We start from the raw sequence: 251,019 nt of genomic DNA on the forward strand, positions 1-251,019 counted from the left end.
GGCATTGTTGTCTTGGAAGATGTTTAGTAGGGCCAATTCTGGGGTGATGTCTATTACGTGCTTAGTTATTTTACATATTTCTTGTATGGCTGTTGTCCAGAATAATTGGATTCCTCAAGGGGAAGTCCTTGCAGAGCCCCACACCCCTCCTCCAATCATGGGGGCAGCAGCAGCAAGGCATTTTGCCTTGGGCACTGAAATGTCTTGGGCCACTGATGCCCTTCCAACCCAAGGCTGTCACATTGCTGACCCAGAAGTTTCCAGCACAAGAGCCTTGGTACAAGGAGAGGCTAACCTTGCTTTGGCTGAGTTTAAAAGAACCCTGTGACAGAAAAGGCACCTTTCAGGAAAGGCAGAACCGAGAAAGGACTGCTCAGTCTAAGGCTCACTGAAGCAACTTCAAAACTTTGTAAAATTACTGCTTTTCTGGTGCTTTGTGGGGTTTTTTAAAAAAATAAATATCGTGCTTGTATATATTGCTGTGCACCACCTCAATATTTTATGAGTTGGGAGTACATAAATATTTTTTAGAAATAAATCCTCTGCACAAGTACCGGCCTCACCCGGGATGAAGTTCAGCTCTTGCATCGTAACAGAGGCACCTAAAAGTCATCAGATTTGCAGATGACACCAAACTGGGAGGGGTAACTAATGCCACAGAAGGCAGAATCAGAATTCAAAATGATCATAACAGGTTGGAAAACTGGGCCCAAGCCAACAGAATGAATTTCATTAGAAGAAGAAGAGTTTGGATTTGATATCCCGCCTTTCACTCCCCTTCAGGAGTCTCAAAGCGGCTAACATTCTCCTTTCCCTTCCTCCCCCACAACAAACACTCTGTGAGGTGAGTGGGGCTGAGAGACTTCACAGAAGTGTGACTGGCCCAAGGTCACCCAGCAGATGCATGTGGAGGAGCGGAGACGCGAACCCGGTTCCCCAGATCACGAGACTACCGCTCTTAACCACTACACCACACTGGCTCTCAAATGTAAGCTTCTGCACTTAGGCAGGAAGAACCAGATGCACAAATATAAGATGGGGGACACCTGGCTTACTAGTAATACATGTGAAAAGGATCTAGGGGTCTTGGTGGACCACAAGCTTAACATTAGCAAAAAAAGCTACTGCTATTCTAGGCTGCCTCAACAGAAGTATAGTGAAGTAATAGTACTGCTCTATTCTGCCTTGGTCAGACCACAGCTGGAATCATGTATCCAGTTCTGAGCACCACAATTTAAGAAGGATGTTGACAAGCTGGAGAGTGTCTAGAGGAGGGCATCCAAGATGATCAGGGGTCTGGAAACCAAGCCTTACGAGGAGTGCTTGAAGGAGCTGGGTATGTTTATCCTGGAAAAGAGGAGATAGCCATCTTCAAATATCTCAAGGGCTGTCACATGGTAGATGGAGCAAGCTTGTTTTCTCCTGCTCCGGAGGGTAGGACTTGAACCAATGGCTTAAAATTACAATAAGGGAGTTTCTGGCTCAAAATCAGAAAGAACTTTCTGACAGTAAGAGCTGTTAGACGGTGGAATAGTCTCCCTTGGGAGGTGGTGGACTCTCCTTCCCTGGAGGTTTATAAGCAGAAGTTAGATGGCCATCTGTCATGGATGCTTAAGTTGGTTCGTTTTTGTCTCAGAAGCCAGAAGCTGGGCAATTACCAAAACTCCAGCCGTGCCCCTAGCAGACAAGAGGCAGGGTGCTGTTGCTTTAAGACCTCTTTCCGCATCTGTCCATCACTCTCCTGGCCAAAGCACTGTCCTCATTTCAAGCCCGGCTAGTGGTAGGCTGAGCCCCAGAGGTAGGAGGATGATGCCCAAATCTCCTAATGGAGCTTGACAGCAGTGGGATTAAAAGCACAAGCACGCTGCCCAGAAAGTAGTGAGTAAGATCTCATCACCCAGCAATCAGCCTCTTTCTTTAAAGAGCTGAACCATAAAATAAACCTCTTGCTTGAGATAGGCAGGGGATGGGGCAGCCAACAGAATGATTAAAGAGGACTTTGTGGGGGGATTGGAAAGGGAGTATGTTTCTCTGCTGAAAAGCGAAAGAGAGCGGAAGAACAAAAAGAAGAGGTGACTTCGCCCTTGCCAAAATGTATTAGTGGTCTCCTCCCCAAAGATGCACAGAAAGACACACCTGGCACAGGTAAGACTCAAATGAATTAGAGAGTAGAGACTCATCGCCCCATACGATTCAGTTTAAAATACAGTCATACCTCGGGATACAGACACTTCGGGTTGCACGATTTTGGGTTGCGCACAGCGCCGAACCCAGAAGTACCGGAACGGGTTACTTCTGGGTTTCGGCCTTTGCGCATGCACAGAAGCACTGAATCGCAACCCGCGCATGCACAGACGCGACGCTGCAGGTTGCGGACGCTGCGGGTTGCGAACGTGCTTCACGTTCGCAACCTGAGCGTCCACTGTAATGGGCTTGACACCGTAATGCAGAATGGAGCTGGAGGGGGAGTACTGGCAAATATTCAGGTGTTCCAACGCTCCAATTATGAAACGTGTATTTTGAAAGTAGAATGGGAGATATCAACAAGGCTCCAAACTCAAGGGCTGAGGCTCATTAGCATTTCTTGTTTTCACTCTGGCAGACATCAAAGGTCACAAACTACCAATGGTTAAATCCTAAATACCACTCCATGACTGCATGCAAATATTGTGAAACACTTACTTTAGTGGCACTGCATACACCCAGAACCAAATTTAAATCGGGTCACCAAGCTGATCTTTGGCCAAGGATCCCTGGCTTATTCACGTTGTATGTAAGGACATCACTGATCACTGCAGATGGTGAGATCACTGCAGATGGTGACAGCAGTCACGAAATTAAAAGACGCCTGCTCCTTGGGAGAAAGGCGATGGCAAACCTAGACAGCATCTTAAAAAGCAGAGACATCACCTTGCCAACAAAGGTCCGTATAGTTAAAGCCATGGTTTTCCCAGTAGTGATGTATGGAAGTGAGAGCTGGACCATAAAGAAGGCTGATCGCCGAAGAATTGATGCTTTTGAAGTATGGTGCTGGAGGAGACTCTTGAGAGTCCCATGGACTGCAAGAAGATCAAACCTCTCCATTCTTAAGGAAATCAGCCCTGAGTGGTCACTGGAAGGACAGATCGTGAAGCTGAGGCTCCAAGACTTTGGCCACCTCATGAGAAGAGAAGACTCCCTGGAAAAGACCCTGATGTTGGGAAAGATGGAGGGCACAAGGAGAAACGGGCAACAGAGGATGAGATGGTTGGACAGTGTTCTCAAAGCCACAAACATGAGTCTGACCAAACTGCAGGAGGCAGTGGAAGACAGGAGTGCCTGGCGTCCTCTTGTCCATGGGGTCACGAAGAGTTGGACACGACTAAACGGCTAAACAACAACAACAACAATGTAAGGACAATGAGACCTGGTTTGAATGAGATGGAGGAATGTGCAATGATGCAGAGGTAAAGTTCTTCTTGCTACTTCAGTGTAATTTTAAAAACTGAGCCTAGTTGGAAATGCTGTTGCAGAAAAGTGTGGCATGCTGACTCAGCCTTCCTTGAGAACATGGACATCAACTGCAAGGGGTAACCGCTCTAATTCAGAGGTGTGAACACTGGTGACTCCTGTATAAGTCTCCATGCATAAGTACTGCAATCTTTGGGACTAGTCTGGCAAAAAATATGGGATGCCAGGAACTAAGTAAGGTGAGTGCTGCTACTATCAGGGGACATCAGTGGGAGACACTTCTGGTGGTGGATGTTGGAGAAAGCATGGCCTCTGAGCATGATTATGAGGTCTCCATAGGAGAGCCCCCCTCCCCAGCGGCTGCTTCCCAAGGTAGTCTAGAAATGATGGTCCCCGCTAGTCTAGAAGAGCTCTACTAGTTTATACCCCTATGTAGCCCTAGACTCCTCCTGTAATGTAGATGCACCAGGAGGTTTTAACAGTGCATAGTACTGGTAGAATCTTCATTTCTCTGCTGCCCACCTCTAGCCTCCAGCACTTTAAGGTATTTGGGACACTCAATGCATTAGGGCAGATGCCTTGAGCATCCTAGATAAAAGCTGCTGGTGTTCATATCTTCCAGGAATTTGCCTCCGTCTTTTAAAAAATGAGTTAGAGGCCTGGCCATTGAAAGAGTCGCTCCCCTCTACATACTTGGCCTCCAAATGTCTTGGATGTCATCCCATGTCATCCCATGTCACGGATGGTTCCTATGAGCCATTACACAGTGGGCAGGCCAAAGTCAGTAGCACTGCAAGTGAAAGGACATTTTTTAAAGGTCACCCCAAAACCCTTTTTCTAAATACTTGCGCCATGTAACTAACTAGCATATTTGGTTCAGTGTAGCCTTCTGCCCCATTCTCACCCCCCCCCCACTCCCTGCCTCCTCCCACCACCACTCAACACCTGCTGGTCTATCACAGGTATAGGTCAGAAGTTAAATTTATTGCCCTGCTAAATAATAATAATAATAATAATAATAATAATAATAATAATTTTTTATTTATACCTCACCCTCCCCATTCAAGACCGGGCTCAGGGTGGCTAACACCAGATATAAAAACAATTGATTGACATACAACTTAAAAAACAAGATTAAAATACGACATTAAAGTGCAGCCTCCTTTCAGTAGAAACTCCAATCAAAAACTTTATTGGGGATGAAAACGTCAAGTCTTCACCAAGGCTAACTATCCAAACTGGTCCTACGTGGGCCAGAAAAAAACAAGGGAAGTCCCCAAATAGGACTTGGATCACAGAAGGACAAAGGGAAAAAAGAAAGAGGGGGAGGGGATCAAGTTGATTCCAAGCCAAAGGCCAGGCGGAACATCTCTGTCTTACAGGCCCTGCGGAAAGAAATCAGATCCTGCAGGGACCTGGTCTCATGAGGCAGAGCATTCTACCACGTCGGAGCCAGTGTGGAGAAGGCCCTGGCTCTGGTTGAGGCTAATCTGACTTCCTTAGGGCCCGGGACCTCTAGGTAAAGGTAAAGGTACCCCTGCCCATACGAGCTAGTCTTGACAGACTCTAGGGTTGTGCGCTCATCTCACTCTAGAGGCTGTCCGGAGACACTTCCGGGTCACGTGGCCAGCGTGACGAAGCTGCTCTGGCGAGCCAGCACCAGCGCAGCACACGGAAACGCCGTTTATCTTCCTGCTATAAAGCGGTCCCTATTTATCTACTTGCACTTAGGGGTGCTTTCGAACTGCTAGGTTGGCAGGAACTGGGACCGAACGACGGGAGCTCACCCGGCCGCGGGGATTCGAACCGCCGACCATGCGATCGGCAAGCCCTAGGCGCTGAGGTTTTACCCACAGCGCCACCCGCGTCCCTATTTTATTTTTTATTTACCTTTACCTAGAGGTCCCGGGCCCTACGGAAGTCAGATTAGCCTCAACCAGAGCTGGGACCTCTAGGGTGTTGTTATTTATGGACCTTAAGGTCCTCCCTGGGGCATATCGGGAGAGGCGGTCCCGTAGGTACGAGGGTCCTAGGCCGTGAAGGGCTTTAAAGGTCTTTAAAGATGTCTTTGCCTTCAGAAACAACATACAGGCTGTGCTCCAAAATGCACTTACTAAGTGACCAAGCGCCACTGAACAAACTGGGGCTACTTCTGAGTAAACATGCACAGCGGGGCATATCTCTATAAACATGCCTAGGGTTGTACAGGCAGAGGAGATACGTCCCCAGGTATAAACTGGATGTTAGAAACCTTCCTGGCGTTGAGAAGCTCAGAAACAGAAGTGTACTTGCGGTTCACTGCTTGGCACACGTAGCAGGGGTCTTCGGCCTCATCAAACTCGCATGCCCCCAATACAGTGGAACCTCTACTTACAACCATAATCTGTTCCAGAGGTCCGGTCATAACTAGAAACGTACATAAGTAGAAGTGCACTGTTCCATAGAAAGTACAGTGGTACCTCGGGTTACATACGCTTCAGGTTACAGACTCCGCTAACCCAGAAATAGTACCTCAGGTTAAGAACTTTGCTTCAGGATGAGAACAGAAATTGTGCAGCTGCGGCACAGCGGCAGAGGGAGGCCCCATTAGCTAAAGTGGTGCTTCAGGCTAAGAACAGTTTCAGGTTAAGAACCTCCAGAACGAATTAAGTCCTTAACCCGAGGTACCACTGTAATAGAAAAGTGAATTGAGCCATTCTAGACGATGAAAAACACCCCCTAAAACAGCAATTTAACACGGATTTTACTGTCTAACGAAACCACAGATCCATAAAATGAAGGCAATAATCGATGTACTGTACTAGAAAATAAATAAAACAGTATTGTAGATGGGAAAAAATAACATTTATTTATTTTCTTACATGCACTGAAGGTGGGTGGGCTTACCTGGCTACAAGCTGGGGGTGGGGCAAGGGTCAGTAAAGAGTTGGTTCACTTCGGCCAGGGTCACTTTTTTTTCTTGCCAGGCCAGGTTCTCCTCTGGACTTCCTCAGGTTAGTTCCTCAGTGGGGTTTGGGGCTGCAGTGCGCCCTGCTGTGCCTCTTGCAGGCGGCACCTCTTCCACAGCTTCAGGGGTGGGATGGGGGCCCTTTTCCTGGCGGCTGAGGTCCCAGCGCTGATCTGCAGTGTTATGTACTGAGTTGAATAGGATCCAAACTGCAGCAGTCTGATTGGTCCTAGAACAATAGGATTCAGAATGCAGCAGTCTGATTGGTCCTAGAACAATGCAGCAGTATGATTGGTTGGCAGGAACCACCCAATCATGCTCCAGATATAAGTGAATCCACAACCTGATTGGCTTACAGTAGAATTCCAGAATTAGCCAATCATGTGCAGCCCATTGTGTAAAGCAGATACTTTGGGGGACTTCCATTCATTCCTCCTCACCACTATGAGCTGAATAAAGAGCAAGAAATCACTTTGCGACTCTGAGTATATTTCACGCAGCCAACCAGGCAAGTTCCAGGCTGCTGGCAAGGCCTCCATTCATATCTAGAGGAAGGTTCATAAGTCGAAGCACCTACTGAAGGTTATAACTGGAATTGTATGTAAGTAGAGGTGTACATAGAAGGATGATCGCCGAAGAATTGCTGCTTTTGAATTATGGTGCTGGAGGAGACTCTTGAGAGTCCCATGGACTGCAAGAAGATCAAACCTATCCATTCTTAAGGAAATCAGCCCTGAGTGCTCACTGGAAGGACAGATCGTGAAGCTGAGGCTCCAAGACTTTTGCCATCTCATGAGAAGAGAAGACTCCCTGGAAAAGACCCTGATGTTGGGAAAGATGGAGGGCACAAGGAGAAGGGGACAATGGAGGATGAGATGGTTGGATAGTGTTCTCGATGCTACCAGCATGAGTTTGACCAAACTGCAGGAGGCAGTGGAAGACAGGAGTGCCTGGCGTGCTCTGGTTCATGGGGTCACGAAGAGTCGGACACGACTAAACGACTAAACAACAACAACAACAGAGGTGTACATAAGTCGAGGTCCCACTGTACGCCTGAAATAGAGGTGGAACTTAATTTGCTCTCACATGGGCAGAATCTGGCGCATGTGGGTGAGGGGATGGGAGAATTGTCTCAAGTACCACCGAAGTATTACCTGGGGCCCCTCAAGACATTCTTTTTATTGAGCACCCATGATGATTTCTGCTCATAATGCTGTTGGGACAGCCCGTTTCCAGTACTGTTGGTGTGTGCAAAGGTTTTGGAGCAGTCACACTGTTTCATTCTCAGTCAGTGCATATCCCGCAACTTCCTGCTGAAATCCCGTAACTTTGCATGCCGCTAATGTTCTGATTTATTTTTGTCCCACTTCTGTTGCACTATAACTCCTCCAGACAGCAATAATGTGGCAGCATTGGGGAAGCAGAATATACCCACAATAAAACACCAGTCCGGTGGGCAGGGCAGCTTAACCTATCGACCAGAAGATGTTGTTTGAGGAATAAGGAGTCATTCCAGATTACTTTTTTTATTTCATCCTCATTTGCCAAAGCCATTGATATCCCACTTTTCCATTGAATGCCGGGATATGTGTCCTTCCTGGTGGTCTTGGCTTTAATCTTTATAAAGGCAGGTTTTAAGGCTACATAAAAGCTCTCATTCAAGTGGCAAGGCAGGAAACCAAAAATAGTAGCTTTTCCTGAGGTGAGCAACTGAAGACGTCAAAAGGTATCTATTTATAATTCCATTCCATTTTTTACGTCACTTCCTATAAAACATCTCAGAGTGATTTAACGACAGCATTGGCAATTAAAGCAACTATGACAATCCCATACATAAAAACGATTTCAGGTCCGAATTACTTCAGGGATGGGGAACCTGTGGCCAGCCGGATCTTGTTGGACTCAAACTCCCATCATCCGCAGCCGCCATGGCCAAAGGTCAGGGATGATGGGAGTTGTAGTCCAATGTCTGGAATGCCGCAAGTTTTGCATCCATGGATTACACGAGGCAGCTGCCAGCAAACTGGGCCTTTTATTTTATTCTGTCTTAAAATCTGATATAGCAAAATGTACCTGACTAGCTCAAGACAAGAGCTTAGACCCTTAGAAACTAGGGACCCCAAACTGAATTGTTTGAATCAGGGGATCAGCCCCAGGGGACCCCCCACCACTACCACAATCTTCCCCACAAGTAAGGGGAGCCCAGACTTTCTACAGGAGCAAAAGGATGAGCTGAGTGGCCTCCAGCGCTCAGCACTCAGAATTTGGCAGCAACAGCAGCACTTTGTTAAAACTGGAATGAGCTGTCATTTCCCAGCCTCTTTCTGCCGGTGCCAAATGCTTTCTGACAGCCCATTTAAAACTCAAAGCACTTCCATTTACAATATCTGCAATATAACTGCTGACTGCAACAGCAGAGGAAGAAACGAGTTAGATGGTATGAAGGCCTCTATCCTTTCCCAAGGCACCTGGCACCAAAGATTCAGCCACTTCACTACATCCACTCACCCCCACCCCAATCTCTCAACGTGTCTGCTACCTTGCCAAGTCCTCATACAGTCTTCTCATGCTGTTGCCAGTACACCCACCTCCAGATAGCCAGGACCTTCCCCTTGCGCTGCCGTCCCAATTGCCATCTTTCTCCCTCCCTCAAGATGCTAAAGATGGCAAGAACAGAGACAGGCTTCTTTCTTCTTCTTCTTCTTCTTCTTCTTCTTCTTCTTCTTCTTCTTCTTCTTCTTCTTCTTCTTCTGCGATCACTCGTAGCCAAGTAAGGTTGTCTTCCATATACACGGTTTTAACAATGAGTCCGTAAGTGACTGTGGAGGCCAATTCTGGATCCACACGTCCTTCCACAGTGAGGACATAGGTTTCTGGGTGGAAGTTGATTACGGTGAGGGTTTGCCAAGCATGCCTTTCTCTTAGCATGTTTCTCCCTTTTGTTCTGAGTTTGAGCATCTTCAAAAGCCATGACACCTTTGGTAAAGGCTGTTCTCCAATTGGAGCACTCGCAGGCCAGGGTCTTTAAACCTCTTTTGTTGACCACCAGCATTACGCTTTCCATTTTTAAGTTTGGAATAGAGTAGTTGCTTTGGAAGACAACCATCAGGCATCCAAACAACATGACCAGTCCAACAAAGTAGATGTTGAAGAATCATCGTTTCAACACTGGTGATCTTTGCTTCTTCCAGTTGGAGAAGTTGGAGATGGCGTTTATAAATGATCCATGTTTCACAAGCATACAGTAAGTACAATAGGTTGGTAGTACAATAGCTTTGTAAACAAGCATTTTGGTTTCCCTGCGAATGTCGCGGTCCTCAAACACCCTGCACTTCAATCGGGAGAAAGCTGCACTCCCAGAGCTCAGGCAATGCTGGATTTCACCATCAGTGTCTGCCCTTGTGGAAAGAGAATTGCCCAGGTAGGAGAAGTGATCAACATTTTCCAGCCTTACACCATTGAGTTGGATTTGTGGCACTGCAGAAGCCCATTGAGCTGAAGTGGGCTTCAGCACACTGCTCTCCTTGTTAGGTGGTGGCTGCAGGTGGCCTTAACCCAGCTAGATGTATTGAAGCCTACTGACTTCCATGGACCCTAAAATGGAGCTGTTAGTTGACTGCACTCCAGAAGGATGTAAGGGGACTACCGTATTTTTCGCACTATAGGACGCACTTTTTCCCCTCCAAAAATGAAGGGGAAATGTGTGGGCGTCCTATGGGGCGAATGCAGGCTTTCGCAGAAGCCTGGAGAGCGAGAGGCGTTGGTGCGCACCGACACCTCTTGCTCTCCAGGCTCCAGGAAGCTATCTGCAAGCCTTGCGCACCTTCGGAGGACGCCCCGTGCTTCGTGCAGGTGTCGGCAAGCCTTGCGCACGGGGGGAAACTCCCCCCGGGTGCGCAAGGCTTGTGGGTGGCAGCCTGCAGCGCGGAGCACGGGGCGCCCTTCAGAGGACGCCCCGTGCTTCGCGCAGGTGTCGGCAAGCCTTGCGCACCGGGGGGAACTCCCCCCGGGTGCGCAAGGCTTGCGGGCGGCAGCCTGCAGCACGGAGCACGGGGCGCCCTCCGGAGGACTCCCTGTGCTTCGCGCAGGTGTCCGCAGCCTGCCGCCCGGCGCGTGGGGCACCCTGAAGCAGAGCGCCCCTCGCACCGGGGAGACATCGGCCAGCCCCACAAGCTTGGGGGACAGCGGGGAGGCGCAGCGCCGCCATCCACTGTTCCCCAACCTGGTTTTGGGGGGGAAATAAAGGAAAAAAAAATTTCCTTTATTTCCCCCCCAAAAAAGTAAGTGCGTCCTATGGGACGGAGCATCCTATGGAACGAAAAATACGGTAACTAGTGATGGACACAGCAATCCAAACTATGGACTACAAGACGCAGCCACTGGAGACCCACCAGCACAAAAATCGGATCACCTGAACTCTGTTCTGTGGCATCTCAGAAAGGCCACAGCAAACCTCGCAGCAGCCCAAAACACACACCCAGAGCAAGCCCAATGCCACCAGCCAACCAGAGCACATTCACCCAGCAGGGACCTCAGTCCCCCATGTAAAGTCAATCACCATCGCACACATGCAACTCCCATGCCCTAGGATGACATACAGAAATTGACATGGCCCCACCAGCACCCAAAGCACACAGCACTTGCCCCTGCCCAGTGGTGACAGGTGCCCAAGAAGATTGGTAAGGCAGAAAGACAGGGAGGTCAACAGGAGACGGAGCCAGGGCACAGGACAGCCAGAGCCAACTAATTCTAATTTTGTCCCTGTCTTCCTCCCTGTGGAATTCTACAAAGGGCAATACCAGGGCTGGGGAGAAAACTGACAGCCAGAGCCATCCACTGGATCTGGGTTTGATGGGCCATTGGCCTGATTCTGCAAGTCTCTTCTTGTTCATGGAGGCACAGGTCACCTCTGTGTCCAGGATCGCTGTCTACCAGCTCCATCTGGTATGCCGGCTGAGGCCCTACCTTCCTGGCCACTGTCTCGCCAGAGTGGTGCATGCTCTAGTTATCTCCCACTTGGACTACTGCAATGAGCTCTACGTGGGGCTACCTTTGAAGGTGACTCAGAAACTACAATTAATCCATAATACGAATGCTAAAGCTCGGAGCAGCCGCTGGGACCATATAACACCTGACCTAAAAGACCTACATTGGTTTCCAGTATGTTTCCAAACACAGTTCAAAGTGTTGGCGCTGACCTTTAAAGCCCTAAATGGCTTTGGCCTTGTATACCTGAAGGAGCATCTCCACCCCCATCATTCAGCCCAGACACCTAGGCTGGAGAGCCTTCTGGCTGTTTCCTCACTGCGAGAAGTGAAGTTACAGGGAACCAGGCAGAGGGCCTTCTCGGCTGTTGCACCTGCCTTGTGAAATGGCCTCCCAGCAGATGTCAAAGAGTTAAACAATTATATAATTTTTAATAGACATCTGAAGGGAGATTCAGGTAGGTAGCCATGTTGGTCTGACCTTAGAGAGTTTGTTCTTGGTATGAGCTTTCGTGTGCATGCACACTTCTTCAGATACTGAAGGCAGCTATGTTCTAGAAAGCTTTTAATACAGTCACACCTCGGGTTGAAGTGGCTTCGGGTCAAGCGTTTTCGGGTTGTATTCCACGGTGACCCGGAAGTAACGGAACACGTTACTTCCAGGTTTCGCCGCTCGCGCATGCGCTCAAAATGACGTCACGCACATGCGTGGAAGTGGCAAATTGCGACACGCACGCAGACGCGGGTTGCGTTCACTTCAGGATGCGAACGGGGCTCCAGAACGGATCCCGTTCACATCCAGAGGTATCACTGTATTTGATTATGAGGATTTGCTTTGTTTTATTTGTATTTTTGTTGGAAGTCACCCAGATTGGCTGCAGCAACCCAGCCAGATGGGCGGGGTATAAGAAATAGATTACTAGTAAAGGTAAAGGGACCCCTGACCATTAGGTCCAGTCGTGGCCGACTCTGGGGTTGCGGCGCTCATCTCGCTTTATTGGCCGAGGGAGCCGGCGTTTGTCCGCAGACAGCTTCCGGGTCATGTGGCCAGCATGACTAAGCCGCTTCTGGCGAACCAGAGCAGCGCACGGAAACGCCGTTTACCTTCCCGCTGGAGCGGTACCTATTTATCTACTTGCACTTTGACATGCTTTCGAACTGCTAGGTTGGCAGGAGCAGGGACCGAGCAACAGGAGCTCACCCCATCGCAGGGATTCGAACTGCCGACCTTCTGATCGGCAAGTCCTAGGCTCTGTGGTTTAACCCACAGCACCACCTGGGTCCCTAGATTACTATTAAGTCCTTATTAACTAGTCTTCCTGTCCCTTGCTGGGTATTTCACAAATCCCCATTGCCTCTTCTACTTGGACCACTGATTCCACCTGGGGTCTAGGGGTGCAGAGAGTCAGCTCAGTGGAGACAAGTCCACTGAGCTTCACTGCTGGCCTGAAAACACACCGTAGAAAACGCTCACCATGACTGGGTTGGACATGAATGTCTCTCTCTCTGTGTGAGGGGGGGGGGTTAAAAGTAAAGGGACCCCTGACCATTAGGTCCAGTTGTGGCCAACTCTGGGGTTGCGGCACTCATCTCGCTTTATTGGCCGAGGGAGCCGGCGTACAGCTTCCGGGTCACGTGGCCAGCATGACTAAGCCACTTCTGGCGAACCAGAGCAGCCAGCGCACGGAAACGCCGTTTACCTTCCCGCCGGAGTGGTACCTATTTATCTACTTGCACTTTGACGTGCTTTTGTGCTGCTAGGTTGGCAGGAGCAGGGACCGAGCAACGGGAGCTCACCCCGTCACGGGGATTCGAACCACCGACCTTCTGGTCGGCAAGCCCTAGGCCCTGTGGTTTAACCCACAGCGCCTCCTCTCTAGAAACTTGTCCACCAGTCTTCTCCCTCAGGGCATTCTGAGAAGTGTGAAAGGAACGCCAGACTTCCCTAGAAAAAGCAGCTTGAAAAACCACGGACGGAAGGAAGCAAAACTGGCTTCTCTAACTCCCTCAAAATCCTTTCCCCACACAAGTAGCTTCAGAGGAGGCCTGGGATGGGCTGTTCACTGCGCACCTCTGTTCTAAGGCTACATCAATATAAATGTAGTGAACTACGACCCCACACATCACTGGATTCCATTAGACGCTCCCCTGGAGAACACACCTCGCTAAGGGTTACCAGGCCCTGGCTTTCAGGAACAGCTGGAGTGAGAGGGAACACTCTATTGAAGTTCAATTTTTAATTCACTTTAAACATTTTTGTTTCCCCCCTGGGGAATGCCCATGCAATAATCCTCCTTGCTAAAATAGCACCTGTTACCAGCTACAGCACTAACTTGCTGCAAGTTTTGTCCACTCACAATGCACCACGGTGAGTTCTGAGCATCAGTGCTGGCATAGAAGACTATAACCCCAAATGGTCTTCCGTAGAAGAGATTCAGCGCCACTTCTGTTGGCCAAGGCCGAAGATGGAGGGCATTCCCACTCTCCTCTGTTTAGGGGTCCAAGTGGATTCAAAGCATACAGTGACTGAGGATGGCAAATTTCAGTTTAAGTTTCTCATTTGCCCAATCCTAAGTTTGGCTCTGCACATTTCCACATCAGTTTGCGATTAAAAAAAAAAGAAAAAGCACTTGTGAAAATTTACCAGCATTTTAGGGGGCCACTAGGGGGCGCATTGGAAGATGGCCGACAATACCATCTCTCCGACCCACACGGGGTAATTAAGAGGCTGTTATGGGAGTAGGCAGCCTCCCTTGTTGCCGCAAGGAAATGGGGAACACTGCCCTTGCCTGCTGTGCCCATAAATCACCCCCTTAATTCGAAAGAAGGGGGTGAGGGCACTAGACAGAATGCCCCCGTGTGGACCTCGGCTCTAGGCAGTGGAGGCATCAACAGCAGTGGCAGAGGCGGCAGTGGCAGCACATCAGACGGAAGAAGCATAGGCGGCAGCTCCTTGCAGTAGAGGCACAGGCGGCAGCGGCACAGGCGGTACAGGCATAGGCAGCAGAGGTCCAGGCGGCAGTGGCAGCAGTAGAGGCAGCAGCAAAACTGTTGCAGCGGGCACAGGCAGTAGAGGCACAAACGGTGGAGGCATCAGCGGTAGGGGTAGCGGCACAGGCATTAGAGGCATAGGCGGTTGAGGCATCAGCAGCTGTGGCAGCAGTATAGGCACAGGCAGTAGAGGCACAGGCAGTGGAGGCATCAGCGGCAGAGGCACAGGCTCAGGTGGTAGAGGCAGCGGCACAGGTGGTAGAGGCACAGGTTGCAGCGGTACAGGCACAAGTGGTAGAGGCACAGGCAGTGGAAGCACCAGAGGAAGGGGCAGCGGCAAAAGCGGTCGAGGTACAGGCGGTCGAGGCATCAGAAACTGTGGCAGCAGTATAGACACAGGAGGTAAAGGCATCAGCGTCAGCCGCAGCGGCATAAGCACAGGCGGAAGAGGCATAGGCACAGGCGTTAGAGGTACCAGCAACAGCGGCACTGGCGGCCTTTGCCTCTATGATCTGTGCCTCTACCGCCTCTGCCGCTGCCACTGGTGCCTCTATTGCCTGTGCCTTAGCCTATGCTGCTGCCGCTGGTGCCTCTTCCTCCTGTGCCTATGCCGCTGATGCCTCGATCGCCACTATCTCTACCGCCATTGCCGCTGCCCCTGCCTTTTGTGCCTCTGCCACTGCCATTTGTGCCTCCCCTGTGCCACATCCCCTGTGCCTCTACCACCTGTGCCTTTACCACCTGTGCCTCCTCCGCCTGAGCTGTTGCCACTGCTGCCTGTCCCTGTGCCGACTATGCCTCCGCCACTGCCGTTTGTATTTCCACCGCCTGTGCCTCTACCACCTGTGCCTCTACTGCCTATGCCGCTGGTGCCTCTTCCGCCTGTGCCTATGCCGCTGCCACAACTACACTCACAAATATGAAACAACTCCCACAAATCTCTCCAGCTTCTTGTTACAGCACAATGGGTTGTAGAACATGTTAGACCACTTAGGAACTAGAAAGGGCCTCTTTCTAGCGGGGGGGGGGGGGCTTCAGTTTGTCCTGCAGTACCAACAAATGCTGCCCTCTGGCCAGCTGCTCGCATGAAAAGGGAAATAGATTTTGTCAATCTCATGGAATAAAATCCAGTTGAATCTACTGGAACAAACTTCTAAACCACTTCCTTGCCCTGCTTTGCAACTTTCTTTGAGTGTTTGTACCTGCCTAGAATGTGTCCTTGAACTTCAGCAATGCTTCCTGATCGCCCGGATAGGGAAAGGTGCATGTGTGCTAACCTACTGTACAAAAGTAACATGTGTGCTCAGTTGGCAGAGCGTAAGACTCTTAATCTCAGGGCCAGGTTGGGCAAAATCTACCTGCACTGCAAGGGGCTGGAGTATATGACCATTGTAAAGGTAAAGGTAAAGGTACCCCTGCCCGTACGGGCCAGTCGTGTCTGACTCTAGGGTTGTGCGCTCATCTCACTCTAGAGGCCGGGAGCCAGCGCTGTCCGCAGACACTTCCGGGTCACGTGGCCAGTGTGACATCGCTGCTCTGGCGAGCCAGAGCCGCACACGGAAACACTGTTTACCTTCCCGCTAGTAAGCGGTCCCTATTTATCTACTTGCACCTGAAGGTGCTTTTGAACTGCTAGGTTGGCAGGCGCTGGGACCGAGCGACGGGAGTGCACCCCGCCGCGGGGATTCGAACCGCCGACCTTTCGATCGGCAAGTCCTAGGCCTGAGGCTTTAACCCACAGCGCCACCCATGTCCCACATACGACCATTGTAGTCCCTTCCAACTCTGCAATTCTATTATTCTAAGATCAGTTGCTCCAACCACTTTTGACCCTGTGCACCCCCCTCCAAAGGTCACCCAGAAGGGAAGATGACCCTGGAAAAGGTTCCCCACCTCTGCTCAAGAGTGTCAGGTCGGTGTCCGTAAGCCATACTACCCTGTGCACGTTTTAAAATGAGGATTAGCTGTATTCAGAGAAGTGTTGGCATCTACAACAGTTCCAAGGAGGTGGTAGGATGGATGCAGAGAAACCACCCATGCTTTTCTTGGAAGGATACTCTCTGCCGATTCTGAAAGCTTTAGGGGTTTCATTTGTGTTTTTAAAGAACTTGGCAGACTGCTCAACTTTAATTAAAGTCCATTCACCAAAGGCTACAGTGCATGTTATCTCAAATCCGTCAAAAAGCTGCTGATAACCTTTGGAGAGCGAGAGCTTGGCTAAAATGTGAAGCTGCCCTGTTTGAAATATAGGATGCAGCCATGCTAGGAAGGCAGATAGGCATTCTGGAAAGGAGTAATGTGAGCAAGTTGCGGATTGGTTGCAACAGCAGCAGGACAAGGGAGGCAACAATTAAACACACTACAGCACAAAGTGCAAGCAACACTTGTGGAATGAGTACAAAGACTGGCCTTCACCAACCTAAGTCTTCACTAGATAAGGTAAAGGTAAAGGGACCCCTGACCATTAGGTCCAGTCGTGACCGACTCTGGGGTTGCGGCGCTCATCTCGCTTTATTGGCCGAGGGAGCCAGCGTTTGTCCGCAGACAGCTTCTGGGTCATGTGACCAGCATGACTAAGCGGCTTCTGGCGAACCAGAGCAGCGCACAGAAACGCCGTTTACCTTCCCGCTGGAGCGGTACCTATTTATCTACTTGCACTTTGTGCTTTCGAAATGCTAGGTTGGCAGGAGCAGGGACCGAGCAACGGGAGCTCACCCCGTCGCAGGGATTCGAACTGCCGACCTTTTGATCGGCAAGTCCTAGGCTCTGTGGTTTAACCCACAGCGCCACGAACCCCACCCAGTGCTGACTGGGGCCAATGAGAACTCTAGTCCAAAATATCTGGAGGCCACCAGGTTGGCAACTTTTGTGCTAGGAGGCACTATAATATTTTAGCCCATGAGCAGAGAAGATAGGTTTGGATTATAGGCCAAACAGTGAGCCACCAATACGCAGCACCTTGTCTTTGGCAAAGACCAACACAGTAATTATAGAGAAGTCACTGGGATTTTCATCCATGGTGCTACAGCCCGACGTGGCAAGATGTATACCCCATCAAGCCCAGTGATAGCATCAGCCACACCCTTCCTTTTATTCTTCAGGTGGGTGCCCCTTTGTTGTTGTTTTTAGACCCCATTGTGTTAACATGTGCATATGTTCAGCCATCACTTCTTCTCTTTAAAGGGAAGTATTTGGGGTGGGGGACGAAGATCATGGCCACTGGTCCCATCACCTCCTGGCAAATAGAAGGGGAGGAAATGGAGGCAGTGAGAGATTTTACTTTCTTGGGCTCTGTGATCACTGCAGATGGTGACAGCAGCCACGAAATTAAGAGACGCCTGCTTCTTGGGAGGAAAGCAATGACAAACCTAGACAGCATTTTAAAAAGTAGAGACATCACCTTGCCAACAAAGTTCTGTGTAGTTAAAGCTATGGTTTTCCCTGTAGTGATGTATGGAAGTGAGAGCTGGACCATAAAGAAGGCTGATCGTCGAAGAATTGACGCTTTTGAATTATGGTGCTGGAGGAGACTCTTGAGAGTCCCATGGACTGCAAGAAGATCAAACGCATCCATTCTTAGGGAAATCAGCCCTTGTGCTCACTGGAAGGACAGATTGTGAAGCTGAGGCTCCAATACTTTGGCCACCTCATGAGAAGAGAAGAGTCACTGGAAAAGACCCTGATGTTGGGAAAGATGGAGGGCACAAGGAGAAGGGGACGACAGAGGACGAGATGGTTAGACAGTGTTCTCGAAGCTACAAACATGAATCTGACCAAACTGCGGGTGGCAGTGGAAGACAGGAGTGCCTGGCGTGCTCTGGTCCATGGGGTCACGAAGAGTCGGACACGACTGAACGACTAAACAACAACAACATTTTGGGAAATGATTGCAAAATCATCTTCTGAGGCCCTTCTTCATGTGTCTCCTCCTCGAGAGGTCCAGAGGGTTACAAAACGAGAACGGGCCTTCTCTGCAGTGGCTCCCCATCTGTGGAATGCTCTCCCCAGGGAAGTTTGCCTTTTAACCAGGTCTTTGGTTGATCTGACTTACACCCTATGCCCTTTTAACCGCCCTGAGACCTCTGGGTATAGGGCGGTATATAAATTCAATAATTAATAAATAAGATCACACATCCATCAACACTCTCTGAAGCTGCCTTTAGGTCCCCTCCCCTTTGAAAAACAAAACAAAATACAAGCTTCTCTCAACCCTAATGAGAAAAGAGTTTGTTTGTATTAAATGTTAGGACACCTCCCAACTGGGCCATCTTTTCACATTATCTTCTGAAGTGGCGGAGAGATAATATCCATGTATGAGCAAGTGTGGACTGCTATTGTACCTAAACCAAAAACCTGTATGCAACAGAGAGCGAGGGATGGAGTACGGATGCCTTCACACACACACACACACACACACACACACACACACACACACACTTGTTCATGAAGCTGTCATATGCATAGTGCAATAGCTATCAAAAATGTACACACCACGGCTTTACTGTGAAGTGAGTATGTATTAAATTTTCAATTCAGGTGGAAGCTGGTTTCAGGCAAAACACATTGAGTAGGGTATTTCTTAAGAAACTACAGAGTACATATGGATTATGGCTAAAAGCATGCGTAAACAGCTCCAAACACCAGCAGTGAAAGCACACTGGAGCCAGAGTAAACTGTAATGTGTGCACAACCTTAGAGACAGAAAGAAGAGACAGGGAAATGAAGAGGAAGGAAACGAGGGTTTAGGGCACTTAAGCCTACTACTTTATCACTAGCGCTGGAAAAACTGTCTTCCAACTGGCGTTTCCCCATGAAAAAACGGGTCTTCCAAGAAGTTGTTGCACTGTATTTACAAGGCACCTTTATAAGCTTCTAAGTAAGCTTGATTATCTCAGGTGGGATCTGCTTCTGAAGAGTTTTAGGACCGATAAAGACTGCTTTTACACATGTGCATGACTGGATGGCCACAACCCTATTACCTTCCTCTAGCAAATCCCTTCCTCTAGCAAATCCCTTCCTCTAGCAAATCAAGGCTGCACATTTTGCTACTGTCTTAACAACCAAGGGAGGTAGGCTAGGCTCAGAAAGCACAATGTACAAATAGTCTCCTACTCTGGTTCAAGGATGAGTGAGAGTTGGAATGTGGATCTTCTGGTCCAATCTTGACAAGTTGGTATAAGGCAGCTTCCTCCATTCCCAAGTCAAGCCACTGGTCCACCTAGCTCAGTACTGCCTACAGCAAGGGTGGGGAATGTGTGACCTCCAGATGTTGTCTGGCCAGGACTCCCATCATCCTTGATGACTGGTCATTGCTGGCTGGGAGTTGAAGCCCAGTAACATCTGGAGGGCCACAGACTCCCCATCTCTGGTCTACACTGATTTGCAGCATGTCTCCAGTTTCAGACAGGAGTCCTTCCCAGACCTACAACCACTCTTTTGTATTTTAAGCATACGGCCAATGGCTAAGCTATAGACCTTCCCTACATGGTCTGTTTCACACATCAGATACGTATGAGGCACCTCTAAGCACAGAGCAGATTGAACTTTATCCCATCTTAATTTAACGCAATGCCTCTCAGAGAAGTCAGGTCACACATTCAGCCGCTGGACATCAAGCTAATTGTGCATTATCCATCCATGTTTGATCAAGCCCTAACTTGCAGCCTCATATGATCTAAACTATGAAAGAATGAAACGGTTCTAAACACGATTTTCCTGATTTGCTTGTAATGTTAAGTCAACTGCTTTCTCCGTCTGAAAAATACCCAACCATTTGTTTCCCATCTTCCAGAACGGGACAACTTAAACCACAGGTGGAAACCACAAAACAGCACTGAACACCCTCCATGCAATCCTTAGAATCATAGAGTTGGATGAGACCACAAGGGCCATCGAGTCCAACCCCCTGCCAAGCAGGAAACACCATCAGAGCACTCCTGACATATGGTTGTCAAGCCTCTGCTTAAAGACCTCCAAAGAAGGAGACTCCACCACACTCCTTGGCAGCAAATTCCACTGTCAAATAGCTCTTACTGTCAGGAAGTTCTTCCTAATGTTTAGGTGGAATCTTCTTTCTTGTAGTTTGGATCCACTGCTCCGTGTCCGCTTCTCTGGAGCAGCAGAAAACAACCTTTCTCCCTCCTCTATGTGACATCCTTTTATATATTTGAACATGGCTATCATATCCCCCCTTAACCTCCTCTTCTCCAGGCTAAACATGCCCAGCTCCCTTAGCCGTTCCTCATAAGGCATTGTTTCCAGGCCTTTGACCATTTTGGTTGCCCTCCTCGGGACACGTTCCAGTTTGTCAGTGTCCTTCTTGAACTGTGGTGCCCTTACAGGTTTACCTCCTGGTCTTATTACTACTTGGAACATCAATATGCCAAAGTAAAGAATTGAGGTAGTTCTTCCCTGAATTAGATTTTTTAGGTTAAACATTTTAGCATATCCTTCAGAAATCTTAGGACAGCTGTATAAAGAGAGGATCATCACACCTGTGGCTGATAACCTGTACTTGAGTGCCATCTAGTTGCCAGAAGCTGGAGCACAGCATAGAAGTCCATGTTGTCCCATGTTCTGCCTCCAACTGTGGCCAGCATTTGGCAAGGTCATGGCAACAGCCCTATTTAAAGGCTCAGATTCCAAAATCTAAAAGGAACCTGTCAGCCAATTTATATATTACCTCTGTTGCATGGATCCACACCACAGCAGTAGCTATGTCTAAATCTAGTAATCATGTGTGATGGGTGCATCACGTGGGACATTACCATGGCAACGGGTGCTGACATGTTAACATGTATGTAATCCGCTTACCCAGTGCTATCTTTCTAGAAAAAAAGGTGCCGAAACTCCCCCTGATCGCCTCCCTTGTTTTATTCGAATGTCAGTGGTACCTACCTGAGAGGTGCCAGAACCCACCTGAGGTGCAGGTGAGTTCCAGCTGAAAAAAAGCCTTGAGCCTACCCCCATGGGATTCCAAGCTTCTATACGGAGGTAGAAACTGCCCCTACAAAGTTAATGTAATTTGGCTCCGAGTGAAAACGCAGGCCGAAGAATGGTTGTGGTAGTTGGGAGAGGGGCAGTGTCCACGGCCTGCCATGGACAAGATTAACAGGCAGCAAACTGACAATTTTTAAGGGTAATTTTATCACACTGAGGGAAACTTTTTGGCTTTTCCATCTCAGCTACCAGAATCCTCTTAGGTTCTCTCTCATCCTATCTGTATTCATCCAAATAGCTTAAATCTGAGTGTCATGCATGGGGTTATCCCACTGTTTACTTGTAGTATGCTTATGCACACAGACAAAGCACACAGTCATACATGCTCAAGATGCTCAGGTAGCTTATCTGACACAGGGAGAAAGAGGGTGAGCAGGTTTCAAATTTGCTCCAGAGGCCATGTAAGCTAAAGATGGTAAACACTGCCCCCAGGTGAAGGATGTTAGGAATTTTCCCTCTGCATTTGACTGGAAGCCGTAAACACTATGATCATGAGGCGCCCCACACCGCTCCCTTAAAACCCTAAAAATTGGAGGCTTAAGGAGTATCGTGGGGGTGGGGAAGTGGCTTCCTGTGAATGGAAACCAGTCCTCCCACTCCGCGAGCAAGGCATGCTCCTAAAGCACATCAACTGATGGGCAGTTGGGAGTGTGCCTTTCTCCAGCAAAGGAACAACCTGGAGCCCACTTTAAGCTCCCAATTCCTCCTTTAAAGTCCCACCCAACACCACCTGGCATTTATTTATTTGCTGGATTTATATCCCACCCTTCCTCCCAAAGGAGTCCAGAGCAGCAAACACATCCACAACATTTTTTTGTTTGTTTTTATTTTCCATAGGCCCCTAATCAATGGTATCAGGCTCATAACAAGGAACCTGGCCTGACACCTGGCGGGTAAAACTGTAACTTCTGACTGTGTCCTGGTTGCTGCTGGACTCTGCGCTTATGCAGCCCAACCTCGGTTGTCGAATGTAATTCGTTCTGGAAGCACATTCGACTTCCGAAATTTTCGACAACAGAGGTGCAGCTTCCAATTGGTTGCAAGGGCTTCCTGCACTCAAGCAGAAGCTGCGTCAGACATTCAGCTTCCAAAAAAAAAGTTCAAAAACTGGAGCACTTACTTCCGGGTTTTCGGCGTTTGGGAGCCGAAACGTTCCAAAACTGAGGTGTTTGGGAGCCAAGGTTTAACTGTACATCAAGTTATGAAAACAAACAAACAAATAGAATAGCTCCCTTCTTTAAATGCACTCAATACTTCAAAAATATATACAGAACTGTCTAGCTACAATAAAATATCCAGTTTAAAATAGTTTGGTGCAAACATGACAATAGGACAACTCACTGATTACTTTTGGAACAATTCTATTAAGAACAGGAGAATCAACAAAACTATACAAACAGGGGAAAAGTTAGCACTCATTGCCGCATTTAGTCCAAATTGAAATATAGGTAGAATTCCCATTGCCTTCAAGCCTTTTTTTCTTTACCAATGTGTACAAGAAAGCAACCAGCCACTGAAGTCTCAAACAGCCATCCAGCCACTCCTTGGGCTTTCCTCATATCGCCATCTTCTTAAGGTGAAAGGAGAAAAAGCCGCCAGATGTAGCTAAGCGTGCTGAGGCTCCAAGGGCTACACTAGGGCTGCAAGCGACGCAGGATGCCGGGGAACCCTGAAGTTTGGCAGTGAACACCAAGGCATTGTGGCCTGTGCCCGCTTGGTTAGGGCAGCTGCGAGCGGTATACAGGGTTATTACTTGGGTCCTGGAGGCGTCATCCACCTTCCTCTCTGAAGGAACATTTCCTGAACAGCAAAGAGAGAGAGAAAATGACCTTGGGCTATGTAGTTCACAGGATTCGGCTCTCTGATCTGGCAAATCAACAGGGAAATTCCACGAGCCAATTCACACTTGGGAGACATTTTGGCACCTGAGGCAAAGCACAAAATGGCACTCCCCACCCCCCACGAAAGAAAGGGTGAGTGAAGATCTACATCTGGAATAAACATCCGGATTGGGATCTGCGGATCTTATCACCTAAAGCGGTTGCCTTGCTTTGCCTCAGGCTGGCCCTGACTGAAGAAAAACTTTACTGGGGAATGAGCAATGTAGTCCCATTCCCCACTTTTTATTTCATTTGTTAGTCACCCTACACAAAAACATCTCAAAGTTACTTAACAGATAGAGAAAATAAAAACGGATAAAATCAACTTTAGGAACCAAATTAAAAACAATGTACAATACAAAATTCCTAAAATGCTCGCCCAATGAGAAGGGCAAATCCTACCCCACCCAACTAAAAGATGAGCAGCACAGTAGAGGCTAATTTAGCCACCAAATGCCTGAGTAAATCATAATGTCTTAGATGGGTACCTAAAAACTGATAGTGAGGATGCCAGGCAGGCACATTTTTATTGGAATACTGCGAAATCGAACCATGGGAAGCAGCTCCCATCTGGGTGCAGTAATGCACCAACTGCGCCTCGATATGAGCTGCAGGATCCTCCCACATTGTTTCAGTAGGATATGCTGTGCACAAGCAAGCATTCAAGGCACTTAGGCAGTAAGGTTTCCACACTTTTTTCTCTGCTGCAACTTTAATGATGAATGGGGTGTCCACTTCGCCGCTCAGACTCCAAGAGGGACTCTGCGCAGACATTCTTAGGACTTGCAGTTTAATGTCAATAGAGTAGTAAGGGTACGAATATAGCCAGATTATGCACTCAAACAGTTTTTGCTTTAAGCAGCCCACAAGTACCGTGTATGGCAGATGGTGATGGAAGTGGTTGGGAACCGTAGCCAGATAATTTGTTCAGATCCAAATCTAATTTGTTCTCCTCTGCTGATTGCTTGGAATGGACAATGGAGATGTAAAACTCTTGCAGCGTTTGGGACAAAGAATCAGATGTAGCTCCAAGAGTGTTTCTTGCCTGTAGTCAAATGGACAGGGAAGAAACCTGATTTAGGGCAAAAGTAAACCCATGTGACCCATGCCACTGTCACAGGCCACTGAAAAGAACTGAGAGTTTATTTTCCTTCATACACAAGCAGTACCTGCCACAAACACACCGCTATTTGGCAAACTCTGTAAAAAGCAGAGGACATGCAGTGAACACATGTACCCAGACACCAGGAAGGGCTAATCACCACAGGTCTCTATGTGTTCACACTGCGTTAACAAATGCACTTCCTTTTTATATTTTATGTGGGTTTTTACTGCTAATTCACTGGCATTTGTGGACGCAAGCTAGTCCTTTTCTCCTATTTATCATCTCAATCCATATTTCGGCTACAAAACAGGTTCCCATGACAGAGTTAAGAACAGAGACGCAAGGGGGGTGAATTTGTAGGGCATTACTGGCATCAAAAATGGAGACAGAACAGAGGCACTGCAACCATGGTTAACAGGATTCACTCAAACACAGCTGAAAGAATCCATGGCACTGGGAAAGTGGAACATTCAGGGACTCTTTCTTCCCCACTTTGTACAAAATATGCCAGCCTGCACACGGAAAAAAGTTATGGCGCAAACTTAAGCAAACCTGAATACCCACTTCCCATCTTGATGTTTAGCACAACTTCAATTTGTCCCTCCTTGCCAGAAGTAGTCTGGAGGTGATATTCCTCTTAGCAGCCAGATTGGCTTCTTCTCTATGTTAGAGAACTGGCCTTACTACCAGCTGAAAGGGGGGTGGCTCCTTGCCAGGGATGCAAGCTGTGCCCCCTTGCCAGAAAGTAGCCCGGGAGCAATGCTCCTCCTATGGTCATAAGATTACTTTCTTATTCACAGGAAAGTTGACCTCATTATCGTTCCTCAAAGAAGGATCGTTTCTGCCTGAAATGCTTGTGACTACTTGCTAGACACTAGTTCAGGAGCTATGCCCCTCTTTGCAGTCAGTTCCACTTTGCTTTTCCATGGGGGAAACAGCAGTAATGTGACAGAAGCTTGATATCAGGGCTAGATAAGTTGTCAGGTAAACAAATGCTGAATCAGGCTGCTAGCACAATAAAAAAAATGTTCAAAAGGGCTAGAAAATCCCAGCTACCTTGAAGCAGGCAAGATGGGACTGGGGGGAGCCTCCTCTCACAGAATGGGACCAAGCACAAAGCCATTTTCATAGCCTTGCCTTTCAAGCTAGTGGGAAAAGTAACCCACTCCTGGATAACCACCACCATTAAAGGAGTCAGACAAGAAGATGACGAAAATGCAAGAGCGACAAGGTTTACACAGCTAGCGTTCTGCGGCAATGAAATAGTTGTGCAGGCTCAAAAGCCATACCTCTGATCTTGGAAAGCCTCACCTAGAATGTTAGCAGAGGACTCACAGGTTCTTTTCTTGGAAGCAATGATGCTTTCAGAAGGGGTGGAGGAAACTGTATTCTGCTCTGGTCAGACCTCACCTGGAGTACTGTGTCCAGTTCTGGGCACCACAGTTCAAGAAGGACACTGACAAACTGGAACATGTCCAGAGGAGGGCAACCAAAATGGTCAAAGGCCTGGAAACGATGCCTTATGAGGAACGGCTAAGGGAGCTGGGCATGTTTAGCCTGGAGAAGAGGAGGTTAAGGGGTGATATGATAGCCATGTTCAAATATATAAAAGGATGTCATATAGAGGAGGGGGAAAGGTTGTTTTCTGCTGCTCCAGAGAAGCGGACACGGAGCAATGGATCCAAACTACAAGAAAGAAGATTCCACCTAAACATTAGGAAGAACTTCCTGTCAGTAAGAGCTGTTCGACAGTGGAATTTGCTGCCAAGGAGTGTGGTGGAGTCTCCTTCTTTGGAGGTCTTTAAGCAGAGGCTTGACAACCATATGTCAGGAGTGCTCTGATGGTGTTTCCTGCTTGGCAGGGGGTTGGACTCGATGGCCCTTGTGGTCTCTTCCAACTCTATGATTCTATGAAATGTTCATGCCAAGAAGCTGCGTGCTCTTGGAGGGGGTGGGGCAACATGCCAGTGGGGGGCAGGGCCAGAGGTGAAAGTGAACAAATGAAAATGTTGTATTTGTGCCGTGAGCTGGTTTCCACATGCACTCCTCTCTAGCCTCCATCCAGGGAAACAAGAGGAATGAGTTCAAGGACACATGCTAGTCAGGCAGTAACACTCAACATGCGAAGCAGTCAATGAAGGGTATAGCCTGGACAGAGTGAAAGATAAAACAGACTTGCAGGTCCCCATTAGACCTCTGGGTTCTCCACAACCACACTAAGATTCAACAAGTATGTAGGGTCTGACAATGTATCTTGGGTTATGCAACCATGCATGCCATCCCAATAATGGAATTCATCTGTGCTACTTTAAAGCTGGAAATCAAGTTTACAAGATAAGCCAACGGAAATGACTTTACCTCCATTCTTCCAGATGACTCCACCTTTCTGTTCAGGGGTTCCAGACTCAGACAGTTTGTTCTCTCAATGGGAATGGAAATATCCACATTCTGCCAAAAATGTGTTACACATTTGGTAAGTAAAAGGGCCCCCCAAAAGCGATGCTCATTGACAGTAAAAGCAAGAGGGATAATGTGAAGATAGTTCAGCAAACGTACTGGCAGAAAAAAGTGGTTAGGACAACTAAGATTAAGAAGAAAAGAACTTTCTCTGGTAAGTACAATGGGAGTGGCAAGGAAGGGCTTTTTCCTCCCTAAAACTGGCATCTAATAATAGCCATTCCATCAACCTACATTCCAGCAGGTCTTTGTAAACAGTCTAGGAATAGCTATTGTCTGAATTTTCTTTTTTCCCTCCTCCCCACCAAATCCATTCCGTTTTGTGTTGTGTCTTTTATATTATAAACGCAAGGGCAGGGCCACTTTGGAAGTCATTTAATCCGAAGGGAGATGGGTTACAACCCGCTAAATCTTGCCTGTCCAACAGTGTTGATCGTGGGCTGTCCCAGTCTCCCCCTAAAAAAAGCTCAACAACTCTGGTCAATCCAATGGGTAGATCACTGCCAGTTAATTTATAGTGGGAGTTGATCGCCGTCTCTTGGAAGCTGGACACCTCTGCTCTAAATAAATTACTAGCATGGTTTAGGTATTTCCTGCTCATCATCCCCACTCTGTGTACTCCTCTTTGTTTTCAACAGATCCTAGGGAGACAATGCCATGCCAGCTAATGCAATGAAGAACTGGAGAGGGAAAACAAACTTAACCCACTTAAGACAGAAATACTGGAATTTTTAAAAAGTATTTGCATTAAAATTTATCCATATAACCTAAATAACTTCATGAGAGAAATGCATAAAAAACTAAAGCAACCAAACCAAGGCTGACATGGGAAGTTACATTCACAAGAAATCGGAACTATTGTTGAAGGGTGGGGGGAGTTGGATCAGGAAGATACAGCCAGTCATGGATGGGACTGTAACCCCAACCCGTGTCAAGACATAGGTTTTGCAGCATTGGGATACGTTTTGATCCAGTGCTGATTTATTGAAGGTCAGATGACAGCAGGAAGTAGGAGTGCTTTTCACAAACTTTTCCTGCTGTGCCCTTTACTGGAGAAGCTTAACAGCACATGATTCAGAACAAGGAAAAATGGAAGTACTTTTTCACACACTGCATAGTTCAACTATGAAATTTTCAACTAAAAGATGTAATGACCACTGCTGAGTTGGATGGCTTTAAAGAGGGATTCAACACATTTATGGAATATCAACGGCTGTTAAGGATGAAGTTTGTGGCCCATCTCCAGTATCTGTGGCAGTATGCTACCATCTTCATATCCTGCTTATGGGCTGGACTAGACACACCTTTGCTGGGTATGCTGGACTAGATATGCCTTTTCAGCAGGGCTGCTTTCAACAAGAAACTAGACCTGGCCACATCCACGCTTTATAATCAGTTATCCACACTCTGATCTACTGGCTCTCAGCAACTCAATTTTAATGGAAATCTTCTAGAAGGCAGGGCCTTTTTAATGATGGTACCTGTTTTATGAAACATCCTCCCAAAGGTCTGCCAAGACCTGACCCTGTACACCTCCAAGTGAAAGCTTGACTCTTTTGGAAGGCATTTGCCTAAAGCTTAAATTACTTGCAATATACCGTATTTTTCGCTGTATAAGATGCACCAGACCACAAGACGCACCTAGTTTTTGGAGGAGGAAAACAAGAACAAAAATATTCTGAATCTGAGAAGCCAGAACAGCAAGAGGGATTGCTGCGCAGTGAAAGCAGCAATCAATCTTGCTGTTCTGGCTTCTGTGATAGCTGCGCAGCCTGCATTCGCCCCATAAGACGCACACACATTTCCCCTTACTTTTTAGGAGGGAAAAAGTGAGTCTTATAGAGCAAAAAATACGGTATCTGTTGTGTAGCCTTATGTTTGTTCCTGGGGTTTGATACTTTTGCTTTATTTGTATTTGATGCTTTATAGTTCTCAGTTTTTATGTCAGCCAATTTACGGTAAGTTTTTTCCTGAAGAAAGGATATAATTTTTTTAATAAATCTATTGTGCTGGAGAGCATTGCCTCTGGTCTCCAGACTTTGGGATAATAAAAGGGCTAGAAAGACATGGCTAAGGGATATGAAAAGGCTTTGCAACTTCAACAACCCATCTGACCATTTCCCTCCCATCAACACTGAACAATCACCACCTGTTGTGTCAATTCCTGGCTGTGCTGAGTCTCCTCCTTATACCCTTCATCACTCGAAGAATGGCGAGGAAACACGGCGTTGTCAGGGGACAAAGTATCACCATTTTTCTCTTCTTCATAATGCTTGGAAGGTGTCCAATTCTCATCCCAGATTTCGTCGCACATATATACTGGCTCGAGGAGTGGCATCTCAGGGTCTGCTGTACCCTAGAAAACAATTCAGGGCCAGGTTACAGTACCGTCAGCTTTTAAAAGGAAATTTTTTAATTCAACGTACTTTGTTTTAATCAATTCACTTGCTGATAAAACAAAACTGTCTGCTAGAAGGAAAAGAGAGAGGTAGCAGGGTGGCCAGCCAGTCCTTTTAAAGGTACCCACCCCCATCTTTTCACAAGAATCTCACCGGGCCACATGAGATGCTGTAGGACTCCCAAGAGGTACTCACCTCCTCAACGGAAATATTGGCCACCTCACTACCCCACAAAACAGCTGCCGGCATCAAGAGGCTTGTTTAACACCTTCACCACACACCTCTTTAGACTGCAGTGCAGTTTTAGTTACATGTTAGTGGGATTAGATTGTCCCAATTAAATCTTTGTTTAAACAAATAAACAAATGAAAGGTATTTGTTGAGGTCTCCAAACAAAACTAGTATGGTATCTAAGATCAAAGTGATTCCATTACCCACATTATGTTCTAATGGGTCTTGGAGAAACTCTCCCTGTTAACTTTACTCATATACTTATTTTAACTGCTTGGATATACTTCACTAGATGCAACATCAATGCTGATTTAAACAGAAAAACTCAAAAATCTCCACCTGGGAAAGCACTTCATTGTAGCAAGACCCTGAATCTGGTACTTCTGGAAGGTCACAAAGAGATTCCTGCTTAAGCAAGGGCGTTTCGGCTTTTGTCAAACCAGACTGCTGCTCCGGTCCGGGTTTCAGATACAATGTGGAAAAGAATGGCTCTCTGAAATTCTGTTAAAGGCAGGAGAATGAAGAATTTTACTTATTTAATAAATCTGTATACAGTTTAAAGAAAAACTCTTACCAAAGTAGTTTACATGTCATTTGCCAATGCAATGTTAAGATAATACGGAACCAAAAACTCATACGCAGTACAGTATTTCAAAGCATTACTAAAAGTCAAGAAGTTCAACACTACTACCAGCTCAATACTGAAACCTAGAACAAGCAAACCAGGGTTTACAGGTGCTTGCTTGCTCTCATTTTCTATCTTCTTACAACTTTGGCTGCTAGAATCAATGGTAACTGAGTCCTTGTTTTTTCTACGTAGCATGCCTCTCCCAACAATCGAGATCTACTGTGTATTTTCTCCCCCTGAAAAGCACTTCCTGAGAAACTGGTTATATTACAAAAATAAAAGTTTGTTGCAGATGGATTATGCATTATCTCATTGTGTTTCCTTTTGAAAAAAGATGTAGGCAGTCCTGGTATGTACCCACACTTGCCCAATAACTGTGTGGGTTATACCAAAATCACAATTGCCACTTCTTTATTTCTTTATCTGGGGCATGTGCAGGAAGGAAAAGGCATGGCTGGGTTCAAATGCCTATCAAGTAACCACACCTAACCTTGTGGATGGCAGGATCTAGAATCAATCTAAACTGAAAGCAGCATACTGAAGACACACACAAGCAATTTTGGGTCCAGAAGAACTTTCTCTGGTAAGTACAATGGGAGTGGCAAGGAAGGGCATTATCCTCCCTAAAACTGGCATCTAACAATAGCCAATCAACCTACATCAGTGACAGGACTGCATCAACTCACCTAAGGCCAGCAACTTTAAAATTCTTTCCATTCCAGCTAGTCTTTGTAAACAGTCTAGGAATAGCTGGTGTCTGAATTTTCTTTTTTCCCCTCCTCCCCACCAAATCCATTCCATTTTCTGTTGTGTCTTTTGTATTATAAACCCAACGGCAGGGCCACTTTGAAGGTCATTTAATCTGAAGGGAAAGGGCTTACAACTCTCTAAATTTTGCCTGTCCAACTGGGTTGATCGTGGGCTGTTCCAGCTCACGCGATGGGCCAGAAAAACCCCCTCAACAACTCTTGATCTCTGACCCTAAATCTTTTTATAATCTTTTTAATAAATAAATCTATTGTGCTGGAGAGCATTGCCTCTGGTCTCAGACTTTGGGATAATAAAAGGGCTAGAAAGACATGGCTAAGGGATATGAAAAGGCTTTGCAACTTCACCATCAACCCATCTGACCATTTCCCTCCCATCAACACTGAACAACCACCACCTGTTGTGTCAATTCCTGGTTGTGCTGAGTCTCATCCTTATACCCTTCATCACTCAAAGAATGGCGAAGAAACACAGCGTTGTCAGGGGACAAAGTATCACCATTTTTCTCTTCTTCATAATGCTTGGAAGGTGTCCAGTTCTCATCCCAGATTTCGTCGCACTTATACACTGGCTCGAGGAGTGGCATCTCAGGGTCTGCTGTACCCTATAAAACAATTTAGGGCCAAGTTACAGTACCGTCAACTTTTAAAAGGACTATTTTTAATTCAACGTACTTTGTTTTAAACAATTCACTTGCTGATAAAACAAAACTGTCTGCTAGAAGGAAAAGAGAGAGGCCAGCCAGTCCTTTTAAAGGTACCCACCCCCATCTTTTCACAAGAATCTCACCGGGCCACATGAGATGCTGTAGGACTCCCAAGAGGTACTCACCTCCTCAACGGCAATATTGGCCACCTCACTACCCCACAAAACAGCTGCCGGCTTCAAGAGGCTTGTTTAACACCTCCACCACACACCCCTTTAAACTGCAGTGCAGTTTAAGTTACATGTTAGTGGGATTAGATTGTCCCAATTAAAACTTTGTTTAAATAAATAAACAAATGAAAGGTATTTGTTGAAGTCTCCAAACGAAACTAGTATGGTATCCTAGATCAAAGTGATTCCATTACCCATATTATGTTCTAATGGGTCTTGGAGAAACTCTCCCTGTTAACTTTGCTCATGTACTTATTTTAACTGCTTGGATATACTTCACTTGATGCAACATCAATGCTTATTTAAACAGAAAAACTCAAAAATCTCCACCTGGGAAAGCACTTTATTGCAGCAAGACCCTGAATCTGGTACTTCTGGAAGGTCACAAAGAGATTCCTGCTTAAGCAAGGGCGTTTCTGCTTTTGTCAAACCAGACTGCTGCTCCGGTCCGGGTTTCAGATACAATGTGGAAAAGAATGGCTCTCTGAAATTCTGTTAAAGGCAGGAGAATGAAGAATTTTATTTATTTAATAAATTTGTATACAGTTTAAAGAAAAACTCTTACCAAAGTACAGTGGTGCCTCGCAAGACGAAAAGAATCCGTTCCGTGAGTCTCTTCGTCTAGCGGTTTTTTCGTCTTGCGAAGCAACCCCATTAGCAGATTAGCGCTATTAGCGGTTTAGCGGCTATTAAAGGTTTAAGGGATTAGCGGATTAGCTGCTAAAAGGCTATTAGCAGCTTAGTGCCTTAGAAAAAGGGGGTGGGGAGCGGAAAAAAAACCCCCAGGAATCGCAAGACATTTTCGTCTTGCGAAGCAAGCCCATAGAGATATTCGTCCTGCGAAGCACCTCCAAAACGGAAAACCCTTTCGTCTAGCGGGTTTTCCGTCTTGCGAGGCATTCGTCTTGCGGGGCACCACTGTAGTTTACAAGTCATTTGCCAATGCAATGTTAAGATAATATGAAACCAAAAATGCAGGAATAGGAGATGAATTTTTAAAATCATCAGAAGGGATTGATGGAAGTCATAGGCTAACTATAGCCACAAATGTATAAGATGGGGTGGGATGGTTGTTTTGTCTGGAAAGTATGTTAAAACCAATAAAAAAAATATTTTAAAAAGAAAAGAAGGAATAGTTCCAACCAAGGAGGACTGGTAGATAAAACTGATGGAATATGCAGAGACAGCCAAACTTACAGGAAGAAATCAGGAAGAGAAAAAAAACTAATAAAGATTGGGGTGCATTTATTGACTATTTAAAAAGTTATTGTAAACAGCTTAAAGCTTTAACAGGGTTAACTTAAAACAAACAGTAAAGAATATGTGAAGAAAGTTTACAGGAAACAAACAATTGAGGCATTTTGTGGATATGCAGAAATAAAGATAAACCGAAGGAACCATGAATGGGATTGGGGGAAAGTTGATTTGTTCTTATTTTGGGGTTTGTTGATTTTTATGCATTGTTGCAAAATGAAAAATGATAAATAAAATTCATTTTTTAAAAAGACCTGGAAATTAACTAAAAAGAACTAGGGTTTTTTTTAAAAAAAATGTAATAATGCAACTGAATTAAATATAATAATCATGTGGGCTTTTTCTGGGTCACTGATTTTTAACAAACTTATAATCATCAAACTATGTTTCCACATGCTTTCACATGGTGCTCTCTTAGAAAAAAAAAAGCATACCATGTCATTCTTTTTATCATGCTTCCACAGACTTAATATTTAGTGCGCATTCTTACAGATAAAAATATTTTTTGGATTGGTTTAGTTAGCACTAAGAACACTTGAGACATCCCCATCCCCCCTCAGTTTTCAATGGGTCATCACCACAAATCAGTTTAAGAACCTCATGCCCTTAAGAGATACTTATCCATTTTAACCTTCCCTTAGTGCCTCTGGCAAATATTTGCCCTCACCTTGGAAGGAAGGTTTTCTCTGCAGATGAATGCATGGCCCTTTAATCTCAGTGCATTGTGCAAGTAGACATCTTCGTCAGAGCTGGTGTCACAGAGGAAGAGGTAAAGGATTCCATCTATGTATTCATCCACAACTCCCACAAGCAGCTTCAGCTCACACAACCTTTGGAATTCATGTATGCCACTGGCAGTCCAATTGTCCTTGATAAAGAAAGGATAAGGTACAAAGTCAAGCAGAGTTGAAAAGCTACTGTATTTTTTGCTCTATAAGACTCACTTTTTCCCTCCTAAAAAGTAAGGGGAAATGTGTGTTCATCTTATGGAGCGAATGCAGGCTGCACAGCTATCCCAGAAGCCAGAACAACAAGAGGGATCGCTGCTTTCACTGCGCAGCGATCCCTCTTGCTGTTCTGGCTTCTGAGATTCAGAATATTTTTTTTCTTGTTTTCCTCCTCCAAAAACTAGGTGTCTTGTGGTCTGGTGGGTCTTATAGAGCGAAAAATACGGTAATTTCATTTGCTCTGCACATCAAATTCTATCTGATTAGTCTTAATACATTCCAGCTGCTTTTTGTGTTCTCCTTTTGCATCTCGTTTTTTTTTCTAAAATAGCACTTCAAATCTTATTTATCTTTACTTTCCAAAACACATTTTTCTTATTCACTTATTCTTTGAGCTATTCCACCTTCTGAACTTTAAAATTCTGATGTTATCATTGCTCTTAATCCTTCATGACTCTTCTTCCGCCCTAACATCTTGTGATATACAGATATAGCTGACAATTATACCCTTGGTTGCTCCTTTCACTCCAAATAATATGCAACAAGATAGTTCAGTTGATTAGAGCATGCTGATAATGCAAAGGTTGCAGGTTCGATTCCCATGTGGGAAAGCTGCATATTCCTGCATTGCAGGGGGTTGGAATAGATGATCCTCAGGGTCCCTTCCAACTCTATGATTCACTCATCCACTAGATGTAGGGCATGAAGAGAAGCAGTCTCATCAAATACAGTGGTGCCTCGCAAGACGAAATTAATTCGTTCTGCGAGTCTCTTCGTCTAGCGGTTTTTTCGTCTTGCGAAGCAACCCTATTAGCAGCTTAGCGGATTAGCGGCTATTAGCGGCTATTAAAGGCTTAAGGGATTAGCGGATTAGCTGCTAAAAGGCTATTAGCGGTTTAGCGGCTTAGAAAAAGGGGGTGGGGAGCGAAAAAAAACCTCAAGAATCGCAAGACATTTTCGTCTTGCGAAGCAAGCCCATAGGGAAATTCGTCCTGCAAAGCGCATCGAAAAACAGAAAACCCTTTCGTCTAGCGGGTTTTCCGTCTTGCGAGGCATTCGTCTTGCGGGGTACCACTGTACCTAACCGTTATGAGATTTCCTTCCTTAAGTATTTGCCAAAGCTTGAGCACTTTTGGGATGCAACATAAAAATGCTACAACATTGGTAAAAAATGTGCAGTAAACAAATGAGCACATACGTTAAATTTTAAAACAAGAACAGAAAACAAAAGCCAGTTTATTTTTAAGTTGTTCCCAAACATCTAGGGTAAGGTTAGTTGAAAAAATAATACATAGATACATACCTCTGTAGGTCTCACCCAAGCTAAGGAACAAGGGATTGCTTGAGCAGGAAGCTTTGCATAACAAGACCTGCAACAAGAACAAGGTAACTCACAGGGCCACTTTTGACTTGCTGCCCCAAGCCAAGTAGTCTTGCATCAAACTGGATAATGAACAAAGCGTTGACATTTGGCATTTCCCACAAAAGAAAGTAAGCAAGACAGAGTCCACACAAGGGTGGATTTGATTTAAATCACGATTTAAATCACTAGTCAGTAAGACTTGATTTAACTCACTTCCTTTACAGAAAGACTCATTCTTGCTGGTATCATCTTAATATTTACAACCAGAGGAAGGTTTCATTTTTTGTGTGATAAATTTTCAGAGTAGTTTTTACAGTTATATCAAAAATTACTGATTTGGTTATACTATTAGAAATACATAGATAATTATGAAATTATTGTGAGGGTTAATAAGTTAACTGTTTATATTTGGACAACTTTTCTGCTGTACTTTATTGTAAAGAGAAAAATAATCATTTCCTTAAAAACAATTTAAACACTTTATTTAACTAAAACAATAACATTATAGCATATGTTTGTAAACTGATGTGGTTAAACAATTTTAAAAAAACCTTAAAACTTAAAACAAATCCTTATTTCCTGATGAATAGCCTTTGGACTATACAGGGGTCAGCAAACTTTTTCAGCAGGGGGCTGGTCCACTGTCCCTCAGACCTTGTGGGGGGCCAGACTATATTTTGGAAGAAGAAAAAATGAACGAATTCCTATGCCCCACAAATAACCCAGAGATGCATTTTAAATAAATATATACTCATATATAAATAAATACTCATGTAAAAACACGCTGATTCCCAGAACGTCCGCGGGCTGGATTTAGAAGGCGACTGGGCCGGATCCAGCCCCCCGGGCCTTTGTTTGCCTACCCATGGACTATAATGTAACTTAAACAGAAAACTATCTTTAGAAATGTTTTTCCTCCAAAAGCATTTTATTTTTAAAAATCCAATTTAAATAAAAAACATCTGATTTAAATTTTAAAAATCTGATTTATTTATTTATTTAAATCATTCATTTTTATCCACACACGGCTTACCAAGACCACGGAGCGGAGGCTGAATCTGCTTTGCTCCTCCTTCATCCTTTTCACTCCCACACCACTCTGAGCTGCACCAAGGTTCAGCTAAGCATGTCCTCAGAACCGAGGCTTGTGATTAAGCTCTCTCCTCACTAACCGTGAGCTGTAGCAACAACCCAACGGCTGGAGAGGAGACCCAGTCAGAGAGCACGGCAGTTAAGAGTAGCGTGGTGACTAGAGCATTGTTCTAGTGACACAGTGTAGTACAACTTCTAAGTCTGCATGCCTACCTTTCTCTCGAAAAGGCTAGGAATTAAACAGGATGCGAAGGATGGTAAAAGCAGGAATGGTCCTTAGGAGGTAGGAGCAGCAAGGGCAACGGGGAAATGGTAGCCCAAATAAATCCTAGCCTTTCTTACTGCCTTAAATGATGTTTAGTGCTATGAAAATGCACTGGACAGAACAAGACTATTAAAGCCTATCCGTTTGATGGCTGAAAGTTAAAAAAGAAATGGATGGATTTTCATCCACCTATGCTAAATAGCAAGAGTCATTTTGCACTGTACTGTCTGTGTTCCCAAACGTTATTTTACTGCCTATGACAGAGGGCAAGTCAGTTTTGAAAGAACTTTGGATTTTAGGTACAAGATGTGGGAACTGATACGTAAGTGCTACCTTAGAAATCGGCCTTGGATGGTGTGGGTATGTGAGGTGGGGGCAGGCAGACAGGGAGACAGAGAAAGTGAAAAGAATGTTGAGTGAATGGACATGTGTGTGAGAGGAAGGAAGGGTGCGTGGGATTTGCGTATGAGAGCATAAGAGTCATCTCTGCTGAATGAGGTCAATGACCCATCTAATGAGAATCCTGTTCTTGCAGTGGCCACCTAGAAGATTTTGGGAAGTCTGCAAGCAGGACCCGAGTGCAGCAACTCGTATCCAGAAACAGACTGCCTCTGAAAGTGGAGGTAGAACATAATCTTATCCTCCATTAATTTTTCTGAGAGCAAGAGTAGAAAAGAAAGAGGTCTCACCATCCACCAGTTCTCAGCCGATAAGCATTCCCTGCCTGGCACACGATTTACTTACTTCAGAAACCTCAGCGAGGATTTCTGGGCAGTCCTCGTACTTCCAAAGTCCGGGTAAAACACTTCCACTTCCTGGTCATTGAGCACTCGATGAATGATAACTCTGTACCACCATTTGTCTTCCGAATTTTTTATACAACAAAGCTGACCAGGACTGATTGAGGCTTCGGGCATGATGTATCGGTCAGCTACATGTTTACTAGAATAGCATCGTCTGAAATACAGGATCCAAGTGGGTCACTAACAGTACAATCCTATGGCTAAGTAGCAGACATTTGAAGTCTTAAAAAAACTTTTGAGTCTCAGATATCCCTATACCATTATTAATCTGCATTGAGATCTGCAAGAGAAGTCATCCCTGTTGATGGGACAAGTACACCATGCAGTGACCACAGACAGGTTCTTATCTGTGGTGGCTACAGAACTCCTACAACTGGCATAGAAGCAGATCCAGGAGCAGATGACAGGGTGGGGACATTTGTGCTTTGCAGGGGTTGGACTAAATTATTATTATTTCTTATTTATACCCCGCCCATCTGGCTGGGTTTCCCCAGCCACTCTGGGCGGCTCCCAACCAAATGTTAAAAACACAATACAGCATGAAACATTAAAAACTTCCCTAAACAGGGCTGCCTTCAGCTGTCTTTTAAAAGTAAGATAGTTGCTTATTTCCTTGACATCTGATGGGAGGGTGTTCCACAGGGCAGGCGCCACTACCAAGAAGGCCCTTTGCCTGGTTCCCTGTAACTTCACTTCTTGCAATGAGGGAACCACCAGAAAGCCCTCGGCGTTGGACCTCAGTGTCCGGGCTGAATGATGGGGTTGGAGACGCTCCTTCAGGTATACAGGACCGAGGCCATTTAGGTCAGCACCTCCTCCTTCTTCCTCTACAATTTCATGATTCTATGATTCATCTGATGTTCAGTTGCTTGTGTCACTGTTGCACTCTGGCAGGTAGGTAAAGGGGCAAGGAGGCTGTAGTGAAAACACTAGTGTGTTTGCACTGCACTGACTTTGTCCCTCCTCTTCCCTGCCTGAGTGTGCAGAGCAATGAGGACAACTGGAGGACAGGTGAACACTGCTGACTCTCCCTATGATTACATAGACTGCTTGGGTGGCAGCTGAAAATGCACCTGTTCACCCAGGCTTTTGTAGGGGATTGACAAGATGGCGCCAACCCAAAGAGATATGGGAAGTTTCATTGGTTGGATGCATTAAACATCTGCTAAAACCCCATTTGTTCGTTCAGCCCTATTTTGATGTTTAGAAGGGTTTTCTGTTCGGTTGATTATCGTGCTGCTTCAATAAAATAAAATACGAGAACCATGCACACTGAAATGTATACATCAAAGAATACCCTTGCCAAGAAACAGGGTAAAGTTTTTGCACATGAGTTTCGACAGACCACAAGCACACCCAATACCAAACTGGGTTCTCTTTTCTTCCTGCAATCCTAGCTCATATACAACGAAAAGCCCAGACCAAAATGGGTAAGTTCCCCCTCACCTCATTTCCAACATCATGTTTTCTAACTTCACTGACGTTTCTGCACTGTAGAGTCGGATGTAGAATTGCGAAGGAGAGACAATGTATTCCACAAATAGTCCCACTAAAGCACTGGTGTCCAGCTGGGGAAGGCTGTAAAGGCTTCTGTCCTGGACGGCATCTGGCGGGATTTCATTTTCCATGATCTCTTGAATAATGTGAGTATCCTCCATACCCAGGTGCTGCAAAAATAAGTAAAAGAAAGTCATTGTGATCCAAGCAGTACAACAGATTCATCCGGGACACTCGAGATTTCCAGGGCTGGAAAATCCCAAGTACTTGACTACACGGGAATCCAAAACACTTTCCTAGTCTTCCAAGTCTCTACCCCAACAGCAATGAGTCTGGATGCTCTAATATGCAACAAAAAGTGCCACACAGACAGCCCTAACTCCATTACATCCCTTCCTGATTTTCCATACCCTCAGTGAATAATTCCTCTATGACATGGTTCTGCTGAAACATCAAAGCCTCTCTCGCTCACATTTTCCTCACTTACTTACGTGTTTATATACTTATATCCCATTTTCCCAGGCAAAAACACTGCAAAGCAGCTTGGAGTATCACCAAACTAATATAAACACAATGTAAATAAACATTCATAAAACAATTTTAAAATGCAAACCAGGCAGATTTTTGAAAAACAAACAAAGGTAGGAGAGGCAGAGGTAGGGGAAAATCCTAATTATGGGGGTGGGGCTACGGCTGAATACAGCCTGGAAATTTCTGTTACTGTACTTCAGAATTTGGTTGAGAGAAAGCTAACTGAGATTGTATGAAATCAGTGTATCACACCAATGCTTTGTCGTCTTCACTGGCTCCCAGACTATTCCCAGACCCAATTTAAGGTGCTGAACCTTTAAGGACCAGTTTGGACCAGGGTACCTGAACCACATGCCTACCAACCTAGATCTAGAGATCTTCTCAGAAGTCCTACTCCAAATGAGATGTGGCAGTTGGCTACATCTCAGTGGCAGTGCTCACTGTAGAATTATCTTCCCAAGGAACTTCACCTGAAACCTTACTGACAAAATGTGCATTCTTAAACTATATTATACTTTTGGTTTTTAATTTTAATTTTTTGTTCTTGTTGTGAGTTGCCTTGCGCACTTAAATTGCAGGTTGGCTTGTAAAACTCTGTTAGCAAGTAATAATTAAATAAACAAAGCTAATATATTAAACAATAAGGCACATTTTAATATCACTGGTTAAAGGAAAGCCTTAAATCTAATTTTGGTAACAAGTTAATAAATATTTGTTACAAAATCCTATTGAATGAGTTAAAAAAAAACTAAAATAAGGAAGCGGCTGGGATCTATAGAGATGGATAACCACACAAGGGGCTTGGGCTTCCCAAGCAGAATTTTGAAAAGTCTTTCATCTCATGTCACAGCAATCTGCTTTTCAAACTCTCCTTAGTTTCAGAGTTTGCCATGCAGCAGTGGAAGGGAGCAGGCTGCTCTTCAAGAAAATGAATCTATAGCCCCTAAATCTACTAAGTCAGAACTTGTACACTTCCTTATATCCTAGCTAACAAAATTTGAAAGAGTGAAATCAATGTAAAAATTGCTCTGACCGTCAAGACGGGAAAGTAAAAGCAGGTATTTACAGCCCTAGATGTAAAGGATAAAAATTAGTTGTGTTAGTGGCTATGGACATTATGTTTCTTAATATATGTTTATGTGTTATGTTCTGATCTGGATGAATTTTAAGGTTGGTATATCTCATCCATGTTTCTTGTGTGGGTGTACTAGAGTAAAGATATAAAGGGAGAGTCTTGCTGCGAGCTATAAGCCTGTAGGTGGTAGAAGAGGGTATTTTAATGGACATCTGGACTTGGGAGTAACTCAGCTAGTGACCTCCTGGAAAAAAACGCCTTGTAAGGAACCTTGGGGAGACCACAACTGATTTCAAAATAAAATATTTTAAAGCTTGTTAAAGTCTCAATGACACACTGGGCAATAGATACAGGACACAATATAGATTTTGAACTGTGGGAAAAACTTTGGAAAAGTGACTTGAAGTTTACAGCATGTTATTCTTTGAAGAAGAACAACCTGAAAATGATTCACAGATGGTATTTAACTCCAAGTAGGCTTGCAAACAGGTAGAAGACTGAATCAGATAAATGCTGGAAATGCAAAGAGGTGGAGGGAACCTTCTTTCATATGTGGTGGACTTGAAAAAGGGTAAAATAATACTGGGAAATGATCCATAATGAACTGAAAAACATGTTTAAAAGTACTTTCCCCCCAAAACCAGAATCCTTTCTGTTGGGGATAATTCAGACTGAAATTCCCAGGTGTCAAAAAAAGGTTATTTATGTATGCCACTGCTGTGGCCCATGTTTTGTTAGCCACAAAATGGAAAACGAGCGAGTTCCCAACTAAAGAAGAATGGGAACTTGACAGAATATGTACAACTTGCAGACTTAACATATAGAATAAGAGAAGAAGAAGAGCATACGTTTAAAGAAGATTGGAAAATGTTTACTGAATATATGGGAAATAATTGTGTACAGCTGAAAACGCTGGCAGCATCAAGATAAATTCAACAATGTAAATGTTGATGGATGCAATAATGGAATACTGAAAGGTATAGTTTTTGTAAAATATGCAGGGATTTATATGTAAAATGAACCAGGGAAAGGGAAGAAGTCACATCACTGATATCTTAAGGATGTAAAGTATGTTAAATTGTAAAACAGAAAAATTAATAAAAAATATATACAAAAACAACAACTGATTTCAAAATAAAATAAATACAATCCACTGTTAGTTGTCTCTTGATATCTATCTGACTGTTGTAAAACATGACGCTACTTTTTAACCATGATAGCACAGCAATGTCAGCCTACCGGTGTCGTCATCTTCGTTACTACACTAAGTTTCACATCTGGAGCCTTAGATTCCTCCAGAGGAAAATTCCAGCTGAGCAGCTCATGCACATCTGGCGTCTCTTCATGGGCTAAAGAGTCAGGCTGGGCAATCTTATCACTTGAATGCTCATCTGTAGGAACAACAGATACTTATGTTTAGAAGGCGAACACACAACCTTCATTTTTAAAAGTCTGAATTGGCAGTTTCCAAAGTCCAAGCCCAAAGGAAGAAGTTTGCATTCAAGAATCATACATCACAGAGGCAAGGCCAAACTACACGTGACGATAGTTATATGTTTTAAAGAAACATGCTTCATCTGCCATTTTCACACCTGGGAAAAACCAACCACAGTGTCCAGTTGGAATAGGCTCCCATTCTGAATCAGGGCAGAGTCCTGACCTGCTTTTCTGCTCAAAATTTCCCCTACTTGGCTGCTATCCCCCCCCCCCCCCAAAAGGTGTTGTTAAATTTGAAAATAAAAGTAGTCTATTAAGCATGCATGCTTCACACATCACAGAAAATTAGGAAGGACCTAAGACAGGCATAGACAAATTTGGCCCTCCAGATGTTTTGAGACCACCATCCCTGACCACTGGTCCTGTTAGCTAGGGATGATGGGAGTTGCAGTCCCAAAACATCTGGAGGGCCTAGTTTGTGTATGCCTGATCTAAGAAGAGGGAGGGAGGCATCTGAAGACCATCTCAGAAGAAGAGTTTGGATTTTATATCCCGCCTTTCACTCCCTTTAAGGAGTCTCAAAGCGGCTAACATTCTCCTTTCCCTTCCTCCCCCACAACAAACACTCTTTGGGGTGAGTGGGGCTGAGAGACTTCAAAGAAGTGTGACTGGCCCAAGGTCACCCAGCAGCTGCATGTGGAGGAGCGGGGAAGCGAACCCGGTTCACCAGATTACGAGACTACCGCTCTTAACCACTACACCACACTGGCTCAGAGCCTGTTCAGCTGGACATTCCCCTGACCTGTGAAAAGAGCCTTGATACAAACATAGGAAGCTGCCATAAACTGAGTCCATCTACTTGGTCCATCTTGCTCAGTACTGCAACTGACTGTGGTTCTCTAGGATTTTTTTTTTGGGGGGGGGGGGCTTTCCCAACCCTACCTGGAGATGCCAGAGACTGATCCTGGGACCTTCTGCTTGCAAGACAGATGCTGTACCACTAAGCTATAGCCCTTCTCTGCTTTGATAAATTTGATATGTTGATATTGTTTAGTGCAATTTGTAAAAATATAGCTTAATGTTTCTTGGGATCCACCTTGGAAGGATCTGTAAGCTGGAAAGTAAAACAAGGTGCAATCCGCCAGCCTTTCTGAGGGCTAAAATTACAAGCTGCAAGCATGGTTCACCTTTGTTTCACCCCTGCCAAATATTCTGGAGCAGATCATCCCACTTATAAGGACTATAATCCTGAGCACAGTCAGTCAAGGAGGACAAACGGCTGGTGGTTTAATTCCTTATTGACAAAAGCATGCACTTACATTACAGCAGCTCCTAGGGGGCACAGAATGCACACACAACACCACTTCTGGCCTCTACATAGCTGGCATCAACTTTTTCAGGCTTGTGCCCCAGTTGAACAACTGGCACATTAGTGGGACACACACACCCCAGCTTAAGCACCCTCATCAGACAAGAGTGCACACAAGCAACTGGCGACTTCCTGGTGAGACGATAGCCTGGGTAATGGGCCATTAAGGGAAGCAAAGGAAGGGGCTCTGTGCCATACAGCAAATGGGTGGAGGCCTCTTCCTCAACTTGTGGGTAGTTGGAAGGACAAAGGCAGAGTGGAGAGTGTTAAGTGATGTGAGATAGAAGCCAGAAGGTGAAAAGCAACAGGCTAGGAAGCCAGAGTCAGAGCGATGTTTGATTTCTGTTTGAATCTAAGGCTGCAGCTTTGGAAGAAGCAAAAGCTCATTGGGGTGTTAATGCTGTGAATCCTAGCATCCTAGACTCATTTTGTACATATGTGTAAATAAATCACATATTATAAAGACACCGCAATCTCCACGGTGCCTCATTCCAAGGAAACTGAACCTAGAACGCCTGGAATCTCACACTACAGTGGTACCTCGGGTTAAAACGCTTCAGGTTACAGACTCCGCTAACCCAGAAATAGTACCTCAGATTAAGAACTTTGCTTCAGGATGAGAACAGAAATTGCGCGGCAGCAGCAGGAGGCCCCATTAGCTAAAGTGGTACCTCAGGTTAAGAACAGTTTCAGGTTAAGAACAGACCTCCAGAATGAATTAAGTTCTTAACCTGTGGTACCACTGTACTTGGAAATTGGGACGGCATGTGATAATATATTGTGTGCCAAGGGGAAAACAATAGGAGCCTATCAACACACCTTTGGTATGAAATATAGTCTATTGCAACCCAAATGCAAACTTGCTTTATCAAATGGCATGGGTTAAGAAGTTTGTTTGTTTGTGCCCAATCCAACCTGCCACCTTGGAAGTATCAGCAAGTGCAGTGTTCCCCACTTACCATCTCTTAAGCGCCGTGACTCAATGTCAAAGATGCGCCAGTCTTGTTCCCCTTCTTTGCATTCAATATGGAGAACATCACTAAGGGCACCAACCAGTTCCATCAGGTTTAAGAAACCTAGTTTCTTTACTGCCAGTATTTCTTTAAAATGTCGCTAGATATAAAGAAAATCTGATTAATCAATGCAAAAAGGACGTCCTGCAATATTCTTCCTTTGGACTTGCAATAGCCATACTAACAGCAATAAAAAATAGGTACTTTTTGGAAGCTAAAATGCTCTCCAAAACATTTAGTTCAAGTGCTGGTCAAGAAGGAAATGGGCAGCGAGTGGGGTGGAGAAAAGGGAAAATATTGAATTTGAACTTTTCGTAGGAAATCTCTTTGAATCTAGTCCATAAAAACTGGAAAGTATCTCCATTTTCACCCAGAGAATATAACCCAGTAAAATTTCTTGTCTGTATTGTTCACTTTTTGTCTACGCTGAACAATATTTTAGCCTACTAAATTGAAATTCGAATCAGAGATTTTTGTTTATCTAAGCTAAAGAAAAGCAAGATTAGAAGAACTTCCCTCATCCCACCCCGAAAAGTAGAGTAAGATTACAGGGAGGCAACAATAAAACCAAACCAGGAGCAGGCAATGCTTTTTCTGCTGAGGGCCACATACCCTTAGAGGTAACCTGTTAAGGGCAGAACCATCACTCCCCCCCCATAGCTGTCAGCTAACAGATTTGAAAATAAGGGACCAGCAGCCTTGAAAATAAGGGATCAGGAGCCAAAATAAGGGATTTTCCAGGCACATGTATGTTCAACTTCTGAGCCCCTCCGAGCCAAAGGCAGAAAGCCCAGCCAGCAGCCAAACGAAGCCTCAAGTGGTGGTTCCCACAGCGCAGCAACCCGGCAAAGGGGATGCAGCAAGGGAAACCACCGTCACCTCTTCACTGGGAAGCGCTGAGCAAAGGCGAGTCCTCAGGCAACGTGGCCGATTTGATATCGTTCTTAGACTCCTTATTGGGTGAGCAATGCAGCCAAGAAAGACAGTTGGAGCCTCCCTCCTCCCTGGCTGGCAGGGAGGGAGGGAGAGGAGCTGCTTCCTTTGAAACCCGGGAAATTTAAGGGACATCATCAATAAGGGACAGCAGCGGGACACAGCGCTGGGACAAGGGACTTTCCCGCCAAATAAGGGACGGTTGACAGCTATGCCCCCCCCCCGCTTCCCTTCTTCCCACAACCCATTACCAAAAGACCAAAGGCTATATAATATTAAGTCAAGGGGTGTAGATTGTGCACTAATGTGCTGAACCATGGTTTAGAAGAGTGTGCATGAGCTGAAATGAGCCCAAGCAAACTGTGGTCTAGCACGCTGAGCTATTGGCTGTCTCTCTGATTCAGGCGCCAATATTTGTTTCAGTAGAAACATACACAGAAAAGGACAAAAGCAAAAGCCACTTCCGAAAGGAGGAAACATACCTCAAATTCACCAGGTAACTTAGAAACAAGCAATCCTTCGGGGTGCTGCGCTACAATCTAAATTACAAACAACATAAAGTCAACCATTAGTTGTCATGCAGTCTAAACAGCCGATAAGAATGTTGCGCATGAAACAAACATTTACAACAATATCCCCCAACTAGCCACTTGTTTTGCATCTAAGAAAACATTTGCGAGAAGACGCGATAGAAGAGGATTGGAGAAAGTTTAAGGACTATCTACAAAAACATTATAAGTTATTTGAATGTTGAGAATTTGCTAAGTTTTGAGAAAAATATGCCTCAATATTGAAATTTGGATATGACTGTGACCGGGTTATGATTGAGAAAAGTCTAAATTTTTAAAGTGAATAATTAGATGAAACTATAAGAACATATGAAACAAGGTAACAATTTGCTATTTAATTTTTATTGTAAAAAATACAGGGATGGAGGATATGGGGAAGTCCAGAGGATAATGAAAAAAGATCTGGAAAATGAAATTTTCTCTTATTTCTTTTCTGTTTTCTTTTCTTCTTTTTTATTGTAAAACAGTCTTTGTTGGATTATTGACGATGTATCTTGACTCCGGAAAACAAAGCAATAAAAAATATTTAAAAAAAAAAAAAAGAAAACATTTGCAAAATAAAAATATACAGGCACAAAAGTTTATTTTCTATACACAGCTACATGCAATACAATTTCCCATTTTTTTTCTTTAAAGCACCCAGGACTCAGCCAGACTGGTAAAAAAAAAAAGTAATTTATGTGTGTTGTATGTGTGATATAACATTGTGCCACCAGATGGCAATGCGGAGTCCCATTTTTCTCTACCTGTTTTCCGTTTAAATTCACAATGCTTTTAACGGAAACTCTTCTTTGATGTGTCTAGATCCAGCCCACGTTTTCTGGAATATAAGAGGTCAAGGAGAGGGGCACACAGGCTGGGTTTTAAGAGGATTAATTCAGACATTCTTCCTTAGTTTTCAATCCTGGTTTGCAAAGTAAGCACAAGCCAGTGTGCCAGCTCAGACAAATGGTCAAATCATCATATGCCTCACACCAGGAAAGAGGGTGAGCAGAATGGCAGGGAATGTTTGCCTAAGGCTCCGGAAAGGCTCCTTTGCATAGTTTTAATTCATGGCATGCCTTTAAAAAAAATAATCAACCTAAGTTCCTTAAATTATGAACACTCACAGTTCTTATTTTTTCCTTAAGTTCGGAGCTGATTGTCCCTCCAGGTCCTTTCTGGGAAAGTGCTAGCTGCATCTCCTTCTCTAGCTTTGAGAAACAGATTCCACAGATATGAAGAAAGTGAGAGGGAAAGCTAGTGCATACAAATTGGCATCCATTCATATAAATGTGGCATTTACATTGGAAACCTCACACTGAAAGTTTGGAACATCACACATCAATCACTTCAGATATATTAATGGTAGATAACATGTCAAGATTACATGATAGGATAGGTACAAATACAGTGGTGCCTCGCAAGACGAAAAGAATCCATTCCGCGAGTCTCTTCGTCTAGCAGTTTTTTTGTCTTGCCAAGCAACCCTATTAGTGGATTAGCGCTATTAGCGGTTTAGCGGCTATTAGCAGCTTAGTGCCTTAGAAAAAGGGGGTGGGGAGCGAAAAAAAATCGCAGGAACTCGCAAGACATTTTCGTCTTGCGAAGCAAGCCCATAGCAAATTCGTTTTGCGAAGCACCTCCAAAACGGAAAACCCTTTCGTCTAGCGGGTTTTCCGTCTTGCAAGGCATTCGTCTTGCGGGGCACCACTGTATTGTAAGTAAGTTCCATTTTTTAAAAGCAGCAGTCTTTACATTTCCCCGCCTTTGGTGCCCTCTTCTTCCTGCTCATTCTCACACAGCCTGACCTCCCACCTACATCTAAAATATACATAATATTGTATAATTATATAGCAGGAATGACATCATTGGACAAAATAGTTTCCAATACCCAAAAGTTAGAGGAACCTACTTTTAACAACAGCTTCTGTTTAGTGATAACCCTGTCCTCCTCTGCAGGAGCCAAAGAAAAAAAAAAAGATATGCGCCCAATTCAAGGTGCTCACATTAGTGTTTAAAGCCCTAACCAATTCAGTCCTGATACCTGAAAGACCACCTCCTTCCCTACAGAATCTCAGGTACCAGGATTGGCAGAGGGGTCACTCTTAGTTGCTCCATCGCCCTCAGAAGCGAGGGAGAAGGTGGTTCAGCAGAGGGCATTCTCCATGGCAGCCCAAGCTGTGAAATTTCCTCCCCACAGATCTAGCACCATCATTATACGGCTTCTAGGGAATGCTGAAGATGCACCTCTTTACCCTGAGCTTTCCAAAGCTGAGATGTATATTTTTAGGATCCACATTATTTCTGGGGTTTTAAGTTCTTTTTACCTGTTTGTAATGTTGTGTTGTAATGATGCAACCAGCCTTGGGAACTTAGGGTAAAGGGCAGGTAATAAGGTGCCCTCAACAACCAAACCACTGCATCTTGCCCAGTGTAAGTCTAGTCCATGCTGCTGCTGCTACTTTTTAAATTCACTGGACACAAGCTTACATTTTTAGTTGTACCGTGGTACCTCGGGTTACAGACGCTTCAGGTTACAGACTCCGCTAACCCAGAAATAGTACCTCGGGTTAAGAACTTTGCTTCAGGATGAGAATAGAAATTGTGCTCCGGTGGCGCAGCAGCAGCGGGAGGCCCCATTAGCTAAAGTGGTGCTTCAGGTTAAGAACAGTTTCAGGTTAAGAACGGACCTCCGGAACGAATTAAGTACTTAACCCAAGGTACTACTGTATAGGGTAAGGTGTATAGGGTAAGGACTGCAGCAATAACTGCCGACTGAACTCCCATCCATTGACTGAGTCAGGCAAGAATTCTCCTGCCTTGTTTTTTCAAAGATCTCTGCAGTTTGCAGTACTTTTTCACTGATAGAAATGCAAGATAACAATTCCAAGCCTGCTTCCAAAAGGCAGCTCCTAGAGGTAATAATTGCAGTGAGCTACATATGGAAGAGCAATCAACTCTCCACACTATCAGGGGCACTGTGTGTTTCCAGTGTCTACATCCTCATATGTTCTGCCCACACAGAGCATGTAGCACAGCAGTTGTGGTTTGGGAGTGTCTAATTTGTCTGAGCAGCAAAAAGAAATAAAAATAAAAGTCTACGTGATCCTTCAAAAAAAAAAAAATTAATTAACACTAAGAGCATTCAATGAGACTTGATTGGCCATTGTACACTTCAGTAAATGCCAAAATGACAAGCAATTTAACATTTGTATGGAAACGTAAGTGTTTAAATTGAAGGTGGGGGGCAAAAGCATTGTTACTATAGTGGTGACAAGAAAGACAGCAGGGTTCATTTTAAAAAATTGTATAGCTACAGCTTTAGAACATTTGTTCATTAAAAAGATCTATTTTAGTAATATTAATATTTTAATATAAATGCCTACACAAAGCTCTTCAGTGCTAATTAAAAGCTGGTTAACAAAAAAAGGTCTGGATGAAAAGCGAAGGGATTTTGAATGGCACTACTGTAATCTTCCGAAAGTCACTACACGCATCAAAAACCCTTTTTTAAAAATAAAAAATAAGCTGAACAGAAGCATCAAGGCTGTCTACACCTACAAAAACTGAACTGTTTTTCTGATCTTCCTCTGAAGTCTGAAAAATACGGAAAAACCACAGAACCGTGTAACAAGTGTGCCCAGTAAAAAGTGAGTGAAAAAGGCACGGCAATGCCACACCAAGTGTCTAGTGTGGAAGCACCCAGATCAACAAATTTTCTATGCACTCAGTGAGCATTCCTTTGGAAAACTCCTCTGTTCTCCTATTTACATTTTCCTTGCTGTGACAGTCATTTTGATTAACTGTTTGCATTTGCTGCAGAAGCATATTATGCTGTTATGCTGGGAGGTAACCGTGAGAAAAGAAGCTGAGCTTTTCTATTTCAGAAAGTACAGTAGCAATTCCAACTGATGGGGGGGAGGCACGCCTGCATTATTCTGTGGTCTTCATTTTTTCTCTTTTAGATATGGCAGCTATTTTTTGTCATGACACACCCCACAGATGCCTAGTGATGTGAGGTGATGCTAGAAAATTCTCTGGAGAATATTCTCCACAAACTGTAACTTCTGTGTCGTCTACACAGCTGCTTTAAATGTACACACCTCATTAATCGAGATTATTCTCGAGAATTTAACATCACTAATTATGTCAAGTGCCCATGGCAGCCATTTTATGACTGGCAGATTCCAAATATGCCCACTGGCCCAACCAAGAAGGCTGGCGACCTCTGTCCTCACCCAGCTTAAAGCAGATCTTTTCTCATCTTTAAGAACTTAGGTTTAAAATCCTTCTACATGGACGACGTGTACTAATTAAGACACCAAACAATACGAAATGTGTCCATACGGATTCTCATTTTCTCATAATAACTAATTAAATATTCCCTTAGTTTAGTCACCTTTGGAGTGCAATGTTTCTATTACTTACTTGTTTCATCCTCTCATCAGTTCTCACTAACGGGGTTTCCACTGGTTTCAACTCTACTACTAAAGCATCAGATTCTTGGCTTGGAGATGGATTGTGATTATCCATAGGTAGGGCAGGGGTTGAAGATTTCTTCACTGCAGGTGCTGGCAGAGTAGTAGGCAAAGTCTGCTTTGTCTTATGTGATGGAATCACGGCTTTGCCTTAATAAAGCCAAGAAAGGGTTTACAGACATGATTTCACATGACAGTTTTCTGTTTTCCCTAGGTAGGCAATGCTAGAAGGCTCACACTCATTTCCAAGAACACCTCCAAGAGCAGTGGAATCTCAATATAAGCCAACAGCACAGCACAAAACCCCTTACTGTATTGTTTTATTTCTCACTTGCATGTTTGAGCAGATACAAGATGACTCACTCATCAGCTCAAGTGCACAAGGCTTAGGATCACCATTTTGCTTAACTGACAAAGCAGAAAGGAAGAATGAGCTTAATGCAGAGCCTTCATGAATACTTACAGTCACTGGGGGCGGGGGGGAGAAAGTACACCCTCTTTGAATTCTGTGGTTGTACATATGCAGACATAATAACAGTCATCTGTTCCTTAGCAGGTCTTAAAATGAGGTAAATACAACCTCAGGTGAACAACATCAGATGTCATATTACAACATGCCGTGATTTATGTAACAAAAATAAAGCCAAAATGGGGAAGCTATTTGTGAAAACCTTACTGCTTCCATAGGAATTAAGGGGCTAAGTAGAAGACAGGTGCTGCTAATCAAATGCGCTTGCTTAATTGGCCATCAGCAAGTGCACCCACCTCTACAAAAGCCGAAGTTTTATCAGTTTGCTGGTCTAGATAACACAATGCTCCTAGAGAAGCAATAATTGCTGCCCATGAAACTGGGAAGGGTGATAAAGCCATATCCAACCAATTTTAATTCCATCATTCCACAGCAAGAAAGATTATTCAAAAGTGGAAAACATTCAAGATTGCAAGTAACTCAAGAGTTACATCTCAGAGTCTACAGGCCTTGGCATGTTAAATGTTAAAGTTCATAACAGTACAATCAGAAAATGAACAAGTATGCTTTGTTTGGAAGGGTTGCCAGGGGAAAGCCTCTTCTCTATAAAAAGAATATGGCAGGACGGCTTAGGTTTGCAAAGTTGCATCTGAACAAAGCACAAAGCTCTGGAACAATGTCCCTTGGGCAGACGGAGATTTCTGGCCATAATGCACAGCGCCACATTTGGCGAAAAGCAAACACAGCATATCAGCACAAACACCTCGTATCAGTTGTCAAGCACAGAGGTGGAGGGTTGATGATTTTAGCTTGTTTTGCAACCACAGGACCTGGGAACCCTGCAACCATTGAGTCACCATGAACTTCTCTGTATATCAAAGTATTCTAGAGTCAAATGTGAGGCCAGCTGCCCGACAGCTGAAGCTTGACTGAAACTGGGTCATGCAACAGGACAAGGTTCCCAAGCACAGCCGCAAATCTACAACAGAATGGCTGAAAAAGAATCAAGGTGTTGCAATGGCCTAGTCAAAGTCCAGACCTCAACCCAACTGAAATGCTTTAGTAAGCTGTGCATAAAGAGATGCCAGCAAACCTTAATGAACTGAAGCAATGTTGTAAAAAAGAGTGGGTCAAAATTCCTCCACAATGATGTGGGAAACTGATAAAGTCATACAGAAAACGATTACTTCATGTTATTGCTGCTAAAAGTTGTTCTACAAGCTACTGAATCATAAGGCTTCTCCATTTTGGATTCATTTCTGTTAAATAAATCATGACACGTTGTGATATGTCATTTGTTGTTCATGTGAGGTTGTATTTACCTAATTTTAAGACCTGCTAAGGAACAGATGATTGTTACTATGTCCTCATATGTAAAACCACAGAATTCAAAGAGGGTGTACTCCCCCCCGCCCCGGCGGTATTTCACCATGGTTTTCAGTTTTAAATGCTACTGAAAAATATTTGGCAATTTGGTCATAATTTTTCAGTAACAAAGCCAAGCTCTCTGAACCTCAGACCACAACCTTTTCCCAAGTTTACTCTATTTACTGGCACCTGTGACAAAAACAAATCGATTGTCTACCTATAGAAGTGAGCACATAATTTATTTGTAGATTCGTGTCCACAGCTGTGTGCAATCTGCAGTTGGGTGCAAAATTCTACATGAATAGTACACACTAAGATTAATTATTTTAATAGAAGTGCACCAACGTCTTTGCTTCACCCCACTACTCCCACTCTCATGCTTGGCTGCTGTCTGAGAAAGAGAAAGACAGAGCACATGCTCTCAGAAGGGAATTAACTCTACCCAGTGCTACTCATTTTCCAGATAGGTTTCTCAAAGTTCCTATATTTGTGATCCCACCTCTTCCAGCCATACCACTTGAGAGGGGCACTTATCTACACGTTGGGGCAGAAGGATTTCGTATGTTTAATGTGGAGAGAAACCATAAGGCTGCAAGGTAGTACAGTGGTGCCTCGCAAGACGAAAAGAATCCATTCCGTGAGTCTCTTCGTCTAGCGGTTTTTTCGTCTTGCGAAGCAAGCCCATAGCAAATTCGTCCTGCGAAGCACCTCCAAAACGGAAAACCCTTTCGTCTAGCGGGTTTTCCGTCTTGCGAGGCATTCGTCTTGCGGGGCACCACTGTATTGGGTAAAGCAAACACAAGTTGTAGAGTCATCTTGGGTCAGCTAGTTCAACCCCATGCAATGCAGGAATCTCAACTAATTGAAGGTGCCAAATAAGAGCAATTTCCCCTTAGAGCTGAATTTAAGCAAACATAAACTTACACTCTGGCAGCTTTTCTGGAGTTTTCTTAATGGAGGGCTTTAGAGTCAACAAGGAGCCTGCCCTTGTCTGCACAACCGTGATGATATCTGAAGCTGCATTCAGCACTTCTAACATAGAGAAGAACCCAAAACGCATAAATTCAAACTTCCGTCCAAAGTGCCGACTAAAGGCTTTGTCAAAATCTGAAAGCAGGACAGGTGAAGATCTCAGCAGTTCCTTCAGTTCGCTTTTTACCACAGCTGGCAGAGTAGGAGAAACCCGACCCCGGCGGGGCAGAGAAATTCGGGGGGGCTGAGGCAGGCCAGAGCAAGATCTGGCATTAAAAGAGAAATTTGGCTTTCCCCTGGAAAAATATGGCTTCGGTTTGCTTTTCTGTCTGGCAACCAAGCTTGCAATCAACTCAGTGGACTCATCTGGAATAGCTAGAAGACAGAAGCCCATATGGTTAAAGTTGCATGTTGACACAGAAAATTTCTCCTCTCCTCCCCCCCTCCCCTTTCTTCTTGCCATCCTCTTACAACAAAATGGTACTGCCAAAGAAATACAGCTAGTTATCATAATACACAATATTTGGAGATTTGCAAGCATAGGTTATTTTCCCAGCTGTTCAGACCAGAAGATCCTTCTTGCCCTAAGTTATTAGAGCTCCCATACCTCTCTATTTAATCTCATGTACAACCCTCCATTTCTATACTTACTTCCCTGCTTACCACCATCAAGGCAACCCAACCACCCACCTCAGCCTACAGTATTTGTGATTCATGTATGTGAAGGGAAACACCCACAACCATGAAATCTGTTGAAGATGTCGCATGGTGTGCTCTCTCCTGGAGTGCTGGCTCTTGTTAGGTAGACATTACACATCAAACATGACCAAAAAAATATGCTATATACGTAGAATTGAAAGTACTTTGGATGTCTTGGGCTACGTTATGTCCAAATCTGTACCTTCTATTTGTTCTGGGAATAGCTTAATTCTGTTAACCCTGTGAGTGAAGTCTAAGTGCATTATACCCTGCAACATAAACACATTAGAAAAATACTCTTACATGCAGATTTCATCTTCTTAGGTTTAAAAACTGGTTCATATTTAAACCATGTTTGGGGAATGTGTCACCATGACACAATACTGCAGAAGAATTGCCTTTATTGTAAAACAAACCGCACTCTGCGGGGAAATGCAAGGTAATGCCCTTGACTGCTTTATGTTCAGAGGGACCTCAAAATCAAACTACAGGACATATTTACAATAGGCAGCTCTTTGGCCAAGTTCCATTCTTTCTTGAACCACCCAGCCTAAACTCCCTGTATGCCTGCCAAACATTCCCCATTTGTTGGCATTCCCTGCTCTTGCCGACTAATCCAAAACCCACCTCTGAGGACAGTATTGCCATTTCCACTAGGGCAGATGCTAACAACATCTGGCATATCCAACACCAGCTCCATGACAGAACGATAACCCAGGGCACGAAACGGAAGTGGTTCTCCTATCATAGACTTGTATTCTTTGTTTAACTCCATAGGGGTGAGGCCTTCCTTGACTGGTGTCAGCAAGGACCTCACTACTTTCTTCATTGAGTTCATCAGGCGTTCTTGATCAGACATGTTGACACTGGGGGAGGTGAAAAGGAAGTGTTAAAGGACAAAGAAATACTGCTTTTGGTGATAACCGGCTTAATAATCACCAGATAACGTTACTGTGAGATGGACAAGGGAGAACACAGTACAGGTACACAAACTGAAAAAGATATACTGCTTGCCTTGGAAACCCAGAGGGATCTGAAAAAACAGGAGCTCAGAAAGAGCTGCTGCTTTGTTTTTACAATGGTAACCTTTGCACGGTTTTTAGAAGGGAGTGGGGCATATCCTGATCAGTTCTTTTTTAATGACAGTGTTGGGATTAGTACCCCACCACAGAGCCTCATGTGCATCGGAAGCACACAACTATAACAAACCCTTACGGTTAAAGTCTGAGCAAACTGGGCACAAGGTTTATCTTTCATCTCATCTCTCTTTAACAAACTCCCCCAAAAGCAATACTTGCAAGCATCACGTGCACAATTCAGTCAGTCATAAACACTTTAGAGCTCTGTCATGGACAGCTGATAAATGTAATCCCCACTAAAACTTGCTGAATTTAGTAAGTGCTGAGATTTTGCTAGATTGCATCCATAAATGGATATAAGTACTTTGAAGGTTCTGAGCTAGTAGCATCAAGATTTAGGGACTATAAAAAGGACCAGCCCTACCACTAGGCAAAGTCGACCGCCTTAAGGCAGCAGTCTCCTGGCTACTCCTCCTATGTCCCTTGGACATTTCCCTCTGCGGGAAGACAGAGCTGTGCAACTACACCCCCTGTTCTAGCTACCCTCAACTATTACGTTGCCTTAGGTGCAGTGGAGGACGATATCCTGCTGCCAGTGTTGAAGTCAAGTGCCACCCATTTAGTTTCTGTGGGTAGAATGAGGCAGGGGTTGCTATCTGGCCCTAGCAAAACATCTTGGATCAGCCTTGGCTTGGTGCAATTTTAAGTTTCCACTATCCCATGGGGGAGTTTGGGAGCAGAGGGAAACGACGATTGAATATAAACCTGGAAAGTTATCTTCTGTTAACTTTCATAAGCCCAATAAACCCTTTCCCCCGCTTTTTTACAGGAAGGGGACGAGCCATACATAAGAGTCCATCCCCAAAGTCGGTGCCACTGCTCCCACAAGCCACACCTGCCCTCTAACAAAAACATTGCAACCAAGCCTGTCAACCTCAACCTAGACATACATGATTCTTGCGAGCTGTTTTATTTTATTTATTTATTTTTTAAAAGGTAAGAAGGTATGTTTGTTTAATTAGCAAGCAGGTATGAATACGCCATCTTAAAATCAAACCAGAAAAACCCCTTCCACAAAAGCACTTCTAATGCAACGACTCTAGACACACCATAAAAAACCTGCATTATTCTATGCTATCCCTGCAACCCTGTACCTTCCACGTGTTATTTGAGGGAGGGATATTGGTGTAGGCCGCCCAACCCAGCTTCCATCCCACCCTTTCCCAAGGGCTAAAACAAGTCAGAGCCAATAAATAGCCAAATCACGACCCTCCCTCCCCCCCCCCGGACTGGCCCTCTTTGGACCTGCACGCCTGCGACCCCCTCCTCACCACTTCCCTTCACGTGTAGGAGGAGGAGGAAGCCCCTCGCCCGGACAGCAGGGTCACGCCCTCGACCGCCTGACACGAGACTGGGCGCGTTCAGACGCACGCGCCCCGCCCGAAGCCAAACTGCTCCGCCGCCCTCCGGCCCTCCCTCATTTTGAATCCCCTCCCTCTTAACGGCCACCCGAATTTATATATACGGGCCGTGTTTGTGTCTCCACAGGCCCGCCCTCTCGCAGGCGCCGCTCTTTGGAAAGGCTTCTCAAGCAGCCAGACCTCAAGGCGGCGGCGGCCTCTCCTTCCCTCCCTCTTCCCAACGTCTCCTCGCGCCTTTTTCAAATAATAATTAAAATGAAACGCGCAAAAGAAGCACAGGCCACCCCCCTAACAAACCACCGACACCAGGCCCGAGAGAGGAGGGCGGGAAAGGAGGGCCGCTCCCACCCCTCTGGGTGGCGGGCTCCGAGCGGGAATCGCCTCACGGGCGGCCGCTCCACGCGACGCCCTGGCCGGCCTGAGGAGAAAGGACTGGCCTGGGGGGGGGGGATACCGGTCAGTGTATTAATAATAATAATAATAATAATAATAATAATTAATGAAAAGTTTGAAGCAGGTGAAGCACAGCAACTTTTGTTTTTTAATAATATTTATTAGATATTTAATAGTTACAGAAAGAAAAAGGATAAAAAAAGAAAAGAAAAAACAGTATAAAAATTTAACAAACAATACATCAAAAATAGAAAGAAAAAACACAGCAACTTTTGACAACATGAGAACTGCAGCTATGCTGCAAAAGTAAACAAGTTCTCAGTATTCCTCTGAAGCATTCTTTCCCTCAGATAATTCTGGACAATGTAGTTTGTTAAGGGTCGCTGGGAATTGTAACTCTGTGAGGTGTAAACTACACGGCCCAGAATTCTTCAAGGGACGTTTCGCATGTGCTTCAAAGGGGCTATGCCAGGGGTCTGCAACCTTTAAGACAAAAAGAGCCACTTGCACCCGTTTCCGAAGGGAAAAAAACCTGGGAGCCGCAAAACCATTGCGACATTTAAAGCATGCGCGCGGCTGCCCTCCGATCTGACAGCGGGCGGGAAGGTGACGTCGGGACGGTGCGTGACTAACGCACGCACCGCCCCCATGCGACGTCACAGCCAGTACAGCGCCCGCCACAGTGGGGAGTGTCGGGGCGCACAATGCGCCTCCTCCCCTCGTTAATATCTGCCCCGGAGCCGCTGCAAAGGTGTAAAAGAGCCACATGCGGCTCCGGAGCCGCGGGTTGCAGAGCCCTGGGCTATGCAGACCAAGAGGCAGAGCTACAGAGAGACACCAGCTCTATTCTAAGTGGCTGGGGTCAGAAGGTGTAACCCTTACCCCACGGGTAGGCAAACTAAGGCCCAAGGGCCGGATCCAGCCCAATCGCCTTCTAAATCCAGCCCACACACGGTCCAGGAATCAGTATTTTTACATGAGTAGAATGTGTCCTTTTATTCAAAATGCATCTCTGGGTTATTTGTGGGGCCTGCCTGGTGTTTTTACATGAGCAGAATGCGTGCTTTTCTTTAAAATGCATCTCTGGGTTACTGTCATACCTCGGGTTGAAGTAGCTTCGGGTTGAGCGTTTTCGGGTTCCACTCTGCGGCGGGCGACCCGGAAGTAATGGAATGCGTTACTTCCGGATTTAGTCACTCGCGCATGCGCAGATGCTCAAAATGACATCACATGCATGCGCGGAAGCAGTGAATTGCAACATGCACAGATGCGGGTTGCGTTCACTTCAGGATGCAAACGGGGCTCCGGAACGGATCCCATTCGCATCCAGAGGTACCACTGTATTTGTGGGGCATAGGAATTTGTTCATTTATATATATTTTTTCAAAATATAGTCTGGCCCCCCACAAGGTCTGAGGACAGTGGACCGGCCCCCTGCTGAATGTAGCAGGAAACCCCCCCCCCATCATTCAGTTTGTACAAACTTCACACACACTCACACACTACATACGCTACACTTCTGTTATAAATTCATAGAAAATCAACCATACATCGGATTTGCACTGTTCCACTTTTATTTTACTCCATGAAGGAAAGACTACAAAATGGGGAAGGTTTGATACAGGGCGCCATAATCCCTTCACCATACCAGCACATCCACAGGAGCCCTGCCCAGTTGCTATGCCAACCCTGATGATCCCAGACAGAAGACAATCAAGATTACAAAGAACTTGCATATGGGAGTGGATTCAGCACAGACTGGAACAAAGGACAATGATCAGATCTTCCCTCAGGGGGCAGGAAACTGCGACTACCTTTTGTCTTCTGAAAATGACTCATGGGGAGGGGTAGAAGGGAACCAGCCAGGTGACAGGACACTCAGGTTACCACCACAATTCCTCCCACAACCCCTCCTTTCTGTAATGTATCCATGATGTTTCTGGGGGTGGGCTTGACCTACAAGATGGGAATTTCAAAAGTTTTTATAAGGTCTTGCACACCATTTTCTGTGTCTTTTCCTCTCTCCTGCAAGTGAGGGGAACACCCTGTTGCAACAGTTCAATAAAGGCCAAGCGTACAGGCTGCTGATTTGCTCCAATTTACTCTGGTTGGTGTCTACTTTTTGTCCAAGGGAGCCCTCAGATTTTTCCGGTAACATGAAAAAGCTTGCTGACCCTGCTTGCCCCCAAGGGTACCAATTCATCTTTCTGACATAGAAACAGACCTGCTAATGTGTGTGCTGTTACGCTTTGTGTGCTGCGGTGTGGAAGCTTGTGTGGCAGGCATGGTATTGTGCGGCTCACAGGTTAGACCTTTGTATTTTGTCAAAACATTCATTTTTTGCAATATTTGTGGCCATGCCTTCACTTCAGCATTGCGCTCTGCACAGTGCTCAGTGCCAACTGCTTCACTGTTTAAATTGCTTAGTCACCACCACCTGTAAGACTAGAACTCTTTACTTTTTCTAAACTGCTTACACAAGGGGGTTTTAAAAAGTCAAGTCACTTGTGCTTACTTAGCAGAGTGGCACACATTTCTAATTACAAAGGAATTCAAGGAGGGGGCAAAAATAACACAAGGTTACCTCCTGCAGTCCCATTCATTTTCTTCTGCACGCACCATGATGATTATTACTAAGCCAGTGCTAATTTCAAAAGCTTGAAGAGTAAACAAATACAGCAGGAACAAGTAAAATGGGAGGTGGGGAGGCTCAGGCCGTGATCCTTATAATAATGATTGGGGTCTTAGCCAGGTGCCTAGTCTCATCCGTGAAATATTTTTATTTATTTAAATTATTTACAACTCTTTTTTCACACAATCAGAGAGCAAGAAGCATTAAAATACAAAAAAGCACTATTTCATGTAAACACAACATAATTACATCACCCAAGTCAAAGGCCACATATCATGGTTTTATGTTTTTATGTTGTTCCAAACTGCTGCGATATATTTTTATGGTTTGTTTATTTATTTATTTCATAAAATCTGCACGCCGTTTGGTTGTAGGAAGCTTCAAGGAGGTTTTCAAAAATATAAAACAAGAAAATCAATTAAAAAAATCCGACCCTATTTCAAAACATCCAAATATTAAAATACTAGCACAGATTAAAATTACGGTACCTCAATTTTCTAAGCATCTGGGTAAGCATGTCTAGGCAAGAATGTTTTTAGCAGGCATCAAAAAGACTGCAGTGAAGGCATCTGCTTGATCTCAATAGGCAGGAAGTTCCACAGTGCCAGTGCTGCCACTAAATGATCGAATGCGGAATGGGTATTATGTGGCACCTGTATAGTGCCACTTCTGCCAATCAAAACAGTCAAGTGGGCACATGTAGGGTAAGGCGATCTCGTAGGTAACCTGGCCTGGTAGCATATCAGCAACCCGTGCAGGTCTCTGAGCCCAGGTGTATGTGCTTACGAGGCCTCACTCCTGGCAGCAATCGTGCTGCAGCATTCTGCATTAACTGCAGTTTCCAGATCCAGCACAATAGAAGCCCCACACAGAGCACATTGCTGTAATCCAGTCTTGAAGCAATCAGAACTCTTGTGGCACGGCATTCCCAGTCCAGTAATAGCCATAGCTGTTGAACCAGCCACAGTTGGTAAAAGGCACCTCTAGCCACTTCTAGCTACCTGAGCCTCCAGTGACAGAGCAGGATGCAGAAGCACCCCTAATCTGCAAACCTCCTTTTTATAATATTTTTTATTTGGCATCGGAAGACCACCAATGCTGGTGCTACTTGTATCTGAGAAGAGAGGGCATTCTAGAGTTGAGGTATCACAGCTAAGAAACGTTGGACACTATTGCTTCTCCACGTGGTTTACTATTAGTTCCTCAAGGAACTATATTCCTGACATGAGATCTGGGACCTGTAATTTGCATCAGGAACAACGCCTACACTGCTCTTGTGATTGTTCTACAGCAACAGGTGGGTGACACCTGGCTTGAGAGCAGTACATGTGAAAAGGATCTAGGAGTCTTGGTTGACCACAAACTTGACATGAGCCAACAGTGTGATGCAGCAGCTAAAAAAGCCAATGCAATTCTGGGCTGCATCAATAGGAGTATAGCATCTAGATCAAGGGAAGTAATAGTGCCACTGTATTCTGCTCTGGTCAGACCTCACCTGGAGTACTGTGTCCAGTTCTGGGCACCACAGTTCAAGAAGGACACTGACAAAATGGAACGTGTCCAGAGGAGGGCAACCAAAATGGTCAAAGGCCTGGAAACGATGCCTTATGAGGAACGGCTAAGGGAGCTGGGCATGTTTAGCCTGGAGAAGAGGAGGTTAAGGGGTGATGTGATAGCCATGTTCAAATATATCAAAGGGTGTCACATAGAGGAGGGAGAAAGGTTGTTTTCTGCTGCTCCAGAGAAGCGGACACGGAGCAATGGATCCAAACTACAAGAAAGAAGATTCCACCTACACATTAGGAAGAACTTCCTGACAGTAAGAGCTGTTCGACAGTGGAATTTGCTGCCAAGGAGTGTGGTGGAGTCTCCTTCTTTGGAGGTCTTTAAGCAGAGGCTTGACAACCATATGTCAGGAGTGCTCTGATGGTGTTTCCTGCTTGGCAGGGGGTTGGACTCGATGGCCCTCGTGGTCTCTTCCAACTCTATGATTCTATGAACCCTTTGCAACCTGGTTTTCTCTGGCTGTTTTAGACTATAACTTCCCTCAGCCCCTGTTAGCAGGTGCTGGCTAACCAGAGTGGTAGTCCAAAAAACAAACAAACCTGGAGGACACCTGGGTTAGTGGTCCCCTATTCATCCTGTTCTAACACTGCTTCATGTCCCATAAAATCTGAAAAATTGATATATTTTTCCTAATGGTGACGTGCTTGCACCTCCAGTTCACCCCACCTGCTCTGTGGGTTCTGCCTTTCCAACACCACGTTGATTCTACGTAAAGAGAATTAAACACATACCGTATTTTTTGCTCTATAAGACTCACTTTTTCCCTCCTAAAAAGTAAGGGGAAATGTGTGTGCGTCTTATGCAGCGAATGCAGGCTGCGCAGCTATCCCAGAAGCCAGAACAGCAAGAGGGATGGCTGCTTTCACTGCGCAGCGATCCCTCTTGCTGTTCTGGCTTCTGAGATTCAGAATATTTTTTTTCTTTTTTCCCTCCTCCAAAAACTAGGTGCGTCTTGTGGTCTGGTGCGTCTTATAGAGCGAAAAATACGGTATATAAAACAAATGATTTCATAATGGATCAGATTCAAGGCTGTGGAAACATATTTGGCAGTTTAGGTCTTCTTTTGAGAGACCCACCTCTTTTGTTTACACTGTTGTGTTTTGAACTGTTTTACTAATTTTTTTTAATGTAATGATTCTGTTGTCATAACTCAGCCTGGGACCTTATGGTGAAGAGCAGGTAAAAAAAGTCCACAATGCATTGATATTAATGTGCAGCAGGATCCTCTCATTTTAGTCACAGCATATGATGCTCAATTAAAAAAAAAAATTTATTGATAAATGCAATACTTACAAACACAAACCAGAACACTAAACACACTTATTATACATACATACATACACCTCTCAACTTAAATTACAAAAAAAGAAAACATACAAACTAAACATACAGTCATATATTTTGACTTCTCTCCACCTATATGTGACTTCCTTTGTTTCTTTTCTTCTTTTTGCTATGCTATCAATATTATTTTTGACTATCTCATCTTACACCCATTTCTTCTTAATTTTTTACTCTATAAGTTTCATTCATTGCATATTGATATGTTAATACCTGAACAATGTTTTTTGATGTATTCCTTCACGCTAGTCCACTCCTCTTATCAGTTTTGGGTCTGATTGGCCTCTTACCACTGCTGTAAGTTTTGCTGATTCTATGATGCTCATAATTTTGACTGGTTTCATTGTCCAAGAGCTCCAGTGGCGCAAATAAACATCCTCCTCCTGGGTAATGGCTTTCCCCTCTCTGGCCCTCCCTTTTGGACAGGATAAATGGCCAGGCAGCACAGCCTCCCACATCCTCAGCGAAGAGTTGCTTTTCCTTAGCACAGGCTCCCTAGATGAGGGCAGAAAAGAAGCCGCAGAGCTCTTCTAGGGAGCACGGCGGGAGAAGCAGAGAGCAGGCCATTCAAGATGGCAGGAAGAAGGACAAAGTGGAACACAGCCGGAAGACCAGCAAAGAGAGGCAGCAGGAGTTAGGGAGAAGGAAGAGGGAAATGGAGACCCAGAGCAGCCTTCTGGCAGACAACCAAGTCCACCCTTCCACAGTAGTTGATGTGGATGATGTCGTGTCGTTTGAGGAGGAAATGGAGGTGATGGCCTTGCTTGAAAGCGAGAAGCAGGAGGAAGGTAAGGGGGGGAAGTAGTTAAGGGGCGTGCAAGAGCATGGGGAGGTCAGAAGGGCCTCAGGATGACCCCACTGAGCTTTTCTTACTATGCCAGAGTTTGAATCTACTGTGTCCTGCTGTAAAGGTAAAGGTACCCCTGACCACTAGGTCCAGTCGCGGATGACTCTGGGGTTGCGGTGCTCATCTCGCTTTACTGGCCAAGGGAGCCGGCAGACAGCTTCTGGGTCATGTGGCCAGCATGACTAAGCCGCTTCTGGTGAACCAGAGCAGCGCACGGAAACACCGTTTACCTTCCCGCCGGAGTGGTACCTATTTATCTACTTGCACGTGACGTGCTTTTGAACGGCTAGGTTGGCAGGAGCTGGGACCGAACAATGGGAGCTCACCTCGTCGCGGGGATTCGAACTGCCAGCCTTCCGATTGGCAAGCCCTAGGCTCTGTGGTTTAGACCACAGCGCCAAATAATAGTGTGAATAAGACTGTGACTGCATAAGGTGGCCACTTACATTTCGCCAAAAAAAGGTAGGAATTGCATCACCAAAAAGGGGTCACAAATAATCACAGAGTGTGGATATATCATTGGCATGTAGATGTGCATTTAGAAATAACTGCCGTAATTTAAATTTGGTACATCTCTCCATAATGGGGAAGACTAGATCAGGTAACAATTGTTGATGGAGAACCTCAGGGCTTGCTCACCTTTTAACTTCAAAACCAGTCCTGGAGCTGGGACCCTTGAACCTTCAAATAGAGGGCTCTCCTCTCACAAGCCTTCCAACAGAGGATTGTCTTCTGTAAAGTGGGGATACGTGACCATAGTACCAACCACAGTGGCCTCCATCATCTTACTGTGTTTCCCCAGTAAGATTAAAGGTAACACAATGTCATCACATTCCATTTATGCAAGGGTCCCACATGTAGTAGCTAATTAAGTGGAGTGTGAGTGTATAAAAGAGACATGCACTCACCAGGGAGACTGAAGAAGCTGTGGTCCTCAGACTTCTTGCTTCCTGACAATATATTTTTTTACTTTCAAGGCACCTTGACTTGAGGCCAGCAAAGCCAGAGTGTTTTTTTAATTGAAGACAAACAGACACAGAAGCAAGCAACTTGCAGGAGGTGGAAATGTTGTTGTTGTTTAGTCGTTTAGTCGTGTCTGACTCTTTATGACCCCATGGACCAGAGCACGCCAGGCACTTCTGTCTTCCATTGCCTCTCGCAGTTTGGTCAAACTCATGCTGGTAGCTTTGAGAACACTGTCCATCCATCTCGTCCTCTGTCGTCCCCTTCTCCTTGTGCCCTCCATCTTTCCCAACATCAGGGTCTTTTCCAGGGAGTCTTCTCTTCTCATGAGGTGGCCAAAGTATTGGAGCCTCAGCTTCACAACCTGTCCTTCCAGTGAGCATTCAGGGCTGATTTCCTTCAGAATGGATACGTTTGATCTTTTTGCAGTCCATGGGACTCTCAAGAGTCTCTTCCAGCACCACAATTCAAAAGCATCAATTCTTCGGCGATCAGCCTTCTTTATGGTCCAGCTCTCACTTCCATACATCACTACTGGGAAAACCATGGCTTTCTCTATACGGACCTTTGTTAGCAAGGTGATGTGTCTGCTTTGGAAATGCAACACAAAAACTATTCAAGTACACTTCAAATTGTTCAAAGCGCCTCCTGTGAGTGCAAATTAGAGCCATTTTTTAATGGTAGGTCAGAAGTCAAATCTCCCAATGGAGTTGCCCAGGTGTGAAAATGGGAAGGAGGGGGCTCATGTATGGATTCTACCGTGACATTCGAACTTGAATGCAGGACTGATGGATCCATCTTCTGGGGCTTGCTCCAGGTATGAGTTGGCCCCATGCAAAGCAAGATCCCTTTCCATTGCTTCCATTGCTTCGAGAGCCAGTGTGGTGTAGTGGTTAAGAGCGGTAGACTCGTAATCTGGGGAACCGGGTTCGCGTCTCCGCTCCTCCACATGCAGCTGCTGGGTGACCTTGGGCCAGTCACACTTCTCCGAAGTCTCTCAGCCCCACTCACCTCACAGAGTGTTTGTTGTGGGGGAGGAAGGGAAAGGAGAATGTTAGCCGCTTTGAGACTCCTTAAAGGGAGTGAAAGGCGGGATATCAAATCCAAATCTTCTTCTTCTTCTAACTGCCTTTTTAAGTTCCTGCTGATGTGCTGCTCTGAGGCATTGTGGGAAAATTAAATGGCAGCAAGACATCACTGCCGGGCCTGATCAGAACACTGGATAACATTTACTGCAGGGCTTAGATCAGGCATTTGTGGTAGCAGTTGTCCAAGGATGCAAGGTGCTGACAACAGCCCTCCCCGCCATCTGGCTGCCTATGATGAATTAAGCTTAGCAAAACACATAAGGCTATTCTAGCAAGCAAGATTGGCAGAAAGCCCACCCAAGTCCCAGACTACACGATCAGGCCTCACAGCACCAGGCTTCAGAAAGGAATAGGAAGCTGCTAGCTACCTGGCTCAGTAGTCCACACTGGCTGGCAGCATCTCTCTGAGGTTTCGACGTTGGGATCTCGCCCAGCCTCACGATCTTGAACCATCTGCATTCAAAACAGATGCTCTACCTCCTAATTCTGGCCTTCCTCAGGTAATGGATGCTGCTGTGCTAATGGCTTCCATAGACATCTGGCTGTCCACCATGATAAACAGAATGCTATTATTACTTCTGTTGCTCTGTGTTTGTCCTGGTTTCTCTTTCGAAGCCCCCAAATCCAGCATGCTCCAGTTCTGGTCTCTTGGGAAGCGCAAGCAGGAACTCCAATCCTGATTTTTAAAAGAACACTAGCAGATCCCCCCAAATCCAGGGATAATTCATACGGTCCCTCTCAAATGTTAACGTTAAGTCTCGCTGGGATGCTCAGAATTTCTGTCAGGTAGTCCCATGGACTGCAAGAAGATCAAACCTCTCCATTCTTAAGGAAATCAGCCCTGAGTGCTCACTGGAAGGACAGATCCTGAAGCTGAGGCTCCAATACTTTGTCCACCTCATGAGAAGAGAAGACTCCCTGGAAAAGTCCCTGGTGTTGGGAAAGATGGAGGGCACAAGGAGAAGGGGGCGACAGAGGACGAGACGGTGGGACAGTGTTCTGGAAGCTACCAGCATGAGTTTGACCAAACTGCGGGAGGCAGTGGAAGACAGGAGTGCCTGGCGTGCTCTGGTCCGTGGGATTACGAGGAGTCAGACACGACTAAACAACAAAAAAAGGGTTGCCTGGTCACAGGAGAGGCCTAGCCATAATCTAAGGGATTCTATATTGTTTTCTCATTGGGTTTGGATGTTTTGGCACTGACTCTGCCACACTGTACCCATTGGCTCTGCCTGGTGGCACCACTAAGCTCTTCCCTAGACCAGGTAGGTGCCATCCTCCACATAATCTTTTACTCTGCCAATCTGCCAGTCGCCACTTCCTTCATCTCCAAGTCTGGCTTCAAGAGACCAGACAATCCTAGGTCATCTGGACTTCCTTTGTTGAATTACTTTCCTAAAAGAACTACAAAGGACTGGGTCCTGACAGTCACAGTCTTGTATTAATATTATATTTATATACTGGTATTCGTCTAGGTGCTGAAATGTATTGGGCCGGCCCTGGTAACAGGTGTGACCCCCCCCCCCCCCAAAGACTGAGATGGAGCTGGCATGCAGCACTTTCCAGATTAGCCTGCAGGTTCTGGAGCTCTGCTATCATAAAGCTTTTGAGATCAGGTTCCCACCAGAGTAAGTCACAGCCGGTGGTTTGGGTAACACATCAACTTCCCACAAGAGCAAAAGACTGACAAAAATTTGGCAACCAAGTCAACAAAGATAATTTCCAAGGCTAGCCAGACTCCTTATTCAAGGTGTCAGCATGAGATCGGCAAAAGCTTACAGAGAAGGTAACAATTCTCACACAGCGATGTTTTGGCATAAATAGGCATGAGAAGCTACCATTTTATAGACTAAATATAATTAAAGGCCTAGGCCAACAGGGTTTTTCTGGGCTTTATCTGGGCATTTGAGGGGCAATTGCTGGCCACTATCTTAATTCTTTTGACATGACATCTCCCACTGCTTGGCAGTGGCTCCCTTTGTATGCTGTGGAACCAGCAACACACCCACCCATTTAAAATTTGCAGCACCCATCGCTAAGAGGTGTGGTCAATGGGCATAATTTAGCACACATGTTTAAGAATCCAGTACAGGTTTGGCTATTAGGATAAATAAATACTGCACAGAGGTGGCAAAGAAGAGCCTCCAACTTTACACAAGGGTTAATAAATAATTCTTAGTGTGAGAATAGAGCTGTTACCAAACATAAGGTGGTTCCCGTGGAAGCTGGGCATTTTATCTCAATTCCTTCTCCACTTTTCTACCCTATTTTCCAAATAGCCCGAGCCACTCAGGCTACATTCAACCTCAATATTTATTGAGCATCCGATTTGTCCAATGACACAAGCAGGTTTCCATCTATGGGAAAGACCCTGTTTCATCATAGAATCATAGAGTTGGAAGAGACCACAAGGGGCCATCGAGTCCAACCCCCTGCCAAGCAGGAAACACCATCAGAGCACTCCATTGATTTCCATTCCAAACATGGGACAAATAAGGAAACATTAGTCATTTCTGCCAGAATTCTCTTGACACCTCCAACCCCAATGAACTCCTCTGGCCTCCTTTAGGCTGTTGACAGCCTCGCCAGTCTCCATCACATCCCCAGAAAACTCCATTCCTAAAAAGAGAACATCAGGAATAGTGTTAGAATCATAGAATCATAGAGTTGGAAGAGACCACAAGGGCCATTGAGTCCAACCCCGTGCCAAGCAGGAAACACCATCAGAGCACTCCTGACCTGTGGTTGTCAAGCCTCTGCTTAAAGACCTCCAAGGAAGGAGACTCCACCACACTCCTTGGCAGCAAATTCCACTGTCAAACAGCTCTTACTGTCAGGAAGTTCTTCCTAATGTTTAGGTGGAATCTTCTTTCTTGTAGTTTGGATCCATTGCTCCGTGTCCGCTTCTCTGGAGCAGCAGAAAACAACCTTTCTCTTTATCACCTACTCTTTATCTGTTCCCCTGCAGGTACAAAGTCTCCAGGCCTGGGCATTTGTGAGTGGCTTCTTGTCACCCTTTCTCTCCTCCTCCTCATAGTCACGTTCCCCATTTCCATCTGGTTCTGCATGAAGGTAAGCCATTGCGGCCGTTGCACGTGCAGGAACTACAATTTATCAATTTCCAGAGTTCGTGTACAGGCCCAAACAGAAGACCAAGCATCTCTCATTCACACACACTGCTATGTGTACGACTCAATGCGAACGAGGTTTTACAAAGGTTCTGTGTAAGTAAACAAGTAGTTCCGAATTGATGTGAGTCAAGCATCCATATATGGACCTCAGATAACACTAAACACTAATTCTTCCAGAAATTACAATCTGAATACCAAAGTCTTCACAAAGCCAAGAGTTCTCCTGCCTGCTCACAACAGTCTCACTCATCTATTTTATCATGTTCTAGGGACGCAGGTGGCGCTGTGGGTTAAATCACAGAGCCTAGGGCTTGCCGATCAGAAGGTCTGCGGTTCGAATCCCCGCGATGGGGTGAGCTCCTGTTGTTTGGTTCCAGCTTCTGCCAACCTAGCAGTTCGAAAGCACGTCAAAGTCCAAGTAGATAAATAGGTACCGCTCTGGCGGGAAGGTAAACAGTGTTTCCATGCGCTGCTCTGCTTCGCCAGAAGCGGCTTAGTCATGCTGGCTACATGACCCGGAAGCTGTATGCCGGCTCCCTCGGCCAATAAAGCGAGATGAGCGCCGCAACCCCAGTCGGTCATGACTGGACCTAAAGGTCAGGGGTCCCTTTACCTTTAAATTACCCATATTGTGAATAAAAGTACTACTGCCCACTTGTCTTTCACCTCAAGGTGCATTTCAAGTGGAGTAATTACTGCTACTTGGAGGCAGAGATAATGATAATTAATTTTGCTTCCATTTCATTTATATGCCCAAGATCTGCTAGAATTGTTCTCATTTGTAATCGTTTCTCCTTTGAGATGTAGTAGCTATTCTACACCACCTTACATAAACAGGGTACTTTGGAATAATCTAGGTAGGCTGAAAGAGCTTACCTTAGAAATAATGCCACTTACGTTTAGAGCTTACCTTAGAAATAATGCCACTTACGTTTATTCAGCTTTCTTCTACATTTCCCTTCTGAGTTTTAAAAAAGAGCCCTGTTTTCTTTTGAAGTTGGTCATGCAACTTACAAACATTCCTTGTCGTGGCTTGAATTGCAGGGAAGAAGATAGCATGTAGGTGTAAAGGTAAAGGTACCCCTGCCCGTACGGGCCAGTCTTGACAGACTCTAGGGTTGTGTGCCCATCTCACTCAAAGAGGCCGGGGGCCAGCGCTGTCCGCAGACACTTCCGGGTCACATGGCCAGCGTGACATTGCTGCTCTGGCGAGCCAGAGCCGCACACGGAAACGCGGTTTACCTTCCCGCTAGTAAGCGGTCCCTATTTATCTACTTGCTTTCGAACTGCTAGGTTGGCAGGCGCTGGGACCGAACAGCGGGAGCGCACCCCGCCGCGGGGATTCGAACCGCCGATCTTTCGATCAGCAAGCCCTAGGCGCTGAGGCTTTTAACCACAGCGCCACCCGCGTCCCTCGCATGTAGGTGTAGACTGTGGCAAACACTGTGCAAACACTCCCACAATCAGACATGAGGCATAGCAATGTTTGGTTCCTTCCATTGCTGGCCCCTTCAGACAGCCAACTCCTCACATGGGCCAGAGCCTCTGCACATGCTGTTTTTAAGAAACTGAAGCCAGAAACAACAAGTGAATCTCTCTTAATCCTCAGTCACAAACACTTGTGGCCAGCTGGAGGCCCCTTTAGCCTCACATGCTACACTGATCCATATCCTACATTGAAAACATGTACCATCTTCCCCAAAATCCTAGGGAAAGTAGTTTGTTATGGATGCTAGGAATTGCATTCCACTTCCCAGGATTCTTGGGGGAAAGTCATGCATTTGAAATGTGCTTGAAATGCATGGTGGCTGTGAAACAGAAGATGATTCTTCCCACTCGACAAAGGCCCGTCATCACTTTACATTTGCTGCAGCAGGCGGCACCAGGCATTTCCGTTCTTGTGGGCTTTTAGAGCAGAGGTTTCCACACAGTACGTAGTTCCGCTTTATCTTACAGATTCCCACCATCCATTTTTCCATGACAGATCGTACGGGAGTATGAAAGAGCCATTTTGTTTCGATTTGGACGCCTTCTTCGCGGAAGGCCCAGAGGGCCCGGTAAGTATAGAACTATCAGCCTTTCAGGAAGCCTAAGGTTATGTACCAGCTGGGGAAGTTCTGGGGAGCCAAATAAAGGTAAAGGGACCCCTGACAGTTAAGTCCAGTCGCAAACGATTTTGGGGTTGTGGCGCTCATCTCGCTCTACAGGCCGAGGGAGCCAGCGTTTGTCCGCTTCCGCAGACAGTTTTCCCAGGTCATGTGGCCAGCATGACTAAGCCGCTTCTGGCAAAGCCAGTACAGCACACGAAAACGCCTTTTACCTTCCCACCGGAGCGGTACCTATTTATCTACTTGCACTGGTGTGCTTTTAAACTGTTAGATTGGCAGGAGCAGGGACCGAGCAACGGGAGCTCACCCCAGCACAGGGCCTCGAACCGCCAACCTTCCGATTGGCAAGTCCAAGCGGCACACTGGTTTAAGCCACAGCACCACCCATGTCCCTCCAGGGAGCCAAATACCTTCCTCCAAACCACTTTGCTTGGCTCTTGGAAGGCTTTCGAGGCAATGCCTCTCCCTAATCTGCACCCCAGGCTGTGCCCTTCAGTAGACGTGTGCCACCCAGCTCTGGAACTGCTGTTGCTTGCCTGCTTGGAGAGATGTGCATGGGTGCGCACAGACCTGACATTTGAACAGCAGGCTACATTTCAGTGAGGCAAGGGCCGGAACCCCACCTGCTGCTCTTCCCACTTTTGCCCATTAGGAAATGCAGCCCTCGGGCTGGAAAAGGTTCCCTGCCCCCATTACATGCCATTGCACATAGTGGCCTGCATGTGGATTGCACTATTGGTGCTCAAGTAGCTGAACTTGACATTTAGATGGACCCTCCCATGGCTGAGTTGAGAAACAATTTCCTGTGTAGTTTTGTACAGATATACCACGAGTATTGTGTGAAGGGAAGGTACTGTCCCCTCTCCTCCTTCACATGCTGATCTTTGTTAAATTCTCTACCTGGTAAGCTGAAGCGCAGGGACGCAGGTGGTGCTGTGGGTTAAACCACAGAGCCTAGGACTTGCCGATCAGAAGGTCAGCGGTTCGAACCCCCGCAATGGGGTGAGCTCCTGTTGCTCGGTCCCTGCTCCTGCCAACCTAGCAGTTCGAAAGCACATCTAGTGCAAGTAGATAAATAGGTACTACTCTGGCGGGAAGGTAAACAGCATTTCTGTGGTTTTTTTATAGTAATATTTATTAGAAATTTAATAGTTACAGAAAGAAAGAAAAAAGAGAAAAAACAATAAAGAATTTAACAAACAATACATCAAAGATAAAAACAAAAAACAATACATCAAAACAACAAGAAAAACAAAAACATTTAAAAACACATCCAATTTCCATATCTTTACCTTTCATTAACTTGTTTCATCGACCTCCTCACACCTCCCTTTTTTGTATTCTAGTTCAATTTAGCTATTTCAGCAAATCCTTTCCATCTTTCTCAATCTTTTTTTTTTTGTTCTATAGTTTATCTTAACACAATCTAACTTTAAATTTTCCACTTTCGCCCATTAACAATCAGTTTTTACTTAGTTCTTTATAATATTTCTGCTAAAACCATATAACTTCATTCCAGCATTCTTCTAACATTCATTAATTTTGCAGTATTTCTGTAAATATACTTTAAATTTTTCCCAATCTTCTTCCACCTTCCCTGGTCTCGGATTCGGCCAGTCATTTCCGCCATTTCCATGTAGTCCATCAGCTTCATCTGCCACTCTTCCCGGGTGGGTAGATCTTGTGTCTTCCAATACTTTGCGATGAGTATTCAGCATTTCTGTGCGCTGCTCTGGTTCGCCAGAAGCGGCTTAGTCATGCTGGCCACATGACCCGAAAGCTGTACGCCAGCTCCCTCAGCCAATAAAGCGAGATGAGTGCCACAACCCCAGAGTCGGTCACGACTGGACCTAATGGTCAGGGGTCCCTTTACCTTAAGCTGAAGTGCACATCAGTTAGTAAAGCTTTATGATTATGGCTACTTCAAATGTTCATTACCTTTGGTCCGCATTTGTGGAGGGATGAGAGAAGAGGTCCCCATGTATATATGTAGACTCAGGCAGGGGAAATCAAACAAGCTGGTGATGCCAGGCTGCTGTAGGAAGGCACAGGTGAGGAGGGCACGGTTTAGGGAGAGTGCTTGGATGAAGAGACCAGGCAGGACAGACGATGCCCAGGCACTAACGTGAGCCCATTATGGGGCCCATGAAACCACCAGTTTCTTCAGGGCAAATAACACTCATTATAAGTCTAAGAAATAGGACAATCATGACTCAGGATTGTTAGACAGATGAATGAGAAAGAGAATTTTGCTGAATGAGCCAGCACCGTTGGGTCAATTAAACTCAATTAAAGACACAATTGCAAGGAGATCAAAATTATCAGTATTTAACCCACGGGCTGGAAAAATAAACAGCTTTAGGTTCCTTTGAATAAGTCTGAAACTGGAGGCCAGAAAGTTTGTCAGAACATCTCCCCATTGTTCCTGTTCAGATTTGTAGCACTTCAGAAACCTGTTTGAACAGAAACAGCACCAAAACTAAAAAAATTGTGTCTGTGTCTGTTTATACATGCATGATCAATCTCTCTCTCACACACACACTGATGTAACAATTGGGGATTGGCTTTTGCTGCCCAAGTTCCCTAAGTCCATGATCGGTCAGAGAAGAATGAATGGAGGCAGGATCCAGTGGAAAGCAAGACGGATACCGTATTTTTCGCTCTATAACGCGCACCCGACCATAACACACACGTAGTTTTTAGAGGAGGAAAATCCGTAGGCATGCCACCCGTAGGCATTCCCTCCATAACACGCACAGACATTTCCCCTTACTTTCTAGGAGGAAAAAACTGAGTGTTATGGTGCAAAAAATACGGTATATATTTTTCTGCTGCAACAAAGTTCCCTCCCTACCAAGGAGGAAGAGACCCTGAACAAAAATGTGCAGGAACCTGCAAGTCCTTTTGACATTTCCCAACCACCTTAGCCAAAGACCACCCCAAAATCAGCATACATACATCACAGAAGGAGGCGGTCTACAGCAGAAATCTGATCTGCCAGGATACCTGATAATGGTCACTGATTGCACTACCTGGGCAGTCTGGCCATTCTTTTGTGATGGTTAATACTTTAGTTCCTGAATCTAGGTCACTGGATAACCCTATTCAGACACAAATACGCCCTTAAGACAGGATGCATAAGGAAAAAGACAATGGGAAGGCTTTCCCCATTTGCCTCCCTTACAGCAGAGGAATATTTGAGGTCATTGGGAGAGTCAAAATGGCTTCAGGATTGCTCTCTCCATGCTATTTCAGATACATGGTTTATATATATTTAGATATGTGTGCATTTATGAATATTTTCTATCTGAGACCTTAGAATTCTTACAACACACACCTCTGTTCTACATCTTCAGGTTCCAAAAAAGCACTGCTGCCTAACTAAAAAGGCTGGATTCTCTACCTGTTCAGTCCAGGCCTATTACCTTTTGCATTAAGAAATGTGAGTTTTCTTCTTTATTTACACCATCCAGCTTGCAAGTGCTGCTGTTCTCTTTCTCCTAACAGGATTATTCCTTTTCCTGCCGTGTTTGGACACCTACCACAAAATAGACCTTCGCCTCAAAACCTTAGAGATCCCTTTCTATGAGGTAAGAGAGACACAGTCTGCCCCTTCTGCTCTTTGAGCTTGTTTGCAGGAGGCAAATGCAGTAGAAGTTTACTTACATTCACCATTCCAATTAAATTAGGAAGCCCCGGGTTCATATCTCACCTTGGCTATGAACTACATTGCTTTTCGGCATGCCATTTTGACTCAGCCTCACCCCCAGCCCCACAATAATTATACGGATCTACCTAATGGGACAGTTGTAGGATTACTTAACGTAAAGGAAGGCTGTAGATCAGTGACAGAACATCTGCTTTGCATGCGGAACATCCCAGGTTCATTCCCTGACATCTCCAGCAAAGATTAGGAATCTACACAGTCTGATGTTTATTTGTTAATACAGTGGTACCTCGGTTTACGAACTTAATCCATTCCAGAAGTCCATTCTTAAACCAAAACCGTTCTTAAACCGAAGCACGCTTTCCATAATGAGACCTTCCGTCGCCGGTGCCCTTCCACCATTCAGATTCCATTCTTAGACTGAGGGAAAGTTCTCAAACCAAGACACTATTTCCGGTTTTGCAGCGTTTGTAAGCCAAATCGTTCTTAAACCAGACTGTTCTTAAACCACGGTACCATGGTACCGTATTGGCCCGAATATAAGTTGCACCCGAATATAAGCCACTTTCTTAAAATTCCGTAGGCACTCACACCCATTCTGTTTTACTGTATGTCTGTTTAAGCAGCAGTACTGTAAAAGCCTGTTTTTGTAAGGTTGCAAATTTAAGCCGCACTTTCTACTTTTCATGGCTGGAATTTTGGGGGGAAAGTGAGGCTTGTATTTAGGCCAATACGGTACGTAGAAACAGCTCAGTCCAGCCCAGGACTGGAATCAGATTTCCTGTTACTTTTCTATTGACCAAACTGTACTTTATCGTTATAGATTTGGGGGGACCCTCCAAAAAACAACAACCCTAGGTATGAATAAATGCTAGGGTTTTGATTAATTGGGATATGGATTAAAGTACAAGCTGAAGTGCTGTGTCAGGGAATCCCTGGGCTGGCTTCTACAAAGCAGCCTGGCTGGCTTAGTGAAGAACAAAAGGTGTTGTTGGGCCACTGGAGAATGAGATGTTACCAAAGTGATGGGGTGTGTTGTTTGAGGCGACAGGAAAAGGGATTTTTGAGCAAGGGTTGCTGGGAAGGAAAAAGCAGGAAGAAGAGCTGAGATCCATCTTTGAAAGAGGCTGGCTACAGAGATGCCTTGGGCTATAGGGCATAGCCGTCAAGTGTCCCTTACTTGAAGGGACAGTCCCTTATTCCAGCGCCATGTCCCGCTGCTGTCCCTTATTGATGGATGTCCCTTAAATGTCCCTTAAATGATGTCCCTTAAATTTCAAAGGAAGCAGCTCCTCTCCCTCCCTCCCTGCCAGCCAGGGAGGAGGGAGGCTCCAACTGTGTTGCTTGGCTGTGTTGCTCACCCAATAAGAAGTCTAAGAACGACTGGGGGTGGAGCTTGCATGCCTTGTGTGTGGCTAGTTAATGCAAGCTGAGGGGGTTTTTGAATGCTGGACACCATTTTGTTGCACGTGCTGCTGCAAACTTTGCAGTGCAAAGCCAGGCCGGGGAGCCATCTTAAGTTGAGTCTGCATAGGCCTTGTGGTGCATGTGATTCAGATTCTATTCACTTGAACCTCTGGTTACAAAGTGGGTTGGACAGTGTTCTCGAAGCTACCAGCGTGAGTTTGACCAGACTGCAGGAGGACAGGAAGACTGGAGTGCCTGGAACAGGTGAGGCTGCGAGGTCCCTTATTTTGGCTGCTGGTCCCTATTTTCAAGGCTGTAAGTTGACAGCTATGCTATAGGGCCACACTGCTGTGGGGGACAAACCCCTCTTGAAATGACTGTGCAGTAAGACCTGGACTCCCTCCATGCAGACTGAAGGTGTGAATAGGTGAATAAACCATACAGTGGTGCCTCGCAAGACGAAAAGAATCCGTTCCGCGAGTCTCTTCGTCTTGCGGTTTTTTTCGTCTTGCGAAGCAAGCCCATTAGCGGATTAGCGCTATTAGCGGTTTAGCGGCTATTAGCGGCTATTAAAGGCTTAAGGGATTAGCGGATTAGCTGCTAAAAGGCTATTAGCGGCTATTAAAGGTTTAAGGGATTAGCGGATTAGCTGCTAAAAGGCTATTAGTGGCTTAGATCAGCTGATAAGCGGCTTAGATCAGCTGTTAAGCGGCTTAGCTAACAGCTGTTAAGCGGCTTAGGGGCTTGGGAAAAAGGGGGGGAGGGGGAAAAAAACCCCAGGAATCGCAAGACAGTTTCATCTTGCGAAGCAAGCCCATAGCAAATTCGTTTTACGAAGCACCTCCAAAACGGAAAACCCTTTCATCTAGCGGGTTTTTCGTCTTGCGAGGCATTCGTCTTGTGGGGCACCACTGTAGTTATTAAAGCCACAACAGTCTCTGCTGCATCTTCAATTCTCCAAAGGAACACAGACCCTGGGTGAGTGCCTGGGACCCCATGGGCTCTTGCCACCACTCGGCAGACGGGGGGGGGCAGACACCCAGCTTTCATAACATTCTATTGCAGGGGTCAGCAAGGTTTAACTCACCTGGGCTGGTTCACTCCAGCACAGATCCCTCTGTGGGCTAGATTGCGCGCGCAAGTACGCGCGCCTGCGATTTCCGGCGTCTGCGCAGACGCGATTTCCGGCACATGCACAGATGTGATTTCTGGTGCCATCTCCGCACCGCACTGCACCCATTTAGTGCAGCACACTGGGACTTGTCGGTTAAACGACCCCCATGGGCCGCTTGTGGCCCATGGGCCTTAGGTGGCCAACCCCTGTTCTATCGGATGGTCACACAATGCCTTCTGCTTGCCCTAGACCATAACCAAGGACATGGCAAGTCTAGAAATAGATACCATCTGCTACTATCGAATGGAGAATGCCACCCTCGTCACGACCACCCTCGCCAACCACTCGAAGGCAATCCAGCTGCTCGTGCCGACCATCGCAAAGCGCTTTCTGGCACAGCGGTCGCTCACAGACATCCTGATGGAGAGGAAGACCATCAGCCAGGAGATAAAGGTGGGTTGGCTGTAGCGCTGTACAGAGGACATAGCGGGGAAGTCCATCACACAGAGTGGGAGGCTTGCCCAGAGGCTGCTACAAGCAGAACTGGGGAAATGGTATGGTAACCAATGAAAGGACACGAGGGAAATGCTTCTGCCTTGCTATTGGGCACCTTCTCCTTCCTGAAAGTGGCTTTACTTTCAGAACTGACTTGCAAGATCTACCCAGGGCAGCATTTCCTTTCAAACAACAACAGGCAACCAGACACTATACAGGCTCCAAACATAGGGTTGCCAACTGACTAGGTGAACCAGCTTACCATGGTCTCCCGCACCTTTAAGAACAGCTTCGCTTGCAGAAACTAGAAAGTGATGCTTTGAATACCATGGTGATAAATGTACTGTTTTGTGAACTGCACATTGTCTTAGTCTATTCTGGTTGATAGGGAGAGACAATTGTATAAATATAAGATTAACTGCATGCCCTTTTAGTGGAGTGAGAGGCTTTTTTCTCCCTCTCATAGCAGACCTTTAAGTGGCCCAATAAATGACTGGCAGTTAGGTTTGGGGCAGACAAAAGGTAATAGACTTTGCTCCAGTTTAGGTAACTTTAGAAAGGAATCTGACAAATTAATTAAGGATTGACTTATAATCAGCTAGTAGCCAAGACGGAGAAAAGAGAACCTTTTAGAAAAAGCTGCAATCTTTTATTGAACAGTTCTGTGCTCACCTAACTCAGGGTAGCTTTACTTCTAGAGCACTTCTCACTAGAAATGTTAGGACTCCGCCATTTTTGCATTTTTAAGTTGCTCATCCATCATATAAAGCTGCTGCCAATAAGAAGACACTTTTTTTTGCAGGTGGCTGTGGACGCCATCACCTGCCAGTGGGGGATCAAGGTGGAAAGGACAGAAATGTAGGTATGAAATGTGAGATCTGCAGAAATAATTAGGTGACAAAATATCAGAAGAGGGGTCTCCGAGACCTTTCACTATTGTTAATGCCGCCCCTACGAGTGTAATCAGTTTTTGTTTTTTCTCCCCTTGAACAATCCATGGACATAGGGGTCACCCTGGTACAAGCCACCATTTTGTGGGCCTCCTCCTTGATCCTTCTGCTGCTGTCTCTCGCAGAGGCACAGCTAGCTCTTTGCCCATCTGTTTTGACATGGCTGTGGGTGAAAGGGGTTGATTTCAATGACCAGAAATGTAAGAGGAGCTGCTTAAAAACTGGCAGCTCAGAGCACCAAAAGTTACCCCGTTCCTGCAGTTTTATGGATCTACATATGGCCAGAAAGGCTACAGCTGACCAGCTCTCCATTTGTTTACAGTCACCTTGGACTAAACTTTTGAGGAGCTCCCATTTTGCTATGATATCCTCAAGGCAAGGGTGTCTGAAAGGCATTCTCCTTGCCAGGTGGCAATTGGCTCCACAGCCCCACCAAGAGCAGGGAAGGGAGGGCTCTGGCAAATTACTTCCATCCCTTCTGGCAGCAAGGCAGCCTGGGATGTCTTCTCACTGATCCCAGTGAGGGCAGAATAAGGATTGCCTCCTGTCCTGATCCCAGCACTGAATCAGTTTGGCGCCATCCAGAAAAGGCAGCTGTGAACCAGATGTACTGCTCAGCCTTCCTGGTCTGTCAGTTTTCTGCTGCTCCTGCAATCCTGCTGGGGAAGTGGAACAGGATGAAAAAAGCTGAGGTTTTATTGGGTTGGTGGGAGCCAGAGTCCAGCAAAAGTGAGAGGGCAACAGGTTCTTGATTCCAGAGCTACGGGAAGTGTTTGTGTATATATGCAGCCATGAAGGACATCCTAGGGCCATTTAAAACTTCTTCAGGACATTCCTACAGCATTTGTTCTGTTCTTAACAGAACAAATGAGAATGAATCTGACACAGGGATACATCCCACTGCCAATGTAAATGTCGCTAGAGTTGCTAACAAATGAGTAGGCCCACTCAGGAGTGGCAACGAGAGGGATATTCAGCCAGTGACTGGCTTTTCACAAAACAAATGAAATACCATGAAAATCCCTGAAACAAGAAGTAATTGACTAGAAATATTATCTTATAGAAATAAACTAAATAATAAAAATCAAAAAGTTTTAAGGCTTTGTTCAATTCTAGTTTTTTTTCTAATTTTTACCTTAAACATTTTTAAACCATTATTTCATTTGTTTTGTGTAATTTCTCTGTTCCGTGACTGTCTTTTTTTTCTACTAGTGACTGGCTTTTCAGCTGGCCCCCAAGACAAAGGTCCCATTTAACCTGGTAACTAGCCGGCCAGTTGGCCAGCCAACCATGTAGGCATGCTGATAGCTAGCACTCATTTCCCCCTGATGTAGTACAAAGTTTCCTTCCTGAGCTATATGGTTGTCTTAACCACAGTGGCTATATTTCCCCTCCACCCTCTGCATACCAGCTGCTGGCAATCACAGGTGGGCAGAGTGCTGCCATGCTCAGGTCCTGCTTCCCACAGGCATCTGGTTGGCCCTGTGAGAACAGGGTGCTGGACTAGATAGGCCATTGGTCAGCCAGGCTCTTCTTTTGTTCTTAAACAGAAAATCATTTAGTGGTACCTCTGGTTGCGAACGGGATCCGTTCCAGAGGCCCGTTCGCAACATGAAAAGCCCGCAACCTGAAGCACCGTATCTGCGCAGGTGCGCAGCGCAATTTGGTGTTTGTGCGCCAGCGGCAAAACCCGGAAGTAACCCTTTCCAGTACTTCTGGGTTGCTGCAGGACGCACTGAAAAAACGTATCATGAAGCAAATGTAACATGAGGTATGACTGTACGCTGTTTCCAGTTTGGGTCTGCAGTCCCAGATTTCATTAATTTCATTCATTTCAGTAAAGATGTGCGGTTGCCAACGGAGCTTCAGGAGTCCCTGGCTGCACAAGCCGAAGCCCAGAGACAGGCCAAAGTGAGGGTAAGGCAATACACTGGCACGGTATGTTTATATTACTGGAAGCTATGGGCAGGAGGGAGCTATGGGAGAGAGATGCTGCCCTCCCAAGCTTGCTTCTCTTCAGGTCTAATCAGACAAGCGTTGGCCATGGTTCTGCCTGCATCTCACAGCACATGGGAGTGAGTCACTGGTCAAAACTAATTCTGTTGGTTATCCAGCTTTTGTTAATCTAAAGCATGCAATCTCAAACTCAGCCCTCCAGATGTTTTGGGACTACATCTCCCATCATCCCTAGCTAACAGGGCCAGTGATGATGGGAATTGTAGGCCCAAAAACATCTGGAGGACCGAGTTTGGGGATGCCTGATCTAAAGCAATGAGCCCTTCTTGTTTGCGCTAGTTAATTTATAGGTACTTAATGTAAATCCATTTCCTTTGGCTGGAAACTTAAAAGATGGAGGAGGTACAACATGAAGGCTGTTTGGGAGCTGCACTGGAAAATGGAAGCTCCAGACTGTTTCAATTCTACGCAGCACAAGAATGAAATAAATTTCTTCCACGCTAACCCTGCATGCTTTCCTTTGGGCTGTCGGAAACAAAATGGAAATTGAAGTGATGTGGCACCCAGGAAAATATCACCACATGTAACACACTTCAAAACATTCAATATAAAGTCAGGTAATAAGTGACTTTATATTGACTTTTCTTCCTTTAATGGATTATCCAGAGATTGGGAAAATCCAAATCCATTGACAGGGGATTATGGGCTGCCACTTTAAGATATTGTCTGGATGCTGTCCCTTATAAGCCAGTTGTTCCCCTGTGGTAGGAATTAATTACAAGTTTCTTTACATTATCCCCACCACCACCATTTTATTACTTTTTATAGGAAAACAGTGCTATTTTACTAAAAAAGAAAAAAAAATGCAAGGAAATAAATCACTTATCCCTGCCCTCCTCCGAATAGAAACAAATGCTGACTAATACAGTGGTACCTCGCAAGACGAATGCCTCGCAAGACGAAAAACTCGCAAGACAAAAGAGTTTTTTGTTTTTTGAGTTGCTTCGCAAGACAAATTTCCCTATGGTCTTGCGCCTTTTTCTTAAAACCGTCAATGCATTTCCTATGGGATACCGTGCTTCGCAAGACGAAAAATTCACAAGACGAAAAAACTCGCAGAACGAATTAATTTCGTCTTGCGAGGCACCACTGTAAGAGGAAATTACCTCAGGAAGAAACAAACGCCCAGAACCTGCACATAAGTAGTATCTAATTAACACTGGAGGGCGTATACTCAGTTGAACTTGCTTCTGAGGAAACATTAGAGGTGGTTTTTGGCCTTGAGCATCCAACGTAGCACTATTTTAAGTGCTGTGCAGAACCTGTTTTCGTTTTACTTCCAGCTGACGAACAGCATTGCTTCTACAACACTGAAGGGCACCATTATGGAAGGAACCACGGGCGGTACTCAACAAAGTTTTACTCAGGGTAGACCCATTGAGATTAATGAACCCATCAAAGTTAGTCCCATTGATATCAAGGGGTCTACTCTGAGCAAAACTTCGTTGCCTGCTGCCCCAAAGGAAGATCTTCTGAATACCTTGTGTTCTAGGTCATAGCTGCTGAAGGAGAAAAGGCTGCTTCTGAATCGCTGAAGGTGGCAGCAGAGGTGCTTTCCCACACACCAGCCGCCCTCCAGCTCCGCTACCTTCACCTGCTGCAAAGCCTGTCTGCAGAGAAGCCGGCCACCTTTATTCTTCCTTTCCCCCTTGACCTCATGAATCCTTCATCAGGAGACAGCATGAAATCCACAGGCTGCAACCGCTCTTCAGATGTCGCCAGCAACCCAGAGGCTCCAAAGGCGAAGGATTCCCCAATGTTGTAGGACTAAACCAGGTGCAGCATCTAAGCCTCTCTGTCCAGCTCCTCAGACCATAACCCATTGCCTAGTCTACAATTCGTACCTGCCTGCTTTGCACCCTCCTGAAGTGTTTTTGCCTGGCTGAAATGCGCCCTTGAACTCACCTGGATGGAGGGTGAGAGAGGGGATGTTAGTCTGTGTAAAAGGTAAAGGTACCCCTGCCCGTATGGGCCAGTCTTGACAGACTCTAGGGTTGTGCGCCCATCTCACTCAAGAGGCCGGGGGCCAGCGCTGTCCGGAGACACTTCCGGGTCACGTGGCCAGCGTGACATCGCTGCTCTGGTGAGCCAGAGCCGCACACGGAAACGCCGTTTACCTTCCCGCCGGTAAGCGGTCCCTATTTATCCACTTGCAACCGGGAGTGCTTTCGAACTGCTATGTTGGCAGGCGCTGGGACCGAACAACGGGAGCGCACCCCGCCGCGGGGATTCGAACCGCCAACCATGTGATCGGCAAGCCCTAGACCCTGAGGCTTTAACCCACAGCGCCACCCGCGTCCCTCAGTTAGTCTGTGTAGGAACTGCCTATTGGATGAAGGCAAAATTCGTAGCTGTTCCTCTGTCCGCGTTTGCCCTGGGCCCCATTCACTACTAGAATGCGGCCCCTTGGAGGCTGCTTATGAGGCAATGTGGCCCTTGGTCTGAAAACATTTTGCCTCTCCACTACAGGAATTCGGCAGAATAATCTGCATTTCAAACTAGCTGATGTAGTCATGGTTGATCCCTGTAATTAAATCTGCTTAAACTTTTAAACTCCTGAACTAAGAGGTCAGCAGCTGGGCTACATATGATGAGGGTGGTTGCTTTGCCACCAAGTGTATAAAACAGGGAACTGCAGCCAGTCCTAGCTGTGTGTGGGGAGTTTATCCCAGCCCCGTTTTTTCAAATGTGTATTTGTTTCTTTCCACATTATATTTTTAGATGCACAACAAAGCTTGCTAGGTATCTAACCACCCCCATGTGATATTAAAGGTAAAGGTACCCCTGCCCGTACAGGCCAGTCTTGACAGATTCTAGGGTTGTGTGCCCATCTCACTCAAGAGGCCGGGGGCCAGCGCTGTCCGCAGACACTTCCGGGTCACGTGGCCAGTGTGACATCGCTGCTCTGGCGAGCTAGAGCCGCACACGGAAACACCGTTTACCTTCCCGCTCGTAAGCGGTCCCTATATATCTACTTGCACCCGGGGGTGCTTTCGAACTGCTAGGTTGGCAGGCGCTGGGACCGAACGACGGGAGCGCACCCCGCCGCGGGGATTCGAACCGCCGACCTTTTGATCGGCAAGCCCTAGGCGCTGAGGCTTTTACCCACAGCGCCACCCGCGTCCCATGTGATATTATTCCCATTTAAAATCCATTACAGAGGTCAATTTATTATTCTGCCGTAAAGCTCACTGGGTGACCCTGAACCAGTCGCAATTCTTCAGCTCACTTTACCTTGCAGAGCCGTGTCAGCAAGATTAAAAGGGGTGTAGGGACAGAGAAAGTTAATGCATGCTTCCTTTTAACATCTTGGATGAAGAGCTGGATAATAAGCTCACCCGCTGGGCGTTCCTGTTCTCTAGTCATTCCGCTCCTTGTCCCTATTTCGAAAGGCAGATACCATTGCAAGATACGAAGATAAGAAGTGTTGGTGGTGGAGCGCAAGAAGCTTAAGGCCAGTCCTCCCACCTCCTTGGGCCTGAAAATGGTGTGTCCTGCCTGAGGCAGAGTGAAAGTGAGCAGCGCAGCACAAATGAAGTTTGGGAACTTGCTGTGAAAGCTCTTTGCTGTCTGTTTGCTTTAATTGTTAATTGGCTCAGGGAGTAGCCCTCCCTTCCCGTCTATCATTAAAGCCAACAGAGGTGGGACACCATCTGTGTCTCTTTCAGCAGAGGGACAAGGATGGGGCTGGGCCTGGACAATGCAGGCTGGCAGTGCCATCAGCAGCCCAAGAGTCTCAGACTCAGTAGAGACGATTTAGTGGAAGGAGCAAAAAAACAAATGGGTGGTTTCTACTGAGCGCGAGGAAAACACAGGGGGACCTGAGTGGGGCTTCCTCACAAACACAACTTGAGCTTAGCCCTTGTTGTGTTCTGTTGTTCCCATCAAAAGAAAAACTTTGAACACAAAATGGCAAATTCTGCAAAAGAATAAACTCAAGGTATTCAACAAATTCATCTAATATATGCTAAATCCGAGGTACATTCAGCGTCAGGTGGAACCTTCTTACTTGATCAGCTCTTGCTAAGAGCCTTTAGAATGGTAAATTTTGTCTGCTGTTCTTATTGTCAGCCTCACTGCTACTTGTTTTAGTATTTTTGTGGTTTTTATGTGCTCTGATATTATGTGAACTTTGTAACATCACCCTTGGAGACTCTGGGCTGAAAAGCAGCCTATTGCATTTTTTAAAGTAATAATAATAATAAATATTATTAATAAATATAATATTCTGAATGTGCAAATTTCCTTTCTTCCTTTAACAATTTTAGTGGGTAGAGTGTGCTTCCTTTCTCCAGCACTGGCCTCTGGTATTAAAAAATATTTCTAAAATAAGCAAACAGGCATTATTTCCTATTATTTCCTTTTAGAAGACATCTGAAGGCAGCCCTGTTTAGGGAAGCTTTTAATGTTTGATGCACTACTGTATTTTAATATTTTGTTGGAAGCCACCCAGAGTACTGATTACCACCATAGAAACGTGGTCCCTCGCTTGCCTTCATTACAGGTGCCCAGCTTTTGAGGCAGGATTAAAGCTACAGCAACCAAAGCAGTTTGGGAGGAAAAGCACTCTGAGAATCTTAAGCCTATCTCCAGCCTGAGTGATGTTGTATTTCCTCCAGCATCTATATTAATCTCAATTTAAATGAAGCCTCCAACTGAGCAGCACATGGAGCACCTATAGCTCAGTGGTGCAGCCATTTCATGCATTTCCAATTAAAAGGCTCTTGGGGAACAGGGAACAGAAGACACTTCTGCCTGTGATTCTAGAGAGCTGTTGCCACTGAAAAGAGAGAATTCTGTGTCAGATCAGGGGCAGACTTTGGTAGTATGATGTCCTGAGCAAAAACAAAATTTAGTGCCTCCTACAGTATTTCTCTCCCCTCCCTCGCCTTCTGTTCTGCACATGCTCTCAAGTGCACTATGTCATAGTTGTGGCAACTCAATCGCCTGTCTGACCAGGGCTTAACTGTGAGTAGGCAACCAAGTAAATACAGGTATTAGTAACATTGCTATTTTGCAACCATTCAGCTCAACACCCTGTGTCAGGAAACTGCCTGCACTGATCTAGATCTGGCACTGGTCAGATAAACCAATTATACAAAGCGGCTTCCTATGTTCTCTGCAGAAAGGAAAGTGGAACGTGCTTAAATAAATCAAGCTGCACTTCTGCTCATTTCTGCTAGGTGGCGTCTTTTGGCCATGATTTTACAATGCCATGAACAGGTGTAAGCAGCCAAACTTTGGCCTACTCTGCTTTCCTGTTCAAAATACCATGCTAGCTCATATTTCCCCCTGAAGGAAGAATGGGGTGGCAATGAGGCAGAAGGCAAAGGGGCAAAATATGTTCCCCTATGAAGACACATTTCTTCAGAAAAGGCTGTAGAACGGATGCAGTGTTGGGACAGAAAAAGTACTGATACCAGATCAGTCTAAAATACCGTATTTTTCGCTCTGTAAGACGCACCAGACCACAAGACGCACCTAGTTTTTGGAGGAGGAAAACAAGAAAAAAAATATTCTGAATCTCAGAAGCCAGAACAGCAAGAGGGATCGCTGCGCAGTGAAAGCAGCAATCCCTCTTGCTGTTCTGGCTTCTGGGATAGCTGCGCAGCCTGCATTCGCTCCATAAGACGCACACACATTTCCCCTTACTTTTTAGGAGGGAAAAAGTGAGTCTTATAGAGCAAAAAATACGGTATTTGGTAAGTCACCTTCCATTCACAAAGGATCAGGGTTTCACAAGTGCCATTAGCAACCACCAATCTCTTCCAGATGACTTGTGAAAAAGGACAGCAGCCTTGACCCTCCCTCCCACAGAGAACTTGGAAGTTGTGAGGGAGTCTCTTGCTTCATAATAGGGACTACAAGTCCCATCATCCCTGACCGTTGGTCCTGCTAGCTGATGGGAGTTGTAGTCCAACAACAGCTGGGAACCCAAGTTTGAGGGAAAACTGTAGGGCCTTCCCTGAGTCATCCAGCACAGGTACAGGGTTTGGGTGAAGTAATCAATCGGGATCGCATCTTGTGACAAGGTAAGATCTTCTCAGAAGCAGTTAGATTCCATCTGGCTAGTTCTAAGTGTCTCCAAAGCATAGTGTGATTTGAGTGAATAGCCCGCCCTTTGCAGAAGATTCCACAGCTAGAAGAGTCTTCTTTCTGTTTACTTCAGGCTTTATGAGTAGCCAGGAACAGTGGAAGTCTCCCACTGCTTCTGTCAACTCCAATACCTGCATGAGGTTAGGGAACTATCCCTCCCTGCTCTTTGGAAGGCTGGGCTTGTTCATTCACCTTCTGCTATGCTTGGGAGACATTTGGAAGTGTGGCTTCTAGGAGTCTCCTACCTTACATAAACAAAGAGAACTACAGTGGTACCTCTGGATGCGAACGGGACCCCGTCTGGAGCCCCGTTCGCATCCTGAAGCGAACGCAACCCGCATGTGCACAGGTCGCGATTCGCTGCTTCCGCGCATGCGAGTGACGTCATTTTGAGCGTCTGCGCATGCACGAGTGGCGAAACCCGGAAGTAACACGCTCCATTACTTCTGGGTCGCCGTGGAGCGCAACCCAAAAATATTCATCCCAAAGCATATTTAACCCAAGGTATGACTGTACTAGAGAACTTGAGGGAAGGGAATCATGCCAAGTTATTAAAGGTAAAGGGACCCCTGACCGTTAGGTCCAGTCGTGGCCTACTCTGGGGTTGCGGCGCTCATCTCGCTTTATTGGCCGAGGGAGCCGGTGCACAGCTTCCGGGTCATGTGGCCGGCATGACTAAGCCACTTCTGGTGAACCAAAGCAGCACACGGAAACGCTGTTTACCTTCCCACTGGAGTGGTATCTATTTATCTACTTGCACTTTGACGTGCTTTTGAACTGCTAGGTTGGCAGGAGCTGGGACCGAGCAACAGGAGCTCACCCTGTCGCAGGGATTCAAACCGCCAACCTTCTGATCGGCAAGCCCTAGGCTCAGTGGTTTAACCCACAGCGCCGCCCGCGTCCCATGCCAAGTAATTACCGGATACTAAACCCTCTGGTCCAAGATACTCCCAATGCATCTACTAGACGGATCGAGTGTTCTTTTTTTTGGGGGGGGGGGAGTTCAAACAAAACCCCCAAATATTTCCTATTGAGTTATTCTTAAATTCAACCTGTATAGGTAAACACAGTGAAATATCAGGGCAACTCCAACCTAGACCTTGAATATGTTCTACATAAATAACAGAAACTGGGAATCAATCCCACTTGGTTGAGTTAACTCCTTTCCATGTACTGAACCAATAGTTTAACAGAGCTGGGAGAATTCCAAGTAGCCACTAATGCACAACCCTCCATCTGTGTCCAGTGCCAGCTACAAGCAGGAGCCAAAGGCCTTCTGAAGGTCACCCTCTTCTTCAGCGTTTGGGCTTGGGGAATTTCTTCGTTCGTGGCTTAGGAGTGCTTGGCTGTGAAGGTGATTCAGTTTGCTCCTTAACGACAACTTCTGCAACGACAGATGCACAGCAAGAAGCACTTAAACACTTACATTGTCAACACCTAGACAATATGAGAACTAGTAGCTCAGAGAAACCTCATACTCTACTCTGCGACAAGTCCAGGTTTCAGCCCAAGCATAGCCTTGAGGGAATCAAGACCAAACCCAGCTGCCCAAAGAATGGTTATAAACAGCATATGCATCCACAAACCCATGTTTGTCATGTCCACACTTCATAAGTATACCTGTTCGCAGTGAGAACCTCATCCATAATGGGAATATTCCAACAGAGCATTAGGTGCTCAACCCCACTTATTTCAATGATCTAAGACACACCGATCTCTGACATGTAGACAGTACTTTGTTCAAAGTAAATCAACAATCCTGATACGATCAGTATCACGCTGCAGACGAGCAGCTTAGGCTGATAAGTGCTTGCTTAGATCACCAACTGGGTTAGGTAAGAATTCAACTAGGGACTTCCCTGCTCACATTCTTAGCCAGTGCAATGCAGTTTGCTTCTTCAGCTCCTTGGGTTGGTTCATAACATGCATCTTCATTACTTCATGATTGCAGCGTCAAGTGAATTATGACATGTGAATTATGACATTATTAAGCAATGAAGAACTTTCCTTTCACCCCACAACACACTGTTTTCAACAGAAACACCACCTATTCAGGCCAGAGCTACACATGTAGCAGATTGAGGATGCATAATGGGTTGTGCCACTTCAGCAATGCAGATGGAAGAATGGTCTTCTTCTTCTTTGGCGATCACTCGTAGCTGAGTATGATTGACTTCCATGAACACGGTATCAACAGTGAGTCCGTAAGTGACTGTGGAGGCCAATTCTGGACCCACATGTCCTTCCACAGTGGGGACATAGGTTTCCGGGCGGGAGTTGATCACGGTGTGGATTTGCCAAGCGTGCCTTCCTTTTAGCACGTTTCTCCCTTGCGTCCTGAGTTCGAGTGTCTTCAAAGCCCATGACGCCTTTGGTAAAGGCTGTTCTCCAATTGGAGCGCTCACAGGCAAGTGTTTCCCAATTGTTAGTATTTATAATACATTTTTAAAGCTTTGCTTTGAGACAGTCTTTAAACCTCTTTTGTTGACCACCAGCATTACACTTCCTATTTTTAAGTTTGGAATAGGTTTCTGAAAGTGGAAACCTAACACACCAGGGAGAAAAGTTCTAGATTAGTCCATTCCCTGCTGTGCTAACATTCTACTTACAGAATACACTTTATAATAAAGAACAACCAAAAAGGTGATTTTCCTGGCTGCTGTCTGTAGTGGCACAGTCCAGTCTACTACCTCACCCTCCTGGGCAGACCAGGTGACAGCTGCCAGTCATCAAACACTAATCAAGAACAGATAAATCAAGCAACTGATACACAAGTGTGAACTAGGCCTCTGTTTGTTGCCCGTGTGGAAAGGATTCCCCTATCAGACTCAGGAGGTGGACTGGGCAAGTCAGCTAATTCTCACGTTACCATTTTTAAATGGAGAAATAAACAGCCTGCTGTTATTGAGGGGGCGGGAATGAAAAGACCTTCAATCAGCAAACCATCTCTCTCCCCAGCCTGCCTTAGGTACAGCCTATCATTTTGATTCTTGCAACCTTCAGGGAGTAGTAATGATGGAGAAGTGGCTACACATATTTACTTACTAAGAGCAGAAACAAAGGAACAGAAAGGCATCTGGTACAACTTCTGCAGTAACATTCCATTTCTGACTACGGGTGGTGTCAGGGAACTACCATCGGAGCTGGAGGCGGAGAGGAGGCTCCAGAGGGATGGCGGAGAGGGTCCCAGTAGGGAGAGAGACAGCCCATCCGCTGGGGAAGGAAATCAGTGTAACACCAGTGGAGAAAGGGGGCAGATGGGGGAATCGGAGACTTGGCTCCAGGACTCCTCGCCGGAGACCAGCGGAGAGAGTACGGGTCCTCCGATGCCCACACCCTCCCTGCTCAGAAGACTTCCGCGCAGGGAGAGTAGGAGGAGACTGGGCGTCAAACAGCTTCTATGCTGGAAGAGGTTTAAGAAACGCCCACTGACGGATTCTGCCAGCGACTGAGGCAGCCACGGTACTTGAGGCTGTCCAGACAGAAAGGGTTCAACCAGGTAACCTAGCCAGGAGTGGCGGCAACTTACGCACGAGCAACCCCTAGAACCATTACAGGTGGAGAGGGGGGAATATGGTGGGTTGTATCCAAAGTAGTGCCAAGCCAAGCATTCTGCCAGAGCCTGCCCTCTCATTCCCCCCAACCTTCCAGAGCAGATATGGGGATGTCAAGGGGAGGAGGAACCCCATTGTGCTAGCACAACGTATTTAGCACAACGTGTATCTCTCCGCACTCCTCCAAAAGCACACTTCCTGTACATTTTTTCCCCATTGTGTGGTAGGCAGCGTGGAAATATAATACACGTAGTCTGAAATGGCACAGCTCAGCAAGACGTGACTTCCCTATGCCTGTTTTGTCTATTTTGAGCCATGCAGCAGCAGCAGCAGCATACTCAATTATACCACCCAAATGTATGCTTGAACGTGCAGCCAATCCCGGTTCTCCAACACATTTGTACCTTGAACACGCGTGAGCCTGCAAACCAGTTTATCACATTCACATTTTATGTTTTCAAACGTACGCCTAAACGTGTGGTGCATGAAATTGCCCTTAAAATTCCAGAGCATTTTTTTAGAGCCTACAATTCCACCTCTCAAGTCTTTAGCCATACCTGCTTTGAGTTTTGTTTCTTTTGGTTCAGAGTCCTTCAGCTTTGGTTGCTCACCCTCCATGTTCTGGATTTTTGCCAGAGCTTCTTCCAAGTCCTCATGAAGGACTTCAGATTTTTCCTCAGCTTGCTGTGCTCGCTTTTCAGCCTCTCTGAAAGAGTAGGTGTCAGAAAGAATTCATAGCCCTGACCAGGCAAGAAACCAATAACACTAATTTGATTTACTCTAGCTGGTCACTTCCTACTGTGAAAAATACATTTTCTCTTGCTTCTTCATTCCCCAAAATGTTCCTAACGGCCAATATTACTGCAACCTATGTAAGAATCCACACCTGATTACTACATTGCAAGTCTATAAAACCTACAGGAGAATCTATTCCTAGCACTGCAAAACCACATGAGAACTCACATATCACTAAAGGTAAAGGTAAAGGACCCCTGATAGTTAAGTCCAGTCACAAATGACTCTGGGGTTGTGGCGCTCATCTCGCTTTACTGGCCAAGGGAGCCGACGTTTGTCTGCTGACAGTTTTTCTGGGTCATGTGGCCAGCATGACTAAGCCGCGTCTGGCGAAACCAGAGCAGCGCATGGAAACACTGTCTACCTTCCCGCCGGAGCGGTACCTATTTATCTACTTGCACTTTGATGTGCTTTCGAACTGCTAGGTTGGCAGGAGCTGGGACAGAGAAACCGGAGCTCACTCCATTGAGGGGATTCGAACCGCCGACCTCCCGACTGGCAAGCCCAAGAGGCTCAGTGGTTTAGACCACAGCGCCACCTGCGTCCTATTTTTGTTTAAAAATGGAATGTGTTGTGGCAGAATAGACACCTGCAATCACATAGGCCACCTGTTCAAGATACCCTGTAGTCTCTAGTCTGCACAAGAGTGCACACATCCGTCCATCTCTTCCCTGTGGTTCTATACTCACACGAGTCGCTCTTCCAGAATTTCCAGTGATGCCAGCAACTCAAATTCCTTCTTTGAGGCCTTTGTGGTCCACTGGCTGGCATGCAACTCCCTCTGGAATAAGAAGAGTAAGTAACTTATGAAAGGAAATAAATCAACAGGCTGCTTTCTGTCTCAGAACTGGCATACTGAAGTCCCTGGCTCAAGTCTTGCCTCAGCTATGAGCACACTAGGTAGCCTTAGACAAGTGATGCTCACTCATCCCTTACATCTTCAGAATGGGGATAAAAATTCTGGCCTACCTTACAAGGTCATTGCACTGTTTTATTTACAGAGGCACAGAGTTGGAAGTTGCCATTACTCTGCCTCTGAGAATAAAAGGTTTATACAGGGCACAATTGCCTGAGAATATCTCCTGTAAAAACCCCATAACGGTGTCCATGCACCACTGCCGTTCTTTTCAATGGGGCCAGTGCAGGAGAACTTCCCAGATCTGTTTCCTGCTGTAATAGTGTGTTGTAGTGGCCATAGAGTTGGACTAGGACCTGGGAGTGTTAGGATATAGTTCCGTTCCACCTTAAATGGTCAGGCATGATTGTTGTGTATCACATGCCTGTTTCGTTCCAGCTCTCGCTGGGAACTTCCGTTTTGTATATAGCTTTTGTTCCGGCTGTTTTCCTGGACACGGAGGCAAGCAGTCATGTTCTGATCTACGTTGAATAAAGCTGTAAATATGCTCTCCTGTCTGCATCTTCCGTTGTGGAGACTTTGCTGAAAGGGTGTGCACGGGTCTTGGAATGTCTCTGAGGCTCGTGTTGCTAATTGACTGATGCTGTTCCACGGGAGACCGGGGATCGTCCAGAGATGACTGGGGGCCTGTCTGATGCCTTCGTCTCCCTGGCAGTATCCCAACAGGGAGTCCAGAGTTCAAATCCCCACTCGGCCATGAAGCTCACTGGGTGCCTTTGGGCCAGTCACTGCCTCTCTCAGCCTAATCTGTCTCATAGGAGTTTCGTGGGGATTAAATGAGGAGGGGGGGGGGAACCATCTATGCCACCTTGAGCTCCTTGGAGAAAAATGGTGGGATATACTGGTCTACTGCCATTAGTATTGCAAGATTGTCATGGGAGCACTTGGACTAAAATCTACTTTTCTGGTTTATCACCACAAGAGTTATTAACATTTGGCTTCAGTAAAGCAAATAATTTAATTAGACAGTGCCTACATGACACTGAGAGGGACGCGGGTGGTGCTGTGGGTTAAAGCCTCAGCGCCTAGGGCTTGCCGATCATAAGGTCGGCGGTTCGAATCCCCGCGGCGGGGTGCGCTCCCGTTGTTCGGTCCCAGCGCCTGTCAACCTAGCAGTTCGAAAGCACTCTCGGGTGCAAGTAGATAAATAGGGACCGCTTACTAGCGGGAAGGTAAACAGTGTTTCCGTGTGCGGCTCTGGCTCGCCAGAGCAGCGATGTCACGCTGGCCACGTGACCCGGAAGTGTCTTTGGACAGCGCTGGCCCTTGGCCTCTTTGAGTGAGATGGGCGCACAATCCTAGAGTCTGTCAAGACTGGCCCGTATGGGTAGGGGTACCTTTACATGACACTGAGCGACAGAATAATCTGGCCAAAATAAGGAAATTTTGTCCATGGTATGATTATTTTCCACCTAGACACTTTGGCACCCTATTTGCAAAATGTAACAATTTCAAAATACAGACACGCTTTCACTTTCGCATGATTGAATATACTGCCTTCGACTGTACTTGAGGGTTGATTTCAAAAAATTCTGCTGGAAAAACGGTTATGTCCATGTGGAGATGGCAGTATTGAGTCAGTGGCTCATGTGCTTCTGGCTTACACTCTTTATAAAGATTTGAGGAGTGAGGTTATTACCCCTCTATTACTGTCCATGCCAGGTCACTCAACCGTTCCTACTGCATCCTTTATTTTAGCAGATCAAGATGATCAGGCGACAGCAAAAACTGAGGGTTTTTAGAGGGGACAATTAGAATAAGATCTATTATTTGATTATTGATGTAAACCCCCAAATGTATTTTCTACAGTTAAGTTTTTACCTCTATCTTCAGTACATTTTATTTGATTTTATTGCTATGGCTAGTGGCTGATGCAAATAAAGATTCTTCTGCTGCAAGGTGGGATATAAATACCGTATTTTTTGCTCTATAAGACTCACTTTTTCCCTTCTAAAAAGTAAGGGGAAATGTGTGTGCATCTTATGGAGCGAATGCAGGCTGCGCAGCTATCCCAGAAGCCAGAACAGCAAGAGGGATTGCTGCTTTCACTGTGCAACAATCCCTCTTGCTGTCCTGGCTTCTGAGATTCAGAAATTTTTTCTTCTTGTTTTCCTCCTCCAAAAACTAGGTGCGTCTTGTGGTCTGGTGCATCTTATAGAGCGAAAAATACGGTAACTAACACTGCGAACCTCTCCTCTAAAGCAGCTGCCACACCTTCTTCCAAAGAGACACACCTCTCCAGAGAAGATCTATCTATTTATACGTACATACATACCCGTGACACTGTGATTTCTTGCACTTGCATGGTTTTGACATACACATTAGAATCATCTCCAATGTATCTGACTGGGTAAGTGACCGCAAGACTCTCGGCCTGCTCACCAGTGCTGGTGCTGGGCACAGGCAGCTGTTCCTGCAAGGAAATGGAAGGACCACACAATGCAAGGTTTGTTTCCTCACCATCAAGGAAACTTCTCAGATTCAGATATTGTATGGAAGGAGCATGATGATCAACGCCAGTCCTCCCCCCCCCCCCGGGGTACTCGACAGTATGCAGTACTGGCAGCTTTTTAATGGATATGTTAAAAGTGTGGCACTTAACTGTAACAACTTCATGGTGAGTGCCGGCACCATTTTTTCTAGAAAAAAAGCTCTGATCAACACAATCTTCAATTATTTTCATATTCCACATAAGGCTACGCTGTCAATTGTGGTTCAATGTGTTGTAGTGTCCCAGAGTCAGTGTTCACAGCAGCGGCGGAGGAACCCTCTCCGGCACCAGGAGCAGGGCAGCCCATACGAAGTGCGCACATGCGGCATTCTGTACAGACTGCGCATGTGTGGTATCCCACATGTGCGCACTCCGTAAAGGCTGCCACACATGCACACTCCGTACGGGCTGCCGCTTACACAGCGACTGTATGGGTTGCTAAACAAGTGGCATCCCGGAGTGTGCATGTGTTGCAGCCCGTACGGACACCATGCAAGCAGGATCCTGTACAGACTGTGCATGTGCGGTGACCATACGGGATGCTGCACATGCGCAGTCTATACGGGCTGCCACTTGCATGCGGCGTCCATACGGGCTGCTGCTTGCATGGCGACCGTACAGGCTGCTGCACAAGCGGCATCCCGTACGGAGTGCGCACACGTGGCAGCCCATACGGACACCCGTACAGATGACGCGTCAGAGTGGCAGCCCATACGGATGCTGCGCAAGCGGCGCCCATATGGACTGTGCGCGCCCTTGGCCGCTCTACAGCTGGGGGGGCCAGGGGCCATCTTGTCACCCGCCCCTTCTGCCCCCCCTTCCTATGCCCCTGGTTCACAGACCATGCATGAATTCTGGGGCTGATTCTCTGCTGCTGGTGAATCGGAAACGTATGCATGGTCTTGGCTTATCCACTTTCCTTATTTAAACATGCTCAACCACACCTGAAAAGAGAATCCTCAGCACTTCATCAAACTACAATTCCCAGGGTGCTTTGCGAGAAAGCTAAGACAGATAAAGCGGTATACAACTTTGTAGCATAAAGTTTCTGACTCAAGCAGACACTTTATGACCAACAGCTGGGGAATGGGGGTGCCTTTCCTTTGTGCTGCATTGCCCACAGTCCTGCTTATGTTCTGCACAAGAAGAAACCAGAATCCAGAATCTGTAGCAAGGAATTCTCAGTTCAGTGACCAGTATTTACTGGCATCGAATTCCAATTCCTCAGATTTTTCAAAGCTTTTTCAATTTAAGAAAAAAAAGCTTTTTTCAATTCTTTAAGAAAGACGACTTCATAAAACTTAGGGAAGTGCTGGGTGAGATCCCATGGACAGTAATACTAAAAGGAAAGGGAGTTCATGACGGCTGGGAGTTTGTTAAGAGGGAGATAGTAAAAGCACAACTTCAGGCAATACCAATGAGACGGAAACATGGAAGGTGCCTAAAGAAGCCAGGGTGGCTATCTAAAGAACTTTTAACTGAGTTAAGATTAAAAAAGGATGTGTACAAAAAATGGAAAAGGGGGGAAACCACCAAAGAGGAATTCAAACAAATAGCCAGCACGTGTAGACACAAAGTCAGAAAAGCTAAAGCACAGAATGAACTCAGGCTTGCTAGAGAGGTTAAAAGCAACAAAAAAGGCTTTTATGGGTATGTTCGTAGCAAAAGGAAGAACAAAGAAACAGTGGGGTCACTCAGAGGAGAAGATGGTGAAATGCAAACAGGGGACACAGAAAGGGCTGAACTCCTCAATGCCTTCTTTGCCTCAGTCTTCTCCGATAAAGGAAACAATGCCCGACCTGAAGAATTTGGAGCAAATGATTCAGCAGAGAAAACACAGCCCAGAATAACTAAGGAGATAGTACAAGAATACTTGGCTAGTCTAGATGTATTCAAGTCTCCAGGGCCAGATGAACTGCATCCAAGAGTATTAAAAGAACTGGCAGATGTGATCTCAGAACCACTGGCAGTCATCTTTGAGAATTCCTGGAGAACAGGCGAACTCCCGGCAGACTGGAGGAGGGCAAATGTTGTCCCTATTTTCAAAAAGGGGAAAAGAGAGGACCCAAATAATTACCACCCAGTCAGTCTGATATCAATACTAGGGAAGATTCTGGAGCAGATCATTAAGCAAACAGTCTGTGAGCACCTAGAAAGGAATGCTGTGATCACCAATAGTCAGCATGGATTTCTGAAAAATAAGTCATGTCAGACTAACCTGATCTCGTTTTTTGACAGAATTACAAGCCTGGTAGATGAAAGGAATGCAGTGGATGTAGCCTACCTTGATTTCAGCAAGGCATTTGACAAGGTGCCCCATGATATTCTTGTAAAGAAGCTGGTAAAATGCGGTCTTGACTATGCTACCACTCAGTGGATTTGTAACTGGCTGACTGACCGAACCCAAAGGGTGCTCATCAATGGTTCCTCTTCATCCTGGAGAAGAGTGACTAGTGGGGTGCCACAGGGTTCTGTCTTGGGCCCGGTCTTATTCAACATCTTTATCAACGACTTGGATGATGGACTCAAGGGCATCCTGATCAAATTTGCAGATGACACCAAACTGGGAGGGGTGGCTAACACCCCAGAGGACAGGATCACACTTCAAAACGACCTTGACAGATTAGAGAACTGGGCCAAAACAAATAAGATGAATTTTAACAGGGAGAAATGTAAAGTATTGCACTTGGGCAAAAAAAATGAGAGGCACAAATACAAGATGGGTGACACCTGGCTTGAGAGCAGTACATGTGAAAAGGATCTAGGAGTCTTGGTTGACCACAAACTTGACATGAGCCAACAGTGTGACGCGGCAGCTAAAAAAGCCAATGCAATTCTGGGCTGCATCAATAGGAGTATAGCATCTAGATTAAGGGAAGTAATAGTGCCACTGTATTCTGCTCTGGTCAGACCTCACCTGGAGTACTGTGTCCAGTTCTGGGCACCACAGTTCAAGAAGGACACTGACAAACTGGAACGTGTCCAGAGGAGGGCAACCAAAATGGTCAAAGGCCTGGAAACGATGCCTTATGAGGAACGGCTAAGGGAGCTGGGCATGTTTAGCCTGGAGAAGAGGAGGTTAAGGGGTGATATGATAGCCATGTTCAAATATATAAAAGGATGTCACATAGAGGAGGGAGAAAGGTTGTTTTCTGCTGCTCCAGAGAAGCGGACACGGAGCAATGGATCCAAACTACAAGAAAGAAGATTCCACCTAAACATTAGGAAGAACTTCCTGACAGTAAGAGCTGTTCGACAGTGGAATTTGCTGCCAAGGAGTGTGGTGGAGTCTCCTTCTTGGGAGGTCTTTAAGCAGAGGCTTGACAACCATATGTCAGGAGTGCTCTGATGGTGCTTCCTGCTTGGCAGGGGGTTGGACTCGATGGCCCTTGTGGTCTCTTCCAACTCTATGATTCTATGATTCTAATTTTTCAGGAAGTGATCAAAGAGGGAGATGTTGGATGTATGATCAGAACAGCAAGAAATTTAAGTCACAGAAGGGGAAAACGCAAAGCATTAAATGGGCAGTTCATACATATCCAGCAATGTGATGCAGCCAACAAATACCCCATTGCTCCTGTTAATATGTAAAGGAAGCTTATCACGCGGGACGTAGTTGTAAGAAAAGCAGCCACGTTGCCAGCCCCATCCATGCAATCTGCTTCCTCCACACTACCAACCCAGGGGCCCAGCCGTGATGCCACTCCTGACACCATTAACAACTTCTGTGTGGCCTACTGGAAGTTGCTTCTCTACATTATGACTTTTTCAGGTAGCATCCACAATATGTCTCCAATCTCTTCTCCATAGTCATGAAGGATATATATATATACAGTGGTGCCTCGCAAGACGAAAAGAATCCGGTCCGCGAGTCTCTTCGTCTAGCGGTTTTTTCGTCTTGCGAAGCAAGCCCATTAGCGGATTAGCGGATTAGCGCTATTAGCGGTTTAGCAGCTATTAAAGGTTTAAGGGATTAGCGGATTAGCTGCTAAAACGCTATTAGCAGCTTAGTGCCTTAGAAAAAGGGGGTGGGGAGCGGAAAAAAAACCCCAGGAATTGCAAGGCATTTTCGTCTTGCGAAGCAAGCCCATAGAGAAATTCGTCCTGCGAAGAACCTCCAAAACGGAAAACCCTTTCCTCTAGCGGGTTTTCCGTCTTGCGAGGCATTCGTCTTGCGGGGCACCACTGTATATATTTCTTCTGTTTGTAAACTGCAGGTTTCCCTTTTCATGATGTCAAAACTTCCACCAGATAGCAATAAACACCCGGCCACGAGCCCCAGCGAAAAAGAAAGAAGCCCTGAAAGAAGAGGGACAGCTTTGTACATTTCCTAACGGAGATGCTCACCTCGGCTTCTAACGCTTGCTTCTGTTCTGCTGCTTCCTGATCTTTTAGAACATCCACAACTTCTTTGTCTTTTTTCTCTTCCTCCACAGGTACATCTGTGGTGGTGGAGCTCTCCACTATGTGCTCCGGACGAGGAGGCAGCTGTCGTTTCAGCTGAAGCACCTGCAAAATGGTTGCAAGTGAAATTCTCCTTCTGAGATATCGCCCTGCACCAGAAGAGAGGTGGAGGGCGGGGGAGCAGAGGGAGAAAAAATCCCCAACCACCACCAGTCACGCCAAAGGTTATTTCTGCCAATACCTCTAACCCAAACAGGCCAACCAGGTCTTCTTGGCTGATTAAAGTGGTGGGAGTGGTCTTCATCCCAGACAGGAGGAGGTTGCAGGTTTCAATCCAATCCAAGCATTCTGTCTGGAAAAAGAGAGAGCGAAAGAAGGAACCAATCACCAAAAGGGAAATACAGTGGTACCTCGGGTTACAGACACTACAGGTTACAGACTCCGCCAACCCAGAAATAGTACCTCGGGTTAAGAACTTTGCTTCAGGATGAGACCAGAAATCGTGCGGCGGGGGTGGGAGGCCCCATTAGCTAATGTGATACCTCAGGTTAAGAAGAGTTTCAGCTTAAGAACGGATCTTCAGAACAAATTAAGTTCTTAACGCGAGGTACCACTGTAAAAACAATTGCCCTGTGGTGCTCTTCCAGAGGGCTCAAACAGAGCTGCTTATGTTGAACTATGCTTAGAGGAATCACTTCCAGACTTCTGAAGTTGTACAATGTTTTGCTTAGCATATGGCTCCGTGTGAGAGCCCCAACCAATCAATGATTTCATGGGCTCCATTTCAGCTTCCCAACCCAGATGAGCATTTTTGAGAGGTCTACCATTAATCCCAGCCATTATCTTCCCTGCAAATGCATACTGTGACCTGTCATTCACACCTGTACTATCACTGATAGGTCCATGTATTTGCTGCCCAGGAAGTAACAGCCTTTGGGTTGGAAAACCCTTGCCCGAATTGCAGGTGTGTTGTGGTTGCTTGTGTTTGTGTAACACCCACCAATGAAAAACACTATTTCTTACATTCTCAGTGGTACTGTTGTCATAAAGGGAGATTAAGAGGGATGACTATTAAAGGCCCGCTAAAACCTGAAGTCCCATTGGGCCAATGCCCTGCCCCTATCGCTATCACTATGCAACATCTCCTCCAGAGAGCCCCAGCGTTCCAAAATCCCAGTATCCCACCCAGGAATTCAGTCTTTGTGAATTCTGACATGAACTGCACATCTATCAGACTGATTTGATTACTAGAACCTATTTATTTGTTATATTTGTTTCCTGCATTTCCACCAAATGAGGCTGGCTTTCACACAATAGAGTTCAATGCGACTTACCTCTGAGTAGACATAGTTAGGAGTCTAGCCTGTGCTCTTAAGACTCATTCCAACTTCCTTTTGTTTGGAACCAGCTATTTCTCATATCACAGGACTTATGAATTTGCTGCCCTGAACTCCTTTGGGAGGAAGGGCAGGGTATAAATTCAATAAATAAATAATCCCATCTAGAACCCCCTTGCCTGAGAGCAAGCCTCATTGAACTCAATAGGACTTACTTCTGATAAGACAGGATCAGGCCTGCTCTGTTAGGCTTCTAATGTCAATGTGGGCACACTTCAATTCCCAGCATGCAGTAATAGCAGCAGATTGTATAAACACACAATATTGCGCAAAAAAAGTTTGCACACTGCAGAAGACATGACTGGCAGGGATTAAAAGGCTTGGAGAAACTCCAGGTTATGGGAACTGTTTCATTAAGAAACAGTAGGTGCCTTGCGGAAGCGAAGTTGCAATTGCCTCACAGAGATTTACAGGGTAATTGATGCATGTTTATACAAAATCAATTTCCACTGGGTTCAAAGGAGATTGCATGTGAGGAACGCAATCAAGTTTCTGTAATGTTATTACGTAACGTTCACAGCTTTGGAAAAAACAAGCAGTGGTGTCAGTCAATGCTGCTTTCATTCACACGAAGTGAACCTGGTCCTGAAAACGAGAGAAGATGTGAAGAGCAGCAATTTTTGCACCTGTTTCTGTTTCCATCGGAATCCTCCAACATCCCTAGTGATGTCGCAAAAGCGACGTGGGCCAAAGAGAGACACGACTGTCCCAACCCAACTTGAAACTTTCCAAACAGCCCAGCCTCAGCCTACCTTCCCACTCAGCCTGAAGCGGCCCAGACCTTACTGCATGCCTTCAAACAGCCCACACTTCTCTTTCCTAATCTATTTCACAAAAACGGTTCACAGAAACATGAGACTCCTATCCTCCCTTGCTGATGGCTGCCATAATTGACGCTACCACAAATTTTCAGCCTTTTCTTCCTCCTGCCTAGGGAGGAACATGAAATATTGGGGGTACCTTCCATGCGCCGTCGTGATTTCTGCGACACTACTGGGCTCAACTGCAGACTTTTTCTCCTCCTCTCCAACTAGGTACCCCCTTAACAGCACCAGCCCAGGCTGGATCCTGCAACTCCCTGAACAAGGGTCACCACAACCCGGATCAGCATTGTTAACAGAGTTCAAATTTCACATTGTGTAAGAAAAGCCACGTAACTGAAAATTGGCTGGGCTTTAAAAAGTACGCACGGCATTGCCCGCTGGCAACTGGGAGCAAGCCATCTTTAAAAGTAGGCAAGAGGTACACAATGTACCAAGATGTATGCAAATTTTGATGGCAGCTTGTTAACCGCTGTTGTGGTTCTTGGGATTGCTTGTGTGTAAATTGCCTTTACTCGTGGCTGTCTTGCATGGTTGAACCCTTTCTGACAGAGGAGCCTCTATCTCGTGGCTGCCTCAGTCGCTGGCAGAATCCGTCAGTGGGCGTTTCTTAAACCTTTTCCAACATAAAAGCTGCTTGACGCCCAGTCTCCTCCCCCGTTGCCTGCGCGAAAGGTTTTTGCGCACTGTGGGCGTGGGCAACGGAGCACTTGTCCCCTCTCCGCTTGTCTCAAGCGAAGAGTCCTGGAGCCAAGTCTCCGCTTCCTCTATCTCTTCCCCTTCTCCACTGGTGTTGCGCTGATTTCCTTCCCCAGCTTATGGGCTATCCCTCCTCCTACTGGGACCCTCTCCACCATCATCCGGGAGCCCTCTCACCTCCTCCCGCTCCGATGGCAGTTCCCTGACAACCGCAAATGTAGAACCCTCTGGCTTTTGTGTGGCTGGAATTATGCCTACTCTGCAAAAGTTAAGAGTCACAAGAATCCCTCTTGCCCACTTTTGCCTGCGGCCCCATCCACCCCTGGCATGCGGACCCTGGAAAGTTGCCCACAAGAGAATGTGAAAAATGCTTGCCATTGCTTACATGTAATATGGGGACCGCAGAACTATGAGTGCAGGGAGCCAGGCCCAGAAGCAGACAATGACATCTTTATCACCCCAGAATGCCTCGGGGTTCTGATGTCGTGCCCAGGGGTATTCTGGGAGAATAAAAATGGTGGCGGCTGAAGCCATATTACACAGCAACTCTCTTGTTATCGCTGGACTGACTGCCATTCTGACATCCCCATCTGACCTAGAAAGCTCACCAGAGGCTGCGAATGAGGGACAGCTTTAAGCCCCGCACCGAGAAGTGCCCAGCAGCTAAAGTCATCTCCATTGCTCCAGACAGCCGTTGTGCACTGTGCTGAGGCTTGAAGGCATTCCAGGGTAATAAATAAGGCAGTGCCGTGGGAAAAATACAGTGGTGCCTCGCATGACGAAATTAATCCGTTCCCCGAGTCTCTTCGTCTAGTGGTTTTTTCGTCTTGCGAAGCAACCCTATTAGCGGATTAGCGCTATTAGCGCTATTAGAAGTTTAGCGGCTATTAAAGGCTTAAGGGATTAGCGGATTAGCTGCTAAAAGGCTATTAGCAGCTTAGCGCCTTAGAAAAAGGGGGTGGGGAGCGAAAAAAACCCTCAAGAATCACAAGACGTTTTCGTCTTGCGAAGCAAGCCCATAGAGAAATTCGTCCTGCGAAGCACCTCTGAAAATGGAAAACCCTTTCGTCTAGCGGGTTTTCCGTCTTGCGAGGCATTCGTCTTGCGGGGCACCACTGTACTTAATTTTGAACAGCAGCTGATAAATTCACATCATCACCATCACCATAATCAATGCAGCAGCGGCAGGAACAGCAACAAAGACCATCTCAGGGTTTGAAATATTGTGAAGGCTTTAGAACAAGTAGAGTGACCCAATCGAGGAACTATTTCACTTATTCAATGACCAACTTCAAAACCAAAAACAGTAGGATGGATTTGGACAGTGATGCACAAATGGACCACATTTGGTCTTGCTTACCTTTATCCTCTCTAACTGTTGCAATTCATGTTCTGCGTCTGGTTGAAGAGCTACCATCTTCTGGCGTGTTATCGTTGCTACCATCTCCTTGCAACAGCTGAGGAAATGCACGATGTCAGCAATAGGTTACGGCACAGCAATGCCACTTTAATATGAGAAAGCCAGTTCCGTCACATTCCTTCTGTCATGAGGACCATTTACATTTGAAGTTTACAAATGAGAAAAGTGGGGCAACTAACTGTAGGCGGGGGGCGGGGGCGGGCGGGGCTACTCTTTGAAAGCCAGGAATTACTTCTTTCAAATCTTATCTCAGTGAGTTCTCTAGGAAGCCTTGAAAAATGTCAGCCCGTTTTCTCAGCCTCTGTCCCCATTCTGCCTTCTGAAATATGAGAATGATAATACTAATACTAACTAATGGCATTGATCAGGATTACTGAGAGAATGTATGCATGGAGCACTGCGAGTTTTTTCGTCTTGTGAATTTTTTCATCTTGCGAAGCACCACTGTGCATTGACGGTTTCCCATAGGAATGCATTGGCGGTTTTAAAAAAAAGGCGCAAGACGTTTTCGTCTTGCAAAGCAAGCCCATAGGGAAATCCGTCTTGCGAAGCAACTCAGAAAACGAAAAACTCTTTCGTCTTGCGAGTTTTTCGTCTTGCGAGGCACCACTGTATATGCTCAGTATAATTATAATTATAGTGATAATAATCATTTCATTGAGGACACAAAATCTTTCGTTTTCTAAGCAAGCTTTTCTGATGAGCATTATTCTAGCAAATTAGACCTGAAGACATGCCAGGAACAACTTTACCTGCTTCCCTCTTCGCTGACTCATATCTAGAGAGATGGAATGGTGTCTGTTTGCTGCCTGAAATCCTGGTTTTGGCTTTGTTGCCTAGATTTCTGGGAGAATCCCCAGAAGGCTTGCTTAATAACCCAGATGAATTTTAGTATTTATAGAATATTTTCAGAGTGTATGAAAAGCTTCACATACATTATCTTATGGCAATCCTTACAGCAACTAGATAGGTCAATATGATTGTGTCTAATCTTGCAAGGGAGGGCTGAGCTTGCCTAATGATACCTCGTTCATCACAACTGCAAGTGTCAAAACATCTCCTAGGCAACACCAGCACAATAATGATGATGATGATGATGATGATAGGTAAAGGAAAAGGGACCCCTGACCATTAGGTCCAGTCGCGGATGACTCTGGGGTTGCGGCGCTCATCTCACTTTATTGGCTGAGGGATACGGCGTTTGTCCGCAGAAAGCTTCAGGGTCATGTGGCCAGCATGACTAAGCCGCTTCTGGCAAACCAGAGCAGTGCACGGAAACGCCGTTTACCTTCCCACCGGAGCGGTACCTACTTATCTACTTGCACTTGATGTGCTTTTGAACTGCTAGGTTGGCAGGAGCAGGAACCGAGCAATGGGAGCTCACCTTGTCACGGGGATTCGAACCGCCGACCTTCTGATCGGCAAGTCCTAGGCTCTGTGGTTTAACCCACAGCGCCACCCGCATCCCTTTTAATAATAATAATAATTCATTATTTGTACCCCACCCATCTGGCTGCGTCTCCTCAGCCACTCTGGGCGGCTCCCAACAAAGATTAAAAATACATTAAAATGTCACACATTAATAACTTCCCTGAACAGGGCTGTCTTCGAAATGTCTGGTAGTCGTTTATCTCTTTGACATCCGAAGGGAGGGCGTTCCACAGGGCGGGTGCTACTAGCAAGAAGGCCCTCTGCCTGGTTCCCTGTAGAACCAGGTGGAACAGGTGGGGCTGAGGCACTAAAACAAACCGGGCCACAAAAACCTCCTTCAGTATTTGGCCATGTCATGATCTACATCTATACCACATATAAATAAAAATGTGTGTTCATCCTCCAGCAACCTTGTGAGGGAAACATTAGATGTGCCCTATCATGGTGCTCTCTGTCATTGCCACACAGGTTTTCTGTCATGGCATGGGCTTCCTTCCCGCCTGGTGGGGTGACGTTATGAAGCAGATGAGATTCAGTGGGATCAGCAATACCTGACTATGTAGCAGGAGAATGTGCTCAGCTTTGCAGCCAGGCCTGTGGCTTCTCCTTCCAGCTTGAAAATGTTCAGCAGCTTCCTTTCCGCCTGCCTTGCCGCTTCTGCAGCAGTCAAGGGGAGGGTATCACGAGAGATGTGGTCTGGAGCCATGTGGATGAGCAGGTTGACCATCCACTTGCTCAGAGCATTGTGGAAGTCGTTCAGCTGTAGGAAGTTTAGAGCAAGGTGGATTCAAGCTATACCACAAAGTCACAGCATGAACACTAGGGCTAAAATCCTACTTTTTTTCTCTGTACATCTGTACACATGTACAAGACAGACATCATATAGGAAGAAGAAAGGGGGAGCTTTTCAGATCCAAGACCTATCCTTAGCCTGCAACAAGACCCACTTTTTATGTTGTTGTTTTTTAGCTTTGCTATAGAAATCTACATCTCTCCAATTCTGCATCAGCTGCAAACTGACCATTTCAACTGCTCTCAATACAGACACGCAGCAGAACTGCTGGCCTTCAAAAAAAGGCTGCCTCTTCTCTCTCTGCCTGACTTACTTCTTTGGGATTGGCTGCTTCTAATCAAGACACATGCTCAGAAGAGTGACACATGCAGAAACACAAGGTGGGCCTCCTCTGAGCAAAGGTAATTATTACCTTATACATAAAAAGGCTTACATTTAGAGTGTTTTAAGAGTGAAGTTTGCCCTCCATTTTAGTTTGAAACAAGTGTGCCTCTGCTGTTCGAAGTTGGAAAAACACCAGGACACCTACTTCATGGCTGAGCTGATCATTTTCTTTCTCGGAACCACTAGTGGTTGTCAGGATCCACTGCTGAATCTTCTTGAACACATCCTCAGGTATCAACCTTAAAGGAAACAATTAAGTCAACAACAATAACAACATCATAACCAATTAGATCAGGACCAGACACCACCTTAGACTCTTAACTTCCAAAATCATTATTAAAATGGGCTCAAAGAACCCCCAAATTCTGAGCTGAGAATAAAACTCCACACACTGGTCAAGCTGAAAGTATAATTTCAATTTCAAAGGATGCAACACTGATCTGGCAAGGGCTGCTGAACGCTCTTCCTCATAACGGTCTTCTCAGAATCACATCTTCCAGACTTTATTGCATTCATGAGAGAAAAGACATGGAGCTCTTCTATCTTTTCTTTCATGGTAAGAAAACAAGAGATGAGCCAAGATTACAGGGGAAATCATTTTTGGCAATGACAATACTTGTCTTCGCCAGTTGCCATCTGTCTGACTGGTTCAATATTATGGGGATTGATGACAATTTTTTTGCTGGACCCCAGCAATCCAAAAACGCCTTGTTGCTCTCTCTCATACAAGCCAAGACATGGACAAAGGACTTTTAAAATTGCATTGTGTAACATAGGTTTTTGCTGTGCCTCCCTGTCTTATGAGGAACGGCTAAGGGAGCTGGGCATGTTTAGCCTGGAGAAGAGGAGGTTAAGGGGTGAGATGATAGCCATGTTCAAATATATAAAAGGATGTCACATAGAGGAGGGAGAAAGGTTGTTTTCTGCTGCTCCAGAGAAGCGGACACGGAGCAATGGATCCAAACTACAAGAAAGAAGATTCCACCTAAACATTAGGAAGAACTTCCTGACAGTAAGAGCTGTTTGACAGTGGAATTTGCTGCCAAGGAGTGTGGTGGAGTCTCCTTCTTTGGAGGTCTTTAAGCAGAGGCTTGACAACCATATGTCAGGAGTGCTCTGATGGTGTTTCCTGCTTGGCAGGGGGTTGGACTCGATGGCCCTTGTGGTCTCTTCCAACTCTATGATTCTATGATTCTATTTGTCCTATTGACTGCTCTTGAGGGCCCTTGACATATGCAAGAGAATGAGGTAGGAATGAGGTCATGGAGAGCTGAGAGATGGAGTGGGGCATTTTTATCTGAGCCTAGTAGAAATTTGACGCTGCATAAAAACAAATCCTCTTGCAAACAGAAAGCAAAGGTGTCGGGGACAGAGGCTCTTGCATGTGTCCACCAGACTTGTGACAGCCAAAGCCGGAGGGTGTGTTGGGGCAGAGCTGTGACAGAGTAGGGCAGAATGGCAGTGAGGGCGGGGCTGAGCAGCTGGACCAATTCCCCTCCAGGTAAGGTGTAGCAATGGCATCAGGAGGGGGGCCCCACACGGCTGACCCATACTGATCCATTACTGAGCCAAAGGGCTCTTTAGTCCAAGCCTCAGTGTGACCAGCAGCAAAAGCTCCTTCAGATTACCAGCAGAGCTGCAAGGAAAGGGAGAGCTCCGTCTATCTCCCTCTCGCTGTTCATGGCAGAGGGAGGGGTTAAAGAGCCCCTGCCAGCTTTTTGATTGGGGCAGGAAGAGGTCAGTGGTGGGTGCCAATATTGCTGCACTTTAAACTCTTGCTGAATTCAAAATTCTGTTAAAATTATTAGTTAACAGTTATTCAAATGTGTCTCCACCCAACCATCTGATCTCAACTGATGACTCAGAAGTGAAGGGCTCTGTCATCTGAAAGTTTCTATCAAAAGATTATTATCTGTCCAGATACAAGTGCTCTACAGAAGCAAAGCAATCAGCTTTGAAAATCATCTTATCTTACACGCTATGAAATGCTCTAAGCCTTCGGTCCTCTACAGTGTCGCCGGAACCAATGAAGCTCAAGAGATCGTCTATCTGGCCTATCCATTCAGAAACTGTCTGGAAAAATTTTATCCACTCCGTTTCATGCATAGAACCCTTCTGCTTGTTGGCAAGCAGCTTGAAGCTCCAGTCTTCCAAGCTGTTGATCAAAGACGTTAAAATTCTAGCAGATCCTGGAGAGAACATAAAAATGTAAAATAACAAGAAATGATGTAGGAAGGCAATTCGAGTTAAACATAAACCTAAGAGGTGGAAACACCATGCTAAGGCAATGGTTTCGCCAGTGCAAGCAAGCGTTTCTGCTTGCCCCACAGAACGATGCTGTTATACAAATCTACAGTGAAACCACAGTTGGAGTACTGCTTACAGTTCTGGTCGGCTCATCTTAAAAAGATGTTTTTTGGGACTACAACTCCCATCATCCCTAGCTAACAGGACCAGTGGTCAGGGATGATGGGAACTGTAGTCCCAAAACTACTGGAGGGCCGAGTTTGGGGGTGCCTGGTTTAGAGAAACGCCGAGTGAGAAGCAACATGATAGAAGTTTATAAAACAATGCGTGGCATCGAGAAAATGGAGAGAGGAAGTTTTTTCTCCCTCTCTCTCTTGTAACTTTAGAACTTGCGGCCATTCAATGAAACTGAACGTTGGGAGATTTGGGACAGGCAAAAGAAAGGACTTATTCAAACAGTGCACAAACTATGGAACTTGCTCCCCAGGAGGCAGTGATGGAGGGCTATCAGTGGCTACCAGCCGTGAAGACTACGCTCTACCTCCAAGTTGGAGGCAGCAATTCTTCCAAATACCAGTTGATGGGAACCACAGAAGGGGAGAGGTGCCCTTGTCCTCATGTTCTGCTTGTTTCCCATGGGCATCGGTTGGCCGCTGTGCAGTGGCGTAGCGTGGGTTGTCAGCACCCGGGGCAAGGCAAGGCAAGTAATTTGCCCCCCCCCCGCTGCACTGTCCCTCCCCCAGATAGTCCCTCGCTCTCTCTCCGCACCGCACCGCACGCCTGGCACCCTCCCCTCCACAGTGGGCGGCGACCCGGCGGCTCGGATCAGATTCGCACAGCCAGCACTGCAGTGAGAGAGAGTGAGTGAGCCAGGTAGGGGCAGAGAGCTGCGAGTGCAAGCACCCCCCCCCCCCAGATGTTGCGCCCGGTGCGGCCGGCCCCCCCTGCACCCCCCATGCTACACCACTGTTCCCATGGGCATTGGTTGGCCACTGTGAGAGTAGGATGCTGTACTAGGTGGGCGACTGGCCGGATCCAGCAGGCTCTTCTTATGTTCTTATGAATCGTATCAGGAAAAGGTTCTTAATTTCCTTTGCCAGAGGTGCTCAAGAAAACCTTTTTGGAAAAATCCAGCTGTTTCTCACCGTTATCTCCGCAAATCCTTATGCGGTACTGCTCACAGAGAAGAGTGGACTGCTTGTTGATTCTCTCCAGCATTTTCAACTCCACAGGCATCCTTCCCTTGAGAGTCTTGTGACGCCCATGCACAACAAGTCCCAGATCCACCCATTGCTTCTGTAGATTAATAGTCGCCGTGAGGGGCTCTTGTCTCAAAAGGAGGAGTTCTCCACCAAACTGCGCCAACTCCTCATTCAACATCTAGCAGGAGAAGGGACAAATGCCATAATGTCCTGAAACCTTTCTCAGGGACCGTATGCTCAGTTCAAGTCCACGCAACAAGGTGAGCTCCCATTGCTCTGTCCCAGCTCCTGCCAACCTAGCAGTCTGAAAGCACACCAGTGCAAGTAGATAAATAGGTACCACTGCGGCAGGAAGCTAAATGGCATTTCCGTGCGCTCTGGCACTCGTCACGGTGTCCCGTTGCGCCAGAAGCAGTTTAGTCATGTTGGCCACATGACCCGGGAAGCCTAACGATTTTAGGACCAAACAAGATGTGAAATCGTGGGCACTGGAAGGGTACCGCTGTTTATTTATTTATAACTTACAGAAAGTCAACCCTTGCTCCTTCTGGAGGCTCCAAATTTGATTGAAGTAATGAGTGATGTGGGGATACTCAACCTTTTCCCCGTGAGCAATTTGCCTGGTAAGACTCGCTCTGCCCTCCCCTATCCTGCTTTTCTCCACACAGAAGAAAAAAGATAACACATAACTTGTGTCCTTTCACACAAACTGGAGAGGAGTGAAGCAGCAGAGGTAATTTTGGTGAAAACACACACACACATAAACATATCCGAGGAGAAGCATGAAATTCAACATGAAGACTGCTGCTTTCCTTGAATTCAGAGCCCTGCCCTAAAGCTGAAGTAAGCAAAGGAATTTCACACTCTTCCTATGCCATATCAAGCTTGCCCTTTACTGGCTGCAGTGATAATATGAGTCAATGAATGCATTGATAAACATTAGCGGAAGCAGTCCTAATTAGGGACCGAATGGCTGCACAAGCCACTTTTAGCTTCCTAAGGCAGAAAAACATTTAAGGACAATGAATAAAGTGATGCATGATCGGCTGCCTACAAACAAGCATATTACCTGCAGGGAAGACATCTAAATGCCCAATACATAATAATATTTAATACCGCGTTCGTTTTGATTGGTACTGGAAACCCCTTACCTTTTCCCAGACCTTCAGATCCACAAGGATTTGATCCAATAAAGAGGCTCCTTTTGCAAAAGTATAAGTTCCTTTTCCACTGGGAAGTCAAAGAGAGGAGGTGGGAATTATACAGCAAAGAATACACACTCTTGTCCAGGGTGTCTAAAATCGGAATAAACTCCTGCTGTGTGCATACCTTGCTTGAGACACAAAGAAAGAAACTGAAGCACCTTCAAGAGCCTATTGTTTGGAACTTACTCTGAATGGGTTTGTCACTGTGGCTTTTATGGATGCCACAAAGGGGCACCATCCCTAGCTTAATGCATCGCTTGGTCAGTCTAAGGATTTGACAAATGAACTTTAATATTCATTGATGGCCTTTGCAATGCAGCGCCTATTAGCAATTAGGAGAGCACAAGAAATAGTTCGGAGAGAGCTTTCCAGTTTGAATTTAGGGAGAAGCAACTTGACCATGAAGCAACTTGTGTGAATATATTCTCTGAGAAATACAGGCAGGTTTGGTGGATTCGCTGCCTGTGCTTCTAATAGGTTCTGCTTCTATAACTGTAAATAAACCAGGTATTTCAAAGATAGCTAAGGAGTAACCCTTACACAAATTTCAGGATTGACAAGATAGATCAGCTGTATGTGAAATCAGTGTTAGCTCAGTGCTGATGGCAACCTGATGTTTAAATCAAGTACACACAGCGGCACCCTTAAAAAATTAACCTCCTTTTTTTTTTAAGGAATCAGAGGAAGCTGAGCTGATAAAAAGACAGTTGGAAAAATATATGTTAACAAAGCTATATTCGACGGATGAAAGTACATTATGTTTGACATGATTGAGAATCGTGGACTCAGGGACAAAGAATTATGAAGCGTTAAAATCGAGATGTGGAAAATATGGAAACAACGAGGAGAAGCAGGACTAAGATGTGGAGATATGCTTCAGAGGTCCAGACCATGTGGAGCTCTGAAAAATTAATACATATAATTTGGACCATAATTTGGTCTTTTTTATTTTAGTTTTTTATTTTAATTGGAGTAATATGATTGGATATATTAAATGGATGCTTTTAACTGGACAAAATTTAAAGTATATTTACAGAAATACTGCAAAATTAATGAATGTTAAAAGAATGATGGAATGAACTTATATGGTTTTAGCAGAAATGTTATAAAGAATTAAGCAAAAATTGATTGTTAATGGGCCAAAGTGGAAAATTTAAAGCTAGATTGTGTTAAGATAAATTTTAGAATTAAAAATGGAGAAAGATGGAAAGGATTTGCTGAAATAGCTAATTGAACTAGAATACAAAAAAGGGAGGTGTGAGGAGGTCGATGAAACAAGGAAATGAAAGGTAAAGATATGGAATTATTGGATGTGTTTTTAAATGTTTTTGTTTTTCTTGTTGTTCTGATGTATTGTTTTTTTTTTCTTTCTCTTCTTATTTTTGATGTATTGTTTGTTAAAATTATTATTGTTTTTTCTTTCTTTCTTTCTTTTGTAACTATTAAACTTCTAATAAATACAGTTTTTTAAAAAAAATTAACTGGACAATCAATAAAAATGATTTTAAAAAATAAAAAAAAATGATCTTTGACCATGTACTGCTCCAGTGAATGTGGAAGGCAGCCCAGAGGCCCCCCAATAATAAAGGATCATTCCTTGAGACTCACAGAACATGATTCTGGAAGTAACTGAGCCAACCAGCTAAACCATTCTGAATACTCCTAGCCCTGTCCCTACTGGTTTCTTCGACTTGTTCCACTTCTGCGCCAATTTGGCTCACGCGTTCCCGAAACTCCTGTGTCAGCTCCTGCAGAGTGGAAAGATCAGTCGCATCCTGAAAGAATCACAAGAGAAAAATGGGATTGGGGGGTAGAGAAAGAATCCATAAGAAAAACAGATTTTAAAAAAGCCATAAAGATCAAAATAATCATAAAAGCCTGCTTACAGCAGACATCTAAATTGCTAAGCAAATAATACTATGCATATTTTCACAGTAAGGTAAAGGGACCCCTGACCATTAGGTCCAGTCGTGGCCGACTCTGAGTTTGCAGTGCTCATCTTGCTTTATTGGCCGAGGGAGCTGGCGTACAGCTTCCGGGTCATGTGACCAGCATGACTAAGCCGCTTCTGGCGAACCAGAGCAGCGCACGGAAACGCTGTCTACCTTCCCACCAGAGCGGTCCCTATTTATCTACTTGCACTTTGACGTGCTTTCGAGCTGCTAGGTGGGCAGGAGCAGGGACCGAGCAACGGGAGCTCACCCCGTCGCGGGGATTCGAACAGCTGACCTTCTGATTGGCAAGTCCTAGGCTCTGTGGTTTAACCCACAGTGCCACCAGCATCCCTTATTTCCACAGTACACACAGCTAAAATCTTACAAGTGCAACACTGACATTCAAACATTCATCGCTGGACATATTTAGACTGGGACATGGACTTTTAATCATATGAAGCACTAGACGCACTGCTGCCAGTCAACACTACCAGCTTTTTAGCCATTTTGCCAGCCTGGGCCCACTGTCATAAAACTGTTCTAAATATACAGTCGTCCCCTGCTCCCTGCCCCATTTCTCTATGAGTACTCCAGCAGAGATGTAATCCAGAAAAACAGACTGTGTAATGGAGACACATATGCCCAGAAACAATACTGTTGCTGTTGTTGTATTTGTATGCCGCCCTTCATTCAAAGATCACAGAGCAGAAAAATACAACACGAGAACACAAACTACATTGGAAAACAAAAGCAAATCAATAGTCCACCCTCCCACAAACACATTTTAAGGGCCATAAAATGTTTAATGAGCCAAAAGCCTGGTTATGGAGAAACATTTTCAGCTGGTGCCTCCCTGGGGAGAGGATTCAACAAATGGGGAGCCACCACAGAGAAGGCCTGTTCTCATATTGCCACACTCCAAGCCTCTCATGGAGGAGCCACATCAATAAGGGCCTCAGATTATGATCAGAGGGTCCAGACCGGTTCATCTAGGAAGAGGCAGTCTGTGAAGTATTGTGGTCCTGACCATTTAAGGCAGGGGTCCCCAAAATAAGGCCCAAGGGACTCTTTTATCCGCCTCGCAGCGACCCCCACTGCCGCAGCCCGCTCTTACTGGTGCTGCGTTGGGTGGCTGCCCACGTTCGGGTCAGAGGAGCACAAGAAATAGCTTGTGTGCATGCGCAAGCGTTATTTGCGCATGCACAATGTCAGGGAACTGCCATCGGAGCTGGAGGCGGAGAGAAGGCTCCAGAGGGATGGCGGAGAGGGTCCCAGTAGGGAGAGAGGCAGCCCATCCGCTGGGGAAAGAAATCAGCGTAACACCAGTGGAGAAGGGGGGCAGGTGGGGGAATCGGAGAGGTGGCTCCAGGACTCCTTGCCAGAGACCAGTGGAGAGAGTACGGGTACTCCGCTGCCCACACCCTCCCTGCGCAGAAGACTTCCGCGCAGGGAGAGTAGGAGAAGACTGGGCGTCAAACAGCTTTTATGCTGGAAGAGGTTCAAGAAACGCCCACTGACGGATTCTGCCAGCGACTGAGGCAGCCACGAAACTTGAGGCTGTCCAGACAGAAAGGGTTCAACCAGGTAACCTAGCCAGGAGTGGCGGCAACTTATGCACGAGCAACCCCTAGAACCACTACACACAAGCATTATTTCCAGTGCACATCCGGGTCGGAGGCCCGTGCACATGCGCACAAGCTATTTCCGGTGCTCCTCCAACCTGGAAGTGCGCTGAAATAGCGTGTGCACACGTGTATGGGCACGCGCTCCCCCACCCTCCGGCCCGCCACGTGATCGGCGCTGGAGACACCGGCCTGAGGCACGGTAAGTTTGCTGACCCCTGATTTAAGGCTTTATAGGTCAAAACTAGCACTCTGAATTGGGTCCAGAGACTAATGGGCAGCCAGTGCAGTCATGCCAGGATCGGTATAGTATGCTCAAACCATCTTGCAATCTGTCCACTAAATTTAGCACCAGCTGAGGTTCCTGAACTGTCTTCAGAGGCAGCCCTATGTGTAACACATTGCAGTAATCTAACCTAGAGGTTGACAAAGCACAGGTGACAGAGATTAGGCTATCCTTGTCTAGATAGGGGCACGGCTGAGTCAGCAGCTGAAGCTGATAGAAAGTATAGAATCATAGAGTTGGAAGAGACCACAAGGGCCATCGAGTCCAACCCCCTGCCAAGCAGGAAACACCATCAGAGCACTCCTGACATATGGTTGTCAAGCCTCTGCTTAAAGACCTCCAAAGAAGGAGACTCCACGGCAGCAAATTCCACTGTACTCGAGCCTCAAGTGACAGCAAGCCACCTTTCACACACAGCCATTCTGGAACAAACGAACAAAACTAGCCGACATCCCTTTCCCAGTTAGGTGCTCTTAAGCAATTCTACCTGTGATGCCAACATCATAATGAAATGCCTCATGCCTTTGACCCAAGCCTTTTCACTGTCATACATTCTGCGAGCCAAGATCAGCTTGTTCTTTTCAATCACCTGAAATGGAACATAAGACGATTAAAGGGATGGAGCGTGCCCAATTAAGTATGAACAGCACAGCTTAGACGTTTGAGGTGTTTCGTCAACAAAGCTGTAAAACTAAATTATAAGCTGTTAATCGGTTCTCAGTTAATCCGAGCAGCATGTTTTAAGTGTTAAAAAACAACAACCGCAGGTGGCAAATGTCCTCTTTGCAGCATTCTTCCTTCTTATAGAAGAAGGGATATTTCTTCTAACCTGACACCAGATACAACTCATGCCTGCATCACAACCCAGCACTTGTGAGTGGCAGACACCCTCTTAGAAGAGCGCTTCTCTTTGGAGAGAAGATGGGGAATGTCTTTTCAAGAGGACACCTGCTGGCATCACATGATAACATTGAGACAGCTGTTCAGTAGTCTCCTTGTTTCGCAAAAAGACCTAAGGTGTGTTCCCTCAATACAGTTTTCTTCATCAAATGGCAGTCAAGATTACAACATGGAGGAGGAGGGAATTGTGAATTTCACTGGCCAGGAACAGCAGTAGAAGAGGGGCAAAACCATCACCATTCTCTTCCCCACCCACCACAAAAATAAGAAGCGGTTTGCACTCTGCAAATTTGTACTTTCTGATTAGTTTGAAATTAAACTTAGTGCATTGTGCTATGCACCACATCTGCACAGGGATGTTTTGAGTTCTGGCGGATGCCTACAATACCAAGGTACCAAAATATATTCCCCTGCCAGTGAAGATCCATTTCCAGAATTACAACTAACTATTTCAACACAATATTTATGTTTTTAAGGAGAATAATGGCTGGTTAATGCTCTCAAACAACAACAACAACTGCTGTGTTACATTCATATGGAAATATTCCCATCAATTAAAATTAATACAAACAAACAACTTTAAGGCACAATCCCTTAATCCTTGAGTTTTTCAGGATTCGATGGAAGCCCCTATACTAGCGTATGTTGAGCTATGCCCACATTCTGCCAAAATGGGACAGTGGCATGTCTCAGAAGGTTTGGGACTATGTCAAACTCTGAAACTCCTTCAAGATGTTGAAAGTTGGGAGATGGTGGAATGAATTTATATGACTTTAGTGGAAATACGATAAGGATTTGAGATTTTAGGATTTAAGGGTATAAGATTTAAGGTTTTTCTCTTTTCTCTTTTTATTAGATTGGAGTATAGATAATATTTTAGATGTTGATGGGAGGATAAGGTTTAAATGGATTAAGATAAATAAGTGAGTAAGCAGTGAAAGATGGAAAGAATTTGCTGACTTAATTAGTAATTGGAATACAAAAAGGGAGGTGGGAGGAGGTCAAGGAAATAAGTTATTGAAGGATGGAATTCTGAAAAATGGAAGTGTTTCTTTTTTAAATGTTTTTGGTTTTTTTCTCTTGTTGGCGGGGTGGAGGTGTGGCTTTTTATGTATTTTCAACTTTTTTATATCTTTGTTTTTTTCCCTTATTTTACTGTATTTTGTTTTTTTCCCATTTTTCCTATATTTGTGAAAATTGGAATAAATATTATTTTTTAAAAAATGAAACTCCTTCCGATGTTATTCTTGGCCCCTTCTCCAAAGTCACACAATTCAAACCAAAGAAATGGTATTCAGTCATAACACTGCCACTGTTGCGAAGGTCACTGGGTGAGTGGCTGCTTTGTGTTTTGTAATGCTTGTCTTTTCTCCTCATTTTTTGTACTGGGAGTACATAGGATGGCAACTGCCGTATTTTTTGCTGTAAAAGACTCACTTTTCCCCTCCTAAAAAGTAAGGGGAAATGTGTGTGCGTCTTATGGAGCGAATGCAGGCTGCGCAGCTATCCCAGAAGCCAGAACAGCAAGAGGGATCACTGCTTTCACTGCACAGCGATCCCTCTTGCTGTTCTGGCTTCTGAGATTCAGAATATTTTTTTTCTTGTTTTCCTCCTCCCAAAACTAGGTGCGTCTTGTGGTCTGGTGCGTCTTATAGAGTGAAAAATACGGTAACTTATTCCAGCGTAAGTGGGTCATTGGCTGGAAGGCCCACAAGATTGCTCAACCAGACTTTTTAATTGTGTGACAGAAACTGATGTCACAGAAATTAATGTTCTTCGTGCCTTTCACCCCTCTGTTCAAAATGGGACGGTGGGTGTCCAATCCTGGCCTCCAATGAAAAGAGGGCATGTTTGGGGAGTTGTCTGTTGTGGAAGAGGCTGAATCAGTTCAAGCAGGAACTGAGCAAACAGACTCTTGTGCATTTTTGAAAATATATTTGCTTAGACATTTTGCAGGCTCCATAGGAGGCAGTGGGCACATTGGTGCCCGCAGACACCATGTTGGTGATCCCTGACTTACTTGCCACTGTAGAGATATATTTTAAACTACACAGCTAGCAGAGAATGAAATGCAATGTGCCTATTCTTTGTTGCCCTCTGTAAAATGGAAATACAGTGGTACCCTGCAAGACGAATGCCTCGGAAGACGAAAAACCCGCTAGACGAAAGGGTTTTTCATTTTCTGAGGTGCTTCGCAAGACGGATTTTCCAAAGGGCTTGCTTCGCTAGACGAAACAGCCCTGCCTCTCCTGTCATGGCGACGGTCGCACGCTCGCTTCCCCGCTCCTCCGGCTCCCTCCCACCTCCTGGCCGACCTTCCAACCTTCCGGCTGCCTCACGCTGCTGCCCACCGCCCTTGCGCGCTCCCCTCAGGAGCCGTTGCCGCCAGCAGCCAGCGCTGCAGCCGGAGTCGCGCTCCTGAGCCCCGCCGCCCTCCAGCAGCCGCGTCGCGCGGTGTCCACAAGGCGCGGGTGAGTCCAAGGACCGGCTGCGGCAGCTGCCCTGCTTCTCCCCACCCCTCCCCGCCGTGGTGCTTCGCAAGACGAAAAAACTCGCTCTACGAAAAAACTCGCAGAACGAATTAATTTCGTCTTGCGAGGCACCACTGTAATTTGTTTTAAAGGAGATACTTTTAGTTCAATAAGGGACAAAGCAACAGAAGCAGCCAAAACAATCTAAAGCAGGGGGCGGCAACCTAAGGCCCACGGGCCGGTAATGGCCCACGAGGCTTGCCTAACGGCCCCATGGCGCCCCCTGCTGCCCCTGCCACCTGCTTTTACTAGACCGACTTCTGGGTTGATGGCGCCTGTGCGCATGTGCACGGGCGCTCCTCCGACCCAGATGTGCGCCGGAAATAGCGTGTGCGCACGCGTGCGGGACGGAAAAACGCCTGTGCGCATGCACACTATTTCTGCCGCACTTCCGGGTCGGAGGAGCACTGGACATAGCGTGTGCACACACGCTCTGGCCCATCCTCCGACGGACGGAGCATTGACCGGCCCATCCTCCGATTAAGGTTGCCGACCTCTGCTCTAAAGGATCTTCTAGCAGAAGCATAACAGGCAGAGAATTGCATTTTTAGCAAAAGCAAAAGCACACAATGCCTCTTTTGCCAGCTACCTTGAGAGCCAACTCGTACGTAGCATTGCTCCACAGCTCTTTTTCCTGGGTTAACTGGTGGATCTGGGCCTCAAGTCTTCTTCTCTGCAATTCGTACAGTTCACGATATTCATCCAAAAGGCTGAAAGGGTAATGACATGAGATATAAATATAAAGGCCTTCTACTATTCTCCTAGGGACGCGGGTGGCGCTGTAGGGACGCGGGTGGCGCTGTGGGTTAAAGCCTCAGCGCCTAGGGCTTGCCGATCGAAAGGTCGGCGGTTCGAATCCCCGCGGCGGGGTGCGCTCCCGTTGCTCGGTCCCAGCGCCTGCCAACCTAGCACTTCAAAAGCACCCCCGGGGGCAAGTAGATAAATAGGGACCGCTTACTAGCGGGAAGGTAAACGGCGTTTCCGGTTGCGGCTCTGGCTCGCCAGAGCAGCGATGTCACGCTGGCCACGTGACCCGGAAGTGTCTTCGGACAGCGCTGGCCCTTGGCCTCTTTGAGTGAGATGGGCGCACAACCCTAGAGTCTGTCAAGACTGGCCCGTACGGGCAGGGGTACCTTTACCTTTACCTTTTACTATTCTCCTACGGCAACCCTTGCTTCCAATCTGATCTGGAACTCACTTTGCATTCATCTCGGAATCCTGGACCGCCCTTGCCAGCTCCTCATAGGCTTTCTCTGCTTCAACAGTGACTCTACGGTCATGTTCTCGGATGGTATTTAGCTCCCTGCAGTTGAACAGAGCAATACCCTCAGCTGCCTTGTACAATCACAACTTTTATTTGCAAAGTTGAATACAAACACCAGTCAATAGCAACACCTTGTCAGTTTTCCTATAGCTTCCTTGAAATGGAATAATTCATCTGTAATGTGTTTGTCCATTACTCTCTGTGCCATCATTTCTCTGTAGAGATTTCTCATCTGTCTTGGAATTCGTTCCAGCAGCTCAACATACCTTTGTCTGTAAGAGAGACGATGTCAGAAAAAGTGAGGCGGGTGGTGGTGGTGGAATAGCCCCGTTTCACTCAAGCATATTTGCTAAGCAATCATTTAAAGAGAGAATCCTTTCTGAAAATAGCTGGGGAACAATAAATATAGAATAAAGCTTTTTGCACACAAGCAGTTAGAACTCTCAATACGCTCAGAATGCTGAAAACAAGTTGACACTGCACAGCAAAACTGCCTTATCTGTCCTGACACCCATCAATATTATAACCTCAGGAAATATATTGGTGTATGAGCGGGTAGCCAACATAATGCCCTCCATATGTCCTTATGGGGAAACTAGCGCTAGTTGAACCCATGCAAAACCATCATTTAAATTCCATTTCCAGCTGACTGCATGCTTCAGCGCTGCAAAAGAGCCCTAGTGCAGAAGTCAGCTATCTTTGTCATCGTGTGGATTGGAATAATCACGCAGCATTATTAAAATGTAATCATCCCTGAGATATGTGTTAGGGTTTCGTTTCATACTTTGCTAATGTTTGGGCTTGCTTGCTCTTTGGTAAATTAATAGATTATTAATGCATTTATTGAGGAGCATGAGAGACAACCTGAGTCAAATCTCTCTGCACAAGGTGGAAGGTTTTTATATTTAAAAGGTGTCAAAGAAAGATGACAAAGATAGCTGACTTTGCAGTGCTGCAAAATGCTGCAGCTTCATAATTCTTCTTCTGCTATCCATGGAGATAGCATGCAGGGCAATGATCTCCTGCCTCCTGACCCCTGAAATCATGTTCAGACACCCCGGCTCTCTCACATTTCACCAGGCATTTCCCGCACACTTTCAAGCACATCTTGAAAGAGGAAATAAAGAATGTGGGATGTGACATCACATGGACTAGCAAGTAGTTAAAAAAAAAACAATTCAAAGGCAACATTCCCAGAAAGCTGACTTCTGTGTCTAGTGCAGTACCACAAGCTGTGTTTTTTCTGCACTTGCATATAATTGCACAGACACTCAGCCCTGCAGCGCAGGCCAGAACAATCACATACTCCTCTTCTTGCAGGACTAATTTTAAGGTGTTGAGCTCCTTAGATCGCTGACCTGAGCTTGGAAAGGAGCTCTCCCCGTTCTGCGCAGTCCACACTGACTTGCCGGATGATTTCATGAAACACTATGTTGTAGATGTTCTGTTCCACCTTAAGCACCTCCAGGACATTGTGCATCTTGGGAAAGAGGCAAGAAAGAAATCGTGATTTTTGTAGAGCTAAGCACTAGCTGTTTCATACTGCCTTTATTGTTGAAAGGGGGGGGGGGTTATTGCTTTTATTTCTAGGCACCCTTGAAAGTATTTTTACTGAAAGGAGGCATATACATCATTTAAATTAACAAATGAATGCCAGTCAGTTAAATGCTTCAGTCATGTTCTTAATTTATCAGGTGGATAATATTTTTAAATCACAAATGTGTTAGCTTGCATATATGTTTGTCCCTTATCTTAAATACTGTATTATTAAAGAATTTACAAAGCAGTGAAAGTGCTAACAAACCTCCCCTGCCATTCTTAAAATGCTATGTCCGCCTTTGCCCTAAATACTAGATTTCATGTTGTACTTCAGTATATTATTTCTCTCCATCAGGTAATCTAAGATTACTTCCACTTATTCTTTCAGTTTGACAACACAACAACAAGCCTCTTAATGGCAACAAAACGCCTGATAAGTCAGGAAAGCACTATGTCCAAACTCCACAGCAATATTGTGTCATAGTATATGAATCCAGGACAAGGCTAGTGAAGAATCCAGATTCTTCCTTTGTAGCCTGGCTTTAATTTAAGCCATGGCTGCAGAGGGAAAATGCTCCCTTGCAGGTGCAACTTAAATCTAAGCCAGGGATGCAAAGGAAGAATTGGGGGTGCCCTGAGAGTGAACTTCTTTCTTTGCATCAAAAAGTCCGTTCTTTTTGAATGTGGCACCTTTTCCCGTTGTCATGGCAAGGCAATGAAAAAGAGTGCCAAGGCAATGAAAAAGAGTACTGGCTCAGGGTGCTACTGGCTCAGAAATGGAAACAACAGGAAATACCGACAATAGAAGACTGGAGATCAAAGTTGTTAGACTATGCTGAATTGGATAAGATGACTGGGAAGATTAGATATTTAAGAGACCAAAAGTTTACAGAAGACTGGGGAAAATTTGTTCAATATCTGGAGAGTATAAGTGAAGGTCAAATAACGCTAGAGGGTTTTAAAAGAGTGAGAGGTATTGTTAAAAGGAAATAGAGGAATAAGATTTAAATAATGACAATATAAAAAAAAAAGGAAATGCATAAATTAATAATGACTACGAAAGATTTACGGAAAAGCTGAAGGAAGTCCAAAAAGAAAGATTTGGAAAAATTTGAATGTGAAAACAATGTATGTTTTGTTTTGTTGTAAATTAATAAAAATTATTATAAAAAGAAAAAGAAAAAGAGTGCCAAGTGTGGATATTTCACCCATCCCATTGCAAGAATCTCCTGACAATGTTGTCAGAAAGGAGGGGGCAGAGACCGCTCATGGCTTCTTCCGCTCCAGTCTGAGTGTTATCTGTGTAGAGATAAGATGACTGCTTAAGCAACTGTAACACTCATGCAGTCCAGCAGTCTCCATTAATCTTTAGTTTCTAGTTTATTTTAGTTTGCAGTAGCTGTAAAAGAATAAAAGAATACAGAAGTTATGCTTCAGAGCCGTCGTTTGTGTAGTTCATACTCTGCTGTGCTCCGCTGACTTTGGCACTGAGTTTGGTGCTCACAGCTCAAAGTTGTGAGTCCATTGCACTTAGACCTGTTTCCCTGCAGCGGAAGGTCTCTGGAAGTGCTTTCCCAGCTTGCCTGGCCCAGTCAGGGCTGAAGAGGCTGAGCCCAGTCTTTGGCACTGGCTCAAAGGTGAAGCCGACACCAAGTTCGAAAAGCGATGATGACTTTGATGCAAAGGAAGAATCGGTAGCATACTTAAGAATGCACTGCCAATTCCCCTTCCTTTAGCCAGAGCTGCAGCTTGAACTCTCATACAGTGGTGCCTCGCAAGACGAAATTAATTCGTTCCGCGAGTTCTTTCGTTGAGCGAGTTTTTTCGTCTTGCGAAGCACCACTGCAGTTAAACACTAACAACGGCGGGGAGGGGCGGGGAGAAGCAGGGCAGCTGCCGCAGCCGGTACCTCGGACTCACCCGCGCCTTGTGGCCACCGTGCGACGCAGCTGCTGGAGGGCGGCGGGGCTCAGGAGCGCGACTCCGGCTGCAACGCTGGCTGCTGGAGGCAGCGGCTCTCAGAGGAGCGCGCGAGGGCGGTGGGCAGCAGCGCGAGGCAGCCGGAAATTCGGAGGGAGCCGGAAGAGTCGTCAGCCGGAAGGTGGGAGGGAGCCGGAGGAGCGGGGAAGCGAGCGTGCGTGCGTGCAGTGACCGTCGCCATGACAGGAGAGGCAGGGCTGTTTCGTCTAGCGAAGCAAGCCCTTAGGAAAATCCGTCTTGCGAAGCACCTCAGAAAACGAAAAACCCTTTCGTCTAGCGAGTTTTTCGTCTTCTGAGGCATTCGTCTTGCGGGGTACCACTGTATATGATGTCATGTCTAGGGGAGGTGAGCATCGCTTGCCTCAAATGGCTGGGGGACAGCCTCTGAGCTCTGGCAGGCCTAACGAGGCCCATAAACTAGAGGTTCAGTATAAACTAGAGTATAAACTAGGGGTTCAGCAATGATGTACAGTATAACTAGAAGTGGGCAATATCAAGGAGGAGGCGATTGAATCAGGATTGGCAGGAATGATTTACCTGTGAAACCCCTGTTACGCCAACATCCTTATTATTTGTTCCAGCCCTTTCCAGCATGGTGTCCATCACCTTCATCAGCTGCAGGACCTCCAGCCTCCCAGACGGCTTCCTAACAAGGCAGCAGCAAAGGGACATGCCTCTGATTTAGAACACCTTCTAGAGCATGCGCTACAAAAGCATCTTGATTTAGAGTGTCACTCACATGGATGGGAAAACCCGCAGTCTGTTTTCATCGTCTTCAAGTAGGGTTGTATATTTACTGCAACAGATTAATAATGATGATGTTAACAGCAATAGACTACTGTAGTTGAAAAATCTCTTTGGACTCGAGGATTCAATGATTTATTTTATTTTTATTGTGTAAATTTAAAAATACAGTAGACTAAGAGACGGGCCACTCTGTTGCAGGCAAGTGAATTAATTGAAGATGTTCTCTGTTACAATGAGACTCACGGTGACATAAAACAACTACAATGAACCTGAGTAAGAAAAAGAGTGGGGCTGGGGAATGGTAATCTGCTATATATTTCTCATGCAGAAATGGGGCCCAAATGAAGGGCTAGGCTAGATGAGATTATGGATCCATGTTTGTCTTTGTTCTTTTCCCACCTTGTGTCATTCAAATTTATTTTCCTTCCAGTCTTAACTCCAGTACAAGAAGTTAATCAGGCTGGGAGAAAAGTGCCAGATCAGAGATGCCCAATGGGCAGAGTGCAACCCTGATTCACACTTTCAAGTCCTAATTCAGATTTCTGGCCTCTGGGCTCTGTTAATCGATCCATAGTAAACAAATCTGCTTGCAGTTTCCCTCGTTCACATCTATGTTTGAGATTTTTTTATTTAAAAAATCTAATTCTAACTGAGACCAACTTCATTATACTGCCTGGCCATCCATGAGGAAGTCAGTTTGGGTGGCATTTTCAGTCCCTGGGTCTCTGTCTGAGAATATATGCAAGTTGAGCATCCCTTAGTTAAAATATGGAAAGTGCTGAACTCGGCAAAATGGTAAAATAGACTTTTTACAGGTTTCCTGCCCAGATGCAGGTGCTTTTGGCCTTGCCACTTCATCCCATTTAGTAGGTGCAACCAGGACCAGCTCGCCAGGTGGAGCAGAGTTGCAGCACTGGCCTCCTGGCAGCTGAGTCACTGCTGCTCACCAGGACATGGAGGGGCAAGGCAAGGCGGTGGAACCGACCTGGAGCTTCAGCTGGTACACAGGCACCACTGCCTCACCTGTTCCCTCCGAGTAAGCAGTAGCAGGTCCACTGCTGGGAGGCTATTATTAGCCAAGTGAGTCACTCCTGGATGCAACGCAGGAGCAATTAAAAGAAGTGCAGGAACACTCACTCATCATAATACTCCAAGCGCAGGACACCTTTGTTCTTTAGAATATGAAATTCCTCTGGAACAAGACTGTCTGCTATACCTGCTGGCTAAAGACAGAACAGACAGAGAAGGTCTTAAAATATGCTACTATGAGACATAGGGAATCCACATACTCCCAAGAGGATATTTAGAGTTGGGTTTTTATACAGGCACACACACCTCCACTTAATGTGCATCCCACTCACACACGACCGTGTTTATGTGGATCACCACAAAATAAATATATAGACTTGCTTTCCCTCGCTGGAGGCCTCGCCTTGTTTTACAACTGCCTGCTTGTTTATTTGCCTGCCTGCCTGCCTATCTGCATGCCTGCCTTCTGGCTGGGGCAATTATTCAGATTAAGTGCTTAACCATCTTTAAGAAAAACTGTGATTACCGTAAGTGCTACAACTGCACAGAACTATTATGTACAGCCTAGAAATCAGTGGGTAAATGTTTTCTAACAGATTTTTTTTCCAGCCAAGCAAAATAAATAGGCAAATGCCATCTCAGACTCCTTGTGGCTTTGGGGAGTGAATTTAGCAAGCTTAGAAAACCATGGTACACAAAAATGGTAAAGTCCTCATTTTCATTTCCCACTGCTCATTCCAGATTTAAAATATTATGCTGGGTGAAAAAAAAAATTCAGAACACTCTAGTCAATGCTCAGCTCAAAGTCCATCTTGTCTCTCAGCATTCTGAAAGAATTTGTAAAAGCCGATTCCTGTGTTTAAAGTTATCACAGTTTCTCGATACAGAGTCAGATTCAACTCACAAGTTTACTTGCAGTGGGTTCCTGCTGCTGCAAATTTGTTGAAGTTTTGTGAGAGACAGGAGTTGGGGGTGGATTCTTTGCCTCTTTCTCAGCAGCGAGGTCATACAGAAAAGAGACATCCCTTAAAAACACAAAGAAAACTATCACTCAGTTATGAAGGTGCAGTTGGTCCACTGTGCAGCCGCCACCTCTCTTCTGGTTATCAAGAATTCACTAAATCCTTTGCCATTTCAACCTAATAGTGTGTCTACCACTTTCTGCCAGAGTGTTCTGCCTCAAAACCCTTGCTGCAGCTACAATCTTCCCATGATCCCTGAGTACCTTGATTACGGTTAGCCACCTTCATATTACACAGAATCATAGAATTGTAGAGTTGGAAGAGTCCATGAGTTCTTTCTGATGTAGTCAGAATCTCCTTTCTTGTATCTTGAAGCCATTGGTAGCCCTTTAGATATTTGAAGATGGCTATCATATCTCCTCTCAGTCTCCTTTTCTCCAGGCTAAACATACCCAACTCCCTCAATTGTTCCTCATAAAGCTTGGCTTCCAGACCCTTGATTATCTCGGTTGCTCTCATCTGCACACATTCCAGCTTGTCAACAGCCTTCTTAAGTTGAAGACACAGTACTCCAGGTGGGATCTGACCAAGGCAGAATAGAATAGAACGCGGGTGGCGCTGCGGTCTAAACCACAGAGCCTAGGGCTTGCCGATCAGAAGGTCGGCGGTTCGAATCCCATTGACGGGGTGAGCTCCTGTTGCTCAGTCCCAGCTCCTGTCAACCTAGTAGTTTGAAAGCACGTCAAGGTGCAAGTAGATAAATAGGTACCGCTCCGGCGGGAAGGTAAATGGCGTTTCCGTGCGCTGCTCTGGTTTGCCAGAAGCGGCTTAGTCATGCTGGCCACATGACCCGGAAGGACCTTACTTGTTATCCAATAACCCCTGGCTATTACCAATGCTGGCCCAAAACATTTTGCTGCCTGAAGTGAACCCCAAAAGGTGTGCCAATCAGATGCTTATGGAAAGACCACATGCAAGTTATGAGCACAGCAGTCCTCTCATGTTATTGTTCCCCGGTGACTGGTATTCAGAGACATGAATGGGGCAGAGAGCCAGATGAAGTGATGGAAGAGAGAGGGGGGAAGCAAACTCTGCAAGTGATCAGTTGAGAACTCTGGCAAGGAGGAGGGAAATCGTGGTGGTGGTGGTCTCAAAACGGACAGTGCAATGGAAAAGAGGGGGGAAGTGCACTGCAACCAATCAGTTCAGATCTTTTCCAAGAGCAACAGATTGCTTGATGGGAAGAGGTGGAGAAAGAGAAAGGGGATGACAGAAAAAGAAAGAGAGAAGACCTGCCTGTTTCTTGCCTCTGCTCCCAGCCACTTTTGGTCTACCAACCACCAACATCTACCCTCTAGCAGATTACTCTCAGCGGAAGGCAAACTCCTTCATGGTTCCCCCTATCCCTGAGTTAAAATGGAGCAATGTGTTGACAAGGAGGGTCTTGAAAGGGCTGGTTTTCAAACAGTGGTGGCCACCGCTTTTGCCAAGTGCGCCACAAGTTAAACCCAAGTGTGAAACAGAGCCAGCTTGCTGAATGCTGAGCAACATATGCAGCCTCCTGTGCACTGGAATGGTTTGGCTCTGTGGGTACAGGCAGCAGCATGAGGAAACAGGCCAAAGTGCAGACTCTAGGCCAGTCTTCCCCAACTGGGTGCCCTCCTACGTTCTGGAATACAACTCACATCATCCCTGATCACCAGCAGAACTGGCTGGGCCTGATAGGGGTTGCATCCAACAACATCAGGAGGGTGATAAGTTAGCAAAAGCTGCTCTAAGGTCATAGCTAGGTTCATGGGCATTCCTGCTCATCTCCAAGCACACCATCACTTCGGGTTAGCCACTCTTGTGTAACATACTTAATGGACGTTTCCCTAGCACTCTCCTTCAGCCTTGCACTGTGCCTCCCAAATCCTAGCACTGCTACAGGTTATTGCAAAGAGGCATGTGACGTGCCTATTAATTCCATTCTATTACCTTCCAGCTCCTGTGAGGCAAATCGGATGCTCTATCAGATATCGAAACTTGTTTCTGCGTACAGGATGTTGCCAGACCCCATCAGTAGTACGAATGCACCCCTGAAGAGTGAACAGAAAAGACTAGTTCAAGAGGTTCTTCGGGATCAGGTGGTAAGCACAGACTACATCTCCAATACTGATAAGCCTAATGACACATTACACACAAATGCACATAGCAGTGAGACCCTGTCAGCTGTTTCTTCTAAGCCTTAGCTGAAGTCTTTTTATGAGCTGGCGAGAGATGCATGTGAAATATACATCAAAAACAGGAGGGAGAACATGCAAAAGACAGATGCGATAAAGGGATGGGTTCTTTATTTATAGGGACGCGGGTGGCGCTGTGGGTTAAACCACAGAGCCTAGGACTTGCCGATCAGAAGGTCGGCGGTTTGAATCCCCCTGACGGGGTGAGCTCCTGTTGCTTGGTCTCTGCTCCTGCCAACCTAGCAGTTCGAAAGCACCTCAAAGTGCAAGTAGATAAATAGGTACCGCTCTGGCAGGAAGGTAAACGGCGTTTCCGTATGCTGCTCTGGTTCACCAGAAGCGGCTTAGTCATGCTGGCCACATGACCCGGAAACTGTCTGCGGACAAACGCCGGCTCCCTCAGCCTATAGAGCGAGATGAGCGCGCAACCCCAGAGTCGGTCACGACTGGACCTAATGGTCAGGGGTCCCTTTACCTTTACTTCTTTATTTAAACAACATGCCCAAAGCATGTTTATTTGTTTCTTACTAAACCAATCTCAAAAGTTTCTGTTGCTGAAAGTAGTTTGTGATATGTATGATAAGCAACAAAAGCGGAAGTACTAAAATCTCCTTAATAAAACTCTAAGTTGCCTTACAGTGCCAATTCTTTGGCCCAACTACTGTCTCTTGCCTTCCCCACCATTCAGTGAACTTCAGGTTCTGAAGCATTTCTCATGCCGCCATGTTCCAAATAATGCTCCCTCTTGCAAAGTGTTGCCCTAAAATACTGATGTCTATGTGCACCTGGCATAATTCGCAGTCACCGGCAGACATCTATAGCAAGTGGGTTTTGTGGCAAATTTTGTATTTAAAAAGCAAATATTCATAGACTGGAAATGAACTTATGCACCTGAAAGTCTTTTATACTTTTTGTTTTCTTGGGGGGTCTTAAAACACTGGGACAGGGGATTGGGTTGGCAGCAGAGGTCAGTGCAACGAAGATCTCTTCTGGGATGAAATCACGCTGTAAAGATGTGGGAAGAGGCTTTGAACTGTCTAATGCAGCTGACTTGTCTCTTAACTGAGGGAGTTCTAGAAAAAAGAAAGAAACAGCAAGAGTAACTGTTAATATTTGGTGGTGGCAGCAGATTAACTCTACCCCCCCCCAAAAAAAAACCCATTAAAGCTGACAATTCTGTCACACACATTTCATGTTAGTGCTCAAGAATAACATTAAAAATCCGTATTAATCCCTAATTTGAATAAAGTTACAGAAGCCCCTGCTGTAACTGTTTAGTAGGAGCATTGCTAAAGGAGGAAAGAAGCAACAGCAACACAGAAAATATCCACTTACATACCATGGGCGTAGCCAGGGGGTGCAGGGGAGTGCAACTGCACCCCCCCATCAAGTAAATAAATAAATATACTTAACTAACTGATCAATGGCATCACAGATAACTCAGTTCTACCTGCCCCCCACATAAAGACTGCCACCCTAAAATAAATCCTGGCTACGGCCATGTTACATTCGCAGAGTTCTTACTTTACCGCAGAGCTTCCCAAACTGTGTGTCGCAACACGTTAGTGTGTCCGTTGAAGTGTGTCATGTGAACAGTCCCCGCGCTCCTCCCGGGGCTGGAAAGGGGTCAGTTTAACCTCTGGTTTGCTAGTAAAACTGAATTACTGTGTCATGAAATGGTGCATGTCTAAAAAAATGTGTCGCCAACATGACTAGTTTGGAAAGCTCTGCTTTACAGGTACACGATACTCAGAATTTTTAAAAGGTGCTTGGAGCACTCAAAGACTCACATGATACATTGTGATATGCGTTTAATTTCCATTCTTTGCTCAAACTGCAACATCTATGCACTGAAAAGAGCCATGTGGCAGGACTGAGAGGACCCGGGCAAAGCACTGCCCATGCTACCATAGACCCTCCATTGCCAGTGCACAACGGTCCCCTCTTCTTTGCCACTGTCATCATTCTGCACCCTCCCAACACCACCACAAGTTGCCAGATGTTCTGAGGAAAGGATTCCGTTTTATTTATTTTCCGCATTTCAAAATGTTGTGCAACAATAGATTCTCTGTTCAGCTAAGCATCACCCGAACTGGCTCCAGCCAAGCATGCAGGCTCAGCAGCACACCTGCTGCCAAACTGTCTGTGCTTTTTAGATAAGAAGAAAGGCACCCTTCCCAACGCTGCCTGATAAGCTGGCAGGGAATGGTGGAGCAATTGCCAGGGCTGCCCGCTGCCCTCTTGGTTTCCACTCTCCACTCTCCTTGTTGACCAATCTTCTCTGTGTGTGCCTATAATTTTCAACCCATCCAAGTCTTTGTGAAACGATGGATCTACATGCAGAGGCAGAACAATAACAGCAAATCCATAGCACAAATATTAATTCTCACAAGGTTGCCTTGTTTAGCTAGTAACCACTGGCTCCTAGTTCACATGCAATCATGGTTTTAGTTAAACCATCACACGCAAACACACCCTGAAAGTACATCACTCTTCTCAAGATTTTTTGCCTTTTTGTTCATTCCTACCGAGAAATGTGGGGACGCGGGTGGCGCTGTGGGTAAAAGCCTCAGCACCTAGGGCTTGCCGATCGAAAGGTCGGTGGTTCGAATCCCCGCGGCGGGGTGCACTCCCGCTGTTCGGTCCCAGCGCCTGCCAACCTAGCAGTTCGAAAGCACCCCTGGGTGCAAGTAGATAAATAGGGACCGCTTACTAGTGGGAAGGTAAACGGCGTTTCCGTGTGCGGCTCTGGCTAGCCAGAGCAGCTTCGTCACGCTGGCCACGTGACCCGGAAGTGTCTCCGGACAGCGCTGGCCCCCGGCCTCTTTGAGTGAGATGGGCGCACAACCCTAGAGTCTGTCAAGACTGGCCCGTACGGGCAGGGGTACCTTTACCTTACCGAGAAATGCTAAGGTGCGAGTAAGGCAGACCCTTATAAAATCCCAGACTAGCAAATGAAACAGGGGGAGAGAAAATTCACTCAAGATTTAAAGAAAATTTGATATGGGACCAGTGGAGACTGAGAGCTTTTCAAACCTATCATAGGGACATAGGAAGGTGCCTTATACTAAGTCAGATACAGTGGGCCATCTAGCTGATACTGTTTTCTCGGACTGGCAGCAGCTCTCCAGGATTTCAGGCAGGTAGCATTGCCAGGGAGATGCCAGGGAGAGAGCCTGGGTTCTTCTGCATGCAGGGCAGATGGTCTACCTAGCTACAGCCCTTCCCCAAATTATATCAGTTTTTAATCTGCAAAATTTGTGCGGCTTTTCTCAAGGAAGCAATTTTATTCTAGAAACTCTGTATTTCCTCAGCGCCCATTGCTTTGTGACTCCACCTCAAGCATTGCATCCAACTGCAGTTTTGTTTTATTTCTGTAAACTGCTTCAGATGGCAACAACCGCGTACCTTGTTATGCCCAAAATGTGCTTGAACTGAACCAAATAGAAACGGCCCTACTCCTACAAATATATCACAGTACTTTCAGGAATCCAAAACTGCAGACAGAGGCAGTCAAGAAAACTCAACCCTGGCTGCAGCTATACGTTACTGAACAACCTGCTGCGAGATTTACCGTTACTATCCTTGCTGACAGATACTAAGGAAGAAGCATCTCTCAGTTTTTTGTTTTCTTGCTTTGAAGTAGATGGTGGCACAGGAGTGAGTCCTTTGTTTGCAGACATGACGAAATGTTGATTTTGGCTAGCTTGCTCACTGACTCAGATGGTTGGCTGCTGCATATATCTGGAAGGGATATATAACCCACATGGTTGGACTGTATGACTGTGATGGACGTGATTCGATTTCAGCCTTGGTTTAAAGGTATGCTAGCATGGGGGAAAGGATATAAATTGCAGGAGGCACACAATGTGTTCCTACATTTCTGCTTGCACTGCAAGCTGCTCCATCTGTGGCCGTTAACCCATTTACAAGGAAGAAGTTGGACTCCTGAATTAGAGTGTCACTTGCCGTCAAGATATACTCCGTTTCAGACCACCCTTTCCCTGTAAAACTGAGTAGAGAGAGGCATGAATCCTGTCTTAAGATACATGTATCTGTTTTGAAATGGTCAGTAGATTTGTGAAAACGGCAAGAGGAGGGAGCACTGAAGAATAGGGAATAGTGTGAGGACATTTGGTGGGACCGTTTTGTTTCTATTTTAGTGCTCTGTGTTTTGCTTTTAGAATACACCCGAGTAGAACCCACAGAGCCCCGTTTCCCCAGACAGTCCCTTTCCTTCTGCCAGGGATGGGGAGGTTTTTGGGGCTGCCTCTCCCTTCCTCCCTGGCCAGGGCTGAGCAGAGTGGGGAGTCTGGCCCCCGGCCCCTGGTTCTGCACTCCCGACCCAGGCGGGCCACTTCGGCTGGTCTGCTGCCTTCCGACGTGCTCTGGATCCGGTCCTGACCCCCGTTCTCCGCTCTCACCTCCGCAGAAGCTTCGTGGCCTCGGGGCTGCCGGAGGCTCAGTCCGCCCGCTGCATGGCGACCCCGCTGTCCTGAGGGGGAACGGGGCACGTGTGAATGGCCTCCCGGGCAGCTCCCCTCCTCCCTTCCCTCGCCCCCTTCCATGAGGACTAGAAGCCTCGCCGGGAACTGGCCTCGCCCCCCCCCCCGCCCGGCAGCATCTCGGGGGGAGAAGCCGAGGAGAAGCGGCGCCTCCCTTTACCTCTCTCCGCGCGCTTCCCGTCGGCGTCTGTTGCCATGGGAACCGCGCGCGCCCCTGAGGGCAGGCGTCCCTCGCAGCGCCTGACAGGGCAGAGGCCGCTTCCGCCCAGAACTTGCGCCAGGCGCTCCCTGCTTTCACCCCCGCTATCCGCCCGCTTCTCTCTCACGCGCCCCATTTTAGAAAGGTTGTTTTGTTTTGTTTTAAGGCACCGAGTTAGACGCCTTGACAACGGCGAGGGGAACCGGGAAGGGTCCTTGCCCTAAGAAGCAACGGAGCATGCGCGCCAGAAAAGGCCGGTCCGCCGCGCTTGCGCCCAAAGAGAGAGGAGGAAGGGAGGGGCAGTGACGTGTCCGCCTCCCCTCCAGGCCAAGGACACGCGCCCAGAGGGAGGGGTCCCTTTTATATTGACTGAGTCAAAGCAGAGCTGCCAACGTTTCCCTTTTCTGGCGAGGAATCCTATTCAGAATAAGGGGGTTTCCCTTGAAAAAAGGGGGAAGTGGACAGCCATGGCACGAATAGTAAAACCCAATTGAGAAAGTGCTTTGTGTCCCCTCGCCGGTCAGTAGAGCCCGTGGCTGTGAATGCGACTTAAGGAAGGCGGGGCGGCCCTTTCTGGGATCGGAGGGGCTGGAGATCGCTCCCGCTGCAGCCCCACGCCTTACCCTACTCAATGTCACAACCCCACACTCGCCTGCGGTCCCCTGATTTATGAGGGGTCATGCCATAACTGCAGCATGCAGTGGAAAGTTTCATGTAGTGAAAGCCATGGTTTTCCCAGGAGTGATGTATGGAAGTGAGAGCTGGACCATAAAGAAGGCTGATCGCCGAAGAATTGACGCTTTTGAATTATGGTGCTGGAGGAGACTCTTGAGAGTCCCATGGACTGCAAGAAGATCAAACCTATCCATTCTTAAGGAAATCAGCCCTGAGTGCTCACTGGAAGGACAGATCCTGAAGCTGAGGCTCCAAGACTTTGGCCACCTCATGAGAAGAGAAGACTCCCTGGAAAAGACCCTGATGTTGGGAAAGATGGAGGGCACAAGGAGAAGGGGACGACAGAGGATGAGATGGTTGGATGGTGTTCTGGAAGCTACCAGCATGAGTCTGACCAAACTGCGGGAGGCAATGGAAGACAGGAGTGCCTGGCGTGCTCTGGTCCATGGGGTCACGAAGAGTCGGACATGACTGAACGACTAAACAACAACAAAATGCCATAACTGCAGCATGCAGTGGAAAATCTTCCCTGAGACCTGCCTATTGAGCAGTTGTGGTTGCTTTTACTAAGATCGAACAGATGCCAGTCTTGATGTCTGCCAGTTGTAATTATGTGAGTCTTGCCCAGGGATATTTTTCTGATCGCCTTCTTCCTTCCCTTAGAATTGGCCATGGTGCCCCTTGGAGTATAGCTGCCAACGTTTCCCGTTTTTTAAGGGAAATTCCCTTATTCCACATAGGATTCCTCGCAAGAAAAGGGAAAAGTTGACTGCTATGTCTTGGAGAGGTGCCAGAACTGAGTTCTGGGGAGTTCCAGCAGGAAAAAGGCCCGGTCTTGCCCCCTTCCTGCATTTGACAAGGCAGAGAGCATGACCCGGGTTGCTTGTGGGCCCCTCCTGCCCTCCAAGCACAATAGGGATAAAACACGGGGTATTGCTGGGTCCTCCAGGGCTCTGCCCCACCCTGTCCCCCAAACTGCAGTGTAGGGATAGCAACATTGGAGGACACGCCAGGGTTTTGCCCTGATGTCTGCTATTCACCTCACCCTTGAAACCTGCAAAAATTATCAGCGGGTTATCTTTAACCCTTTTCACCATAGCCCACCCCCCAACCACACTTTCAACCAGTTCATTGTCTAGGTGCAGTATATCAAGGCTGAAATGAATGCAGGCAGACAAGTGTCATGGATAGCAAAATATATTTCAATTTCTGTAGTACAGTATAGATCACATAATCCCTTGCAAGTAACAGAATAGGTCACAACAGACAGTTCGATACATTTTGGAATCGGTTAACAATTCTACATCCCACCATCAACAACCTTCCCTGACCCACAATGTTCTCCATATTACAAAAGATGCAAGTGAGGCTTGGGAAGACCATTCCGGTGTCAGGTACAGTTTGTCCTCTTCTCACCACCATCTGTGCAAGAAAATTTTCCCATTGCTCACTCTGAGAAAGAGGAAAACTACAGCCTTGCAATCCAGCACCTCCCAGGTTAAGAGGATGCCTCCTTACAATCAGTTGTGTAGATCATTCGCAAGAGATCTGCAACCATGTTGTGCCCATTCACATTCACAGATTCAGTCCCAAAGCATGAGGTTGATTACAATTAGTATACTGATCTTCCCACACGTCCCCCTTAGAAAAAAGTACACATATTTCCCAAAGACAACAGGATTTATTTGATAAAATTCTCAAATTATATTCTGAAGATGGAGGTTTGTGGGGAGGGGTGTTTCTCTTTAAACAAGCAGCAGAAAAGGACACAATGCGATGAAAATTCTTTGGGTGGATCCCGGCCATCTTATAATGACAATTACAGTGCCATCATAGGCAATTTAAAAACAAAAGCAAAAAGCTTTTTGGAATGGATGAGTCGACCATGTTAACACTGATTTAGCAATACGACAATCTGCACATATAGTTTGTAATGTTCTAGGAACAGAAATCTCCCTCACACCTCGATCTAGAACCTGCAAGTGAGTACTCTCTAAAAACAGTGTGTTTGTTAAGCGTACTTATCAGACTCCTTCAGAGCTTACACAGGATGTTGATCGAAATTCAGATGCTCGTATTTCCTCATCTTTCTCCCAAAGTGGATACTGTTTCAGTGCATTTTTAAGTTTTGAACTAGATTAAATACTGTACTTGACGGTTGGCATCTTGAAACTACTGTTCATAATATTCAATCCAGGTGGCACTTCCCCCCAAATCCACAAAAATTATCAATGACACACCCACCTTAGTCAAATAAACCTGGAACGCATGGCTTAGCTAAATGGCAATACACTTGGGTCATATCAAAGTACTGATTAAAATTAGCACACTTAAGCTGTTTTCTGCAGTATAAATCAGAATTAAGTTTCTTTTTAATTTTTGCTGCAGTTAGATGACATGAGAAAAGCCTCCAGCACCTAGAATTTACTAGGGCACCAAATTTAGGACAATACAAAGGACAGCAGCTCAAGAACACAAAAAACTTGCATTTCCCCTATGTGCCTACGCTAGTATATAGCACCCACTCCTTTGCAATCTTAGAACATGTCAGAAATGCACTTTAGGGCGGCTGAAGGAAAAGCTCCAGATTATAGACTACACAGTGAGCAGTCAGCAATATAGGGGCATTGTTTTTCACAATGACACAGTCCCTCCTTCTGTAGCTCTAAGCACACCACCCACCCAAGGCTGTCTCACATAGAACTGTGGGGATCCCCCTGATCAAAACTGGCAGCCTATTGTTAAAGCTCCTCAGCCCTCTGCCTCAATTCCAATCCACATTGGGGCTCGAGAGATGCTATTTATTTTCAAAAGAACTAACTGCATAAACAGCATCAGGTCCACTTGGGTCCTTAGCTAGAGAGCAGGAACCCCTGAAGACACTGGTTCTGGTTAAAATGGGAATGATACAGCCCTTAGTAGCAGACAGCACCCACTTTTGCCATAGCTAAAGACAGTTTCCCTTTAAAAAGTCTGCAGTCGTTTTAACACGCTAGCCCAACTTGTTGTCATTCTTTAAAAGACAAGCATCTTCTGGCCTTGACGCGGAGGGATATCCCAAAGGGTGTCAGACCTTAAGATGGCAAGTCCAGGAACGCGGTTTCACGTAGTCAAGGAAAGTGGGCTATAAAACACAAGAGGAACAGTAATGTTAGGCAGGAAATGCTGGGAACTTTCACTTCTGTAGAGCTATCCGTTAGCCATGTGAACAAATGCCAGTGATGAAACCCAAGTGTTTTACTTTGCTGTCTCTCAAGCCTGGGGGGCCACCCAACTTGCAACAGCCAATCTAGGCAATTAGAAGTGGGGTGGGGGTGGGAAAAGGCTTGCCTTTCCCTGTAAGACCCCCAAATTGGCTTTTCTTTGGGTCAGCTTCACCCAGACGCTTTAACTCGCTGAATGGCAGGTCTTCCAGGTCAAGCAGAATTGCTAAGGTGTCTGCAATCCTGAAACTACAATCCTACTTGGCTCCAGCTACTATGAGGCCTCAACAGTCCAAGAACCAGCCCCAGGGGATTATGCATGTGCATGTGGGCTGATCTGGCACTGTATATTAAATGAGGAAAGAAACCTCTACGGTAGCTATTCTGGGCAGAATGCAACCTTCTAAAAATCTGGTTTTCGAATTTTACGTTCACATCTTAGGCCTTGAATGAATAGTCCAGAATAGCAGTTCAGCTCTGTTCCTCTTATTTCCAATGACAAGTGGTATACTCACATTTTTCAAAGGGCAGTGCTTGTAAGCATACCATTCCAGGCTGTAGAGGGTAAGTATCATAGTTGTACCAAGCCCAAGCGTAACCCACAGGATCACCGTCCAAATGGGGCCTTTCCGACGGTCGCTGAGAATGAAGTTGAAAAACGCTGACGGAAGAAAATTAAGAAGTCTTTGAGAAAGCCGCATATTACAGTTTGGAGCAGTATCAGAACTTACTCCTCAGCCAAGCCAAGGAAGCCCTCCCTCCTACTCTGGCCATGATCAGTCTCAGAAAATGGAGATTTAACTAGGGTCAGGAGAGGCTTCTAGGTTTAGAGGGAGCAAATGGTAAGGCAGGCTGCAACACAAGCCCCTTGCATCGTAGAACATTAAGTACAGATCGCAACTCAAAGCTAATCCTCAGAATTTACAGAAACTGCTGCTGCCGGAAGGTATATTTGGTAAGGTAAACTAAAGGGACCCCTGACCGTTAGGTCCAGTCACGGACGACTCTGGGGTTGCGTGCTCATCCTGCTCTATAGGACGAGGGTGCCGGTGTACAGCTTCCGGGTCATGTGGCCAGCATGACTAAGCCGCTTCTGGCGAACCAGAGCAGCGCACAGAAACGCTGTTTACCTTACCTATTTATCTACTTGCACTTTGATGTGCTTTCGAACGGCTAGGTTGGCAGGAGCAGGGACCGAGCAATGGGAGCTCACCCCGTCGCGGGGATTCGAACTGCCGACCTTCTGATCAGCAAGCCCTAGGCTGTGTGATTTAGACCACAGCGCCACCCGCATCCCCTGTTATATTTGGTACTTACTTCCAAAACACATGAAGAAGAACAATAATACTGGATAGAAGAAACCAATGCTCATCGCCAGGACGTATTCATGCACAACAGCGGAAAAAATGAAGACTGACAGCATAGCGACTGCTTTGAATTTCTTCCCAAATAACTGGTGGTGAGAGAGAAACACAGACAAACAAGGGGAAGGGTGACTCTCTGATAGGTGAATGTATCAGAGGAGATCCAATTTTCAAAAACAATAGTGAACAGCTTGTGATAACCACCCTTAAATTGCCCATTCACATTTATTGCACAGGGAGGGTTGTCTCCAGTGGTGGCCTTGCTCTATCAAAAGGACTTCTTGCTTGCACAAGGCAGGGCAGCTCGTTTTTGCTGATCCCTCTTACTCAATGGAGCCCCACAAACACTTAACGTGAGAGCTGGAACAGTGTGGGATATGGCATAGAGGGGTGAAATTGGTGGTAGACTGGTAAAAAAAAAGTGACTTCCCAAATACTGGATACAAACCAGACTGCATAAGTACAAGCTTCTCTCTTTCCACCTTTTGTCAGATCTCTGTATGGGTAAAGTGACTAGGTATTTTACATGTTGTGTAATTCTCCTTTACATTAAAACTTTAATAAAATCATTTTGTGGGGGGAATGTAAAGATCTCTGCCATTCCATTTAAAAAATGGCTTTCTTTTAGAGCTGAAGCAAGGGGGTGCATTAAAAGATGGTTGCTTACCCAAAGGACATCTCTGTATGCATAGTAATACAGCCAGTCATGCACCACCACATTCATGGTTCGGAAATACCTTGAATAAGATGTAGAATTCCACCAGTCCTGCAAGAGAGGATCAGGGAAGTAAAAAGAGCAGAGACCTTAGAGTCAGTGTTTAAGACTGCAGGATCAAAGTGCCAAGTGCATTCCTGCTACTCAAGTGTTTTAGAGCAATTGGCAATACAATCTCTGTGAACATCTGGTGAACTGTTGCAATGTATAACTGAAACTCCCCAAGAGCTCATTTAAATCCTAACCACCTCCTTCCCAAACAGCCACCCTGAGAATAAGTCACTGGTGTCCCAGTATTTGTAGCTACACTGGGTCTCCAAGGCTCAGATCCAAAATGATCAGGGCTAAATCAAATGTGACATTTTCTCTACATGAACAGTAATTCAATGTAGGTGGGGGCAACCTGCAAACCACATTCAGAAAAGAGAAATATAGAAGGTAGCTGAAATTCAGAGGCCTTTTCTATCACTGTCCTCTAAACTGCTCAAACTAATCATTAATGGCCCCAAGCGGAAGCAGCAGCAGCAGGATCAGAACACACATATGTATGATCCCTTGGAATTATTCATTTATTTAGCAACATGTCTATATATACTGCTTGACGACAAATAGAACCTCTGAGCATTATACATAAGGCATTAAAATTGCCAATAAAAGTTTAAAAAGATTATATGAAGAAAATAATAAAAATTTATCTGGGGAAAAAAATCTGTCTAAAATGTATAAGTTACTGTTGGAGTGGCATACAATGGATGAACAAGTTAAATCAGTAATGATAGATTGGGCAAGAAATGTAGGACATAATATAATGTTGGAGGATTGGGAAAGATTGTGGAAGAAAGGGGTTAAGTTCACTGCATGTACCATGTTAAAGGAGAATATAATGAAAACGATGTATAGATGGTATTTGACCCCTGTTAAATTAGCAAAGATATATCATATTTGTGATAATTTATGCTGGAGATGTAAAGAAAAAGAAGGAACTTTTTATCACATGTGGTGGAGCTGTCCCAAGGTGAAAGACTTCTGGGAAAAGATTTATAATGAATTGAAAAAAATAATGTTGAAATATACATTTATAAAGAAACCAGAGGCCTTTCTTCTTGGAATAACAGGTTTGGAATTGCCCAAGAAAGATGTTAAATTATTTTTGTATGCCACAACTGCCACTCGAATTTTATTAGCAAAATAGTGGAAAACGCAAGAATTTCCTACGGTGGAAGAATGGCAGATGAAGGTGATGGAGTTTTCGGAGCTGGCCGACCTAACTGGAAGAGTCCGCGACCAGAAGGAGGAGATCAGGAAGAATGGACAAAATTTAATGATTATTTAGTTAAATATGTAAAATTAAATTAATTGGAAATAGCTTGCAGATATTTAATTGGCTTAGGATTTCATATAAGTTAAGTGATAAATCAATATGTTTAATTTTAAAATTAAAAGATATAAGGATGTTAATGTTTTAGTTAAATTTCATAAGAACTTTGATTTGGAAAACCGTTAAAAGGAAGTGCATAGAAATTCAACCAAGGGGAAGCGAGGAAGTCACTTAACCATGTTAATAAGTGTAATTTTAATAAGATTATGATCCATGTTTGTTTGTTTATTTGTTTTGTTTATAATTTTGTGAAAATCAATAAAAAAATTATAAAATAAATAAAATAAAGGCGCCAGTATATGCCAACACTAAAAGAAGGCTGCAGGTGAGTTCTGCTATTTATAGAGTGGACATACTTTTCTTCCATGACGCCATACCCAAAACTATTTACATTTGTTTAAAAGTCACAGCAAGGTTAAAATTCTATCCAAAAAGCCCAGTAACACAACCCATAGCAACAAATGCTTTTGAATCAGGAATGTCAACAGAAAAAAAGGCACAGGCTCCCTTTTTCACCAGAGGTAAAGGAATGTATTAACAGGTTGTCCAGAAAACTGATGGTATCTGATACCTCTCTAGGCAGGAGGAAACTCATCAATGGCAAAATGACACACACACACGCAACATTTCTATCAAATGGAGCGTTCCACAAACCAAGGTACACTCTAAAACTGATAGCAAATACTTCTTTGCGTGTTGTGTTTTGTGCATGTGTGAGTGAGAGAGATATATATCATGAGCCTTGCACATCAGTTACCTTGTAGAACATTCTGTCAGCAAAGCGCAGCATCTCAGCAAAAGCATTCAGCCAGAAGTGAAGGAGTAAATAATATACGATTAATGTCACCACTGTAGCTGTGGAGCAATGAAGAAAACATGTATTTCAGGCTAATTTATTTCTTTCATGTGGAGGGGGAAATGGCTTGCCCTCCCCCCTCTGTATTGCTCCCCAAGTTTCCATAAAGGCTCTAGAATAGCAAACACTTGAAATAGAAGCAATGAAAGTATTGATTGACCTTGCTTAGGACAAAATCTGAGGATGTTTGCTCTTGGCCATTTGCTAATACAGTGTTGGGCAAAAGTTTGTTGATCTTATGCCACATATACTGTACTGCAAAAGCTCTGTGAGGGGCAAATGGCAGCAAATAAGCTAGCAAGGATAAGAATGGGCCTAGCAATAAAGATCATTAAAGATTGTTAATGTGTAAATGTAAAGCTATGTATTTTAGTTGCTTTGGTCATATTTGCTAAAGTATTAGTTAGCTTGAACCTTTATATAATAAATAGAAGACGTATAATGTTGTGCTTCTGTTTTCAGGCCACGAACTGAGCAAGCAGACTTTCCCATCTCTCGGGGGGTGGGGGGACTCCATGAGGAAGATAAAAAAGGAGTTTACCAAAAACAAAAAAGCAAGCAAACAAACAAACACTGAAGCCTTTCTACTAGGGGTTATATGGTTAGAAATTCCAATAAAGGGTGGTTAAGTTGTTTATGTATGTAACTACAGCTAGGTTTTCAGCTAAGAGCAACAGAAAAAATTAGAGCCTATTGTGTTATGATTATGATAAATGAGTGACAATAGGCTGCAGCAAAGGGGGGGATAAGGAAAACATCACAGAAAATGGGTTGAGAAGGCAAGAACAGAAAAGAGATCCCTTTTTAAAAATGCATTGGAATGTTATGTGTAAAATGTTCCGAAATTTAATAAAAGTATTATTTAAAAAATTGTTAATGTCAGGGGACCACAAAGCTAAGATCATATATCCAACAGGCCATACACTGCCAGTTGTTGCCAATATCATCACTGTATCTGATTATTTATTTGTTGCTTAGAAAAATTCCAGAATTAAAGGGGGCCAGGGTGATACCCAAAAGCACTCACTTGGAAGCATGGTGTTCAAGATGCAAAGGACCAGCCCTCGAACATTAAAGGGCTCTCGGCTATATTTCCGAAATGTAGGAAAGATGTATAGTTCACTTATATAGTGCAAATAGAAGAGTGATGCAAGGGCCTAGACAGGAGTAAAAACAAAAGCCCCTGATTATAAAAGTGGCACAGGAGGAATCCGTAAGAGAGAAAGCTGATCCGTTACCAATATGCACAGATCTAAGCTGAGTAAAGATCATACATTTAACGCACATGACATTCCCCAAAGAATCCTCAGACATGCACTTTAACACACACACCCCCCCCCGGAGCTCTAATTCCCAGCACCCTTAATAAACTGCAGTTCCCAAGATTCTTTGTGGGAGGAGCCAGGTGCTTTGAATGTGCGGCGTATATGCAGCCGTAGGCAACAGCTGACCAAAGGTTTCAGTGCCACTACGATAGTCCCTGCTTCTTTCAGATAAACGGCATTCCACGTGGGCTCCACCATGTGCAGAATTACTATGCCAGCAGTTGGGAGGCCTGGGTAGGTGCGCTGCTGGCATGTGTATATGTGGAGGGGCCCAGGTGGAACACCTGCTTTACCGACAGCAGCTGCCGTGGTAGCGGTTTCATTGTCCTGCAAGGAGCAGGTCCCACGAGTAGAGACTGATTAACAGACTATATTTTTATCCAAGACTGTCCTTTGAACTTTTAGGATATGTGACACTGCACGGCTAGCCCAGCCCAGGGAAGGACTACGTCTCCATTTGAGAAATACGACCGTGCTTGAAATTAGCTGATCTGCTCCACTCGGCAAAATAAAAATACACTATACAGATTGCTGCACTGTTCATAATTTCCTAAACTCTGGAAAATGTTTACAGATGATAAGAGGACTAGCACACAGACATCGGTTAAAAGTCGGTTTAGGAAGGCTTGTTGTTTAGAACTATTACATCCTTTCTTCAGAGAAATGAAACTGTTTTATTTATCTTACAATGGGAAGGTATGTTTGTCATTAGTTTAGGGGTAATTATTCATTCAGCGATCCAAATCTAAGGGAATAGGATGCAATTCAGAAATTTTCAAAAAGCATTGTCTCTATTTCTTAACGCCAAAATAAAAATAACTAATACAGGCTTGTGCAGTCCGATAGGCTTGTACATATTTTTATGAACCAGTAACTCTTATCAGCTTTCAAGGCTGTATAATTATCTGCAGAAACACAGAAATCCCCAAAGGAACAGAAATATCTAACCTCTGCAAACATGGTAGCTACATAGCTCCATCTTATTGTAGGAGTTCTGAAAAGAAAAGGAGATCACAGTCATTACACCTAAATCAAGATAAGAACTTGCTTGGCATTAACTGAAACCCAATTTGCGAGAATTTTACAAACAACTGCTAGACAGCAAATCACTTTGAGTTACTTTCCATAATAAAAGCAACTAATAAGTGCAAAAGAATAGCAGAGCTGATGTAGTCTGCAGTAAACACAATCCAATTTCTATTCCAGAACAGCAAATATTTAATGTAAGAAAGTCTGTTTGCTAGTTATGATTTTGCTCAAGTGGCATGTTTTACTAAATGTGCAGCTGCACTACTATTTTTTAAATCAGTTTGTTATTTTGCATAAAGAAGGAAAGGAGTAGTTGAGGGCAATAGGATGAATGGAGAGACTGGAGAATGTGGAATACCATGGAAAATAGAAAGACAACCCTGTATAACACAGCAACTTCTGCAAAGGAACTCTAGAACCTTATATATAAAAAACCCATCAAAACCCATGAAGTGTAGAATATCTTAAAGCCAAAATGGTCAGACTCAGCACCTGTCATTGGAACCAGAAGCTAAAAGCTCTGGTGTGCTCAAAAGAGATATGCATTAAACCAATGCATTTTGGATCCTACTAGGCCTGCTCCGGGAAAATTCAGAGAAACAAATGGTTGTCTTCAACTAACCTTTACTCAGAGAAGACCCACTGAAATTCAGGACCATGAGTTAAGTTAGAGACCCAGCGGTGGATGGGGTCAGAGGCAAAAGTGGGTAGTGCAATAGATAGAGAGGCTCAGAGGCCAGTGGTGTAGCGTGGGTTGCCTGGGGCCGTGCGGAGAGGTTGCGTGGGAGGGAGGGAAACACATTCAATTGCCTAATACTATCCGCATCACCCAGGAGACATAAGAAGAGTCGTTCTGTGGTCTGGAGAGGTCACTCCTGGTTCAAATGGAGAAGCTGTTTTCAATGGATCCCAACAACAGAATGTGCAGTTATATTGAGGCTGCCCCAAGTGTTAAACTTTTGCATCCATAACAATTTTGCGCTCAGGGCAACTGTGCCTGTGACCCCACCATGCCACTCCACTGCAGAGGACTGCACCTGCCCCCTGGGCTTGAGGTTCCTAACCTGTGTGTTATGCCCTCCATTATGAAGCATGCATCCAGTCCAACCTCACCATCACAATGGCTATAAGAATTGCCAAGTCACAATGGAGCAACTACATTGACATTACCGGGGATAGGCATCTCTGTAAATAAGGGTGGGAGCAAAGAGGAAATACAGGTACTGGGAAACTTTAGGAACTTGGACGGTGTCTGAAAAAGCAGAAGGGAGAGAGTCATTTAGTACCAGATAATGCCACACACTAAAACATAAACCCACAGGGTTCCATCCTATTTTCTATGGGTCTCAAACGGTTCATTAATGCTTGAGTTTAGCAGTAATAAATTTATACAATTTCTCAGTCCAATGAGATGGTTTGTATGCCATTCTTATTCTATTTTTATTTTTTCCCAATGAGTAAGGCAAGTCTGTGACAAGCCCCTCATCTCTAGTCTTCCCAGGTTTAATGCCCTCCCACCCCAAATAACCCCCGAATTGTCAGAGCACTTTCCCCTGTTTCACTAAACCCAGGATTCTCTTATATCCTTTGCAAGATGTGTACTCCTATTCCAATAAGCATTAGAAGACTGACAAGTTGCATGGTATTGGTAATCTTGCCAAACATGGGGAGGCCCATACACACATTCTTCTGAACTAGAACAGGTCTTTGAATGGTCTCCATGTCACAGAACCCAACTCTCAGAACACGAAGAAGGGAGGGTGCCTTCATCCCCACAGCTGTACAATTATTGTAGGAAACAGTCACTCACTTGTCTTCTGTGGCGTAAAGGAAAGTATTCGAGAAGTATTCTCCCTAATGAAAGAGTAGCCTTTCATCAGCAGGCGCACCTAAAGGAGTGGAATAACAGATAAAATGTATTTGACATCTTACAATTAAGTGAGATATGGTCCAGAAGGATACCATGGTCAATAGCACCAGAAGCTCCTCTGCCCCTTTTTGATGAAGGTGAGACCAAAGCAGATTCAGTCTCAAGCCAGGTCTGCACCCAGAATGCAAGAGGTCGAGAGAATCAGTATCCTCCAAGAATGCTTCCAGTTGTACTGGCATTGCTCTCTCCTTCACCGTGCTCAAAAAGAGGGTGTTTGCAGCATGTTATTAGTGGTTTAAACCATCAGTGTATCTGAAAACAGAAGTACCTACTAGACCTTAAGAATTGTGATGCGTTTCTTTTTGCATCTGACCATTTCTAACACCCTCAGGCTCAATCTCTTGGAAAAAATGAAAACTTGCCACCGTTAATATTACCCCAAGTCAGGCAGAAGCAAAAGTAGAATGTGTACACAAAATTACAGGTTAGCTAAGGACTCAGATCCTGGCATAAAGCAGCATTTTGCTAATTCAAGCTTTGTGAAATGACCTTGAGCTACATCCACAAGAAACTAGCTCTCCACATGAAACTCACCTGCTCAAAGATCACTATGCTAGCAGAGGCTGGTGGTAAACGGTAGGCAATGACAATGTAAGCTGGAACCACTCCAAGTGCAAATATCTGGAAGATCGTGAAGAGACCCCCAAAGAAAGCGGAGCGGATTGTCTTGTGGGAGGAACCATGGTAGCCCTGGGCCCACAGCAGGAAGAGCCCATAGGGCACAGTCAGGGTGGACAGGAACATGTAAAGCCAAGTGGAAGCAACGACAGAGGATTTGCCAAAAGCGTAGACCAGGAGATCAAACTTCAGCACCAACCTTCAAAAGAGATTCAAACAACACAGAAAGTTAAAATCATATACTTGGGTTAAAATATATATTCCATCAGGTTAAATCAGTAACAGCTAAGTAATTCTATAATAAAAGTTGAGGTACTTTTAATCTTTTTTAGTATTTTAAGTTTTGTATGTTTTAGAGTATGGTTGTGATTTTTTTCATGGTTTTCTTGTTTTATCTTTCGTAAACCGCTTTGAGGTTCCTTTTAGAATCAGGCAGTGTATAAATCTTATGAAACAAATACTGAACGTAAGTATACACCCTTAAGGTTTTATACTGCACAGAACACTCTAAAGCAAGAAAGCAAACACAGAGATACAGACAGATACAACTCCTACAGAGATCCAGGACCCCTTGGATAAGCACACGCATGTGGGGAAATTGTTGTTATTGTGGCATAGCCTGCAGCCCTTCAGTTAGTACTGGGAGCGCTCCACATCTTCCAAGACTTTGCATGCAGATACATTTTCATTGGTTCAGGTATGAAATGACTCAAGTCCAACACTAAAACAAAACAAAAACAAACAAACCTCCAGCTGATCCCTTCAATATTTTCCTACCTTCCTTCATCAATGGAGTCTACTATGAGGGTGCAGAGAATGATCATGATGAAGAAAGCAATGAACACATGATGAATGGTCCGGATGTCTTTCACTTCAAATAGCTCGCTGAGGAAAATAATTATAAGAAATACATTAGAACATTTCGGGGGGTGGGGACAAACTCCAGGACTTCCAGTGATTAAACTTAAGAGCTGAAAGCAACAGGAATATGGTCAGAAGATTCGGAGGATATGGCCATGGCTTCCCTGGGCCATTTGCTTTTTCTCCTTCAAATGTAACATGCGATCACTCTTTTTCAGTGCAATTTCTCTGCATATGTTCTGCAAAATTCATCTGTCAAGAAATATAAGACCTTCACCACTTTTTAGAGGGGGTAGTATGGAAAGAGGTGCCGCTGTACAAGAGAAAGAGATTCCCGAACTGTTTCCAACAAGCAGGCAGTGGCGGAGATTCATGCACCGGGGGACGGAGAGCAGGTGGGGGCCTAGCTGGCGTGTGTCCTGGGGGGGCGTGGCACGCATCCCAGGGGCATGACGCGCTGCCCACAGGGGCGTGGTGCATGTCCTGGGGTCATGGCACACCGTTTGTGGGGGCGCAGCAACGATGGCACCCCAACGCGATCGCTCTGCCTTTTAGTCAAATTATCCGTATATGGTTTACATCTTTGACTTCCAAAAGCCCACGTAGAGGCCCCAATCACTGGTTCAATAGTATTAGCCACAATTTTATTAAAATTAGGAGGATACGGCCTGATTTGTATTTCATCCATATTAAACCCCTACCCACCTACCCTCATATTCCTGATCATTTAACCCTATGAGGTATTGTAATAACTAGCTCAATTTGCCTACGACAAGCAGACCTGAAGGCTCTCATCGCCTACTCATCCCTAAGTCATGGTAGAAATAAAGGTTTTTCTCCGAAACTATTCCTTGAGTGTCTGTTGACTCCCATCTCCCTTTCCCGGGCGCAATATTTTTCCCACCCGAGGGCAAAGCCTCATAAGGCTACATTTTTTGGTGCATTGGCCGGGGGAAACAACATTCCCCGAGGATAAGGGACATGGATCCAAGGCGTCCCTGCGGTGAACAGCTCGGATCGGTGCCCGCGGTTCCAGTGCACATCCTGCCAAGTTCGTGGGAGGAATTGCCACCCGTTCCTGAGTGGAGACACTGCAAGGACCGGAGAAAAAGCAACGGCCGAAAGAAGGTACCTCGAGGAAAAAGGTAAGGCTCCACAGGGATAGGTGGTATTTTTTATTTCTCTTTCCCTTCAGACCTCATCTCAAGTGCTCCTACCGATCTGATTTCTAGCCTGTAGTTACAGTGCAATGGACTTTGCGCAAGCTCTCTATATGGTAAAGGTAAAGATAAGGGACCCCTGACCATTGGGTCCAGTCGTGGCCGACTCTGGGGTTGCGGCGCTCATCTTGCTTTACTGGCCGAGGGAGCTTCCGGGTCATGTGGCCAGCAGGACTAAGCCGCTTCTGGTGAACCAGAGCAGCACACGGAACCACAGTTTACTTTTCCGCCAGAGTGGTACCTATTTATCTACTTGCACTTTGATGTGCTTTCGAACTGCTAGGTTGGCAGGAGCAGGGACCGAGCAACGAGAGCTCACCCCGTCGCGGGGATTCGAACCACTGACCTTCTGATCAACAAGTCCAAGCTCTGTCAGCACTAAATTATAGGTCAATTAAGCCTATGTGGCACAGCCAGCACAACTAGGCTTCCAAAATGCAGCCTCCCCCATGATATAAGAACTTCTTCACTTCCATGACCATGCATTAATAATTGTTGTTTTAATCAGTGCCTTGGTACTATATATTATTAGTCTTATATTATCAACAAAACTCACACTAATACTATAGATGCCCAAGAAGTGGAAAAAATCTGAATTATCCTCCCCGCAATCATTTTAATCCTAATTGCACTCCCCTCCCTCGAAATCCTTTATTTAATAGATGAAATTAACAAAACTCTTTTAACTATTAAAGCCATTGGCCACCAGTGATACTGAAGCTACGACAATACAGACTATGAAAATCTGCTGTTTGACTCCTACATAGTCCCAACATGCGACCTACATCCCGGAAATTTCCGCCTACTAGAAGTTGATCATCGAGTTGTAGTCCCAAGAGAATCCCCCATCTGAGTTTTAATCTCAGCAGAAGATATCCTGCACTCATGGGCAATTCTAGCACTCGGCATTAAAACAGATGCAGTCCCAGGTCAATTAAATCAAACAACCTTAATTACATCTCACCAGGGCCTATTTTATGGCCAATGTTCAGAAATTTGCAGTTCAAACCACAGCTTTCTACCTATTGTAGTAGAATCAACACCCCACAAATACTTCGAAGCATGATCTAAAAGAACAATCTCCTCATCACTAAGAAGCTAACTTACAGCACTAGCCTTTTAAGCTAGAGAGGGAAATCTTCTTCCCTTAGTGACATGCCTCAGCTTAAGCCAGACCCCTGATTCCTAATTTTCATGCTAGCCTGAGCAACCCTTATTGCTATAATAATGACATCAGGGCAAGTCCTTTGCCCATGCAGTTTGAAATCAAAACTGGAACAAGGCTTTGCAGGCACCAATGGTCAACTGTGCCAGCAAACCCAGTTTCCTGTGCCTGCGTGGTTTGAAATCAAACCACGTAAGCAAAGGCACAGGACTTCGTTGGCACTGCCAATCAGCTGATTGGTGGTGTCAGCAAACCTGCTTTCAGCAGGGAACTGCATCTTTACCTGTCCCACAGGTGTACACGGTTTGAGGAAGGTGGCCTTGCGGGTCAAATTAGGATGCCGGAACAGGCCAGAAACTCCACAGAGCTGCTGTAGACCACATTTCACTTGGACATTCTCCCATTTTGCACCAACTGAAGCCTTTTGTAATCCCCACTCCATGCTATGTAAATATTTGGGTCTCACAGGCTTAGAGTGCTTATTATTCATTTATTATTAAATTGATAATCCCACCTGGCCTCCAAAGGAGCCCTGGAGAACACAGGACTGTATCATATCCAAGTCTGAACCTACATGGGCCAAGGTACCATTCCGTTATGGGTTCTCCTAGGCAGTATATAAAAGAAGTTAGGGACAAACTTTATTGGAGAACCAGACCACCCATGAGGAGTTTGGATTACCCAGCAATAGACATTCTATTCCAGCCATCCCCAAACTCGGCCCTCCAGATTTTTGGGACTACAATTCCCATCATCCCTGACCACTGGTCCTGTTAGCTAGGGATGATGGGAGTTGCAGTCCCCAAACAGTTGGAGAGCCGAGTTTGGGGATCCTATTCTATTCTGTTGACCAGTTTCTACAGAACAGAACAGCCTCTGTGAATCCAGAATCCAGCCACATCCAAGTTAGAATTTGGGATGTGCAATAGCCAATTGGCTAGAACACTTATAAAGGTCAGGAATACCTACTTTCAGTCTACACAGTATAAAAATGAATGGGATCTACTGGGAGGGAGATGCGAGATGTGCAGATAAGCCACCCAATGGATCAAGGCAACTTTAACTTTAGCAAGGGCTCTAGTAAAATATAAAATCTAATTAATATACTCACTCCAAGACAGACTTTCTAGCAACAAAAACTTTTCCGTGTTCTGGAGGTGCTCTTAATTCCCTGTGAAAAGAACAAATATTCAGCAACAAATCAACATATGAACTCTGCTTCAGGCGCAGCCAAGAACCAACATACTTGTTTTTGAAGCCACCGTCTTTCTCTGAGCACACGGCTGGGAAGGCAGGGGGCGAAGACTCAAGCTGCACGGACTTTGCAATCAAGCCATTCACGAATTCTGTAAAGTGGCTGTCGATTCGCTGCATGAAAGCTGGCTTCATTTGCTGATAAAATTTGGAGGAAGGAAGGAATAGAAAAGAGAACACCTTAAGTATACAGTGGTACCTCGGGTTACATACACTTCAGGTTACACACTCCGCTAACCCAGAAATAGTGCTTCAGGTTAAGAACTTTGCTTCAGGATAAGAACAGAAATCGGGCTCTGGCGTGCGGCGGCAGCAGGAGGCCGCATTAGCTAAAATGGTGCTTCAGGTTAAGAACAGTTTCAGGTTAAGAACAGACCTCCGGAACGAATTAAGTACTTAACCTGAGGTACCACTGTAATTGTTAAGTATTGCCTGGAATTTGCCTGATAAAATGGGATATTACTCCTTACCTTCAAATGCAAGGCTGACTTCCTAACACCATGCTAACAACAAATCATGAACGTGTCTCATTTCCTGACAACTGACGACATATTCTTGGACCCCAGTCAAAGTCACGGCCAGTGGGGACAATGGTCAGCGCTGATAGGACTTCCTAGTCCAGCAACATCTGGTTCCCCATTCCTGGTTTAAGCCACCTATCAGCAGCTCCCCAAGAATGAGGAAGCAAAGTCGCCAACTGCAGGGCCTTTCTAAGAAAACCATAGTTAGCCTAGCTGCCTCCCATCTTGCTTACAAATAAACTCACTCAACATATCTGACAGAAATCTGACCAGAAAACTGACTTGTTCTGCACGACCTTTTTGTTTTGTTTTTGTTATACTAGTCAAATACCAACCGTATGCAAAACACATTCTATTAGTCTCCAGTTTATAAGAGCTCACAGGAAAGTGAGCATTGTTTATAATTTTTGCATTTGAGGAAATCTTTCAGCAGTCCCAGTTTCAGTGACTCCCAATTTACAGGATTTAGGATTTCTAACAGGCCCATTCTATGCATAGATCTGTCACAAATGGGAGGTTTCTTTTGCTGTCTAGGGATTCCTCTTTGTCAACTCATAGTAACTACAATTCAGATAAGTTTACCTCAGCCTCCACCAAAAGCTGCATCTTTCGAGTGACCGAATGGTCAAGGTCAACATGACCTAAGAGGAAAAAAACAAATCATTGCTGTATTTTCAATGATAAATACAATAAATAAATCAATATAAGTTGTCCGCAAGTATGAAAGGCAAAACAGGAAAAGTATGCAAACTGGAAATTTAAAGTATTTTAATATCAGTGCTGCAAATAAGTCCACAAAAGTTACTAGCCCTCAAAACTTTCACTTATTCCCCTGCCCAGATGTACCTGTATTAGTTGTCCGCTACTGACCAAAAGGAAAAACAACCTTATTCCAATTTCCAAGGCTTCGCTTCCTAGAGTGCATTAAAACCATAGTTAATCGGGGCAGATCATTTAAACTTATCTACCCAAATACTCCCTGCCAACCTAGCAGTTCGAAAGCAGTCAAAGTGCAAGTAGATAAATAGGTACCGCTCTGGTGCGAAGGTACACGCCGTGATGTGATGTGAAATATACATCAAAAACAGGAAGGAGAACATGCAAAAGACAGATGCGATAAAGGAATGGGTTCTTTATTTATAGGGACGCGGGTGGCACTGTGGGTTAAACCACAGAGCCTAGGACTTGCCAATCAGAAGGTCGGCGGTTCGAATCCCCGTGACGGGGTGAGCTACCGTTGCTCGGTCCCTGCTCCTGCCAACCTAGCAGTTCGAAAGCACCTCAAAGTGCAAGTAGATAAATAGGGACCGCTCCGGCGGGAAGGTAAACGGCGTTTCCATGCGCTGCTCTGGTTCACCAGAAGCGGCTTAGTCATGCTGGCCACATGACCCGAAAGCTGTATGCCCGCTCCCTCGGTCAATAAAGTGAGATGAGCGCCGCAACCCCAGAGTCGGCCACGATTGGACCTAATGGGCTGGGGTCCCTTTACCCAAATACTAAAAAAAGGAGGTGCTAGGGAGAAGGATTCTAGTCTGGACATCTGCCGGACATCTGTATGATTCAACCGTCCATGCACCACTTGCCCCCTGCACCCTCAAGTGGTACAGCCCAGGCACCAGTTCACCAGCCAAGTGAGAGCAAGACGGCAGAGACAGTGCACACAAGACATTCAGCTGTGACAAAGCGAGTATACAATGCATAGAAATAAGTTTTTCTGAAAACAAAAACAAATTTTGTACAAGAATGTACAAAACTGGCTCAAATATATGTTGGAAATGTAAGAAAAAAGAAGGGACTTTTCATCTTATGTGGTGGGATTGTAGCGAAATTTTAAAAATTTGGGAAATGATATACAATGAATTGAAGAAAATGTTCCAATTAACATTTGTAAAAAAAGCCTGAAGTATTTTTGTTAGGGAAAAGACCTGTCAAGGAAATTGAAGAACATATTGATGTATGTGACAAGGATGGAAGAATGAAGAAATCCTGACAAAAGAACTGTGGCAAGGGAAATTGATAGACTATGTGGAACTGGCGGAATTGCCGCACAAACTGCATGATAAGGACAACTGTGACTTTAAAGAAGAATGGGAACCTTTTGCAAAGTACTTAAAGAAACAACAAAATGAACTGGACTCCTTGGCAGGTTGATTATAATAATATAATTTATTATTGGTAACATATATACAGATAAGTTAAGGATCTTTACAATTTTATAATATGCAAAGAATAACATGTGCTGAAAAACCACAGAGAGGAGCGGGGGTGGGAGGGTGGGTTTATCCTGGGGAGGGGAAATTAGGGGGGGAATTAGGATGATATGTCTTTGATAAATTGTTATGCTGAAATTCTTAATAAAAAATATTCTATAATTTCAATTCCCCGCTCCTCCACATGCAGCTGCTGGGTGACCTTGGGCTAGTCACACTTCTCTGAAGTCTCTCAGCCCCACTCACCTCACAGAGTCTTTGTTGTGGGGGAGGAAGGGAAAGGAGAGTGTTAGCCGCTTTGAGACTCTTTAGGGTAGTGATAAAGTGGGGTATCAACTTCACACTCTTCTCTGCGTATTGAAGGTTGTCTTTCACAACAGTCAGAAATGCAGTGGCCTCAGCAATTAGTTCCAAGTCCTCCACAAAACTTACTGTACCATTGGCACTGTGACAAACATCTTTGAACATCATTTATTGCTACATCACATACATTGCCAAAGGTGGGTCTTAATTACTGCAACAAATATTAATTAATTGTTGCAACAAGCTCTGCAGACATGTGCAAACAGGGTGGGTAGCCACTGTTAACACACTTGTAACAGGGAAGAAGGGTCAGAAATGCGCGCACATGATGCCTCCCTCTTCAACAGTTTCTGATGGGCATAGTTCCAAGAGGCAGGAGGAAAGAGGCTGCTTATTTATGTTCCACTGTGCATACAAGACACTCCAAGCACCATACGCCTATGAAAGATCATTTCAACATATCCCTCTTTATCTGCAAGCTCAAGAGGGCTGCAGCAGGGACACTCACCTGGAACGATGATGCAAGTGCAATTTCTCCTTGCTGTAGGCATGGAATACAGTGGTACCTCAGGTTACAAACACTTCGGGTTACAGAAGTAGTACCTGGGGTTAAGAACTTTGCCCCAGGATGAGAACAGAAATCGCATGGCAGCGGTGCAGCAGCAGCAGGAGGGTGGTTGCTGCTGGTGTGAACACTTAAACGGGTTTATTCACATCAAAGGCACAAAGGCTTTTTTTTACTCAAGAAAAAAAAAAAAGAAAAGAGTGGCCATGTGACCTGAGTTAATAACATTGCTAAAGTTTTTTAAACTTCATAACCAACAAGAAATTCTGATGGAATGCACTGCTTGCTTTTTATCAATTTAATCCTGAGTTTATCCAAGCGTACAGAGGAGGGCAACTAAGATGATTAAGGGTCTGGAAACCAAGCCTTATGAGGAACGGTTGAGGGAGCTGGGTATGTTTAGCCTGGAGAAGAGGAGACTGAGAGGAGATATGAAAAACCTTTAAAAATGTGGGCAGTTCCAGAATTTACATCATGTAAATGCCAGGGAAAACCATTTTAAGTTGGCACCAAAAGGAAAGGACTATATGTGTCCCGCTGTTACTACACAATGCACTGTTCCTGGCTGTGGAACCTCAAGAAGTCCTCTCCCAACCATCTTTACAACTGGGACAGCTTGATACATGGAGATAAGAAGATTCATTATGCATGACAAACTGAATATGTCCCAAAATGGGATTCCATAAACAATTATTTCGGAATTTGCATTGATGGGTATTCCCCGCCCCCCTTTACACTGCCCTTCAAGACCTAACATGGAGTCTTTCAAGTCTATTTTGTTTAGGACATCAAGTCAAGGAATTTGTGAATGAAGTAGTAATGATACAAAAGAGTACTTAAGAGAAAAGTCTATGAGGAATGATATCAATTTTCTGAGGAAGGTGTCAAGCGGCTGCCAGCGACTTCCAGCTGCTTGCCCAGGAACGTATAAAGACAAGGAAATGTTTCTTACTGTCCGCTTTTTATTCAGTATTTACAGAGAGAGGCTATAGAACCCAGCCTCTTGGATAATGGCATTGTCCCGAGTGAATCTCCACCCCACCCATCGTCTCTCCCACTTCCTCATTCGCCATTCTCATCGTCTCTCCTACAGGTGCTGCTTCGTGCCCTCTGTCTTTGAGCTCTTTGCTCTCCTACTTTTAAGGCTCACCGGGTTCTGGGAGATGGAAGGTCTGGGATGCTTTCTAATAACAACCTGTCAGCTGGGTGTTGTTCTGTCTCTCCCATGATTTCCCAGCTTTCCCCCTCATCTGCCTGGAGACAGGGTCTGAGCTTTCAATCAGGACTGAGCTTACAATGTTGAGTGCTGTGAGGATAGAAAACGGGAGCAGCTTAAAAACACAATTTGCCAGCTACGCAAATTCATCATAACTCAATTCATCATTTGAGTTCTCAGCTATGGTTAGAATCCAGTGGTCATCGATATGACAACCCTAAGTGCACGAGTCAGCAGAGGCCATCCCAGGAACCCACAATATTACACACCCACAACCCACACACCGAAACCTGGCTTGAAAGCAGCATTTTTTCCTATCACAAATGATACAATAGTTTACAAGATGTGCTTTGTCGTAGGGTGTGTGTAACAACACAACAATTAATCCACTTTACAGATGTGCCAACAGGTCCAGAAAGATCAGTGTTTGCAGGGCAGCGGCTGAAGAAGGAGCCAAAAGGGGTTTCTTGTGTGTGTGATTCTTGTGGCTGATTAGCTGCTTTCCCTGGTCAAAGGTCAGAGGGGGCAGGGTTTCTGTTGAGGCAAGTGATTAGCTGTGGGAGGAGCTTATCAGTGTTTGCAGGGCAGCGGCTGAAGAAGGAGCCAAAAGGGGTTTCTTGTGTGTGTGATTCTTGTGGCTGATTAGCTGCTTTCCCTGGTCAAAGGTCAGCAGTTTGAACCATCTTTTAGATTTAGGGGAGCTAGTCTCAAGCCCAACGACACATTCTCAAGATGGAGGGGGAGGGAACAGCTGCAGTCGCCTGCGGTTCCTGCGCAATGTTTGCCATCTTGCCAAAGGTTGCAGGCAGCTTTACGTGCAGCAATTGCATGTTGATTGCCCTCCTAAAAGACAAAATCCAGCAACTGGAGGAACGTGTAGCTACGCTCCAAAGAATTAGAGAGCTGGATCTCTTCTTGGAAGCAACAGAGCACACCGTCTCCACCAAGGAGGAGACAGGGGACTCCCCTGAGAAGGAGGCTAGTTCACCAACACAGGAGCCCGATATGTGGAGAAACGTGACTCAAAGAAGTAGGAGGCCCAGGGTTCGCTCTGATTGTCTAGAAATACACAATCGCTTTGAGGTCCTCTCCCCTAGCATGGAAGACGAAGAGCAGACTCCATTTGAGGATCTCTCCCTCATTACAGTCGATCACGTATATGAAGATGAGCAGCAAAGTCAGTCCTCAGGGAATGTGCAGGCGACCTTGGAACGGACCGCTCACGGAAGAACCCTGACCAAACCTAAGAGAAGGCGTGTAGTGGTGATAGGGGATTCCCTACTGAGGGGAACAGAAGCAGTGATCTGTGGGCCTGACAAGATGTCTCGGGAAGTGTGCTGTCTCCCCGGGGCTAAGATCCAAGATGTAACTGAACGACTGCCAGGAATCATAAAACCCACTGACAAATACCCCTTCCTCTTGGTTCATGTGGGAACCAATGACACTGCAAGCAATAGCCTCCAGAAGATCAAAAGAGACTACGAGGCTCTGGGCAGGAAATTGAAGCAATTAAATGCACAAATCGTCATCTCATCTGTCCTCCCAGTTGAACGACGTGGCCCAGGGAGAGAGAGGAAAATAGTGGAAGTAAACAGCTGGCTTCGCAAATGGTGTAAACAGGAACGGTTTGGATTCTTAGATCACGGACTGCAGTTTCTTGAGGATGGACTTCTGGCAAGCGATGGGCTGCACCTCACAACGGTTGGGAGGAATGTTTTTGCCAAAAAACTAAGAAACCTCATCAGGAGGGCTTTAAACTGACTAATGTGGGGGAGGGAGACAGTGCTCCTGAAGGAAGGAGTCTATTAATTGATGAAGATGAGCATCCAAATGTCATAGACCAAATGGAGCAAACAGCAAGCACACCTAGTGGTGGGAGGAAAAAATCCTTAAATAAGAGACACGGGGGAATGACTAATGGACTCCAATGTCTGTACACTAATGCACAAAGCATGGGAAATAAACAAGATGAGCTTGAGCTCTTGGTACAGCAAACTAAATATGACATAATAGGCATCACTGAAACCTGGCGGGATAAGTCCCACGATTGGAATGTAAAAATGGAGGGATACAATCTATTTCAGAGAAACAGACCAGACAAGAAAGGAGGAGGAGTGGCGTTATATGTCAGGGATGTGTATACCTGTGAAGAGATCCAAGATTTAGAACCTCAAAGCCAAAGTGAGAGCATTTGGGTCAAAATTAAGGGAGAGAAGAATAATAGTGACCTCATTGTGGGAGTTTACTATAGATCCCCAAGCCAAACGGAGGACATAGATGATGCCTTCCTGGAACAGATGGCCAAGCATGCAAAAGGAAGGGAGATAGTAGTAATGGGGGACTTCAATTACCCAGATATTTGTTGGATGTCAAACTCAGCCAAGAGCATAAGGTCAAACAGATTCCTCACTGGCCTTGCAGACAACTTCATTGTCCAGAAAGTGGGAGAAGCAACAAGAGGAACAGCCATTTTAGATCTGGTCCTAACCAATGTCGATGACCTGGTTAATGGGGTAGAAGTGGAAGGATCATTAGGCGCAAGTGATCATGCTCTTCTGAAGTTTACTATACAACGGAAAGGAGCAGCCAAGCATACTAGGACTCAATTTCTTGACTTTAAGAAAGCCGACTTCATAAAACTTAGGGAAGTGCTGGGTGAGATCCCATGGACAGTAATACTAAAAGGAAAGGGAGTTCATGATGGCTGGGAGTTTGTTAAGAGGGAGATAGTAAAAGCACAACTTCAGGCAATACCAATGAGACGGAAACATGGAAGGTGCCTAAAGAAGCCAGGGTGGCTATCTAAAGAACTTTTAACTGAGTTAAGATTAAAAAAGGATGTGTACAAAAAATGGAAAAGGGGGGAAACCACCAAAGAGGAATTCAAACAAATAGCCAGCACGTGTAGACACAAAGTCAGAAAAGCTAAAGCACAGAATGAACTCAGGCTTGCTAGAGAGGTTAAAAGCAACAAAAAAGGCTTCTATGGGTATGTTCGTAGCAAAAGGAAGAACAAAGAAACAGTGGGGTCACTCAGAGGAGAAGATGGTGAAATGCAAACAGGGGACACAGAAAGGGCTGAACTCCTCAATGCCTTCTTTGCCTCAGTCTTCTCCGATAAAGAAAACAATGCCCGACCTGAAGAATTTGGAGGAAATGATTCAGCAGAGGAAACACAGCCCAGAATAACTAAGGAGATAGTACAAGAATACTTGGCTAGTTTAGATGTATTCAAGTCTCCAGGGCCAGATGAACTGCATCCAAGAGTATTAAAAGAACTGGCAGATGTGATCTCAGAACCACTGGCAGTCATCTTTGAGAATTCCTGGAGAACAGGCGAAGTCCCAGCAGACTGGAGGAGGGCAAATGTTGTCCCTATTTTCAAAAAGGGGAAAAGAGAGGACCCAAATAATTACCGCCCAGTCAGTCTAACATCAATACCAGGGAAGATTCTGGAGCAGATCATTAAGCAAACAATCTGTGAGCACCTCGAAAGGAATGCTGTGATCACCAATAGTCAGCATGGATTTCTGAAAAATAAGTCATGTCAGACTAACCTGATCTCATTTTTTGACAGAATTACAAGCCTGGTAGATGAAGGGAACGCAGTGGATGTAGTCTACCTTGATTTCAGCAAGGCATTTGACAAGGTGCCCCATGATATTCTTGTAAAGAAGCTGGTAAAATGCGGTCTTGACTATGCTACCACTCAGTGGATTTGTAACTGGCTGACTGACTGGACCCAAAGGGTGCTCATCAATGGTTCCTCTTCATCCTGGAGAAGAGTGACTAGTGGGGTGCCACAGGGTTCTGTCTTGGGCCCGGTCTTATTCAACATCTTTATCAACGACTTGGATGATGGACTCAAGGGCATCCTGATCAAATTTGCAGATGACACCAAACTGGGAGGGGTGGCTAACACCCCAGAAGACAGGATCACACTTCAAAACGACCTTGACAGATTAGAGAACTGGGCCAAAACAAACAAGATGAATTTTAACAGGGAGAAATGTAAAGTATTGCACTTGGGCAAAAAAAATGAGAGGCACAAATACAAGATGGGTGACACCTGGCTTGAGAGCAGTACATGTGAAAAGGATCTAGGAGTCTTGGTTGACCACAAACTTAACATGAGCCAACAGTGTGACGCGGCAGCTAAAAAAGCCAATGCAATTCTGGGCTGCATCAATAGGAGTATAGCATCTAGATCAAGGGAAGTTATAGTGCCACTGTATTCTGCTCTGGTCAGACCTCACCTGGAGTACTGTGTCCAGTTCTGGGCACCACAGTTCAAGAAGGACACTGACAAACTAGAACGTGTACAGAGGAGGGCAACCAAAATGGTCAAAGGCCTGGAAACAATGCCTTATGAGGATCGGCTAAGGGAGCTGGGCATGTTTAGCCTGGAGAAGAGGAGGTTAAGGGGTGATATGATAGCCATGTTCAAATATATAAAAGGATGTCACATAGAGGAGGGAGAAAGGTTGTTTTCTGCTGCTCCAGAGAAGCGGACACGGAGCAATGGATCCAAACTACAAGAAAGAAGATTCCACCTCAACATTAGGAAGAACTTCCTGACAGTAAGAGCTGTTCGACAGTGGAATTTGTTGCCAAGGAGTGTGGTGGAGTCTCCTTCTTTGGAGGTCTTTAAGCAGAGGCTTGACAACCATATGTCAGGAGTGCTCTGATGGTGTTTCCTGCTTGGCAGGGGGTTGGACTCGATGACCCTTGTGGTCTCTTCCAACTCTATGATTCTATGATTCTATGATTGGAAAGCCAAAATACATGTATTGGGTTGTAACAAGGTTTTACTCATAGTAGACCCATTGAACATGGTGAACACTGGAAACAATCCATTATTTAAGAACTGAGGAAGAATTCGTATTTACTGTACTTCAGAACTTTTGTTCATTTGCAGATTCAAAATAAATCCACTGATAAAATCTTATAGTTAATAAGATAAGATTTCTGCAGTTACTGTGGTGCTTCAGGTTAAGAACCTCCGGAACGAATTAAGTACTAATCCAAGGTACCACTGTAGAAGACAGTTTCACACCCAGCTTGAATTTGAGTAAACATGTTTAGCAATGAATGCCAGTATTCACACCCAGGGGCAAATGTCTGCTACCTCTTTCAATAAAAAGTTCAATGCCGATGAGTGAGCTATGGATTTGTATCTTGGTCAGGTAAAACTAGAGCACTAGTGAGAATACCCTACAGTGGTTTCACAGAGCTGAAGCACAGCTAAAAGAGAAACTCTTCAGTTAAGGGGGAAAATACAGTGCTAAGGTCAGATTATTAGCACAAGGCAAACACGCTCAGAGCTGGCTGAGTACCAAGTTACCTGCAACACGCAGCATTATCTGAAGGAACATTGCATATCTCTCTTCTTTGCCAAAGTGTTTATAGTGTAGCCCAAGCATTAAGGAAACTCTGGCTTTAATGAGTTACCGTATTTTTTGCACCTTAACACTCACTCAATATCTCTGCGTGTTATGGAGGGAATGCCTACGGGTGGCATGCCTACGGATTTTCCTCCTCTAAAAACTATGTGCGTGTTATGGTCGGGTGCATGTTATAGAGCGAAAAATACGGTATATAACAAGAGTTACCTATGCTTTCTCTTGATATTTGATTAGCTGTTTGTGGTCAATTTAACAATATTTCACTGATGCTAATTTTTAACTGAGGAGTGTATGAAAGCTACTTTAGGAGCCCCCACTGCCTGAAAAGCAGGCTAAAAATAACATAACGATAAATTGTGACGTATGTAAATAGTAATGACAAGCCACTGAACGGATGGGAAAGGCAGGGAGGGAAACGAGAAAGAAAAGTAGCTTTCCAAAGAAATGAGCCTGTGTTTAATATTAACCAGCTATGTCCTCTTCCCCCTCAGCTTCAATTTCCCCCTGCACATTCATTCTTCTGACATATCATTTGTGTCTGCAACACTAAGGAATCACCTGGAGTAACCTCCACCTTGGGAAATTACCACGGCCTTGCAAGTCCCGGACTACAAGACAAAGATCCCACATGCTTTCCTCAAGACAGATTAGTCACAGCTGAAACCCAACACTATTTGAGAGAAGGACAAAGGCATTTTCAAAGCCCTTCCAGGAACACATACCCTTGCATATCATCTTTAGTGGTACACCAGCCCAATCCCCAATCAAACTCCAGGGGCAGAACATTCCGTTTCCATGAAGGCTTCTTTCCACCCAAAACCCAAGAAATGACATAAAACGAGATGCGAACCGAGGCAGATTCTTCACATCAGGCTTGGGTTTTTTTAACTCATTAGACCTTTTATCCGAACCAAAAAAGGTGCTAAATTAAGAACAGGGCTGCTTAATAATAAGTTAGGCCCACTTAGGAATAAGTAGTCAAATAAATAAATAAATAATCGATCAATCAATCCAGGAAAAAAGCCTCTTTTGGCTCACTTCAGACATCACGCCAACCCATGGCTAAGGAAATATAAAGATGGTTTGGCATTTTTTTGAGATTGGCAAACCGCAATTAGGGCCATCGCTCAGGCTCCCAAAGGTCCTGTTCCCTGGAGACAGGGTCTGAGCTTTCAAACAGGACTGAGCTTACAATGTTGAGTGCTGTGAGGAAAGAAAACAGGAACAGCTTGAAAACACAATTTGCCAGCTATGCAAATTCATCATAACTCAATTCATCATTTGAGTTCTCAACTATGGTTAGAATCCAGTGGTCATCAATATGACAACCCTAAGTGCACCGCCGAAGAATTGACGCTTTTGAATTATGGTGCTGGAGGAGACTCTTGAGAGTCCCATGGACTGCAAGAAGATCAAACGCATCCATTCTTAAGGAAATCAGCCCTGAGTGCTCACTGGAAGGACAGATCCTGAAGCTGAGGCTCCAATACTTTGGCCACCTCATGAGAAGAGAAGACTCCCTGGAAAAGACCCTGATGCTGGGAAAGATGGAGGGCACAAGGCGAAGGGGACGACAGAGGATGAGATGGTTAGACAGTGTTCTTGAAGCTACAAACATGAGTCTGACTAAACTGCGGGAGGCAGTGGAAGACAGGAGTGCCTGGCGTGCTCTGGTCCATGGGGTCACGAAGAGTCGGACACGACTAAACGACTAAACAACAACAACAAGTGCACGAGTCAGAAGAGGCCATCCCAGGCACCCACAATATTACACACCCACAACCCACACAACGAAACCTGGCTTGAAAGCAGCATTTTTCCCTATGACAAATTATACAATAGTTTACAAGATGTGCTTTGTCGTAGAAGACAAAGATAGTTTACAAGATGTGCTTTGTCATAGGGTGTGTGTAGCAACACAACAATTAATCCACTTTACAGATGTGCCAACAGGTCCAGAAAGCCAAAAGACATGGAACAAAGTTTTACTCATAGTAGTCTCATTGGACATGGTGAACACTGGAAACAATCCATTATTTAAGAACTGAGGAAGAATTTGTATTTACTGTACTTCAGAACTTTTGTTCATTTGCAGATTCAAAATAAGTCCACTGATAAATTCTTATATTTATTCAGATAAGATTTCTGCATTTACTGATGACGAAATCTCATAATTGCATCTACACCAGGGATTGGCAACCTAAGGTCCGCGGGCAGGGAAAGGCTGGTTGGGCGAGTGGCCATCATTCTGCGTACACAAAGACTTGTGTACACAAAGATGGAATCCCATCTGATCACAATAAGGGGGCCTGAAGAGCTACTGCCTGTCAGAGAAAGCAGTAGTGGGTGAGATGAACTGCTGGTCCAACTCAGTAGAAGGCAGTTTCACACCCAGCTTGAATCTGAGTAAACAAGCTTAGCAATGAATGCCAGTATTCACATCTTGAGGCAAATATCTGGTAGCTGTTGAAACAAAAACTACAACACGGATAATTTAGGTATAGATACGTTTCCTAGTCAGGTCATACTAGTTCTCTAGAAGAATCCCCTCCGCTGGCTTCACAAATTTGGCACACAGCTAAAACAAAACTAGTCAGGGAACAAATACAGTGCTAAGGTCAAGTTATTAGCACAAGGCAAACACACTCAGAACTGGCTGAGTACCACGTTGCACTACACCACCAAAGATACATGCCCTGCGTTGTAGTCAACAAAGTTTTACTCAGAGTAAACCCACTGAACATGGTGAACACTGGAAACAATTGGATTCATATTTGCTTCAGATCTTTTGTTCACATGCTGATTTAAAATCATTTCACTGCTTATCATTTCATCTGCTAAATCAGGTAAGATCTATGCAGTTACTGATGAAGAAATCTCACCATTGCTTGATTGTGGGATAGACCAGTCTGCTTCATGCCTCTTTGACAAGTCTTCTTTCTCTTCTGCAGTCTCATAAGTTGATCGGCGATTCCTTACGGAGATATTTTCTTCACCCACCATGGTGTCAGGCTAACGCACTGCAGAGGAGAAAACTTACTTGTATGAAGTACTTCAGCTTTTTATGACTATGCACTTATCGTTCTTTATTATATGATGTATAATTATAATCATTCTAAGATGATTACAAAACTTTTACAAAACTTTTACAAAACAAGTCCCTAGGCCTCCTGGCTGCCAGAAAATATTTCTAAATACATCATTTCAGACTGATGAAAGTTTTGAAAGCTTTAGAGGATAGGGTTTGTTCAAAACCACAAACTGTTCCCTTCACTCTCTGAACCAGCCTCTCTCAATCTTGGTTGGGTCCCCAGATGTTGTTGAACTACAATTCCCATCATCTTTGACCACGGGTCTTCCTAGCTAGGAATGATGGGACTTGTAGTCTAACAACATCTCAGGATGTATGGTTAAAAAGCCGCCTTAACCTTGTATCTTTCAAAAGATTTGTTTTGATTGATTATTAATGGAAGTTAAAGTTGCAGGAAATGTTCTCTGGCCTGATCTTTGTTCCTTTAATGCCGCCAAAGGAAGTTACCACTTGCAGCCCCTGTGTTTAAGGTGTTATCTCAGTTTAGAGGGATAAATACACAGCACTTTTTAACCATAGTTAAACACAGCACCAATAACCATAGTTTACCGTTTGATCCAAGTTAGAAAACTATGGCTCCCACTTCCCAGCTTGGAACCCGGTGGGCTCAGCCTTTACGCACGGAAAGGAGAGGAGCAAGAGGCGACCAGCAGGCTTCCTTCGCTCCTTCTCCTCTCCCCGCACGCCATCGCTCCCTCTCGAGGGCGACCGGGGAGATTCAGGAGGGGTACCTGCGCCCCCTCTCCCGGCCCTTCGCCGCCCCTCGCCCTTCGCCCCCGTCCGAGTCCCATCACCACCGTCCCAGGAGCGCCCACCTGAGTCTCCGTGTCTCTCTCCCCCTTGCGTCTTTTGCAGCTCCGCAAGCGGAGGGGAGCGCTATATGACCGGGCTCCTCCTCTGCCTTCGTCAGGGCATGTAGGCGAAAGAGGAGGAGAAGCCGGAGGAGGAGATGGGAACAAGATACGTCGCTGCCCCTTGTGGAAACAGAATGGTGGACTAAATCACGCAGGAGGAACCTTTCGTCCTCCAGATGTTGCCAAAGGACAACTCCCAGCATCCTTGGATATTGGCTATGATTGCTAGATCTGATGGGAGGTTGGGAGCTGTGATGTGAGGTTAGGAGCTTTGATGGGAGGTTAGGAGCTTTGATGGGAGGTCGAACAGTGCCACCTAAAGGCACCTTGCAGAAAACTATACAGTTGGGAGATAACGGTAATGATTTAAGGCAAGCTGACGCAGGAAACTGTCCCACGGCGTTTAATACAGCTTGTGCCAAGGGAAGTGTTCATAGAATGGCAGCCAACCTCATGAGATTTTTTGTGGAATTAGAATATGGCAAGCCCATTTTGGAACCAGGATATGGCACGCACCTTGTCACACGGGGCAGCCAAAGAGGGCAGTTTTAATGGTAGAAAACAGCAGACCCATTGCTAGTCTGTAACATGGGCACAAGGGCACTAACTTGTGCAAGCTGCTTTTATTTCTATTTTCGATTAAGATATATGCTTATTGTAAACCACCCTGGAATCTACTGGATGAAGTGTTTTAAATAGTAAATACAGGCTCCACACACACTATATGTGAGAAATGACTTAACTGGTTATCTTGTATGTCTCCTGAATCCTGCCTTCCGTGGAATATGCTATTGCATACATGGAAGCCATTCTTTTTACAGGAGGTGATAATTAAAGTTCACTGGTAACACAAAAGCCCTGTGCTTTAGGTCTTAAGAAGTCAGGAATGTCATGCATGCCTTCCAGGTCACATTTAAGATAAAGACTAGCACCAGGGTCAAGAGAGTTCATTGGGGAATACATTACATATCAAGTTATGCCAACTTTGTAAACACCATGAAACTCCACATTGCCTTCCTTCAGGAAGTATAAAGGTAAAGGGACCCCTGACCGTTAGGTCCAGTCGTGACCGACTCTGGGGTTGCGGACGCTCATCTTGCTTTATTGGCCGAGGGAGCCGGCGTACAGCTTCCGGGTCATGTGGCCAGCATGACTAAGACGCTTCTGGCGAACCAGAGCAGCGCACGGAAACGCCGTTTACCTTCCCTCCGGAGCGGTACCTATTTATCTACTTGCACTTTGACATGCTTTCGAACTGCTAGGTTGGCAGGAGCTGGGACCGAGCAACGGGAGCTCACCCCGTCGCAGGGATTTGAACCGCTGACCTTCTGATCGGCAAGTCCTAGGCTCTGTGGTTTAACCCACAGTGCCACCCACGTCCCACGTATAGAACCCACGCATAGGAAACAAGCTGCAGAGTGAACCCTGCTTCAGCCAAAAATGGGCGGCATCAGGATGAGGAAAATCTTGCATAATACTCAGTAGAAGAGAGCTGACTTTTAAAGCCACAACAATACTGAAAGTTATGCCAACTTTAATGATGCCACAGTCTACAGAAATAAACCATAGAATAAATTCAGATTGGTGAACATCATGACAGGCCAAGCACAAGCCATTTTGCATATACAGTGTATGCCTGCACATATTGTGTCTCTTTAAACCAAAACACAATTTTCCAGGCTTGTTTTGTACCTTGCCAGCACAGAGTCTTCGGTAGACCCACAGGTTGACAACCCCACCCCCTTGTTTTGGTTCCTATTCCTTTAACTATAACATGGCATGTAGGAATTAAGCATAAGAAGCTTTCCACATTGCTCTGCAATTGCATGATAGATTGGTAGCAAGAGGAATCATTGCAGGGAAAAAAAGGGAAAGAAAAGAACAAGTAGATGGCAACCCTACATATCTCAAGAAGGGGGCAGTGTAGCTCCTTTGCAAAGCTTGCCTCCACCCCAGGCCAAATGATCTCATACTACCACTACAAATTTGCCTTCCCAAAGCATTTGGCCTCCACACAGAGCGGCAGAAACAAAGGGGGTTAAGTGGGGGGAAACCCCGATATATTGGCTTGCCATCTGTTGCCATAGATGAAAACATCTGAACTAGGGCATTCTTGCCCCAATCTCCTTGCACTGCTGTTGCACTCTTTTCCACTATTTGAGCAAAAACTGAACCTACTACCACTACATTTAGAGCAACAAAGCCTGCAGAAGAGCAAAGAATGAAGCAGCTAGGTAGCCAACAGCCTAGGACACCCCTGTTAAAACATCTGCACTGGTTGCTCATTGGCCACATACTGTATATCATTATCTCTCAAGTATACTTATAGTTTTCTGCAAGGTGCCACTAGGTGGCGGTATTTGACTGAAACATAAGTGCGGGTGGATTAGGTAAAGGTAAAGGTACCCCTGACCGTTAGGTCCAGTCGCAGAGGACTCTGGGGTTGCGGCACTCATCTCGCTCTATAGCAATAGTAATAATAATAATAATAATAGTAATAGTAATAATAATAATAATAATAATAATAATAATAATAATTTATTATTTGTACCCCGCCCATCTAGCTGGGTTTCCCCAGCCGCTCTGGGTGGCTTCCACAAAGACCAAAAATACACTAAGGTGTCACACATTAAAAACTTCCCTGAAGATGCCTTAAGATGTCTTCTGAATGTCAGGTAGATGTTTATCTCTTTGACATCTGATGGGAGGGCGTTCCACAAGGTGGGTGCCACTACCGAGAAGGCCCTCTGCCTGGTTCCCTGTAGCTTTGATTCTCGCAATGAGAGAACCGTCAGAAGGCACTCGACGCTGGACCTCAGCGTCTGGGCAGAACGATGGGGGAGGAGATGCTCCTCAGAGGCGTGGGCAGGTGTTCCAAGGGCTACAAGGGAAGGACTGCAAGCGTTTCTCCCATAGATTTGTTGTGGTAGACTAGCATAGATGGTCTGATCTGCGGATTTACTTCGGGCGCTATTTCCCCCCCCCCTTCCTCCCGTCCCACCTGATGGAATTGAGAGCTGCAGATGGAGCACGAGAGAAAAGATACAGAACTGCAGCAGCATCTTCGTAGCTTGGACTTCGTTTTGCGCGAAAAGTGGTTGCTGCTTGTAGTTATTGAATTGCAGTGTTTCATCGGCTGGTGTCTTGAGCAGCAAGCTCTGGAAACGAAGGACTAAAAAGCGGTGCTGCTCTCCCAAATGATCTGGTCCCTTTTAACTGGTTGACTAAAATCCCTTATTTTGGCTGCTGGTCCCTTTTTTCCAAATCTGTAAATTGACAGCTATGGCTACACCTTGCCAGACAGACTAGCTTGTCTGTTATCCCATTTAGGGATAATAGGTGACTGGTTTATAAAGGCCTACTCTTCATGCTAGGTTCTGCTAGGAATCCAATGGCCCCTTAGATGGGTTACATATGAAAGCATCTACCACTTCTGCCTCGAAAAGGGGAATCATCGTAGGGCAAACTCAGCCTGTTTGGCGGGCATCATGGGAGCCTACGCCTAAGGGCAGAGGTCCCTTCACTACCCCCAGTATTTGAGGTGGCCACCCTCCACCCCCCAGTTGATGGGCATTCAAATAGTGTGTGTGCACCACATCATGTGGTGCACCACATCATGTGATCAGTTTTGAAGCATGGGGCTTACCTGCCCCCGCCCCCATATTTTATTCAAGGCAGCACCCCGGTGGGCATAGAATGCGGAGTGTCTGGGGAGGGGAGCAGAGAAAGAGAAAACTGAAGGGGAGACGAAATGTTAATGGCTGAAGCCCTGCTGGACTAGCACACTGAACAGACACACTCCACCTCTCAATGCACACCACAGATGCGCATAGATGATCATGATGATGATGATTTAGATTTGTAGCTGACCCTTCATCCCAAAATCCCAGGGCGGTTCACAGCAGAAAAATACAAAATGAGAATACAAAATACACCATAAAACAAAAACATAGAATGGAGAATACAGTGCTACCTCTGGTTATGTACTTAATTCGTTCCGGAGGTTTATTCTTAAGCTGATACTGTTCTTAACCTGACACCACTTTAGCTAATGGGGCCTCCCACTGCTGCCGCGCCGTCGCCACGCAATTTCTGTTCTCATCCTGAAGCAAAAGTTCTTAACCCAAGGTACTATTTCTGGGTCAGCGGAGTCTGTAACCTGAAGCGCCTGTAACCTGAAGCGTATGTAACCCGGGTTACCACTGTACCACACTTTCAACCAGTTCGTTGTCTAGGTGCAGTACATCAAGGCTGGAATGAATGAAGGCAGACAAGTGTCATGGATAGCAAAATATATTTCAATTTCTGTATTACATTATAGATCACATAATCCCTTGCAAGTAACAGAATAGGTCACAACAGACAGTTCGATACATTTTGGAATCGGTTAACAATTCTATATCCCACCATCAACAACCTTCCCTGACCCACAATGTTCTCCCTATTACAAAAGATGCAAGTGAGGCTTGGTAAGAACATTCCGGTGTCAGGTACAGCTTGTCCTCTTCTCACCACCATCTGTGCAAGAAAATTTTTCCATTGCTCACTCTGAGAAAGAGGAAAACTACAGCCTTGCAATCCAGCACCTTCCAGGTTAAGAGGATGTCTTGTCGCAGAGGTACAAAGGTTACAATCAGTTGTGTAGATCATTCGCAAGAGATTTGCAACCATGTTGTGCCCATTCAGTTTACATTCACAGATTCAGTCCCAAAGCATGAGGTTGATTACAATTAGTATACTGATCTTCCCACACGTCCCCCTTAGAAAAAAGTACACGCATTTCCCAAAGACAACAGGATTTATTTGATAAAATTCTCAAATTATATTCTGAAGATGGAGGTTTGTGGGAAGGGGGGGGGTTCTCTTTAAACAAGCAGCAGAAGAGGACACAATGCTATGAAAATTCTTTGGGTGGATCCCGGCCATCTTATAATGACAATTACAGTGCCGTCATAGACAATTTAAAAACAAAAGCAAAAAGCTTTTTGGAATGGATGAGTCGACCATGTTAACACTGATTTAGCAATACTACAATCTGCACATATAGTTTGTAATGTTCTAGGAACAGAAATCTCTCTCACATCTCTATCTAGAACCTGCAAGTGAGTAGCCTCTAAAAACAGTGTGTTTGTGAAGGGTACTTATCAGACTCCTTCAGAGCTTACACAGGGTGTTGATCCAAATTCAGATGTTCATATTTCCTCATCTTTCTCCCAAAGTGGATACTGTTTCAGTGCATTTTTAAGTTTTGAACTAGATTAAATACTGTACTTGATGTTTGGCATCTTGAAACTACTGTTCATAATATTCAATCCAGGTGGCACTTCCCCCCAAATCCACAAAAATTATCAATGGCACACCCACCTTAGTCAAATAAACCGGGAACACATGGCTTAGCTAAATGGCAATATACTTGGGTCATATCAAAGTACTGATTAAAATTAGCACACTTAAGCTGTTTTCTGCAGTATAAATCAGAATTAAGTTTCTTTTTAATTTTTGCTGCAGTTAGATGACATGAGAAAAGCCTCCAGCACCTAGAATTTACTAGGGCACCAAATTTAGGACAATACCAAGGACATCAGCTCAAGAACACAAAAAACTTGCATTCTTGCATTTCCCCTATGTGCCTACGCTAGTACATAGCCCCCCCACACACTCCTTTGCACTCTTAGAACATGTCAGAAATGCACTTTAGTGCGGCTGAGAGAAAAGCTCCAGATTATAGACTACACAGTGAGCAGTCAGCAATATAGGGGTATTGTTTTTCACAATGACACAGTCCCTCCTTCTGTAGCTCTAAAAACACCACCCACCCAAGGCTGTCTCACAAAGTAAACCAGCGTTTTCAGTGGAGCAGCATGATCATTGCAAGCCAACACACTCTCTAGGTTCTTCAACACAAACTGCATTTGCCCTCCAAATCGCTGCAGTAATCGTCAGTGAGGAATGCAAGAAACCTAAAAATGGACATGTAGCAAAAGGCAGCACTTTGCTGCTTCTAAAAATTTAATCCACATAGCACTGTGGGGATCCCCCTGATCAAAACTGGCAGCCTAGTGTTAAAGCTCCTCAGTCCTCTGCCTCAATTCCAATCCACATTGGGGCTCAACAGATTTATTTTCAAAAGAACTAACTGCATAAACAGCATCAGATCCGCTTGGGTCCTTAGCTAGAGAGCAGGAACCCCTGAAGACACTGGTTCTGGTTAAAATGGGAATGATACAGCCCTTACTAGCAGACAGCACCCACTTTTGCCATAGCTAAAGACTATGCTAATAATAATAATAATAATAATAATAATAATAATAATAATAATATAATTTATTATTTATACCCCGCCCATCTGGCTGGGTTTCCCCAGCACTCTGGGTGGCTTCCAAAAGAATATTAAAATACTGTGATACATCAAACATTAAAAGCTTCCCTAAACAGGGCTGCCTTCAGATGTCTTCTAAAAGTCTGGTAGTTGTTGTTTCCCTTTAAAAAGTCTGCAGTCGTTTTAACACGCTAGCCCAACTTGTTGTCATTGTTTAAAAGACAAGCATCTTCTGGCCTTGACGCGGAGGGATATCCCAAAGGGTGTCAGACCTTAAGATGGCAAGTCCAGGAACGCGGTTTCACATAGTCAAGGAAAGTGGGCTATAAAACACAAGAGGAACAGTAATGTTAGGCAGGAAATGCTGGGCACTTTCACTTCTGTAGAGCTATCCCTTAGCCATGTGAACAAATGCCAGTGATGAAACCAAAGTGTTTTCCTTTGCTGTCTCTCAAGCCTGGGCGGCCACCCAACTTGCAACAGCCAATCTAGGCAATTAGAAGTGGGGTGGGGGTGGGAAAAGGCTTGCCTTTCCCTGTAAGACCCCCAAATTGGCTTTTCTTTGGGTCAGCTTCACCCAGATGCTTTAACTCTCTGAATGGCAGGTCTTCCAGGTCAAGCAGAATTGCTAAGGTGTCTGCAATCCTGAAACTACAATCCTACTTGGCTCCAGCTACTATGAGTCCAAGAACCAGACCATTCTGGGCAGAATGCAACCTTCTAAAAATCTGGTTTTCGAATTTTATGTTCACATCTTAAGCCTTGAATGAAGTCCAGAATAGCAGCTCAGCTCTGTTCCTCTTATTTCCAATGACAAGTGGGATACTCACATTTTTCAAAGGGCAGTGCTTGTAAGCATACCATTCCAGGCTGTAGAGGGTAAGTATCATAGTTGTACCAAGCACAAGCGTAACCAACAGGATCACCGTCCAAATGGGGCCTTTCCGACGGTCGCTGAGAATGAAGTTGAAAAACGCTGACGGAAGAAAATTAAAATGCACTCAAAATTCATGTTAAGGACACCAGCAGCATTCTTTCCTTGATCCCCAGTTAGCGAAGTGTCCTTATCAGTATGACACGTTGTACCTCTTTCCATAGAAATAAATGGCTCTCAACGGTTTTTGGGAGTTACAGTGGAAAAGAGACAGGGCTTTCCCTTTCAATCACACAGAAAAATCAGTGGGCCACCTACTCATATGAAACAAAGTTGGCTATATGATAGGAGAAATACTTGTCCACCATGACAGATGGTTGATACTGCCAGTGTCAAGCAGGGGGAAAGGGCACCTCTTTTCAGGTTGCAAGCTGTAGACCTCCAAAGCAAGGATCATCTCAGAAGTCTTTGAGAAAGCCGCATATTACAGTTTGGAGCAGTATCAGAACTTGCTCCTCAGCCAAGCCAAGGAAGCCCTCCCTCCTACTCTGGCCATGATCAGTCTCAGAAAATGGAGATTTAACTAGGGTCAGGAGAGGCTTCTAGGTTTAGAGGGAGCAAATGGTAAGACAGGCTGCAACACAAGCCCCTTGCATCTCAGAACATTAAGTACAGATGGCAACTCAAAGCTAATCCTCAGAATTTACAGAAACTGCTGCTGCCGGAAGGTATATTTGGTAAGGTAAACTAAAGGGACCCCTGACCGTTAGGTCCAGTCACGGACGACTCTGGGGTTGCGTGCTCATCCTGCTCTATAGGACGAGGGTGCCGGTGTACAGCTTCCGGGTCATGTGGCCAGCATGACTAAGCCGCTTCTGGCGAACCAGAGCAGCGCACAGAAACGCCGTTTACCTTACCTATTTATCTACTTGCACTTTGATGTGCTTTCGAACGGCTAGGTTGGCAGGAGCAGGGACCGAGCAATGGGAGCTCACCCCGTCGCGGGGATTCGAACTGCCGACCTTCTGATCAGCAAGCCCTAGGCTGTGTGATTTAGACCACAGCGCCACCCGCATCCCCTGTTATATTTGGTACTTACTTCCAAAACACATGAAGAAGAACAATAATACTGGACAGAAGAAACCAATGCTCATCGCCAGGACGTATTCATGCACAACAGCGGAAAGAGTGAAGACTGACAGCATAGCGACTGCTTTGAATTTCTTCCCAAATAACTAGTGGTGAGAGAGAAACACAGACAAACAAGGGGAAGGGTGACTCTCTGATAGGTGAATGTATCAGAGGAGATCCAATTTTCCAAAACAACAGTGAACAGCTTGTGATAACCACCCTTAAATTGCCCATTCACATTTATTGCACAGGGAGGGTCGTCTTGCTCTGTCAAAAGGACTTCTTGCTTGCACAAGGCAGGGCAGCTCGTTTTTGCTGATCCCTCCTACTCAATGGAGCCCCACAAACACTTAACGTGAGAGCTGGAACAGTGTGGGATACGGCATAGAGGGGTGAAATTGGTGGTGGTCTGGTAAAAAAAAAGTGACTTCCCAAATACTGGATACAAGCTTCTCTCTTTCCACCTTCTGTCAGATCTCTGTATGGGTAAAGTGACTAGGTATTTTACATGTTGTGTAATTCTCCTTTACATTAAAACTTTAATAAAATCATTTTGTGGGGGGAATGTAAAGATCTCTGGCATTCCTTTTAAAAAATGGCTTTCTTTTAGAGCTGAAGCAAGGGGGTGCATTAAAAGATGGTTGCTTACCCAAAGGAAATCTCTGTATGCATAGTAATACAGCCAGTCATGCACCACCACATTCAAGGTTCGGTAATACCTTGCATAAGATGTAGAATTCCACCAGTCCTGCAAGAGAGGATCAGGGAAGTAAAAAGAGCAGAGTCCTTAGAGTCAGTGTTTAAAACTGCAGGATCAAAGTGCCAAGTGCATTCCTGCTACTCAAGTGTTTTAGAGCAATTGGCAATACAATCTCTGTGAACATCTGGTGAACTGTTGCAATGTATAACTGAAATTCCCCAAGAGCTCATTTAAATCCTAACCACCTCCTTCCCAAACAGCCACCCTGAGAATAAGTCACTGGTGTCCCAGTATTTGTAGCTACACTAGGTCTCCAAGGCTCAGATCCAAAATGATCAGAGCTAAATCAAATGTGACATTTTCTCTACATGAACAGTAATTCAATGTAAGTGGGGGCAACCTGCAAACCACAAAAGAGAAATATAGAAGGTAGCTGAAATTCAGAGGCCTTTTCTATCACTGTCCTCTAAACTGCTCAAACTAACCATTAATGGCCCCAAGCGGAAGCAGCAGCAGCAGGATCAGAACACACATTTGTATGATCCCTTGGAATTATTCATTTATTTAACAACATGTCTATATATACTGCTTGACGACAAATAGAACCTCTGAGCATTATACATAAGGCATTAAAATTGCCAATAAAAATTTAAAACATCAGATAAAATCAGCAGATAAGCTAAAACATATTAAGACACATTTCAATTTCGACATGTCTGGATAGGCAAAATGTTTTTAGCAGGTGCTAAAAGGAATATAGCAACACATTATTGTGGACGTTTAAAGGCGCCAGTATATGCCAACACTAAAAGAAGGCTGCAGGTGAGTTCTGCTAAATAATTTATAGAACGGACATACTTTTATTCCATGACACCATACTCAAAACTATTTACATTTGTTTAAAAGTCACAGCAAGGTTAAAATACTATGCAAAAAGCCCAGCAACAGAAATACAACCCATAGCAACAAATGCTTTTGAATCAGGAATGTCAAGAGAAAAAAAGGCACAGGCTCCCTTTTTCACCAGAGGTAAAGGAATGTATTAACAGGTTGTCCAGAAAACTGATGGTATCTGATACCTCTCTAGGCAGGAGGAAACTCATCAATGGCAAAATGACACACACACACGCAACATTTCTATCAAATGGAGCGTTCCACAAACCAAGGTACACTCTAAAACTGATAGCAAATACTTCTTTGCGTGTTGTGTTTTGTGCATGTGTGAGTGAGCGAGATATATATCATGAGCCTTGCACATCAGTTACCTTGTAGAACATTCTGTCAGCAAAGCGCAGCATCTCAGCAAAAGCATTCAGCCAGCAGTGATAGACTAAATAATGTGAGAGGAATGTCACCAATGCACCTGTGGAGCAATGAAGAAAACATGTATTTCAGGCTAATTTATTTCTTTCATGTGGAGGGGGAAATGGCTTGCCCTCCTCCCTCTGTATTGCTCCCCAAGTTTCCATAAAGGCTCTAGAATAGCAAACACTTGAAATAGAAGCAATGAAAGTATTGATTGACCTTGCTTAGGACAAAATCTGAGGATGTTTCCTCTTGGCCATTTGCTAATAGTGTTGGGCAAAGGTTTGTTGATCTTATGCCACATATACTGTACTGCAAAAGCTCTGTGAGGGGCAAATGGCAGCAAATAAGCTAGCAAGGATAAGAAATGGGCCTAGCAATAAAGATCATTAAAGATTGTTAAGGTGTAAATGTAAAGCTATGTATTTTAGTTGCTTTGGTCTTATTTGCTAAAGTATTAGTTAGCTTGAACCTTTATATATATAAATAGAAGACGTATAATGTTGTGCTTCTGTTTTCAGGCCACGAACTGAGCAAGCAGACTTTCCCATCTCTTGGGTGGGGGGGCTCCATGAGGAATTTAAAAGATAAAAAAGGAGTTTACCAAAAACAAAAAAGCAAACAAAGAAACACTGAAGCCTTTCTGCTAGGGGTTATATGGTTAGAAATTCCAAAAAAGGATGGTTAAGTTGTTTATGTATGTAACTACAGCTAGGTTTTCAGCTAAGAGCAACAGAAAAAATTAGAGCCTATTGTGTTATGATTATGATAAATGAGTGACAATAGGCTGCAGCAAAGGGGGGATAAGGAAAACATCACAGAAAATGGGTTGAGAAGTCAAGAACAGAAAAGAGAAAAATGCATTGGAATGTTATGTGTAAAATGTTCAGAAATTTAATAAAAGTATTATTTAAAAAATTGTTAATGTTTTAGATAATTCTGTTGCTTTAATCATACTTGGTAAAGTATTAGTTAGCTTGAACCTTTATATACCTGCATATATAAATAGAAGGTATATAAAGTCCTTTACCAATATCAGACTATATAGACTAGAACCAAGGATAAAGAATCTGCTGTTTGAGTTAAAGATTTGCTTTTGTGTCATCTGTTTATTGTTTGACTTGGCTGTTCTGGTCTGAGGTTAGTTTGTTGTACTAAGTGATGACTTGTAAGGGGTCATGACCAGAGCATGAGGATGTCATGTCTTCGCTAATGCATAATGGTCAATGTAGAACTCGTTATATATTTAGCATGATGTAAACTGTATGTGAAAGAATATAAAAGTGTATTGAAACCTGTGATCAGTACAGTACCCACCATTTTAGGGAACTGTCCTTGACTGCAGTAAAGTTAATAAAAGGGTACTGTCTTGCTGGAATCCTTGGTTGAATTTCTTATTGAATGGGACGAACCTGGGGAGTGATTTTGGCCCCTCGCTTGACAATGACCATGTAAATAACTGATTACCTTCCCATTAGGAACGATTGTCTGTTTTTTGACTGGCATCTAAAACAGACAATGATGGAGCCAGGCACTCTTCCCTGGGGACCGCATTCTACAAGCAGGGAGCCACCTCTAAAAGTGTCCGTTTCCATGTTCCACCCTCCACTCCTCCCTAAGATATTTATGCAGTGACCAGGCTGGTTCACCAGCAGAGAGGAAGCCCTTCTGGTGTTGGGGTCCTGAGCCGCATGAGGATTTATAGGTCAAAACCAGCACTTTGAACTGAGTCCAGAAACTAACAACTGCTTGCATCCCCAACACAAGACTGAAAAGCAGAGTTGGATGAAGCAGGATCGCACCTTCTCCAGTCTACCAGGACTGATGTTACTAAGGAACATACTGCAAAAGGTGTTCAGAGAGAAGAGCAGTAGCTCAGTGGTAGTGAGGGCATGAAAAAGGTCAATCTGCAGCCTCTCCAGGTAGAGCCAGGAAAAGTTCCCTGTCTGGAAACCCTGGAGATCCACTCCTGGTCAGTGTGGACGACCCTGAGCTAGATGGGCCAGTGGTCTGAACTTCCCATGTTCTCTCTCAGAACAGTGAGATTCACGCTCAGCTTCAGCTGCTGTCCCAGTAACAGGTTTTCAGGAACCCTACAAGTCAGGGAACCACAAAGCTAAGATCATATATCCAACAGGCCATACACTGCCAGTTGTTGCCAATATCACCACTGTATCTGATTATTTGTTTGTTGCTTAGAAAAATTCCAGAATTAAAAGGGGCCAGGGTGATACCCAAAAGCACTCACTTGGAAGCAAGGTGTTCAAGATGCAAAGGAACATCCCTCGTACATTAAAGGGCTCTCGACTATATTTCCGAAATGTAGGAAAGATGTATAGTTCACTTATATAGTGCAAATAGAAGACTAACGCAAGGGCCTAGAGAGGAGTAAAAACAAAAGCCCCTGATTATAAAAGTGGCACAGGAGTAATCCGTAAGAGAGAAAGCGGATCCCAGTTACCAATATGCACAGATCTAAGCTGAGTAAACATCATACATTTAACGCACATGACATTCCCCAAATAATCCTTAGACATGCATTTTAACACACACACACACACCGAGCTCTAATTCCCAGCACCCTTAATAAACTGCAGTTCCCAAGATTCTTTGTGGGAGGAGCCAGGTGCTTTGAATGTCCGGTGTATATGCAGCCATAGGCAACAGCTGACCAAAGGTTTCAGTGCCACTACGATAGTCCCTGCTTCTTTCAGATAAACGGCATTCCACATGGGCTCCACCATGTGCAGAATTACTATGCCAGCAGTTGGGAGGCCTGGGTAGGTGCGCTGCTGGCATGTGTATATGTGGAGGGGCCCAGGTGGAACACCTGCTTTACCGACAGCAGCTGCCATGGTAGCGGTTTCATTGTCCTGCAAGGAGCAGGTCCCACGAGTAGAGACTGATTAACAGACTATATTTTTATCCAAGACTGTCCTTTGAACTTTTAGGATATGTGACACTGCACGGCTAGCCCAGCCCAGGGAAGGACTACGTCTCCATTTGAGAAATACGACCGTGCTTGAAATTAGCTGATCTGCTCCACTCGGCAAAATAAAAATACACTATACAGATTGCTGCACTGTTCATAATTTCCTAAACTCTGGAAAATGTTTACAGATGATAAGAGGACTAGCACACAGGCATCGGTGTTTAGGAAGGCTTGTCGTTTAGTACTATTGTATCCTGTCTTCAGAGAAGTGAAACTGTTTAATTTATCTTACAATGGGAAGGTGTGTTTGTCATTAGTTTAGGGGTAATTATTCATTCAGTGATCCAAATCTGAAAGCTTCAGAAAGCATTGTCTCCATTTCTTAACGCCAAAATAAAAATAACTAATACAGGCTTGTGCAGTCCGGTAGGCTTGTACATATTTTTATGAACCAGTAACCCTTATCAGCTTTCAAGGCTGTATTATTATCTGCAGAAACACAGAAATCCCCAAAGGAAGAGAAATATCTAACCTCTGCAAACATGGTAGCTACATAGCTCCATCTTATTGTAGGAGTTCTGAAAAGAAAAGGAGATCACAGTCATTACACCTAAATCAAGACAAGAACTTGCTTGGCATCAACTGAAACCCAATTTGCGAGAATTTTACAAACAACTGCTAGACAGCAAATCACTTTGAGTTACTTTCCATAATAAAAGCAACTAATAAGTGCAAAAGAAATAATAACAGCAGAGCTGATGTAGTCTGCAGTAAACACAATCCAATTTCTATTCCAGAACAGCAAATATTTAATGTAAGAAAGTCTGTTTGCTAGTTATGATTTTGCTCAAATGGCATGTTTTACTAAATGTGCAGCTGCACTACTATTTTTTGAATCAGTTTGTTATTTTGCATAAAGAAGGAAAGGAGTAGTTGAGGGCAATAGGATATACAGACTGGAGAATGTGGAATACCATGGAAAATAGAAAGACAACCCTGTATAACACAGCAACTTCTACAAAGGAACTCTAGAACCTTATACATAAAAACCCCATCAAAACCCATGAAGTGTAGAATATCTTAAAGCCAAAATGGTCAGACTCAGCACCTGTTATTGGAACCAGAAGCAAAAAGCTCTGGTGTGCTCAAAAGAGATATGCATTGAACCAATGCATTTTGGATCCTACTAGGCCTGCTCCGGGAAAATTCAGAGAAACAAATGGTTGTCTTCAACTAACCTTTACTCAGAGAAGACCCACTGAAATTCAGGACCATGAGTTAAGTTAGAGACCCAGCAGTGGGTAGGGTCAGAGGCAAAAGTGGGTAGTGCAATAGATAAGAGAGGCTCAGAGGCCAGTGGTGTAGCGTGGGTTGCCTGGGGCCGTGCGGAGAGGTTGGGTGGGAGGGAGGGAAACACATTCAACTGCCTAATACTATCTGCATCGCCCAGGAGACATAAGAAGAGTCGTTCTATGGTCTGGAGAGGTCACTCTGGTTCGCATGGAGAAGCTATTTTCAATGGATCCCAGCGACAGAATGTGCAGTTATATTGAGGTTGCCCCAAGTGTTAAACTTTTGCATCCATAACAATTTTGCGCACAGGGCAACCGTGACTGTGACCCCACCATGCTACGCCACTGCAGAGGACTGCACCTGCCCCCTGGGCCTGAGGTCCCCAACCTGTGTGTTATGCCCTCTGTTATGAAGCATGCATCCTGTCCAACCTCGCAATCACAATATATATAAGAATTGCCAAGTCACAATGGAGCAACTACATTGACATTACCGGGGATAGGCATCTCTGTAAATAAGGGTGGGAGCAAAGAGGAAATACAGGTACTGGGAAACTTTAGGAACTTGGACGGTGTCTGAAAAAGCAGAATGGAGAGAGTCGTTTAGTACCAGATAATGCCACACACTAAAAAATAAACCCACAGGGTTCCATCCTATTTTCTGTGGGTCTCAAACTGTTCATTAATGCTTGAGTTTAGCAGTAATAAATTTATACAATTTCTCAGTCCAAGGAGATGGTTTGTATGCCATTCTTATTCTATTTTTATTTTTTCCCAGTGAGTAAGGCAAGTCTGTGACAAGCCCCTCATCTCTAGTCTTCCCAGGTTTAACGCCCTCCCACCCCAAATAAGCCCCCTATTGTCAGAGCACTTTCCCCTGTTCCACTAAACCCAGGATTCTCTTATTTCCTTTGCAAGATGTGTACTCCTAGTCCAATAAGCATTAGAAGACTGACAAGTTGCATGGTATTGGTAATCTTGCAAAACATGGAGAGGCCCATTCTTCTGAACTAGAACAGGTCTTTGAATTGTCTCCATGTCACAGAACCCAACTCTCAGAACAGGAAGAAGGGAGGGTGCCTTCATCCCCACAGCTGTACAATTATTGTAGGAAACAGTCACTCACTTGACTTCTGTGGCGTAAAGGAAAGTATTCGAGAAGTATTCTCCCTAATGAAAGAGTAGCCTTTCATCAGCAGGCGCACCTAAAGGAGTGGAATAACAGATAAAATGTATTTGACATCTTACAATTAAGTGGGAGATGGTCCAGAAGGATACCATGGTCAATAGCACCAGAAGCTCCTCTGCCCCTCTTTTGATGAAGGTGAGACCAAAGCAGATTCAGTCTCAAGCCAGGTCTGCACCCAGAATGCAAGAAGTTGAGAGAATCAGTATCCTCCAAGAATGCTTCCAGTTGTACTGGCATTGCTCTCTCCTTCATCGTGCTCAAAAAGAGGGTGTTTGCAGCATGTTATTAGTGGTTTAAACCATCAGTGTATCTGAAAACAGAAGTACGTACTAGACCTTAACAGTTATAGTGCATTTCTTTTTGCATCTGACCATTTCTAACACCCTCAGGCTCAATCTCTTGGAAAAAATGAAAACTCGCCACCGTTAATATTACCCCAAGTCAGGCAGAAGCAAAAGTAGAATGTGTACACAAAATTACAGGTTAGCTAAGGACTCAGATCCTGGCATAAAGCAGCATTTTGCTAATTCAAGCTTTGTGAAATGACCTTGAGCTACATCCAGAAGAAACTAGCTCTCCACATGAAACTCACCTGCTCAAAGATCACTATGCTAGCAGAGGCTGGTGGTAAACGGTAGGCAATGACAATGTAAGCTGGAACCACTCCAAGCGCAAATATTTGGAAGATCATGAGGAGACCCCCAAAGAAAGCGGAGCGGATTGTCTTGTGGGAGGAACCATGGTAGCCCTGGGCCCACAGCAGGAAGAGCCCATAGGGCACAGTCAGGGTGGACAGGAACATGTAAAGCCAAGTGGAAGCAACGACAGAGGATTTGCCAAAAGCGTAGACCAGGAGATCAAACTTCAGCACCAACCTTCAAAAGAGATTCAAACACAGAAAGTTAAAATATATATTCCATCAGGTTAAATCAGTAACAGCTAAGTAATTCTATAATAAAAGTTGAGGTACTTTTAATCTTTTTTAGTATTTTAAGTTTTGTATGTTTTAGAGTATGGTTGTGATTTTTTTCATGGTTTTCTTGTTTTATCTTTCGTAAACCGCTTTGAGGTTCCTTTTAGAATCAGGCAGTGTATAAATCTTATGAAACAAATACTGAACTTAAGTATACACCCTTAAGGTTTTATACTGCACAGAACACTCTAAAGCAAGAAAGCAAACACAGAGATACAGACAGATACAACCCCTACAGAGATCCAGGACCCCTTGGATAAGCACACGCATGCGGGGAAATTGTAGTTATTGTGGCATAGCCTGCAGCCTTTCAGGGCTCCACATCTTCCAAGACTTTGCATGCAGATACATTTTCAAACAAACCTCCAGCTGATCCCTTCAATATTTTCCTACCTTCCTTCATCAATGGAGTCTACTATGAGGGTGCAGAGAATGATCATGATGAAGAAAGCAATGAACACATGATGAATGGTCCGGATGTCTTTCACTTCAAATAGCTCGCTGAGGAAAATAATTATAAGAAGTACATTAGAACATTTCGGGGGGTGGGGACAAACTCCAGGACTTCCAGTGATTAAACTTAAGAGCTGAAAGCAACAGGAATATGGTCAGAAGATTCGGAGGATATGGCCATGGCTTCCCTGGGCCATTTGCTTTTTCTCCTTCAAATGTAACACACGATCACTCTTTTTCAGTGCAATTTCTCTGCATATGTTCTGCAAAATTTATCTGTCAACAAATATAAGACCTTCACCACTTTTTAGAGGGGGTAGTATGGAAAGAGGTGCCGCTGTACAAGAGAAAGAGATTCCCGAACTGTTTCCAACAAGCAGGCAGGGGCGGAGCTTCATGCACCAGGGGACGGAGAGCAGGTGGGGGCGGGACGCACTGCCCGCAGGGGCGTGGTGCATGTCCTGGGGGCATGGCACACCGTTTGTGGGGGCGCAGCCACGATGGCACCCCAAAGCGATCGCTCTGCCTTTTAGTCAAATTACCCGTATATGGTTTACATCTTTGACTTCCAAAAGCCCACTGTCAGGGGTTCAGGAGCAGAGGCACAGGAAAGGGAGGAAATGGAGAGCGAGGGGGAGGAGTCCGAAGGAAATGTCAGCGATGACAGCGGTCCGAGGTCTCTGAGTCTTTCCAGTGAATCGGATGATTCACAGAAAGGGGCTCCCATGGTCAGGGCAAGGGGGGTGCCCAGGGGGACACCCCAGGAAGAAGGGGCAGAGGGGACTCAGAGAGCAGCAGTTGGAAATCCGGACCAGCGTCCACACCAGAGTGCAGTAGAGGGGAGGAGTCCCAGGCATCGGGATCAGGCGGCGCGCTGCCAGCGGGAGAACATGAGGGAGGATTGACCACGCCTCCGTCGGGGAGCGAGGAAACGGTCAAGAGGAAGGTTGAAGGCTGCGCGCGCGCGCCAAGTTCAAATGTACAGGAGGGCGGCACAGTTGGCAGCCCGGGTAGGGAGCCAGGTCCTAAAGCCCGCCGAAGAGAGCGGGAGGAGTCAGGGGGGTCAACGTCTGCGTCGGAAGAGTCCAGGAAGGAAGGGACTCCGGGGGGTAGCAGGACCCAGAGGAGGAAGGAGAGACGGAAGAGGTGGAGTAAGGTTAGAGTCTTAAACTGGTGTACAGGGGGTGGAGATTCAGATGGAGCTTCGCCGGTCTAAACCCTAGACGTAGAGCTGGGGCGCTGCGGCTTGGAAATGGAAACTGTACTTCAATAAAGACTCTTGTACATTACTACCGGCTAGCGTTGGTCCTCTGTGAGCTGGGACCAGGAGCCAGCTCTGACAGTAAGCTCCATCTCCCTGAAAAGTTTTGCACCAAGAACCTCGCAACGTGAGTTGACGCAGCGAGGGAAGAGGATTGGTGCTTCGCGAGCTCACACAAATCAGGCAAGATGACTACAGAACAGCAACTAACAGACCTGCGAAATGCAGTGAGTCAACTCAACGCGGAGGTACTTGCATCCAGGAAAAGGGAAGAGGAAATGGATACCGCCTACAGGGATCTCCAAGCCAGGTTGGAAGTGCTTTCTAAACAGGGGCAACCGGGACCCAAATCAGAGGGCATTGGGCTGGGAAGAAGAGGGGGCAGCCTGGTATCTCATTTCGACGGGAGTTTACAGCAGTACCCTAACTTCCAAGCAGACCTGCTGTTTGCGCTGGGTCTGCTGGAAAAAGACTTTAGAGATGAGCGAGAGAAAGTGGGGTTTATCTTGTCCCATTTGCATGGGGAAGCCAAAGCGTGGCTGAGGAATTTGTGGAGAGATAATGATCCGGCGCTCCAAGATGCGGATGCTTTCATTAAAGCGATGGATTCGTGTTTTTCATCAAAGATAGACATCGATATTGCTAGAAGAGACATACATGGGCTCAAACAAGGCAGAGCCAGTGTGAGGCAGTACCATTCCCGCTTTTTTGGATTAGTCCATGCGCTGGGATGGGAGAAGGATTCTGCTCCAGTCAGAGACCTTTTTTGGGAAGGCTTGAATGCAAATGTGAAAGATGAGATTGCAAGGGGGGAGAGACCAAAGAGCACTCAGCAAGTGGTCCAGCGGGCGCTGGAGATTGGGGTGCGTCTGGAAGAACGTCCATGGAACAGAGAAGAAGGACGTTGGGGACGTACGCCAGCGAGAGCACCTCCCCTCTTTCCCAAAGATGCAGCGCGTGCGCAATCCACACCCTCGCAGGGAGGGGGAGAAGAACCGATGGAGATTGGAGGTGCCAGGGCTCAGTCAGCTACCAGAGCCCTGACACCGGGAGCAGTCAAAGCGAAGCCTCCTAGAGGGAACAGGAAGTGCTACATCTGCGACACGCTCAGCTCCAAGAAGAAGAAGTTCATCTGGACGGAGCAAGCGGAGCAGTCCTTTCAGAACCTCAAGCGTCTCTTCTCGTCCGAAGAGCAGCTACTGCACGTGAATCCCAGCAGACCGATGAGAGTTGAGACGGACGCCTCAGACAGAGCCGTGGGAGCAGTACTGTTGCAGCAGGACCCGCATGGGGACTGGAGACCGTGTGCCTTCTACTCTCGAAAGCTCAGCAAGTCAGAGCAGAATTACACCATCTGGGACAGGGAGTTGCTGGCCATTCATGCAGCATTCAAGGCGTGGCGGCACTTCCTCATCGGCGTCAAACACACGGTGCAGGTTCGCACGGACCATAAGAACCTGGAGTACTGGCGCACGGCAAGGTTCCTGAACCAGCGGCACATACGATGGGCGGAGTTCTTTGCAGATTTCGACTTCAGGATAGAGTACATCCCAGGCGACAACAACATCATGGCAGATGCACTGTCCAGAAAGCCGCAATACCTCGAAGAGGCGGCACCAGCAGCGGCCAAGCACATTTTCGCACCGGAAGCGTGGGCGTGCGCTTCAGCAACCGTGGACCTGGAAGCTGTCCGTCGAGCACTTCAGGAAGACCCCTTTGCACAAGCCAAGATGGAGGAGGTGCACAAGGGCACGGCGAAGGACGACGAGTTCCAGATACGCGACGGATTGCTCATCCGCAGAGGGGCCCTCTACGTACCGGGAGACGACCTCCGCGCGAAAGTACTGCAGCAGTTGCACGACGCACCCACCGCCGGGCACTTTGGCAAAGAGAAGACGGCAGAATTAGTAGCCAGAGATTTTTGGTGGCCCAAGATGCGGGTGGAAGTCGCGGATTACGTCTCGAGGTGCGACACCTGCCAAAGGGCCAAGTCAGTGCACAAACCTCCGGCGGGACTGCTCGAACCGCTGCAGACACCGAGCGAACCGTGGGAGAGGGTGGCCCTGGACTTTGTCACGGATTTACCCAGCTCGAGAGGCAAGACGGCAGTGCTAGTGGTGGTGGACATGTTCACCAAAATGGCCCACTTCATTCCGTGCGCGAAGGTGGCCACGGCGGAACAGACCACCAAACTGTTCATAGACCACGTCTTCAGGGTTCACGGTCTGCCACGGTCTATCTTGTCCAACCGGGGACGACAGTTCATCTCGAACTTCTGGCAGAAGCTGATGGGTTTCCTGAACGTCAAGATCAACCTAGCGTCGGCGAGACACCCGCAGACCAACGGACAAGCGGAGCGAGTCAACGCCATCATGCAGCAGTACCTGAGATGCTACGCTAATCAGCAGCCGGCAACATGGGTGGACTACCTGCCGCTCGCTGAGTTCGCCTACAACAACACGAAGCACGTGTCCACGGGGGTGACACCGTTCTTCGCCAACAATGGGAGGCATCCTAGAACCTTCCCGGGATTAGAGAGACTGGGGGAGGGGGAGCCACAGGCAGCGGAAGTCTTAGCGTCAGAATTGCAGGAAGTGCACGAACAGCTTCGGAGGCAGTTAGAACTAGCAAAGCACGCATACAAACTGCAGGCTGACAAGCACAGAAGGGTTGGGGAAGACATACAGGTGGGAGACTGGGTTTGGTTAGCAGCCCAGGCAGTGCCGACCAGATCGTTAGCGAAGAAGAAACTCGGACATAAGCAGCTAGGACCTTACCAAGTCGAGGCACAGATCAATCCAGTGGCCTTCCGGTTGACACTTCCGGAGGGATCCAGAATGCACCCAGTGTTCCATAGATCAGTGCTCACGCCCTACAAAGCACCTCACAGATTTCAGGAGCCGGGCACGGCACCAGACCCGTGTAGGGAGACGCCCACAAGGAGGGGGTCGCCAAGAGGGGAACCCATCAACCAGGTCACAGAGATTTTAGACTCGAGATGGGGGGAAGAGGGAGTAGAATATTTTCTCGCCAGCGAAGGTACCCCGGCCAGCGCCAACCGTTGGGTGCCGGACTATACCTTGGACGAGCCTCTTCTCAAGGAAGAGTTTCATGCCTTGTTCCCGCACAGGCCCATGCCAGCAGCGTATTTCGACGACTGGCTTTTCACACCCATGCTTTCAACCAGCACGTTCCAGGGGTTCACCTCGGACGACGAACCGGCACTAGACACACGTTCCCCGGAGGGATCGCCCTCGGGGTCTGCCTCAGACCGCTCTTATTGGTGGGACGATCGACCAGAGGAGCGGTGGAGCAGGAAGTGGCTGGGGGGTCCTTGGCAGGCAACGGCCCCAGAGGTGACCGGGGGAGAGATGGACATGGACGTGCTGGGGGAGGACCTTGGGTTCGAGCACGGCAGCACAGAGATGGAAGCAGAGGAAATCGAGGTCGACGAGAGCACGGAGGACGAGCCGGACTTATCCGGCTGGATGCACGCCAAGGGGGACGAACTGTATCCGCCATTCACCCCCACAACGACGGAGCACCCAGCACCCACACCTGAAGGAGGGGAGGGGGGAAGGGGGGGCTTCGAGGGGGGGATGGATGTCAGGGGTTCAGGAGCAGAGGCACAGGAAAGGGAGGAAATGGAGAGCGAGGGGGAGGAGTCCGAAGGAAATGTCAGCGATGACAGCGGTCCGAGGTCTCTGAGTCTTTCCAGTGAATCGGATGATTCACAGAAAGGGGCTCCCATGGTCAGGGCAAGGGGGGTGCCCAGGGGGACACCCCAGGAAGAAGGGGCCAGAGGGGACTCAGAGAGCAGCAGTTGGAAATCCGGACCAGCGTCCACACCAGAGTGCAGTAGAGGGGAGGAGTCCCAGGCATCGGGATCAGGCGGCGCGCTGCCAGCGGGAGAACATGAGGGAGGATTGACCACGCCTCCGTCGGGGAGCGAGGAAACGGTCAAGAGGAAGGTTGAAGGCTGCGCGCGCGCGCCAAGTTCAAATGTACAGGAGGGCGGCACAGTTGGCAGCCCGGGTAGGGAGCCAGGTCCTAAAGCCCGCCGAAGAGAGCGGGAGGAGTCAGGGGGGTCAACGTCTGCGTCGGAAGAGTCCAGGAAGGAAGGGACTCCGGGGGGTAGCAGGACCCAGAGGAGGAAGGAGAGACGGAAGAGGTGGAGTAAGGTTAGAGTCTTAAACTGGTGTACAGGGGGTGGAGATTCAGATGGAGCTTCGCCGGTCTAAACCCTAGACGTAGAGCTGGGGCGCTGCGGCTTGGAAATGGAAACTGTACTTCAATAAAGACTCTTGTACATTACTACCGGCTAGCGTTGGTCCTCTGTGAGCTGGGACCAGGAGCCAGCTCTGACACCCACGTAGAGGCCCCAATCGCTGGTTCAATAGTATTAGCCGCAATTTTATTAAAATTAGGAGGATACGGCCTGATTTGTATTTCATCCATATTAAACCCCTACCCACCTACCCTCATATTCCTGATCATTTAGCCCTATGAGGTACTGTAATAACTAGCTCAATTTGCCTACGACAAGCAGACCTGAAGGCTCTCATCGCCTACTCATCCCTAAGTCATGGTAGAAATAAAGCTTTTTCTCCGAAACTATTCCTTGAGTGTCTGTTGACTCCCATCTCCCTTTCCCGGGCGCAATATTTTTCCCACCCGAGGGCAAAGCCTCATAAGGCTACATTTCTTGGTGCATTGGCCAGGAAAAACAACATTCCCCGAGGATAAGGGACATGGATCCAAGGTGTCCCTGCGGTGAACACCTCGGATCGGTGCCCGCGGTTCCAGTGCACATCCTGCCAAGTTCATGGGAGGAATTGCCACCCGTTCCTGAGTGGAGACACTGCAAGGACCGGAGAAAAAGCAACGGCCGAAAGAAGGTACCTCGAGGAAAAAGGTAAGGCTCCACAGGGATAGGTGGTATTTTTTATTTCTCTTTCCCTTCAGACCTCATCTCAAGTGCTCCTACCGATCTGATTTCTAGCCTGTAGTTACAGTGCAATGGACTTTGCGCAAGCTCTCTATATGGTAAAGGTAAAGATAAGGGACCCCTGACCATTGGGTCCAGTCGTGGCCGACTCTGGGGTTGCGGCGCTCATCTTGCTTTACTGGCCGAGGGAGCTTCCGGGTCATGTGGCCAGCAGGACTAAGCCGCTTCTGGTGAACCAGAGCAGCACACGGAACCAGTTTACTTTTCCGCCAGAGTGGTACCTATTTATCTACTTGCACTTTGATGTGCTTTCGAACTGCTAGGTTGGCAGGAGCAGGGACCGAGCAATGAGAGCTCACCCCGTCGTGGGGATTCGAACCACTGACCTTCTGATCAACAAGTCCAAGCTCTGTCAGCGCTAAATTATAGGTCAATTAAGCCTATGTGGCACACCCAGCACAACTAGGCTTCCAAAATGCAGCCTCCCCCATTATATAAGAACTTCTTCACTTCCATGACCATGCATTAATAATTGTTGTTTTCATCAGTGCCTTGGTACTATATATTATTAGTCTTATATTATCAACAAAACTCACACTAATACTATAGATGCCCAAGAAGTGGAAATAATCTGAATTATCCTCCCCGCAATCATTTTAATCCTAATTGCACTCCCCTCCCTCCAAATCCTTTATTTAATAGATGAAATTAACAACACTTTTTTAACTATTAAAGCCATTGGCCACCAGTGATACTGAAGCTACGACTATACAGACTATGAAAATCTGCTGTTTGACTCCTACATAGTCCCAACATGCGACCTACATCCCGGAAATTTCTGCCTACTAGAAGTTGATCATCGAGTTGTAGTCCCAAGAGAATCCCCCGTCTGAGTTTTAATCTCAGCAGAAGATATCCTGCACTCATGGGCAATTCTAGCACTCGGCATTAAAACAGATGCAGTCCCAGGTCAATTAAATCAAACAACCTTAATTACATCTCACCAGGGCCTATTTTATGGCCAATGTTCAGAAATTTGCAGTTCAAACCACAGCTTTCTACCTATTGTAGTAGAATCAACACCCCTCAAATACTTCGAAGCATGATCTAAAATAACAATCTCCTCATCACTAAGAAGCTAACTTACAGCACTAGCCTTTTAAGCTAGAGAGGGAAATCTTCTTCCCTTAGTGACATGCCTCAACTTAAGCCAGACCCCTGATTCCTAATTTTCATGCTAGCCTGAGCAACCCTTATTGCCGTAATAATGACATCAGGGCAAGTCCTTTGCCCATGCAGTTTGAAATCAAAACTGGAACAAGGCTTTTCAGGCACCAATGGTCAACTGTGCCAGCAAACCCAGTTTCCTATGCCTGCGTGGTTTGAAATCAAACCACGTAAGCAAAGGCACAGGGCTTCGTTGGCACTGCCAATCAGCTGATTGGTGGTGTCAGCAAACCTGCTTTCAGTAGGGAACTGCATCTTTACCTGTCCCACAGGTGTACCCAGTTTGAGGAAGGTGGCCTTGCGGGTCAAATTAGGATGCCGGAACAGGCCAGAAACTCCACAGAGCTGCTGTAGACCACATTTCACTTGGACATTCTCCCATTTTGCACCAACTGAAGCCTTTTGTAATTCCCACTCCATGCTATGTAAATATTTGGGTCTCACAGGCTTAGAGTGCTTATTATTCATTTATTATTAAATTGATAATCCCACCTGGCCTCCAAAGGAGCCCTGGAGAACACCGGACTGTATCATATCCAAGTCTGAACCTACATGGGCCAAGGTACCATTCCGTTATGGGTTCTCCTAGGCAGTATATAAAAGAAGTTAGGGACAAACTTTATTGGAGAACCAGACCACCCGTGAGGAGTTTGGATTACCCAGCAATAGACATTCTATTCCAGCCATCCCCAAACTGGGCCCTCCAGATGTTTTGGGACTACAATTCCCATCATCCCTGACCACTGGTCCTGTTAGCTAGGGATGATGGGAGTTGCAGTCCCCAAACAGTTGGAGAGGCGAGTTTGGGGATGCCTATTCTATTCTGTTGACCAGTTTCTACAGAACAGAACAGCCTCTGTGAATCCAGAATCCAGCCACATCCAAGTTAGAATTTGGGATGTGCAATAGCCAATTGGCTAGAACACTTATAAAGTTTAGGAATACCTACTTTCAGTCTACACAGTATAAAAATGAATGGGATCTACTGGGAGGGAGAAGCGAGGTGTGCAGATAAGCCAATGGATCAAGGCAACTTTAACTTTAGCAAGGGCTCTAGTAAAATATAAAATCTAATTAATATACTCACTCCAAGACAGACTTTCTAGCAACAAAAACTTTTCCGAGTTCTGGAGGTGCTCTTAATTCCCTGTGAAAAGAACAAATATTCAGCAACAAATCAACATATGAACTCTGCTTCAGGCTCAGCCAAGAACCAACATACTTGTTTTTGAAGCCACCGTCTTTCTCTGAGCACACGGCTGGGAAGGCAGGGGGCGAAGACTCAAGCTGCACGGACTTTGCAATCAAGCCATTCACGAATTCTGTAAAGTGGCTGTCGATTCGCTGCATGAAAGCTGGCTTCATTTGCTGATAAAATTTGGAGGAAGGAAGGAATAGAAAAGAGAACACCTTAAGTATACAGTGGTACCTCGGGTTACATACACTTCAGGTTACACACTCCGCTAACCCAGAAATAGTGCTTCAGGTTAAGAACTTTGCTTCAGAATAAGAACAGAAATCGGGCTCTGGCGCGCGGCGGCAGCAGGAGGCCGCATTAGCTAAAATGGTGCTTCAGGTTAAGAACAGTTTCAGGTTAAGAACAGACCTCCGGAACGAATTAAGTACTTAACCTGAGGTACCACTGTAATTGTTAAGTATTGCCTGGAATTTGCCTGATAAAATGGGATATTACTCCTTACCTTCAAATGCAAGGCTGACTTCCTAACACCATGCTAACAACAAATCATGAACGTGTCTCATTTCCTGACAACTGACGACATATTCTTGGACCCCAGTCAAAGTCACGGCCAGTGGGGACAATGGTCAGCGCTGATAGGACTTCCTAGTCCAGCAACATCTGGTTCCCCATTCCTGGTTTAAGCCACCTATCAGCAGCTCCCCAAGAATGAGGAAGCAAAGTCGCCAACTGCAGGGCCTTTCTAAGAAAACCATAGTTAGCCTAGCTGCCTCCCATCTTGCTTACAAATAAACTCACTCAACATATCTGACAGAAATCTGACCAGAAAACTGACTTGTTCTGCAGGACCTTTTTGTTTTGTTTTTGTTATACTAGTCAAATACCAACCGTATGCAAAACATACTCTTTTAGTCTCCTGTTTATAAGAGCTCACAGGAAAGTGAGCATTGTTTATAATTTTTGCATTTGAGGAAATCTTTCAGCAGTCCCAGTTTCAGTGACTCCCAATTTACAGGATTTAGGATTTCTAACAGGCCCATTCTATGCATAGATCTGTCACAAATGGGAGGTTTCTTTTGCTGTCTAGGGATTCCTCTTTGTCAACTCATAGTAACTACAATTCAGATAAGTTTACCTCAGCCTCCACCAAAAGCTGCATCTTTCGAGTGACCGAATGGTCAAGGTCAACATGACCTAAGAGGAAAAAAACAAATCATTGCTGTATTTTCAATGATAAATACAATAAATAAATAAATATAAGTTGTCCGAAAGTATGAAAGGCAAAACAGGAAAAGTATGCAAACTGGAAATTTAAAGTATTTTAATATCAGTGCTGCAAATAAGTCCACAAAAGTTACTAGCCCTCAAAACTTTCACTTATTCCCCTGCACAGATGTAGCTGTATTAGTTGTCCGCTACTGACCAAAAGGAAAAACAACCTTATTCTAATTTCCAAGGCTTCGCTTCCTAGAGTGCATTAAAACCATAGTTAATCGGGGCAGATCATTTAAACTTATCTACCCGAATACTTCCTGCCAACCTAGCAGTTCGAAAGCAGTCAAAGTGCAAGTAGATAAATAGGTACCACTCCGGCGGAAAGGTAAACGGCTGCTCTGGTTCGCCAGAAGCGGCTTAGTCATGCTGGCCACATGACCCGAAAGCTGTACGCCCGCTCCCTCGGCCAATAAAGTGAGATGAGCGCCGCAACCCCAGAGTCGGCCACGATTGGACCTAATGGGCAGGGGTCCCTTTACCCAAATACTAAAAAAAGGAGGTGCTAGGGAGAAGGATTATAGCTTGGCCACCTGCCGGACATCTGTATGATTCAACCATCCATGCAGTGCTTGCCCCCTGCACCCTCAAGTGGTACAGCCCAGTCACCAGTTCACCAGCCAAGTGAGAGCAAGACGGCAGAGACAGTGCACACAAGACATTCAACTGTGACAAAACGAGTGTACAATGCATAGAAATAAGTTTTTCTGAAAACAAAAACAAATTTTGTACAAGAATGTACAAAACTGGCTCAAATATATGTTGGAAATGTAAGAAAAAAGAAAGGCCTTTTTATCATATGTGCTGGGATTCTAGTGAAATTTTAAAAATTTGGGAAATGATATACAATGAATTGAAGAAAATGTTCCAATTAACATTTGTAAAAAAGCCTGAAGCATTTTTGTTAGGGGCTGTATGAAAAGACCTGCCAAGGAAATTGAAGAACATATTGATGTATGCGACAATGGCGGCAAGAGTCTTAATAACACAAGGATGGAATTTGCGAATGAAGTAGTAATGATACAAAGGAGTACAGTGGTGCCTCGCAAGACGAAAAGAATCCGTTCAGCGAGTCTCTTCGTCTTGTGGTTTTTTTCATCTTGCGAAGCAAGCCCATTAGCAGATTAGCGCTATTAGCGGTTTAGCGGCTATTAGCGGCTATTAAAGGCTTAAGAGATTAGCGGATTAGCTGCTAAAAGGCTATTAGCGGCTATTAAAGGCTTAAGGGATTAGCTGATTAGCTGCTAAAAGGCTATTAGCGGCTTAGATCAGCTGATAAGCGACTTAGATCAGCTGTTAAGCGGCTTAGCGATCAGCTGTTAAGCAGCTTAGCCATCAGCTGTTAAGCGGCTTAGGGGCTTGGGGAAAAGGGGGGGAGGGGAAAAAACCCCAGGAATCGCAAGGCATTTTCGTCTTGCGAAGCAAGCCCATAGCAAATTCGTCCTGCGAAGCACCTCCAAAACGGAAAACCCTTTCGTCTAGTGGGTTTTCCGTCTTGCGAGGCACTTGTCTTGCGGGGCACCACTGTACTTAAGAGAAAAGGCTATGAGGAATGATATCAATTTTCTGAGCAAGGTGTCAAGCAGCTGCCAGCGACTTCCAGCTGCTTGCCCAGGAACGTATAAAGACAAGGAAATGTTTCTTACTGCCCGCTTTTTATTCAGTATTTACAGAGAGAGGCTATAGAACCCAGCCTCTTGGATAATGGCATTTCCCGAGTGAATCTCCACCCCACCCATCGTCTCTCCCACTTCCTCATTCGCCATTCTCATCGTCTCTCCTACAGGTGCTGCTTCGTGCCCCCTGTCTTTGAGTTCTTTGCTCTCCTACTTTTAAGGTTCACCGGGTTCTGGGAGATGGAAGGTCTGGGATGCTTTCTAATAACAACCTGTCAGCTGGGTGTTGTTCTGTCTCTCCCATGATTTCCCAGCTATCCCCCTCATCTGCCTCTGAGCTGTAACCTCCTTCAAACCCCTGTTGTAAATCTATACTGTCTTCCTCTTCCTCCTCCCTGGAAGGGTCAAGCTAGAGAGGCGGTCTCCAACATCCTCCTCTGACCAGTCTCTGACACAAAGTTGGTGGAAGATGATGCTGGGGAGATGATAAAAGATGTAAGAAATCATATCTGTGATTGAAGATGGGAATGAACTGTATGAGATGTATGCAGGGCACTGGTTAAATTGTGGAGTAGGGACATGTTTCTTCCTCCTGTGGTTTCAGCATCCCATCGCTGGCAACATTTCCTTCTGATGCTACAGCCTTTGCCAACCTGGTGCCATGACAAGTTTGGACCACAACCCCCCATCCAAGCACCTGGAAGGCGCAAGGTTAGTGAAGGCTGTCATAGTGCAACAATGCACATCTGTACACATAGACCACCAGAAGTAGAACTTCACATGCAGGCTTCACATGCAGCACAGAAATTTGTAGGAGCAAAAGCAGTCCAGTGAATGAAGTATGGAGGTGCAGAGGAGTCAGCTGGGGAAGCCTGGGATGAGAATCAACATCCTATACCCCTTTTAAATGTGTTTTATTTTCAAACTGACAGACCACAATCAGGGCCATCGCTCAGCCTCCCAAAGGTCCTGCTCCCTGGAGACAGGGTCTGAGCTTTCAAACAGGACTGAGCTTACAATGTTGCGTGCTGTGAGGATAGAAAACTTGTTGGAATCCCACCCAACCACAATAACGTGGTCTGAGGAGCAACTGCCTGTCAGAGTAAGAAGTACTGGGTGAGATGAACTGCTGGTCCAACTCAGTACAGTGGTGCCTCGGCTTACATACGCTTCAGGTTACAGACTCCACTAACCCAGTAATATTACCTCAGGTTAAATACTTTGCTTCAGGATGAGGACAGAAATCGTGCTCCGGTGGCGCGGCAGCCGCAAGAGGCCCCATTAGCTAAAGTGGTGCTTCAGGTTAAGAACGGACCTCCGGAACGAATTAAGTACTTAACCCAAGGTACCACTGTAGAAGACAGTTTCACACCCAGCTTGAATTTGAGTAAACATGTTTAGCAATGGAGGCCAGTATTCATACCCAGAGGCAAATGTCTGGTACCTCTTTCAATAAAAAGTACAATGCCGATGAGTGAGCTATGGATTTGTATCTTGGTCAGGTAAAACTAGAGCACTAGTGAGAATACCCTACAGTGGTTTCACAGAGCTGAAGCACAGCTAAAAGAGAAACTATTCAGTTAAGGGGGGAAATGCAGTGCTAAGGTCAGATTATTAGCACAAGGCAAACACGCTCAGAGCTGGCTGAGTACCAAGTTACCTGCAACACACAGCATTATCTGAAGGAACATCGCAGATCTCTCTTCTTTGCCACCCTGCACATTCATTCTTCTGACATATCATTTGTGTCTGCAACACTAAGGAATGACCTGGAGTAACCTCCACCTTGGGAAATTACCACGGCCTTGCAAGTGCCGGACGACAAGACAAAGATCCCACATGCTTTCCTCAAGACAGATTAGTCACAGCTGAAACCCAACACTATTTGAGAGAAGGACAAAGGCATTTTCAAAGCCCTTCCAGGAACACATACCCTTGCATATCATCTTTAGTGGTTCACCAGCCCAATCCCCAATCAAACTCCAGGGGCAGAACATTCCGTTTCCATGAAGGCTTCTTTCCACCCAAAACCCAAGAAATGACATAAAACGAGATGCGAACCGAGGCAGATCTTCACATCAGGCTTGGATTTTTTTAACTCATTAGACCTTTTATCCGAACCAAAAAAGGTGCTAAATTAAGAACAGGGCCGCTTAATAATAAGTTAGGCCCACTTAGGAAGAAGTGGTCAAATAAATAAATAAATAATCGATCAATCAATCCAGGAAAAAAGCCTCTTTTGGCTCACTTCAGACATCACGCCAACCCATGGCTAAGGAAATATAAAGATGGTTTGGCATTTTTTTGAGATTGGCAAACCGCAATTAGGGCCATCGCTCAGGCTCCCAAAGGTCCTGTTCCCTGGAGACAGGGTCTGAGCTTTCAAACAGGACTGAGCTTACAATGTTGAGTGCTGTGAGGAAAGAAAACAGGAACAGCTTGAAAACACAATTTGCCAGCTACGCAAATTCATCATAACTCAATTCATCATTTGAGTTCTCAGCTATGGTTAGAATCCAGTGGTCATCGATTCCCAGGCACCCACAATATTACACACCCACAACCCACACACCGAAACCTGGCTTGAAAGCAGCATTTTTTCCTATCACAAATGATAAAATAGTTTACAAGATGTGCTTTGTACAAAAGACAAAGATAGTTTACAAGATGTGCTTTGTCGTAGGGCGTGTGTAGCAATACAACAATCAATCCACTTTACAGATGTGCCAACAGATCCAGAAAGATTGGAAAACCAAAATACATGAAACAAAGTTTTACTCATAGTAGTCCCATTGGACATGGTGAACACTGGAAACAATCCATTATATAAGAACTGAAGAAGAATTCGTATTTACTGTACTTTTGCTCATTTGCAGATTCAAAATAAAAGCACTGATAAATTCTTATATTTCTTCAGCTAAGATTCCTGCAGTTACTGATGAAGAAATCTCATAATTGCATCTACACCAGGGATTGGCAACCTAAGGCCCGCGGGCAGGGAAAGGCTGGTTGGGCGAGTGGCCATCATTCTGCGTACACAAAGACTTGGTGGAATCCCATCCGATCACAATAAGGGGGCCTGAAGAGCTACTGCCTGTCTGAGTAAGCAGTACTGGGTCAGATGAACTGCTGGTCCAACTCAGTAGAAGGCAGTTTCACACCCAGCTTGAATCTGAGTAAACAAGCTTAGCAATGAATGCCAGTATTCACATCTTGAGGCAAATATCTGGTAGCTGTTGAAACAAAAACTACAACACGGATAATTTAGGTATAGATACGTTTCCTAGTCAGGTCATACTAGTTCTCTAGAAGAATCCCCTCCGCTGGCTTCACAAATTTGGCACACAGCTAAAACAAAACTAGTCAGGGACAAATACAGTGCTAAGGTCAAGTTATTAGCGCAAGGCAAACACACTCAGAACTGGCTGAGTACCACGTTGAACTACACCACCAAAGATACATGCACTGGGTTGTAGCCAACAAAGTTTTACTCAGAGTAAACCCACTGAACATGGTGAACACTGGAAACAATTGGATTCATATTTACTTCAGATCTTTTGTTCACATGCAGATTTAAAATCATTTCACTGCTTATCATTTCATCTGCTAAATCAGGTAAGATCTCTGCAGTTACGGATGAAGAAATCTCACCATTGCTTGATTGTGGGATAGACCAGTCTGCTTCATGCCTCTTTGACAAGTCTTCTTTCTCTTCTGCAGTCTCATAAGTCGATCGGCGATTCCTTACGGAGATATTTTCTTCACCCACCATAGTGTCAGGCTAACGCACTGCAGAGGAGAAAATTTACTTGTATGAAGTACTTCAGCTTTTTATGACTATGCACTTATCGTTCTTTATTATATGATGTATAATTATAATCATTCTAAGATGATTACAAAACTTTTACAAAACAAGTCCCTAGGCCTCCTGGCTGCCAGAAAATATTTCTAAATACACCATTTCAGACTGATGAAAGTTTTGAAAGCTTTAGAGGATAGGGTTTGTTCAAAACCACAAACTGTTCCCTTCACTCTCTGAACCAGCCTCTCTCAATCTTGGTTGGGTCCCCAGATGTTGTTGAACTACAATTCCCATCATCTTTGACCACGGGTCTTCCTAGCTAGGAATGATGGGACTTGTAGTCTAACAACATCTCAGGATGTATGGTTAAAAAGCTGCCTTAACCTTGTATCTTTCAAAAGATTTGTTTTGATTGATTATTAATGGAAGTTAAAGTTGCAGGAAATGTTCTCTGACCCGATCTTTGTTCCTTTAATGCCGCCAAAGGAAATTACCACTTGCAGCCCCTGTGTTTAAGGTGTTATCTCAATTTAGAGGGATAAATACACAGCACTTTTTAACCATAGTTAAACACAGCACAAATAACCATAGTTTTTCATTTCATCCACGTTAGAAAACTATGGCTCCCACTTCCCAGCTTGGAACCCGGTGGGCTCAGCCTTTACGCACGGAAAGGAGAGGAGCAAGAGGCGACCAGCAGGCTTCCTTCGCTCCTTCTCCTCTCCCCGCACGCCATCGCTCCCTCTCGAGGGCGACCGGGGAGATTCAGGAGGGGTACCTGCGCCCCCTCTGCCGGCCCTTCGCCGCCCCTCGCCCTTCGCCCCAGTCCGAGTCCCATCACCACCGTCCCCGGAGCGCCCACCTGAGTCTCCGTGTCTCTCTCCCCCTTGCGTCTTTTGCAGCTCCGCAAGCGGAGGGAAGCACTATATGGCCGGGCTCCTCCTCTGCCTTCGTCAGGGCATGTAGGCGAAAGAGGAGGAGAAGCCGGAGGAGGAGATGGGAACAAGATACGTCGCTGCCCCTTGTGGAAACAGAATGGTGGACTAAATCACGCAGGAGGAACCTTTCGTCCTCCAGATGTTGCCAAAGGACAACTCCCAGCATCCTTGGACATTGCCTATGCTTGCTAGAGCTGATGGGAGGTTGGGAGCTTTGATGGGAGGTTGGGAGCTTTGATGTGAGGTTAGGAGCTTTGAGGATGGGAGGTTGTTCAACAACATCTGGAGGGGCAATGGTTCGGCACACCTGGGCTAGTTAGCTAATCCAGCAGTGCTTATGTTTCAGTCGAACAGTGCCACCTAAAGGCACCTTGCAGAAAACTATACAGTTGGGAGATAACGGTAATGATTTAAGGCAAGCTGACGCAGGAAACTGTCCCATGGCGTTTAATACAGCTTGTGCCAAGGGAAGTGTTCATAGAATGGCAGCCAACCTCATGAGATTTTTTGTGGAATTAGAATATGGCAACCCCATTTTGGAACCAGGATATGGCACGCACCTTGTCACACGGGGCAGCCAAGGGGGGCAGTTTTAATGGTAGAAAACAGCAGACCCATTGCTAGTCTGTAACATGGGGGCAAGGGCACTAACTTGTGCAAGCTGCTTTTATTTCTATTTTTGATTAAGATATATGCTTATTGTAAACCACCCTGGAATCTACTGGATGAAGTGTTTTAAATAGTAAATACAGGCTCCACACACACTATATGTGGGAAATGACTTAACTGGTTATCTTGTATGTCTCCTGAATCCCGCCTTCTGTGGAATATGCTATTGCATACATGGAAGCCATTCTTTTTACAGGAGGTGATAATTAAAGTTTGCTGGTAAAACAAAAGCCCTGTGCTTTAGGTCTTAAGAAGTCAAGAATGTCATGCATGCCTTCCAGGTCACATTTAAGATAAAGACTAGCACCAGGGTCAAGAGAGTTCATTGGGGAATACATTACATATCAAGTTATGCCAACTTTGTAAACACCATGAAACTCCACATCGCCTTCCTTCAGGAAGTATAAAGGTAAAATGACCCCTGACCGTTAGGTCCAGTCGTGACCGACTCTGGGGTTGTGGCGCTCATCTCGCTTTATTGGCCGAGGGAGCCAATAATGTGGTCATGTGGCCAGCATGACTAAGACGCTTCTGGAGAACCAGAGCAGCGCACGGAAACGCCGTTTACCTTCCCTCCGGAGCGGTACCTATTTATCTACTTGCACTTTGACATGCTTTCGAACTGCTAGGTTGGCAGGAGCTGGGACCGAGCAACGGGAGCTCACCCCGTCGCAGGGATTTGAACCGCTGACCTTCTGATCGGCAAGTCCTAGGCTCTGTGGTTTAACCCACAGTGCCACCCACGTCCCACGTATACAACCCACGTATAGGAAACAAGCTGCAGAGTGAACCCTGCTTCAGCCAAAAATGGGCGGCATCAGGATGAGGAAAATCTTGCATAATACTCAGTAGAAGAGAGCTGAATTTTAAAGCAACAATACTGAAAGTTATGCCAACTTTAATGATGCCACAGTCTACAGAAATAAACCATAGAATAAGTTCAGATTGGTGAACATCATGACAGGCCAAGCACAAGCCATTTTGCATATACAGTGTATGCCTGCACATATTGTGTCTCTTTAAACCAAAACACAATTTTCCAGGCTTGTTTCGTACCTTGCCAGCACAGAGTCTTCGGTAGACCCACAGGTTGACAACCCCACCCCCTTGTTTTGGTTCCTATTCCTTTAACTGTAACATGGCATGTAGGAATTAAGCATAAGAAGCTTTCCACATTGCTCTGCAATTGCATGATAGGTTGGTAGCAAGAGGAATCATTGCAGGAAAAAAAAGGGGAAAGAAAATAACAAGTAGATGGCAACCCTACATATCTCAAGAAGGGGGCAGTGGAGCTCCTTCGCAAAGCTTGCCTCCACCCCAGGCCAAATGATCTCATACTACCACTACAAATTTGCCTTCCCAAAGCATTTGGCCTCCACACAGAGCGGCAGAAACAAAGGGGGTTTAGTGGGGGGGGGGGGGAACCCTGATATATTGGCTTGCCATCTGTTGCCATAGATAAAACATCTGAACTAGGGCATTCTTGCCCCAATCTCCTTGCACTGCTGTTGCACTCTTTTCCACTATTTGAGCAAAAACTGAACCTACTACCACTACATTTAGAGCAACAAAGCCTGCAGAAGAGCAAAGAATGAAGCAGCTAGGTAGCCAACAGCCTAGGACACCCCTGTTAAAACATCTGCACTCCCGTTCCCGCTAGGCCGTACTGCGGCTGTTCAACCGAAAGACCTGAATGAGATGGGCAGCCTGGCATGGTCTATGAATTAATTGATGAGGAGCCTTGAGAGGAGAGCGAGGGCAACCATAGAGAAAGCAGTTCAGAGAGAGAAGGAAGAGGAGGAGGCAGAGAAGAAGAAGAAGAAGAGTTTGGATTTGATATCCCGCCTTTCACTCCCCTTCAGGAGTCTCAAAGCGGCTAACAATCTCCTTTTCCCTTCCTCCCCCACAACAATACTCTGTGAGGTGAGTGGGGCTGAGAGACTTCAAAGAAGTGTGACTGGCCCAAGGTCACCCAGCAGCTGCAGGTGGAGGAGCGGAGATGCAAACCCGGTTCCCCAGATTACGAGACTACCGCTCTTAACCACTACACCACACTGGCTCTCAGAGGCGTGGGCAGGTGTTCCAAGAGATACAAGGGAAGGACTGCAAGCGCTTCTCCCATAGATTTGTTGTGGTAGACTAGCATAGATGGTCTGATCTGCGGATTTACTTTGGGCGCTATTTCCCCCCTCTTCCTCCCGCCCCACCTGATGGAATTGAGAGCTGCAGATGGAGCACGAGAGAAAAGATATAGAACTGCAGCAGTATCTTCGTAGCTTGGACTTCATTTTGCACGAAAAGTGGCTGCTGCTTGTAGTTATTTAATTGCAGTGTTTCATCGGCTGGTGTCTTGAGCAGCAAGCTCTGGAACCGAAGGACTAAAAACCGGTGCTGCTCTCCCACATTATCTGGTCGCTTTTAACTGGTTGGCTAAAATCCCTTATTTTGGCTGCTGGTCCCTTATTTTCAAGGCTGCTGGCCCCTTATTTTCAAATCTGTAAGTTGACAGCTATGGCTACACCTTGCCAGACAGACTAGCTTGTCAAAGACAAGAATCTAGTTAGCCTTATGTCTGAACACATGCCTGTTGCATCCCAAAACAATTCTGCTGTTTACCTGGACGGCCGGGTGACAGTGAGGTTGGAGGATGCCCTGGAGTGTGGAATTGCTGGTGGCAGTTCCACTGGTGCAGCTGCACAGCCTCGACCTCACCCCTTCCCTATTCAGATAAGCAGCAGCAGAGCCACTGACATCGGGAAGGCTGCTTAGCCTCTCCACACACATTGTTGCGGATTAGATGAGACCCAACCCTGCCAACAAAACTGCTTGAAATACATTGCTGGATGGAGAACTTCCGAGTGGGTTCATCCAACTTTGTTCAAAGTGCTTTCAAGCTGGAATGGTTTCGCTGAACTTGTGTCTCCAGGATCCTGTTGTCCCCCAGCCAATATTTCTCTCATTAACTTTTAAATGTTTCTTTTTTAAAAAATTCTCTTAGTGCCCTGATAGAAAGGCAGCTTTATCAATCTTATTTCTATTATTTCTTGCCCACATAGCGCACCCTTCCACCAAATCTTGCTCAGGGCGGCTCACACCACCAGAAACACTGTTTTTGAAACATAATAAAACACAAAGTAATCTATAAGGATTACTTATAGTAATCCTTAAGGATTATAGATGGGACGCGGGTGGCGCTGTGGGTTAAACCACAGAGCCTAGGACTTACCAATCAGAAGGTCGGCGGTTCGAATCCCTGTGACAGGGTGAGCTCCCGTTGCTCGGTCCCTGCTCCTGCCCACCTTTTTTTTTTTAAAAAAATAATTTTTATTGAATGGTTTTATGATACAAAAAACAATACAGCCACACTACCACTAAATATAAAAATTACATACATCGATATGCTCCTGCCCACCTAGCAGTTCGAAAGCACATCAAAGTGCAAGTAGATAAATAGGTACCACTCCGGCGGGAAGGTAAACGGTGTTTCCATGCGCTGCTCTGGTTCGCCAGAAGTGGCTTAGTCATGCTGGCCACATGACCCGGAAGCTGTACGCCGGCTCCCTCAGCCAGTGAAGCAAGATGAGCGCCGTAACACCAGAGTCGGTCACGACTGGACCTAATGGTCAGGGATCCCTTTACCTTTAATCTATAAGGAACAGGGTCTTTTCCACACGGGCCTGCTCAAACCTCACGGTCATCTTCAGAGGCCTTCCTGAAAGGCCCCCTCCCTCGCAGCAGGTAGTGACTACTGGAGCAGGGCTTTCTCAGTCATGGCCCCCGGACTTCATTTAAAAAAAAAATTTATTACTTTTCCAACAATTTAAATACTAGATAGAAAAAATAAAAATGGATAATACAATACAATACAAAAACACTACATAACACTAACACTAACACCTAACACTAACACATTAAACTAGCAAAACAAAACAGAAACAATTTAAAACACATCAAACAATTTCAATATCTTATCTTCCATTCACTTATTTCAACAACCTCCTCACACCTCCCTTTTTGTATTCCACTTCTATTAATTATTTCAGCAATTCCTTTCCATCTTCCTCTGTTTTCTATCCTATAGTTATCTTAAGACATTCTAACCTTATTTTTTCTTTTAACACTCTATTAATCTATTTATACTTAATTCCTTATAACATTTCTACTAAAGCCATATAACTTCATTCCAACTTTGTTCTAACATTCATTAATTTTACAGTATTTCTGTAGATAGTCTTTAAACTTTTTCCAGTCTTCTTCCACCGACTCTTCTCCCTGGTCTCAGATTCTGCCAGTCATTTCCGCCAGTTCCATATAGTCCATCAACTTCATCTGCCATTCTTCCCGGGTGGGTAAATCTTGTGTCTTCCAATACTTCGCGATGAGTATTCTTGCTGCTGTTGTGGCATACATAAAAAAAGTTCTATCCTTCTTTGACACCAATTGGCCGACCATGCCCAGGAGAAAGGCCTCTGGTTTCTTCAGGAAGGTATATTTGAATACCTTTTTCATTTCATTATATATCATCTCCCAGAAAGTCTTAATCCTTGGGCATGTCCACCAAAGGTGAAAGAATGTACCTTCAGTCTCATTACATTTCCAACATTTATTATCGGGCAAATGGTAAATTTTTGCAAGCTTGACTGGTGTCATGTACCACCTATAAATCATTTTCATTAGATTTTCTCTTAGGGCATTACATGCCGTGAATTTCCTACCTGTGGTCCATAGCTGTTCCCAGTCAGCCATCGTTATGTTATGTCCAACATCTTGTGCCCATTTAATCATAGCTGATTTCACCATTTCATCCTGAGTATTCCATTTCAACAGCAAGTTATACATTCTTGACAGGTTCTTGATTTTTGGCTCTAACAATTCTGTTTCCAATTTTGATTTTTCCACCTGGAAACCAACTTTTTTGTCCAAATTGTATGCCTCCATTATTTGATAATAATGGAGCCAATCTCGCACTTTATTTTTCAATTTTTCAAAGCTCTGCAATTTTATTCTGTCTCCATCTTGTTCCAGAATTTCCCAATATTTCGGCCGAAATACAGTGGTGCCCCGCAAGACGAATGCCTCGCAAGACGGAAAACCCGCTAGACGAAAGGGTTTTCCGTTTTCAGAGGTGCTTCGCAGGACGAATTTCTCTATGGGCTTGCTTTGCAAGACGAAAATGTCTTGCGATTCTTGAGGGTTTTTTTCGCTCCCCACCCCCTTTTTCTAAGGCGCTAAGCTGCTAATTGCCTTTTAGCGGCTAATCCGCTAATCCCTTAAGCCTTTAATAGCCGCTAACAGCCGCTAAACCGCTAATAGCGCTAATCCGCTAATAGGGTTGCTTCGCAAGACGAAAAAACCACTAGACGAAGAGACTCGCGGAACGGATTGATTTCGTCTTGCGAGGCACCACTGTAGTGGCCCCCGGACTTCATACAATCCTCCTCCCCACCACCACCACCCGGCCAGGAGGTTTGCCTGGTGTGACAGACAGCAGCGCCAGAGAAGATTGTCTGGTGAGGCAGTGCCTCAGAAATCCCACCAGACGGCTGTAGCCTCTTTCTGATTGGCTACCAAGGCATCCAGGAGGGGGAGGGGGAGGGGGAGCAGCACTTTTGGAGGGAAAATAAAAGGAACCGTTTCTGAGGGAATGTCCAGCTAGCATGGGCAAAGCCAGAATGTATGTTGGGGGGGGGCAGAACCTCAGTTTGTATTGATTTAATTGATTTATTTGACGGGGGGGGCAGCTGTCCCGCTCTGCCACACACACGGCTGCGCTCATGCCAGATAGGTATAGATAGCGATAGGGAGGTGGTTTAAGAGAAACCGTGAGGTAGAGTTAGGAAAAGTGTGTTTCACATCCACCCTGAGGGAAATCTCTACAGCTAGAGAACGGAGTCTCTAGACTGAGTGTCTAGGGAGAGTATTCAGACAGGAGTGAACTGGAGGAGCCGAGTTCGAGTCAGGAGGGGAGAGATCTTCTAGAAAGAGAAGACTCCCAAACCAGTTAAGGGATGGTGTGGGGAGTTCCCCTGGCTCCGCAGTACTATTTGGAGTACAATGGTGCCCTGCAAGACGAATGCCTCGCAAGACGGAAAACCCGCTAGACGAAAGGGTTTTCCGTTTTTTGATGCCCTTCGCAGGACAAATTTCCCTATGGGCTTGCTTCGCAAGACGAAAATGTCTTGCGATTCTTGCGATTTTTTTCCACTCCCCACCCCCTTTTTCTAAGCCGCTAAACCGCTAATAGCCTTTTAGCAACTAATCCGCTAATCCCTTAAACCTTTAATAGCCGCTAATAGCCGCTAAACCGCTAATAGCGCTAATCCGCTAATGGGCTTGCTTCGCAAGACGAAAAAACCGCTAGACGAACAGACTCGCGGAACGGATTAATTTCGTCTTGCGAGGCATCACTGTAGTGGCCCCCGGACTTCATACAATCCTCCTCACCACCACCACCCGGCCAGGAGGTTTGCCTGGTGTGACAGACAGCAGAGCCAGAGAAGATTGTCTGGTGAGGCAGTGCCTCAGAAATCCCGCCAGACGGCTGTAGCCTCTTTCTGATTGGCTACCAAGGCATCCAGTTGGGGGAGGGGGAGGGCGAGCAGCACTTTTGGAGGGAAAATAAAAGGAACCGTTTCTGAGGGAATGTCCAGCTAGCATGGGCAAAGCCAGAATGTATGTTGGGGGGGGGGCAGAACCTCAGTTTGTATTGATTTAATTGATTTATTTGAAGGGGGGCAGCTGTCCCTCTCTGCCACACACACACACACGGCTGCGCTCATGCCAGGTAGATATAGATAGCGATAGGGAGGTGGTTTAAGAGAAACCGTGAGGTAGAGTTAGGAAAAGTGTGTTTCACATCCACCCTGAGGGAAATCTCTACAGCTAGAGAAAGGAGTCTGAGTGTCTAGGGAGAGTATTCAGACAGGAGTGAACTGCAGGAGCCGAGTTCGAGTCAGGAGGGGAGAGATCTTCTAGAAAGAGAAGATTCCCAAACCAGTTAAGGGATGGTGTGGGGAGTTCCCCTGGGTCCACAGTACTATTTGGAGTACAATGGTGCCCTGCAAGACGAATGCCTCACAAGACGGAAAACCCGCTAGACGAAAGGGTTTTCCGTTTTTTGATGCGCTTCGCAGGACAAATTTCCCTATGGGCTTGTTTCGCAAGACGAAAATGTCTTGCGATTCTTGCGATTTTTTTCCACTCCCCACCCCCTTTTTCTAAGCCGCTAAACCGCTAATAGCCTTTTAGCAGCTAAGTCACTAAGCCGCTAAGCCTTTAATAGCCGCTAATAGCCGCTAAACCGCTAATAGCGCTAATCCGCTAAGCGGGTTGCTTCGCAAGACGAAAAAACCGCTAGACGAAGAGACTCGCGGAACGGATTAATTTCGTCTTGCGAGGCACCACTGTAGTGGCCCCCGGACTTCATACAATCCTCCTCACCACCACCACCACCCGGCCAGGAGGTTTGCCTGGTGTGACAGACAGCAGCGCCAGAGAAGATTGTCTGGTGAGGCAGTGCCTCAGAAATCCCGCCAGACGGCTGTAGCCTCTTTCTGATTGGCTACCAAGGCATCCAGGAGGGGGAGGGGGAGGGGGAGCAGCACTTTTGGAGGGAAAATAAAAGGAACCGTTTCTGAGGGAATGTCCAGCTAGCATGGGCAAAGCCAGAATGTATGTTGGGGGGGGGGCAGAACCTCAGTTTGTATTGATTTAATTGATTTATTTGAAGGGGGGCAACTGTCCCTCTGCCACACACACACACACACACACACACACGGCTGTGCTCATGCCAGGTAGATATAGATAGCGATAGGGAGGTGGTTTAAGAGAAACCGTGAGGTAGAGTTAGGAAAAGTGTGTTTCACATCCACCCTGAGGGAAATCTCTACAGCTAGAGAAAGGAGTCTCTAGACTTGAGTGTCTAGGGAGAGTATTCAGACAGGAGTGAACTGGAGGAGCCGAGTTCGAGTCAGGAGGGGAGAGATCTTCTAGAAAGAGAAGACTCCCAAACCAGTTAAGGGATGGTGTGGGGAGATCATTTGCAGTACCTCAGTGAAGGAGGTGAGGACAGGTGACCCCACCTAGGCCTGAAGTCACCCCCCCACCCACCCAAAGCAGGCTCAAAGCTTCTCAAAGCTTTTCAAAAATCATTTTCTCAGCAGTTAAAAGAAACTTTGAGCCTGCTTTGGGGGGGGGGGAATGTCTTCGGGCCTAGGTGGGGTCACCTGTCCTCACCTCCTTCACTGAGGTACTCCAAAAAGTACTGCGGAGCCAGGGGATCTCCCCACACCATCCCTTAACTGGTTTGGGAGTCTTCTCTTTCTAGAAGATCTCTCCCCTCCTGACTCGAACTCAGCTCCTCCAGTTCACTCCTGTCTGAATGCATTTCGCTCTGCTGTAACAAAGGTCGCTTCTCAGGCTAGCTGACCTTGCCAAAAGGTCCATTCAACTTGCCGCTTTTCTTTCCGGGAACTGTGCCAATAGAAAAGAAACATATTTTGGACACGATGGAACGCCAGGCTTCTCATCCCTCTTTCCTGGGAAGAGTCCAAAAGAGTCCCAAGACAGGAGCTTTCTGTTCATGCTCAGGGGAACTCTTGAAGAGGAGGAGAAAGGGGAGGGAACTGGAAGGGGAATATTTGCTCTGTGCAAATGACTGTGAACCCGTGCTTGTTTTGTGATTTATTTATTTTTGTAATTAATTTTTATTCAGTTTCCAATAAACATTTTATCCAAATTAACATTCGCTTTGTACATAAACATCTGTTGGACTTCCCTCAGCCTATTTGACAATTCTCCATCTTCTCACTTCCTCTCACATTTCTTAAATTTATATTGCGCTTTACCACTCTTAATCTTAACCTATCGTTCAAACAACATTTCAATCAGTCTTTTTCACAAAGCTTCTTGAAAGCCAACAAGCGTTAGTTGCTCCTCACATACATTTTTGATATATTCTGTAAATTTATTCCAGTTCCTTATTTTCCCAGTCAATTTGTCCATCTCTGCATATTCCATCAACTTCATTCTCCATTCTTCCTTGGTCAGCATTTCTTCCTGCTTCCATTTCTGGGCCATCAAAATTCTTGCTGCTGTCACTGCATACCTAAACAATTTCACATCGCTTGTTTTGTGAATCTTGCTCCTTCTGCCACCCCGGATGGTAGAAATAAAGCTTTTTCTCCGAAACTATTTCTTGAGTGTCTGTTGACTCCCATTTCCCTGTCCCGGGCGCAAAGCTCTTCTCACCCGAGGCTAAAAAGGCTACATCAGGAAGTGTGAATGTCAAAAGGCTGCCTAAGAAACCAAAGTATGAATCTGTAACACCTATCCAACAACTGAGGGAACTGAAGTCAAGTGTAATAACCACCCTGAGACGTGAGGGTATAGGGCGGTATATATATTCAATAAATAATAGTCGGAATAAAATAACTGGAAATAAGCTGAGCTTTTTACCATCTGGTCTAGAAGCCTGCAGCATCTACCTGAAACGTAATAACGGAACATAAGCAACTGAAGTTTAAAAGAAGCTGTGCTTGTCATATCCATTCAATTTAGTATAATAATTTTTTTTAATAATATTTATTAGAAGTTTTATAGTTTTATAGTTACAGAAAGAAAGTATGAGACAAAAAAAACAATGAATTTTTTTAAACAAACAATACATCAAAAATAGAAAGAAAAAACAGTACATCAAAACAACAAGAAAAAACGAAAACATTTAAAAACACATCCAAATTCCATATCTTTATCTTTCATTTACTTGTTTCCTCGACTTCCTCACACCTCCCTTTTTTGTATTCTAGTTCAGATTAGCTAATTCAGCAAATCCTTTCCCTCTTTCTCAATTTTTGTTCTATAATTTATCTTAACACAATCTAGCTTTAAATTTTCCACTTTAGCCCATTAACAATCAGTTTTTGCTTAATTCTTTATAACATTTCTGCTAAAACCATATAGCTTCATTCCAGTATTCTTCTAACATTCATTAATTTTGCAATATTTCTGTAAATATACTTTAATTTTTTTCCAATCTACTTCCATCGACTCTTCTCCCTGGTCTCGGATTCTGCCAGTCATTTCCGCCATTTCCATGTAGCCCATCAGCTTCATCTGCCATTCTTCCCGCCAATTTAGTATAATCATTAATAGGCTAACTGTTTCCTGAAAGAACATTGTCTCCTAAAATATTCCTTGTTTTAGCCACTGTGCTCTGTCAAAGAAATCTTTCTTACTTGCTCAACTTCTGTTTGAGTCTCCAAGCATCTGATTTTTACCTCACACAAGAACCCAAAGGCGTAGCCAGGATTTTTGTTGGGAGTGCAGGCTTTTGTTGGGGGGGGGGAACCTCAGATTTGTATTGATTTTTATTGATCTGGGGGGCAGCCGCCCCTTGCCCCCCCGGCTATGCCCATGCAAGAACCAAAAGATAACCTCTGGTGGTTGAAAATCTATATAATAGAGTGTTGTACATAGTTTGAATCCGCTGTGATCCGTAGACAGAGGTGCTAGGCAAATTATTTATTTGCCAGGTCTTTTTCTTTCTTTGAAATAATTTTTATTTGGTTTTACAAATACTGATTTATAACAATACAAAATACATATCCATATTTAGAGATTTTTCTGAATCTCTGGACTTCCCACCTTCCCCTCTATGGGTCCTATTGTCAACCTTTTCAACTGCATATTATTTCATAATCCATATTTTATGTCTCTCCATTTTGTCCGTAATATTTGCTACATTACAACTGTTATTGCAATCCTGTTAATGTTTGCTTACAGTGGTCTCCTAGATCAGGGGTCTGCAACAGTGGCGTAGCGTGGGTTGTCAGCACCCGGGGCAAGGCAAGTAATTTGCGCCCCCTAACCCGGGGCATGGCAAGTAATTTGCACCCCCCCACCGCACTGTCCCTCCCCCAGATAGTCCCTCGCTCTCTCTCCGATCCGCCGGCTCGGATCGGATTCGCACAGCCAGCACTGCAGTGAGAGTGAGTGAGCCAGGTAGGGGCAGAGAGCTGCGAGTGCGAGCGCGCCCCCCCAGATGTTGCGCCCGGTGCGGCCAGCCCCCCCTGCACCCCCCACGCTACGCCACTGGTCTGCAACCTTTAAGACAAAAATAGCCACTTGGACCCATTTCCGAAGAAAAAAAAACTGGGAGCCGCAAAACCATTGCGACATTTAAAACAAATATATCTCCGGAGCCGCGATCTGACGCGGGTGGGAAGGTGGCGTCGGGACGGTGCGTGACTAACGCACGCACCGCCCCCATGCGACGTCACAGCCAGTACAGCGCCCGCCACAGTGGGGAGTGTCGGGGCGCACAATGCGCCTCCTCCCATCACTAGTATCCGCCCCGGAGCAGCGGCAAAGGTGTAAAAGAGCCACATGCGGCTCCGGAGCCGCGGGTTGCTGACCCCTGTCCTAGATAAATTATAATTTCCCCCCATTCTTTATTGAAGTTTTGGTCTTCTTGGTTCCTGAGCTTTCCGATCAGTTTTGTCATTTCGTCATGATCCAACAGCTTAGTTTGCCATTCCTCTCTAGGAGGGACTTTGTCTTCTTTCCATCTCTGGTCTAGTAACATTTGTGCAGCTGCCAGGCCTTTTAACATACCACTAAAGCTGTCTTTAACTGATTGTGCCCAGGGATCCCACTCACTTTATTATTCTTTTGTTCTGTGCCTCTTGAGTTTCAAAACCGTGTGTGCGTTGTGTTGTATGAATTTGTGAGCTGCCCTTGGAGTTTTTAACTGAAGGGCAGCATAAATAACATCTTGTACTTGTGGCCATGAACATTACGCTCGTGTCCATGACTATTCCAAACGCTCAGGAAAACATTCAGTCAGGGACAAAATGTTCATATACCAGCTTTTGTGGGAAAGGATTAGCAAACGCACAGAAGAATGATCTGTATGGGGAAGGCTAAGGACTGAGAAATTATACACAAAGAGACACTAGTTGTGGTGAATTGTAAACAGTGAAGCCAGACGGAAAGGAAATGTCAAAAAGTTTGGACAATGATAATTAAAATAATTACAGGCTCCATTTGCAAGAAAGAGTGGTTGATAACACAGATATATTTGACACTGGTCGGCCAAATTACATGGAGGAAGAAATATTGGGGGCAATCAGGTAGCCAGCTGCTTGAACAATCTGATATGTATAAATTACTGGGTGCGATGTTTAAAAGCTCTGGTTCTTGGTTTGCACATTTGAAAGCCACATCAGCCACAGCCAGTGTAACTGTAATGCTATTTTTCAGAAGGATCGGGTGGCAAGTTTGTTGTCCTGTTAGAGCTTTGTAAAACTAAACTATTCTCCCAGATGTAATATGGGGCACTTGTGTTGGCAGTACAGTGGTACCTCAGGTTAAATACGCTTCAGGTTACATACTCCGCTAACCCAGAAACAGTACCTCAGGTTAATAATAATAATAATAATAATAATAATAATAATAATAATTTTTATTTATACCCCGCCCTCCCCAGCCAAGGCCGGGCTCAGGGCGGCAAACAAGCAATAATAAAAACAAGTTGAATGATTACAACTTAAAAACAAAATTAAAATACATTAGAATATTGAAACATTAAAATATTAAAATGTAGCCTCATCGCAGGAGGAGAAGGAAAAGAAAAAAGAAAGAGAGGGAGGGAGGGAATCAAATTGGCTCCAAGCCAAAGGCCAGGCGGAACAACTCTGTCTTACAGGCCCTGCGGAAAGAAATCAGATCCTGCAGGGCCCTGGTCTCATGAGACAGAGCGTTCCACCAGGCCGGAGCCAGTGCTGAAAAGGCCCTGGCTCTGGTTGAAGCCAAAGGTTAAGAACGTTGCTTCAGAATGAGAACAGAAATCATGCTCCGGCGGCGTGGCGGCAGCAGGAGGCCCCATTAGCTAAAGTGGTGCTTCAGGTTAAGAACAGTTTCAGGTTAAGTACGGACCTCCGGAACGAATTAAATACTTAACCCGAGGTACCACTGTATTGGAATCGGCATATCATAACTTATCTAGAGCTTTGGGGGCTACCTAGATCTACTCGTAAGGCAGTTGGTTAGAGACACCCTACTTTTTAACAGGAATTTTGATTCAAAAGGTGGCCATTATCTTTTGGCTCAAGAAAGTTTTCCATTTGGTTTCACCCCTAATTTCATGGGCATCTGAGGACATGGGGGAGAACTCGTGGGCAGCTTTGAGGGGCCCATTTATTTCTAAGCCGGGTCTTTCATTATCCCACTTGATTACAAGGGGCTGTGATGGCACCTGTGAGAATGACTGATGTTGTGACCAGGTGTCGCTCCAAAAGGATATAAAAAATGTTTTGCCATTCCTCCTGGGCAATAGTTCTCTTCTATTCCCTGATACGAGTTGAAATGGCTTTTTCCCAAATGCAGAGTGAACACTTTACAGTTGTTGGAGGTTAAGGGAACATTATGGTGCCAAGTGTGAGGTTGTTAGGGACACGGGTGGCGCTGCGGGTTAAACCACAGAGCCTAGGACTTGCTGATCAGAAGGTCGGCGGTTCGAATCCCCGCGACGGGGTGAGCTCCTGTTGCTCGGTCTCTGCTCCTGCCAACCTAGCAGTTCGAAAGCACCTCAAAGTGCAAGTAGATAAATAGGTACCGCTCCGGCAGGAAGGTAAACGGTGTTTCCGTGCGCTGCTCTAGTTCGCTAGAAGTGTCTTAGTCATGCTGGCCACATGACCTGGAAGCTGTACGCCGGCTCCTTTGGCCAATAAAGCGAGATGAGCGCTGCAACCCCAGAGTCGGCCACAATGGGACCTAATGGTCAGGGGTCCCTTTACCTTTACCTATGAGGTTGTTGGATGTTGCTCAGCTGCATACCTGAAGGTGGAGAACCTGGTACACTTTCTACTGGAATGCCCTAAGAGGCTCTACCACTGAGCTATAAGTGTTGCATCTTGAAATGGAAAAACAGCACTTGCAGAAGCCCCCCATTCTATATTTCTTAATAAAGTTACAGGAGTTCTTTCCAGCTTTGGAGCTGATCTTGATTTTGCTATTAGATACACACTGAGGAAGAGGAAACAAGGCAACCCTGAAAAGTTGTATGAGACTGTCCCCATCTTTCCTTTCTCATACATGCTGTTGTGCAACGTGGTAGCTTTTTGTTTGTGATAGCAACATGCGTCACATGCCCCCTGGTAAGGCAGCCAGCAACCAGCTGGCACCTCCCCATTTTGCCTCAGGCGGTGAAACAGGCTGCTCCCACCCGGGTGGCAATATGGAAACAAATAACTAGGATTTAAGTTGAGGTTTCTGAAACAAATTTTGCGTACTAAAAATGCAGTATAGGGACAATAACAACCTCTGCAGTACTCCTCATGCATCAACAGCAAAACGTGCCTGTTTCAGTTTGAAATGAGCAGTGGTTCCCCATAGTGGGTGACAGAAATGAAGCATAAGGAATGCTGACGAGGGAATAGCTTCCACTTGGAGTATCTTTTGGAGAAGCTAAGTAGATAAAAGGTAAAGGGACCCCTGACCATTAGATCCAGTCTGGGGTTGCGACGCTCATCTAGCTTTACTGGCCAAGGGAGCCGGTGTACAGCTTCCGGGTCATGTGGCCAGCATGACTAAGCCACTTCTGGTGAACCAGAGCAGCGCATGGAAACGCCGTTTACCTTCACGCCGGAGTGGTACCTATTTATCTGCTTGCACTTTGACATGCTTTCAAACTGCTAGGTTGGCAGGAGCAGGGACCGAGCAACGGGAGCTCACCCCGTCATGGGGATTCAAACCGCCGACCTTCTGATCGGCAAGTCCTAGGCTCTGTGGTTTAACCCACAGCGCCACCCACGTCCTGCTAAGTACATAACTGATATGTAAATAACTTTCTTGGCACTGTCAAAACCAGACTTTAATCCACTCATTGTTTTCTGAAATCGTTCCCTAAGCAGCGGTGGAGTCTGGCACACCACATCTGATGAGTGTGAGCAGCAACATTGCCATGACTCTCCTCTCTCCATCCCCGGGTCAGGCTTGAGTGCAGTGGAGCTGTGGCTGGCAGTGTTTGGTTGATTCAGGCTCCGGTGGGGGAGGCTGTCGTGGGGGCACCTGGTCGCACCCCTTCAAAAAAATGTTCCCGGGGCACGGCTCCCTCAGCCCCCCCCCCCACTGCCCTAAGACATAAGAAGAGTCTTCTGGATTAGACCAAGATCTCATCTAATCTAGCACTCTGTTCTCACAGTGGTCAATTAAATGTCTGTGGGAAACCAGCAAGCAGAACCTGAGTGCGCCAGTCCCCTCCTCACCTGTGATTTCCAGCAACTAGCATTCAGAGACATACCGTCTGTCACAGGGGAGGGAGAACAGAGCTACTGTGGCTAGGAGCTGTTGATAGCCATATCATCCATGAATTTACCCAATCCTTTTTTAAAGCCACCTAGGTTGCTGGCCATTACCGTGGGACAGTTATGAAGTGCAATGATGGCTGTGTGAAGAAATATTTCCTTTTGTCTGTCCTGAACTGGCCGACATTCAGCGTCACTGGATGACCCCAAGTGAAAGAAAAAGGCTCTCTGTATTCACTTTCTCTACATATTCTTCTCCCTCCTTCTAACAAGATTCGTTAGAAGAGCTTCATAGAAAGAATACAATGGAATGAGCTGGGTGGTAGAGTACTTCTACAGTGGCAGAATTATGTGGGAAATTGCAGTCAAGCATAACTGCATGACAACTGGTTAGTATATGAAGGGGCTAAGACCACGGAGTTCTTTCCCTTGTCTTAAGTGGGCCACACCCCCTTTTCTTCATAAGGAAGTGGAACTTCTTCCTCTTCCTCTCTTTCTCCATGTAACTGACAAAGGAAAACATGTCCAAGCTTAGAGCGCATGTTTGAAATCATCTTTCTGTATTTTCTACCCAAAGGTATTCTGCCTGTGTTCGCTTTGCTGCTGCTTGGATAAATGCATGAATCTGACCTTTGAATCTGTAAGTAAAGCATTTTTAACTTACTTAGCAGTGTGTGGTCTGTTCATTGCAACAGGGGCAGTGCTGGATGCAACTAAACAGGATATGAAAAGGGTCTCATAGCCCACATTCCCATGGTACACTGCTGCTTTACTTTTGTGAGTTTAAACTCTGCTACTGGGGCTCTCCCCTGCTGGAGAGTGAGTTTAGGCCCACAATTTGAATCCAGGCACCCAGCCATTTTTTGTTATTTACCTTCCTCTGCCCCCACCTGGTCACAGGGATTCATAATGTTTGATGTTTTACTTTGTTTGATGTTTAAATTTGCTGGAAGCCATCCAGGGTGGCTGGGGCAGCCCAGTCAGATGGGTGACATATAAATTATTATTATTATTATTAAAGGTAAAGGGACCCCTGACCATTAGGTCCAGTCGTGACCAACTCTGGGGTTGCGGCGCTCATCTCGCTTTACTGGCCGAGGGAGCCAGCGTACATGTGGCCAGCATGACTAAGCCGTTTCTGGCGAACCAGAGCAGCGCACGGAAACGCATTTACCTTCCCGCTGGAGCAGTACCTATTTATCTACTTGCACTTTGACGTGCTTTCGAACTGCTAGGTTGGCAGACGCAGGGACCGAGCGACGGGAGCTCACCCTGTCGCAGGGATTCGAACTGCCAACCTTCTGATCGGCAAGTCTGTGGTTTAACCCACAGCGCCACCCGTGTCCCTATTATTATTATTACCCTCCCACAAATTCAGGGTATAGGCAGTGGAGGTGAATATGTTTTCCCCCATCAGTGCTCACCTCCATCAACAAAGCCCCAGAGATTTATTGTGTTAGAAAAGTGCGCATTGTCTCTATTTTCTGGTCCAAGAATCTTTTCTCTGGATCGGTTACATTCAGTGTGAGACTTTAATAATAATAATAATAATAATAGTAGTAGTAGTAATTTTTATTTATACTCCGCTCTCCCCAGCCAAGGCCAGGCTCAGGGCGGTTACAAGCAATAATAAAAACAAGTTGAATGATTACAACTTAAAAACAAAATGAAAATACATTAAAATGTTGAAACATTAAAATATTAAAATGTAGCCTCATCGCAGAAGGAGAAGGAAAAGAAAAAAGAGAGAGAAACTTCAAATGTTGACTACAAATGTTGGTGTGTGGAGTACCTCAGGGTGCGATACTCTCCCCGATGCTTTTCAACATCTTTATGCGCCCCCTCGCCCAGCTTGTCCGGAGTTTTGGGCTGGGTTGCCATCAGTATGCTGATGACACCCAACTCTATCTGTTGATGGATGGCCATCCTGACTCGGCCCCAGACACACTGGCCAGATGTTTGGAAGCTGTGGCTGGATGGTTACGTGGGAGCCGGTTGAAGCTAAATCCTTCGAAGACAGAGGTCCTGTGGCTGGGACGGGACGATATGGGATTGGGGGGGGCAACTCCCATCTCTTACGGGGGTGCAATTAGTGCCAGCACCGTCCGTTAAGAGTTTGGGTGTAATCTTCGACACCTCCCTTTCCACGGAGGCGCAGATTGCAGCTACAACAAAGGCGGCATTTTTCCATCTCCGCCAAGCTAAGCAGTTGGCTCCTTACCTCTCTCACCCTGACCTAGCCACTGTGATCCATGCGACGGTCACCTCCAGACTGGATTATTGTAACTCGCTCTACGTGGGGCTGCCCTTGAGACTGACCCAGAAACTCCAGCGGGTGCAGAATGCTGCAGCGAGACTCCTTACGGGGTCTTCGCTGCGAGATCACATTCACCCGGCGCTATACCAGCTGCACTGGCTCCCGGTGGAGTACAGGATCAGGTTTAAGGTGCTGGTTTTAACCTTTAAAGCCCTATACGGCCTAGGACCCTCGTACCTACGGGACCGCCTCTCCTGGTATGCCCCACAGAGAAACTTACGGTCTTCAAATAAAAACATCTTGAAGGTCCCAGGCCACAGAGAAGTTAGGCTGGCCTCAACTAGAGCCAGGGCCTTTTCGGCCGTGGCTCCGAACTGGTGGAACGCTCAGTCACAAGAGACCAGGGCCCTGCGGGACTTGACATCTTTCCGCAGGGCCTGCAAGACAGAGCTGTTCCACCAGGCCTTTGGCCAGGGCACAGCCTGACTCCCTCCCTCGGCAATCTTCACGGAGCTCTGGCCCAATGGTTGCCAGTGGCTTGAATTAATTAATTTTATAATGAATGATTTTAGAGTGTTGTTTGTGCTGTACTTTTGTACTGTTTTATTGTTGTTAGCCGCCCTGAGCCTGGCTTCGGCTGGGGAGGGCGGGATATAAATAAATTTATTATTATTATTATTATTATTATTATTATTATTATTATTATTATTATTACAGCATACGGAAAATTAATTAATGAACACAGAGAGAGAACCAACCCAAACGAGGGCGGCACAAAAAAAAATGTGTCACCACCCGCGCTCTTCTCCCCCAACCTTACGCAGGGATTTCTGGTTTTGCGTTGCCAGAAGAGACCGCGCGGCGACCTGCCCTTGGAAAGCGCCACCTCCCCCGGCAACACGTGCGCGGACACCGCCAAAGGCTCCCTCGGGCCGGCCAGTAGCCGGAGCCTCCTGCCGATGCGCAGCGCCGTTTCCTGTTCCCTCCGCCTCCCCTTTCGCCGGCCCGCCGTGACGAAGGCGGAGGAGGAACCCAGCCATATAGCGGCCGCTCCTGCCCTTCCCCGCCGCGGGGGGAGCTGCAAAAGCCGGAGCTGGAGGCGACGGCGCAGGCTGGAGAAGAGACGCGGAAACGCAGGTAGGCGCGCCGGGGATCCCGGTGATGGAGGCACTCGGAGTGGGGTGAAGCGCAAGGGCCGGGAGAGGGGGCGCAGGTACCCCTCCTGAACCCCCCCCCCGGTCGTCGTCGAAAGGAAGCGATGGCGTGCGGGGAGGGGGAGAAGGGCGAAGGGAGCCCGTTGGCCGCCCCTTCCTCCTCTCCTTCTCGTGCGTAAAGGCTGAGCCCACGCGCGCCACCGGGAATCTAGAAGGGCATTTGCCGCCTGCCCCCCTCTCTTTACTCACGAGTCAGCCACGTTGGATCCAGGGGGATTAGTTGGCCAAATCAGTGTGCAAACGAGGATCAGGGGTCTGGCGAGTTCGCGAGGTTTCCGCGAGAGTTCTCAAGGTTTTCCGATCCCCGCACCTTCGTTTTTCGTGCACGGCCCATAGCGAGCTCATGTGGTCCTTTGGAACAGGAAGCTCAATGGAGGATGCGGATTTACTCGGAGTGAGGCATGGAAGGCAGAAACGGCTAGGGGGAAACCGGGGCAAAGGGCTTCCTTTTTTCCACCCGCCTTGGAGAATTATTTACGTAGTTTAAGCTTTATAGAACAAGAGCTCAGTGGGGGCTTTTTTGGTTATTTTTTAAGGTTGATTCCTCCCAAGAGGTTGCGGTTCGGAAATGAATGATTGTGTACCCAGTGTGGGGAAGATGTCACAGAGGGGAGGGAGAAAACTTAGGCAGCGATGAAAAGAGGGAAAACAGCAGCCGGTTGGTGGCACCTTAAAAAGTAACATATTTATGGTGGGAGAGGCTTGCCGGACCGGACAACAGAGGCCACTTTTTATCAGGTGTGAACTGCTCCTATCATTTCCCAGACTGAAGATAAGCAGTGGCATCAAATGACGAAGCAATGCAGAAAATACAGTCTGTGCTGATTTGATCCAAGCTTTAATTCAGTTGCCGGCAGTCTGTGGTTTTTTTGCATTTCGTTGCCAGTTTAGCCCACTGCTTACCACACTTTCTCTCTGAATGCCAAACTGAGGATAACACTTCATGTGTCTATTCCAAGACAGCTTATGCACTGTTAATCTATTCCTCTTTAAGGGTCATGAGTGGGGGCACGGGATACCTAAGATGCTCCCTTTCTTTCTCAGGAGGACCCTGGGGTGGGTTAGAGGTCCTGGATTCCAAACCATTAGATATCTCTGACCCTGGGAGGGTCCCAGAAGGATAGGAGGTGAGAGACACTGGAGAAGGCAAGAGTAATAAGGAATGCTTTGCTGCTGGGTCACAAATGCAGTTCAAAGCTGATGGGCTGGAGACACATTGATAAAAGAGATGTCTGGAGAAGTTATAATCTAGATCTTGGCTGAAGTACAGTAGTACCTTGGTTCTCAAACTTAATCCATTCCGGAAGTCCGTTCCAAAACCAAAGTGTTCCAAAACCAAGGCATGCTTTCCCATAGAAAGTAATGCAAAATGGATTAATCCGTTCCAGACTTCTAAAAACAACCCCTAAAACAGCAATTTAACATGAATTTTACTATCTAACGAGACCATTGATCCATAAAATGAAGGCAATAAACAATGTACTGCAGTCACACAGTCAATCAGTAGCTGGACTGGGTTCCACACAGTCACAAAAACAAAACAAAAAAGCCACAAAAACGGCAAAATAAAGTTGTTTTAGCACCGAGGTGTTTGAGAACCAAGGTACCACTGTAAAGAGTTTTCATACAGTGGAAAACTAGAGAAGCTCATGAGTGGGAACTGAACCTCTGAAAGGGGTTCTTCAAAAATCTGCCGCAAAATGCTCATTCCCTTTCCACAGAGGAATTTATAGGTTAGGTGATTCTACAAATGTTCCTGCCCATTTTCTTAAGGACTGCTATCCTAAGATCTAGATTAATTTTGCTTTCCTGGAGTTCAAACCCTCTTTGTGATTGTAAATCCCCGGAAGCAGTAGATTTTGAGACCCATGCCCCTCCTTCTCCTTTAAAAGTTCCTCTATGTTTCTGAGGTGGTGGCCAGCAGTTGTCCTTTTTATACCTGTTTTAGTCATTTGGAAATTCATCTTGTTTCTAAATTATACACTGTCACATCTTTTTGTGGTTTGATCACATGGCACCCTATGACTACCAGTGCATTCTGTTACACTTACCCCTCCCTTGTTTCTCAAATATGCAGGTTTCCTGGAGTTCTTTCAACTTCTCTGGTTCTGATTGACTGAAAAATCCAAATGGTCTAATCTAGGCTCTGCATCAAATTGGAGTAATCTCAAATCTTTGAAATGCCTTAAAAGTAGACTTTTGTGGCTCTTAAAAATTAAATTATAGTCAAATTTCCTTGTTTTAAAACAAAGCTGCTTTAAATGAAATTTGAATTCAAGGCAGGGGAGTTCAAAGTTTTCTTCCTTCTATGTAGGAAGCATCTGAATTACAAATGAGAAACTTTAATTAAATCAACTAATGCTGAGCTGGTGTGGTGTTGTAGTGACCATGGAACTGAACTGGGTCAGGAAATCCCTGGTATAGATCTTGGGCCTGTCATGAGCTTAGTTTGGAACCTTAGACAATCATCAGTCTCTTGCCCTTCACTTCTCATATGCAAGACATGGGATAATAATACTGACCTACCTTAAAAGGTTGTAGAATAGGAGCAAGAAAATGTATGTGAAGTATTTTGAATATTCTAAAATGTTATTTTGATGGCTACATAATGCTTATAATTATAATAATTGGTCTTGAATTGAATCCATCCTGAACTAGACAGCACAGTGAATTTCCAGAAGGGATGCAAAATTCCACACGGCACCAGGAGATCTGTGGTTGGGTCCTCCTGTTTTATTTATGTATGCATCCATCCATTTACCGTATTTTTCGCCCTATAGGACGCACTTTTTCCCCTCCAAAAATGGAGGGGAAATGTGTGTGCGTCCTATGGGGCGAATGCAGGCTTTCGCTGAAGCCTGGAGAGCGAGAGGGGTCGGTGCGCACCAACCCCTCTCGCTCTCCAGGCTTCAGGAAGCTATCCACAAGTCTTGCAAGCCCGGCGGGAGGTCCTATGGGCTGGTGCGTCCTATAGGGCGAAAAATACAGTATATCCTGCATTTTAAAATGGGGCTATGGTTTCAGCTTCTGGTCGAAGCACCACCACCAGAGGATGGAGGGCTCTCACATGCTGTTTTCCAAATATAAATCCCTCTTCCCACCCTAGTTGCTGGTAGCCTAGTGTGAAGTAAGAGTGCAGGTAGAAATGGCTAGTGGCACCTTTGTATCTCCAACATCTTGTTGTTTGAACGGAAAGCTGTGAGGCATGCAAAAACTCCTTTAAGCTCAGTTATTGCCCTTGGATTTTCTGTGTAAAGTGAATGTCTGTAGGTATTGTGGTTAGTCAGATGGACCATTGTTTTATCTTCTTAATGTATGGCTACATTAGTAGTAAGTGGGGTGTTACGGTAAAATCTGGGTGCGAGGCTGCTCTGCCACCCAGCTCGTCGGACTAAGTCCGCGGGTCCCTGCAGAGGAAAATGAGCTCAGCCAGAGACAGGAGCAAACTGCAGAAGATCCAAGTTTATTGCGCAACAGGTTCAAGGCAAGATTGAACAGCGAGAAAGGGGTGACATGAACTTTTGAAACTTCCCTCCATGTCCCAGAATACAGTGCAAAATACATCCCAGTTACATCATGAATATATTAAGAAGAGGTTGGGTTACACAGATTACATCATGACTACATTAAGAAGAGGTTGGGTTACACAGGATTAACATATGGAGGAGGGAGGGGGGAATATGCAGAGCTGGAGATATGCGTAGATAAGCACATCCTGAGTACCAGTGATGAGAAGACAATGGTCCATGTATGCATAGTCTGCCACCTGGCATTGCCCGGAGGAAAGGCTTGGCAGAGTGATTTGACAGGATTAGGGTCTTGACACCTTGCTTGAGGGATTATGGAGTACAGGGAAGGTGTCATGGAGTCCTAGAGAAATTGAGCAAATTGGCACGTTGATTTTCTATGAATTTTATAGATTTTAGTCCCTGTTGACATTGACAATTGGAAATAAATGGATATATTGTAGCGAAGAAGAAGGTGAAGAAGGCATGCCCCCCCCTTCCGTATCAGGGGCCACCTTGTGCTATAGCCTGACATCCAAGGGAAGTGGTTTTGATGAAACTGGGCTGAGGAACGTTCCACATTGACAGCTTTTATTTTTCTTAAAATATTGTTTAAGGGAGTCTTTAAAAAAAATAAAATGCAGATAAACCTGACTCTGAGAAGACAAATTAAAATCAACAGACTTAAAAGTCAGTCGTAACCGTTGATTTCAGTGGGTCTATGGCCAGTGTGACTTGGTTAGATATAGAATCTTGTTTTGACCTCAAGTTTCTAAAATGATTAATTGATGCTTGGTAAACTATTTTGAATAATAATACTTGCAGATAAGTGTTGAGAGTCTGCTGAATGGAGTTTGACATCTATCATAAGCATAAAGCACGACTCTTAAATAGGCTTGCAGTAAACCATTTGCCTGATTGCACGTGACAAGTAAAAATTGCCTATAGGGGACCTGCTGTACTTTTCCTATGGTAGGGAAGGTGAGACAGTGACCAAATATGCATGTCAATAACTTGTTTTCTCCTTTTGTGGTAAGAGCTAACAAAGCTGGAAACCTTTAGTTAATCACATTTTCTGGTTTTATCTGAACTAGGAAACTCTGGTTGCCAGCTTTGGAACAAACCAGCTTATTAAACTAGTGTCAAACTTTGACTTAATTAATATCCCGGTGTGTTCTGAGGTGGGAACTATAGTTTTCTTATTTGGATGAGATAGAAAACTGTCAGTGTTTGTAAAAAGCAAAAAAGAAGAAGGAAAGGGTTCTGACCTCCCTTTATCTCCTCAGTCTCCTTGTCGGCACAAAAAGAGTCCACGAGAATATCCTTGCAGAGTTTTATTCTTAAAAGTCCTTGTGCAAAACACGACTGAATAAGAATAGACACCAGCACCAACCAACCCAAACACCAGCCTCAGCACAAACTAACATTTTTCACTTTATATATATATATACAACCTGCTGCTGGCCGCTGAGTCATGCTGACCCAGCTTTATTCGCATTAAAGAAACAGCGGCCATTTTAGCCGTGACAAAAACTATCGTTATTTGGATGTTTTATGGTTTAATCGTAGCTTGGGCAAAGGGGTTGTTCACGTTTTGCTTATTAAGCAAGGAACATCACAACTGGCGGCAAAAAAGTGCTGTGTATGTGTGATTTATCCCTCTAAACTGACATCTCACCTTAAACGCAAGGGCTGCAAATGGTGAAATCTTACCTTTATGGAAGATTTCCTTTGACGGCATTAAAGGAACAAAGATCAGGTCAGAAAACATTTCCTGCAACTTTTACCTTCATTAATACTCAACCGGAACAAGTCTTTTGAAAGATGCATGTTTAAGGCAGCCTTTTTAACCATACATCCTGAGATGTTGTTAGACTACAAGTCCCAGTCTTCCTAGCTAGGAAAACAAGTGGTCAGAGATGATGGGAGTTGTAGTCTAGCAACATCTGGGGACCCAACCAAGATTGAGAGAGGCTGGTTCAGAGAGTGAAGGGAACAGTTTGTGGTTTTGAACAAACTCTATCCTCTACTTTCACAACTTTCATCAGTCTGAAGTGGTGTATTGAGAAATATTTTCTGGCAGCCAGGAGGCCTAGGGACTTGTTTTGTAAAAGAAAGAAGCGCTGTGCTTCTTAGAATGTTTATAATTATACATCATATAATAAAGAATGATAAGTGCATAGTCATAAAAAGCTGAAGTACTTCATACAAGTAAATTTTCTCCTCTGCAGTGCGTTAGCCTGACACCATGGTGGGTGAAGAAAATATCTCCGTAAGGAATCGCCGATCAACTTATGAGACTGCAGAAGAGAAAGAAGACTTGTCAAAGAGGCATGAAGCAGACTGGTCTATCCCACAATCAAGCAATGGTGAGATTTCTTCATCCGTAACTGCAGAGATCTTACCTGATTTAGCAGATGAAATGATAAGCAGTGAAATGATTTTAAATCTGCATGTGAACAAAAGATCTGAAGTAAATATGAATCCAATTGTTTCCAGTGTTCACCATGTTCAGTGGGTTTACTCTGAGTAAAACTTTGTTGACTACAACTCGGTGCATGTATCTTTGGTGGTGTAGTTCAACGTGGTACTCAGCCAGTTCTGAGAGTGTTTGCCTTGTGCTAATAACTTGACCTTAGCACTGTATTTGTTCCCTGACTACTTTTCTTTTAGCTGTGTGCCAAATTTGTGAAGCCAGCGGAGGGGATTCTTCTAGAGAACTAGTATGACCTGACTAGGAAACGTATCTATACCTAAATTATCCGTGTTGTAGTTTTTGTTTCAACAGCTACCAGATATTTGCCTCAAAATGTGAATACTGGCATTCATTGCTAAGCTTGTTTACTCAAATTCAAGCTGGGTGTGAAACTGCCTTCTACTGAGTTGGACCAGTAATGCTTTCTCTGACAGGCAGTAGCTCTTCAGGCCCCCTTATTGTGATCGGATGGGATTCCACCAAGTCTTTGTTTACGCAGAATGAGGTCCACTCACCTAACCAGCCTTTCCCTGCCCGCGGGCCTTAGGTTGCCAATCCCTGGTGTAGATGCAATTATGAGATTTCTTCATCAGTAACTGCAGAAATCTTATGTGAATAAATATAAGAATTTATCAGTGGACTTATTTTGAATCTGCAAATGAGCAAAGTACAGTAAATACAAATTCTTCCTCAGTTCTTATATAATGGATTGTTTCCAGTGTTCACCATGTTCAATGGGTCTACTATGAGTAAAACTTTGTTACATGTCTTTTGGCTTTCCAATCTTTCTGGACCTGTTGGCACATCTGTAAAGTGGATTAATTGTTGTGTTGCTACACACACCCTACGACAAAGCACATCTTGTAAACTATCTTTGTCTTGTATGACAAAGCACATCTTGTAAACTATTGTATCATTTGTGATAGGAAAAAATGCTGCTTTCAAGCCAGGTTTCGGTGTGTGTGTTGTGGGTGTGTAATATTGTGGGTGCCTGGGAATCGATGACCACTGGATTCTAACCATAGCTGAGAACTCAAATGATGAATTGAGTTATGATGAATTTGCGTAGCTGGCAAATTGTGTTTTCAAGCTGTTCCTGTTTTCTTTCCTCACAGCACTCAACATTGTAAGCTCAGTCCTGTTTGAAAGCTCAGGCCCTGTCTCCAGGGAGCAGGACCTTTGGGAGGCTGAGCGATGGCCCTAATTGCGGTTTGCCAATCTCAAAAAAATGCCAAACCATCTTTATATTTCCTTAGCCATGGGTTGGCGTGATGTCTGAAGTGAGCCAAAATAGGCTTTTTTCCTGGATTGATTGATCGATTATTTATTTATTTATTTGACCACTTATTCCTAAGTGGGCCTAACTTATTATTAAGCGGCCCTGTTCTTAATTTAGCACCTTTTTTGGTTCGGATAAAAGGTCTAATGAGTTAAAAAAATCCAAGCCTGATGTGAAGATCTGCCTCGGTTCGCATCTCGTTTTATGTCATTTCTTGGGTTTTGGGTGGAAAGAAGCCTTCATGGAAACGGAATGTTCTGCCCCTGGAGTTTGATTGGGGATTGGGCTGGTGAACCACTAAAGATGATATGCAAGGGTATGTGTTCCTGGAAGGGCTTTGAAAATGCCTTTGTCCTTCTCTCAAATAGTGTTGGGTTTCAGCTGTGACTAATCTGTCTTGAGGAAAGCATGTGGGATCTTTGTCTTGTAGTCCGGGACTTGCAAGGCCGTGGTAATTTCCCAAGGTGGAGGTTACTCCAGGTCATTCCTTAGTGTTGCAAACACAAATGATATGTCAGAAGAATGAATGTGCAGGGGGAAATTGAAGCTGAGGGGGAAGAGGACATAGCTGGTTAATATTAAACACAGGCTCATTTCTTTGGAAAGTTACTTTTCTTTCTCGTTTCCCTCCCTGCCTTTCCCATCAGTTCAGTGGCTTGTCATTACTATTTACATGCGTCACAATTTATCGTTATGTTATTTTTAGCCTGCTTTTCAGGCAGTGGGGGCTCCTAAAGTAGCTTTCATACACTCCTCAGTTAAAAATTAGCATCAGTGAAATATTGTTAAAATGACCACAAACAGCTAATCAAATATCAAGAGAAAGTATAGGTAACTCTTTTTATATAACTCATTAAAGCCAGAGTTTCCTTAATGCTTGGGCTACGCTATAAACACTTTGGCAAAGAAGAGAGATCTGTGATGTTCCTTCAGATAATGCTGTGTGTTGCAGGTAACTTTTCAATTTGGTACTCAGCCAACTCTGAGCGTGTTTGCCTTGTGCTAATAATCTGACCTTAGCACTGTATCCATAGCTGTCAGCTTCAGATTTGAAAATAAGGGACCAGCAGCCAAAATAAGGGACCTGCAGCATCACCTGTTTCGGGCACTCCAGTCTTCCTGTCCTCCTGCAGTCTGGTCAAACTCATGCTGGTAGCTTAGAGAACACTGTCCAACCAACTTTGTAACCAGAGGTTCATCTGAATATAATCTGAGTTGACATGTGACCTGGAATAATAACCTTGCTATAATGATTTAAACTTCATAACTAACAAGAAATACCGATGGGATGCTCTGGTTGCTTTTTGTCAGTTTAATTATGAGTTTATCCAAGTATATTGTTTCCAATTTGAACCATTTTGTCCCATATAGCAAGCTAAATAATTCATATAGCAAGTTCTTCATTTACCAAACCAGCAGTTTAAGCACAACCACAGCCATTCCCTGCACTTTCTTTCATACTTAAGAGCACCTCAAAACCATGCTAAAGGGAAATTCATTAATAAAAGGGATATTTATTTATCCTTTAGTAATATGAATATTCCTTTCACTAGTTGGGCTGGAATTTCATTCAACACGTGCCCACTAAACTGATAGAAAGGTCAAGAGTTTCTTCTTGTGATGATGTAATAATAAAATAGACCACGGGTTCTGCAGTCACGCTGGTTTAGTCACTCATTTCTGACAAATCTGAAAGAACATTAGTCAATTCAACTTTCTGTCCTGTGGTTCCATCCAAGTTTGGCAATAGGTTGACTGTGCAGTCTTGCATTACAGAGTTTCAATTATATATACACGACATGTAGCACATATTAATGCTGACCTGGCGCAAAAGCCCATTCTATATGTACTCTCTGGGTTGCTGGTGTAGATCAGGCATCGGCAACCTTTCTTTGCCTCGGGCCAGTATCTCCAGCGACGATTGTGCGGAGGGCGGGGGAGTGCACACCCGTACGCGGTCGCACACGCTATTTCCGGCAGACTTTAGGGTCGGAGGAACACTGGAAATAGCTTGTGTGCATGCGCACGGGCTTCCTCCAACCCAGATCTGCAGCAGAAATGGCATTTGTGTACGCGTACAGCACTCCAGGTACGCGGGTGGTGCTGTGGCTTAAACCACAGAGCCTAGGACTTGCCGATCAGAAGGTCGGCGGTTCGAATCCCCGCGATGGGGTGAGCTCCCGTTGTTCGGTCCCTGCTCCTGCCAACCTAGCAGTTCAAAAGCACATTAAACTGCAAGTAGATAAATAGGTACTGCTCCGACAGGAAGGTAAACGACGTTTCCGTGCGCTGCTCTGGTTCACCAGAAGCGGCTTAGTCATACTGGCCACATGACCCGGAAGCTGTAAGTCGGCTCCCTCAGCCAATAAAGCGAGATGAGCACGGCAACCCCAGAGTCGGTCACGACTGGACCTAATGGTCAGGGGTCCCTTTACCTTTACCTTTACAGGCACTCCAAGCCTATTTCCAATGCACATCTGGTTCGGAGGAGGCCCATGCACATACGCACAAGCTATTTCCGGTGCTCCGACCTGAAAGTGGATCCCCGTGCCACGCCGGTAAGAGCGGGCAGGGCGGCGGGGGTCACCATGGGCCGGATAAACGAGTCCCTCAAGCCTTATCCCACCGGCGGGCCTTAGGTTGCCCATCCATGGTGTAGATGCAATGATGAGATTTCTTCATCAGTAACTGTAGAAATCCTATCTGAATAAATATAAGAATTTATCAGTGGATTTATTTTGAATCTGCAAATGAACAAAAGTCCTAAAGTATAATAAATACAAATTCTTCCTCAGTTCTTAAATAATGGATTGTTTCCAGCGTTCACCATGTCCAATGGGACTACTATGAGTAAAACTTTGTTACATGTATTTTGGCTTTCCAATCTTTCTGGACCTGTTGGCACATCTGTAAAGTGGATTAATTGTTGTGTTGCTACACACACCCTACGACAAAGCACATCTTGTACACTATCTTTGTCTTGTGTGACAAAGCACATCTTGTAAACTATTGTATCATTTGTGATAGGAAACATGCTGCTTTCAAGTCAGGTTTCGGTGTGTGGGTTGTGGGTGTGTAATATTGTGGGTTCCTGGGATGGCCTCTGCTGACTCGTGCACTTAGGGTTGTCATATCGATGACCACTGGATTTTAACCATAGCTTAGAACTCAAATGATGAATTGAGTTATGATGAATTTGCATAGCTGGCAGATTGTGTTTTCAAGCTGTTCCTGTTTTCTATCCTCACAGCAGTCAACATTGTAAGCTCAGTCCTGTTTGAAAGCTCAGGCCCTGTCTCCAGGGAGCAGGACCTTTGGGAGGCTGAGCGATGGCCCTAATTGCGGTTTGCCAATCTCAAAAATATGCCAAACCATCTTTATATTTCCTTAGCCATGGGTTGGCGTGATGTCTGAAGTGAGCCAAAAGAGGCTTTTTTCCTGGATTGATTGATCGATTATTTATTTATTGTAAGCTCAGTCCTGTTTGAAAGCTCAGGCCCTGTCTCCAGGGAGCAGGACCTTTGGGAGCCTGAGCGATGGCCCTAATTGTGGTCTGTCAATTTGAAAATAAAACCATGTATTTACATAACTCTCCTCCTTCGTTCTGGGTGCATGGAATGTTCTCTTTATTTTTCGGTCTTGAATTTAAAGATTTTCCTACCCCAGGCCATTTTATGAGAAAAGCGTAGGCATACCTTTCTGAATGCTTGTTTAATGAGAGGAATGTCAAGAAGAACCATCTAACTGCAATTCTGCAGAAACAATTTTGTTTCTGTTTTCAGAAAAACTTATTTCTGTGCATTGTACACTCGTGTTGCCACAGTTGAATGTCTTGTGTGCACCGTCTCTGCCGTCTTGCTCTCACTTGGCTAGTGAACTGGTGCCTGGGCTGTACCACGTGAGGGTGTAGGGGGCAAGCGCTGCATGGACGGTTGAATCATATAGATGTCTGGCAGGTGGCCAAGCTAGAATCCTCCTCCCTAGCGCCTCCTGGGTTTTTTTTAGTATTTGGGTAGATATGTTTAAATGATCTGCCACAATTAACTACAGTTTTAATGCACTCCAGGAAGGGAATCCTGGGAAATTGGAGTAGGTTGTACGTATTTCCTTTTGGTCAGTAGCGGACAACTAATACAGGTACATCTGTGCAGGGGAATAAGTGAAAGTTTTGGGGGCTAGTAACTTTTGTGGACTTATTTGCAGCACTGATTTTAAAATACCGCATATACTCGAGTATAAGCCAACCCGAATATAAGCTGAGGCACCTAATTTTAGCACAAAAAACTGAGAAAACCTATTGACTTGAGTATAAGCCTGGTGGCGGTGGCAGTGGCGGAGGAAGAACAAGCAGACTGAAAGGGCTGCTTTCAGGCTGCTCGTCCCATCGCCGCCGCCCGCCTTACTTGAGTATAAGCCGAGGGGGGCTTTTTCAGCATAAAAAATGTGCTGAAAAAATCGGCTTATACTCGAGTATATACGGTACTTTAAATTTCCAGTTTGCATACTTTTCCTGTTTTGCCTTTCATACTTGTGGAAAACTTATACCCAGTATTTATTGTCTTTATCATTTACATTACAATAACGATTTGTTTTTTCCTCTTAGGTCGTGTTGACATTGACCATTTGGTCACTCGAAAGATGCAACTTTTGGTGGAGGCTGAGGTAAACCTATCGGAATTGTAGTTAATATGAGTTGACAAGGAGGAATCCCTGGATAGCAAAAAACAAACAAACTCCCATCTGTGACCTTACTATGCATAGTAAGGGCCTGTTAGAAATCCTAAATCCTGTAAATTGGGAGTCACTGAGTCTGGGACTGCTGAAAGATTTCCTCAAATGCAAAAATCGTAAACAATGCTCACTTTCCTGTGAGCTCTTTTAAACTATCTAATCATGCTTCCTGAGAATATCAAAACTAGGGCTTCTGATATTTTATTTTATTTGAACCATTACAGTCCTTTGTGCTTTTATTATCTCCAACCCTTCAGATGTTCATGCTTTTCTCTGATGCCTTAGAAACCTTCAGCTGCTGTTGTAGGGCACAGGAGGCAGCTGGGCTGCTTTCCTCCTCTAGTTTGTTAGCAAGTGAGATGCTTAAGGAATTCATTCTTTGTGAATTCCAGTATGAATAACCTGATTTGGTTTGGTCCCTGGAGGCACACTCCATTGTCTCTTGAGACAGATGGATGCCAACAATAACAACCTGATCTGCACCTCCTGGCCAGATTGAAACTTAAACCATTCACCCACTTCCACCTTTCTCAAATATTCCAGCTCTTCGCTAAGAAAGCATATCAAAATGCATTTAGAAATCTTGTGAAATGTGTGTTTAAATGCATTAAAAGAAAAAGCAGGACAAAAGAGAATTGTGAGTGCATGAGAAAGCAGATAAGTTCTCAGATATTTGCTGTTGTATGTGAAAAATAAAAGTCTTTTATTTTAAGAAGAAGAAAGTCTCACAGACTGGCTATCCATCACTAGCCAAAGCATTGCTGCTCATATTTAGTGCAGCTAGAGCCACAATAGCTGCATATCCATGTTTTTGTAAACTGGGACTGGAAGGCTGTGGGGTTAGGCTGTTCCGGCATGCTACTGCTTTGGACTGTAGGGAGGATTCACATGTGGCTCTGGAACTATTGCTGGGTACCCTTTTGAGTCTTTGAACTTATCAGGAGTTAATTAGTGGGAGGATGGTGGAGAAGCTTCCCTGGGAATCGGCTTATCCACCTACCGACTTTTTCCTGGTAGTGAGCAGATAGAGGAGAGCAGGATACATCTTCCTAGTTTCAGGTGGGGCAGCAGTGAAGCCCAACAGGTCTTGCCAGCATGTCAACTGCCTCAGGGAAAAGGAGCCACAAAGTACACATAGTCCTTTCCTTTTGGGGCTGTGTCTGCAATATTTGAATGGATAACAGCAGGTGACCTCATTCCTCAGGCAAATTCCAAGGGCTACATTGAAAGCAAGAACTTTGTTGTTCCTTAGGTGCTGTTTGCCCTGTGCAGCAGAAACTCTGTAGCTTGCTTTCCCTTCTCTTGGTTCTTTCTCTTTGTTTATTTTTCACTCTCTCTTGGCATCATTCTTTGTTGACTGTGTGGAGCGGCAATGGCAGATCAATCAGCCCCTTAATTTGTGAACAAACAAACAAAACACCAAAACACTCTGTGCTTTGTGAACACCCTGTGCTGAGCAAATCAGCCCAAAAACTTCCTATCACACTTGTTTGCTCTTCTTGCTTAATGTCAGCCATCTCAGCTTCTGTTTTTTAATAACTCTGGAAGTGCAAGAGTATTCCTCTCTGCTGTTGCTGCCCTTGCCCCTGCCGCCCAAACAAAATGCCACATCAAAGCAATCTTAGTGCTAAACTTCTAAAAATGCATGGGAAATCCTAAGTGAAATGTGTTTCCCTGTTTAATTTCTTTAGACATTCTTCCCTCCAAGTTGTGAGAGACCTTTTTGTTGGGTTCTGCTGGCCAGGGCTCCACCTCTGAAGCAACTTCATTAAACTGTTAGCTGTTCATTTTTAAAGAATCTGTGTGTGTATGGTGGGGAGTTAACCAGAACTGAGCATTTTGTGGGTGACCATGGTGCCGTCTTATATCCTAATAGAATGTGTTTTGCATACGGTTGGTATTTGACTAGTATAACAAAAACAAAACAAAAAGCCCCTGCAGAGCAAGTCAGTTTTCTGGTCAGATTTCTGTCAGATATGTTGAGTGAGTTTATTTGTAAGCAAGATGGGAGGCAGCTAGGCTAACTATGGTTTTCTTAGAAAGGCCCTGCAGTTGGCAACTTTGCTTCCTCATTCTTGGGGGGCTGCTGATAGGTGGCTTAAACCAGGAATGGGGAACCAGATGTTGCTGGACTAGGAAGTCCTATCAGCGCTGACCATTGTCCCCACTGGCCGTGACTTTGACTGGGGTCCAAGAATATGTGGTCAGTTGTCAGGAAATGAGACACGTTCATGATTTGTTGTTAGCATGGTGTTAGGAAGTCAGCCTTGCATTTGAAGGTAAGGAGTAATGTGCCATTTTAGCAGGCAAATTATAGGCAATACTTAACAATTATACTTAAGGTGTTCTCTTTCCTATTCCTTCCTTCCTCCAAATATTATCAGCAAATGAAGCCAGCTTTCATGCAGCGAATCGACAGCCACTTTACAGAATTCGTGAATGGCTTGATTGCAAAGTCCGTGCAGCTTGAGTCTTTGCCCCCTGCCTTCCCAGCTGCGTGCTCAGAGAAAGACGGTGGCTTCAAAAGCAAGTATGTTGGTTCTTGGCTGAATCTAAAGCAGAGTCAATTTGTTGATTTCTCTTTCTTTTTTTTAAAAAAACTACAACTACTCTGCTGAATATTTGTTCTTTTCACAGAGAATCAAGAGCACCTCCAGAACATGGAAAAGTTTTTGTTGCTAGAAAGTCTGTCTTGGAGTGAGTATGTTAATCAGATTGTAAATTCCACTAGTGCCCTTGCTAAAGTTAAAATTGCCTTCATCCAGTGGGTGGCTTATCTTCATATCTTGCTTCTTCCTCCCAGTGGATCCCATTCATTTTTAAACTGTGTAGACTGAAAGCAGGTATTCCTAATCTTTTTAAGTGCTCCAGTCAGTTGGCTATTGCACATCCCAAATTCTAACATGGATATGGCTGTTCTGTTCTGTAGAAACTGATCTACAGACCAGAAGTGTCTATTGCTAAGCAATCCAGCCTCCTCATGGGTGGTCTGGTTCTCCAATAAAGTTTACGCCTATCTAGTAGTAAGGGCTTCACAATGACAAACAGGTGCCCTAATAGAACCAGGCTGGTCTGTCCATCTAGCCCATAATTATCTACTCTGACTGGCAGTGGTTTTCCAATGCTTATTGCAGTGGCCTTTCCCATGGCAATTTACCTGATCCTTTTAAACTGGAGGCTGCACCCAGGACCTTTTGGAGGCCATCTGTCCCTGAGTTCCTCTTCCAAGGTGTAGCAAGAGCTTTAGATGCAAATGCAAATATGTAACATTAAACTTTGGTACTACTGCTTGAGGAGTCTGGGAGGAAGAGCAGGTACTAGTTAGAGCTATCCATCCTTGGAACTCCAGCTCTAAGCAAACCAGTCTCCTAGAATTGTTGATGAAAAGCACTTCAGTTTTGTCTGTTTTCCTTGGGAGCAGAATGCCAGTTTCCCCTCCGTTCTTGAAATCCATCACGTTTCAGGGACACTGTCCTGCAGCACACAGGCTCAAGGTCTAGGCGAGCATTAAGATGTGCCTTGTTCCAACTCTGGTAGATAAGAATGTCATTGGTTGTTTTACTTGGCTCAGTTGAAGGTCCTATCAGGTTGTTGTTTTGTTCCAGAAGACGCCTACCAAGATATTTTGTTGATTTGGGAACAAAATTTCCAATGCAGTCGTACGGTGGATCTCAAATGCCTTGGCTCCCGAACAAATTGGCTCCCAAACAATCGAAACCCGGAATTGAGTATTCCGGTTTTCAGACTTTTTTGGAAGCTGAACTTCTGGCACGGCTTCCAATTGGGTGCAGGACGCTGCTGCAGTCAATCAGAACCTGCACCTTGGTTTTCAACTGGTTCTGGGAGTCGAACGAACTCCCAGAACGCATTATGTTCGAGAACCAAGGTACGACTGTTCTGGCAATTGTTTGGGCTTTCCTGATCCAAAACTGTTGTTTCTGCCGGCCGTTCATTTGGGCTTCTTTGTTTGTTTGTTTGTTTTGTGTATTTTTATTTAGATCTTGTTAATAAAATATGGAAAACACAAACAAATTCTCGCTGCAAAACCAGACTTCGCCATGTTAATCCAGAATGTATTTTGCAGTTTAAATTTTATTTCCTTCACCCCCAATATGTCAGTAAAACTCCAAGTCGCCATTCTTTAAGTCAGGGGCAGCCAATATGGTGCCCTCTAGATCAGGCTTCCTCAACCTCGGCCCTCCAGATGTTTTTTTGGCCTACAACTCCCATGATCCCTAGCTAGCAGGACCAGTGGTCAGGGATGATGGGAATTGTAGTCTCAGAACATCTGGAGGGCCGAGGTTGAGGAAGCCTGCTCTAGATGATGCTGGACTGCATCTCCCATCAGCCCCAGACAGCATAGCCAGTGGTTAGGGATGATGGGAGTTGTAGTGTGGAGGGCACCGTGTTTGCTACGCCTACTTTAGGTGAAGGTTGTGAATCTTTGTATAAAATGCACTGGGTTTAGTGTTAACTTGTGTCATTTTCCCACAGGCATAGTGTTCCACGTAAAATACAAAAACAGTATTGGGGAGTTCAAAAAAAATGCTTTGCAAGCTGTAAACATGCAGCTCCCATTTGGGAAATTGTTAAGTTCTTCTTGACTTCCTGTTTAATTACTTCATTTTCCAAATTCCCTTTTGTTAAATATAGAGAATAATTGTATGAGCAACTGCTGAACCAAAACTCCCTATCCTCTGGGATGTGAGACAAGGGCAACACTGTGGGAGACAGCTTCTTGTGGCCCATGGGGCATAATCCACTAGGAAGTTCTCCTGTGCAAGCCCCACATTAGAGGCTGAGGAAGAACTTCTCTTGTGCAGCTTCCATTCATCTGAGCAGAATTTTCCAGTGCGTTGTACTCCACAAATAAGGGGTGTGTGCCTGTGTGCCACTTATATTTTCTGTCTCTCCTGCAAAGTGTTCCTCAAGACAAGGCTTGTCATGATCCTAGTTACTTTGGTGGATGTAATGTGGAACCATCAACCAACAATATAGGTTTCTCACTTCTTTTATATACTGCCTAGGAGAACCCATGACGTAATGGTACCTTGGCCCATGTAGGTTCAGACTTGGATATGATACAGTCCTGTGTTCTCCAGGGCTCCTTTGGAGGCCGGGTGGGATTATCATTTTAATAATAAATGAATAAAAAGCACTGTAAACCTCTGAGATCCTAAAATTTACATAGCATGGAGTGGAGATTACAAAAGGCTTCAGTCGGAGCAAAATGGCAGAATGTCTGTGTGAAATGAGGTCTAGAGCAGCTCTGTGGAGCTTCTGGCATCCTAATTTGACCTGCAAGGCCACCTTCCCCAAACCAGGTCGACCTGGGGGACAGGTAAAGATGTAGTTCCGTACTGAAAGCAGGTTTGCTGGCACCACCAATCAACTGATTGGCAGTGCGTACGAAGTCATGTGCCTTTGCTTACATGGTTTGATTTCAAACCACGCAGGCACAAGAAACTGGGTTTGCAAGCACAGTTGCCCATTGGTGCCTGCAAAGCCTTGTTCCAGTTTTGATTTCAAACTGTACGGGCAAAGGAAAAGACTTGCACTGATGTCATGGTTATGGCAGATGATTCACACTCCCCACCTGTCAGAATGGCCCATGGGGGTTGGGGGAACCAAAGCATTCAGCCTGCTGGTTCGAAACAATTCTAGAATCTCTTTGTCCTATACAGCGGCACTTCTTCCCACGGTTTATCCATCCCCCCAAAAAGTGGTGATGGTCCTATGTATGTTGACAGATGGATTTTGTAGGAAGTATTCAGAGAGATTGTACACTGAGAGTGCTCCCACATTACATTTGAAGGTGGAAAAACTTTCAGCTCCTAAATTTAACCACTGGAAGCCCTGGACTTGCATCTGGCTTGAGGGGTGTTTGTTGTCAAAGTGAAATGTTTTAATGTATTTCGTATACTTTCTTTCCTCAGTGAGCTATTTGAAGTGGAACACATCCGGACCATATATCACATGTTCATCGCTCTCCTCATCTTGTTCATTCTCAGCACCCTCATAGTAGATTTCATTGATGAAGGAAGGTAGGAAAACATTGAAGGGATCAGCTGGAGTTTGTTTTCTGTGTGTTGGACTTGAGACATTTAATAGATAAGATAAACTTTATTCGCATTAGCCAACGGCCATAGCAACATAGGGACGCGGGTGGCGCTGTGGGTAAAACCTCAGTGCCTAGGACTTGCCGATCGTATGGTCGGCGGTTCAAATCCCCGCGGCGGGGTGAGCTCCCGTCGTTCGGTCCCAGCTCCTGCCCACCTAGCAGTTCAAAAGCACTATTAAGTGCAAGTAGATAAATAGGTACCGCTTTATACCGGGAAGGTAAACAGCGTTTCCGTGTGCTGCGCTGGTGCTGGCTCGCCAGCTGCAGCTTCGTCACGCTGGCCACGTGACCCGGAAGTGTCTTCGGACGGCGCCGGCTCACGGCCTCTAGAGCGAGATGAGCACGCAACCCTAGAGTCGGACACGACTGGCCCGTACGGGCAGGGGTACCTTTACCTTTATAGCAACATAAAACAAGCAATATATACAAATAAAAAGGCAGCAATGGGTAAAAAGGGCAATCAAATGACCAAGATTATCGTTCAGATAGTGGCCCTTAATCTCATTGCACATTTAATATTTGAACCAATGAAAATGTATTACTTTGTTTGGGTACAGGCAGGTGGAAGGAGTGGAGAGAGTCCTGTTGCATAGGAGGGAATCCTTGTGGTGATGGGCTGCTTATTTAGAGTTGCGTTGAATATAAGCCTCAGTGTTTTATTTGAAGAAGCCCATCAGGCATTCAGATGATGATGATAGCTCACCCATCTGCCTGAGTTTCCCCAGCCACTCTGAGTGGATTACAGCACATAGGAAAACACCAAACATTAAAACCTTCCTGACACAGGGTGGCCTTCAGATGTCTTCTAAAAGTTGTATAGTTCTTTATCTCCTTGACAACGGATGGGAGGGTGTTCCCCAGGGAGGGTGCCACTACCGAGAAGGCCCTCTGCCTGGTTCCCTGTGACTTCACTTCCTGCAGTGAGGCAACCACCAGAAGACCCTCGGAGGTGGACCTCAATGTCCAGGCTGAACAATGGGGGTAGAGATGCTCCTTCAGATATTCTGGGCTGAGACCATTTAGGGCTTTAAAGGTCAGCACCAACACTTTGAATTGTTCTCGGAAACGTACTGGGAGCCAGTGAAGCCGCTTTAGGACCGGTGTTACATGGTCCTGGCGGCCGCTCCCATTCACCAGTCTAGCTGCCGCATTCTGGATTAGTTGTAGTTTCCGAGTCATTGGTCAAAATCAAGCAGCACTTAAAATCCAAGTTCTGCATGCAAAGTCTTGGAAGATGTGGAGCCCTCCCAGTACTAACTGAAGGGCTGCAGGCTATGCCACAATAACTACAATTTCCTCACATGCATGTGCTTATCCTAGGGGTCCTGAATCTCTGTAGGGGTTGTATCTGTCTTATCTCTGTGTTTGCTTTCTTGCTTTAGAGTGTTCTGTGCAGTATAAAACCTTAAGTTCAGTATTTGTTTCATAAGATTTATGCAGTACACTGCCTGATTCTAAAAGGAACCTCAAAGCGGTTTACGAAAGATAAAACAAGAAAATCATAAAAAAATCACAACCATACTCTAAAACATACAAAACTTAGAATACTAAAACAGATTAAAATTACCTCAACTTTCATTATAGAATTCCTTAGCTGTTTCTGATTTAACCTGATGGAATATATATTTTAACCCAAGTATATGATTTTAACTTTCTGTGTTGTTTGAATTTCTTTTGAAGGTTGGTGCTGGAGTTTGATCTCCTGGTCTATGCTTTTGGCAAATCTTCTGTCGTTTTTTCCACTTGGCTTTACATGTTCCTGTCCACCCTGACTGTGCCCTATGGGCTCTTCCTTCTGTGGGCCCAGGGCTACCATGGTTCCTCCCACAAGACAATCCGCTCCGCTTTCTTTGGGGGTCTCTTCACCATCTTCCAGATATTTGGGCTTGGAGTGGGACCAGCTTACATAGCTGTCGCCTACAATTTACCACCAGCCTCTGCTTTCATAGTGATACTTGAGCAGGTGAGTTTCATGTGGAGAGCTAGTTTCTTCTGGATGTAGCTCAAGGTCATTTCACAAAGCTTGAATTAGCAAAATGCTGCTTTATGCCAGGATTTGAGTCCTTAGCTAACCTGTAATTTTGTGTACACATTCTACTTTTGCTTCTGCCTGACTTGGGGTAATATTAATGGTGACAAGTTTTCATTTTTTCCAAGAGATTGAGCCTGAGGGTGTTAGAAATGGTCAGATGCAAAAAGAAACGCACCACAATTCTTAAGGTCTAGTAGGTACTTCTGTTTTCAGATACACTGATGGTTTAAACCACTAATAACTTGCTGCAAACACCCTCTTTTTGAGCACGATGAAGGAGAGAGCAATGCCAGTACAACTGGAAGCATTCTTGGAGGATACTGATTCTCTCGACCTCTTGCATTCTGGGTGCAGACCTGGCTTGAGACTGAATCTGCTTTGGTCTCCCTGCTCAGAGAATTGTAGAGTTGGACGGGACCCCTAGGGTCATCTAGTCCAACTCCCTGCAATGCAGGAATCTTAGCTAAAGCATCCATGACAGATGGCAATCCAGTGTCTGCTTTAAAGCCTTCATGGAAAGAGATTGCACAACCTCCTAAGGGAGACCATTCCACTATCAAGTAGCTCTTACTGTCAGAAAGTTTTTCCTGATGTTTAGTCCGAAACTCCTTTCTGGTAACTTGAACTCATTGGTTCAAGTCCTGCCCTCCAGAGCAGGGAAAAAACAAGCTTAGCTCCATCTTCCATGTGAAAGCCCTTGAGATATTTGAAGATGGCTATCATACCTCATCTCTCCTCTTTTCCAGGCTATCATACCTCATCTCTCCTCTTTTCCCAGCTCCTTCAACCGTTCCTCATACAGCTTGGCTTCTAGACCTTAGATCACCTTACTTACCCTCCTCTGCACACATTCCAGATTGTCAATATGCATCCTAAATTGTGGTGCCCAGAAGTGGAAACAGTATTCCTGTTGTGGTCTGACCAAGGCAGAATAGAGTGCTACTATTACTTCCCTTGATCAAGACCTTATACTTTTGTTGATGCAGCCTAGAATAGCATTGTTGATGCAGCCTAGAATTAGCTTTTTTTGCTGTTGACTCATGTTAAGCTTGTAGTCCACCAAGACTCCTAGATCCTTTTCACCTTTACCAAAAGAGGTGCAGGGGAACTGTGACTCTTGGTTATCTTACTCAATCTCTCAGCAGCTTTTTATACTATTGACCATGGTATCCTTCTGGACCATCTCTCACTTAATTGTAAGATGTCAAATACATTTTATGTGTTACTCCACTCCTTTAGGTGCGCCTGCTGATGAAAGGCTACTCTTTCATTAGGGAGAATGCTCCTCGAATACTTTCCTTTACACCACAGAAGACAAGTGAGTGACAGTTTTCTACAATAATTGTACAGCTGTGGGGATGAAGGCACCCTCCCTTCTTCCTGTTCTGAGGGTTGGGTTCTGTGACATGGAGACAATTCAAAGACCTGTTCTTGTTCAGAAGAATGTGTGTATGGGCCTCCCCATGTTTTGCAAGATTAGCAATACCATGCAACTTGTCAGTCTTCTAATGCTTATTGGAATAGGAGTACACATCTTGCAAAGGAAATAAGAGAATCCTGGGTTTAGTGGAACAGGGGAAAGTGCTCTGACAATTCGGGGGTTATTTGGGGTGGGAGGGCATCAAACCTGGGGTGGACTAGAGATGAGGGGCTTGTCACAGACTTGCCTTACTCACTGGGAAAAAATAAAAATAGAATAAGAATGGCATACAAACCATCTCCTTGGACTGAGAAATTGTATAAATTTATTACTGCTAAACTCAAGCATTAATGAACAGTTTGAGACCCATAGAAAATAGGATGGAACCCTGTGGGTTTATGTTTTAGTGTGTGGCATTATCTGGTACTAAATGACTCTCTCCCTTCTGCTTTTTCAGACACCGTCCAAGTTCCTAAAGTTTCCCAGTACCTGTATTTCCTCTTTGCTCCCACCCTTATTTACAGAGATGCCTATCCCCGGTAATGTCAACGTAGTTGCTCCATTGTGACTTGGCAATTCTTATATATATTGTGATTGCGAGGTTGGACAGGATGCATGCTTCATAATGGAGGGCATAACACACGGGTTGGGGACCTCAGGCCCGGGGGGCAAGTCCAGTCCTCTGCAGTGGCGTAGCATGGTGGGGTCACAGTCACGGTTGCCCTGTGCGCAAAATTGTTATGGATGCAAAAGTTTAGCACTTGGGGCAGCCTCAATATAACTGCACATTCTGTCGCTGGGATCCATTGAAAACAGCTTCTCCATGCGAACCAGAGTGACCTCTCCAGACCCTAGAACGACTCTTCTTATGTCTCCTGGGTGATGCAGATAGTATTAGGCAGTTGAATGTGTTTCCCTCCCTCCCACCCAGCCTCTCCGCACGGCCCCAGGCAACCCACGCTACACCACTGGCCTCTGAGCCTCTCTATCTATTGCACTACCCACTTTTGCCTCTGACCCTACCCACTGCTGGGTCTCTAACTTAACTCATGGTCCTGAATTTCAGTGGGTCTTCTCTGAGTAAAGGTTAGTTGAAGACAACCATTTGTTTCTCTGAATTTTCCCAGAGCAGGCCTAGTAGGATCCAAAATGCATTGGTTCAATGCATATCTCTTTTGAGCACACCAGAGCTTTTTGCTTCTGGTTCCAATGAGTCTGACCATTTTGGCTTTAAGATATTCTACACTTCATGGGTTTTGATGGGTTTTTATATATGAGGTTCTAGAGTTCCTTTGTAGAAGTTGCTGTGTTATACAGGGTTGTATTTCTATTTTCCATGGTATTCCACATTCTCCAATCTGTATATCCTATTGCCCTCAACTACTCCTTTCCTTCTTTATGCAAAATACTGAACTGATTTAAAAAATAGTAGTGCAGCTGCACATTTAGTAGAACATGCCATTTGAGCAAAGTCATAACTAGCAAACAGACTTTCTTACTTTAAATATTTGCTGTTCTGGAATAAAAATTGGATTGTGTTTACTGCAGACTACATCAGCTTTGCTGTTATTTTTTATTGCACTTATTAGTTGCTTTTATCATGGAAAGTAATTCAAAGTAATTCAAAATTCTCGCAAATTTGGTTTCAGTTGAAGCCAAGCAAGCTCTTGTCTTGATTTAGGTGTAATGACTGTGATTTCCTTTTCTTTTCAGAAATCCTACAATAAGATGGAGCTATGTAGCTACCAAGTTTGCACAGGTTAGATATTTCTCTTTGGGGATTTCTGTGTTTCTGCAGATAATTATACAGCCTTGAAAGCTGATAAGAGTTACTGGTTCATAAAAATATGTACAAGCCTACCAGACTGCACAAGCCTGTATTACTTATTTTTATTTTGGCATTAAGAAATAGAGACAATGCTTTCTGAAAATTTCTGAATTGCATCCTCTTCCCTTAGATTTGGATCGCTGAATGAATAATTACCCCTAAACTAATGACAAACACACCTACCCATTCTAAGATAAATAAAACAGTTTCGTTTCTCTGAAGACAGGATGTAATAGTTCTAAACAGCAAGCCTTCCTAAACCAACTTTTAACCAATGTCTGTGTCTTCTTATCAACCATGAACGTTTTCCTAAGTTTATAAAATTATGAACAGTGCAGCATCTGTATATTGTATTTTTTATTTTGCTGAGTGGAGCAGATCAGCTAATTTCAAGCAAGGTCGTATTTCTCAAATGGAGACGTAGTCCTTCCCTGGGCTGGGCTAGCCGTGCAGTGTCACATATCCTAAAAGTTCAAAGGACAGTCTTGGATAAAAATATAGTCTGTTAATCAGTCTCTACTCGTGGGACCTGCTCCTTGCAGGACAATGAAACCGCTCCCACGGCAGCTGCTGTCAGTAAAGCAGGTGTTCCACCTGGGCCCCTCCACATATACACATGCCAGCAGCGCACCTACCCAGGCCTCCCAACCGCTGGCATAGTAATTCTGCACATGGTGGAGCCCACGTGGAATGCCGTTTATCTGAAAGAAGCACGGACTATCATAGTGGCACTGAAACGATTGGTCAGCTGTTGCCTACGGCTGCATATACACCGGACATTCAAAGCATCTGGCTCCTCCCACAAAGAATCTTGGGAACTGCAGTTTATTAAGGGTGCTGGGAATTAGAGCTCGGGGTGTGTGTGTTAAAATGCATGTCTAAGGATTCTTTGGGGAATGTCATGTGCGTTAAATGTATGATCTTTACTCAGCTTAGATCTGTGCATATTGGTAACTGGGATCAGCTTTCTCTCTTACGGATTCCTCCTGTGCTACCTTTATAATCAAGGGCTTTTGTTTTTACTCCTGTCTAGGTCCTTGGGTCACTCTTCTATACTTACTATATATTTGTGAGACTCTGTATACCTACATTTCGGAACTATAAGGAGAATTTAAATGTACGAGGGCTGGTCCTTTGCATTTTCAACTCTATTCTTCCAGGTGAGTGCTTCTGTGCCCCTTTTAATTCTGGAATTTTTCTAAGCAACAAATAAATAATCAGATACAGTGGTGATATTGGCAACAACTGGCAGTGTATGGCCTGTTGGATATATGATCTTAGCTTTGTGGTTCCCTGACTTGTAGGGTTCCTGAAAACCTTTTACTGGGACAGCAGCTGAAGCTGAGCGTGAATCTCGCTGTTCTGAGAGAGAACATGGGAAGTTCAGACCACTGGCCCATCTAGCTCAGGGTCGTCCACACTGACCAGGAGTGGATCTCCAGGGTTTCCAGACAGGGAACTTTTCCTGGCTCTGCCTGGAGAGGCTGCAGATTGACCTTTTGCATGCCCTCACTACCACTGAGCTACTGCTCTTCTCTCTGAACACCTTTTGCAGTATGTTCCTTAGTGACATCAGTCCTGGTAGACTGGAGAAGGTGCGATCCTGCTTCATCCAACTCTGCTTTTTAGTCTTGTGTTGGGGATGCAAGCAGTTGTTAGTTTCTGGACTCAGTTCAAAGTGCTGGTTTTGACCTATAAATCCTCATGCGGCTCAGGACCCCAACACCAGAAGGGCTTCCTCTCTGCTGGTGAACCAGCCTGGTCACTGCATAAATATCTTAGGGAGGGGTGGAGGGTGGAACATGGAAACGGACCCTTTTAGAGGTGGCTCCCTGCTTGCAGAATGCGGTCCCCAGGGAAGAGTGCCTGGCTCCATCATTGTCTGTTTTAGATGCCAGTCAAAAAACAGACAATGGTTCCTAATGGGAGGGTAATCAGTTATTTACATGCCCTTTCTTGGGCTCACATTTTTCAGTAGGGTGGGTAGGATTTGTTGCATTTTAATACAGTGGTACCTCTGGTTACGTACTTAATTCATTCTGGAGGTCCGTTCTTAACCTGAAACTGTTCTTAACCTAAAGCAGCACTTTAGCTAATGGGGCCTCTCGCTGCTGCCGCGCCACGGTGGTGTGATTTCTGTTCTCATCCTGAAGCAAAGTTCTTAACCCAAGGTAATATTTCTGGGTTAGCGGAGTCTGTAACCTGAAGCGTCTGTAACTTGAGGTTCCACTGTATATAGATTGTTGCATGGGCACTTTAGGTCATGTTTTGTTACTGCTTTTATATTTGATTTTAATGTTTTTGGTCCTATTTTTCTTATGTAAGTTGCTTTTGAGATACTTTGATATAGTGACAACTATGATAAATAGTAATAATGTCATTATGAATGATATTAACCTAAAATACATATTTTCCTCACTGCTCTCCAGGTGTATTGATGCTGTTCTTGGTCTTTTTTGCATACCTTCACTGCTGGCTGAATGCTTTTGCTGAGATGCTGCGCTTTGCTGACAGAATGTTCTACAAGGTAATTGATGTGCAAGGCTCATGCTATCTCTCTCTCTCACTCAACACAACACACACAGAAGTATTTTCTTTCAGTTTTAGAGCGTACCTTGGTTCGTAGAACGCTCCATTTGATAGAAATGTCGTGTGTGTGTGTGTGTCATTTTGCCATTGATGAGGTTTCTGCTCCCTAGAGAGGCCGATCAGATACCATCCTTGTGGTCTTCTCGACAACCTGTTAATACATTCCTTTACCTTACCGTTCCTTTCGGGATGCGGGTGGCGCTGTGGGTTAAAGCCTCAGCACCTAGGACTTGCCGATCGAAAGGTCGGCAGTTCGAATCCCCGCGGCGGGGTGCGCTCCCGTCGTTCGGTCCCAGCGCCTGCCAACCTAGCAGTTCGAAAGCACTCTCAGGTGCAAGTAGATAAATAGGGACCGCTTACCAGCGGGAAGGTAAACGGCATTCCGTGTGCTGCGCTGGCTCGCCAGATGCAGCTTGTCACGCTGGCCACGTGACCCGGAAGTGTCTGTGGACAGCGCTGGCTCCCGGCCTTTAGAGTGAGATGAGCGCACAACCCTAGAGTCTGGCAAGACTGGCCCGTACGGGCAGGGGTACCTTTACCTCTGGTGAAAAAGGGAGCCTGTGCCTTTTCTTCTGCTGACATTTCTGATTCACAAGCATTTGTTGCTATGTGTTGTGTTGCTGGGCTTTTTGCATAGTATTTTAACCTTGCTGTGACTTTTAAACAAATGTAAATGGTTTTGAGTATGGTGTCATTGAAGAAAAGTATGTCCATAAATTATTTAGCAGAACTCACCTGCAGCCTTCTTTTAGTGTTGGCATATACTGGCGCCTTTAAATGTCCGCAATAAAGCATTGCTATATTTCTTTTGGCACCTGCTAAAAACATTTTGCCTATCCAGACATGTCAAAATTGAAATGTGTCTTAATATGTTTTAGCTTATCTGCTGATTTTATCTGATGTGTTAAACTTTTATTGGCAATTTTAATGCCTTATGTATAAGGCATTATACATTATACATACTCAGAGGTTCTGCTGATTTTATCTGATGTTTTAAATTTTTATCGGCAATTTTAATGCCTTATGTATAATGCTCAGAGCTTCTATTTCTAGTCAAGCAGTATATATAGACATGTTGTTAAATAAATGAATAATTCCAAGGGATCATACATATGTGTGTTCTGATCCTGCTGCTGCTGCTTCCGCTTGGGGCCATTAATGGTTAGTTTGAGCAGTTTAGAGGACAGTGATAGAAAAGGCCTCTGAATTTCAGCTACCTTCTATATTTCTCTTTTCTGAATGTGGTTTGCAGGTTGCCCCCACCTACATTGAATTACTGTTCATGTAGAGAAAATGTCACATTTGATTTAGCTCTGATCATTTTGGATCTGAGCCTTGGAGACCTACTGTAACTACAAATACTGGGACACCAGTGACTTATTCTCAGGGTGGCTGTTTGGGAGGGGGGTGGTTAGGATTTAATGCCTGCAAATGAGCTCTTGGGGAATTTCAGTTATACATTGCAACAGTACACCAGATGTTCACAGAGATTGTATTGCCAATTGCTCTAAAACACTTGAGTAGCAGGAATGCCCTTGGCACTTTGATCCTTCAGTTTTAAACACTGACTCTAAGGTCTCTGCTCTTTTTACTTCCCTTCTCTTGCAGGACTGGTGGAATTCTACATCTTATGCAAAGTATTACCGAACCTGGAATGTGGTGGTGCATGACTGGCTGTATTACTATGCATACAAAGATTTCCTTTGGGTAAGCAACCATCGTTTAACGCACCTCCTTGCTTCAACTCTAATAGAAAGTCATTTTTTTAAGGAATGGCAGAGATCTCTACATTTCCCCCACAAAACGATTTTATTAAAGTTCTAATGTAAAGGTGAATTACACAACATGTAAACTACCTAGTCACTTTACCCATACAGAGATCTGACAGAAGGTGGAAAGAGAGAAGCTTGTACTTATGCAGTCTGGTTTGTATCCAGTATTTAGGAAGTCACTTTTTTTTTTACCAGTCTACCACCAATTTCACCCCTCTATGCCGTATCCCACACTGTTCCAGCTCTCACGTTAAGTGTTTGTGGGGCTGCATTGAGTAGGAGGGATCAGCAAAAATGAGCTGCCCTGCCTTGTGCAAGCAAGAAGTCCTTTTGACAGAGCAAGACAACCCTCCCTGTGCAATAAATGTGAATGGGCAATTTAAGGGTGGTTATCACAAGCTGTTCGCTGTTGTTTTGGAAAATTGGATCTCCTCTGATACATTCACTTATCAGAGAGTCACCTTTCCCCTTGTTTGTCTGTGTCTCTCTCTCACCACCAGTTATTTGGGAAGAAATTCAAAGCAGTCGCTATGCTGTCGGTCTTCACTCTTTCTGCTATTGTGCATGAATACGTCTTGGCCGTCTGCTTTGGTTACTTCTATCCGGTCCTGTTCTGCCTCTTCATGTGTTTTGGAAGTAAGTACCAAATATATCTTTCAGCAGCAGCAGTTTCTGAAAATACTGAGATCTGGCTTTTAGCTGCCATCTGTACTTAACGTTCTAAGGTGCAGGAGATTTGTGTTCCAGCCTGCCCTAGCATTTGCACCCTAAAACCCGGAAGCCTCTCCTGACCCCAGTTAAATATCCATTTTCTGAGACTGATCATGGTCAGAGTAGGAGAGAGGGCTTTCTAGGCTTGGCCGAGGAGTAAGGACTTCTAATGCTCGAAACTGTAATTTGTGACTTTCTCAAAGTCTCATGAGATGATCATTAACATGCATTTTGAGTACATTTTAATTTTCTTCCGTCAGTGGTTTTCAACTTCATTCTCCATGACCGTCGGAAAGGCCCCATTTGGAATGTGTTCATGTGGAGTACGCTCTTCCTTGGCCAGGGTGTGATACTTACCCTCTACAGCCTGGAATGGTATGCTTACAAGCACTGCCCTTTGAAAAATGTGAGTATCCCACTTGTCATTGGAAATAAGAGGAACAGAGCTGAGCTGTTATTCTGGACTATTCATTCAAGGCCTAAGATGTGAACGTAAAATTCGAAAACCAGATTTTTAGAAGGTTGCATTCTGCCCAGAATAGCTACCATAGAGGCTTCTTTCTAACAAGAATAACAAGCAGCAGGGTCAGCAAAAAACACCTTTGAAACTTCCTCCATGTCTTTTGATATGAATAATGTAAAGCTCTGAGCGAGTTTCTGCCCTTCTGGAGAGGTGAAAGCCAAAGGTTCTCAGAGGATGGAAGGGGGCAGTAAAGAAGGGAGGGAGAGGAAGGTAATGGAAAAGAGTGAAAGGCCTTAGTGGAGCACAGTGGTTTCTTCATTCTACTTGCTGTGTTCTCTGATTCAACTGCCACCTTTGGATCTCCTGGGTTCAAACAGAGAGAATTCACTACATCTTTGCCGCATTTAATATGCAGTGCCCACTATCTTTCCTCATTTAATATGCAGTGCCAGATCAGCCCACATGCATATGCATAACCCCCTGGGGCTGGTTCTTGGACTGTTGAGGCCTCATAGTAGCTGGAGCCAAGTAGGATTGTAGTTTCAGGATTGCAGACACCTTAGCAATTCTGCTTGACCTGGAAGACCTGCCATTCAGAGAGTTAAAGCGTCTGGGTGAAGCTGACCCAAAGAAAAGCCAATTTGGGGGTCTTACAGGGAAAGGCAAGCCTTTTCCCACCCCACTTCTAATTGCCTAGATTGGCTGTTGCAAGTTGGGTGGCCGCCCAGGCTTGAGAGACAGCAAAGGAAAACACTTTGGTTTCATCACTGGCATTTGTTCACATGGCTAAGGGATAGCTCTACAGAAGTGAAAGTGCCCAGCATTTCCTGCCTAACATTACTGTTCCTCTTGTGTTTTATAGCCCACTTTCCTTGACTATGTGAAACCGCGTTCCTGGACTTGCCATCTTAAGTTCTGACACCCTTTGGGATATCCCTCCGCGTCAAGGCCAGAAGATGCTTGTCTTTTAAACAATGACAACAAGTTGGGCTAGCATGTTAAAACGACTGCAGACTTTTTAAAGGGAAACTGTCTTTAGTGATGGCAAATGATGGCATTTTGTCACTCAAGGCAGCTAGGACTGCAGGTGGCTTTGCAGATGGTCCTCTTTCCTTCGACAGCTCCAACCTGAGCCATTTCCATGCTGGTCATGAAACCTACTGAAAGGTTGGTGAAGGAATTTCCGGTGAAGTTTTTTGCCAGTACTTTTATGTGTTACTACTTTTCTCTCTTAACTGTCTGAAATTGGCAGTATTGTGATTGGGGTTAGGCTTGCCTGTCTGACCGTAACCGTCCTTCCGAATTGCCTTTTGAAACAGGACACTTGCTCAGTATTTGTATGCATTCTTTTGCTTGTTGCTACAGCACAATATGTGATGGAGCCAGTAGCCCACAAACACTGACTTTGCTTTTTCTTTACTGTCACCAGCCAACCTCATTGCCTCCCCAATCAATCCAAAGTATAGGCTGAGATGCAGGGCTATTTGCATTGGGGTGTGGAAAAGGTAAGGAGCGTGGGAGAGAGACTTGGGGTTTCTTACCTTTCCCAAACCACGGCCAAAGCGAGGAGGGCTTGAGTCTGGAGATGTGTGTTACTGGACACCCTTCTTGTAGGAGGGCCAAGTTCACTTGCCACTTGTATGTGACTTTGTGGATACCTGGTTGGAGAAGCAGTAAGATGTTTTACACCCTTTTCCATGGAAGTACCTTAATGTAAGCATATGAGTTTTGATTCACCCACAACCTTTAATTTGCTACAACAAATAGTTGTTGAAATGTAAATCGGCCTAGGATATATGGAATCTGTTAACTTCTGCTTTGAAGGATAATATTATTCTTATGTGTCATGAAAGGTACGTCATAATTTTTGCTTTGTTTTCAAGCTCTGTTTCCTCCCCTCCTTTTGAATAAATTTTCACTGGCTGAAGTGTACCATTTAGGTGTAGGATCTTCTTTTGGATACTTAGCCTCTTAATAATATGAGCAGTAAAGGTTAGTCTTTTCCTTACCAGGCTCACTTTGCCCTTTGGCTTCTGATCCAGTAAAACAGGCAGCATTAAATTAAGTACCACAATTAAGGTGCGACTTAAATTGCAGACATGTTGCACTGTGAGTAACTTGCATTCTCTCTGCCAAGGACGGCTATTTGCTGCTTTCTTCTTGGCAGCACCGCAATGCACACAGTGGCCCATGGTCCAGAAGCCTTGGTACACACGTGGGACTGTTTTCTATACCAAAAGTGGGTGCTGTCTGCTACTAAGGTCTGCATCATTCCCATTTTAACCAGAACCAGTGTCTTCAGGGGTTCCTGCTCTCTAGCTAAGGACCCAAGCGGACCTGATGCTGTTTATGCAATTAGTTATTTTGAAAACAAATAGCATCTGTCGAGCCCCAATGTGGATTGGAATTGAGGCAGAGGGCTGAGGAGCTTTAACAATAGGCTGCCAGTTTTGGTCAGGGGGATCCCCACAGTGCTATGTGGATTAAACTTTTATAAGCAGCGAAATGGTGGCCTTTGCTACATGTCCAGTTTTAGGTTTCTTGCATTCCTCACTGACGATTACTACAGCGATTTGGAGGGCAAATGCAGTTTGTGTTGAAGAACCTAGAGAGTGTGTTGGCTTGAAATGATCATGCTGCTCCACTGAAAACGCTGGTTTACTTTGTGAGACAGCCTTGGGTGGGTGGTGTGCTTAGAGCTACAGAAGGAGGGACTGTGTCATTGTGAAAAACAATACCCCTATATTGCTGACTGTTCACTGTGTAGTCTATAATCTGGAGCTTTTCTCTCAGCCGCCCTAAATTGCATTTCTGACATGTTCTAAGAGTGCAAAGGAGTGGGGGGGGGGGCTATGTACTAGCGTAGGCACATAGGGGAAATGCAAGAATGCAAGTTTTTTGTGTTCTTGAGCTGCTGTCCTTGGTATTGTCCTAAATTTGGTGCCCTAGTAAATTCTAGGTGCTGGAGGCTTTTCTCATGTCATCTAACTGCAGCAAAAAATAAAAAGAAACTTAATTCTGATTTATACTGCAGAAAACAGTTTACGTGATAAGTGTGCTAATTTTAATCAGTACTTTGATATGACCCAAGTGTATTGCCATTTAGCTAAGCCATGTGTTCCAGGTTTATTTGACTAAGGTGGGTGTGTCATTGATAATTTTTGTGGATTTTGGGGGAAGTGCCACCTGGATTGAATATTATGAACAGTAGTTTCAAGATGCCAAACGTCAAGTACAGTATTTAATCTAGTTCAAAACTTTAAAAATTCACTGAAACAGTATCCACTTTGGGAGAAAGATGAGGAAATATGAGCATCTGAATTTGGATCAACACCCTGTGTAAGCTCTGAAGGAGTCTGATAAGTACCCTTCACAAACACACTGTTTTTAGAGGCTACTCACTTGCAGGTTCTAGATAGAGGTGTGAGAGAGATTTCTGTTCCTAGAACATTACAAACTATATGTGCAGATTGTAGTATTGCTAAATCAGTGTTAACATGGTCGACTCATCCATTCCAAAAAGCTTTTTGCTTTTGTTTTTAAATTGTCTATGATGGCACTGTAATTGTCATTATAAGATGGCCGGGATCCACCCAAAGAATTTTCATTGCATTGTGTCCTTTTCTGCTGCTTGTTTAAAGAGAACCCCCCTCCCCACAAACCTCCATCTTCAGAATATAATTTGAGAATTTTATCAAATAAATCCTGTTGTCTTTGGGAAATACGTGTACTTTTTTCTAAGGGGGACGTGTGGGAAGATCAGTATACTAATTGTAATCAACCTCATGCTTTGGGACTGAATCTGTGAATGTAAACTGAATGGGCACAACATGGTTGCAGATCTCTTGCGAATGATCTACACAACTGATTGTAACCTTTGTACCTCTGCGACAAGACATCCTGTTAACCTGGGAGGTGCTGGATTGCAAGGCTGTAGTTTTCCTCTTTCTCAGAGTGAGCAATGGAAAATTTTTCTTGCACAGATGGTAGTGAGAAGAGGACAAGCTGTACTTGACACCGGAATGGTCTTCCCAAGCCTCACTTGCATCTTTTGTAATAGGGAGAACATTGTGGGTCAGGGAAGGTTGTTGATGGTGGGATATAGAATTGTTAGCCGATTCCAAAATGTATCGAACTGTCTGTTGTGACCTATTCTGTTACTTGCAAGGGATTATGTGATCTATACTGTACTACAGAAATTGAAATATATTTTGCTATCCATGACACTTGTCTGCCTGCATTCATTCCAGCCTTGATGTACTGCGCTTAGACAATGAACTGGTTGAAAGTGTGGTACAGTGGTACCTCGGGTTACATACGCTTCAGGTTACAGACGCTTCAGGTTACAGACTCCACTGACCCAGAAATAGTACCTTGGGTTAATAACTTTTGCTTCAGGATGAGAACAGAAATTGCGTGGCGACGGCGTGGCAGCAGTGGGAGGCCCCATTAGCTAAAGTGGTGTCAGGTTAAGAACAGTTTCAGCTTAAGAATGGACCTCCAGAATGAATTAAGTACATAACCAGAGGTACCACTGTATTCTCCATTCTATGTTTTTGTTTTATGGTGTATTTTGTATTCTCATTTTGTATTTTTCTGCTGTGAACCGCCCTGGGATTTTGGGATGAAGGGTCAGCTACAAATCTAAATCATCATCATCATGATCATCTATGCGCATCTGTGGTGTGCATTGAGAGGTGGAGTGTGTCTGTTCAGTGTGCTAGTCCAGCAGGGCTTCAGCCATTAACATTTAGTCTCCCCTTCAGTTTTCTCTTTCTCTGCTCCCCTCCCGAGACACTCCGCATTCTATGCCCACCGGGGTGCTGCCTTGAATAAAATATGGGGGCAGGGGCAGGGGCAGGTAAGCCCCATGCTTCAAAACTGATCACATGATGTGGTGCACGCACACTATTTGAATGCCCATCAACTGGGGGGTGGAGGGTGGCCACCTCAAATACTGGGGGTACTGAAGGGACCTTTGCCCTTAGGCGTAGGCTCCTATGATGCCCACCAAACAGGCTGAGTTTGCCCTACGATGATTCCCCTTTTCCAGGCAGAAGTGGTAGATGCTTTTATATGTAACCCATCTAAGGGGCCATCTGGATTCCTAGCAGAACCTAGCATGAAGAGGAGGCCCTTATAAACCAGTCACCTATTATCCCTAAATGGGAGGTTGGGGGTGGGCTATGATGAAAAGGGTTGAAGATAACCCGCTGATAATTTTTGCAGGTTTCAAGGGTGAGATGAATAGCAGAGATCAGGGCAAAACCCTGGTGTGTCCTCCGGTGTTGCTACACTACACTACACTGCAGTTTGGGGGACAGGGTGGGGCAGAGCCCTGGAGGACCCAGCAATACCCTGTGTTTTATCTCTATTGCGCTTGGAGGGCAGGAGGGTCCCACAAGCAACCCAGGTCATGCTCTCTGCCTTGTCAAATGCAGGGAAGGGGGCAAGACCGGGCCTTTTTCCTGCTGGAACTCCCCAGAACTCAGTTCTGGCACCTCTCCAAGGCATAGCTGTCAACTTTTCCCTTCTCTTGCGAGGAATCCTATGCGGAATAAGGGAATTTCCCTTAAAAAACGGGAAACGTTGGCATCTATGCTCCAAGGGGCACCATGGCCAATTCTAAATGAACGAAGAAGGCGATCGATCGTGGCCAGTTCCGGAACCTCTTTTTCCAGAAAAATATCCTTGGGCAATAATTACAACTGGCAGACATCAAGACTGGCATCTGTTCGATCTTAGTAAAAGCAACCACAACTGCTCAATAGGCAGGTCTCAGGGAAGATTTTCCACTGCATGCTGCAGTTACGGCATTACCCCCTCATAAATT

General features: G+C 45.3%; 6 protein-coding genes and 2 long non-coding RNA genes across 23 annotated transcripts; 2 read left to right on the plus strand and 6 right to left on the minus strand.

Annotated features, from left to right (window-relative positions):
* Positions 1 to 22,716: 22,716 nt before the first annotated feature.
* TDRD5 (tudor domain containing 5) lies at positions 22,717 to 56,660 on the minus strand. 7 transcript variants are annotated; one of them, XM_083446285.1, is made up of 19 exons: positions 56,639 to 56,660; positions 54,460 to 54,698; positions 53,086 to 53,508; positions 50,275 to 50,474; positions 46,974 to 47,057; positions 45,778 to 45,834; positions 44,309 to 44,462; positions 41,783 to 41,934; positions 38,887 to 39,107; positions 37,382 to 37,594; positions 35,221 to 35,287; positions 33,638 to 33,838; positions 32,047 to 32,208; positions 31,238 to 31,444; positions 29,784 to 29,945; positions 28,964 to 29,170; positions 26,716 to 26,805; positions 24,126 to 24,297; positions 22,717 to 23,172 (listed from the first exon to the last, which is right to left on the minus strand). In XM_083446285.1, the coding sequence occupies exons 2-19, from the start codon at positions 54,689 to 54,691 to the stop codon at positions 22,928 to 22,930; spliced, it is 3,249 nt and encodes a 1,082-aa protein (XP_083302411.1). In that variant the 5' UTR covers positions 54,692 to 54,698; positions 56,639 to 56,660; the 3' UTR covers positions 22,717 to 22,927. The 7 variants fall into 7 exon arrangements, with proteins under 7 accessions (XP_083302411.1, XP_083302409.1, XP_083302410.1 ...); XM_083446283.1 differs by lacking the exon at positions 56,639 to 56,660 and adding an exon at positions 56,243 to 56,437; XM_083446284.1 differs by lacking the exon at positions 56,639 to 56,660 and adding an exon at positions 56,217 to 56,437.
* A 5,258-nt stretch (positions 56,661 to 61,918) lies between these two features.
* Positions 61,919 to 81,987, plus strand: NPHS2 (NPHS2 stomatin family member, podocin). The gene is made up of 8 exons (XM_083446369.1): positions 61,919 to 63,052; positions 68,131 to 68,234; positions 70,278 to 70,350; positions 73,909 to 73,991; positions 76,839 to 77,042; positions 77,887 to 77,942; positions 79,873 to 79,951; positions 81,543 to 81,987. The coding sequence occupies exons 1-8, from the start codon at positions 62,764 to 62,766 to the stop codon at positions 81,813 to 81,815; spliced, it is 1,161 nt and encodes a 386-aa protein (XP_083302495.1). The 5' UTR covers positions 61,919 to 62,763; the 3' UTR covers positions 81,816 to 81,987.
* A 3,761-nt stretch (positions 81,988 to 85,748) lies between these two features.
* LOC310680133 lies at positions 85,749 to 86,759 on the minus strand. The gene is made up of 2 exons (XR_014512654.1): positions 86,671 to 86,759; positions 85,749 to 86,422 (listed from the first exon to the last, which is right to left on the minus strand). It is a non-coding gene; the product is annotated as an uncharacterized lncRNA (long non-coding RNA).
* Positions 86,760 to 87,296: 537 nt separating this feature from the next.
* AXDND1 (axonemal dynein light chain domain containing 1) lies at positions 87,297 to 131,899 on the minus strand. Of its 9 annotated transcripts, none has more exons than XM_083446298.1 (28): positions 131,519 to 131,842; positions 131,286 to 131,474; positions 130,801 to 131,247; positions 130,496 to 130,665; positions 127,813 to 127,994; positions 126,677 to 126,777; positions 124,642 to 124,762; positions 123,846 to 123,931; positions 122,701 to 122,757; positions 122,499 to 122,607; positions 119,801 to 119,922; positions 118,574 to 118,714; positions 118,377 to 118,481; positions 117,768 to 117,888; positions 114,235 to 114,336; positions 111,514 to 111,680; positions 109,852 to 109,930; positions 108,644 to 108,878; positions 107,227 to 107,440; positions 105,397 to 105,490; positions 104,626 to 104,834; positions 102,584 to 102,680; positions 98,548 to 98,658; positions 98,250 to 98,411; positions 93,687 to 93,824; positions 91,185 to 91,276; positions 90,258 to 90,406; positions 87,297 to 87,530 (listed from the first exon to the last, which is right to left on the minus strand). In XM_083446298.1, the coding sequence occupies exons 4-28, from the start codon at positions 130,602 to 130,604 to the stop codon at positions 87,442 to 87,444; spliced, it is 3,192 nt and encodes a 1,063-aa protein (XP_083302424.1). In that variant the 5' UTR covers positions 130,605 to 130,665; positions 130,801 to 131,247; positions 131,286 to 131,474; positions 131,519 to 131,842; the 3' UTR covers positions 87,297 to 87,441. The 9 variants fall into 9 exon arrangements, with proteins under 9 accessions (XP_083302424.1, XP_083302423.1, XP_083302419.1 ...); XM_083446297.1 differs by having other exon boundaries at positions 131,286 to 131,416; positions 131,587 to 131,712; XM_083446293.1 differs by lacking the exon at positions 130,801 to 131,247 and having other exon boundaries at positions 131,346 to 131,416; positions 131,587 to 131,899.
* A 1,582-nt stretch (positions 131,900 to 133,481) lies between these two features.
* Positions 133,482 to 163,498, minus strand: LOC310680087 (sterol O-acyltransferase 1-like). Its single transcript, XM_083446347.1, has 16 exons — positions 163,345 to 163,498; positions 162,321 to 162,458; positions 150,322 to 150,380; positions 149,211 to 149,356; positions 149,076 to 149,135; positions 145,496 to 145,603; positions 144,635 to 144,917; positions 143,981 to 144,059; positions 143,341 to 143,422; positions 142,090 to 142,135; positions 140,844 to 140,973; positions 139,718 to 139,815; positions 137,535 to 137,633; positions 136,821 to 136,956; positions 136,019 to 136,164; positions 133,482 to 135,424 (listed from the first exon to the last, which is right to left on the minus strand). Exons 2-16 carry the CDS (start codon positions 162,439 to 162,441, stop codon positions 135,368 to 135,370), a joined length of 1,650 nt encoding a protein of 549 aa, XP_083302473.1. The 5' UTR covers positions 162,442 to 162,458; positions 163,345 to 163,498; the 3' UTR covers positions 133,482 to 135,367.
* Positions 163,499 to 169,883: 6,385 nt separating this feature from the next.
* LOC310680088 (sterol O-acyltransferase 1-like) lies at positions 169,884 to 201,241 on the minus strand. Of its 2 annotated transcripts, none has more exons than XM_083446348.1 (16): positions 201,122 to 201,241; positions 195,725 to 195,862; positions 190,321 to 190,379; positions 189,210 to 189,355; positions 189,075 to 189,134; positions 180,492 to 180,599; positions 179,718 to 180,000; positions 179,063 to 179,141; positions 178,431 to 178,512; positions 177,177 to 177,222; positions 175,961 to 176,090; positions 173,673 to 173,770; positions 172,357 to 172,455; positions 171,676 to 171,811; positions 170,533 to 170,678; positions 169,884 to 170,025 (listed from the first exon to the last, which is right to left on the minus strand). In XM_083446348.1, the coding sequence occupies exons 2-16, from the start codon at positions 195,843 to 195,845 to the stop codon at positions 169,969 to 169,971; spliced, it is 1,650 nt and encodes a 549-aa protein (XP_083302474.1). In that variant the 5' UTR covers positions 195,846 to 195,862; positions 201,122 to 201,241; the 3' UTR covers positions 169,884 to 169,968. The 2 variants fall into 2 exon arrangements, with proteins under 2 accessions (XP_083302474.1, XP_083302475.1); XM_083446349.1 differs by lacking the exon at positions 201,122 to 201,241 and adding an exon at positions 196,738 to 197,054.
* A 14,620-nt stretch (positions 201,242 to 215,861) lies between these two features.
* Positions 215,862 to 249,410, plus strand: LOC310680089 (sterol O-acyltransferase 1-like). Its single transcript, XM_083446350.1, has 16 exons — positions 215,862 to 216,181; positions 221,996 to 222,133; positions 228,123 to 228,181; positions 230,635 to 230,780; positions 230,888 to 230,947; positions 234,187 to 234,294; positions 236,052 to 236,334; positions 237,643 to 237,721; positions 238,281 to 238,362; positions 239,537 to 239,582; positions 240,685 to 240,811; positions 242,081 to 242,178; positions 243,849 to 243,947; positions 244,513 to 244,648; positions 244,984 to 245,129; positions 246,049 to 249,410. The coding sequence occupies exons 2-16, from the start codon at positions 222,013 to 222,015 to the stop codon at positions 246,103 to 246,105; spliced, it is 1,647 nt and encodes a 548-aa protein (XP_083302476.1). The 5' UTR covers positions 215,862 to 216,181; positions 221,996 to 222,012; the 3' UTR covers positions 246,106 to 249,410.
* On the minus strand, positions 245,325 to 246,844 carry LOC310680120. Its single transcript, XR_014512642.1, has 2 exons — positions 246,714 to 246,844; positions 245,325 to 245,522 (listed from the first exon to the last, which is right to left on the minus strand). It is a non-coding gene; the product is annotated as an uncharacterized lncRNA (long non-coding RNA).
* Positions 249,411 to 251,019: the final 1,609 nt, after the last annotated feature.

The sequence above is a fragment of the Podarcis tiliguerta genome, assembly GCF_965153285.1.
Source record: "Podarcis tiliguerta genome assembly, chromosome: 6".
Classification (NCBI taxonomy): Eukaryota; Metazoa; Chordata; class Lepidosauria; order Squamata; family Lacertidae; genus Podarcis; species Podarcis tiliguerta.

Excerpts from the sequence above, each read along its gene's own strand:
- LOC310680089 (XM_083446350.1), top strand. The coding sequence starts at position 222,013 with ATGGTGGGTGAAGAAAATATCTCCGTAAGGAATCGCCGATCAACTTAT. Across the intron at positions 222,134-228,122 it reads TATCCCACAATCAAGCAATG|GTCGTGTTGACATTGACCAT; the intron begins GTGAGATTTCTT and ends TTTTCCTCTTAG. Across the intron at positions 240,812-242,080 it reads TTTCAACTCTATTCTTCCAG|GTGTATTGATGCTGTTCTTG; the intron begins GTGAGTGCTTCT and ends ACTGCTCTCCAG.
- AXDND1 (XM_083446293.1), bottom strand. The coding sequence starts at position 130,604 with ATGTCTGCAAACAAAGGACTCACTCCTGTGCCACCATCTACTTCAAAG. Across the intron at positions 127,995-130,495 it reads TGTCAGCAAGGATAGTAACG|AACTCCCTCAGTTAAGAGAC; the intron begins GTAAATCTCGCA and ends TCTTTTTTCTAG. Across the intron at positions 118,715-119,800 it reads GAGCTCCTTTCCAAGCTCAG|ACAAAGGTATGTTGAGCTGC; the intron begins GTCAGCGATCTA and ends TCTCTCTTACAG.
- TDRD5 (XM_083446285.1), bottom strand. The coding sequence starts at position 54,691 with ATGTCTGATCAAGAACGCCTGATGAACTCAATGAAGAAAGTAGTGAGG. Across the intron at positions 33,839-35,220 it reads CTTGGGTGAGACCTACAGAG|GACAATTGGACTGCCAGTGG; the intron begins GTATGTATCTAT and ends TTCTTTATCAAG. Across the intron at positions 26,806-28,963 it reads GCCAGGAATTGACACAACAG|AATGTGGATATTTCCATTCC; the intron begins GTGGTGATTGTT and ends CATTTTTGGCAG.
- NPHS2 (XM_083446369.1), top strand. The coding sequence starts at position 62,764 with ATGAGGGCAGAAAAGAAGCCGCAGAGCTCTTCTAGGGAGCACGGCGGG. Across the intron at positions 68,235-70,277 it reads CCATCTGGTTCTGCATGAAG|ATCGTACGGGAGTATGAAAG; the intron begins GTAAGCCATTGC and ends TTTCCATGACAG. Across the intron at positions 79,952-81,542 it reads AGAGACAGGCCAAAGTGAGG|GTCATAGCTGCTGAAGGAGA; the intron begins GTAAGGCAATAC and ends CTTGTGTTCTAG.
- LOC310680087 (XM_083446347.1), bottom strand. The coding sequence starts at position 162,441 with ATGGTGGGTGAAGAAAATATCTCCGTAAGGAATCGCCGATCAACTTAT. Across the intron at positions 149,357-150,321 it reads AGCTTTTGGTGGAGGCTGAG|CAAATGAAGCCAGCTTTCAT; the intron begins GTAAACTTATCT and ends AAATTTTATCAG. Across the intron at positions 137,634-139,717 it reads CTGACAGAATGTTCTACAAG|GACTGGTGGAATTCTACATC; the intron begins GTAACTGATGTG and ends CCTCTCTTGCAG.
- LOC310680088 (XM_083446348.1), bottom strand. The coding sequence starts at position 195,845 with ATGGTGGGTGAAGAAAATATCTCCGTAAGGAATCGCCGATCGACTTAT. Across the intron at positions 189,135-189,209 it reads GACGGTGGCTTCAAAAACAA|GGAATTAAGAGCACCTCCAG; the intron begins GTATGTTGGTTC and ends TTCTTTTCACAG. Across the intron at positions 173,771-175,960 it reads CTTGAACACCTTGCTTCCAA|GTGCATTGGTGACATTCCTC; the intron begins GTGAGTGCTTTT and ends ATTGCTCCACAG.